The sequence below is a fragment of the Pristis pectinata genome, chromosome 11 (genome assembly GCF_009764475.1).
Source record: "Pristis pectinata isolate sPriPec2 chromosome 11, sPriPec2.1.pri, whole genome shotgun sequence".
Lineage (NCBI taxonomy): Eukaryota > Metazoa > Chordata > Chondrichthyes > Rhinopristiformes > Pristidae > Pristis > Pristis pectinata.
The window spans coordinates 76,785,996-77,074,353 of NC_067415.1; the positions used below are offsets into that span (position 1 = coordinate 76,785,996).

Genomic DNA, 288,358 nt, shown 5'->3' on the forward strand with positions numbered 1-288,358 from the left:
CAGGAGCCTGAAGACCCACACCTCAAGGTTCAACAGCAACAGCTTTTTGCCCACTGCTGTCAGGTTCTTGAACCAACCTGAACACTACTTCGGACCTTTTGCTTTCACTCTCTCAATCTTGCATAGTGTTGTTATTGTTTATCTTGTAGTTTATTTCTTGCATACATATAAGACATATATGATTTATGTTAATTTAAGTTTACTTATGTTTGTCATCATCTTGTAATGTACAGTGCTGCTGCTGCAAAAAGCTAATTTTCATGGCATTTATACTGTCTGTATGTATGCCCATGACAACAATAAACATGTGCTTGAACTAGTTCCTTTCCTTCAAAGCCTGTTTTTGTCCAACAGGTTTATTTCAGTACCAGAAAATAATTGTCTGTGATGTGTCAAAACAGCGCTTAGCCAGAAATTACTTCTGGAAGATGTGCTTATTATGTGAATGGTGATTTACACTGTCTTTTATTGTGATAGGGAGCGTTACCCATTTCTTTCAACACCTGACGTAATAGTGAACAAAAAAATGTCATAAGTGCATGCTATTTCCACTAAGTTTTCAACAGTAGATTTTTCTCATTTCTAGCTTTCAAACTAATGCACTGCAGATAAAGTGACACCTAAAAGACAAAAGGAAAGCAGGTGAATATTTGGATGAGACCTTTGTCAAGATTTTCTTTTGTGACTTGCCCTCGTCCCTCCTGAAACAATTAAAAATTGCACTTCAATTATTTATATCGAGATAACTTCAATTCACATTGCTGCACATTCCTTTGGTCAGATAAAAGGTTAAGCTAAAATTATTTGTGAATGGATCTGGAGTGTACCACTGCAGGGGGTTACTATAGGTGGGTGTTGGTAATGGCTTCAGTTCATTGATTAGTGTTAACGGTTGGAGACTTCTCAGCAATTTCCTGGGGACATGTCAAAAAGCAATAGATGGAATGGAGGGCTGGGAGAAGGGAATGTAACTGGAAAGAGACAATATGACTGGAAAAGGGATAGGATGGCAACAATTGGGAGGGGGTAAGGGAACAGAAGTCAAGAGAGGGAAAGGCCAGTGGTTGCAAGAAGGGAGTGAGAAAGGGCCAATGATCAGAGGGAGAGGGGCCAGCATTCAGAGGTGGGAAAGAGGACAGTGATTGGAAAGGAGAAGTAAGGCAGAGGCAGGGAATGTGTGGTGATCAAAGGAAAGCTAGGCAGACTTGAGGAGAGGGGAAAAGGCAAAGGAGGGACAGCCGACAGCAAGAGGGATGAGGAAGGTCAAGGGAAGAAAGTAGTGTTTGGGAGAGGGAGAGTAGTAATTAGGAGGGTGAAGTCAGGCCCAGATTGGGAGTGGGCTGCAGATGAGAGAGATGGCAGGGAAAGAAGTAGGGACATGATTAGAAGCAGATCCCAGGAGTGGAGGGCAACAAAAGGGGAAAAGGGGGCAGTGAACAGGGGGCAAGAATCGGGCATCAAGGGTTGAGACAGCAATGGCTGCACTGAGCCCTTGGAAAACCAGAAAGATTATCTGAGAACAGAGATGAAAGTGAAAGGCCAATACCCAGGGACACAGAGCAGTTTACAATGTTACCTATTTTTTATATTTATTGTTAGGATCTGGGCATTGCTGGCAAGACCCTGATTTGTTGCCCATTCCTAATTACCCTTGAGACGGTGGTGGTGAGCCACTATCTGGAAGCACTGTAATCCTTTTGATGAAGGTATTCCCATTGTACAGTTGGGTACGGAGTTCCAGGATTTAGACCCAGTGACGATAAAGGACTGGAGATATATTTCCAAGTCAGGATGGCGTACAGCATGGTGGGGAATCTTCAGGCGGTGGTCCTTGTAGGCACCTGCTGCCTTTTTTTTCTTGGTGTTGGAGGTCGTGGGTTTCAGAGTTGCTGGCGGATTAAGCTGTGTTGTAACTGAAATGCATTTTATAGATGGTACACATTTTAAGCACTGTGCACCATTGGTGGAAGAAATGAATGTTTAGGGTAGTTGATGGGGTGCCAATCATTGAGCTGCATTGTCCCAGATGGTGTTGAACTTCCTTGAGAGTTGTGGTGTTGCACTCACTCAAGCAAGTGTAGAGCAGTCCATCTCGCCCCTGACTGGTGCTGCTAATGTGCAGAGAGGAAAGACAATTGATGGTCAGCATTCTAATGAGTTAAAAGCCAAGGGAACAGAAGATAAAATTCATGCATAAGATAAAGCATGAGAGAGCATGAAGTGTGAGGAGAGGGACTGGATGTAGTGTTCGTAGGGTCTTTGGTGGTGTTGTTTACAAGCATGAATAACAGGGGAACAGCCATGAATAGAATACCCTTTATTGAAGGCAGTAAAATCTCAAATAATGTCAGTGTCTGGTATAAAAATGTTTCAAAAATCAAGCCATATGGTACATTTAGTTCTTTAAAGGTACACTTACACTTATATACACTGCATTGGAGAAGGCATGTTATTGGATTTTTCAAATCCAAACAAAACGCTATCTTCCATTAGTTATACAGCATAGACAGAAACTACTTTACATTCAGAAACATCAATATCATATAAATAATAGTGTATGACTGCTCTCAAGGAGGAACCACGGACACATCTTGAATGTACCTCTATAAGTATTGACTTGCTTCTAACACCAGAGCAGATCCAGAGGCCATGTTATCATCATAATGGCCTGATGGCTGTCAGAAGGAATGAAACATCTTAGGAATGGGAGTTCTACCCCATGCCTCCATCCAAAAATTGTCACTGGAACCAGAGCTGGATGAGTCCTTCCTATCGCACTGAAGGGAGGGTCAGCCATTTTGAGTTTAGTTACTGAGGCCCAAGCCAGCAATCTGATCTCCATTTTATTGGCATACTTCCCAATACCATCAAAAGTATCTACATGAATTGCTGCCTCAAGAAGGCAACATCTACCATCAGGCAAGAGGTACAGAAGCCTGAAATCCCACACCACCAGGTTCAAGAGCAGTTACTTCCCTTCAACCAACCTGCACATCCCTGATCACGACCTCAGTATAGCAACTCAATGACCACTTTGACCACTTTGCATGACAATGGACTTCGTCTTTAATTTTTTTGTGTTCTAATTGTGTTCCTTCTTGTATAATTTTGTATAATTTATTTTGTTAATTTATGTTTCCTTGTGAATGTTGCATGTCTGCTGCTATGTGCCTGTGATGCTGCTGCAAGTAAGTTTTTCATTGCAACTATGCATACATGTACTTGCACATATGACAATACACTCAGTTTTGACTTTGACTTTGAATATCAGAAATGGGATCAAAGTAATCATTCTGGAAAAGTCACTTGTGAGATTTCTGAGTAAAGACTTGTGTGATAATAGCAAGACATGGCCAATTGATTAACTGCAGGAATAAGCATATGAATTAAATCAAGAGGCATTGGCCAAAATCTCCTGCAACATGAGACTACATTTTTTTCTGGCATTGGCTTTTAAGGAGAATGTCAACATAAGGGACCAAAAATTTGCAAATGCCACTCATGAATGCTGCAAATGCAAATTCACTGTGCACTCTCTTAATTCAGCAATTCGCTAATGCTCCAAATTTGTACTCAATGTAGATTGTAGAGCACCAGCAATCTTCCAATGGAAACTCATCCACTCTGTAGATATGCCAATAGCAATTCTTTAACGTGCAGTGTATTTGGAAACCTCCACTATGCTTGGACCATTTCTTTGCTGAGTTTACTGTCCTCTGTTCCAACTAATTGAGGTTTCCTCCTTTAACGAAACAGAAAATAAAACGTCACAAAGAAATTTTATCCAATCTACCCTTCTACCTTTGAGGTGTGCCTCAATCAACATAGACTATAGGAGAATCAAAGATTATAGAGATCAAGCAGGAAAGTTGAGTTGAACACTGAATAGATCAGCCATGAAAATAACTAGCAGTAGACTCAAGTGTTCATTGAGCATATTTCTACTCTTATTTCTTATGCCCATGTTGAAAGTACCCTTGCATCATGGTCTGGTATGCCAATTTGAATGCGCAGGAACAAGAAGCTGCAGAGAGTAGTGGACTCAGCCCAATATGTCATGGGCAAATCCGTCCCCCACCATCGGTAGTATCTACAGGAGGCACTGCCTCAAGAAGGCAACATTCATCATCAAAGATCCCCACCATCCGGGCCGTGCCATCTTCTCTCAGCTACCATCAGGCAGGAGATACAGAAGCCTGAAGTCCCACACCACCAGGTTCAAGAACAGCTACTTCCCTTCAACCATTCAGTTCTTGAACCAACCGGCGCCACCATAATCACTGCAGTTTAGCAACACTATGATCACTTGGATCACTTTGCACTAAAATGGACTTTGTTTTGTTCTGTGTTCTTTCTTGTAAAAAAGTCTTGTAAAAATTGTGTATCATTCATGTTTAATTTATGTTTTTCTTGTGAATGCTGCTTATCTGATGCTATGTGCCTGTGATGCTGCTGCAAGTTTTTCATTGCACCTGTGCATACATGTACTTGTGCGTCAGACAATAAACTTGACTTTGACTTTCACCATTTTCTTTGATCATCAATCCTAATAGATGCTTAACTCTGTGCTAATGTTCCAGTGAGATGCCTAGTTAGGCCATTTCCCTGTACTGAAGATGCCATATAAATACAAAGTTGCCGTTGTTGTGACACTTTTTCATGTTAGTACATTAGGTCATTTTCACTTCATTTGTTCACGCAGGTGTGTTAGCACCAAATGAAATGTTCCAAATTTTTTTACCTGACTTGGGGATAAAAAAATATCTTTGGTTTGCCAAGTAAATGTAAAATTTGTATTTCACTTGCTCTGTATGAATCACCGAGCCAATTCAAAGGAAGATCCTGCCTGATAGGATGGGCTGGCTCACAGCTGACAGAAGCCACACCTCATGTTCACCTTCTGTGAAATGCACACGGTCACATTGACCTTTCACAGCTGAACAGCTCACTATTTCCTGTGCACCTCAAAGCTGCAATGTTCCATCGCATGAAGTGAGCCACAATCAGGTTTTGACCCAGAGACTGCTCTCGTGGCCTTAAGACAACAAGGATTTTACTGGTTTCTGAATGACTTTGATCAGTGACATCCGGAAAAGCTTGGAAAATATGCAAATAATCAGAAAATATTCATAAACCTACTTGTCTCACACTGCCACTATGCCAGGATTGAAAGATCTGGAACCTTGATGCAGCTCCCAGCAGCTTTGTTGCAATGGCATAGCAACCACTGAACCCAGATCAATCCTCCAAGAAAGAGCAACAATCAATTAATGCGCCAAATTTTACTGACACAGACCTGGTGCCTGGACGTTCCTCACACAGGGTCTCCACTCCCCCAAACTTAACAGCCAGATTCCAAAACCCAATCTTTCTTGTTCAAATGCTCTCCAATTAAACACGTGAAGAACTATTATAAGTGAAATAATTTTTAAAAGATAAATTAAAAATCAAATAAGAATTCATCTGGATAATTAAAAATGCTAAACAAACTCAAACAATCTAAGAACTGTAACTTAATCTATTGTACCCTCCCCAGCCGGACAATCCCGGTTGAAATTGAATTACTTTTGGATCCCGTGGCAGAGAGTAGTTGGGAAATGGAGAGCAAAGCTTGGCTAATTGATTTGGGACCTTCTTGTCTGTGCAGTCGTCCCAAAACTCAGCAGCACTTAGTATAAGGCTGGTAATTGGTTTATTATTGTCACATGCACTAAGATACAGTGAAAAACTTTGTTTTGCATGTCATCCATATGGATCATTTCAAAACATAAGTACGTCGAGGTAGTACAATGGGAAAATCAATAACAGAATGCAGAATATAGTGTTACAGTTAAAGAGAAAGTGCAGTGCAGGTAGACAATAAGATACAAGGGCCACGACAAGATAAATTGTGAGATTAGGAGTTCATCTTTATTGTGCAAGAGGTCCAATCAAGAATCTTATAACAGCAGGATAGAAGCCGTCCTTGAGCCTGGTGTTGCGTGTTTTCAAGCGCTTGTACCTTCTGCCCAAAGGAAGGACAGAGAGGAGAGAATGACCAAGGGGGGAGGGGACTTTGATTATGTTGACTGCTTTCCTGAGGCAGTGGAAGTGTAGACGGGGTCCATGGAGGGGAGGCTGGTTTTCATAACAGACTGAACTGAGTCCACAACTTTCTACAATTTCTTGCAGTCTTAGACAGAGCAGTTGCCATACCAAGCTGTGATGCTTTCTATGGTGTACCTATAAAAATTGGTGAGGGTTAACAGCAACATGCCGAATTAGCTACCTGAGGAAGTGGAGGTGCTGGTGTGCTAGCTTGGCCAGAGCGTCTATGTGGTTGGGCCAGGAGAAGCTATTGGTGATATTTACACCTAGCGACTTGAAGGTCTCAAGCATCTCCACCTCAGCACCATTGATACATACAGGATCATGTGTTCCACCCCACTTCCTGAAGTCTATGACCAGCTCTTTTGTTTTGCTGACATTGAAGGAATGTCAATGTCAAGACATTGTCTTGATACCATGCCACCATGTTCTCTATCTCCTTCCTGTACTACAACTCATTGTTATTTGAGACCCAGCCCACTATGGTGGTGTCATCTGAGAACTTGTAGATGGAGTGAGAGCAGAATCTGTACACACAGTTGTGAGTGTATAGGGAGTAAAGTAAGGGGCTGAGGACGCAGCCTTGAGGGGCACCATTGTTGAGGATAATTGTGGCAGAGGTGTTGCTGCCTTTCCTTACAGATTGTGGTCTGTTGGTCAGGAATTCAAGGATCCAGTTGCAGAGGGAGGGGTTGAGTCCTAGGTCGAGGAGTTTGGAGGTGAGTTTATCTGGAATTACAGTATTGAAGGCAGAGCTGTAGTCAATAACTAGGAGTCTGACAAAGGTGTCTTTGTTATCCAGATGCTCCAGAGATGAGCGTAGGGCCAGGGACATGGCATCTGCTGTGGACCTGTTTCGGCAGCAGGCGAACTGCAGTGGTTCGAGGTTGTCTGGGAGGCTGGAGTAGATGCGTGCCATGACCAGCTTCTCACAGCACGTCATGATGGTGGATGTAAAAGCCACCGGACAGTAGTCATTAAGGCACATTACCTTATTTTCCTTTGGCACCGGGATGATAGCGGTCTTCTTAAAGCAGGTGGGAACCTCAGATTGGAGTAAGGAGGGGTTAAAAATGTCTGCATATACTCACACCAGTTGATTTGAGCAGGATCTGAGGACACGGCCAGGGACTCCATTGCTTTCCGTGGGTTCACTTTCAGGAAGACAGATCTAACGTCTGCAATGGTGACTGTAGGTACGGGTGCATTGGAGACTGTCAGGGTGGGTGGTGTTATTTCATTGCCCTTCTGTTCAAAATTTGCATAGAATGCATTGAGCTCATCAGGGAGGGATGCATTGTTGTCAGCAATGCTGCCCAGTTTTGTTTTGTAGCCCATTATAGCAGGATTCATGAACTGCCAATATTTCCCAATAAAAACCAGGCCCATGATGTAATCAGAGCCTCATTGGCAAATTTAAAAAAGGAATCAAAAGAACCAAACATGCAGATGCTAGAAATCCAAAGTGAAAAGGAAAATGCTGAAAATACTCAGCAGGTCAGGCAGCATCCGTGGAAAGAGAAACAAAGAAAATAGTTCAGCCCAATGACCTCTCCTCAGAAGTAGGAACAGTTAGAAATAAATGTCTAAGCTTTCCACAACTTAAATTACATTCAGTGTCTAACTTCACCCAGTACTGGTGCAAGGTCATCAACCAGAAGCATCAACTCTATTTCTCTCTCCATAGCCACTGCCTGGCCTTTTGAGAATTTCCAGCTTTTTTCTCTTTTCATTTTAAATCTGCTTTTTTTTTTAGCATTTTTATTACTCTTTAAATCTGCATTTTCTCTTTATATTTTCTACTTAAAGAAGGTCTTTGCCATTGATGTCCTTATTTGCAATCTAAAAGTGTCAATTTATGGTTGGGGTTAGAATAGGGTGGCTAAACCTTGCTCACCCTTTTAATGCCTTCTGCATGTATTCCTTTGAGCTGCACTGAGGGCTTGGAGATGATTGAGTTAAAGTCAAAGAGATTGCTCCAGTTTAATTTGCCAAGCAGAAGACCCACAGGATAGGATGAAATGCCAGTGTTGTGCTGCACCTAATGATACTGTTGATTGAACTCAATTAAGGCCTGGCAAGGTATAACACTACCAGTACCCCTAATCCCATTCTGATAGGCAGGCTAGATTAAAAACTGGTCCCCACCTTTCAAAGCAAATACAAGAGGCAAAAATCCAACATGTTTCTGTTAATAGCAACACTGACCACTTTGATCATTTTGCACTAAAATAGACTTTGTTTTTTTTTATTCTAATTGTCTTCTTTCTTGAAAAAATTTTGTGTAATGTATATTTAATTTATGCTTTTCTTGTGAATGCTGCTTATCTGATGCTATGTGCCTGTGATGCTGCTGCGTAAGTTTTTCATTGCACCTGTGTGTACATGTACTTGACAATAAATACGACTTTGACTTTGACTAACACAATTTGAATCAAGTTGAATATTTTATCCTGTGTATAATATTTAATTACTGTGTACTTCAAAAGCAGTTTTCCTATATTATTTGTTACTTTCCATGGGCTATGTTCCCCTGTAGGTTGGCCTGAAGTTACAAAGGTAAAGAAAATTATAAAATAGCATGAGTAAAACTGGCTCTGATACATTCCTAACTCACCTTTCTGTTTATCTTTGTTCAGCTTTGATCTTTCAGTCACGGTCTTTGTACATTGTTATTGATCTGAGATCATTGCAGATGTATTTCTGCTTTTGAGAATTGCTTACAGCTGTTACCTGCTTGGTTGTTTATTATTTGAGTAATGTCACAAGGGACCAATGATGTTTTTGCATTATGAAATGGTTTTACATTGAAGTAAAATTACCTAGCAGAGTGCTCTATACATGAAAGGAAAACCACAAGAGTGAGTAATTTGAAACAGAATGTGCTTATTGCACTTACCAAACATTGTATATGTTTCTTGTTTGAGCACAGGGCCAATTTTAGACAGTATACCGAGAAGCGATGCTGGTGATGAATGCTCAGGGGTTACTTTACTCCTCCTATAATGGCTGGCAGAAAACCACGGCCGAAGTTTTCAACTTTCAGAGTAAAGAAAGATGTGTACCACTGTGTTGTGTTTCCTGCACATATTTTTATGAGTAAAGTATTTTTTTTAAACTTTTTTTTTGAAACTTTATTACAGGCCCTTCTGGTTCAACGAGTCTGTGTCGCCCATTTAAACCCATGTTAACCTACCCATACCTCTTTGAAATAAAAACCATTCGATCATAGAAGTCCTACTTTTCTCTATGCTATATGTATGAACCATGACTTCATTGGAGTGAAATCATACCACTCTGGAAATTTGACAGGGCACACCTTGATACAAACCTGCTTGCACAAACTGGCTGTTTTCCAAATTGAATACACATAATGAAAGCTGAGCTGGAGAAGTGTGTCTGTTATTATCCTCTGCAAATGAGGCTATGTTCCAGATGTTTTGAGACGAATATTAGATTGTTACCACACACAGAAGATTACTGACAACTGGAGAGAGAGACACAGGCAGCCAGTCCAACATTGTGAATCAGGAAGGAATAGAACAATTCCCAGCCCCAATCCCCAATGTCCATCACCACTACCTGCCACCAAAAGCAAATCTGCTGCTGTAATCAACTGATCTCCTCTATGCCCTCCTCCAAGTCTATGATATTTCCCAGTTTCCCCTTTAAACCATGCCTGCTACAGCATTCCAACCAGCAAGTAGCCAAGCTCTCAAACCAATGGCGTAGAGAATGCAAGAAGAACGCAATAAAATAGGAGCAGATGCAGACAAGCTAGCCCCTCAAGCCTGTCCCACCATTCAATATGATCAAGCTGATCTACCCTAGGCCTTAACTCCTTGGAGGGTTACAGGGCCGACTCTCAACTGGAGGGCAGGAAATAGAATGGAAAAATGATAATGCGCTCCTGCTGTTAAATTCACGAGGATGTCTGCATTCTGAGTAATTCTGGGATACAAGTTGCTCTCCCTCTGTGAAACATAATCTCCTTCTCCTTGACTGTAAACATTGAGTATTTTAACCGCAGCAAGCAGGCACCTGGAATCAGGCAAGCAATTATTCATACTTTCAAATAAAGTTATTTAGATCCAAGCCAATGTGAGGTGATCTCCCAGTGAAAATGTGGAAAGGTAAAAATTAATGTTCACAGTTGTTTTTTTACTGTTAAAGTTTAGAGAAGAATATATGGCATCTTAATGATGAAATGATCCCATGAATTATCAACTCACAAAACAAACAGAGGTTTTAAGGAAGCAGTAAAACTAATATGACACTCTCTTCATTAACTTCATAATTAATGAGCACATTTCTTTAAAATGCAATGTAAGAGTCACAACTTGTCTTTTTTTTTCAACCTGATAAACTGTGGTTGCAATTTTCAGAACACAATGTTAGCACAGCTTTTTAAATGTTGCTGGGTGAATGGTTGACAGCAGTATCATCAGTCAGAAATTCCCCAGAACCACTGCAATGACACCACTAGATATCCTCAAACTTAGATCCCCTCTGTGATAACCTTCAGACACTAGGACTCTGTGTTTAATCTGTGTGATAATCTATTGGTATGAACCCTCTAGTATGAGTGGCTAGCGCTTGGTCATTGACCTCACAAAGATTATTCCATGTCTTATGTTGTTTCTGCTCATTGAAGCATAATTTTAAGATTCTCTAACTACTAGACACCACCTGTTCTTTATACTTTAGTCTATCCCTTCATAATTTTAAACAAACTTCTTCCAACAAGTACAATCATATACTTAAGTCCTTCTTTGACATTTCTGCCTTTGTATGTCTATCTTTGTTGTGAGTTTTCTACAGCCCAAACATCCTTCTCATGGTTTGGACTCTAATCAGCACACAGTACTCCAAATATTGCCTTACCATGTCTGTATGTTGATTCACAGCTACACTTTGACTTTTATTTACAAACTCCTTCCCATAAAACCCAATATTCCATCAGCTATTTAACAATTCTATCCACATGTGGTGCTGCTTTTAAGATGTTATGAATAGGAACCTTTGCTTTTTCCTGCAACGTGGAATTGTTACTTCCTTTATTAGCCAGAATGTGTCATCCACCAATAGTTATTGAGTCCTCTGAATTATTTTCTATGCCTCCTATTGAAGTATAACCTCTCAATTTAAACACTAATCCCCCCCAATCATATTTAGTCTTCCAGCCGAACTATGTTTCTTCACAGTGAAGACTGAATCTTCAAATGTTCACAACAATAAACTCATTAGTTACTACCTAGGCCAGATTTTACTTCAACTGAATCGACTGTAGAATTAGCAAGGGAGTTCTTAGAGAAGGAGACTGCAGAGTTTAAAAGGGATTTATCAAAGGGGGAGCAATGGCAAGTGTTAGAAGTGTATGTTGAAATGCAAATGACGCCAATAAAGAGAAAGAATTAAGAGTGACGTGAGAAAGAAACTTCTTTACACAGCATGTGTTTGGAATCTGGAATGCACTGCCTGCAGATGTGCTGGAGATGGGTTCCCTTGAGGCCTTCTTGAGGGAATTGGATAAATATATGCCGAGGAAAAAATTGCAGAGCGATGGAGCAAGGGCTAAGGGTGGAACTAGTGTGTTGCTCTAACAGAGAGCCAGCGTGAACATGATGGGCCAAATGGCCTTCTTCTCTGCTGTTCCCATTCTCAGAATGAGAATGAAATTAGTGTAAGCAAGATGGTTAGGTTAAAGAGGAAGCACAAACTGCATCATATTTTGGATGCCTTGAGTTTTTTTTACAGGATATGATAAAGAGAAGGACAGGAGATTTCCGAATCAATCATGAAAATTCATGCAAGATTAAGTGGGAGATTAAAAAATAAATGTAGGGATGAGGTTAATCTGAACAGAAGCAAGTGCACTGTGACAGACTCTAATGTGCTTGATCAGATCATTGATCTATGCTCCTTCCTTGAAAGCTTATTCTTTTTTTCTCTATCTTTCTAAGTTAGCAGTTTGCACAAACAAAAGGTACACTCCTATCTCCAATTTTTAAAAAATTATTAAAAAAATATGGATTCTATTTTGCTTCAGTGGTTTCTATGTGGTTTGTCATACTTTTCCCATTGAACACATTCAGGTAGCAAGAGAAACTCTGAGGTGCTCTTCTGCCTTTAAGAGCACTGCTTCCCCAAACAACAGAACAGCTGTGCTTTGCTGGTTTGCCTCCCCAGATGGCAGATCAACTCATTAAAAATAAGAAGCAGTCTACTTTAATAAAATTCCTGACTGCACCCGATATATAACTATCTGTTGCACTCTAGTGAAGTAATCTGGTTGCAATTCAACAGTTTAGCCTCTTGAATTAGGCACACTATTGCAATTATTTTCTTTTTAATGGTTATAATTCTGTTGAATTTATATTTGCTGACAGTTTAAACATAGGTAAATTAGTTAAGAAATTGGCACATTAGACCACAGTATGCTTACACGGTTTCTACTCATAGTTACAGGTATTCGTTTCCATTTTACTCATCAAAACCACAAGTAAACAAAAAGGTGCAAATCACAACTCTGAGCTTGTCTGATCATTTCTGGTAATGATGCTGAGCAGTCATATGGTAAGTACTTGTGAGATGCTTGGTGTTGGAGGTGGTATTCATGTTCAGAAAAAATAAGGCGGTAGCTTTTAAGTGGCTAAGCCGTAAACTCAGGACTAGTTCTGGGTTGAAGAACCTGGTTGAGTGGTGCCGCAATAATATCCTCTCACTCAACGCCAGTAAAACTAAAGAACTGATCATTGACTTCAGGAAGAGGGAGGAGCATGATCATGCATCAGTCTACATTTGGGGATTGGCGGTGGAAAGGGTCAGCAGTTTTAAATTCCTGGGCGTTAACATATCGGATGACCTGTCCTGGGCCCAGCACATAGATGCAATCACAAGGAAGGCGTGCCAGCGTCTTTACTTTCTTCAAAGGCTAACGGGTTTCGGCTTCTCACCGAGCACTCTAACAAACTTCTACAGATGTACTGTTAGAAGTATCCTGACTGGTTACATCATGGTCTGGTATTGCCATTCAAATGTGCAGGAACGTAAGAAGCTGCAGATAGTGGACTCAGCCCAATACATTACAGGCACATCCCTCCCCAACATTGAAAGTATCTACATGAGGCGCTGCCTCAGAAGAGCAGCATCTATCATCAAGGATCCCCACCATCCGGGCTATGCCATCTTCTTGCAGCTACCATTGGGCAGGAGGTATAGAAACCTGAAGTCCCACACCACCGTGTTCAAGAACAGTTACAACTTTTCAACCATTCTGTTCTTGAACCAACCTGCACAACCTTAATCACTATCTCAGTATAGTAACACTATGACCACTTTAATCACTTTGCACTATAAAGAACTTTGCTTATATTTTGTTTCTATTTGTGTTCTTTCTTGTACAATTCTTGAATAATTTATGTATAACTTATGTTTAATTTATGTTTAAGTGCCTCTAATGCTATGTGCTGCAAGTAAATTTTTCATTCTACCTGTGCTCCATGTACTTGTGCATCTGACAATAAACTCAACTTGACTTGACTTGCTGCCCATTCTCAAGCTGAGTTTTCAATAATTCATCAAAACACACATTGCTCTGAGATTTTAGAAATTTGAGTTCTTCACTGTTTTATTTCCCATCCATTTTCTTCCCTCCACATCTAACAACAATGATCAGACTAAATTATGGTCCTGTGGACACCAGATTGTACTGCAGCTTTTCCCAACTAATCAAGCTTAACTTGAGAATCCTAAACTTGAGGATGCTTGTGCTTTCCAACGATGTGGAGCAGAGTTGGAACATTACAACCTGTTTGATTCTCCTTATTTAGGAGTTATTTTCACCCGCTTCACTGGATTGGTGTAATCACAGGATCAGAAAGAATGAGAGATTCACATCCCTCCAAAAATTCCTTTCCATTGATTTCTCTGAGATCATAAGAGTCTACAGCATGGAATATGGCCCTTCCCCCTTTGAGTCCGTGCTGATCATCAACACCCATTTGGCACTATTCCCATTTTTGGTTTCTCCATATTCCCATCAACTCCCCCCAGATTCCCCCACTCATCTACTTGGAGTATTCTGTACATTTATGGTCGCCCTGTTATAGAAAAGACATCATTAAACTGGAAAGAGTGCAGAGAAGATTTACAAGGATGTTGCCAGGACTCGAGGGCCTGACTTATAGGGAGAGGTTGGGCAGGCTAGGACTTTATTCATTAGAGCATAGGAGATTGAGGGGTGACATTATAGAGGTGTATAAAATCATGAAGGGGAGAGATAGCGTGAATGCACTTAGTCTTTTTCCTACAGAAGAGGAGCTAAAAACTAAAGAGTGTAGGTTTAAGTTGAGAGGTGAAAGATTTAAAGGGGACTTGAGGGGCAACATCTTCATGCAGAGGGTGATGCATATATGTAATGAGCTGCCAGAGGAAGTGGTGGAGGCAGGTACAATAACAACTTTTAAAAGTCAGTTGGACAGGTACATGGATAGGAAAGATTCAGAGAGATATAGGCCAAACACTGGCTAATGGGATTAGCTTGGTGGGCACCATGGTTGGCATGGATGAGTAGGGCCAAAGGGTCTGTTGCCTTGCTGTATTACTCTAGATTCTATCATTCTATCTACGTATTAGGGGCAATTTACAGTAGCCAATTAATCTACCAACCTGTAGGTCTTTAGCATGTGGGAAGAAACCAAAGCACCCGAGGGAAATCACACACTGACAGGTACAACATGCAAATTCCACACAGCTAGTGTTATGTTTGTTTTTCATCAAGAGACAAAGTTCGCGTGGGTTTAACATCTGAATATTTTTATTAACTAACAACAGACAGCTTGCCTTCCCTCTCTTTCTACAGCCACTTCCTGTTCCCCATGTGACCCCTTGCATTGCCTACTGGGAACTGTAGTTCTTTATTATAACTACATAATAACACAGCTAGCACCAGAGGTCAGGATTGAACCCAGGTCACTGGAGCTGTGAGGCAACAACTTTGCTAGCTGCACCACTGTATCACCTCAGTGGAGTGGGAAATTAGTAAAGATGTTTTCCCAGCTTAATGTCCCAGCTCACCCATTTGTCAACAGGCAGGTTGGCTTAAAACTGCCCAATTATCTACAAATAGTCCCAACTGAAACACTACCTGCTGATTGGAACAAGCTGGGTTCGTGGCTTAGAAGTTGGTGGGTTGCTGATTAGGCTGAATCCTTCTGGACAAGACCTGCTGCCTTGAACAGTCCCTGCACTTGCTGTCCATTGTTGTGTGGGCCAATGTAGCGGATCAATCCCACTGGCCTCCAACAATGACCAGGGCTCAGGTGACCCAAGGCTGAGGCCCTACCCCCACCCCGAATGTCCCAGCAGCCTTTGACAAGAGCTAAGCAGGGGGAGGGGTGGGGGGGAGGAGAGTGGAGTTTTGTCTTTTGTCAGAAACTGAAGCGGTTCACGTAATGCTAGCTGCACCATTGTTTCACCTCAGTGGAGTGGGAAATAAGTAAAGATGTTTTCCCAGCTTAATATCCCAGCTCACCCATTTGTCAACAGGCAGGTTGGTTTAAAACTGCCCGATTATCTACAAGTACTCCCGCAGGTTCAATTCCGGCTGCTGTCTGTAAGGAGTTTGTGCATTCTCCCTGTGTCTGCGTGGGTTTCCTCCAGGTGCTCCGGTTTCCTCCCACGTTCCAAAGATGTATGGGTTAGGAAGTTGTGGGCATGCTATGCTGGCACCAGGAGCGTGGTGACACTTGTGGGCTGCCCCCAGAACACTCTACACAAAAGATGCATTTCACTGTGTGTTTCAAAGTACATGTGACTAATAAAGATATCTTACCTTATCTTACGTTAAATTTAACAGTGTTTCCAACATACAAAAACATTTAAACATCATTAAAGTTGAAGTAAATAATTTAAAATGTAATAAAAGAGGTTTTTCTAAAATTAAACGTTAATTAAAAATATATAAAGCATTGAAATAATGAAAAACATTAAACTAAAGTAAAATTTAATTTTAAATAATCTTCCCCTTTGCTTCTTGATCTCCAGGCATAGAATTCGCATTGAATTCTGTGCATTGGGGTCTCAGACCCAGCACCAGGTCTTTCTTGGCATCAGATGCAAGTGGTGGCTCCTCATTATAATGCTGGAGAATCCCAACAACATTGGATACTGGAGCAAAGTGATTATTCAAGTCCCTAAATCTGTCAATCAATCTAGGGCACACCACATATACAAAATTCCAATTCTTACCTCAGGTTGAATGGCTAAACTCCAATGGTTCATTGGAACTGCTGGCCAGAGCCAGGAAGAATTGGTCAATGATTTTAATGGAACTGAATTTCAGAAATAATTTTCATAGGTTCTTATACTGAGCGTTTAATGCATACACTAGAGAATTGACTAGGTAGTAGAGGCAGGTGCTCTCACAACATTGAAGAAGTATCTAGACAGGCACTTGAGCGGCCAGGGCATTGAAAGCTACAGAGCAGATGCTGTTAAATGGGATTACATCAGATGGGTACTGAAAACACGCACCACCAGGCTCAAGGATGACTTCTATCCTGCTTTTATATGACTCTTGGACAGACCTCTTGTACGATAAGGATGAACTCTTGTTGTCACAATCTACCTCATTGTGACCCTTGCACAGTATTATCAACCTGCACTGCACTTACTCTGCAACTGTAACTGTAATACTGTATTCTGTTACTGCTTTACCCTTTGTACTACCTCGATGTACCTATGTTTTGAAATGATCTGGACGGATGTTTTTCACTTTATCTTGGTACATGTGACAATAATAAACCAATTACCAATTACCTGATAGTTGGCATGAACATGATGGGCCAAAAGGCCTGTCTCTGTGCTATGTAACTTCATGAACTTAAGATTTCTTTATCATTAGTCACACATACACATTGAAACACACAGTGAAATGCATCTTTTGTGTAGAGTGTTTTGAGGGCAGCCCGCAAAGCGTTGCCACGCTTCCGGTGCCAACATAGCATGCCCACAACTTCCTAACCCGTACGTCTTTGGAATGTGGGAGGAAACCAGAGCACCCGGAGGAAACCCACGCAGTCACGGGGAGAACGTACAAACTCCTTACAGACAGTGGCCGGAATTGAACCCGGGTCGCTGGCGCTGTAATAGTGTAACCTATGAAGACAAATTTCTCTTCCAGAGATTTTACATGTAGTTTGGACCTTGACGCAATTTTAAATTTTAATGTAAGCAATCCCATTCGACACCAGCCAGTAAATTAATCACTTTTCACAGATGCTGCCTGACCTGCTGAGATTTTCCAGCATTGTCAGCTTTTATTTCAGATTTGCAGCGCCTGAAGTTTTTCTGATTTTCAATTACTTGATTGTCTTTGGCTGCCATGTTAAGTCTCTGGCCACAGACACTCTGGTGTCGCTTAATGTGTTTGTCCTTGCATGCCAGCTAATCTTCCATCCACCGGACTCTCTCCAGCCCCAGTCCATCAATATCTGTTGTGGTATTGCTTGAGCCAAGATCAATTTAATGGCTCACAAACTGGATGCTAGAGAGGGATTTTGCAGCCTCAGATTCTGCACCTCATCAGGAGGTGCTTTCACTTTCCATTTTCAAATTTAAAATAGAAATAACAATTGCTGCCTCACAGGTGCAGCTACTGGGTTCAGTCCTGATCTCCGATACCATCTGTGTGGAGTTTGCACATTCTCCCTGTGACTGCATGGGTTTCCCCTGGGTGCTCTGATTTACTCCCACATCCCAAAGATGTGCACAAAATGGCAGTGTAACTGTGGGTATGTTTCAAATGAGCCTAAATTATTTTAAATGAAACATAAAAAAAATAAAAACATGGTTTTCAACAATTTCAGTAAAAATATACCATTAAAAAGTGTTGGAAGCAGTCAATGAAGATTTTAATAATCCCCAACTGGCATTGTTATGATGTTTCTGCTTAGTCATTTCTGCTTACTCATTGTAGTCATGACCATTTCGTGATTTTGAATAGATATGATTCTTAACACAGGAACAAAAAATGGAGCATGGGGAATTTGCTTTATTTCATTGACAAAATGGTCTCAGAAAGAAGAGATGTGCCTTAAAAATATCCTCATTTGCTCTTTAGGCAAATTCTGTTTGACAGGCAGTATTGTTTAAACCTGTTATCTAATTGGCTGAGTCAGCTGATAATCCAAAGTTGTTTGCTGTGTCAAAACCTATTACGCCATGATAAAAATGAATGAGCCAAGTTGTCTTGGCAGTGATCCATCATCATATTTCACCAACTATTTGTTCTATTAAATTAACAGTTTGCAGGCCAAATGATGACTGGCTTATGCAAAAACAAAATGGGCAGTACATTTGTTTCCTCTGATGGTATTGTTCAAAGGAATATTTGGCCTCAGTTATGATGTGATGGCCTGATCTGTGCTTGAGGTGCCAATTCTCAGTGAGTTTCAATATCTGACCTTCAGCTCCCACTGACCTCTATATCCCCATATACCAAACACTCCTTCATTGGGCTACCACTTCACATACCTCCTCATGGCAGCTGCCTTCCCATGCTAATTGGGAATTAAGAGGGCATTTTTTTATCCAACTGGATGGCTGTTGACTATCAGTCTTTATTCCCCATCTCTAATATCCTGATAACTAGAGAAGGCTTAAGTAACCCAATTTTAACAAAACTTCCCTTATCTCTTGCTCCCTGTTCTTCAGCAGCAACATTTCAGTGATTAATCTTCTATTCCTGAAGAATTCAGGACAGTATTGAAGGCTGACAACTCAAATCTATGCTAATTCCCCCAGAATAGCTATCAAGGTGTTGCAATGGTCACTTTGTCCCTTGGTTGGAATGAGAACCAAGAAAATAGGCAGGGACAAGGTTTGTACATGTAGGAGAAGGTACAATTAGAACTGTTTGCTTCTGGTCAATGCAATTTGATTGGGGCTTCTACTTTCAATCACATGCCAGAGGTACAGCCCTGTAGATCTCAGATGAGGTTAGGATTAGGTGTCCAGGTCATCGCCCTGCCATTGGCTGCATGAACTTCAAAGACTCAATCAAATAATGCAGGGAACCAAAAATGGAAAACATAGAAACATAGAACATAGAACAGTCCAGCAGAGGAATAGGCCCTTCAGCCCACAATGTCTGTACCAAACACGATACCAAATTAAACTACATCTCTTCTGCCTGTGCATAATCCATATCTCTCCATATCCTGCATATCCGTGCCTATCTAAAAGCCTCTTAAACTATTGTCTTTGCTTCCACCACCACCCCTGGCAGCAAATTTCAGGCACCTACCTCTTTCTGTGTAAAAATCTCGTGCTGCATATCTCCCTTAAACTTTCCCCCTCTCACCTTAAGTGCATATTCTCCAGTATTTGACGCTTCTACCCTGGGAAAGATATCCTGACTGTCTACTTTATCTATGCCTCTCATAATTTTATAAACTTCAATCAGGTCTCCCCTCAGCCTCTGACAGACCAGAGAAAACAACCCAAGTGTGTCCAACCTCTCCTTATAGCTCATACTCTCTAATCCAGGCAGCATGCTGGTAAACCTCTTCTGTTCCCTTGTTACTGTTAACTTCTTTAGAAGAAGGGAGACAAGCTTCAGCAAATTGAAGAAACATTACTCGACTTCACAATGAATTAAAACAGAAAATACTGAAACTGCTGAACAGATCAGGCATCATCCATGAAGAGAGGAAGAGTTAAGGTTTCAGGTCAAATCTTTCATCAGTACTGAGAAAAGCTTAAAATGAGGAGGAAGAGGGAAGGGGAGGAGGGTGTGGTGGAGAGGAGGGAACAAATTCTGTGGTAGTGTAGAATGCAGGAGAAAGTCCTAACCTGAAATGTCAGCTCTGGTTCTCCCTCCACAGATGCTGCCTGATCTGCCAAGTATTTTTAGCACTTGCTGGTTGTATTTTAGAATGCAGCAGAGATTAGTTGACAGAAGGAATGATAATACAAACCAAAAGACAGGTAAAGAAGCAAGAGCTGGGTCTCAAGAAAGTGTAAATTTGAGAAAATGAACGCAATGCTTTTAAGTGAATATTCAATGCAAGCCCAGGAGGTTGTAAAGTACCTGTTCTATGTAGAGCATCTATTTTTTTGGAAAAACATTTTTAAATAAATCAATCTAACAACTGCTAACTATAATCATAACAGATTCTGATTTTTTCCCTTTTTAACTGTGGATTTAACTGACCATAAATGTATTTATTGATATTGCAATAGATGAAGGCTACATTGCCATTGACTTTGAGTTGAGCTGTAACATGAGAGCATTGGTATGAATGGCTTAAAGCAATCTTTCAGTCAAATCATTAGAATGACTGGAATGTAAGCAGCTTTTATATTGATTTCAATGGGGTATTAGTTTCCCTGGGCTTTACTGGGTGTACCCAGATTTTGACCTTTTAAATCCAGCAAGGTTGCTCCACTTGAGACTTCAATCCACTCTCACTCTGACCTCTTTGTCTTTGACCTCAGGTACTGTTCCAACATAAGCCAGTATCCCATCTTCTGAATGGATATGTCACCGCCCTCAGGATTCAGCACTGAATTCAACAATTTCAGATATGCTGTCTTTCCAGTTTGTATCAAAACCCACCAGTGCTGATGGAAGGCCATCAAACTGCAATGGTAACTTGTTTTATCTCTCTCCACAGATGCTCCCCGAACTGCTGAATATCTCCAACATTCTCTTTTATTTTAGATTTCGAAAGTTGCAGTGGTTTCTCTCTATCATGATTTTTCTTTCTCTCTCTGTCTTCAAACACTGAATTCTAATTACATCTCTTCCAAATACACCAAGTTCTAGTTCAAGTTCATGGTCATAGGCGTACACACCCAGGGTATAAATGCCTTGAAGATTGGCTTGTTGCAGCAGCAGCACAGTACATTCCAAACATGCCACAATCAATAAGTCTTCACCATCCTCTCTGAAGCAGCAGTACCCCTACTTGTGACATTCAGATAAGTCTATTGGTCTCCACCCTGTCACAGACAATTTCTCTCCACTCCTCTTGCTTCTCTGTTACATAAAGCCTGTTTGATCTCTAACCTTTCCTCAATCTGTTGAAAGGTCATCAGCCTGAAACATTAACACTTATTCTCACCCCACGGATGTTGCCTGACCAGCCAAGTATTCCCAACATTTTCTATTTTTATTTAAGGTCTCTTGTGGTTTGATGTTGGCTGCATGAGATCTGCCCTTTGAAGTCTGCAGTAATAACACTCAATTAAGGCTGTTCCACTTTAGAAGCAAGATAATGTTTCCTGTGCAGATTGGGGAAAACACTTCAGTTTTTCAGGAGGGACACTTCATATGCTGATTGAGGACAATACAAACAAACAAATGCAATGAAAGTGGAATAATCATACAGTTAAATTCTGTGAATCAGTGAATTGATTCAAGGTTATTAATAGTACAAAATTTTGGATATTCAACTAAAGATCAGCAGAAGTCAGTTCAGATTGGCCGACACCCTTTTTTAAGATGGCAATCCAAGAACAGATTGCATTTGCTGTCAGTTAGCTCCTGGATCTCCTAGTGATTCTCATCAAACCAGTTCTGGTGCTTTCTAATAGAGAAGTCAAGAATCTCCTCACGGTATGGTGGACTTCAGGGCAGTCGACAGTGATACAGGGACACTCTGTGGGTATCAGTTGAGCTGGTGAGATGCTGTCTGAGAAGACTTATCTTTGCAGGATCCTTGAGATGTTCTACATTGATTTTCTTGCAGCAATTTTTCTGGTGTTTCCATTATATTGGGGCCAGTTGATAGAGATAACAGAATGGATCAGGAGATTGGCATTCCAATACTGTTTCCTGTCAGAGCATGGGTGATGCGATATCTTTGCTATCTCCTGATTGGGCGATGATATAAGCTAATAGGTGTCTGTATGGTGTACCCCCATCCCCCACATTATGTAGGGGTTATGTTGCTAGAAAACCATCCTTATAACGATTTTCAATAATGTGAATGTTTTTTTAACCATTTAATCCCATGTTATAAATGGAGATGCATTCCTCTGGGAAGTGTTACTCTCAACAGCAACACCCGCATGGGTGTGCAGTCTATAGACAAGGGAATTCTAATATATTGTAGGCAGAAGAGAAAGGGTTGTTGTCTTAATTAACTAGAAATGGATGTTACATGGCCAGAAACCAGCTATCCCTCCATGGACTCTGTGTACACTTCTCGCTGCCTTGGTAAAGCAGCCAACATAATCAAAGACCCCACTCACCCCAGACATTCTCTCTTCTCCCCCATCTCATCGGGCAAGAATGTACAAAAGCCTGAAAGCACGTATCACTAGGCTCAGGGGCATCTTCTATCCCACTGTTTTAAGACTATTGAATGGACCCCTAGTACAATAAGATAGACTCTTGACCTCACAATCTACCTCATGGCCTTGCACCTTATTGTCTGCCTGCACTGTACTTTCTCTGTAACTGTAATACTTTATTCTGCATTCTGTTATTGTTTTCTCTTATACTACCTAAATGCAATGTTGTAATGAAATGATCTGTATTGATGGCCTGTAAAACAAAATTTTTCACTGTACCTCCGTACATGTGACAATAATACACCAATTTACCAATCTACCAAAATGCCTTAAGTGGCCTCCTGCTGTGAACCAGTGGATTGCAATCATTGTCTTTGGTAAACTAATACAGTTCTCTGTATACAATGTATTTATTTACTTTCTCACATAAATTCCATAACAGTGAATTCCTATTCCATACCTCAAATTTTTTGGTAGTGATTTGTGAATTCTGCAACGATAAATTTCTGTTACTCAAACTGCCATAATGCAGGGGTTCACTGTGCCTGGATCGGCGATACAACCGTGAGCCTTAGTGCTTGTTTCTCTGGCCAAGCAGAATTTTGTTTATATCAAGACTGATTTCCAAGCATTTTGTGAGGAGGAGTTCAATGCTCCGTCCTTCTCAATCATGCATTTCCAGAGGATTGTGCCTTTTCTGACCCTGGCATTGAAGTCACCCAGGTGGAGCAGTTTGTCTCCTCTGGCGTGTGGGTCAGGATTGGAGTAGAAGACCTCCTGTAGTTTTCAGGACTGGGATAAATGCCCTGATGGCAGTAGTATGCCTCTTCCATAGTAGAATGAGCCAGAAGGTCATGAGGCGTTCCTTTAACCCACAGGGTGAGTTGCTCAAATGAGAGACCAGCTTAATCTTGATGGCAAAATCCATCTCAAAAAGTCAGTGGTCCTCTTTCCATTTGCCTTCTCAGAAGATCGTGTATCCACCACTTCGTTCTTTGCACTGGCCTCAGAAAATATGTGACCCAAAGGTCAGATGGTGGGAGGTCCAGTAACTCACTGACTCTGATCAACTGTGCAAATTCTTCAATGCCATGAAGGCCACCCATGTCCCAAACACCCAACAGCCCACCCCCCTGCAACTCTGATTCTCTGTATGCTCTTCAAACTTGGCTGTGCACAGCATTGGTCTCCAATTTATATCTGCTACATGATGGGAGGCAAGATGCAGTGGTCAAGATCAGCGCATACTTGCAGTCAAGCAAGGCTGCATCATTGTTTGAAAACTTTTCGCCATCTTTCTTGCCACAGTGCTGCACCTTGCTTCAAACATGCTTCCCGCAGGACTGAAGCTAATCTGCACAGCTAATGGGAAATTGTTCGGACCACATTGCTTCCATTACTAGGTGAACAAAGGAGGAAATCCAAAGGTGCTCTGGAAGCTCACTTGAAAAAGCATAACATCCCCATCAACTCAAAGTGGAAAAGAACCATATAAAAGGGCATTGAGAACCTTGAGTCCATTCATTGGTAGGACACAAAACCCCAGCATAAAGGAATGGAAGGAGCACGCCATTTTCCAAACCATCAGCATATTTATCCTGTCCATTTCCACCTGCCCCTTACTGTGGCAGAATTTGCTGGTCCCACACTGGCCTCATCAGCCATCTCTCCAGCCATGGAACTAGAGAAGAAGCAAAACATTTTCCACCTAAAAAAACAGCCTAAGACGACTAAAATGACAGCAATGCTGCTTGTTTGAAATGAGCACATTTATACATCAGCACGGTGCAACATTATCATTCCGTAATCAGGCAATTTGACTTCTAAAAATTTGCTTATTGAAATTAGCAGACAGAATTTTGGAAGTGGATTACAGTATAGAGATGCTACAGTATAGATATGGGCACCATTAGGATAGACAAATATCAGAAAGGGTTTCAATGAGGCAGAAAATGATTTTAAAAACTGGTCACCAAGCAGCCAGAAGGTGCACCAGAGATGTTCAACCAGCTGGTGGGAGGTTGAGAAGCAGAAAGGTTAAGGAAAAGAATTCCAAGGAAATGCCACTTGCAACAATGGAACAAAAAAGCACAAGGAGACCAAGGAACGAAGCTTCCTGAAATTATTGTAGCTCTGGAGGGTTAAAGTATGTTTGTGAGTATTAATAGGTGTACATCAGTTTGTGTGTATGTATGTCAGTACTGTGTGTGCATGCATGTGCATGCCTCACCAATCTTCTACTAATCAAGGGTGAGATAGATAAATTTTTGCACTGCAGCGAATCAAAGCTAACAAGAGTTAAGCGGGAATGTGAATCCAATACTTAGATCAGCATTGAACCTTTTGAATTGCAGAGGAAGCTAAAGAGACTGTGTGGCCTACTCTTAGTTCTATTTCTTCTGTTATCTTTTTAATTGAGGTAATTAATAGTATGTCACAATTATGCTTTTTATTTTATGTTCTTGTGCATTATCAGTAGAATCCACAGTGGAAAAACCTTTAATCCTAAATACGGGCCTTGAGGCTCATATCGCCACCTAATGCAAAGCAGTGTTTGACACCAGCAAATAAATATTCAGGAGCTTATTTCCATCTAATTTTGCCTTAGTTTCTTGTCAGTGCACTGAAATACCATGTCAGAATCAGAAGAGGTTCCTTTGCACTGAATATTTATTCACCTGCAAACAATGAAAATGCGGTCAATTTGTTTTTAAAATTGCTCCAATTTAATAGCTAAATGAGAGGCACTGATAAGTGCAGCTCATTGCTGGACCAGTCTGCATAAATTATACCAGGTTCAGCAGCAGCATATTGCTTCAGTCCTGGCTTTGGCTTTTTCTTCATGTTACACCCCAAAGAAATGTGTTTAACTGTGAAATGTAGGAGGGCCACAATAGATTGGAGAAACAAAGGACTGCAGATGCTGGAATCTAGATGAAAAACACAATGATGCTGGAGGAACTCAGCAGGCCAGGCAGCATCCGTGGAGAAAAGCAAACGGTCACCGTTTCGGGTCAGGACCCTTCTTCAGGACTGAAGATAGGAAAAGGGGAAGCCCAATATATAGGAGGGAAAAGCAGAGCAGTGATAGGTGGACAAAGGAGGGCAGGCAGGGTGGGCACAAGGTGGTGATAGGTAGATGCAGGTAAGAGATAGTGATAGGCAGGTGCGGGGGAGGAGGGGAGAGCAGATCCACCAGGGGATGGGTCAAAGGTAAGGAGGGGAAGGGAAAAAAATAGACCGTTGCATTGTTTTTGGAGCAAAATAGTTTTTTTACTGACAAATGCCCAACAAATGCAACGTTAAAAAGGTTTAAGATTTAACAGAGAAGAAATTTACATATACAAGAAACAAGATTCTTTGTAAATGTAATCAAACAAAATTTGACACAAAACAAAATGAGTGAAGGACAGTCCACCAAACGTCCAAGAAGGTTAAACGTCCTGCAGCAATACTAGTCTCAGGGGTGTGAGCAGGAATTTAAATGTCACACCATTTTGGAAGGACATGTTAAAACGTGCATGATTGACACAAAAAGTAGTGAAAGTACCTGACTGCTCATTCACCACTGTGGTCGCTGACCTATCTGATTTGTATCCCCAAGGTTGAGCTTGCTGGACAGAAGTATCTAGGAAAGGTTCAACAAGACTGTGTGTTGGCATCATCTTACAAAACAGAACCCTGTCATGTGGGTGGACCAGAACATACCTGAGTGCCTGAAAACAAGACTGACAAAGCCTCCTAGCTCTCAGTTTTGCTGTCTAAATTGTCAGGTTGTTTTGGAAGCTTCTGAATATCCCTGACAACTCAGGAAGCATTCAGAAATGTTTAAAAAAGACAAAAATCAAATAAACAATTGCAATATTTGAAAAAAAATTAAAATGAATAAAAAAAAACAAATATTCATTTCAACACTTTTAGAATCAGATTCAGAATCAGGTTTATTATCACTGACCTGTATGTTTGTGAATTTTGTTGTTTTGTGGCAGCAGTACTATAAATTACAAAATAAATAAATCATGCGAAAAAAAGGAATAACAAAGTGGAGTTTATGGTTTCACGGACTGTTCAGAAATCTGATCCTAAATCTTCAGGCTCCTGTACCTCCTCCCCGATGGTAGGAACGAGAAGAGGGAATGTCCCGGATGGTGAGGGTCCTTAGTGGCGGATTTTGCCTTCTTGAGGCACCGCCTCTTGAAGATGTCCTCAATGGTGGGGACGGCTGTGCCCGTGATGGAGCTGGCTGAGTCTACAACCCTCTGCAGCTTCTTGCAATCCTGTGCATTGGAGCCTCCGTACCAGGCGGTGATGCAACCAGTCAGAATGGTCTCCACTGTACATCTATAGAAATTTGCAAGCATCTTTGGTGACGTACCCAATCTCGTCAGACTCCTAATGAAGTAGGGCCACTGGCGTGCCTTCTTCATGATTGCATCAATGTGTTGGGCCCAGGATAGATCCTGCAAGATGTTTCAGATAATTAACATGAAATAAATGCAAATACTTTGTAAATTATGTAACTTACCTTTGCCTCACTTTCCTCCTCACAATTACCAGGGAACATAATCACAAGACTAGGGGACAGCCACTTAAAGCGAAGGTGCATAGAAATTTCTTCTCACTGGGGGTGGTGAATCTCTACCTCAGAATGTTTGGGGGCTAGATCATTGGAAGTATTTAAAATGGAGGTAGATAATCTTACGAAGGTTTGGGGAATTGAGGGTGACAGGGAACTGGCACAGAAGAGGAGTTCAGGCCTGGGGAAGATCAACCATGACCATAATGAATGGCAGGGCAGGCTTGAAGTGGCCTACTCCTTCTCCTATTTCCTTCTGTTCCTGTGTACACAAATGAATGGCTCATGGATCTTGTGCAGGGTCCATCTGGTGTAGGTTTTGCAGACAGATTCCTCAGCGTAAGTGGTGGAGAATCCAGCAAGTTTGGGCTTTGTTTTTGGAGAGTTACTGGGGAATTCCACTAGACCTTGGTTACCATGTTCTTTAAGTATTTGTGCCGGAGTCCCAAACTAGCTGCCCCTTATAAAGGCCAATGCCAACAGTTCTGCAAGAAACTAAAGGCATTGCCCAGCAAATTCCAGCCTATTATACTTATGCAAACATAATTAAAGTGCGTAATTATTATTGTGGCACTGGGAAAGAGGAATCCTCTGCCCCTATTTGTTCACACTGTCCATGCTCCCGATGACCATAAAGCAAACCAACTCTCATGCTCAAAACTTTCATTGACATTGACAAATGAATGGAATTGACAAGATTATGTCACAGCATTTCCCTGCTAAACAGTAGTGAGTAAGTTTAGTCAATGTGCTTTAATCAATTTTGGCAGGAATGTTCATAGTTCACAACTTCAATAAGAAGCACTTAGATATTTGGTCCCCCTTAAAGTTCATGAACACAGAAACTAATGTTAAATACGGGAAACAATCAAAAGATGTCTTAGGATACCAACCATAATAAAATTCACTATGCGTAGTCAGCCAAGATGAGTAATGTAAGTTCCATAACACTTATTCTCTAAGGAAGCCAGACTGGGAGGAGATTACCACCTGGATTAGTGCCATGTCCACTATCCATTGATGGGTTATTGGTGAGATACACGAGGTTTTTTCACGAATTCATCAGACGTGGAGATCGCTGGCATCACCAGTATTTATTGCCCATTCCTAACTGTGCTTGAGAAGGTATTGGTGAGCCATCATCTTGAACCACAGCAGTCTATGCGGTGAATGTACTCCCATAGTTCTGCTAAGTAAAGAACTCCAGTGATTTGACCCAGTGATGCTGATGACCCAAGTCAACATGCTTTGTCATTGAAAGGAGAACTTAGAGTGTGTGGCATTCCCAAGCTCTTGCCCTTTCAGATGGTAGGGGTCATAGATTCGCAAAGTACTGTCAAAAGCGCCTAAGCAACTCGTTGCAGTTCATCTTGAAGGACGTACACATTGCAGACACAGTAAGCTATTGTTGGAGGAAGTGAATGCGTATAGTTGTGGAAAGGATGCCACTTAAATAGTCTGCTTTGTCCTGGATTGTGTCAAGTGTCGAAACTGCATGCATCCAGCCAAGAGGAAGGTTTTCCGTCCTGTGGCTGACTTGTGCTTGGAGACGATGGAAGGTGTTTGGGGAATCAGGAGATGAGTTACTTACCACAGGAAGCCCAACCTCTGCTCTTGTAGCTGGTGCTTATGTAACCGTTGTCGTTAATGTTGAACCTAGGTTACTGATGGAATGGCAGTACAATTCAAAGTCAAGGGTAGATGGTTAGACTCTTTCTTGTTGGAGCACATCTTGGTCTAGAATGAATAAGTAGCCACTAATCAGCCCACAGCTGAATATATCTGGGTATTGAACAGCAAAAAACTGCAGGAAATATGAATCTGTAGCGACTCACCGCACCGGCATCGAACCGGCTTCCGACATCACGACGTCGTCGGAGGCCCCGATCCAAGATGGCGCGGGGTCCTCCTTCTTCCCCAGCATTGGGCTGGGAAAGCCCACGCGTGGGAAGGTCAGGTGACCCGCGCGTGACGTCAGTGCAGGAACTGTAGCGCGGGAAGTTTTGGCTATTAAAGGCGCCCAGCGCCCCGGGTCTGCATTCGACCTCTGATTTTGAAACCAGCGACTCTGTGTCTTCATTTCGTGGTGTGTAGCTAGCCACTACAAAACATAAATTGAATATCACTGGGCTACTCTGCAGGTCAGGCAGCATCTGTGGAGAAAGAAACAGAGTCAATATTTCAGATTGATGACGTTTCACAGGGACAAGGTCATCCACCTGAAATGCTAACTATATCTCTTGTCTAGCCTGCTGAGTATCTCCAGAATTTTCAGTGCTTATATCTCAGCCTTGCTGTTTGGAGGCACAGACTGTTTATCTGAAGAATAGTAAATCGAACTGAACACCATGCTCCTATTGGCAAACATCCAGAATTCAGCCTTTAAAGTTGTGGGAAGGTCATTGATGAAGCAGCTCAATGTGGTTCGCCCTTGGACACCACAAACAACCTTCTCGGGTTTGCACAAGACTGCAGTCGGTGACACATTTCTCCCTTCCCCAAGTGACTTAAAGTTTACAAGACCTCCTGGGTCACAAATTCCACCAAATGCTATCTTGTTGTTGAGTAATTACCCTTAATAAAATTCCAATCTCTTGAACTTGTGTGTTACTAAGGCTGTAATGAAGAGCCTACTGATCCTGCAGAAATCAAACTGGGCACCGATTATTTAGTGAATAAGTGCCACTGTATAACATTTTCAATGACACCTTCCATCACCATTCTGATGTTGGAGGCACAATGATTTGGGCAGTCCTGCCTTTTACATTGGGGACCTGGGGTGGAAAGTGTTGCACAGAGCAGTACCATGTAACGGATTCAATTTACGGACGCCCCAGCCACCTGTCATTTCTGCGGCCAGGAGGAGACGGTGTGTCATGTATATATGGAGTGTGAGAGGTTGCAGCTTCTATTTGAGTATCTGAAGGGGCTGCTCCTCAAGTTTTGGCTGCAATTCAGCCCCACGCTCCTGATCATCAGTTACCCAGTGCAGGGGGAGGAGGTGAGGTGTGGGTCAGGGGATCTTCTGGTCGGTTTGCTCCTGGACCTGGCCAAGGTGGCCACTCACAGGTCCAGGCAGTGGGCAGTCAAGGTGTTCTGCCTAAGCAATTGCCTGCCCCTCTTCCAGGGTTATGCCTGTGCCCGTGTGTCCCTGGAGAAGGAGCACTCAGTATCCACAGGTACAGTGGGGATTTCCGGGACCAGTGGGTGCCACAGGGGCTCGAGTGCGTTCTGGATAGTGATGGCCATGTTATGATTTGAAACTGTAAATACTATGAATCATAAAGTACTCTAATAGTAATGTGATTCTGAAATCACTGAATAAACCACCTTTGGAAAAGGAAAACAAAATGATTTGGGCAGTAATTGGATTTCTGCTGCTTTCTACAGATGCAGTCCCTCCCCAGATTTCAAACACCCATCTTACAGATATTTGAGCAAGCTCCCATAAATATTATTAAATGCAATCAAGAACTAATCTTGTAAACAAAATTGTTTACATGTAACCTCACCAGAGTAATCAGACACTACTATCTCTTAAGAATACAGACTGCCAGTTTCACTGAGGAAGACCCTTAAGAGAGTTGCTTTGGAAATTGACAAACAATCGCTTCTATTGCTACTTGTACAGTGTTTCTCTATTAAACAATATAACATTCACTGATACTTCAAGCCCATTGAAACCAGCCATTGAGCATGGGACATCCCGATTCTGAATCATTGTATCTAGGGAGGGGAGGACAATAAATAAACGTTCGTGGTAACTGGTCCTCATCAGCACCATTCATTACAGTACTGTGGAGGTATGGTTACCGTATTGAGTATGTTTTGTGTATTTTCCGACTTATGGACAAAATCGACTTATGGGTGTCTGTATAAATGGAATCTGTTCATAACCCAGGGGCGGTCAATAGTAACAAACTTCCACTTTGCCCATTGGATGCCAATATTGTGGCTGCAAAGATGAAGACATAGAGTCCACTCCTCAGCCTTGACCCGAGAAGGATCTCTTCCCAGAGCCTTCTTTCTGCGACAGATGACATGTTTGTCTGCAACTCATTGGGGGAAATGATTCAGGATCCTTTGGATGTGTCAGGTCTCTACATTCTAAGATGGATGCACCTCCCATCAGGATCAAGTTCCAAGAAACTATGTGGAAGTAATTCTGTTGCTTGACAGTTACCCATCTTTGCAAACAAATTGCATCAGGAAGAATTGATGTCCAACTGCATGTTACATAAAATCACTCAGATAAAAATCACGCCCTACACCGATGGTGCCCCTGCTCTCTAGACAATCATGAGAAAATAGGAGCAGGAATAGGTCACCAGGCCACTCAAACCTGCCCTGCCATTCAATATGATCACGGTAGTGTAGTGGTTAATGTAACACCATTACAGCGCCAGCAACCCGTGTTCAATTCCCGCCACTGTCTGTAAGGAGTTTGTACGTTCTCCCCGTGTCTGCGTGGGTTACCTCTGGGTGCTCCAGTTTCCTCCCATATTCCAAAAAACGTATGGGTTAGGAAGTTGTGGGCATGGTGTGTTGGTGCTGGAAGCGTGGCGACACTTGTAGGCTGCCCCCAGAACACTCTACGCAAAAGATGCATTTCACTGTGTGTTTTGATGTACATGTGACTAAAGAAATCTTATCTTGTCTTATCTCATGTCAAATATGCCGGAAATGCTTGGCTAGAGGCTTCTCTTTAGACCAGAATTCGGAAGTTTCATGATCAGCATTAATGATGCTAGTTTTCAAATTCCAGATTTAATTAATTGTATACAACTGTCTTACTAGGTTTGAATTCTTTCTCCAAACCATGAGTCCAGGATTACTACTTTACTCGCAGACCTTTAATAAGCCAAACACACAGTTACTACCCAAGAAGGATGTGTTGGTTAGTTGGACTGGCATGGTCGGCACAGACATTGTGGGCCAAAGGCCTATTCCTGCGCTGTACTGTTGTATGTTCTATGTTCTATACCTACCAACAGGGAAACTGGAGCCTGTAGTGAAAGATTGCAGGTGGAGACACAAGTAATTCTGCAGATGCTGGAATCTGGAGCGATACGCAAAAAGTGCTCAGCAGGTCAGGCAGCATCCATGAAGGGAAATAAACAACGACATTTCAGGCCGAGGCCCTTCATCAGGACTGGAAAGGAAAAGGGCAGAAGCCAAAATGTGGGGGGAGGGGGAGCAGCACACACAGGCAGGGGATAGGTGAGTTCAGGTGAGAGGTGAGTCCAGGTGAGAGGGGGAAGGTAGGTGGGTGGTGGGGGAGTGGGAGAAGATGTAATAAGCTGAGAGGTGATAGGTAGAAGAAGCAAAGGGCTGAAGAAGAAGGAATCTGGTAGGAGAGAGCAGTGGACCATGGAATAAAGAATGGGGGAGGGGAGGGGAGGAGAGGAGACGGGCAGGTCATCAAGGCAGGGGAAGGGAGCCACAGGAATAAGGGAAGACAAAGGAGTGGGGGGGGGGGGGAAGAAAAGGAAGGGGTGGGGTTACCAGAAGTTAGAGAAATTGAAGTGGAGAACATCAGACTGCAGGTGCCCTTTGTCTAAGATGAACTAGTTGATTCAAAGATGCTGCCTTCACACTTAGCTAATTTAGCACCAATGTTTCACATACAATGTCTTGGCTATTCTACACACTGTTCTGGGTCTGAGCCTCCAATCAGTGGTTACAATCCAAAAACATCAATCACCAGTCTTTTCTGTTTATGAATACATTGGCCATATAATTTGACTGCATAGTGGATGTTGTTTGGGTGCACTAAGTATTGGCATGCCCCAAATTTGGCATCTGAAGCACATACACTCATTTGTAGCACAGCATGCAACCACTCATTACATTGGGGAGCTGGTACATGCAACACTGCAAAAGCAACTTCCACTTATGTTTCACCTTTTGCATACCAAATATGAACTCAAATGTGTTGCAGTTGGAAGAGATTCCATTCTCTCTTTCTAGCTGACAAGTACCCAGTGTATCACACAGCTCAAAGCTTGATATCCTGCCAACAATTACATTGCCTTCACTCTGCACCAGTCCTCTGCGCTATTTGTGTTCAGACCTCCTTGACGATGTAAAGGGAGGCTATTGAGCTATCCTCTAACTTTAACCTAAGGATAAAAGGGCAACATGCTTGCAATGAATGTCATGCTGTGAGACCCGAGAGGCTCCTTAATTAGTGCCCTCCGCAGCCGTGATTGCAGCAAGCCAAGTTTCCAGAGAAGTTCCCAGACATCGGGTGACGAGGCCTCTGTCACAATGGAAGCTGAGACATAGGTCATCAGATGCTGCATAATGTTTGTATCCACACCCCTTCCACATTCTCCATCAAGGTGTTGAACTCCCCTATCTTCCTTGACGTTGCACACAGGCTTTCTGTCATTCCACCTGGGACGCACATCACTAAATTGTGCACTTGCATCAGATTTCCTCCTTAAGGTGCCCCATCAAAGTCCTCATCCGAGTCTCCTGAAGCAGGACATGGTCATCAAAGCTAGACTTGTGGCAGCTACTTAGACAGAGTGACATGGAGATCCCATCTATTATGTTGAATTATTTGTTAACAAGCAATCGTTTATTGTCCATCCATGAACCAAGCAACTTGCTGAGCTGTTTCAAAAGCTTTAACGACATTGGTAGGCCTGGAGTCACATATGGTTAATCATTCTTTTGCCATCCTTAGTGAGACAGATAGTTTTTATGACAAACCAATATTTTTATTGTCATCATTTAATCTTTATATTCTAAATGTATTTAATTACTTAATTGTTACTTAAAACCCACGGTAGGATTTAAACGTTTGTCCCTTGTCTAGAAGTGTTCACCCTTACAGTCTGCAAAGTTCACCCTTACAGTCTGCCAAGTGTCTAGATCTGTGTTCATGCCCGTGGGCATCTTTTAATTAAGCTGGATTTGAAATATTATTTGGAGTTCTAAATGAAAATTTGCATCAAATAACATGGTATCAAAGTTCAACTCCATATAGTTCAGCATTTAGGCACTATGGGTGTTCAATTCATTTAAATGTAGCAACTGATGTTCACACAGACATATATAGTGTGAGTCATGTTGACCCAATGTTAGCAAGTTCCCAAGTACGTACTACACCAACACCCAACAGAAGTATGTAGGTTAGTTAGACTCTGACCTCGGACAGGATGTAATGCTGATTTTATGTCATTTCTGCAATATTGGAACTCAATGCTTTAACTAACTCCATACCTTAACCCAATAAATTCAACACACAGGAGAACATCCCTCCAGTGCATTGGAAATGAATTATTAACTACCTAAAACATACTTCCTAGTTGATTTCTTCTTACTTTTGCTACAATTCTACATGTGCTTTGCAGAATCTTTAAGACTTTGAAGGAGTGGTATGGCAGGTAGTCTTTGCTTTATGCTTCTGCACAAGCCAGATTTTCCCAAACGTTCTGACTAAAGTACAGAATGATTGGGGAAAGTGACAGAGGGAATTTGGAACAGAGTAACCTGCTGACAGATGGAAGAGAAGGAGGGGTGAAGAGCTCTCGACAGGAGCTTATATTCATTCATGGTCTCCAGGGAGCAATCTCTGCAGAGTGTGCAAGGTTGTCTATGCTTCCACAAGTATCATTTCCAGCTACAACTCCAAGCTTAGAGAATGGCCAGGAGCACTTTATTAATGGCTGTCAAGTTCACCTTGGCCTTAACTTTTTATGTATCAGGATCCTTCTGGCCTGGAGATGGAGAAGTTTGCCATCCCTGTAACATAAGAGGGGTTGTCATGCTCACTCTTCCTTGGGAGCCAGGTACGTTTCATTCTGTCTTGCCACACAGTGCTAGATTCTGAGTGAGCATGTGAATTTACAAAGATTGCAGACTTTCTTCTGGTGTCAGGAACCATTAACGGTATATATTCATCCTGAAGTTTAACTAAAGTGACAGACTGCTTGCCTATTCCTTTCCAATCATGATGGCATCTGACATTTAAAAGGTGCATGCTGGGTTTAATGGTACTAAACCCTTTGACCCACTCCCCCACCCCCCCCCCCCCAGCATCCCCCATTGGTCAATGCCTATTGCTGAGGTAATAATGCAATGAACGGCACAGTTAGCATTAGCTGTATGCTGAATTCAGTCCTTATTTAGAGAATTAACTACATCAGGTAGCCTGTCCATGAGCCCTGTTTTCAGAGCTATCCAATTAAGCTTGCTGTATTTTCATGCATTCTGAGTCACTGACAAGGTCAGCACATTGTCCTATACTTTCTGCCCCTTGGTCAAACATTTCAGAGATCAGTTAAAAGACAGCCACAGGACAGGATGACAGATTTCCTTCCCTGAAGTTTTTATAACAAAGGAGTCGTTTCATGGTCACCATTAATTTTTTTGTATATTCCAAATGTATTTAATTGTAGCTCCGCTTGAATTTTTAACATACTTTCCTGGATCAATCATCAGGTCTCTAAAAAATAGCCCACTAACTTAGCTATGCTATTATACCTCATGGGTACTAGCACAGTAATGTAACCATGTTCTCACCATGCCTGTAACCTACTCTTGATCTTATTTACTTGACAATTCCTCCCAAGCAACTAAGTCTGTTTACAACAGACTGTTATCTCAGCAGGATCATTTCCATCAGTGCAAGATATTCTCCAAGGGCTGACATAGAGTGTTGAAAATAGTCATAGCACTGCACAGGGTTGTCTGCAGCGCTGTCTACCCAGGTGGATCTGCAACATGACCCAGAGTAGCACAAGTTCTGTGCCTAGATGTAACATCTCTCATGATGCTGACATTAAGGGAATCACACTTCATTGCTACCCCAGATTCAAACCCCTTGGCAGATTATCCAGGATTGACATCACCTGCACTGTATCAGTGAGGCAAGAAAACAGAGCACAAAGAAAACAGGAGCAGGAGGAGGCCACCTGGCCCCTCAAGACTGCCCCACTGTTCAGTATGATCATGATTGATCTGCCCCAATTCCCTATAAGATAAGATAAGATATCTTTAGTCACATGTACATCGAAACACATAGTGAAATGCATCTTTTGAGTAGGGTGTTCTGGGGGCAGCCCACAAGTGTCGCCATGCTTCCGGTGCCAACATAGCATGCCCACAACTTCCTAACCCGTACGTCTTTGGAATGTGGAGGAAACCGGAGCACCCGGAGGAAACCCACGCAGACACGGGAAGAACGTACAAACTTCTTACAGACAGCAGCCGGAATTGAACCCAGGTTGTTAGCGCTGCAAAGCATTACGTTAACCGCTACACTACCATGCCTGCCCAGTAGCCAGGTAGGCAATGAGTTGAGACAAAAGGCCTGTATAACACTATGACTCAGTACCAGTTCCCTTTGGCCTTGAATTACCCAATCTTTCAAAAGCCTCCAATGGTCTGTCCTCCACATTCCTCTGGGTTAGACAATTCCAAAGGTTCAACACCCTCTGTGAGAAGGAAGCCAGACTGAGGTAACTCTCTCTCATATTCAGTGCTGCATTTGGCTTATTCTTGTGAATTCAAAAATAGATCTGCCCATAAGCCAACAGTGCAGTCAATCAAAACAGCAGAAGGGGCTGAAATAAGTGGAGGGGAAGCACAAGAAATAACTGAGTACCAACCAGCATTCTCTGAGAGCCCATGGCCTAAAAGCTCAATTATTTTTGTCAGAAGAACTCCCTTAGAAGAACACAAAGCTTTGAGGTTAGGTGGAGCACAGAAAACATCAGAAAAAGGAGGAAAACTGTGGAATATTACTCACACAGGGTAAGTGATAAATAGACTTTGCACTCTGTCCTGACCTGGGAATACATTGCCATTTATTCATCATCACTGAGTGTAAATCCTGGAACACTCAGTCAAATACCTTCACCAGGCAATCGATCCAGAAATGTTGGTTAAAATCTCACCACATTTCGAGGACGCATCCTGCCACCACCTTCTCAGGGGCAATTAGAAATGGGCAATAAATGCTGGCCTTGTCAGTGTTATCCACATCCCACAAATGACTATTGTTTTTGGAAAAATACTGCAGAACCAGCGGAGCCCACGAGACAGTGATGCAGGAAATTTTCTGCAGGGAAGGACAGATTGACAATCTAGATCATTCCTGAGAGCCACTTACAAGAAACATGTTTTATTTTAACAGTACATAATCAGATACTAATAGCTTTAGTCACATTCATGAAGAGAAAAATGCTTATTAATTAACAGCATAGTTTCTGTTCAGAGAGCTACCAAGCAACAAGCTAATAACAGTTTCTTTATTTAAAGTGCAGGGAATTGTGAGTGATATCTTTATGTCCTGAAATTTTCTTGAAATGATTTTACAGCCTTTATTAATCATGGATAATAAGTGGCATTCTTCATTTTTAAGCAAACTGGCATCTTATCATAGATTTTAAAACACGCCCTGCTTTACAAATTAAACTAAAATTGTTGAAACACTTTTTTTCCAATTTGTATTCTAAGTTGCAGATTGTAATTTTACTCCAGCTTGTAACAGTCTCCCTCGGGGCTCAGACTTGCATCTAAGTACATGCAGTCCCCTCCACCTCAGCTAAACATGTTGGCAACAACCTCAACCCATCACCAAGAAAACATTTCCAACACAATACTACCATACCTCTGAGCAAATCACTTACCACAGTTCCCTCACAACATAACTAGAATATTTTCCCATTATTTGTTTATGGCCTGTTTTTGATGAATGTTTCAGCACCAAGTCTTCCTGACCCATGGGTCAGGCCACAACATGAGCAGCTTAAAGATCCCACTTGGAAACTGAGTAACTGGTGGAAAGTAAGACAGTCAATAGTTCTGAATGAAAAATAAAGGCTTTGGATATGACATTTGAAATGGACTGCGTTGTCAGCAACAGAGAAACTACACAAAATTCATTGAAGAGCAAATAGTCTCTCCAGAGCTCAAAGTATCAGCCTCAGCAATGAAAGACAGGCAACCCAATTGAACAAAACCCAACCTGTCAGGGTTTGGGGATGAACCAACTCTCTTCTTGCCAATTAAACCATGAACCAAAGATACTTCTGTTCATACAGGAGATTTGGCCTTTGCAGCCATTATTCTCCGTTAATCTCCACCACAGTTATTCTCAACACAAGTGCCTCAACAAGACTGCATCCTCAGCCCTCTACTCTACACCCTATACACTCACGAGTGCGTGGCCAGATTCTGCTCTAACTCCATCTACAAGTTTGCAGATGATACCACCGTAGTGGGCCGTATCTCAAATAACGATGACTTGGAGAACAGGAAGGAGACAGAGAGCTTAGTGACATGATGTCATGACAACAACCTTTCCCTCAATGTCAGCAAAACAAAGGAACTGGTCATTGACTTCAGGAAGGGGGCGATGCACATGCTTCTGTCTACGTCAACAGTGCTGAGGTCAAGAAGGTTGAGAGCTTTAAGTTCCTAGGAGTGAACATCAACAATAGCCTGTCCTGGTCAACTACATAGATCCTATGGCCAAGACCAATGCCTGTACTTCCTCAGGAGATTAAAGAAATTTGGCACGCCCCTGTCGACCCTCACCAGTTTTTATCGATGCACCATGGAAAGCATCCGATCCAGATGCATCACGGCTTGGTATAGCAACTGCTACCGCCCGTTGACTGCAAGAATTGCAGAGCGCTGTGGACACAGCTCAGCACATCCACAGGAACCAAACCTCCCCTCCATGGACTCTGTCTATACTTCTCACTGCCTGGATAAAGCAGTCAACATAATCAAAACCCCTCCCACCCCAGACATTCTCTCTTCTCTCCTCTCCCATCGGGCAGAAGACACAAAAGCCTGAAAGCATGTACGACCATGCTCAAGGACAGCTTCTACCTCACTGTTATAAGATTATTGAATGGTTCCCCTGTTCGAAAAGATGGACCCTTAACCTCACAATTTACCTCATTATGACCTTGCACCTTATGGTCTACTTGCACTGCACCTTAATCTGTAGCTGTTACATTTTATTCAGCATTCAGTTATTGTTTTTTCTTGTATTACCTCGATGCACTGTGTAATGAATTGATCTGTAGCGAACAGTATGCAAGACATGTTTTTCACTGTACCTCAGTAATGTGACAATAATAAACCAATTCCAATTCCATTTCTGGGGCAGTCTGGAAGAACCAATCAGCAGGTTGGGACAAAGAACTAAAGACCAAAATTATTGCTTCATTGAGGGTCTTAATAGAATCTCAGGTCTCCAGGGTAATCTATGGAATCAGCTATCAGAGGGAAAGGTTATTGAAAAGAACCCTTTGGGAAACTCTGGTGCCTAGAAATTAGATCACATATCGCTCTGCTTTTGCATTTGAATTTCAATATTTTTGTGTGTGAATATCATGCTGAATTTTATTTGAGGCAACTCTATGAAACAGCCATGCTGCGAGAATCAATAAAAACTGATCTAGTGTGACTGAGCACTTCTGGTCATGGGTGCATTAGTGCACCTCAGATGTATAAGTGTGTACAGAAAGAAGTCATCCATCGTACAACTCTCATTTTGAGTGTTGCCAGTAGAAAGCAGATCAGATTTTTCTTCTTTAGAAAAGTCATTGGCCACTCTCAGGGAAGCACATTATCGTAGCGCTCCATAGAGTCGGTCAAGCCTGCAGTGCTACTCAATGAGATTATGGGTGATCTGATCTATTTCTCCAATGAAAAAGGTAGCTGCTTTCACAGAAATATTTCATCTCCCAATTCCTGAATCATTTTGGCCCTTCCAAGAAACCCTGGAGCAGAGGACATTCTTCTTACACTCCATTTCATCCACCAAGTTATTAATATCAGTGGACTTGGGGCACATTCCCTCTCCTGCAGCAGTATGGGCATTTAAGAATGCATTTGCAGCAGTTATGTGGCATAGTGGTTTGAGCCCCAATGCCAATTGGCAAAGGATTAGGCCAGCACTTAGACAATATCAAGGGCTTAATGATTGGGACACATTTGAACATAAAGTCATCATTACACACAATCAAAATGCACTTAGTGCATTTCACGTTGTGATTGAATATTATGTCTGAGAAGCAATGGCATCAATAGACATGAACTAACCATGTAGTGAAGGTATTGGAACAATTCATTTTCCAGGTATGAGTCATTATAACTACTTCCCAGGACCTGTGCCCTCGCTATATGGTGATCTCCAGAAAGTGAACTTTCCACGGTGTCTCTTCACTTCACTATCAAATATACTTGGAACAGTTATTTGCGACAAAAAAGGTATTTTAGACACTAGATGAGAAATAGACATTACTTTGATGGTGTCTCAGTGGTGATGTGACCAGTTAAGTGACGATTTCTGTTCTGTAACCTGACGCTTACAGGTAAAGGGGAATGTTGTTGAACTACCCACTCACTATCTCTGGAAAAGATGAATTGTAGCAGCTACTGATGTTAAATAATGAGAATGGAGGTGATGCTGAGCAAAGTATCAGTAACCCATTCGATACAAACGATCTTCTGGAGGAGTTCAACGGGTCAAGCAACATCTGAGGGGGGAAAGGAAATGTCAACATTTCGGGCTGAAACCCTGCATCAGGACTGATGCTGCTTGACCCGCTAAGTTCCTCCAGCAAATCGTTAAGTTGCTGCAGATTCCAGCTTCTGCAGTCTCTTGTGTCTCCAATTATCCATTGCTAGTGGTGTAACCTGTGCTGCTTTGAAAAAGCTAGATGCACAATAAATAAGGGCCACAGTCATTTTGGTGCCCGCAGAGAGTGCCATGTGTACTTTTAGGGTTATCAAGAGGTTTTTATGAAGGAGATAATGTTACCACTGTTAATGTTACCACTGTAAATAGAGTTGCTAGAGGCCACAGTCTATAATTATTGTCTTGAAGCACTGGCTGGATATGTAAACACAAGGGGTATCATAGCAGCAATCACATGAATTGTGTCCTTTTTATTAATCAATTGATTTTGTCAATCCTTCTTTCCCCTCCACTAAGTCAAGTGGCTGAGAAAGTTCAAAACAACCCCACTACTGTATGAACATTTTAACTAAGTTAAACCATCAAAAAAAGGCTTCTGATATTCGTGAACCAATCTAAACATCACTCTTTATGGGTGAGATTAATAAGTGGCAGTTGTGATGGACAAAATATTGCAGTCTCCTGCTTAAATCACAGTCGTCCTAGAATTTACATGAAGAATGAACCTAGCATAGTGTTAAGTGCAACGGTACAATGTTAGCTCAGAAGTCCTATGGCAACGTAATGACAGCATTCAGCTCCTGGGAATGACGTGAACTCACAGAGCACAGCAACCGCTGTCCTGGCTAATATATTTGCTGTTGGCATTATGTTTCATACAGACAAGATGTGATGTTTGAGAAGGGAAAGTCATTTATTTTCTCAGTAGGTTGCTTCAAGCCCTTTACATCACTAGAATTGATACTCTGCCACCTGAGGCCAGTGCTTGACCATGGACTGACATTTTCCACTCCAAAGACATGTGGGTGTATCTTTGCGTATGTCTGTGATTAAGATTGACTGAATGTTCTTCAGTGCTGAGATGCTGCTAGCAAAATGTCATCCTTTTTGGGTGAACCATTTATGTTTGCAGCTTAATTACCTCATGGTACGTCATTGATAGTTCCTGGGTCATTAATTGGAAATTTTTGAATCACAGCACAACAATGGGTTACTAGGTCCAATGTGTCTGCGATGACTCTTTGAAAGACCTATCCACTTAGCCCTATTTAAACATTCTTTCCCCACAGCTCACTGAATACTTCCCAGTAAACATCAATGTCCTTTTAAAAATGACAATTGAATCTGTTACACCATTTCTCATATTTCTCACAAGACAGAAAGAGGTAATTCAGCCCATCAAGTCTACGCCAGCTCCCAGAGCAAACCCAGCAGTTCCATTGCCCACATTTCCCTATAACCTCTTCTCTCTCACATGCCCATCAACTTCTCACAATTCTCCTGCCTATGTAGGGAGAATTTACTGTGGCCAACCCGCATATCTTTGGGATGTGGGTGGAAACCAGAGCACCCAGGGGATCGCATCCAGCATCAGGGAGAGTGTGCAAACTCCACGTCGATAGCACCAGAGGTCAGGATTGAACCCAAGTCACTGCAACTGTGTAGAAGCAGCAGCAGCACCGATTGCTGTGCCACTGTGCCACCAGTGCATGGCATTCAAGTTCACAACAGCACTTTAAGTAAAATTAATCACCTCTGGCCTTTTACCAAAAGGGGATTGTTAAGTGAGAATTCTAATTCTTAACCATTTTGTTCTGATTGTGCCTGAAAATGAAATAGGGACTTAAAACTGAGAGGTGACATTTTCAGACACCAAGGATAAGTTAAAGAAGATTATCAACAGTATTACTTACTGTTTTGCAAAATAAAAATACAACATTACATTTCATACGGTACACAGGTTCGATTCAGTGTCCAGTAATAGCCACAGAAAATCAATTACTGGCACTGGAAGGAAAATATTAAAACATGTTGTTATTATTATGTATGGTGCAGTTTCCTTTGTCACTGTGGAACTGAGCCAACTGATTCAATGTGCAGCTGAATTCTAACTTCACAGTAGCTTCAGACAGGCCACAATGTATCTTGTGGAAACAACTAAAATATAGGCTGTGATGTATCACGTGGCATTGTTCCATTGATGCCAAACTGCGATCAATTGCTGATTTCCTTTAAGATCTAAAATGTACCATTCTTACTGTGACCGACAGCTATTGTCTGTGAAAGAGACAGTCTACCTATAGCTGCAAAATGATTATTTTTTTCAGTTGCTCACTGGGAGCAAAGATGATCCCCATCCCCCATATACTCAATGATGAAATGCTGTTAGAACAGTCATTTTGTTTATAATGTGTGATTGTCATTCATTTTACACTGGCAGTGAATTTACTTTCTCTGTTTGCTTTAAAATATATTTCAACATAATTAGTCTTCTGCAAAATAATGAGAAGTTTTAACATTGATTTTTAAAAGGCATATGAAGAAAGCTTGTCTCTAATGTTATTAGAAACAGACATCAACTCCCTCTGGGCTTAGTCACATTTAATTCAGGTCCTTGTCTCAGGGTATCGTATTCTCCAGTCTTTCCACTGACTACATTAAACCACATATTAACAATGAAATAAACAAAATAATCAGTGATTTATATGCATGTAGCTTCTTTAAGAAAGCAAATATCCCAGGTGGTTCACAGGAGTTGCCTCAAACAAAATTCAGCAATGGGCCATAAAAAGTCACATTAGAGCAGTTAGCCAAAAATTTGGTCAAAGAGGATGGTTTTAGTAAACATTTTAATTGAACAAAGGTCCTAGAGCAGAAACGGGCTCTTCAGCCCACCACGTGCACACTGACCATTGACCATCAATGCTAATCCCATCTACTTGCATTAGGTCCATAGCCTTCTATGCCTTGACGATTCGAGTGCTGGTCTAGATGCTTCTTAAGCATTGTGAGAATACTTGTCTTAACCACCCCCTCAGGCAGTACATTCCAGGTTCCAACCACACTCTGTGTGAAAAAAAAGATTCTACCTCCTACTTTTCACCTTAAACATATATCCCCTTGTCTTGGATACCCCCTCCATGGGAAAACGATCCTTATTATCTATTCTGTCTATCCCTTCATACTTATGTACACCTCTATCAGGTCACCCCTCAGCCTCCTCCTGTGAAAACAAACCCAGCCTACCCAATCTCTCCTTATAACTGATGAATCTCCTGTTGAATCTCCTCTACATTCTCTCCAATGCAATCACATCCTTCCTATAATGATGCGCCCAGAACTGCGCACAATACTTCAAGTGTGGCCCAACCAACGTTTTATGAAGTTGTAACATGACATCCCAGCTGTTGTATTCCATGCCACAGCCAATGAAGGCAAATATCCCGTATGCTTTTGTTGGATTAGTGTCTAAGTTGCTATTTGAATTGTTATTTTTCTTATAATTCAACTTTCTTTATGCCTGCTTATACATTTGTACCTGTTAATCTGTAAATTTTCAGTAGACGTTCAATAATTTATTGTATAGTTGGTCCTGTACTTTTGTAGTTTCTTTTTCTGTATACCTGAGATGTCATGGCAGTGTAAATCAAGACCATCCTTGTTCCTATCAGAGAAGACTCCCTTTTCTATCCAGCTTGAACTGGTTTTCAGTATAAAGGAAGACCACGAGGACAGGTACTTACTCCTTCTCTTACTTGCTTGCTGTTCTCTGTTGCTACTTACCGTCACTTCTTTGTTATGAGTATTTAATAAAACAGCTGTAACCATAAGATTTGCGTCTCATTCTTGACTTCCGAAGAACCTTCTGGACAACATCTCCAGATCCAACCCTATCTCACCACCCTCTCCACCTTTGCTGCCACTTTCATTTATTTCTGGACTTGTTCATCACTCCGTAGGGCCCTACTGTGTATGTCCGACCCTCATTGGCCTTCCCGAAATGAATCACCTCACATTGTCAAGATTAAATTCTATCTGACATTGCTCTGTCCAACTTTCCAGTTGATCAATATAGGCTTGGGCAACCCTCTTTGCTACTTGTGATACCACCTATGTAGAAGAACCTAGGGAGAGAATTCAGGAATTAGGATCCAAGCAACCAACAGCACAGCCATTAGTGATAACATGATTAAATCTGGGGCAACAAACAATCTGCTGGAGGATCTCAGCGGGTCGAGCCTCTTCTGTAGAAAATCGCACAGGTGCTGCTTGACCCACTGAGTTCCTCCAGCAGATTGTTTGTTGCTCCTGATTCCAGCATCTGCAGTCTCTTGTTTCTCCTCCTCTGATTAAATCTGGGAATGCTGAAGATATCAGAATGATATGAGCACGAATGTCTTGAATGGTTGTAGGCCTGACATTGTTTACAGAGAAGGGGAGGGGTGAGCAGATAGGATCACAATTTTAAAAAGATTTAATTTGGCCAATGTAGGTGAGTCAGCACAGGACTGTTGGATGATCTGGATTTGTTCCCTTCCCTTTAAGATTACATTGAGCCTTTTCTGTAATTTAACCATTACAGTGTTTAGCATAATGCCCAAAAAGCAATAATCAAGATGAAAACAAATGTGCAATGTTCCTTTAAATTGAAGGCAGATGTGCAAACATTACTCATTCTTATTCAGAAAATCTACAAAGGGTTGTTGATTCCCTATCTAAATGGTAATTAATGGTTTAATTGTTGTAGAGTAAGCAGTCATCTACAAAACAGTCTCTAAAAAGAAGAAACTATCAGACACCATTGAAGTATAAATTCTATGAACAATAACAATATATTTTAAAAGTCAACTATCTAAAGGCTAATAGTTGGTCAACAAAAGATATTTCTCTGATTTGTTAACAGTTTATTCTGGCTTTGAACCAGTTTAGTTGGGAAATGGTTCCCAACTTCTCTGATACAAGCAAATCACATTCATGCCATACAAGTTCTGGGCAATGACCACTTCCCACAAAAGGAAGTCTAACTAACTAAACTGATCCTTCAATAGAATTACCGTCACCAACCCCCACCATGAACAATTTGACATGAGGTCACCATTAACCCAAAACTTTAGCTACACCAGATACATAAATCAGAGAAAGGTTACAGAATGGAGGTTAGCCATTCAGCCAATCAGGTCCCTGATAGCTCTTGGCCGGAGCAATCCAGCTGGTACCACTCCCCCATCCAATGCCCTGCACATTCATTCCATTCTTATCCAATTCTCTTTAAGATGCCATGATTGAATCTTCCTCCACTGCTCCTCCAGAAGTGCTTTTCAAATACTAACCAATCACAGTGTGGAAAAGATCCTCCATCAATCATTTTCATTCTATGTCATTGGTTCTTAACCCTTTCACTAATGGAAACAGTTTCTCTCTGGTGACTGTGTCTAGATCCTTTGCGACCTTTAACATCTCTGTCAGGACATCCTTCAATCTTCTCCAGTCCAAGAAGATTCTCAGCTCCTCTAGTTTATTCTTATAACCAAAATTTGCTGGGACATTCCAGCAAAAATCTTCCACACCCTCTCTCAGACAGTCACACCTTTCCTAAATTGTATGCCTAGAACTGGAAACAAGTTCTGGCCTATCCTGTGTTTTATAGATGTTCATAACTTCCTAACTCATATGTTATCTCTTTATTTACAAAGCCCTGAATCGAGTATACATTTTTAACCATTTTCTTTACCTGGCTTGCATTTTCAATAATTTATGCACATGTGCCCACAACTCTCTATGGTCTTAAGCAACAGTGAATCTGCTGGAAGAACTCAATGGGTCAAGCAGCATTTGTGATGTACAGTGGAGAGCATCCTGACAGGTTGTTTCATAGCCTGGTATGGAGCCTCCAATGTGCAGGATCGCAAGAGGCTGCAGAGGGTTGTAGACTCAGCCAGCTCCATACCCACGGACACAACACTTCCCGCCATCAAAGACATCTTCAATGGGTGGTGCCACAAGAAGGCGACATCCATCATTAAGGACCCTCACCATCCAGGAGATGCCCTCTTCTCGTTACTATCGTCAGGGAGGAGGTACAGGAGCCTGAAGAGCCACACTCAATGATTCAGGAACTGCTTCTTCCCCTCCGCCAACAGATTTCTGAACCATCCATGAACCCATGAACACTACCTCGTTATTCCTTCCTTTTTGCACTATTTATTTATCTTTGTAACTTTTAGATTTTATGTCTGCACTGTACTGCTGCCGCAAAACAACAAATTTCACGTCATATGTCAGTGATAATAAATCTGATTCTGATTCTGATTCTGTGGGAGGAAAGGAATTGTCTTCCTACCTCCCACCTTCATCTGGGATGCTTCGCATGCCCTCCACCATTTGGACAACTTCTGATTCCCCAGCACCCACCACCTCATCTTCGCTATGGATGTCCATTCTTTCTACACCTCCATCCCCCATCAGGAAGGTCTTAAAGCCCTCTGCTTCTTTCTACACTCCTCTATATTCTCGTATCCCTTTCAGAACTGTGCCATCTAATTCATATAGTAGCTCCCCCATCAGAATCACGGAGTCCGCACTGAAACAGGGCAAATGGCCCGTCGGGTCTGCACTGACCATCCAGCACCCACTTACCCCCCTAATCCCATTTTATTCTCCCCACATCTCCATCAGCTCCTCACAATTTCCACCACATATCCGCATGGCAGAGGTAATTTACAATGGCCAATTGACCTACTGACTCATAAATCTTTAGGATATGGGGGGAAATCAGAGCATTGAGAGGAGACCCACACCGTCACAATGAGAATGTGGAAACTCCACACAGACAGCACCAGAGGTCAGGATTGAACCTAGGTCATTGGAGCTATGAGGCAGCAGTTCTGCTAACATGCCCCTATATTTCACATTTTTCTGAGTGAAGTTTCAATGCCATTCCATCAGCCTGAGTATATTTTCCGAGTACCTATTATCATCCTTTTCATAGTTCATCATGTTTCCAACCTATGTGTCATCTGCAGGTTTGAAAATTGTGCCCTATACAAATAAGTCCAAATAGAGTCACAGATACAGGCCCTTCGGCCCAACGAGCCCATGCTGACCATGGTGCCCACCCACCTAGTCCCATTTCCTGTGTTCGGCCATATCCCTCTAAGCCCTGCCTCTCCATGTACCTATCGAAGTGCTTCTTAAACGATACTATTGTACCTGCCTCAACCACTTCTTCTGGCAGCTTGTTCCATGTACTCATCACCCTCTGCGTGAAGAATTTGCCCCTCAAGTCCCTTTTAAATCTTTCCCCTCTCACCCTAAATCTATGCTTCCTAGTTTTGGACTCCTTTACCCTGGGGAAAAGACTGCAACCATCGACCATACATATCAAGAAACGTTGTAGTTCTACCATGGACTCCTGATGAATTCCGCTTTACAATTGCCTCTCATCCAGAAAAAAGCTAAACAACTATTATATTTACTCCATGGGTTTCAATCTTGATGACAAACCCATTGTATCAAATATCTTTTGGAAGTCCACATACACCACATTTCCTTCATCAACCCTCTTTTGTACTAGGTCAAGAAACAAACAATTTAATTAAGCACAATTTAACTTTAGCAAATCCTGACTGTCCCTGATCAATCCAAATTGTCCAAATAAATTGTTAATTCTGTCCCTGATTATATTCCTAAAAGTTTTCCCACCACTTAGGTTAAACTGACAGCCTGATATTGCTAAATTTACTCCTGAACCCTTTTTTGAACAAGTGTGTAATGTTACTATTCTCTAGACTTTGGACACAGTTCCTATATCTACAGATATTTGAAAAAATATGCACAATGTCTCTACAATTTCTGTCTTTACTTCTCTGAACAACCTAGGATGCACTGCCACCCAGACTGGGTGATTTATCTATAAGCATACTGCAGAGACAGGGGCAGATCAAGACTCTGGATATTTTCAGTGAATGATGTAGCTTCTGGACTCCACGGAGCCTTTTCAGATAGAAGGCCTTTAACCACTGAGCAGATAACCCCATCTTCTCCCCACTTATATTGTCTGACCTGCAGGGGATTTCCAGTATTTTCTATTTTAAGTGTACATAGATAGCAAAATGAATCATGCAGTACAGGAAAGCACTGTATGTATGTGCTGAACTGGATTAGTTCTTCACAGCTATAAGACTCCCTTATTTTAATCACTACCACTGTCCAATTCAAATGTAATAAATGACAGTCTAGGATCATTTCTTCTTTATCTGAGCTCTGAGAATAAGGTGGGTAATGCCTGAAAGCACTGAACCCCCATTCCCCATGCCAGTCAAAGCTTCTTTTTCATGGTTCCTTAAGCAAAACAAATAGAAGCACTTAACTGAAACATCATAATGAAGGTCATGTGCCACAACTGGGCAGAACAGTCTCCTCTGAGAATTTTCTCCAAGGAGCTTTCCATCATGATATGAAAACAAGATCTCTGAAATAGACAAACTGATGTGTAGGAGAGAATTTCATGACCTTTCTGCAGATTCTTGAAACACTCCACTAAGCAACAAGATGTATTACACACTCTCCTGTCTCCATCTGTCCAAATTAAAACAGTGTTTATATCGTATGCTGCCCATCCTGACAGCAGAAAATACCAGAAGAAAATGTGTTAGGACTGAAACTCGACACAAAGGGTGTCCCATATTTGCAGTAGGTTGGAAGGTGCCAGCAAAGAATCTTTCACCGAATGTCCCCAAACCCCTATCAATTCCACCTACATGAGAACCAGCACAACTGCAGCCAAACATATGACATCCTTAGAGAGCAGGACAGAACAGATGCTGAGATTTCAAATGCAGAGATGCAATCACAGAAGGTGCACCAGCATCTTTACTTTCTTAGAAGGTTAAGGAGGTTCGGCATGTCACGGAAGTTCTATAGGTGTACCGTTGAAAGTATCCTGACTGGTTGCATCATGGTCTGGTATGGTTATTCAAATGTGCAGGAACATAAGAAGCTGCAGAGAGTAGTGGACTCAGCCCAATACATCACAGGCACATCCTTCCCCACCATCAGTCATACCTACAGGAGGCACTGCCTCAAGAAGACAACATCTATCATCCGGGCCATGCCATCTTCTCGCAGCTACCATCGGGCAGGATGTACAGAAGCCTGAAGTCCCACACCACCAGGTTCAAGAACAGCTACTTCCCTTCAACCATTTGGTTCTTGAACCAACCTGCACAACCCTAATCACTACCTCAGTATATCAACACTATGACCACTTCGCACTACAATGGACTTTTTTTTGTTCTAATTGTGTTCTCTCTTGTATAATGTTTATAATTTATGTTTAATTAATGTTTTTCTTGTTAATGTTGTGTCTCTGATGTTATGTGCCTGTGATGCTGCTGCAAGTGAGTTTATCATTGCACTTGTGCATACATGCACTTGTGCATATGACAATAAACTCGACTTTGACAGGAGAATCTTGAACAAGGAGACAAAGTTGCAAGATTAAGGGGGGGAGTCAGTTAAAGCTGAGGTGCTTAGGAACAACTACTCACAGAAGGTGGTGAACCTCTGGAATAGTCTCCCCCAGCTGCTTGTGGAGGCCAGACTTTTGGGGGAGTTAAAGAGGAAGTTGATAATTTTTTGAATGGTGAAGGAATTGAGGGCAATGGGGAACTGGCACAAAAGAGGAGATGAGGCCTGGGGCAGATGGTTAGCGTAACACTATTACAGCGCCAGCGACCCGGGTTCAATTCCCGCCGCTGTCTGTAAGGAGTTTGTACGTTCTCCCTGTGTCTGCATGGGTTTCCTCCGGGTGCTCCGGTTTCCTCCCACATTCTAAAGACGTACGGGTTAGGAGCTGTGAGCATGCTATGTTGGCACCTGAAGAGTAGAGACACTTGCGGGCTGCCCAAGCACATTCTCAGTAACGCAAAAAGACGCATTTCACTGTGTGCTTCAATGTACATGTGACTAATAAATATCAAAAAAAAATATTTAATGCAGGCCAGGCTTCAGCGGCAGAGTAGCCAACTCTTGCTCCAATTTTCCTAAGTTCTTATATTGTTAAAAATGCATAGAGCAACAGACACTCTCAATAAGCCCCTACCTTTAGTCATTAGGCAGGCTCCCTGAGACATGACTGTTTGTGCCAATAACTTCACCCAGGCACAAATGAGCTTTGAGTCTTAAAGTCATACAGCATGGAAACAGGCCCTTCGGTCCAACTCATCTGTGCCGACTGTGTTGCCCAGCGAGCTAGTCCCATCTGCCTGCATTTGGCCCATAGTCCTCTAAACCTCTCCTATCCGTGTAGTTATCTAGATGGCTTTTAAACATTGCTAAGGTGCCTGTCTCAACCACTATTGTTAATAAGTGGGCAATGGATTGTGTGCAACTGACAGATTTACTTCATTGTCACATTAGGCAGAGTCTGGGCAACCTCATCTCCTCAGTAAAAAAGTAACACCCGTGTTTTATGCAAGTGTTGCACAGGCTGGATCCAGAACTGAAAAAGAATGGAAAAAAAGAACTTTTCAGCTCAGAGCTCCCAAAGTGCTTTACAGCCAAATAGGTACTTCTGAGGTGTTGTCATGTAAAAAACACAGCAGCTAATTTTCACAAGCAATATGTTAGTCACCACAGAATTTGTTTTTACTAATATTGGCCAGAAAATTAGGAAAAACTTCCCTGCTCTGTTTCAACAAAGTGCCATAGATTCTATTATGTCCACACAAGAGGGCAGACAGATCCTCAGTTTAACAATTCATTTAAAAGTGAGAATGGAGCACTATCTCGTTATTGCTTTGAGGTTTCAGCCAATATATTGCACTCAAATCGATTGAATGGGACTTGAACAAGGAACTTCCTGACTCAAAGGAAGGAAAGCTACCACTGTGCTCCATCTGACAAGAACTCTTGTTTCAGACTTAACTCCCAGCACTTTTTCTTGTCCCTATATACGGCAGAAACTGAAGATAACAGGAAGCTATTGAACAATGAGGCTTAACCTTGTACATGTGAAGGTTTCAGACTCACAGACATCACCTGCACTCACTTACACTAGAGCTGCCCAAGAGTTAGTTCAGCCTGCAGTAAAGTAATGACAGTCTTGTCGATGTTCATTTCATGATGTTACCCAAATGTGTATGAGATTAACAAATCCTTTGTGCTAGAGGTGCCATGATAAAAGGGAGTTGAGGATATGGCATAATGTTCCAAAATTGCAATTATTTTAGTCTACGTGTGAGAGCTCCCTACTAGGTGCACAAGATCATTGAATATACATTACGTATTGCAGTGTATTATCTTCTGCATCCTGATTTGCAAGTGTTACATATGGTGCGATGCACCATCCCCAATTAACCACTTATAATTTGCAAAATTTAATTAAACAGTTGGCAGATAAACTATACTTGTAGGTTTTCTTGGTCTTGGATATAAATTGAACTATATAGAAGATTTATGTTTGAATTTCCAATCAGTGATAGATTTACCAGAATGTTTAGAGTGAATGAAGAAATGATTTATGATGCTTTTAAGTGGAGAGAAGTACATTATTTCCTACTGATTGACAGTTGTCAGGTCATTTGCTTTTGAGATCTGAATGCTTAATTTTCCATTGTGGGTGTGCTATCATCGGCCTCGATTTTGCTATGTTTTGAAGCCGCAGGCATTTATCCTCATAAGTTGGCAAGTTTGGGACTTCCTTTCGAATGCAAAGGTGCTGAATTTGACAGTTGAGCTGTGCCAGCAACTTCCTGGCTGTAGGTGCCGCTGAAATCCGGATGGATTCCAACAGTAGAGAAAGAGCTTGTTGGAATTGCCCAGCCATTCCACTGGCAAGTGTACTCTCAGATCCTTCACCCTGTTAGATCTGGTGTTGGATCAGGCGGCCCATTCATCTGAACGAAGATTTTATGTCCGCCAAGAAGAAAGATAAGAATATGTTTAAAAATACATTTTTAATTATTTGTTTTTGCAACAATGCTACTAATGATCTTAAATTGTTTTAAATGAATTTCACTTTTCAAAAAAATCAATTTTATAACTGTTTATTTCCTTTTTAATAACTCCTATATGTTTTTGACCCCAAACGATGTTGACAACATTATGAGGGTAGTGCTAAGGGCATGGCTTTACAATCAATCAAAGTTGTGGGCGGGGCTTGTGCTTGCCTGCCCACCTTTCTCGGTTCTGTCACACAAGGCTCCATTGCTATTGAAGCAACAATCTGCTGAAAGAACTCAGCTGGTCAAGCAGCATCCGTAGAAGGAAAGGAATTGTCAACGTTTCGGGTTGAAACCCTGCATCAGGACGACTGGAGGCCTTGCTGCTCAGCTACAGGAAGGTGTAGATCCACAAGATTCTGTTTCTGAATGTGGACAAAATAAAATGCATTACAATCAATCCTCCATTTGCACAGTGGTTACCTTCTTGCAAAACTCCATGCAAATATAAATCATGTATAGTACAAAGATACCGAGATACTGGGAAATAAGGGTTTCATTTCCAGGATCACAAGGTTATCTCCCTAATTATCCAAGACAGATGCTGATGTTGGCTTCACCAATCAATTTAACGTTATGTACCCTATACCTCCTTTCGAGCTTCTTGAACCAACAGAGGCTAGCCATTAAAGTCATCTTATTAGCTACACTACTCCTACCCAAAGTCAACGTAATTTCCTGCTTTAAGTCAATGTACATTTGCTTAGTTTTTTTCTCAAAGCACTGGCCCATGCAATGTAATTCTTTTCTGTATTTGATCCCCTATCCTTCTGTTTGGGGCTTTCTCCATCTTTTAGAACATAGAACATAGAACAGTACAGTGCAGGAACAGGCCCTTCAGCCCACAATGTCTGTGCCAAATATGATGGTGAATTAATCTAAATCTCTTCTGCCTCGACATGATCTATATCCCTCCATTTCCTGCATATTCACGTGTCTGTCTAACAGCCTCTTAAACACCACTATTGTATCTGTTCCCACCATTACCCCTGGCAACCTGTTCCTTTGAAATTCTCTACACAAGAGTGCTATGGAGGCTTGGTTGCTGAGTATATTCAATAATCATGCATTTAGAGATGTGAAGGTGTATGGAGTTAGTGCAGGTAAGGGATCCAGAGGTAAAAGATCAGCCGTGGATCTCACTGAATGGTAGAACAGGCATGAGAGGCTGAATGGCCAACTCTTGCTTCTATTTCTTAAGTTCTCATGTCCTTAGCAGAAAGACGTGAAAATCAAAGTTCAACTGCATCAGTGACAAATGCAGGCAGCAGGCTTACTCAGCAAAAACAGAACTATTTTGTAAATCCATAATATGGAGTATTCTGATTAGTTTGAACTCATTTTACATCCTGTAAATGTGGTGCAAGATGCCAATAGGAACGAGCAGAACATTCCCAGGCATAAAACTGGAAAACTTTAAATAAGTATATAATTTTAATTATACTCTGTTATCTATTATAACAGCAGCCTCTATCAAGTACCAACCCAAAAATAAATGTCAAAAGTTAAATAGGCAGAGCTTCTTAATATGCAAATCCTTTTAAGGCAACATCACAAAAAAAGGCTTACTTTGTTTAGTGGCCAATGCATTGCAGTAATTTTAGGATTTACCATTCAAGTGGTTGAAAGAAAATGATACTATTTAGTGGCATAAACACCACATTTTTGTGGGCTTTGAGAGTTTAATTTTATGGTAGAATACAATAATTTCTTTTGCTTTGGCCTACACCACGTATAAAGTTCTAGCAAATGAATCCCTAACACATCTTCAATGTTCATGAAACCTAATTATATCCAAGATTCTTTGAAATCAGTAAACCAAATCATGCACATACTGATTGTGAAATTTCATACTATGTTCACCCATTTCCTGCTGTATCACTGACAAGAGGACCAACAGAATTCTGAGCAGATCAGTGGACACCTGCTTATGTACAGCATCTGGACATTTTTGAAAGATTTCTCTGAGGTTTCTAGGGAGCAGAAATTTTGCTCAGCCATTACAAAGCTGTTAAAGAAATGATAGCAGGGGTGGAGTAGAGAGATTTCCTGTTCTTCATTCACAGCTAAAACATGGCACTTGTGCAGATGTTTGCAGCTGGAGTTGCAGAAATGCATGAAGGACGTTTCTCTTCCTGGTGGATCTTAAGCTGGAGGAAAGGATCCAGATTTTGGGATTCCCTCTTTCTAAGGCAAAGATATGGTGGAGATCCTCCATCGGAGGATCATGGATCATTGGAACTCTCCACCCCAGAGACAGGGGCAACTGAATGCAAAAGGTTCAGATAAATGGACTTTTGGATGAAGTGGGAGTCAAGCACAGGCAACAAAATGGAATCAGATCAGCCATAACCTTATTGAATGACAGAGCATGATTAAAGGGATACACAGTCTGCTGATTCTATTCTTTCTTATGTTCTTAAATAATAATCAGTGGTGGAAATCTACCCACCATGGGCTGAACCACATCAGAGTTCCTTCAGGCATGTCGCAAGGTGAATGCCAGAAATACCTTCTAAAGATACCTGAGAGTACTGGGTGTATGTAGGCTCCACAGGAGCATCCTCCGAAAAATGCATTAGCTGACGGCCACATGTCCCGTGGCTCTTTTGGGAAAGAAGAGATATCAGTCAGAACCATTATAATTGAAGGCAGAGGAAAATGACAGGGTTATTATTAAGGGAAGTATAAGATTTCTGGAGCAGAGGTTCAACTGTCTCAATGGGTCTGATTGTACTCAGTCATTGTAATAGCTGTATTTTAAACCTAAAACTATGATTTCCCTGTCAGTGTTGGGATAGACATGATCATGACCAAATTATGCAAAGCTCAGGTGTTTGACAGTAGTTTTGGAGTTATCTCTGCAATATGAATCAGAATCAGAATCAGGTTTATTATCACTGACATATATCATGAAATTTGTTGTTTTGCGGCAGCAGTACAGTGCAAGATGTAAAAATTACTATAAGGTACAAAAATAAATAAATAGTGCAAAAGTGGAATAACAAGGTAGTGTTCATGGGGTCATGGACCATTCAGGAATCTGATGGTGGAGGAGAAGAAGCTGTTCCTGAAACATTGAGTGTGGGTCTTCAGGCTCCTGTACCTCCTCCCCAATGGTAGTAATGCAAAGAGGGCATGTCCCAGGTAGTGAGGGTCTTTGATGATGGTTGCCGCCTTCTTGAGGCATCGCCTCTTGAAGATGTCCTTGATGGCAGGGATGGTTGTGCCCATGATGGAGCTGGCTGTGTCTACAAGCCTCTGCAGCCTCTTGCAATCCTGTGCATTGGAGCCTCCATACCAGGTGGTGATGCAACCAGTCAGAATATTCTCCACCGTACACCTGTAGAAACTTGCAAGAGTCTTTGGTGACGATCCAAATCACCTCAAACTCCTAATGAAGTAGAGTCACTGCCTTGCCTTCTTTGTGATTGCATCACTGTGTTGGGCCCAGGATAGATCCTCTGAGATGTTGACGCCCAGGAACTTGAAGCTGCTCACCCTTTCCACCGCTGACCCCTCAATGAGGACTGGTGTGTGTTCTCCCGACTTCCCCTTCCTGAAGTCCACAATCAATTCCTTGGTCTTGCTGACGTTGGGTGCAAGGTTATTGTTGTGACACCACTCAACCAGCCAATCTATCTAGCCTTCTGCTCTATTCTCTCTGCACTCATGACTGTGCGGCCAGGCACAGCTCAAACGCCATCTGAAATTCTGCCAACAACAGTAGTGTCATCGGCAAATTTATAGATGGCGTCTGAGCTGTGCCTGGCCACACAGTCATGAGTGTAGAGAAAGTATAACAGTGGGTTAAGCACGCATCCTTGAGGTGCGTCTGTGTTGATTGTCAGTGAGGAGGAGATGTTACTACCGATCTGAACTGACTGTGATGTCCTGATAAAGAAGTCGAGGATCTAGTTGCAGGGGGAGATACAGAGGCCCAGGTTTTGAAGCTTGTTGATTAATACTGAGGGATGATGGTGTTGAACGCTGAACTGTAATCGATAAACAGTGGCCTGATGTATGCTGTTTTCCAGGTACTCCAAACCTGAGTGAAGAGCCAGTGAGATTGTATCTGCTGTAGACCTGTTGTGGCAGTTTGCAAATTGCAGCAGGTCCAGGTCCTTGCTCAGGCAGGAGTTAATTCTAGTCATGACCAACCTCTCAAAGCACTTCATTACAGTAGATGTGAGTGCTATCGGGTGATAGTCATTGAGGCAGCTCACCCTGCTCTTCTTGGGCACCGATATGATTGATGCCCTTTTGAAGCAGGTGGGAACCTCTGACTGCAGCAGTGAGAGGTTGAAGATGTCCTTGAACACCAGCCAGTTGGCCGGTATGGATTTTCAGTACCCTGCCAGTTACATCATTGGGGCCTGATGCATCACGAGGTTTCATCCTCTTGAAGGATGTTCTGACGTCGGCCTCCAAGACAGAGATCACAGGGTCACCAGATGCTGCAGGGATTTGCACAGTTATAGTGTTATTCTCCCTTTCAAACTGTGCATAAAAGGTGTTGAGATCAAGGAGTGAGTTTTCACTGCCATTTATGCTGTTAGGTTTCGCCTTATGGGAAGTAATGGCATGCAAACCCTGCCACAGCTGTCGTGCATCCGAATATGTCTCTAACTTCACACGGAGTTGCCTTTTCACTTCATGATGGTCTTCCGTAGGCTGTACCCCGCTTCCCTAATATGCCCAATCTGCTTTCTGTGAAACCTTACCATATAGATTCACAGCAGGAACCAGCATCTAATGATGGTGAGGGTTGGTGGGTGTGTCTGTGTTGGGGGGGGGGGGGGGTGAGTGGGGGAGAGGGGTGGAAAGTCAATAGGGGAAGAACATGCAAACTCTACAGAGGCAGCACTGAGATCAGGACTGAACCTGTGTCACTGGAGTTAGAACACAGAACATAGAACATTACAGCACAAGAACAGGCCCTTCGGCCCACAATGTTGTGCCAAACTAATTAAGGTAATGACACCTAATCCCTTCTGCCTGCACATGGTCAATATCCCTCCATTCTCTTCATAATCATGTGCCTATCTAAGAGTTTCTTAAACACCTCTAACGTATCTGCTTTCACCACCACCCCTGGCAGCGCATTCCAGGCACCCACCTCTGTGTGTAAAAAACTTGCCCTGCCCTTTGAACTTTCCCCCTCTCACCTTAAATGCATGCCCTCAAGTTGTGTGGAACCAGTATTGCTTTCCATATCTCTATACCACTCTAAAAGACAATGTGAAGAGATGTATCCATCAGTGCTGATCTTGAAAGGTTACAGAACATTTTTTTACATCAAACGCAAGTGCTTGAGTTGATTCCAATGGAACTGACCCTGGTAGTCACTATGGAGACACAAGAGACTGCAGATGCTGGAATCTGGAGCAACAAATGGTCTGCTAGAAGAGCTCAGCAGGTTGAACAGCATCTGTGGGAGGAAAGGAATTGTCGGCATTTGAGGTCAAAACCCTGCAACAGTCCTGATGCAGGGTCTTGACCCGAAAGGTCGACAATTCCTTTCCTCCCACAGATGCTGTTCAACCTGCTGAGCTCTTCCAGCAGATTGTTTGTGGCTGGGAGTCACTACGTCCAGCCATGTTCCACTATGGTCTTTGGAAGTCTGCTACTGGGAAAACATCTCTCTCTTTCTATTCACTTCACCAACAGATATCTCTTGAAAAGTAGAACAGTGAAAAATCCAAGCAGGAGATGCCCTCCACAGCCGCTTTCCCGAGCTGTGTTTTCACGTTAAGTTTGCGGGCATTGTCATGCCAAAATGTCGAGAAAGAGGGCTGGCTGATTAATTCTCAACACGATTGGGTCAACAGCCTGTCAATTATATGAAAGTAAGGTTCAGTTGTTAAAATCATAGATATGCTTAAAGGAATAGTCAGTGAACATAGGGAGTCATAGAGTCAAACAGCATGGAAAACAGCCCTTCAGCCCAACTGGTCCATGCCGACCAAGCTGCCCACCTAAGCTAGTCTCATTTGACCCATATCCTTCTAAACCTTTCAGATCTATGTACCTGTCCAACTGTCTTTTAAAAGTTATTATTGTACCTGCCATAACCACTTCCTCTGGCAGCTCATTCCACATACATATCACCCTCTGTGTAAAAAAAGTTGCCCCTCCAGTTCCAATTAAATCTTTCCCCTCTCACCTTAAACTTATGCCCTCTAGTTCTTGATTCCCCAAACCTGGGAAAAAGACTGAGTGCATTCATTCTATCTATATGCCTCTTATGATTTTATACACCTCTATAAGAGTCTCAGTCTCCTCCGCTCCAAGGAATAAAGTCTTAGCTTGTCTGACCTCTCCTTATAACTCAGTCCCTCAGGTCCTGGCAACATCCTTGTATATCCTTTCTGCACTCTTTCCAATTTCATAACATCTTTCCTATAGCAGGGTGACCAAAACTGAACGCAGTACTCCAAGTACAGCTTCACCAGCGTCTTGTACAACCACACCGTGACCTCCCAATGTTTATACTCAATGCCCTGACTGATGAAGGCCAGCATGCTAAAAGCCTTCTTCACCACCCTGTCTACCTGAGACTCCACTTTCAGGGAACCATGCACTTGAACTCCAAGGTCCCTCTGTTCTACAACACTCCCCAGGGCCCTGCTGTTCACTGTGAAAGTCCTACCTTGATTTGACTTTCCAAAATGCAACACTTCACACTTATCTGAATTAAACTCCATATGATGAGGAAGAGTGTAGATTATGCTGATCGGTGTTGAAGAGATGTGTGATGAGGCTGGTGTGAAATCCTGGATTCTAAGTAACATGTTACTTGGCCTCACTCAGTGGATTCCCCTTGTCTGCCTAATTGGTGGTAATGCAATGATATTTCTCTTTCTCCCCATCTCCCAACAGAGTCTAATTCTGAAGTTAAAATGAAGCCACAAGCCTTCATTGGGTTATGGTGTGGACTTCTCCTTTCCCTACAGGGACCATTGGGCAGGATCCTGCATTTTCACCTGGATAGCTGAACAGGCAACCAGACTGATGAATGTTTGCAGAGAGCAAACCAGAAAGTAAAAGTCTCTAATCTGTATAACTTTTTGCATGTTTATAGAGAACAAATAAAGATTAGGAAATACACATGGATTATGGTAAAAATTGGAATGTTACAAATGAACTTTGTTGTTATCTTATTTTCAAATCTATGAAATTTTAAAATAATTATTCTGAAGGAATTAAGTTCCGCAGACAATTTTTCATGACAATAGGAAGGCTTCTTCCTCAGTAATTATGGCTAAGTATACAATTAAACCTCTGTTATATCTTATTCAACAAGTGTAATTTTAATATTTTTGACAATGAAAATAGCAGAAAAAAGTTGAAATTGACATTGATTAACTGATTTTTCACAGATGCATTGGCAAAGGCTGCAACCTCTTAGCTTGTGGATGGATAGAACATCGCTAGTGATAACTTCTGAATTTCCACATCTAACTCAGAGTCAGAATCAGTTTTATTATCACTGACTTATATGTCATGAGATTTGTTGTTCTGTGGCAGCAATACAGTGCAAAAATGTAAAAATTACTATAAATTACAAAATAAATAAACAGTGGAAAAAAAAGGAATAACAAAGTAGCTTCATGGGTTCATGGACCGTTCAGAAATCTGATGGCAGAGAGGAAGAAGCTGTTCCTAAATCATTGAGCGTGGGTCTTCAGGCTCCTGTACCTCCTCCCGGATGGTGAGGGTCCTTAGTGATGGATGACGCCTTCCTGAGGCACTGACTCTTGAAGATGTCCTCAATGACAGGAAGGGTTGTGCCATGATGGAGCTGACTGAGTCTACAACCCACTGCAGCTTCTTGTGATCCTGTGCATCGAAGTCTCCATACCAGGCTGTGATGTAACTGCACATCTGTCTACTCCAGAAGTTGCCAAACAGTGACCACTGGTAATTTTGCCACAAAAGATAACGCGCATTTTGAGCTAATAGTCTTCAACTGTAAGCTTGCCTAAAATAAAAATAAAACCATCAAGTTGTGACACCAAGCATGTGAGAGGAAATGTGATGAAACCATATCCAAGACTTACTGACCCCGATTTCCTTAGCTTATTCAGCAGCTAGCATTTTAAAATGGTGTTTTATCTTTTCATTCAATTGATTTAACATACAGTGGATCTTCTCTCTAACGTATTTGTATCCTGCAATTTTTACCCTGTTATATCTGTCTTGCCACTTCAGGACATAGAACATAGAACATAGAACATTACAGCACAATACAGGCCCTTCAGCCCACAATGTTGTGCCGTCATTTATCCTGCTCTAAGATCTATCTAACCCTTCCCTCCCACATAGCCCCCATTTTTCTATCATTTATGTGGCTATCCAAAACTCTCTTAAATGTCCCTAATGTATCTGCCCCCACTACCTCTGCCGGCAGTGCGTTCCACGCACCCACCACTCTCTGTGTAAAAAGTGATGATCCAATCATGTTCAAATTTCATGAGTCACAGTTCCAAAGCAACAAGCATTGTTTATGATGAGACAAAAGATTTTTAATTACTTCAATGCCAGCCGATAGTGGTGAAAATGTTAAACTTCAGAGACTTCAGCCTAGATAAGGTTTAGTAAGTGAATGCTGGATTTACAAGTGAACTTCCCAAGTGGATGAAGGCAGAGCTGACCTTGATAGTAGGAGTTTGTGAAAGTACGAGGAAATGTTTCCTCCCAATAAGAGAGTCAGTGTTAAAGTTATGGAATGCACAAAGAGCTTATGCTCTGCTTCTGAGGAGGACAGGTTAAAGGTAATGGAAAGAAAGATGAAGCAAAACATGAGGAAAATTCCAGGTAAGATATCAGCTCTCATAAGATCTTATGAGCAACTCAAATCAAATGAAGATCTCTGCAAGGGGCTTTGTGTGAGAAGAATGTGTTTTGAAAAAAGGCTAAGGGGATATTTACCACCTTCTGCTGAAAACTTGCTGGCAAAGTAAAAACATAAGGAGGCAAAATCTATGAAGGCAGCCCCAACTATGCTATAAAATAATATCTTTCAATTTTTAGGCAAGTGCATCACACGGTGTTATGAGAAAGGTTCTTTTGGTATCTTAAAGGTAAAAGGTATCTGGACACACAGTCTTTGTGCTTTAAAAGGAGGATTTTATTCACAAAGACTGACGCGGGAACAGAATGCGAAGGAACAAATGCACCCTCGCACACTCACACTAGGGTGATCGCGAAACGTGGGGGCAGTCGCAACAGGGGTGAAGTGCACACACGCTCTCACACACACACACACACACACACACACACACACACACACAATGAACTAGTACAAATGATCAGGGAACAAACAAATACGTTGTCTGGACCCCCTGAATAGGGACAAACAACGGCTCTACACCACTGGGAATCTACTCAGGACACTCCTAGACCCCTGTGGAAGTGCACCCTCTCACCTGTGGTCTCAACCCCAGCAGCAATTGGAAAAGAGGAAGAGAGGCCACGTGTAACATCTTTTATAGGGCTGTAGCGGGGTGGAGCCCACTCAGGTGAAACAAGCCAATGATTCAGGGTCAAGAACAAAGGTGGGTTATGAGCCAATCCTCAGGTGTGCTCTTTAATGGATAGGGTGGAGCCAGACCCTTGATTGACAGTGGTATAGCTTCCAACCTGATAGGCAATGCTATCATCCAACCATGGGGGCCAGTATTGTTGTCACTGTCATCTGACCCCTGGCCTTTCATACTACACACGGCACCTGTATAAATGGAGAGATCACTGGTATAGATTTGAGGCAACAAGGCAGTAGGATGTGGGAAACTATTCTCATTACTTTACTGGTTCTGCAAAATGCAGGATGCAATAAAATGGACACATTAAGCATTACAAATCCCAACCACATATCTCCTGAATAGCAAGGGCTTCCATTTACTTCAAATGCAAAATTAGTATGTCATGAGGTTCAAGTCCTGTTCTGAAGATAAGAATACCTACTCTAAGCAGTAAGAGTTGATGGCTTTCAGATGAGACATTGCTTAGCTTCCATTTGCATTTTTAAGTGAACATTAAAGGTGCCATGGAACAGTCCGAAAAGGAGCAGGGGGATAGTTTCTTGTGTCCAAGGTGGCACTTATCCCTCCTAACATCACCAAAAGATATTATGCTTGTTGGAGGTACCATGGTGTATATAAATTGGCTACTATTTTTCCTAATAATCACAAGTGAATACACTTCAAAAGTACATCATTGTATAAAATGCTTTGAGAGGCATTGTAAATAAAAAAAGCTTTATGTAGATATGCAAGTGTTTCTTTTCCAATGCCTCAAGGAATTGCAAATGTCAATGTCAGATTTGCTAGAATTTCCCATAATGTAATTGTCCTTAAGAATTCTGCAATGGCCTGATATAATTAAAGAAAATTCTGAAGTTACTTGTAAGCTTGCAAAGATCAAAGGATGACTATTAACATCATGGGTCATAACCTGTCAGTGAGTTACAAGAAGCGTAGCTGGGGATGTTGGTACAATGCACATGCTTCCAAAAGAATTTAACTGGTAAAACCACAGTGGTCTTGAACCATTTTACTGTCTCATTTGAACCCATAAGAACACTGAAATAATCAACTGATTATACCCCATACTTACAGCATACTGTCAATTTGCTTAACTTTGCAGTCCAAGAGGTTTTGAACATGGAAAATCTCAAGAAAGTGACCCCCGTTGCTCTTGCGACTAAGGAACATTGGAGCAGAGTATTACCAGCACTAATATTTGGAGCATTCTTCAATAATGGCTGCATGGGAATTCCAATACCTAACGAAGTATTAATTAATTAGATCCAGAAATTCCTCATTTGATTCATGAATAAATGAACATGTTGTAAAGGAACATTATCATTGTCACCAAAATGAATGTCATTGTTTTGTCCAATTCTTTCTCCACACCATTCTCCTCCTGGATGGCTAAATCTACCTCTGTTTTCCTATTCCATTCCTTTATCTAAATGAAGCCTGAAGGCAGGAAGAACAAAGTCGTTCAACAATGAAGGCTAATATTTAATTATTAACCCCAAGTGGTATTAGTCTGCACCCTGTTAAAACAAAGAAATATGTTGAGATTTTACATGTAACTCGTTCATCCAAGGTCAGATACAAAAATGTAAAATACAGAATCATTGAACATTTAAAGTCAATGCAGAATGAGAAGGAGAACTTTTAATGGATATCACATGAAAAGGTATTCATGATAGCCAGATGATATAGTGCATCCTTTTTCCTTGCTTGCTCCTGTCTAGTCATTGAAAATATTTTCTGCATTGCTCTGCACTTCATAGGATGAGAGAAACAGTGCCCAATTTATCCTTAACATGAACCTTGCACACGGTCTGTAGAGGTTTCATTCCATCAATAATCGGCAAGTCTTTTATTCTTCGCTGCATTTTGGCCACGTGACTACAGTTCAGATTTACCGAAATTCTGAGTTTTGTTCTGCCTCCTTCTAATTACTTCCATCCAGTGTTATATGAGAGTGACACTACTCCACTAAGCAAATTACACCGCACCCCAAAATGTCATTAGTCAGTGCTTGACTGGCTTGGCGGCCTTTTGATGGGTAGCATGATTAGAGCTGATACTTCTAAAATAAAGTTGGTCAATTTGTTGTGTGTGCTTTTGCTATGGGAACACAGGTTACAAAGGTCACCACATCTACACTTCTTGTATTTATGCTGTTTCCTTTATTTATTCATTTGCTCTATCTATCTATCTATCTATCTATCTATCTATCTATCTATCTATCTATCTATCTATCTATCTATCTATCTATCTATCTATCTGCAGGGTAATAATGACTAGATAATCTATTTTAGTTATGTTGGTTGAGGGATAAATATTGGCTGGAGCATCTAGGATGTCTCCACATTCACTGAGAGAGAGCAGGCAGACTTCAGTTTAACATTTCATACAAATGGCAGCGAAGGACTCATTTATCATTGCGGAGCCTTAGGTTACACTATTGTACTCAAGTAACTGAGTGGGGCTTGAACCCACAAACTTCTCACTAAGAGACCAGAGTGCTAAACAACAGGCTAAAGTTGCCTTGGTACAACATTAAGTACAGTGAGATCACATGAGAAATCAACAACCAAAACTTAAAACTAATTATCAAGAAGAGGTAAAAGAAACAGCATGAGGTTATCTTGTTGACAGCACAGGAATTGCAAGCAATATGGAAAACTTACCATCTATTATGGATGAACTCCAAAATATCAACCTCTCTTTTCTGAACTGCAGATGGAAGAACAAGATTGCTGATGGTTGATGTGACATGTCAATCACAATAACCAGAAGCTCCTGACATGCTTTTCAATTAAGTTTCTGTTTCAGTGGAAGTTTGGCAAGGATGAACTCTTATCCAGGTTACAAAAAAAATAGTTTCAGGACAATGACAGGTTCTTCACAGAGGCCAATACTTTGCTCTTGACATAAGGCAGCTTGGATATCTCTGCTCAAGCCTTTATCACAGCATCCTGAATATTAATGCAAGTCTGAACAATATCCCAAAATTTAATATGCTAAGTAATATAATGACTTATATTATGATATAGAGACCATTGAGCCCATCAAATCAGAACATTCCCATCAATCCCCCCTCCTTATTTCCCTGTAACCTATTCTCTCACACATTCCCATTAACAGCAGCTCCCCCCCACCCCCCACCAAGACTCCCACCAGCCACTGCACAAGGGGTAACCTAACAACTAGCATATCTTTGGGATTGTAGGAGGAAACCAGAGCACTTGAGGAAACTCACACAGTCATAGGGAATCACGCAAACTCCGCATAATTTGCACCAGAGCTCAGAGTAGAAGCTGGGTCATTGGGGCTGTGAGAGAGCTGCAATATCTGTAGTAGCACTGTGCCTCTCCCACTTGAAAGTGTGTCATAGTTCGTACTAATTTATATTGATTTGCTTTTTTAATATTTTTGCAATTTCAAGTGTTCTTTGAATGAAACCACATCTCTCAACGTTCTGGCCAGGCCTCTAATTCTGTCTCAAAATTCTCCTGTGCATTCACATTTTATGATGGAGATTTTCAGGATTGGTTTGTCTAATGCCAGCAGTGCAATTTCAAAATGCTCATGCAGAAGCTGTGTCTTCGAGAGCCAATGACTTCTTAGACTGTTACTCATCAACATCCTTCATGATGGTGTTCCTTTGAAATCTGTATTGATAATATAAAATACTTGTAAAATGGTTGTCTTACCAACGAGATTGATATGTAGGCCAGTGAACAAGCCAGTTAGACAGAGAGAATGCAACATGCACAAATGACTTGGAAGCAATAAACCAACAGAAAATTAGAAACAGGTTATCAGCATAAAGCAGACAAGTTAATATTTCAGTTTTAAATCTTCAATACCACATCTGAAAGAGGATTAACAGTATAAACATTCCAACAACATCCACAAATGTTGAGAGATCTGCTGCTTGTCTCCTGTATACTGTTGCAGACTTTCAGTATGTCAAGTAGTTAGCAGTCATGTCTTTGATTTGTTTGTGATCAGTATCAAGCACCATCCACAACCAGTTAGCCAGTACATTGCATCACAATATTCACCCTCTTAGCAATTTCACCAGTTCCCATTGTGGGCTGGTGGCTTTATTCTGTATCCGACATTCTTACATCTGCATGCTTGATCGATGAACAATTCACCACTGCCATTCACCACTGGTCTTATAAGCAAAATCACTTAGCACCATCCCTATTAAATATTTCGTGTCAGTTGTGTATGTTACCATGCTGAAATCTCACAACTTTGCTGTCACTCATTCTGGGCTACTGTACTTGTAATTGTAGGAACTGGAGACTGCTGCAGCCAATTAAAATAATGGATGACCTCTGCAGGAGAACAACAACCAACTACAGGGAGTGGTGAGTCATTAAGGAGTATGTGCCACTCAAAAGTAAGAAATGACCGTACTAACCTTTTCATGGGCCAAGCCTTTGTCTGTCCATTCAGTGGATTAATGAGAACTTGAGGTTATAATACATGTTTCTATGTACTCTTAATTTGCTTCATTGCATTTCTCTTAAGATATTTATACATTAGCTGATCGAGATAGATTGTTGTTCCAATTTGTTTTTCCTTAGTTCAAGGCTGCAAACCAGAATATGGTCAAGAAATCTTACACACCATCTTTTCCAACAAGTAGCAATGCCAAAAGCATCAATAGATCAAATGCATCAAAACACAGGAGACCCTGGTCATGTTCTTTGCAGACTTTCATGAGTTTCAGCAAAAAGTATTGCATCATCTATTTTCTAGATGTCAAAAGTAGGCTCAGTGAAGTGTATGAATTAATAATACTGCATTTCAGAAACTGCACTGAAATTCTCCGGTTAGTTTCACATGATTCTTTCTGTTTTGCAGTGTTAGTGGTTAACAGTGAGTAGGACATACCTATGAGTTTCCCTGTAGTTTCTGATTAAATTGCATGCTGGTTTCAGTAATTGGAGGGAGGGGTGAAGGGAAAGAGAAACTGATTTTATGTTTCTCTTCAAAAGATTTGTAAAATTAGGATCCTGTTCAACTTTTGTACAAACAGTATGGTGTTCGTTCAGGATTCCTTTTTCTATAAATTGACATCTACAGATTTAATTCAGTAACCTAATGCTCTGTTTTTACAATGTATTTTTACCTGCTACCAGGTAATGCCAAACTTTTAACAACTCTCTGTTGCACTTACTGTACAGACAGAGTTAATGTTTTCCTGCCGCAAGAAAATGCCGACATAATGCATACAAATTAACACATACAAGGATACCAAAAGGCAGAGAGTGAATTCAAATTTCACCTGTATTGTAGGCCCATTTGCCTCTACTGAGACTTGCCTTGGTGGCATTCTGTTGATTTTTGACTATTCCTGAATAATCAAAACCTCTTTATTCATGACCTGCAAACCTCTGCAGTGTGAATATTGGCAGACTTTGTAAAGAGCCAGTAGACCACTACATTCATTGCCATTGACACTTGAAGATGCGCCTGCTTGCCTCCAGCTGTCCTGTATTTTTTGTAAAAAAAGTCCAGATAAACTTCCTCAGGAGGAGCAACAAACAATCTGCAGGAGGAACCCAAGCAGGTTGAGCAGCATCTGGTGCGGAAAAGGAATCGTCGACCTTTCAGAATGAAGCTCTGCATCAGGACCAATACAGGGTTTTCTATCTGAAATGTCGGTGATTCCTTCCCCCCCCCCCCAGATACTGCTCGACCCATTGAGTTCCTCCAGCAGATTGTTTGTTGCTCCAGATTCCAGCATCTGCAGTCTATGGTGTCTCCATTCTTCAGAACAATATTACAACTTGCTTTGTCGTTGACAAATAAAATTAGAAAATGTGCATGGCAGTGTGTGAAAATGGCACTTGGTTGTTTTGTTTTCAGAAGTGTTTGTAATGCTGATACACGTCCACCTACATATTCGGTCCCACCATAACCCTACCTTCATAACTTGTCAAAAGATAGGTTTAGTTTAATCACCTTTTTCTCATTAACGTAAGTCTGTCTTTTGACAAGTTATTGTTATTGCTGTATCTTGCAGATTAACAATCCTCTCCATAACTTCACAGTTACTACAAACTAAATTGCCACTGCCACTTGCTGGCTACCAGCATCATTGGGAACTTTGACTTGTATAACATTGAGTTACCTGGAACTAGTTAACTAATTTCTGATCTTGTCCTTTGTAACCTTGACCAATGAAGATGTCATTGGCATTTTGAGAATAGCTTGATAAATAACGGCAAGAGCCTTTTTTTCTTGCATTGAAGGATCTTATTGGTTATTAATTAGCAATCTCCAGTGAAAGCTCCTTATGTTCTATGGTTTTGCATTCATCATGTTCCTGAATGGTAAGTAAATTGCGCAGAACACCTGCACTCTGTCCATAACTGCTATCCACAGAGCACCTGTGTTCTGTCCATAAGCACGAACGCAGAACACCTGCGCTCTTTCTGTGACCACGATCTGCATCTCCCCATTGCCAATCACTCCAGTTCCCCCTCCCACACTATCACAGATATGTCAGTCCTCAGCCTCCTCCACTGCCAGGAGAAATCCAAGCACAAACTGGAGAAACAGCACCTCATTTTCCATCTTGGAGCCTTGCAGCCTAACAGCATGAATATTGAATTCTCCCACTTTAGGTAATCCCCACCCCCCTTCCCCACAAACCCCCCACCCAAGCCATGCTTCTTCTTTACTTCAGTTTCCTAGCCTCTTTTTTTTTCTACCCCCTTTTTTTCTCTCCTTACCTTTGACCCATCCCCTGGTGGATCTGCTCTCCCCTCCTCCCCCGCCGCTGCCTATCACTATCTCTTACCTTCATCTACCTATCACCGCCTTGTGCCCACCCCACCTCCCCTCTTTTGTCCACCCATCACTGCTCTGCTTTTCCCTCCTATATATTGGGCTCCCCCTTTTCCTATCTTCAGTCATAAGGAAGGGTCCTGACCCGAAAAATTGACCGCCTGCTTTCCTCCACGGATGCTGCCTGGCCTGCTGGGTTCCTCCAGCATCATTGTGTTTGTCATCTAGATTCCAGCATCTGTAGTCCTTTGTTTCTCTGGTAAGTAAATCTTCCCTAGCATACAATGCTGATCGAGAGAATGTATAATATTCTTCATGTTTCTTTTATTTTCTGTTTATTTCTTTTGTGACCACATATATTTTTTCATGTTTAATAATGAATAAGTTTAACTGCTAGGCTGGCTAGTTTCTGAACGCTCTTTAATTTTTTTTTAGGTTCCCTTACCCAGTGGCCACAGATAATACGATATCGATGCTGGGTCAACTGCATGAAAACAACTTACATATGAAACAAAACATTGTCAGTTTTCCATGTATATTCAAGATGAAAGGCTGCTTTTATAATTTTACACTTTGTTCCAGTTTATTTCCAAATAGACGTCTATTCAGCACAGGTCATTATGACCCTTGCTGTACAATGAGTAAGAGTTCAACTTCTTTATAAGGATAGCCTATAACGAAAATCACTGGACTGCTCACTTTTACAGAACCCTTCAGCTCCGGTGATTTTGTTGCTTCAATCACTATACAATTGATTCTCGCTGAGAAACTGGTTGAAGCATTGTCTTCCACTGAAAGATAAGATATAAGATATAAGGTAGCTTTATTAGTCACACGTACATCAAAACACACAGTGAAATGCATCTTTTTGCGTAGAGTGTTCTGGGGGCAGCCCACAAGTGTCACCACGCTTCCGGTGCCAACATAGCATGCCCACAACTTCCTAACCCGTACTTTTTTTTTGGAATGTGGGAGGAAACCAGAGCACCCAGAAGAAACTTACGCAGACACGGGGAGAACGTACAAACTCCTTATAGACAGCAACGGGAATTGAACCCGGGTTGCTGGTGCTGTAAAGCGTTATGCTAACCACTACACTACCGTGAGAAGACTTTGGCTTTCTTTGTCGTTTTCCTTAGAGGATGTTGAAGAAGGTCCAGACTCTTGAAAATCAGAAGGTTGAACTGTAGACGTTGGTGAGACATTTTTATAGGATTTTCTAATGTCCCTCATCATGATTCTTTTGTTTTGTTTTCTTAAAATAAACACTGTGGAGGGGCAGTGGCAGAAATATTGAAGCTGAATTGGTATATATTTTGTCATACCAACACAATGCAGCAACCTGGAGAGGGACCACCTACCACTTCTTGCAACCAGGGCTGTGTTGCTTTTTCTTTCAGAAATCACCTGTCCATCCAAGAGGAAAACATGCCCAATATTTGGTGCCCAAATATAGCAGAACGCATGATTGGAAGGAGCCGGCGTGGTAGTGTGCCTGCTTGCCCCACTTGTGCATGACTCCCTACATCTTGCCTATATGATTGTGGTATTCTGATGAGAGTAAGTAATATTTTAAAAATCAGCTCAAGCGAGATCGGTGTATCCTGGCCATAGCCTGTAGTTAAAGTAGAATTGAAATATTTTATGGAAGAAGAATATGGAACATGTGAATATTCAAAAACCTGTGTCTTTCATTGCAAATGAGGTACATCCTTGGAGGTTGGGAGCCTTTTAGTACCATTAATTTTCACAAAACATAAAGGATGGATGTATTACAATTTATGAACTGGAAGAAACTTCATCCTGCCCAGTTGAGAAGGATGTCTCCATCCCCACATATCCAGGGAACATAAACATATGTTGTGCATTTGCAGAGGTACACAACACTGAACAGTCATCAATCATTGTCCACAGAGAAGCATTCTTGGATGGTGTGTGCGTGGGCGTGTGGGTGTGCATGCTTGGGGTGGGGCAGGGGCAGGGAGAGGTGGGTGTATACACAGTGCATGCCAGTCTCCAGGTCTGTGATCTGTGTTGGAGGGATCTAACATCTATGAATTTTCCACTATGAATCAAGAGAGTGGGAGAATGACTAGAAATCATGCTACATTTTGTGAGCGCAGCACTTCAAAAGGTGTTAGGAAAAGCCATCCAGTTTTGGGATTAGTTCAATAATTCCATTTGCACAGGGTTTTTTACTACTTGTTTTTGGTTTGTTTCTAAATGAAACATTTCATTTGAGATAGCACGATATCCATTGAGCTCCCTGATCTGGATCTGCCTTTGCCTACTGATTGCTTTGCTGTTGGAATTCTTCTTCACCCACTGTCTTTAAACTGCTCTTTGGCCATTGCTTTTGTCATCTGACCCAAGCTCTTTATTTATGGCTCCCATTAGGAACTATCAAGGTTTATTTTCTCTGAGGTAAACAGATAAAATGTGAACTGGGGCTACGAATTCAGGGTCATCAAGAGGGAAAATGTTGAGGCATCAGAGGTGAGCAGGTAGGTAACTGTACATTGGAAGGCACCTGAAAAGTGGTTGATTGGAATAGATAGGCACTGCAGATGCACCTCCAGATCAGTGCAAAGTTTAATTTTGATGTAAAAGAATTAATCTTTTAACTTAGCTACTCTTGGGATCTGAGGAATTCTGTCGCGACTATATTCAATGCCTTTCTCTAGTCAACTGATAAATCAGTGGAAGGTTTCCTTCTTGGAGAAATAGCCTGAAATACTGAGTGGCTTGAAAAATCACCACTGGAGATGCTTGTTCTAACCATGTAGGGTCAGGCACAGTTACATATAGACCAGTTAATAGGTATTTGCCATGCCTTTGAAGCAGAAAATTGTAGGTTCAAGTTGCACTCCAGAAACTTGAGCGTATAATTTAGCTGCCATTAAGCACAACATTGAACAGATGCTATCTTTTGGATGAAAGTTAAACTAAGCACATTCTGCCCTCTTTGTTGGATATAAAGAGCCCCAAACCACTATCTTGAAGAAAAGCAGGGGAATAATCATTGGTGTCATGGCCAACATTTATCCTTCAATAGATAGTCACTTCACCATGAAGAAACAAGAGAGGCTGCAACTGTTGGAACCTGAAGCAAAAAGCAAACTTGCTGGAGAAACTCAGCAGGTCGAGCAGAATCTATGGAGGGAAAGTGATAGTCGACATTTCAGGCTGAGACCCTGCATAAGGCCTGAGAATATGGGGGGGGGGGGGGCGAGATAGCCGATATAAAGAGGTGAGAGGGTGGGCTGAGGCAGGAGCCTGGCAGGCAATAGGTGGAACCAGGTGAGGAGAGAGTTGAAGGGAAGATGGAGAAAGGAGGGGGAACATGGAGCTAGGAGACAGTGGCTGGTGGGTGATAGGTAGAAACAGATAAGTAGAGACAAAAAAGGGGGCAGACAGAGCCAGATGGAGGGAGGGGAGGATGGAGGTAGAAACGGAGTCTGGAAGGTGATAAATGGAGACACAATAGCCTGCAGATGGTGGAATCTGATAAGGAAAATGATAAGTGAAATCAGATAAGCGAGGGATGATGAGCAGACAGAATCAGTAGGGGAGGGGAATAAAGACGGGTGATTGGGGGGGCAGAAGGCAAAAGGAAGGAGCACAGAGAGTGTGGGTTACTTGAAACCGGAAAATTCAATGTTCATACCATTGGGTTGTAAACTACCCAGCTGGAATACAAGGTGCTGTCCTTCGAGTTTGCATTTGGCCTCACCCTGGCATTGGAGAAGACCAAGGATTAACAGGTTGGTGAGGGAATGGGAAGGGGAGTTGAAATGGCATGCAACCAGCAGGTCAGGACACAGAGTGGGTGTTCCACAAAAAGGTCGCTACATCAACTTTGAGTGCAAATCGGTTGCAGTGTTGCCGACATTAAAGCAATGAATATGCCTCAAATGGAGTTCACTGCTTTCAATAAAATTTTTGGGGGTATATCTTGAGGTTGCGGAGGATGCTATATATATAATTTCCTTCCTTCCTTTCCTTCTCTTCCCTCCTCATGCCTCCTATCTTCCTTTCCCCTCTCATTCTTTTCCTCCCTCCCATCTTCATTCCTTTCACCTTCCTCCTCAGTGTGGGATTTCACAATTGTCCAAATAGCTAGGTGGACAACACAATAATTTTCAAAATGTATAATGCAATTTCTCTACATTTGCTATCTCAACTATTTCTGACTACATATTTTTCTTTCCCGATGACTTATTTTGTGCCTTACCTTGAAATTATATCAATTATCAATGATCATTAACATATGAAAATATTGCATAATTGGGTTTCATGCAGTAAGAAAAGATTATTAGTTATGTTCCAAATCAGTAACTGAAGTAGAACAGTGAAGATTCCATTACTGCTTACTTAGGAACAGGAATAATTAGGTAAAGATGTTACTTCGTTAGGAGTTTTAGGAGATTCGGTATGTCACCAAAGACTCTTACAAATTTCTAAACCAGCATTCTGACTGGTTGCATCACAGCCTGGTGTGGAACTTCCTGGTATGGAGGCTGCAGAGGGTTGTGGACTCAGCCAGTTCCATCATGGGCACGACTCTCCCCACCATCGAGGACATCTCCCTCAACGTCAGTAAAACTAAAGAGCTGATTGTTGACTTCAGGAAGGGGAAAGAGGGCAGACATGCAGCAGACTGCTTGGGGGATTGGCAGTGGAGAGAGACAGAGGCTTTAAATTCCTGGCCGTTAACATATCGAATGACCTATCCTGGGCCATTCACATAGATGCAATCACAAGGAAAGTGTGCCAACGTTTTACTTTCTTAGAAGGTTAAGGAGGTTAGGCTTGTCACCAAACACTCGGACAAACTTCTACAGATGTACTGTTGAAAGTGTCCTGACTGGTTGCACCATGGTCTGGTATGGCAATTCAAATGCATAGGAACCTAAGAAGCTGCAGAGAGTAGTGGACTCTGCCCAATACATCACGGGCACATCGTTCTCCACCATTGGTAGTATCTACAGGAGATGCTGCCTCGAGAAGGCAACATTCATCATCAAAGATCCCCACCATCCAGGCCATGCCATCTTCTCGCAGGAGGTATGGAAGCCTGAAGTCCCACACCACCAGGTTCAACAACAGCTACTTCCCTTCAACCATTTGGTTTTTGAACCAACCGGCACAACCCAATCACTAAAGTTCAGCAACACTATGACCACTTTGCACTAAAATGGACTTTGATGTCTTTTGTTCTTATTGTGTCTCTTCTTGTAAAAATTGTGTTTACTTTATGTTCAATTTATGCTTTTCTTGTGAATGCTGCTTTTATGATGCTATGTTACTGTGATGCTGCCACAAGTAAGTATTTCATTGCACCTGTGCATACATGTACTTATGCATATGACAATAAACCTGACTTTGACTTTGATCTTCAAGAGGCGGTGCCTCAAGAAGGCAGCACCCATCACTAAGGACCTTCAACATCCAGGACATGCCCTCCTCCCGTTACTACCATCGGGGAGGAGATACAGGAGCCTGAAGACCCACATTCAATGATTCAAAAGCAGCTTCTTCCCCTTCGCCATCAGATTTCTGAATGGTCCACGAACACTACCTCATTATTCCTTTTTCTTGCAGTATTTATTTATTTTTGTATCTTTTCACTGTACTGCAAATTTCACATCATATAAATCATTGATAATAAATCTGATTCTGATACATTCAATGGAGACAAGGAATTGGCACCTTGTTATCAATAGCAGGAAGGAATAGATGCATTTCAGAATTTTACGAGCTCAATATATTTGCAGACAATAGGAACAAAAATAAGAATGTGAAAGAGCAAAACACGTCATGGGATGGTGGGAAAGTGAAAGAAGAATTCAAAAGGAAGAGCAAACAATTATTTATAAATCAAAAAACGTAATATGTGCATAAGGCTGATATTAATTGATTCACTTGAAGAAGTACTAAACTAGTCAATGGACATATCAACATTATTTCAACGTACAAATCCTTAATCCTTTTGGTATTTAACAGTTAAATACTGTTTAATTCAATACAATACTTCCTGTGGTTTTAATATCCCATGAATATTAATTGTGCGATATTAGTATAAAGGAAATCCTTCATTAACCAGTTGTTGTCACACTGAGTTAGAAGTAAAAGCGTCCAAGTCCAACTCTATAGAAGTGAACATAAATCTCGGCTGACACTTTCAGGCAGTAGTGAGTGCTGAACTGTCAAAAGCGCCAACTTTCAGATGAGAAGATAAAACGATGACAACCCTTCCCCCATTTCCCCTTTCGAGTGGTTGTAAAAGATACACTCTTTTCAACAGTATGAATCCTCCGTTTTTTTCTGGGCGCTATCTATCCATCAGTCAACATTATATAAGAAAAAAAAATCTATCGTCGTTGTTACTCATGTTACTGATTGTGGGGGCTTGCAGCTAAATGCCACCTTTCCCTTATTACTAGTACTTGCACTTCAAAAAAAAGGTATTTCGGAGCATGCAAAGCGCTTTGGACCTTCCCAAAGGAACTATATGAATGCAAATGACACCGTTTTATAACAGCTATCTCCCCTCTTTTTTTCCAGTCCAGATGAAGGGCATCTACTGTCTGTTTCCCTGCATGGATGCTGCCCGACCCGCTGAGTTCCCCCAGCACTTTTGTGCGTTGCTATATGAATGCAAAGTTTTATTTGATTGCAGCCACACACAACAGGGGCAGTGCAGCACGCCGGACGCGCCTCGCAATGCAGCAGTCCGTGGTGCCACCCAGCGGGCTGGGAGGACCGGCGCCGGTCCTCCCAGCCCCGCCGATCTATCCCGGCATGCGGCGCCCGCACCCGTCAGGGACGGCGATCTCAAGATGGCAGCGTGGTCGTCGGGTCGGAGGCTGAGCAGGGGGCGACACCGCGGCGCAACCGGCAGCTGAACCGGCCCACCTTCCGCCCCCACCCACCTCCCCCGACTCTCCCACACGCCGGAAAGGAGGCCGAGGAGGATGCGGAGAGAGCGGGCGGGGAACTGAGATCGACAGACAGAGAGAGAGAGACAGAGACAGACAGCCGCCCGGGTGCGGAGCCGCGGCCGCCGGCCTCCTGTCACCGTTCATCCCGCCGCCTTCCTTCCCCTCCCCTCCCCTCGGCCGGGGAGTGAAGCTGCTCACCGCCCCCTCCCTGCCACCCCCCCACCCCCAACCCCCCCGGAGGATGATGTGTTCGGCTCCATCTCCTCCTGGACCCGGGGCTGGCGGTGGTCTCTTCTCCTGCACCTCGCACACGGAGCCCGACTACTCTCCCGCCGCTTGCCTCCACACGGACTCTCTGCTCTTACCGCCGCCCGGCTCGGCGGCCGATGCCCGGGCTCTTGCAACCGCTGCTGGAGGCGGCGGTGGCAGAGGAGAAGGAGCAGGAGGGGGGATGGAGGACGGGGCCGGGCGTCAGCTGCTGTCAGGGAAGCTCCTCGGGAAAAAGTACCAACAGCTCTTCGCCGCCGCCCTGGATCTCCAGCACAGCAGGTAAAACAGCCAGGGGGAGGAATGTCACTCTGACTGGGCACATGACACAAACATTGACACAAAGGCTTGCAAGCACGCAATGAATAAAACAAAACAGAATAAAAGCAGGAAGTGTTGAAACGTTAAGTCTTGTTTCTCTTCACAGATGCTGCCTGAGCTGTTGTGCACTTCCAGTATTTTCTATATATTTTATATATTTTCTGTCGACCACCAGCTGCAGATTGTTTTTATTTTTAAATCAATACAAGGCGTGCAAGCACACTTGGACCTTTCAAACGCATGCGATTACAATAACACAGGCTGTACACTGAAATATTAAAGCGATTGCATATTTATAGTTTGTAAATGCAGATACGGCTTGCATTAGATGCGCTGTGCGAGTCGCATTGGATTCGATGTTTAGCGTGTAACGTCCGAGTTAATCGGCGTCAAGTGTTACAGCTTCGTTGGATGCGGTTGTCAAGGTTTATGATCTCGAAGGGAATTACACCACGTACTCAGGGTTGACCTGTTTCTACTTTAAAGTGGCACACTGCTTGCTGGGTCTGGTGTACGTTGTGCTTCGATGTAGGTTCGCCGAACAAAACGTAGGGAATGCTTGCATTGTGTTAGAGGCAAGGACCTGGTTATATTCCACAACGAGATGAGTGACCGTCTGACAGGGGAAGATGGGTCAGATTGGGCCACTATGCGCCTCAGTGCCCCAGGCTGTGTGTGACAGTTTCAGGTCTCTGGACACGACTTGTTCCTGCGGAGAAATAGAAGTGAATTGAAGGGTGGGCAAGTTTCCCCAATAACGTTGCGCGCCCATGTTGGGGGTGGGGTAGGCGATGAAAAGCGTTTGTGCGTAGAGGATTTTTTTTGTTCTTTTCTGTGTTTTTGGTTTCGGGCCGCACAGATGTTGGGGACAGAGTTACTGTTTGGTTCCTCAGCGAACAACAGTAAATCTTTCGGTAGTAGCAGACCGAAAGATTAGTGAAAAGTGGCTGAGACTCCCTTTGCCACTCAGCCCTTCGCTTTCCGTGTTCGTTTTGGGGTAAATGAGACCCAGACACATTAGGTTTTTTTTGCACAACAGCGAATAAACACCGACAAGCAAAAAAAACCCCTCAATTTTCATCACTTTGGAACAGGTCCCAAATCTTATTTGCAATTAACATTTGGAAATTATTTCTTTTCTCGGACCCTATGGCTTCACTTCAATACATAATGGGTCATACAAAGATTTCGTAATGTTGTGAAATGGTGTTCCCTTAATCACGTGCGTCGTTGAAAACGAAACCTATGCTGCAGGAAAATGAAAGGATGAAACTCTAATTTTGACTGAATTAATGGCATATCTTGAAAGGTGTCATTTATACACTGCAGCTTGAATTTATAAAATGGTGTAGCTGTGAAATATTATTTCTATTAGCAACATGAGGCAGTACGTATCGTGCGTGAATTACCTAATCCATTTGAATGCTGTAGGGTGGAGCGTTACTTTTGTGATTCGATGGCAAATCAGCAGTAAACGCAGTTGGACAAGGAAGGGCCAGACTATTGTGAGAGTGTTGTTATACTGAGCAATAAAAATCGGTGAAAGCACATTAGTACCAAAACAATCTTGTGGAATTATACATTATTGAGGATTATATTTTGGGAGGGGACAGAATTGCGGATTTCTGGAGATATGCAGCTGACGCAAAATTACAACCATCTCCTTGCAAGGCGTTAGACTTATTGTGAGAATCCTCAGTTCTGTTAACACCATCTTGAGCTTTCGAACATGTTCATCAAATATTGAGATGGTGCAAATTAGAAACACAGCATGCAGTGAAAGATAAGAACTTGCAAAAATGTGTTATACTTTTAGAATGTGCTGAATAAGGATTGAACGTTATTTAGGATGTTTTTTTTGGAGTTTGAGCTGCTGAGTGTTGAGACTCCCTACACAGTGTTATGGTTTTATTATCACTTTACTGTTCGTTACCTTAATATTCAATACACTTGAACATAAGCAAACCAAAAATCCTCAAAATGGAGTTAATCTGACAAATGGAATATCCAAAGTCACCTTGAGATGTAATTTTTGTTTTCATTAGTGAAACCAACTTCAGTACCCAATTATTGTTAACAAGTTGTGATTGTAATTTAACTTGAAGTATTCTTGTTGCTTTCAAAATAGTTTGAATCCGTTCTGTTTCACAAAATATTTGCATCATGTTTTTAAACTGAAACAGGTTCAAGCTACTGTTGTGAATTGCAGTTTTAGGATGGCAAAATGAAATAACAAATCAGTGACCATGCAAAGCCTGCTGTTTATCTGTACATTGCTGTCATCTTTGTATAGAATCCAGAGGACTAAGTTACCAAAATAAGTCTTGTATTAACATTGTACAATGACACATTATGTGCAGGTAGTATACATTGCAATGCTTTTGAGGTGACACCATTTGTTTTGTGATACTATATAACTGGAGTGCAATGTATACAAATAGAACCATTTGCTTTGTTCTTGCAACATTCATTATAGTTGATGAACTGAGTTTCCAAAAAACAAACTACTGATTTGAATTTATCTAACTTTTAAGTCAGCAAAATATGATTCTGTGCTCTCCATTTAGATATTTAATTTTACAAATGGTCCTATGACTTAACATACATAACAAATCAATAACAGAGTGATAAAGGTGCCTGTGCAGTTGGGTTCATTATGCACATTAACTTTGAGTCCATGAAAGTATCTGATTTTTTTGTCTTCACTTTAAAGCTGCTTTATACCAATGACACAATCTTGAGTCTAGAAAGCTTAAACTCCTAGAGTGCTTTGGATATTTTTATAAAAGATAACTACTGTTAGATCTCAAATATGATTAAACTAGGTCTAATTAGATGCATAAAATGTATGACTCAAAAATATTTGATCCAAATAGGTTAATGATTAGCAATGACACATCCTTTTTCAGTTTATCATGCAATTCGCTGCTCAAGCAGAGATTGTTACAGTCCATGAAATTACCTGTATATATTGATGGCCGTTAACTGCTGTTCCAAAGAAATTTACTTTGATATGTGGTACAAGAATATATAGCATAATCAAATGACTGGTTTTGTAAACATGTAAATCCAGTTCTGCTTGCCCATTATTGCCATTGCTGATCTTAAATTGTAGTCTTGAGTGGCAAGTGATATTAAAGCACATAAGGTATTAATGATTTAATTTGATTTTGACATTTTGAATTTATTGAAAAAGCTTTACCCTGAAAGCCACATCAGTATTCTCATTTTTATAAATGTGATAGAAATATGGCATATTTTGGAAAAATGGTAACCTGCCTTTGTACATTCTTGAGATCCATCTGTTACAATATTTTAAGTCTATTCACATGTCCATAATTTATATACAACCTTAAATTTTGCCTACTTGAGTTCAGCATCATAACCTAAACATTTCATATGCATGTCTTAAAATAGTTCATTTTTTTCAGAAACTGAATTTCAGCAATTAAATGAACTGAAATTGCCAAAACATCAATGCATATGAAAAAAAGTGGAGAATGATTATTTTAAGGTGCAAATTCTTTAAAGTTACAGTAATAAATGAACCATGCTTACAATTATTTTGGGGCAAAATCAAATCCAGGGATTCATACATATTTAAGAATATTACTATATCTTTTGCTTTGCAACCTTTGAACTGTCAGCTCTTGGGTCAGTAATTTTAAGGGACAAATTGAAATGCTGCCTCATTTTTATCTTGTAATTTACATAATCTAAATGAACTTTGGATATTATTAAGACCAACAAAGCAAAGAACAACACCCCATATTCTGCCTGGGCAGTCTACAGCCCCATGATATCATCAATGAATTTTCCAATTTCAGGTAACCCTTGCCTCCTGTGTTCCCCTCTCTTTCTCCCTCTGATCCACCCCTTGTCCTCCCATTTTCCCACATTCTGTCTCTTTCTCTCCCCCCCCCCCCCCCCCCCCCCCCCGGCTCCAGTTCCATCCACCTTCCACCCATGCACTTCACCCATTTGTTCTGCTCCCTCATCTGGTTCCATCTGCTCATCTCCCCAATATCGCCTTCCTTTTTAGATTTGAGCATTTGCAGCCTTTTGTATCGCTGCTCATCACCCTCCATCCTCTGTCTCCACCTTCACACTCCCTCCCCCCACCTGGGTCCATCTGCCCCTCAACCTTTTCCTTTTCTGCTTCCACCTATCACCCACCTGCCTCTGCCTCCCAATTCTGCCCCTCCCCCACCTACCTACATCTGCCTATTATTCCTCATCTCTCCTCAGTTCACCTGTCACCCTGTCTCACCCCTCTCCCCTTTTATACCATCTACCTTCCCTTTCTCCTCTGTGCCCTGATACAGGGTCTCTACCCGAAATGTCAACAATTCCTTTCTCTCCACAGATGCTGTTTGACCTACTGAGTTTCTCCAGCAGTTTTTTTTTGTGCTGGGTATTATGTTTGGTTGTAAAAATCATTTTTTGTATTTTGCTTTACCTTTTAATGTTAGGGAAATTGTGGTGCACTTTTGAGAGAAGGGTAGGTTACATCTTTCTGGTGATTTAATTTTCAAATTTGTGATTGGTTCATTATTTTTCTCCATTTTATATAGACAGCAAATTATAACAAGGAATAGCTGAAATTATACTGGAACTTGTGTTTCCAGTAGGATAGGTACAGGCATTTCATTTTTTTTTGGCTATAAAAATCTATATGGACTAAATTCAGACATTTAGTCCCAAAGTAGATAGGGGAAACAAAATCTGGCCACACGTGGACAATATGGTTGGTGTAGGAAATGGAAATGTTTCATAATGGTGCAATTACAAAGTGTTTAATTGGAAATGGTATGCACTGGATTCTCGAGCATAATTTCACCTTGTGCGAACCATTGGTAGACTTGGCTATATTATAAGACTGCAGCATTTTGAGTTAAAAGTCATGGCACATTAACTTAATAACAAGTCAATTTTTAATGTTTTTAAATTGCAAAGCTCCATAAGGACTGCTTTTGTTAAATTGTTAAATGCATTTGAGGTTTATTTTATGTGGAATAAAATTGGAATGCTCAGATTTTGAACAGTTAGCTTGTTTTGAATTCAGCTGCATATAATGACAATATTTCCAAGACAGTGGACATAATTGTTGATTCACTTTCGGTTAAGTCTGCTGACTGTATTGTGTAAGTGACTGCATTGAAGCAGAAAATTTGTGTATAACTATCCACAATTCATTGCATTTCTGGTGAAAATGCACTGCTTAGGTTGGGAGAATTTTCTACAGTTCAATTTTCCTCCACTCTTTAAACGGCTTTTGAGTCCCACACTGATATTGTTAACTGCGCATTCAACTGTTTGCTGTTAGCCCAGATGTTTATACTGCTCAGTATCCAACTCATTGGCAGATTTAGGGTTGTCAGTTGAGATTCTGTTTGAATTCACATGCTTTTTGTAGGTAGTAGCATGTGTATCTTATTTCGTATTCTGCTTTTAGATTGGCAAAAGATTAGGCGAGAGTTGTCTCTAAAACTTACAATATTTCTCTCTTCTATTTTAGAACTAAGATTCTGCTCAATTGTAAAACACAGCAGCCTCACAGCTCCAGGGACTTCTGTTGCATATGAGTGATTTGCATTGGGAATATGCAAAATTCATATAGACTCATTTTAAGTTGTAATGACTGTTACTTCATGTGGCAATCTATAATGCTAAAACTGAATAGATTCCTTTAGTCTTGTGCCAGATGAATGTTTTGCGTTATTATTATCGACTAGTGTGATTCTCATTTTAAGTACAATATTTTTATGATATAAATCCCAACATTGTGATATCAGTGGGCAATGAAGCTCGTCATTGGGGTGTAACTGAGTTCTTGTTTTTTTATGAAGAATTGAACTAGATTAACTTTTTTTAAAAAAGTTTTATTTACATATTTACAATATGTAGATAATTTCCTGAAGAATATTTACTAAATTCAAATTATAACATGACTATCCTTGTCCAGGATGCACTCCAGCTCCTGCAGTGCCCACTGGTCCTGGAAGGCCTCCAGGGAACCAGTGGACACCACATGACGGGGATGGACATATTCTCGGAAGTGAGGTAGATGGTCTGCTCAGGTAGAACCCTTGTCCTTTATTTTGATCTAGTTTAATGCTTCTGTCTATTTTGAAAGCTGCAGTAATAGAACAAAAGACAGCAGATGCAATCTCACGAGCTCTCCACTCTGCTTTGGAGCACCTGGACAACAGCAAAACATACATCAGGCTACTGTTTATCAATTACCGCTCAGCGCTCAACACCATCATTCCCTCAGTGCTAATAACCAAACTTCAAAACCTAGTCCTCTGAACCTCCCTCTGCAACTGGATCCTCGATTTCCTTGTAGAGAGACCACAAGTGCGGATCGGCAATAACATCTCTTCCTCACTGACTGTCAACACAGGCGTACCTCAAGGATGCATGTTTAGCCCACTGCTCTACTCTCTCTATACACATGATTGTGTGACTAAGCACAGCTCAAACACCACCTATAAATTTGCCAATGACACCACTGTTGTTGGTAGCATCTCAGATGGCGATGGGGAGGCTTATAGGTGATTGATGTCGCAACAACAACCTCGCACTTTACGTCAGCAAGACCAAGGAATTGACTGTGGACTTCAGGAAGGGGAAGTCGGGAGAACACACACCAGTCCTCATTGAGGGGTCAGCGATGGAAAGGGTGAGCAGCTTCAAGTTGCTAGGTATCAACATTTCAAAGGATCGATCCTGGGCCCAACATATTGGTGCAGTCACGAAGAAGGCATGCCAGTGGCTGAACTTCATTAGGAGTTTGAGAAGATTTGGTACATCACCAAAGACTCTTACAGATTTCTGTAGATGTACGGTGGAGAGCATCCTGACTGGTTGCCTCCAATGCACAGGATCGTAAGATGCTGCAGAGCGTTATAGACTCAGCCAGCTCCATCACGGACACAATCCTCCCCACCTTCGAGGACATCTTCCAGAGGCACTGCTTCAAGAAAGTGGCATCTATCATTAAGGACCATCACCATTCAGGACACACCCTCTTCTCATTACTACCATCAGGAGGAGGTACAGGAGCCTGAAGACCCAAACTCAATGATTCAGGAACAGCATCTACCCCTCTGAATCAGAATTCTGAATGGCATTATTGCCTTCATTGGTTGGGACGAGTTTTTTTAAACCCAGAGTGGTAAGTGCCTGGAACGGGCACCTCCTCATTATTCCTGTTTTTTGGCACTATTTATTTATTTTTTAGATTTTATGTCTTTGCACAGTACTGCTGCTGTAAGACAACAAATTTCACGTCATATGTCAGTGGTAATAAATCTGATTCTGATTCATTCTTGGATTCCCCATTTGACATGATACCAGAAAGAAAATTTGCATAAAGGCTTCATTATTTATTAAAAGGCCACATTTCTGTGGGTCTTTTGTGCAAAACAACTGTATTTCTGGTGGTTTCCTGCTTAAGAGACAGAAGTGATGTGACATTTCTTAGAATGTGCCATCAATGTTTGGCACTTCCTTTCAGTCAACCTGAATTATGTACGTTATTTAAGTCGGTTGGAAAAGTACAAGCCAGGTTAAGTTTGGAGCAGTCTTGTCCGGTTTTGAGTTCTGCTTGAAATTTTGGGAATGCCCATAATTTCATTTATGTATAAACTTATTTTAATATACCTGCTGTAAATTGCACTTTATTTGGTCTCTTTGTTGCACCGGACTTAATTGACCACAGTTGCTCCTTATTTTTGGTCTTGGTTAACCAAATACACTCAAGCTGCCAATGGTAAGGTTAAAAATAGGCTTCATATTGAGGAGTTCTTCCTTTCTGGTGATCTCAGTTAGTATTTGGTTTGATGTCAGATTTGAAATATCATTGAATTGTTCAATTCTTAGATTTCTGGAACTGAGAAACAGTGTGCACAGACCTGGATGTTGCACTATACTAGTCATTGTCTAAGACTAGAAGGATTGATAGCCAAATTTGTACATGATGTTAAACTAAGCACGCTATATAATTTTGAGGCTGAAACAAAACCAAAGGACTGGTGATAAGGTGATGGATTGCTGAGCAGTGGCAGATGAAATTTGATGCCTGTTTCTAGGAGGTAACATGGTTTAAGAAATTGTTTGAATAGGGTTTGAATTGTCTGAATACAATACTTGTATGGATTGTATTCACCTAAAAGAGTTTGATACTTGCCCATGAATCAGTTGAAATACTATGTCAAATTTGCACAGGCATTACAGTGGTTATCGAGCTTTCTGGGAGGCTAGTTATTCAAGGGACTCTGGGGGATGGCATCAACATTTCCAAGTGCACGGTTAATCATTAAGAGGTTTAGATAAAGACAGAAGGATTCCAACCTATCATTAATTGAAGTATCTTTAGTTGCTCTTTACTGGTATTGGTGAAAATGGTTGTTATTAGAACAGTAACATGTTTTTGCCAACTATTTGACTTCCAGTTATGAGGCTTAATTCAGGGATAATCTCTGAGCATTGGGACCAATGATGGTGATCACTTTTGAGATCATTTAGCATTAGTCCAATGTAATTGAATCATGTGCTATAATGCGATGTAATTCATTATCCAAAAATATTGTAATCAATCTGACAGATTTGAAATCTGGGGTGGGGGAGGGGGCATGTGTTGAAGCATTGATGCTGTGACTTATTCTCCTTATTGTTGATTATAGTGAGGATGTATTGCACTATATAAAGTTGCATAGAAACCTCAAGACCAAAATGCACATTGAAGTGATGTTTAAAGAGCTTCTGCCATCTTGCTGTGAATTTTAATTGGTCATTGGCCTAATGGAGATGACCCTGGCATGGGGTGTATTGACTATGCAGTAAATGGTTAACAACATGCTGGAAATTGTGCTTTTAAAGTTGATAATGTTCATGGTTTTGACATAAACCTTGTTCTGGGGTTATAATATCTATGCCTGAGATGAACCCTTCCTGACTGGTTATATCTTCCAAAGTATGCCCCATCAAATGGTAACGTGCTTCTAATTACTATAGAACATAGAACTATACAGCATAGGAACAGGCCCTATGGCCTATGATGTCTGTGGCAACCATGATGCTGATTTAAATTAATTCCATCTGTCTGGGCGTGGCTTATGTCCCTTCATCCACTGCTCATTATGTGTCTGTGTAAATGCCTCTTAAATGTTGCTCTCATACCTGCTTCCAGCAGCTCCCCTGGTAATGCATTTTCAGGTACCTACCACACACACACACACACACACACACACACACACACACACACACACACACACACACACACACACACACACACACACACGTCCAACCTTTCCTTGTAGCTAATACCCTCCAATCAAGGCAACATCCTGGTGAAACTCTTGTGCATCCTCTCCAAAGCCTCCACATCCTTACCATAATCAGCAACCAGAACTGCACACAATATTGCAAATGTGGCCTAATCCAAGTTTTACACAGCTGCAACGTGATTTGCTGATTTTTTTTTATATGTATATTCAATGCTTTGACCAATTAAAGGCAAGTATGACATATGCTGCCTTTACCACCCTGTCAACTTGTGTTGCCACTTTCAGAGAGCTATGGGTTTGCATACTTTCCTCTTGAATTTGACATCCAAAATCCATCTTGCACTTGTCCAGATTAAACTCCATTTGCCACTTCTCTGCCAACTGGTCTATATTCTGTTATATCCTTTGACAAGCTTCCTCACTATCCACAACTCTTTTGTGTGGTCTGCAAACTTACTAATTAGCCTATCTACATTTTCTTCCAAATCATTTTTAAAAATTTTTTTTATATTATATAAAATTACAAACAGAGGTCCCAGCACTGATCTCTCTGAAACACCACTGGTTACAGATCTCCAGTCAGATTAACACCTTTTGTCTTGTTGAAGCCAATTTTGAATCCAGTTTAACAAGCCTTCATAGATCTTGTGTGCCTTAATCTTCTGGATTAGTGTGCTATGAGGGAATTAGTTGAATGCTTTACTAAAGTCCATGTAGAGAACGTCCACTGCCCTGCCTTTGTCAGTCATCTTCTTCACCACCTCAAAGAACAGTCAGGTTTGTAAGGCATGACCTTGCCTGCACAAAGCCATACTGACCATCCCTAATGAGTCCATGCCTTTTCAGATGTGGGTAAATCCTGTCCCTAAGAATCTTCGCCAGTAATTTCCTTACCATTGGTTTAAGACTCCCCAGCATATAATTTCCTGGTTTGTCCCTATTATCCTTCTTAAACAAAGGAACAATATTGGCTGTTCTCTGTTACCTTGCCTGTGGTTAGAGGATATAAAGGTCAAAGCCCTCACAATCTCTGCTCTTGCCTCTCTCAATAAACTGGGGTAGATCTCATTAGGTCCTGGAGACTTATTCACTTTTAATACTCTTCAAAAGATGCAGCACCACTATCATCACCTTGATATCGGCATCCTTTAGAATATCGGCATACCCCTCCCTGATCTCACTATCCTCCATGTCCTTCTTGAAGAATACTCACTTTGTATCTCACTCACTTTGTATCTCACCCACTTTCTCTGGTTCCAGGCACATATTCCCTCCTTTGTCCTTGAGTGGTCCTACCGTCTCCCTAGCTTACCCTCTTGTTTTTAATGTAGGTATAAAATGTCTTGGGATTCTATTTAATTCTACTTGCCAATGACATTTTAGCCCTCCTGTTTCCCTGTTTAAGTTCTCTCCTGATTCCTTTGCATTCCTCAAAGGCCCTGTTTGATTTCAGCTTCCTTAAACGCGCATTTGCTTTTTCTTTTTGACTAAATGTACAATATCTCTCCTCAGCCAGGGTTCCCGAACCTTGCTGTCCTTGTCTTTCTTTCTCACAGGAACATGGTGGTCCTGTATTCTGACCAGCTCACCTTTAAGCAAGTCCCACAAGTCAGATGCGGACTTGCCCAATAATAACTGCTCCCAATTTACTTTCCCCAGCTCCTGCCTAATACTATTATAATTAACCTTCCCTCCATTTAGCAGTTTCCCAAGAGATCCAGCTGAAACATCTTCACAGCATCCATCTTGTCCAGCATCACCAGGCTTAATTCTTCTAAACATCAAATGTATGTGTCCTTTTTCTTTGCTCTATCTTCCCTCATGGTACAGCCCCTTGTTCCAGGAATCAATTGGTGAACATGCCAGGAATTGGCATAGTTTATCCTTTCACCAGTGATAGACTTGGTCAGCCAGAAAATCTAATACATGAAGGGGAAAGATCATGAAATAGTTAAGTTAGTTCTGCTATAACTTGTGTTTTTGTAACGCAACTTGGTTATAATGTGATTGATGGATTTGGGAACACTATTTTCATTATGTGGGCTGCATTGGTTATAGTGTGATCATGATCATGAAAACCTGTTTAAATCTGTGCTTTCAAGGTAACCACAACCTGTTCTGGTATAACGTGACTTTCTATAATGCAAGGTTTCTTAGGAACATAACTATTGCATTATAGCAGAACTACCTGTACAACATATGAATGTTTCAAAATGTAGTCTCTGCACTGTCAAAAAGGTAAATCAGTTGACTATGTAACATGGAGACCCAAGAGACTGCAGATGCTGGAATCTGGGCCAACAAACAATCTGCTGGAGGAAGTCAGCAGGTTGAGTAGCATTTGTGGGGCAGGGTGGGTAGGAATTGTCAGCATTTCAGGTCGAAACCCTGCATCAGGTCCCCTGGCTTCCTCGAGCGGGTTGTTTTCTTTTTTGCTGACTATGTAACACAGTTGTGCTGCTCTCCAGCTTTTTGAAACTAATGAGAACAGCTACTGTGAATTGGAAAAGTGGAGCATGCAAATTCTACAGTTAAGATGTAACTAAAACTAAATGAGTTTAGTACCACACAAATTAATCACGATTTCATGATGGCCATGTTCACAGTAGCTGTGTTCTACTGCAGATGTGTATAGATTCGCAAATTGGAAATGTGAAATTATTAGACATAACGTATATTTTTCCAACTGTGCTAATACTGAATACAGCAAAGGTATTATCACTCATCTTAATAAGAACATGTCAGCATCAAAGCAGAATTACAAGGTAATCTCATTCTGTAAAAGTGTGATCTGACTCAAATTTATTTTGATTTTTTGTTCTTGTCTCTTTTTTGAAAGACAAGCCTAAGCTTCTGGAAGTATAGGCAGCAAGGATAATTGGGAGGGGGGTGCACAGGGGTGGGGGGGGCGTGGGAGGTGGGATCAGGTGGAAGGATTGGATTGTGTCATATCAAAATGTTAAAATTAATCACTTTCTGTTTCAGAAATAAAAAAGCTTTGAGCAAGAAAAAACTTAAAAGGAAGCAGAAGACCAAATCAAAAGTGAAAGCACGATCGAAGGCAAGTGCATCTATTTGTGAATTCGATTGGAAAAAGAACAAGTTGAAATTGTGGCAGCCAGAATGTTCATGATTAGTAATAATGGGTGTGAAATACCCTTTAGCTGACCTGGCCCTGTGCATTGGTATGCCTCAACCCTTGTGGCTCTCCTAATATCCATCTCTTTGACCAAGCTTTTGTTATCCCATGTAATACTTTAAGTTTTCATTTCTTCCCTCCCTGTTTCTCACCAATTGTTTGGGACTGTTATCTTTGTTAGAATTGCAAGTTGTTCTGTCTACTTGATTGCTATTCTTCCAGATGATTTTTTTTCTCATTCAATATGGTTGTTCTTCCCAGTACAGTCCCCAGTGAGTAACAGAAGGAAGTAAAGGATGATTTTGTTATTTAGATGAGTGAAGAGCACACTTAGCATTGTAACTGAACAGCGTCACTGAAGAAAACTCTAGGATGATGATGCAGATAATCTTGGAATAGAAGATTCCCTTCTTGAGGCAAGGGAACAACTGTAATTGGTTTTAATTTCTTTCCCATTAGATTCTGGATTGGGTCTTTTACACAGGCATGTGGTGGAACTATTAAGTGGATCTGAGGCTCCCTAACCTTGACCTCAATCAGGTTTCTATTCACTTTATGAATAAAAGGTCAGCTTTACGTGGTTTTGCCTAGAATGCTCAAGTAGTGGAGTTACTAATATCACAACACTATCTATACAAACCAACAGTGAGACAACATTTCTGGAAAAGTGCTCAGTGCTAGAGAAGTGAGGAGGGTTCTATTCCCTGCATACAGTCAGTGAGGTTTGAAGATTTTTTTTGTCGGCGAGTGTTGGATTAACGTGTAATATTGTTCCAAAATCTTGAATTTGATTTTGGAGGTGAAGACATTGAGGAATAGTCTGTGTGGAAGTCGTTTGCTCAGGGAGTGTTGTCTGAAGAATTCTTTTACATTCCTTAAATGTTTTGATTTTTCTCACTAATCTTCTGCTGTGTTACTTTTTCTCTCATTACCTTGATTTTGGATAGTATGTTGGGCTTCTTATCTAATTAGCCATTATTTGTGAGTTTTAACAATGGCTGTTGACAGGTAGTTCAGCCATGACAGTTTTTTTTAAAAAAAAGGTCCCCCTTCATTACGTTGCTAGAGAAATCGCATTTCCAATAAGAAGTGTTGAAGTTGATCAGGAGTATTTTAGTTACTATTTGTATACCCAATACGTTTAAGGATGTGTTTTGCAGGATGCTGGGTGGTAAATCTAGAGAACATTTGAGTGGCCAAACATGATCTTCTCAAAAAATCCACATTGCATGTTTTTATTTTTGTAATGTGACATAGGAGGATGTGGAAGCTTTCCATCATGCTAGTAAGGTGAGTAACTTTTTGGCATAGTTTTTGGAGCAAAGTATAATTTTATGACCCTCGACCATTCCAAATCATGGAATCTGACAGGAAATCTTTTGTAGAACTACATTTCTTAAATGGCCCTTGGCAGTATGTATGAATGAAATGCACAAATGTTAAACCAACTACCTTGCGATACTTGAAGAAAATGATTTGCCTGTTAGCCTTAATTAGGCATAGTCCTCTTTCCACTGTAAAGTGCGGTAGTTGTGAATGATTACTTTCTAGTTGCAATCCACTATTAGAGCAATTATTACCATTTTGATACATGATTCCCATGCGCAAAATAATAAAGTAACTTTTACTACCATGCATTGTGTGCAATGTGATTTAACTTGGTCATCAATCACAAGATCCCTTTGGTCCACCATGTTCTTTTGGGTCTCCACAGCCAAATTTTTCTGATATTTTCTTTTGTTCTCATTTCTTTCTCCTCTTTTCACTCCCTTTCTTTCCCTCTCCCTTTAACACCCTGCAAAACCTCCCCCATCCTTTTTGCTTTTTTCCCTCACTCTATTCAAAATCTTGTAGTACATGACTGTATGATTGGATTTATTTGGAGGAGTTACAAAACTGCAGAATTATTCCCCATCTGTCAAGTTAATTGAGCATATGTGCATGCTAATAGTATAATATTTAGCTTGCACAAATCAAAGTTAGCAATGATCTTTTGGTACTTGCTGTTTGGACTGGGTTTTGCTGGATTGGCTAGTAGTCATTGAGCTACCAGCAAATTTCAGTTTAAGTGCTACTAAACTTTGGGACCCCAAATGTTGAACTTGCAAATTTAATGTGCTATTCTCTGCTGAGTTTGCTGGTTTGGCTTTAATTCTGGACACCCTATGGAATGTAGTGTTGGAAATGGACCTTGTTTGAGATTACCTACCATTCACACTATGGATCTGCTTTCTGATGCTCTGCTGGGTTAGATCTGACAGAATTAGAAAGCCCATTCATTGGAATGGGAATTGTGTTGTTGTGAATTCTATAGACAGAAATTAATTGCATTTTTTTCAATGATTTGTTAATTCTATTTTTGGACCATTTCTACTTTTAATGGTCATTAATATTTGGAAACACTGAACATTTTGACAAATGGCAAAGCTGGGGCATCGCCAGCTGTCGAAGGTTTTCCAGAGGATTTTGTGTTTTTGTGACCCTTATTCTGACGCTGTTTAGGCTCTCACTGAACAGCTCTGGGATAGTCTGGGACAGTGAGATTGATTTTCCAGATCCAAAGAAAGTGAATGGGAAATGAGTGGCAAGCTAAACTTAAGAAAATTCTGGTCTTTGTTTATTACATTTTTCATTTTTAATCATGTTGATCCAAAACAATTCAATTAGTTTTTTGGGATTCATTTTAATAACATTATTCATTTAACTGAAATCTTGTGCACATCCTCAGTTTTTTGTCCAAAGAATTCCATGGTCTTGCTTCATGCCTGCTTGTTTGTACTTGTGTTTTTAAATTATGCAAACATTATCTGAATAACTTATTTATCTGCATTACTTTTCTCTCTCCAAATTTTAATGATCTTATTCCCTTTACTCTTGGCAGTGATTAAGATTTCATGTCTGTGAACCTTATCAGAAATATCCTGATTTTAATTTTTCCCCACTTTTCTCTTTTTCATCTTTACCAATGGACAGTTTACAAAAAAAGGCAATTGTTTATTTCTTGTTTCAAACTTTTGTGCACAGTTTGTTCTGGTTTCTCTCAATGTTACGTCTTTCTGAAACTGACCACCGTTCTGCCATGAATACATTTTATAATGCTTTTTTGTGAATAATATAAAATAAATGACTCAACTTTGCACAATTAGATGAGTCGATGTCCATGTTGCCAGAGTCTCGTGTTATCTGCTTTCTGATGCTGTGCCAGTTTCAGTCCATCTGGTTAAAGCAAAATTTATACTATGGCACAGCAGTTTTGAAGACATCCGTAAATAAATTGATGATTCTCTCAAAATCTCAGCTAGATTTTATTTAACATTGTTTCTTATAAATTCATACTGATTAAGGATTTGAGCCACAGTATAATTCAAAATGATTGCCTTTTTTCTTCAGACAGAGAATTTGGAAAATGCTTCACCAATTCCAGATATCAAAATCCACAGCAACCCGTCAGCCTTCAATGTTTACTGTAATGTGCGCCAATGTGTTCTGGAATGGCAACGGAAAGAAGCATCCCTGACTTTGGCCTCAAAGAATTCAGTCCAGAGTGGAGATTCGGACAGTGATGAGGAAGAGGAATCAAGGGAGCCACCAATTAAACTACCTAAAGTAAATTCTGTTTATTGAAATGTACTTATTGATGAACTGAAGTTGTTTGCTTTCAAATGCAATGCTTTATACTGTTCACTCAGTTTTTAAATCCATAAAGTATTTGATAATGAACAGTATTTCTGTGAGGATATTCATTTTTGTCTTCCTTGGCCATCCCATTCTGTGGCACAGATACACTTGAAGTTGCAAACTGCTCCCATAAAAAGGACTTGGATATGTTCAATTGTATATTTCAAAAATCACTAATATCTTTGTAGGAACTTTGTCCTATCTTTCATAGACAAAACTGGAAGTGACCCAGTTGGCTACCAAGCACTTTTTAGGTCTTGTCTTCACAAGTATTGTATCTGCCGAGATGACACCTTTTGCCCTTTATTGCAAAATTAAGTGCTGCCGATAAATATTCCAGTCAGCTCCATACAAGGTGCAGGATAGAGTTGTTTTGGTGTCAGTATCTCCAAATAGTCAATTAGTGTTTTCCCATGCCATTTTGTCTGGGCTGGTAGCAGAACAGATGATATGCAAGCAATTTATTCTGCATGTGCATTATCTTGAAAGAAGTTAAATCCCTGCACAAAACCACCAGTGTTCTAGATGTTAAATTCCCCCACTCCTTTCCGATAAGAGCATTTACATATCATGTGAAGTGAAGGAGGAGACAGGGTGAATCTTTGATTTTTAAACCATTTTTAACTTTAATAAGTAGTAAGTTTTTCCTCAATGCAGTGCATCTGTGCGAGCTTGAATCATGTATTCACCTTTATGATTAGGCTTCACTTAAGTTTATATTTGCTAGTATTTTCTTATTTTAATTTTCCAAGATGTTGGTCATGCAGGTAAAAACTCATTTTTAAATTTCATCACTGTCACCAAATGGTGACAAATCAAAACTGAATGGGGAAAGTAATAATGATAACTTCAGTCTTTTGTATGGTGGTTTATTATCTGACTTGAAATGAAAAATGATTGTTGTAATCCACTAGTGTTTATAACAGTTAAAATTGTGTTGCGTGAACTGTGCTATTTGCCTTCCTTAAGAAATAAGAATAGCTGTTATTTATTCATGTCTGTTTACAAGTACATATTCTTTTAACAGATCATAGGAATTGGACTTTGTGGTGTATTTGAGCTTATAAAAGAGACAAGGTTCTCTCATCCTGCACTGTGTCTGAGAAGTTTACATGCTCTACTTGACATGCTTCAGGGGCAACAGCCAGAAGGCCTCCAGTCAGAGCCACCTGATGTTTTGGGTAAGGTTAATAAGCTGAAATTCTGGATTAATGAGATTTGTAAATTAACAATGTTTAATGAACTAAATATTAATTGGATTGTCAGATAAAAATGAGTTGTACTGCAATGAGTATTCTTTCATATAAGATGTTGAAAGTACATTAAGAGCAGAAATTGATTATATTTTAGCATTCCTACTCGTATTGATGTCATTTTGTTGTCCCCAACGAGTAAGATGAAACCAAACTGCCTAATTGCCACCCATAAATCTGCATGTGTTCAGCAGTATGATGGAAATTGTTGTTAGTGCTATTAAACAGCACTTTTTCACTCATAACCTCACACAGACAGAATATGGCTTTCTTTGCTGGACCTTCTAGGTCCAGGTTTCCTTACCATCTCAGTTCAAAAACAGCGCAATTCCATGTGTGAAGTGACAGTCACCACCATTGCCATCAAGGCAGCATTTGACTGGAGCATTAAGGAGCTCTGATGATAAAGTTAATGGGAACCCAGGCAAAATGCTCCAATGGTTGTAATTGGTGGAGAGATTCTTGGAGTGGTTTCCTGGGCCCCTACTTCCCACTTCAGCCACCTCATCCATCATAGGGCAGAAGTGAGATGTTCGCTGATGATTAGATAATGGTCGGTGTCATTCCATCTTTTCGGAGAATGAAGCAGTCCGTGCCTTTGTGCAGCAGGACTTCTGGCTAATAAATAGCAGGTATAACTTTTGCACCAGAAAAGCGCAAGCAATGTGATATCCAATATGCAGGAATATAATCGGCTAGCTTTGACATTCAACAACATTGCATTAGTGAGTCCCCCTCTGTCAACACCGGGATTCCCCATTGACCACAAACTTATTGAACCATTTAATAATGTGGTTAAAAGAGCAGGCCATGAAATGAGTGTCTTGAAGCAAGCAATTTGCCTTCTGATTCTCTATCTATAAGGCAAAAGTCAGGAGTGAGAAAATATTCTGCATGTGCCCAGATGCATTCAGTTTCAACAATACTTGAAGATTGGCACTTCCAGGACAAACCAATGGTACCACATCCGCTAAGCTAAATACCCCTCCCATCACCACCATTGTTGCACGGTGGCTGCAGTGCATATAAAATGAACTGGGGACTCACCTAGGCTACTTTGACACCACCTCCAAAACCCACTATCGCTATCACTAAAGAAGAGGGTGTCAAGCACATGGGAACATCACCACCTGCAGGTTCCCAGCCTAAATTGGCCATTCCTCCTTCATTTCTTGGCCTGAGTTCTGGGGCTTCCTATACACAGCATTGTGGAAATAATTTCACCAGAAGAGTTGCAACAGATCAAGAAAAAAATTTGCCATCTTTTCAGAAACAGTTGGGATTCAACGCAAAATATTGGCCTTGCCAATGGCACACTCATTCCATTAAGGAATAAAAAATTAATTCAGACAGTGGAATGTAAAGATGTTTGTACCCCCTGTTGTTCTTGCCCTATGCTTTACAGATAAAGCTATGGTTGTCATTCTTTTGGATGGAATCCTCTTTTTGTATTTCTGATTTGCTCCACCAAGTAGATCTCATGAGGATCCCTAAAGATATCAGATTTGACGTGATGTAAGTGTTAGGCTTCACAAGCTAAGTAATTCAGCAGAGTTAAGATGATTCATGCTGTAGGTAATTTTATATACTTTTCTTTTGAATTATTCAATGCTTGTCATGTAGAGATAATAAAAAAAAAGGAAATTACCACAATTCTGAAGTGTTTCTGAAATCTAAGTTCGTCATCTGAAGATGCATCAATGCAAATGCAAACTGGTTGGAAAAAATATTACTTCAAAATCTTTAAGGTAAAATCTTAAAAACAAAAGCGATGCTTATGGCTCCTGCTGTACAAGCCACAAGAGCTTGGACTTGAGAAATACATGCATTAAATTATAAATGATCAATTTCACAAAATAACATCCTGATTTCCATGCAGGTGAAATATAATTTGTCTTTCAAAAATAACAAGAGTATCAATTTCAGTATTTCTTCATGGTAGTGTTGTATACTTATTAAATGCAATTTAGCATTCAGCAGCATGAAGCCTGTATTACTCTGCATGTATGAATGTCAGCATCAGCAGCATCATTGTAGGGATCTACTAATTTGATGTGGGAACTTGGTGGAAAAACATTAACTTCTGGGCTCTGCTTTGCAACTCTGGTTTAAGAGTTACTTACTTGGAAGTCTAAGGCAAGCTGTTAGTCCTATATCCATCTGGTCATAAACTCAGGACTTTCAAAGAGATGACTGAAGAGATGTCTTCAGATTAGTATTGGTATAATGTTGTGTATGGGTAACAGTGAAAGATTTGTTCCTATGTATTTGATTCTATAATAACGCAATGCATTGAACCATCTGTATCCAAGTAATAATCAGTCTTTCATCTGATTATTTTTTTTTTGTCCACAGAATCTCTCTTCCATTTATTGTTAGAAACAACGATACGAAGCACTGGAATGGCGGATAATATCAGCCAGTCCCTTACTGCTTTTTCTTGTGCCTGCCTCTTCAGTTTAGTAGTTGCTTGGGGAGATACAGGCAAGATCCTACAGGCTGTGTCAGCAATTCTTACTAGTAATGGCAGCCATGCTTGCCAACCTATTCAGGTAATGATTTTGTTGATAAAGATGTTTTTCATTCTACTAAATGTACTTTGGCTGTCCTCCTCCATTCTAGAAAATGAACAGTACTCTTGTCCTCAAGGTTATGAATGCTGCATCAATTGGAAATTTCATGACTCAGATCAATTAATTTTTGTTGTGTAAGGATATTGGGGAAATGAAGCAAAGGTGGGTTTAAGATCATTAGACATTCATTTTGACAAATGTGTATAGTGCAGGAGTGATATGCAACATTTTGCTTTGCACAACTTAGATAAAAGCTGAAGAGAAGACACGTAGCACAGAGTTGAATAAATTAGGACATTATGATTAGGATAAAACTTGTTTGGGTTTCAAGAAAAGTTTCACCATGATAAATTAGGGTGTTTGAGATTCTGGTTTTGAATAGGTGACTTTTAGTAGCATATTCATAATCTTATGAATTCATAAGACACAGCTATAGAATGATGTATTTGGAGTTGAGAGGGGAATTTAGAAGGTCAGAGGATAACTAATTGAAGTCGTGTGATTATTTTTTGAGAGAGGGGAATGTAATTTGAGGTTGGAAATGAGTGATGGATCCCCCACATGAGCTTTGTCTTGTGTGCGAGGGTTGCTGAAAGTCTGTCCTATAGGAAATCATTGTTTCAGCCTTGGGCTTTGAGGGAAGTTGAGAACTAGACAAGTATCCAAGAATCATTCAAAATCAGCCATACCAAATCACTTTCCATGCTAGTTCCTTGTATTGAATTCCTGACCTTGCACAAAACAAATTATATTAATTTTTCCAACTATAAATGTGCATTTGAAGTTCAGACAGCAAAGAGGTACATTTATTACTTTCAGACTACATTATATATCTGAGCATGTTTTACACTATGAATCATTTGCTATACTGAATGCTGTGGTTGGGATTTTAATTGTTCCATTTATACTTTTAATGAAGATTGTATTAAGCAAAAAATGTTTTATTAATGCCACCATTAACATAGCTAACATTTAAAAAAAAGAGGGAGACAGGAAATGGGGGACCATAGACCAGTTAGCCTGACATCAGTAGCATAGAAATTGTTGGAGTTTATTATAAAGTATATGACACAAATACATTTTAAAAAAAAATGGGATTAGACAAAGTCATCATGGATATATGAAATGAAATTTTGTTTGACAAACCTGGAGATGTTAAAGGACTAACTTGTAGAAAAGATAAAACCAATGGATATGCTATATTTGGATTTTTAGAAAGCCTTTTGTTAAAGTCCCACAAAGGTTGGTGTACAAAATTTAAAGCACGTGGAGTTGGGGTAATATACAGGTATGGATTGAAAATTAGTTGGCAGACAGAAACCAGGAATAACTGGGACCTTTCTAAAGGTGGCAGGTGGTGACCAGTGAGGTACTACAGGGATCAGTGCTTGGACTGCAGGGATTCCCAATGCACATCCATGATTTGGATGAGAAAATTGGATTTAATATTTCCAATACAAAACTGGATCAGATGGTGGGTTGTGAGGAGGATGCAAAAATGTTTCAAGACATTTTAGACAGGTTAAGCGAGTGGGTAAGTACATGGCAGATGTAGTTTAATGTGGATAAATGTGCAGTTATCCACTTTAGTAGGCAAAACAAAAGTGGATTATTGGTTAGAAAGGAAAGTTTGGGGGAAATATTGATGGACAAGGAGATCTGGGTGTCCCTGTACACCAAGCACTGAAAGCAAACGTGCAGCTGTAGCAAGCAGTTTAAAAAGGCAAATTGAACATTAGCCTTCATTGCAAGTGGTTTTGAGCACAGGAGCAAGGATGCCTTGCTATATTCACATGGCTTGATGAGCCCACATCTGGAATATTGTGTGTAGCTTTGATCTCAACAAAAAAGGATGCACTTCGTGGAAGTTCACCTGACTGATCCTTGAGATGACAGGACTTGTCATATATTTAAAAAAAAATATTGGGTGACTAGTCCTGTATCGTCTATAAAAGTGATGTCATTGAAATGCAAAATTCTGACAGGGCGAGATGAACTGGATGCGGGGACTATGTTTCCCCCAGCTGGGAGTCCAGAGATGAGGACTCTTAATCTCAGGATAATGTGTAAAACGTAGGACAGAGATGAGGAGAAATTCCATTACTCAGAACGTGGTGATAGAGGTTAAGTCGCTGAATATATTTAAGAAAAATGTGGATGTATTTCTAGCTATAAAAAGTCATTGAGCTGTGAGAAGAGAGAAAAGAATTAGTCATGATCCTTTTGAATGCTTAGAGGAGTCTTGAAAGGCTGAATGGCCTACTGCTATTTTTCTATGTTTTGATGTCAGATATTAATTTTGTCAGTGTTTGGCTGCAGTAACATTCCTGTTGCATTTTGTTACTCTCATTTTGATTACAGATAGGGCAAAATACTAGAAGTAAGTGTTGCTACCTTTACAAAGCAAAATTCAGTTTCTTGAAAGAAATATAATGCATAAATTAGGTTAGTGGGTTTTCTAATTTCCTTTGCTCCAGGTGTCCTGGGAGATCAAATTTAATGATGTGGTTCGTTCCTGCAGTAATTTTTTGATGTGAAACTCGCTTTTTAAAAACTGTTTACATATGCATGAAGGTACAAGCCCTATAGGGAGAAATTGTCAGGCTTTTTAAGTGGACGTCATATTTCCCTATCATTTTTATTCATACTGGAACTGTGTAATGCAAATGTGAAGTAAGCTGTTCTTGTACATTTCCACATAGTGCCATAGCTAATTAAGATTTTGCATCGTGAATAACATACCTGAGTGGTTTAGAGTTGCTTATTCATTTGATAGCTCTAAATTGTAAGTACTTATATGTGAATATTCATCTTAATATGTCATTATTACTTTTAGGTGCCAACCATTCTAAATGCTCTTCAAAGGAGTGTGCAAGCAGTTTTAGTTGGAAAAATTCAAATTCAGGACTGGTTCAGTAATGGAATAAAGAAGGTAGCTTTAATGCATAAATGGATTTTAAAGGAAGTATTTACAGATGAAGATGATCAGTGCCTACTGCAAAGTGATGGCTCATTTCTGTATCTGTTGGCTAAAGATGGACTGTACAAAATTGGTTCTGGTTACAGTGGAACAGTCAGGGTAAGAAAAGATTTTACAATTGCATTATTACAAATCAAAATTTTCATAGTTGTGTATATAAGGTGAAAATTATGCTTAATTTTAGAAGACTGAAACATGCATTGTTGTATTTAGTTCATTATTTATCTACCTATGTCAGCTTGCTTTATCCTTTTGCTGCTTGAAAGACATAAGGATGCCACAATATTGCATATTTGCCTTGCTTCACAGTAATTGTCTTAGCAGGTTTTTAATTTGGCAAATCAGTTCACTGGTTATGCAGAGTCAGACATAGGGCGAGAATCACAATAGGAATTGTTAGAGGCTAGATAAGTTAAGAATGATGGTTTTGTTTCTGAACTGATTTTAGTAAACCAGTTGAGTTTGGATTGACAAACGCCAGCTAGTTTCTATGTTCAATTGTTCTGGTGTCAGTCCACAATATCCTGGAATTTTCAAAATCAGATTTGATCTTTTGTTTCAAACAGTCCAAAGCTCTAACCATTACATGACTGCAGCTTTTCATCATGCTTTCACGACACTATGGAGCACACAAGTTGGAGATCAATTTCTGCGAATGGCCAGATTTGAGGGTTTTCTGCAGTTCCTCCAGATCCTTGGGCTCTTACAAGGTCATATATAGTGGCTGATGGTACTCCCTGCATTTTTCTTGAAGCACTCGTGGTGACGATCATGTCCACTGTGCCTCAAGACGGACGAAATCGATACTGTGATTGGGGCGTATCTTCAGCCACTGGAAGGAGGAATCTAGAGATGACATTCTCTGTAGGACTGGTGTCAAGTATGAATGTGTCAATGCAATAAGAAATATATTAGGTGTTGGGCATTGTTACATCTCACTAATATACTTCCTGTTGGAATGAAACCAATCTTTGCAAATGCTAAGAAGCTGCTCAAGATATGGTAGCTACTCTCCGAAAGCAAAGTCACCCAAACCTTAGTAGTCAAGCTGTAGTATGCAGGTGGTGTTTGAGTTTGGGCATACCTGGCCGAGCTCCAAATTTTCATTGACTCATATTCAGAAGTGTACGAGAGTATGTGTGACATATGCAACATCCACAAAACCAAGGTCCTCTACCTAACTTGACACTACCCTCTAATATTACAGTTTCATGGTGAAACCTTGGCAAATGTTCCACATTTTCCATATCTCTGGGCTACCTCTTGCTGGTCAAATTTCATCATCGATGTCTGCCACTGCCAATGAGTCAGCACATCGTTGGATTGATGGAGGGTATTCAAAAATAAAGATCTCAGACCTGGCATGCTAGGCCACAGGTTAGCTCTGAGATCCAGATTACCTACAGAAGGCACCAGAAAAATGCCACCAATGTAGTTTCTGCAAAATCTTCCAAATTCACTGGAAGGATATGCATAAGTGTCAGTATCCCTTGCCGAGGCCAACATCCTCAGCATCAAGGCCCTAGTTACTCTCAGTTGGCTATGTTGGGCAGACCAAGTTTTTGGCAAATTCCCGCAATAGACACTTTGTTCCATGCTCTGTCATTGTGAAGAGTTTACCAGGGGAATAGTACAAAACATTCAACAAATCTCCTTGAAGAAGCAGAACATCCCCACAGGCTCTTGGGAATCCCTGGGCCAAAGTGAAGGAGGGGAATTGGGATGTTAATGAGAACCTCAAAGCCGTGCATCGTGAGCACACACAACCCCCTCGTAAGGAATAACCACCTCAGAGACTATCCATCCGTTAGGCACCTCCTTCCGTATCTATGGAAGAGACTGTGGTTCCCACATTAGCCTTGTTAGCCACCTCAGAACCCACAAAATTGCAGTGGAAGCAAGCTTGCTTTGATCCCAGGGATTGTAACTTTATAATGCATTGTTAGTTTTGCAGATTCATTTTTGAGCAATTTGCGTGGACTTTATAAGACCATAATAAGTAGAAATGGGTCATTCAGCCCCTTGAACTTGCTCCACCATTCAGTAAGATCATGGCTGATCTGACATTCCTCAAGTTCACTTTCCTGCCCTTTCCCATAATCCTTAATTTCCTTACTGATTAGAAATCTACCTTTGATCTTAAATATATCACAGGATTTTGCTCCCATGACTTCTAGTGCCAAAGACAGTCAACCATCTTCCTTGTCTCAGTCTTAAATGGGCACCTCCTTATTCTGGAATGTGCTCTCTAATTCTGGATATTCCCATGGGGGAAAAACTGTCCTCTGGGGATTTGCTCTGCAAGAACTTCATATGTTTCAAGTGATCTCAATGAAACATATGAAGTTCTTACAGAGCGTTCTTCTAAGCTCCAATGAGCAGGGTCCCGATCTGTTTAACTTTCCTTCCAGGATAACCCTTCCATACCTGGGATCATCACAGTGAACCTTCTCTGAACTACCTCCTCTGAAATATCTTTCCTTCAATAGGGGGTTTTAAATTGTTCACCGTACTCTAGTTTTATTGGTGTCTTGTACAGTTACATTAAGACTTTTGCTTTTATACTCCAACTCCCTTGAAATAAGGGCCAAAGTTCCATTAGCTTTCCCTATCACCTGTTGAACTTGAATGCTACCTTTGTATTTCCTGTATAATGACCCCAAATCCCTATGTTATGTAGCTTTCTGCATTTTCTTTCCATTTAAATAATACTATTTTATTCTTTGTTTCAAAATGAACAACTTAATATTTTACCACATTATACTCCATTAATCAAATTTTTGCCCACTCACCAGCACCATTAATGTCTCCCTATAAACTGTGTCCTCACAAATTGCCTTCCCACTTATTTTTGTGCTGTCTGCAATTTGGGCTACTTTATATTCACTTCCTTCCTCAAAGTCATTAAGATATATTAAACAGTTGTAGATGCAGCACCTCACATCCATGGTATCTCACCGGTCAAAGGTCACCAACCTGAAAATGACCCTTTCATCTCTATTTGCTGCTTTCTGCCTGTTAGTCTATTCTCTATCCATCCAGCATGTTACCTCTGACAACATGGATCTTCACCTCTTACGAAGCACTTTGTCAAACACCTGGGAGTCCAAGTGCATCATCGAGGCCCCTCTATCAAGTGGTTGAGACTTCCTGAAAAGCTCTAATAGATTTGTCAAGTACTGTATCCCCTTCATGAAGCCAATCTGACTCTGCTTGATTAGTTTACATTTTTCCAGATGTCCTAATATTACTTCCTTAATGATTGATTATAATTTTTTTCAACAATTTCTGTTGGTTGAACAGGGCAGATGGGAGAAATCGCCTTCAGCTTTTCATAAGTGTGTTCGGGGGGGGGGGTGGCTGGAATGAGAAAATGAGACCTTTATTTATGGAGGGGAATTTTATTGATTTTGGTATTGTAAATAATCAATTGTATTTGTTTGAAAAATCACAATGAAATAGTTTATATTTATAGCCCCGCCAGTGGTTTGTGACTAGAACTGCTAAATTCAATGTTCATGTGGATTGACAAGTAATTTGAATGACCTCTTCAAGTGATATTATTAACACAAAATTATGTACAAGATGTATGCATGGAAAAAGTCAGTTAAAATTATTAACATTTAAAGCTATTTCAACAGTGCGGGCTTTGATGAAACCAGATCTACAGTACTGTGTGCAGTTTTGATCTCTTTATCTAAAAGAATATACTTGCCAGAGGGAATGTGACACGTTCACCAGACTCATTCTGGGGATGGTGTAGCTGCTGTCGGAATAGAAATTGAATTGATCAGGCCTGAATTCATTAGAGTTTAGAAAAAAATGAGAGGGGGATCTAATTGAAACCAACAAAATTCTGACAGTGCTCTTCAGGGAGGCTATTTCCCTTGGCTAGCGGTCTACAACTATGGGTTATGGTGTTGGGCTGTAGGTAATTTAGGACTGAGATGGGTTTCTTGAGAGGATGGTAAACCTATTAAAATTCGTTCCAGAGAGAGCTGAAGAGACCAAGTCATTGAATGTAATTTCTAGATACATGAGGCACCGAGGAATAGGTGGAGTGGGAGTATGGTACTGAGATAGAGGATCATCGTATTGAATGGTGGAATAGACTGAGACCAAATAGCTGAAAGTTCCTAGTTTTCGATGTTTCTGTGTTATAGGTTCGGTCAAATTCTCAGCATTCTTAAATTTAAATAAAGTAGCTATAGCAATTAAGTTTGATGGCAAAATCTCAAACTTGCTTACTCAGTTTTTGTTATAACCATTGTAGATCTGTTTTGTGTATTCCATTATTGTACAATACATCATGAAGTCTACAAATGGCTGCCTCATCAAATATTCTTGTTGCCTGTCAAATGCTTTGGGCTAATTTTGTTAGTTCATGGGCTTGTGTTGTTGTCACCCTTGTACATGTTAGTGTTTGCCTCCCAATTCTTGTTCCAGTGAGCTCCCGCCATGATAAACAAGCTAATCCAATGCTCTGCTGTATGTATGTGAACTTGTTCATTCATTGCCCTGAAATTTACTGACCTATTTTGACATCTTGTTCACCAATGTCTTTAATATTAGTATTCTCATTCTTATGATCAAATTGATCCCTGGGTGTCTCCTTCCCTGTCTTTGTAACATCCCCAGACACAAAACCTTACAAGAATGCTGCATTTCTCCAATACTGATCTTGTGTGCATCAGCCACAAATTCCCGGTCTGGTATGGCATTACTTGAAACAAAGTTTGGGAGTCTTCAGCTACATTTATTCTTTAACTAGCAAAAGATTTCAAGTCTGTTAGTTCATTGTCATGTTTAGGATTTTTAAAAAATGACACAAGCTAGGGGTATTGTTCAATAACTTAGAAATACTTTGTCTTCTGATGCATTCAGCTTTTCGACACACTTCAATAACCTTTTCTCTATTCTCCAATTTAATTTGTTCTGATCTTTCATGATAGCACCCAACCTACCACAAAATACCTTGCATGTCCTCTACAGTAGGAGCACCTTTTGTGTCCAGGTATAATTTACAGGCCCTCCCTGGTTTCAGATACCCTTCCAATATTGCACTGTGCCCTGGAGTGCTTCCAGGTGAAGCAGTGCTTCACCTGTGAATCTAACGGTGTCATTTATTGCATCCAGTGCTCCCAGTGTGGCCTTCTCTACATTGGTGAAACCCAACATAGATTGAGTACCGCTTCGTTGAGCACATTTGCTCCATGCGCTGCAACAGCCGGGATCTCCCAATGGCTAGCTACTTCAATTTCGCTTCCCATTCCCATACCTATCTACCCACAGCCTCCTCTATTGCCATGTTGAGGCCAGATGCAGGTTGGAGGAGCAATGCATCATATTCCGACTTGGTAGTCTCCAACCTGAGGGCATCAACATCGATTTCTGATAACTACTCCCCTCTGTTTCCCCTTTCTTCCCCCCCTTTTGTTTTCCCTCATTCCTGTCACCTCCTCACCCCTTCTCTTTCCCCTCCCCTGTCCTCACGACCTGCCCATCTCCTCCTACTGGTTCCCCACCTTCCCTTTATTCCATGGTCTACTGTCTTCTCCTTTTGGATTCCTTCAGCCATTTGCCTCTTCCACCTATCACCTCCCAGATTCTCACATCATTCTCTTTCATCCCCCTTCCCCTACCCACCTACCTTCCCCCCTCACCTAGAGTCACCTATCACCTGCCAGCTTGTGCTCCTCCCCCTCCCCCTATCTTTTTATTCTGCCTTTTGCCCTCTTTCTTTCTGGTCCTGATGAAGGGTCTCGACCCGAAACGTCGACTGTTTATTTCCCTCCGTAGATGCTGCCTGACCCGCTGAGTTCCTCCAGCATTTTGTGCGTGTTGCTTCAGATTCCAGCATCTGTAGAATCTCTTGTGTCTCCACTATGTTGGCCAGTTGTTTAGGCAGCCCAGAATAATTACAATTGGACACTGGCAAACACAAATTATTCTGTTCAGTTCCTGTCACATTAACTCCCAGATTTAGACATCTCGCTCCCTAGCTGTGTAAAATAATTGTCACTGGTTTGTGATTAGAACTGCAAATTAATATTCAGCTTTGGTGTATAGCTTTGAACCCCAGGGTTAGTGTCTGTCTTTAAATCCAGTCCATCACCTTGACTCCATTTAGTTTGGTTGTAGCTAACACCCAAGTAGATAATTTTGCATGAAAATAACAAAACTACAGGTGCTAGGAATCTGAAATAAAAACAGAAAATATGAAAAGAGAAATGGCTCTGATGAAGTCTCTGAACTGAAGCGTTAACTTTGTTTCTCTTTCCACAGATGCTGCCTGACCTGAGTTTGTGAAGCATTTTCTGTTCATCTCAGATACTTTTGTATGATTAACTTGTTAAGTGTGCCCTGTGATTTTTTTCCCCAAGCAACTTTTCCCAAAACTCCTCCTACGTTTTCTGTCTTTATCCTGGCCCTATTGTTTCAATCTTGGATTAGCTAGATTAGTTCTTTCCTCCTCGGGATATTGATTTCAGAATCCTTCTCTTCTGCAAATTTATTTGTGACACCATATCACTCCACTTCTGCAACATCCTTGTCTGGCATTCTATATCTCCACTTCAGATCTGGACAGGTGTCATTTTATTCCTTTGATATGGGGTAGTGGTGTGGAGTGAACTTGCTTAAAGAGAAGTCTTGATTCTTATAGCTAAGTAATTCAGAAAACTCATTGTCCTGTATGAATCCTCTGACATCCAAGCTGGGGTGGAGCCGGTCTGAAAAATGATGACACAGCTTGTGCACCAGTTATGATCTGTTTTTGCTTCTACTGGTTCTTGTGCTTGGGAAGAGTGAATGGACCTCAACCTGGAGGGTTTCTAAACTGAAAACATTTATATTGCAAGATTGGTGTTGGTTGAAGTCTTGCTATTGTTGATGGGGAAAAGGATTGTTGAGCCACTTGGGATTAGCTGAATGAGTTTTACTTGAGTAGTACTTGTATACAGGCACTGTATCTTCACACAATGATGCATGGATCTTTCTGTATGTGGACAGTTGAATACTGAATGTCCCAATCATGAATTTTGGCTGTTTGAATGACAATGCTTAAAAGACTTTTCAATGGAACCACTCAGATCTTTGTGCAGTTTTAGTTATAGATTTTTCCCAGTGCAATTCTGAGATGCTTTTTGCTATTCATGAATATTTGGCTCAGACATTTAGAATTCTTTGAAAATGCAGCAAATTGATGTAACTGTTCAAAGGATTGTTCGATCAATATTTTGCGTGCTTAATTGGTGTTTTAAAAAATTGTGTGGGATAATGCAAAGCTGATATGCCATATGCATCTCTCAATGTCTAGGTATGTCTTGTAACACAGGTGAGATTAGTAGTAATGGTAGATCATTGCAAGAAATGTAATTGAAATAGTTAAGAATTTGAACATTTACTCTGATTTGGGAAGTCTATTTTGCTTGATGTTACCCTATTACTTATCCAGTCATACTTCCAAGGATCAGGCCCCCGCTATATCACAATTATTGTTGTTGCACTCTAAACATTCAAAATGCTGCTTAGTGCTGAAGTCAGTGACCTCTCATAAATTTATCAGCCTCTTTGTGAAAAATACTTGTGTTCTTCAAGGTTCCAGTACTATCTGTGATGAGGCTGAATTGTGCATTGTGATTTGATTTCATAGATGGCTCAGCTCAAATTTCCTTCAAATATTACTTGGCTTTCAGTAAATAAAAAATCTTAGCAAATCAATATACAGAATGAGAATCTCTTGTGGTGGGTCCAGGACACTAAATTAGAAAAATAAATATGGCTGTTTCAGCCCTCCATTTTATAAGAAAGTCTAAATATTCAAGTGCAGTGCCTTTCCCCATGGAAGCCATGCAGCTTCTGTGGGGAAAGGCACTGAAACTTCTTTGCAAAATGTAAAGGATATAGTAAGGTAAGACAGAAGGATAGAAGATCAGATTTTTTTGGCATTGCTACACTACTGGTTGCAACACGAGTCATGCTAAAATTCTGATGTAGAGTGTATCATGCTTTGATTTGGTTGTCTTACTTCATCTTGAAATTGGTGCAAGTGGAGTTTTGTACCATCTGAAACTATTATTAGCCAGTGCAAAAAATTGCTTGCTTCTGTTTGCTTTATGCAGTGGCCCACATAAAGATAGACTTTGAGCATATGTTTAGTTTGAAAATACATTAGGACTTTTTTATTTGAAGGGGATGGGAAAGGAACTGAGTAGGAATTCAGAGTGAAAACCCATGTGGTCTTTATAATGAAGAGTTTTTTGTATTGAACCAATTTAACAAGGGGCAAAGTTTTAGAAAGTTACTCTTTCATGATTCTAGCAAAGTAATTTCTAACCTGAAGTGTGAGACCCCTCAGATGAGGGTTAGTGGGGCAAAGATTGCAGTGGGTCCACAAAGCTTTAATAACATTGTCAACTTTCTAACCAAATTACCTCAGGAAAAATAAACTCTACTTGGTTGTCTAGCTTCCCTGCCTGTGGGGCTGTTTGAAGACCTTGGGATTCCCAGATGTAGACCTAATTTAATAGCAATAGTTGTGACATCATCAGGCACTTCTGGGAGGGTGTGCATTGAATTTGAAAAGTATTTTCATTCAAAAAGATTGTGGATTGTTGCTACTGCACATTTTTAAAGGTGCGTATAATTAAATTCTTTACAGCAAAAGCTACAACAAAATTATTACATAACACTAGATGCCCATAAATGCATTCCTTCACTGTTTAAAACATGAGATGAAATATTATAAAATTACTTTAAGGAGTTTAAGCATTTAGAAAACATTTGGTGTTTAAAAGTATTAATGTTCATATCATGCCTGGATGCTTCAGCAATTGGGATCCTGGTTATGAAATACCTCAATCTGTATTAGTTCTGTCACTGACACTGTGACTTCATCAAAAACAAGGGAATGATTCACAACTTGTGATCAGCAGTGAGCTCCCTGCACTTTTAGCTATGGGCTGTAATCACACAAGCGTTGTGTGGATCTGCTGATGCCTAGTTGCTGAAGTGCCAACTCTTACCTCAACAGTGAATCACTGTGCCATCCAGAGTAACATGAGTGTGGAAGTCAAAAGAGATTGGCAGAATGCATTTGACACGTGCACTTTGATTGCCAACTATTGATAGTTGGCCTGATCCCGGTCTTCTGGGATATAAAATCTGTCACAAAATTTGGATATTTCTAACATTCAGCAGGCCAGGTGTTCTATTAAAAATCAAAAAATATTAACATTGAAAGAATTTAATCAGATAAACTCAAAACAAAAACTAAAGATACCAATATTAATCCCTTACAGCCAACAACTCCTAGGTCATTGTTCTTCAAGTGAATTCCCTTAGTAAATAATAGAGACTTCTTGTACCTTTTGTGCTCAGAGTACATTTGGAAATTATCAATTAATTATTGTCTGCGAGTTTGTGATATTTTTGAAAAATACAAAACTATCTCCAGTGATTTCTTCATTTCTCGCCCAGGCTTGCCTAATGGAGAGATGGGGGGGTAGTGGGCAATTGAAGTTGGGTGTGGGCTTGTAACAAGCTTGTTTTAACCTCAAAATCCCAGGGATTGGTTTACATAGGATATAAAGAAAGATCAAAATTTAGCTATTTTCCGCAAGAGCACTTCATCAGAGCCAAAAGATATTAAGTATGATCACATCATTATCTGAAGTTCAATTAGATTCTTTCAGAATGCCTATCCACATCTGGTTTTAATGCATTTGGGTGGAGGGTTAAATGGGGTTTGGGGCTGTAGGCATCCAGGCAACCAAACTGCTTGTAGACAGGTTAATTATGAGACTATTGAGTCTGCATGCCTCAAAGTTGACCCACATTTAAAATGAAATAAATTGGAGTTGAATTGTAAGAACATGATGAAAGTGAATTTCCACAGCTGCTGGATCCATTGTACCTGCTACACCTGCCCATAGAAATTGAGCACCCATCTGATCATCCCTTCATCTGTGCCACCGCCCCCATCCCTGTCTACCTGTCCTTTATTGTCATCTCTCCCCTCTCCATTCCATGGTTGCAAATTGTTGCTGAAGGCTGACTGTTCAACAGTGTGATTAGTTATCTGGCTGGTTAATAACCATAAAACTAACAAAAATTGGTAATTAGGGCCTGCCATTAAATTCACAGGATTAAAGGCAAACCTACTCTTCCATCTTCCCTGACCTTGAAATTGCTCATTTGTTTCTTCCCTAACCCTGGGATGAGATTGAGATCAGGGAAGGAGCAGAGATAAAGGGGAGTTGACAGAGTTTTTGCAAGATAAAGATGGCAGGAATATGGTTCTTTTGAGCTTTGCCATGGGTAATAGGTCAGTTAACTTTTAAAACACTTTCTTTGGTAATTATGTTAACAAAAACAGATGTACTACTTACATTGTTATGAGACATTGCTACTTCACTGTGTACATTACTTTAACTCTATTTAAATATAAAAAGGTACTACTTTTCATTGTTTAAAAGGGCCATGTGTACAACTCAACTTCCCGGATAAGGAATAGGAAGGACAGAAGATCATGGCTGGGGTTTGCACAGGTATGCCAAATTTGAAAAATCTCATTGCACTAACGTGCTTGGGTTTCATTTGTGAATTTGTTAGTCACTCAAGAAAATCCCCAGGAGATTTCGATCCTGCACTGTTATGCATTAGCCAACCAAGTTATTGAGTATTTTTTTTAATCAAAGGAAACTTGTGTAGAAAATCGGTGGCTTTGTTTATATTGTCATCTATGTAGTGAGGGTGGAATACATAGGTGAATTTTTGGAAAGAATTAAAACCATTTTGTTCTCTTCAAAAAAAACCATACTGGAAGAATATTTGCATGTTTATTTGCAGAGTAGGATAAATTTATTCCTGAAATTTGGAATATTGTGTTCAATTTTACATGTGCGTTTACAAGTTCATCGTATGTACTATGGCATTGTTTCTAGTTTACTAAGTAGTTAGAATTTAGACGATAGAAGGCATAAGGAACACGCATTCTTTTGCGCTGAATGGTTTAATGTAATCAGTGTTGATGACGAAAAAAAAATCAGAGCCTTCGTAGGTTTTCTCATTTATGTTGTGTTTAATCTAGGGTTGCAATGGCTTGAGAGATGTTTACATAAAAATATTAATTCAGTTTTTGCTTTTTTTTTGAAATAAGCTATTTTTGACAAAAAATAATTGAGCAAGCCAAGCTGTGATTATTCTTCTCCATTTTTATAGGGTTCTTTACTATACAGGGATTTAAATAACCATAATTTGACAGCAATGTCCATCAACCCAGAAACATTGGAACAAGAAAGCACAGTTAATCTTCCAGGTATGTCACTGAAAGCCACTTAATTATAAAATAGCTTGTATTTATGAGTGGCGGGGAAAAGAAAATTAGACTAATAGTCACAATTCTACTGGCATTGTAATTTTATAAGAAAAGGTTTTTCAATGATGGATACATGTTATAAAAAAAGATTACAGGGTTTTGTATTTTGCAGTAAATTTCTACTTGGAAATTAATCAATTGAGGTGCAGCGCAAAGTGTGAAAGATGGCAGCAAGCCTGAACGATCCATTGACCTACCTAGTCTTATTATTCTTGCTTCATCTCCTGACCACAAAAGATCAGTTTAATTCTGAGCATAATTCAAAACGTAACTGAATTATTTTTCTAACCAGGCGACCAAAGAGGAAACATCATAGATCTTTGTTAGCTGTTCACACTTCAAGTAATTAAACAACACAGAAAGCCATTTTGGCCTGTTGTTCCTGTCAGCTGTGTGAAAATTATCCACTTTGTCCTACTATTCTTTTCCAAAAGCCTGTTTTAGTTTATTTCCAACTATAGTTGTATAATGGAGACAGAAAAGACTGCAGATGCTGTAAACTGGAGCAAAAAACTGCTGGAGGAACTCAGTTGGTCAGGCAGCACCTGTGGAATCAGAGGGCTAGCTGATGTTTTGGGTCAAGTCCCTGTATCAGGAGTAAAGAAAATTAGACTAATAGTTGCAATTCTACCAGCATTGTAATTTTATGAAAAAACGTCTTTCAGTGATGGTTCCATGTTATTAAAGAGGTTCTGATGCAGGATCTCAATCTGATACATCGACTATCCCTTTGCCTCCACAGAAGCTGCCTGACCTGCTGAGTTCCTCCAGCAGTTTTTTGTACTCTTTTGAAATTTACTACTGAATCTGTTTCCTCTACCTTTCTGAGCAGTGCTTAAATCATCAGAACATTAAAAAAAAATCAATTCTGTTCCCCTCTCCTTGGTTCTTTTTGTCAGTAAGCATAAATCAGAGTCCACCAATTTAAGAATTTTCCTGCCAGAAGAAAAGTTTTACACTAAACACTCGCTATATCTGCTGTATCAAGATACCAGCTATATGGCACTTCCTTTTAAATACAGAATTCTCTAAATCTGTTCCTTACTGGTGGTGAAGTAAGTACAAGTGATCAGTGTATGGAATTTACATCTGTGGACTAAAGGTTAGACTGTTTAAACAAATGATTATTTCAAAGTTAAATTGTTTAAAATCATTGCAGCAAGGAGATTGTGTATGCATGATAACTTAAATTCCAAAATTCTTTGTGCTGAGGATTATTAGAAACAGATTATAAATTAATTTTTTTCAGGTTGTCAAGCTGGAGGACAGAACATACTATTCACCGATGGAGAATACATCAATCAGATTACTGCATCAAAAGATGCAAGTATATTTTGTGCAACGATGTTTCAATTTTGCTTAAAAGATTGTTTTGTAATTGCCATCCAGTTATACTTAGATAAAGCATCTACCAAAGATAATCTGCAATGGTTTGCCCCTCTTGTAGGACGGTTTTGTAGTTCGGATATACACAACAAGCACCGAGCCTGTACTTCAACAGGAGCTGCAGCTCAAGTTAGCCAGGAAGTGTCTACATGCCTGCGGCCTCTCTTTATTTGATTTGGAGAAAGACTTGCACATCATTAGTAAGGATTCACGATTTATGATTTGGTTTTGGTGTCATGAATGCATTTAAAGTGTTTAGAGGCTGATTCTATTTTTTGCATCTTTATCTTGCCTCTATTTGACTTCTCAGAATTTGGGAAAATTTCCAAAAAAGAAACAATGAGTAGACTGACTTCTTGGCATTGTGATGGCTAATGTTAACATTTGGCTTTTGCCTCCAGCTCTTTCCAGTTTTTTCTGCAGCCAGCAACACTAACACATAAGGCAATGACTAACAGCATTTGTTGTTTTAAGACTACAGACATAGTTTTAAAACTCAAAGAAACGATGGGTTTCAGTGATGTGGGGTGCTAAATTTAAGAAAATGTGAATTCAACACCCTCAGTCATCCATGTCCAGTCTTGATGAAGACAGTTCACACCCTATTACTGCATTTTAAACACCTTTTCTAATGAGGTAATTGGATTTCTTCAACTTTGGAAAGCTCAAGTGAAAGAAAGCAAGATAGCCTGGAAGCGTGTGGGCCAGGCTCAGTTGCTTGCGTTTGGAGCCTATCGAACTGCCACATAAACCGGTCACCGAGGTCTCCCCAACTCTTTTCCCTACCCAACTATCATTGCCTCTGATATTTTCTCCTACCATCTCGATTACTTCCATTGCGATCACCAATTTTCATTTCACTACATAGAGCACAGCCTCGCTAAAGCTACTTGTTCTGAGTTCTTCTGCTCTGGTTTCTGGGTTAACAGGCAGCCCACCTGGACAAAAGATTTGCTAACATATCCTGGAATTAGTAAATATTGGCTCCTTAACTGGCCTCTCAGGTTTCTTAAGAAGTCATAAATAGCTCTCCTATCCTTGGTCTAAATATAAACCACAATTAATATCCAGCCACCATTTCTCAGGTGAAATTACTGTGATTTGCTTGCTGAAAGATAATTTGCAGGAGTATCCAGTATACATTAACAAACCATTTGGGACTGTGATAGAGGTACTGCTGTTTGTACAGGGGTTAGGGATTGGAAATTCTGGGTGGCATGAAGGGGACAGTTAAAATCAGAAGGCTTGGGATATTTGCTTGAGTGCTGGCTGCATTACTGCAACCACTTGCACACATCTCACATGGGTGAGTGCAAAGTTGGGTACATAATTGCTATCTTCTGCAGATAGCTTGTTGCCAGTAATTCCATTTCTGAACTATAATTTAACAGGCAGGCCTTGAGGTTCACTGAACCTAATTCATCAGCACGGAGAAACTCCTTTGATGCACAGTCTGCTCCTACCTTCAAGCACCCACTATACTATTCCTACACTAATCCCACTTTGTCCTCCCCACATTCCCATCAATTCCCCTGCATTCTACAATTTACCTACACACTTAGAGTAATTTACGATGGCTAATTAATCTACCAAAATGCAAATCTTTAGGATGATTGAGGAAATGGAAGCTCCAGAGAAAACCCAGGGATAGTGTGAAAACTTCACACAACACTGGAGCTCAGGATTAAACCTTGGTTGCTGGAGCTGTGAGGCAGCAGCTTCACAGCTTTGGGACTGTGTGTCCCAAGGTTTTGTAGGGGAATTGCCACATATGAAATCTCTCATAAGGGGCATTAAATGGCTATAGAGCAAAATACTGAAGTGAACTAGATTGGGAAGCAAGAACTAGCTCGAATTCCTTCAACTCTGGTTTTTTAGCCCCCTGCTTGCTCTGTCCCTCATTGACAGCTGCCCATCTCTTTGCCACCTATCCTTTAAGGCTCTCCTTTACTTGCTCCTCCAGATGATTTCCTTTTCCTTGCCTAATTCTCTAATTAGGCTTCTGTGAAGCATCTTGGGATATCTTTCTATGTTAAAAGTGTTGTATAAGCACAAGCTGCTGTTGTTGAATCAATAGCAACTAGGGTGCTGTGGGTGATCCCAGCGGTCCTGAGATGGTAATAGAAGACATGGATTTGAAATTTGCTGGAAGAATCTACTTGAACTTTGGATAATGATGCAATCATATTTAATATCCTTTGGCCTTGACTGTAAATGTTCTTGTGGAAAATAGCTAATTGGGCAAGGAGTTAATGACAGTGGGTGAAGATGGGCAGAGAAAATTAATGGTGCAACACAAGATTAAGTTTAGAATTTAAATATCTGTTATTAAATTGCCAAGAGGGTTGTAACATTCTATTGTTAAGAGTCCCATGTCATGCTGTTTTTGTGAAAATGCATTCTTGTATCAACATTTCCTCACAGTACCAGAAATGAAGTTGTAATTTGCAACTACACGATGACACAGTTTGTGTTTTAATCTTGGTATATTTTCAATTATTGATTTACTTGCTGTAACAAATTTTATTTGCTGAAACTCCTTAATGAGATGGCGAGGATAATGTTCCCTTAGGAGAAGCTGGTTCATGCTACAGGGGACTGAGTAATGTTGGTTTGCCATTCACAAACCTACTTGTCAGTACCTTCTCATCTTTATCAAGTACCTTGTGCTTCACCAATCTTGGATAGTTAAATGTGATAACTTGGCTAGTGTTGAACACAGAATTTTGGGCAAAAATATAAATAAACATGACAGCAAGACCAGAATAGCATAGTACTTGTGCTCTAGACTAATAACCAGAGGCTTGGATGAGTTGCTGGTGATTTAGAGTTCAAATCCAACTTTTCAGCTGTGAAATGCAAATTCTGTTAATTCAGTAATATACTAGCGTTAGTAATAATCATGCAAAAATCCATCTGATTGCTGTCCTTCAAGGAAGAAAATCAGCCAACCTTGCCTGATCTGGTTTGCATGTGACTCTAGACTATAACCATATAGTTGAAGTTCAACTGCTATTGGAAATAGCCTAACAATCACTTAGTTCTAGGACCTCTAAGGAAAGGCAGCAAATGCTAGCCTTACTTCTGACTCTACATTTCTTAAAAAAGAAGAATAAATATTACTAGGATTTTGGCTGTTGCTCTTTTCTGCTCCTAGTTGTTTTTACACTTGCAATTTAAGCTTTCAACCATGTTTTTTTCCCAAGCTACCTTTTTTTTAAACCTGTGTTTTGCAAGGTCTCTTCACCCTCATTCTTTTCCTCCCTGTTGTCTGTTTCTTCATGTCCATTTTTGCAACAGAAGGATGATTCATGTCCTACAAGCCACACACCTGTTGCCTACTTTTACAGGCCACCTCCCATCACATGATCTCAGCTGGCTAGTGGTACAACTGGTTTTGAAGTGACTCATAAGCACTTCTCTTGGATAAATTATTAATGCAAAGATACAAATGAAAATAGCTCTGCTTTGTATACCTTTTTATTTGGGAAATATAGTACCAACCAGTTTTTTAATGGCTATGTTATTGAATGGTTTGTGGCCTTTTTGAACATCCTTTGCTATCTGAAAATGGGAATTCAATTCATTTTTCTAAACGCGCTTCATAGATTTAATGTACTGCTAAAACCTTGACATCGTGTTGCCAACCTGAGGAGTTTACAGCAATTTTGCATATTATGCATGTCTGACATCTTTACACGAATTTATTGTTATCAGATACAGGATTTGATGAGGAGTCGGCTTTCGTTGGAGCAGGTCGAGAATTTGCACTAATGAAAACTGCTAATGGAAAGGTATGTATCAAGGTTTAATGGTTTGGAGCTCTTTCGCCTGCTTTTTGGGTATGGTGTTTATCAGTTCATTTTAAAGTTCTGCTAAAATGGGTGCAGGGCCATGTTAATACACTAATCCTTCGTACAAATGTAATTTCTTGGCTTTTGTTCATTGATCATGTACTTGTCAATGTAGGATGGAAGCCTGCACCATCCAGATATTTCACTATTGACACCTAATGTAGAATAGTTGGGTTGCTGGTTGGTTTTGTTTTTCTTCCCCCTTCACCTGCTATGAAAGTTTGGTATAGAAAGATGCAGCCATTGGAAAGAGTAGCTGTGTGCAGACGTTTGATTTGTGCAGAAGGTCCAAGAGTGCGATTTTTCACATTTTTGTATTTTAATGAAGTAATCAAAGAAATTGTATTTGGTTAATTGTGATCCACTTTATGGGTTGACTCATTTTGGTCAGGTAAATGACTACAGAAGCTGAAAGAATCCACTGTCTTGCATGTTAGTTGGAATTTTTCAAGGATTTGTACCCTTACTCAGTCATTTTTCAGGTTTAAGTTTTACACCTTTTATTAACTGTACAAGTCATTGAAACGCCTTGCTTGTCTCGATCCTGCATGTAAACCAGTGAAGGGGATGTCATTTCCTATGTGGAACCATTTAGAACGTATGCTGTAGAAAAGCTCATCTTGCAACAACTATGTGAATTGACTTCTGATTAACTTTGCCCTTTAATCTTTTAAATAATATTTTCCGTTCATGAAATTCCACTTTTGTTTGAAAGCAACAAAAGTTGTTTTCAATACCAAAGTTCTCATTATAAGCAAAAATGAAAAATAAAAAAAATTGAAAGATTGAGAATTGGAAAACAAAATGTAAGTTTGGAGGAGGAGGGGTTAAGAATTAAAATCTGACACTGAAGTGAATGCATGATTGTGGTGATAGTATTTCCATTTGGTTCAAATCAGATTGATAAAGTTTCATTGACAAAAAAAATAGGCTGCAATAATCGGAAGGATTTTCTAATACTCATAACTTTTATTAATTTAAAATTCTAATTTATGCTGTGGCTTTTGCAGGATGGTTAAAAGTGAGGTTAACATGGCTCACTTTACTGAAGAGTCCATGAGTCCAATTCATTTAGATTTTTTAAAAGAAATTTTCAAATTAATTTTTCTTTTGTTATTTTTTCTCACGCTCATGTCTCTTCCTCTCCTGGCCTCGCCTCCCCCAAGCCCCCCCTGTGGTCCTGATACAACTCCAGTTTTATATTTATTCTTCCTCCTGTACTTTAGTTGGCCCTGAACTGGTGCATTCTGGTTTTGTCCTTGAGTTTGTAAGGATACTTCAATCTAATCCTTTAAGTAGACAAACCAACGCCTACCTCATTTGCAGATATCCCAGATCCTCTAAGGAAGGTGCTGAGCTCTCTTGACTATAGTTGAAATGCAAATGTCCACAGAATCAATGGATGAGGGTTATTTGTTCACTGCCAATCATCACTGCTGGATGAGTGACTTGATGCTTAATTTGTGAAGTTCTGACTTGGCCAAGAGTCTAATTGTCAAGTATTGGTATTAGAATAATGTAATTTCAAATTCATTCTTTCCAGGCTATTGTTCACAAGTTTTAATATTTAAACAATTTTCTTATGATGCAATCTTGTATAGCAGGTAGTAATTTTTCAAGGATTGCTATAAAACTAATCATTGGAGTCCAGTAAAACTTTTTTTTAACCAAAGGCCAGGTTATAACTTAAATATGACCAATTTCAATGTTGGAGCATGAATAATTTATGACAAAAGAGCATCATGAATCCTATTTATACTTTTAGTTATGGTTTTTAACTGTTTTACAATAGGTAGCTATTTATAAGATTTATGGATAAGTACCGTGAATGTCACAATTCAGTTTGGAGTATTTTTGGATTGTCTAGTTATTTTATTGAAGAAAGTACAATTTTCCTTTTTTTAAAATCCTAGATGCATTATACTGGCAAATATCAGAGCCTTGGGATCAAACAAGGAGGTCCTACTGCAGGAAAATGGGTCGAATTACCCATCACAAAATCGCCAAAGATTGTACAGTTCTCTGTGGGTCACGATGGGTCTCACGCCTTAATGGTGGCTGAAGATGGAAGTGTTTTTTTCACTGGGTTGGCCAGTAAAGGAGAGGATGGTGAATCAGGTATAGACAATGCACATGGGTATATTAAGAACATTTCTCTTTCAATTTTCTGATGTATAATACCCATGCATTTCTAAAGCTGAACAATCATTTCAGCTCTTAGTTCTTCTGACAGCAGGAAGAACATTTTAGTGGCAGTCGGACATGAATGGCAAAGTGGAAAATAATGCTTTTGGGAATGAACTTGTTGGGAGCCTAATGTGTTGTTTCAGAGTTAGCATTAGTGAAGAAAAAAATGCAAAATATCCTCGGTAAATGGGTATTTGCAATTTTAAGTGAGTACGGGTGTAACAGTCTTACTGGTGTAACAATCTTACTGGTCTAACATCAGTTAAGAGAAATGTTTTTTTTATCTGAGCTTTAAAGTTAAAGCTTAAGCTTTTGTATCCAATAATTTAGTTTTTAGCTGAATTACTGTCCTCTGGAGGACAAAATGTATGTTCAGTATTCTCATGTGGCAGACAAAAGAATTAGAGATGACAAGGAAATTAGAGTCATAGTCATACAGCACAGGAACAGGCCCTTCAGCCCAACTCGTCCATGCCGACTGTGTTGCTCAGTGAGCTAGTCTCATCTGCCCGCATTTGGCCCATAGACCTCTAAACCTCTCCTATCCATGTACTTAACTAGATGGCCTCTAAGTGTTGCTGTTGTGCCCACCTCAACCAATATTTCTGGCAGCGCATTCCAAATATGCATCACCCTTTGCATCAAGAAGCTGTCCATGATGTCCCTTTTTAAATCTCTCGCCTCTGATCTTAAATCTAGGCTCTCTTTTTAGCAATCCTTCCCTGGAAAAAGACTGTGCTTTCACCCTGTCTGTGCCCCTCGTGATCTTGTATACCTCAATCTCCCACGCTCTAGGGAATAAAGTCCTTGTCTACGCAACCTCCCCTTGTAACTTGGGCCACCAAGTCCAGGCAAGATCCTGGTAAATCTTTTCTGCACACTTTCTAACCTCTTTCCAATAGTGGGGTGACCAAAAGCATACACAATACTCCAAGTGCGGCCTCACCAACGTCTTCATCGTAACTACAATACAACTTCCCAACTCGTATACTCAATGCTCTGGCTGATGAAGGACAGTGTGCCAAATTCATTTTTATAATAGTTTAATATTTGTAAAGCATCACATGATGTGATGGTGGATATGGATCCAGTTGTCATTTTTAAAAAGAATTGGAATGTTTGAAGGGGAAAAAAATAAGGATACGGGGCAAGAGCATAGAATGGTATCTAACTGGATCGTCCCTGCTTTGAGTGGAGGCAGACTTGATGGGGTGAATGGCTTCTTGTGTCCTGGAGTTATAGTCACACAGCAAGGAACCAGGCCCTTTGGCCCACTGGGTTTACACCGACCATTAAGCACCCATTTACACTAATCCTATGTTATTTTCCCTACATTCTCATCAGCTCCCCCCAGATTCTCCCACTCATCTGCACACACAGGGCAATTTTACAGTAGCTGATTAACCTACCAACCTGCACATCCTTGAGATGTGGGACAGAACAGAGGTACTCGGAGGAAACCCATGTGGTCACACAGAACATGCAAGGTCCACACAAAGAGCATCGGATGTCAGGATTGAACTTGAATCACTGGAGTTGTGAGGATGTAGCTCCATTAGCTGCACCACTGTGCTGCTTCCTGTCCTATATCTTATTTTCAAGGGTATCTAAAGTGTGAAGGAATGAGGAAATAGGAACAAATTATAGACAACACTTCAAATTGTTTAAAATTTCCTCCTATTTGAAAGTACTTGCCTTCCATTGGTATCAGTGACAAGCTGGAACTAACTATAACATGGAACAGCCCACTCTTTCAGTGTTGTTTGAGCTTAAGGGCCAGATTACAAGTTGATGGACAGCCACGTGTCCAAGAGCTGCACATTCATCTAACAACAGAGTTGCTTAGCAGGTGGTGCAACTATTCACTTTTTAAATCTCAAATCTTCCACTGGGAAAGACAATGAAGAATCTGAATGCGTGATGTAATTCAAATCCTTGAGCTCGCTTTCTCTGGAATTGTCTTCCTCTTCAGTAACCTGTAACAGCTATTGATTCAGATTTTCATTTGTTTTATTGTAGCTAAAAGCAGACGCCAACCAAAACCTTACAAGCCAAAGAAAATGATTAAAATGGAAAGCAAAACAGCAGTCTATACAGCATGCAACAATGGAAGTAGTGCTATCACAACAAAAGAGGGAGAACTGTACATGTTTGGAAAAGATGCTGTTTACTGTGACAGCTCGGGTTAGTAATTTAAATACCATTAAGATTTGTACTTTGTCCTTCAACCTTTAATAATCATCGGGTTAAGTATGTTCTTTTTCTTAATGCAAATCTATAAATAGGTCTTGTGACTGAGTTAAAGGGACATTTTGTGAGCCAAGTAGCTTTGGGTAAAGCACATGCCTGTGTGTTGACGAAGAATGGAGAAGTCTGGACATTTGGTGTGAACAACAAGGGACAATGTGGCAGGGAAACTGGTGCACTCTGTCAAGGAGGGAAAGGTAAGGAACGTCATTCAAGAGTACCTCACTGTTATATTTGTTGTCAGTTGTGCTCTTTAATAGATGGTTAATTTAAACAAAAATGTAATTGGTTTCCTCTTTTTGCATGCTTTGACACTTGACAGGAATAAGGCAAAGCTTATTATCTTGCAATTGATGTTATCAGTCAATTTAGCAGAAAATAGAAATACAAAGATCTGAAAAGAGAGAATGTTCATGCTTTGGATGGTAAGCTTGTTAAGTCTTCCATTGGCTCTAAAGTAAGAGGGAATTTTGAGTTTTGTCAATCTGACAATCACTCTGGAACTCATTTGTAGTCCATCAATAGATCAGACTCTGGGATGACTGCACTGAAGCAATTCATTTTGTTTTCATGGATTTTGATGCTTCCAATTGGCTTGAATGCATGTACTAAAGTTGGAGAAAACTGCACTGGACCATCCTCAATCAGGTTTGACACCATGCTGTTCCCACAGATATACTGGAGGTCTCACTGCTGCAGCTGTGTAGCTGAGCTAGCATAAGTAGTTACTTGGCCTCGTACAGTGGCTCTCTGACCACTTTGATGGCTTTTTGACAGTTTGCTGATGTTAGAGGCCTTTGAATTGCTTTTAAATGTCTCTGGTTATTGGAGACATTTAGAAATAGTTCAAGGAGATTTAAATTTAAAAATACTTAAAACAAAAAAATTAGTTAAAAAAAAGCCAAGAAATTAAAAGCATTAAAATGTAAAATAAAATTACTTATCAGTACTTGATTAAAGCGTGTGATTCATATGAATTGCGTGATGCTACTAATGCAAACTGGTGTAAAGCTAAGGGGCCAAATGCAAACTCCATTCAGCCCATCAGTTCACTATGTTTCTGTGCAACCCTGAGATATTGCTAAGTCCAGCAGACAGATCAGGAGATCCTGTGGCATGGAAGGTGTGCCAAGAATTTCAAATGTGGAACGCCAGCATCTGACCTCCAGCTTGTTCCTGACTTCTGTGTTGAGATGAACGAATGCAGAAGTTAGAAGTAAGCTGGCCCATACACAGCAAATAATCAGCTGTTTTCAATGGAACAGCCACTTTAAAAACCTGGCACTAATACAGGTATGATTCTCGAGCAGTATGATTTTTTTTCTTTGCAATCAAGTTGCTGACAACTTGAAGTTTGTCTGGTGAATGAAACTATGTGGATGTTTTGTGGGAGTAACTTTGTATTTAAGAGGAAGTAGTCAATTGTGCAGAAAAATCCATCCAAAAATTGAAGTTATTTCCACCTATTGTTAGGTATAGTATATTTGTTGCTAAGTTCTGAAAATTGAAAATACCACACTGAGATAAAGCTTCAAAAATGGTTACTGCAGGAGACAGGAACCATTTGTACAGTTAACACCAGCATGAGCTTTACCATGAGGCACAGTACAGAATGAATGGGGGTAAAATGCCTCTCCATTCTGAGTGAGAAGACTTCATTTATCTATAAGAACTCCTGAAGAATGACCTTTCTGACCAATGAGTTATTGTTTCACTGTTAACGTTTTAATTGCAAATTGTTATTTTAAACACAAACTTGATCCCTGTTCCATATTGTGTAAAATTAAGTAAATAAGGGAATTGATGTAAGGTTGTGGAATGACTTGAAGCACAGCCATTAGGAAATTATTTCTGCAGGTTGGAGGATCTAAGACTAGGGTGCAAAGTCTTAAGAATTAGAGCCAAATCTTTCAGGCGTGTAGTTAGGAAAACCTTTAGCTTCATAGTTTGGAACCGTCTTCATACTGATGATGTCAGACCAGTTGTTAATTTTCTGCATGAGATTAATAGATTTTTGTTAATAACTGTTGGGATATATAGAGAAAAGGCAGTGATGTGGAATTGATGGATCCTGTTTATTAATGTAATATATGTTGTCTTATTCTTGGCTACTTTTAATTAGAATATGTAGATATTAATGAATAATAAGATTAATGTAAGTAGGAATACTTTGACTTCAATGACCCTTCTGTTTGCTTTCAAGTAGGTTTTAATGTGGAAAATATGGCAACAGCAATGGATGAGGATTTGGAAGAGGAGCTGGATGAAAAGGATGAGAAATCCATAATGTGCCCCCCTGGAATGCACAAATGGAAGTTAGACCAATGCATGGTCTGCACTGTGTGTGGAGACTGTACAGGTTATGGAGCCAGTTGTGTCAGCAGTGGACGGCCAGACAGAGTTCCTGGAGGGTGGGTTTGCTGACTGGTGTTGTTCAATATTGAACATGTATATCTTAAATGGCAAAGGTTGAGTAACCAAGCAAGATTCGAAAAACAAAAAAATACTAAAACTTAATGTGGATAGAAAATAGTGGAAATACCAGGTCAGGAAGCATTTTTAGAGAGGGACATGTCTAATGTTACATATCAATAATTTTTCATCAAAACTCTACCTGTAGTCCAATAAAATTACCCTCTGATTAAGATAAAATTTGTTTTCTGCCACAACCATTTTTACAAAAATCTAAAATCATATTTAATCAACCTCCTTTTAAAATGGTTCTCTTGTGGCATCATTTATCTGGTGGAGATTTTTATTTTTTTATATACGATATGCTTGTGGATTAGTCTTGGTGCTTTTCATAAAATAAAAATGGAGTGATCCCCAAGGAGCCCATCGACGTTGTCAGTATTGGAGGTTTTGGGATCCTTCTATCTCTGCATTTGGCATTGTAATTGTAAATCTTACTTTGTCAAATGTCACGTCACACTTGATTTATGGCCACGTATTTTGCAGGAAATAGTAAAGAAAGAGAATAAAAGTAAATTGCCTAGAATTTTTTTCAGTGTTTTAAAATAAAAATGTATCTGCCTTTGCAATTTGTTCCTTGTTAATCCCCCTTCACTTGTATTCCAAAATGAGCTTTAGTGCTTTGCTTCATTGTTAATGAAAATGTCTTGTACTACAATTAATAATATAGCTTTCAACCCACCTAGTTATCAAGTTCTATAGCCACATGTTTCTATAGCGTGTACATGTATAACTGCATTAGAAAATTCTCAGTTTGGATCAATGCACCAGTTTCCCGAGGTCGTCATAATTTTTTTCTCAAGGCACCTTCTGTATGAAAATATTCCTGCACTTTTATGTGTGTGTGGGGTGGGGGGGGGGGGGGATACATTTAGATCAATGCTGTGTAGCTTTTGTCTGTACCTTTAAGATGAATGCAACCTATATTGTTGTGGCGCTCCATTAGAAAGACTTCTTATCTGAAGGCAAAGACATCCACTTGATATTCCTCGTGTGATTAGGAATTTCAGTTTAGATGGGCACTTAAATTGCCTTTCTCAAAGGACTCAACAATTGGAGGCTTCCCTAAAGGGTAACTGACAAAATTCAAACCACCCTAGACATCAGTTCCTTCATTCACCATCAGTTAATTGAGTTGATTGCTTCTGAAGTGCAGGTTCACATTTGATTGCTTTTTAAGAGCATGTGATATTTTGATTGGTTATGCAGTGCCAAACATCTGTGTGCAAAATAATAGTTTGCTGCTTGTGCAATTGGGTATGAGGTTTTCAGTCCTTTAGGTTGCCTGATGTGCTTAAATAGACCAGAATAGTGGAGCTTGGGAGTCTGTATTCAAACTAAAGTCTCAATTTGCTCAGACTTCCACAAAAGTATTGTAATTGCATCATAATTGATCTTTCCTTTCACTGCAAAATGAATTAGGAGTCCAAAATGGGTAACTAGCAGTACATTGGTTTACATGCATCTGTCCTGAGGCACCAGGAATTTAATATGAATGGAGTTAGCTTGTCTAGACATAAGTCTTTTGTGCTATTTGCTGTGTAGTTATCTTATTAGATACTTCAGCAGGGAGGACTGAACTCTAGCACATTTTATAGAGTTTCTCTCAGTATTCAAAGCAATGTTTTTGATCACCAAAAATGGTGGATTTTTCAAATTATAGAAGAATTATCCTTGGATCATTTTGGAGGTAGCATATTATAATATTTAGAACACTGAAAATAGTAACACTAATTTACACTTTCTGATTTGTTTGGAGTTTATCCAGCAGCTGTAAATTTTTAAAGATTCCATCCTTTTGGAGTGCAGTTAAACTAATGATCTTGTCAGGCCAGTAAATTTTACCATATACCAGTTCATAGAAACAAAATTTTTCAATCCTGAGATACCTTTGCTTCAATCCCTTTTTAAATGAAGGCTGATTAGAGATCCAACTGTGTAGCACCAGTAATCGTGCAACAATTTCTCAGATTATTGATTTTAGATTTAGAAGAGTGGTACTGCAGGAAACTATGTTCTTGTCATTTCTCTGGCCATCATAATGTACTATTTTTACTATTAGCTCACAGGGTATGCCACTGACAGTTAACATCTGAAGGTTTTTGGGGTCATTTTTCCAGACTGGGTTACTGTAGTGAAAGTGCGAGGGATAATGGCAGCCACAATATTTCTAAATAACTAATTAGGAAATAGTCTTTAACAAACATCCATTATCCCAAAAGGTTGGAGTGAATTAACAATTCATTGAGATGTCAGATTTAAGTGGCTTATGCAATTTCTTTTCCAGTGCCTGGCCTGTTTCTAGCTTCTACCTCATCACAGGGTTGAATGTGATCAATTGTGGATATCCATGAGCCAAAGTTTCATATAATTTTGGTCAACATTGTGCTCAAATTCAGTGTGCCATGACCACTGCTTCCAGCAGGTTTCAGATCAAATCTAAGCAGTAGGACATGATATGAAGATTTTGTGTATAAGATTAACTATGAAGCCATTGGCATTTACTGTTACTTAATGAAATGGATAATAATTTGCAATGTTCCCAGATAAGTAGCTATGAACCCAAATCGGGTACTGCTATCTGAGTTGTACTGTTTCTCCAGAAGCCTTGCCAAACCAGAACTGGGCAGAGAACCACAATATTCAAACGTGATGAGTGTGCAATTGTAGTAATTGCCCACTCATAATTATTAATCATGTCAATAAAAGGGCACATCCTTTTCAAGTTTAGATGAATTTTTACCAATGTGAAATGTTTACAAAATAATTATTTAAAATAATCATCTCTGTAGGGAAATTCGTACAGTTTGATTTTGGCTAAAGTGTGACCTAAAGATGTTTTCCCCAAATAGATTTTCTGAAGTATAGAATTTCTCAACTAAGTGACTAATCGGCAAGCAATTGTGGCTTATGATGGCTCTTAATCTAAATCTCAGCATTATATTTTAGTTTTTGGATTGCTTTGCCTGAATTTTTTTTCCTTTGCTATTCAAAATAGCAAGGGTTTCAGAACAGGATAAGGTGCAAGACTTGAGACGTTGTGGGCAGTCACCTGATTTAAAAAAAAAAGGCAGCATTCCTAAATGTATTTTTCCTTCTAAGCTGCCCTCATTGGAGGTGAACTTCAGTCAATAGTTGAAGACTCCAATTTCAGTTTGTGTTCTTTTGAAGATGTACAGCTGACCCCGGCAGGCATTCTCAATGTATATGCAATGGCCCAGTTTATTATTTGCATGTCTGCATTTTTTATTACTTTGACTAATGCCGTCAGATTCTAATTGTACGAAGTCCAATCAATTGCATCAACGGTTACAGCACTTTGATCTAACATTACCGGCTGGCTCTGGTTTCACTGCTGTATGATACTCTCCAGGCTTCTGCCTGCCGCATTATCCTTCTGCTGATTCATCCTCAGTTCATTAGAAATCTTGTATTTTGCAATTTGTAAGGTCAATGTTATATCTGTGGTGTTAAAATTGTGAGATTAGAAATGTTATAAATGTTAACTGCTTTAGTGCATTAGAGTAAACATTTGGTATATGTAAAGGGATTTTTTTAATTGCATGGTTTTATTGTGCTTTCCAGGCTTTGTGGTTGTGGGTCTGGCGAGTCCGGTTGCGCTCTGTGTGGTTGTTGCAAGGCCTGTGCCCGAGAACTGGATGGTCAAGAGGCAAGGCAGCGGGGAATTCTTGATGCTGTTAAAGAAATGATCCCTTTAGATCTTCTTTTAGGTGAGTGTTTTTAACTGAGATTCTGCTTGGCCTGCTATCAGTGCAAGTTCCAATAAGGTGTAGTAGCGAATTCCAGGAGTGTGATTTAAATTTCAACCAAGGAGAAAGTAGTTTTTAAATTGCAGTGCAAGCCAATTCCATTTATCAGCCTAATGTGAGTTTTATATGTACCAATTTAGATCTTTATAGTACACCTGAAGTATCTCCAATTTGATATAGCTTTTGGCAATGTGTCATAAAGGATATAATGTTAAGTGATGCAGCAAGATGTATTTAATAAAGACATAAAATGGAGATCCTTTTGCACACTGGATGTGTAGTGATTGCTTGTTCTCTAACAAGAGCTTGCTTTACTCTCCCTTTTCTTTCTTGTATTTTTGTCGTTCATTTTGTGAATGCATGCATTAACTAGTGTAAAAGTCACTGCTTTGGGCATTTTGTGGGAAGACATTCTATGCACTTTAGGAATTCGGTCATTAGTAATTATGATTTTGACAACTTTGTGAATGATTGTTGCAGGAAAAGTCAGTTCTGAATATTTAAAAAATTGCTGCTTTTGTAAAGTATTACATGGTTAATACAGTATTTAGCTCTTGACTGCTCTTGCCAGGAAAACAGAAGAAAATGCTTTAAGTTCTGCATTTGGGTTCTAAAGACAGAACACCAAGTAAAATCCTTAGTGCTGCATGTAAAGTTAAGGATATTGTTATTCTAACTTTCATTTTAGCTGTTGAAATATTCTCCCATGGGTTTTGAGAGAATCTTTTGTGCCATTACTAAAAGCTTAAGTGAAGCTGACAGTTGAAAGGATATTTAAATAGAATTTCTAGTGCCTGCGTTGTTTTGATTTTTGTTGATTTTGATTTCTTCAGCAGGACCTGTCCCGCCTGGAGTTAATATAGAAGAACATATTCAACTGCGACAAGAAGAAAAGAGACAGCGGTTGAGTAGAAGGCACAGGCTAGAAGAAGTGAGAGGTATGTTTTCTACAAAGGCTTGCACAGTAGTTGGCCTCTTTCTAAAGTGGTGTTTTCAGAGATGACTAAAGATAATCTTTGCACATTGTAATTAGTCTGGAGGCTGAACATGTTAATTGCCCTTAATTATGCACAATATTAAAAGCTAAATTTGAAATGTCATCCTGAATGGATTTTAAGCTAACGACTGTATCCTAAACTTTATAATTATTTCTTGTTTGATTAAACTACTTAATTAATTATCCTCTCTTCCACCCGTATAATTTACCAACAAATGTTCTATTGGTTTAAAATGTAGGACATGTTGGTAGCCTTAAAAAAATTGACTTAAAGATAGCTGAATCATAACTAATGCCAAATTGAATTCATGAAACACTTTCAGTGCAGTAAGGTTATAAGTGGTTATAAGGCAAAATTTGACACCACGTTATGAGGGAGTAGCCTAGAAAAAGTGGTCAGTGGGAAAGCAATGCACGCTTGCCACCAAATGTGAAGAGAACGTCACAAAGATTTAGGAGTTTCTGAAAGGAAAAGTTCTCTTCTTTCTGTTTCTATAAGGCATCAGCTTAGAGATTTCTGAAGCTCAACAACTGTGATGTCATCAAGGTTTCTTCAACAACATCTCCTAACCCCATGACCTCCCCCACCCTGAGGGACAAGAATGGCATGGCAATGATATCACGTTCCCTTCAAATCCCTCTGCTATTCTGACATTTCTTTATTGTCACTGGGTTAAAATCTCAGATCTCTCTACACAATTATGCTGTGAGAACACCTCCACAAAAAGGCTTGCAGCACAATGGGGCATTGGCTTGCCACCACCTTCCTAAGGGCAGCTAGGAATCTGCAATTAATGATGTCCTTGCCAGCAAGAGAGGCATCCCATAACTTCTAATTGTTCAGCTAATCGCAGAAAGGAATTTTCACAGATGGCAAACCAGAGACACAAAAAACCACACAGCTTTTAATTAAATTTTTAATGTATATAGAAGTTAAATAAAGATTAAAACATCCACATTGGTAAGAATAGAAGCTGAAATAAGTCTTAATTAAAATGTCTTATTTTGAAATACGTGTGAACTGCAGCACATACAAAATTCTCCCTGAGGACAAAATGTTTGTCAAGCAATGGTTATGGTTTGGCATATCATTTTAAAAACTCAGACTGCATGCAACAAATTAATATTTTTAGTGAGGCCATTTCATGACCATTCTAGTGATTATTTGCATTTCATTAGGGAAGGCTCCAAGCAACGCAAGCACAGGAGGGTTGAATCACTGATGATAACTTTGACACTTTGTTCTAAATAGTGTATGAGGAAATCCCAGAATTGCTGTCAGCTCTGCAGTGCAAGAGTGGCAAACACAGTCAATTTCACTGTCATTAGCCCAGAAAGAGAGAAGAGAAGGTGTGCAAATATCTTTGCAATTGAAGTACTCTAGGGTTTTAGAGATGCAGAGAGTTAAGGTAGTGGAGAGAATTAGAGACAGGGATGACAACCTTAAAATAGAAAGTACTTTCATTTGAACAATTGAACTCCTGCAAACTCTTGACAAATGCTAGTTACAGGTTCATCTGTTAGAAGGAAATCCTTCATTTGAGATGTATGTTCTCATTTGCATAGATTAATTAAAATACAAAGCTGTTTGCCTACTTATTGCTTATTGTCACATGCACAGGTGCAATGAAAAACTTAATTGCAGCAACATTACAGGCACATAGCATTATATAAGCAACATTCACAAGAAAAATATAAATTTTACACAATTTTTACAAGAAAGAACACAATTAGAACAAAAAAAAAGTCCATTTTAGTGCAAAGTGGTCATAGTGTTGCTAAACTCTAGTGACTAGAGTTTTGCCAGTTGGTTTAGGAACCAAATGGTTGAAGGGAAGTAGCTGTTGTTGAACCTGGTGGTGTGGGACTTCGACCTTCTATATGAATTCTCCTTGAGGTCAAAACGTTTGTCAAGCATTGGTGCCTGATACTGCCTAATGGTAGCTGCAAAAAGTTGGCGTGTTTTTGATTAAAGTATGGCATCAATTGATGCCTTGACTTAGAGCAGAGGTAACTCATCTTGAGGTACTTCAATGTTCCACATATCAAATGAACAAAGAATTCATTTAAACTTGAAGATAAAATTGATAAGAAAAGTTTGATAAAATTTTTTACAGTTCTTTATCACATCTTTCAGTCTCAGTGCTTCATAAATGCAGTTATTTTTATTCAGGTAAATCAGCAGCAGCTGAAAGATCATAAGCCTCACAAAAGATTGAGTTAGGTCACCAATTAATTTGTTTTTGATCTTGACACACAGATGAATATTTTATTAGATGTAATTTCCTGCTCCTGTTATAGTAGTGGTAAGGGATCTTTAAAGCCTGCCTGCATTACTGGAATAGGCAGAAGAGGCTCTATTCTAACATCTCATTTATCGAATAGCATCTCTAAGCCAGAGGCACAAATCCCATGTTGAGTAGAATAGTAACCATTGTAACTGAATTATGTTCCTTTTTTCCATTATCATATCAATTTCAGTTTTCCATGGTCTGTACACTTTTTAAAGTAGAATAATTTATTATCCATGGACTTTTTTTTTCTTTTTAAGACTATGAATGTACTTGAAGTTGAAATTGCAAGATTAAGGAAGTTGATCTTTAATGTAGTGGAATATTGTATTTTTTTATTCTATCATTAAACTTTGAAAGTAAAATTTCCAATTATCACCTTAGGTACACAGTTTTTTTACATTAAAATCAATATTTATGAAGTTGTGCCCTAAAGATTGTAACATTTATTTGTAACAAAATATGGAAGCTCGTTTTACTCAAAGCAAAATTAAATTCTCGGTACAATGACTTTTATTACACAGACATATTAAGTTTTTTAAACATATGACAAATTTCAAGTTATCGCTTTACAAAACCAATCTGAACTTGGTGTACAAAATTTGTAATTATGAATTAATTGAGATTTGGTTATGCTGTCAGTAATTAAACAGCACAGCAGAATTTGTTTGAAATTTATGTTAGTAATTTATCCTTTTACCAAATTACTGTTCATTGGCAGTTTAATTTTCTATTTCATAATACTACCTTCACTATATCTTTTTATTCATGTCTCGCATACTGTGGTTGCCATTTCCCTTTTATATTATAGACAAACGATATATTTTTGTTTTTAATTTGAAGTTATTTCATTTGTGAGATTTCCTATGCATGTGCAAGTTATTTCTCCTCAGGCCCCATTGTATTTCCTGGTCCCATTTATTTGAATCATCGAGAACAGGCCATAGCCAGACTAAGACCCCTTCCAGCAAAGCTAAAGCATAAACGGGACAAGCATAAAGGTACTTGGTCACCCTTCCTTACTGGCTGGAGGACTACCATCAATCTTGCCAGTCATATTCTACTGTCAGCTGAATCTTTGTCTAATGTGGACAACTGTACAGAATTGATTCTGCTTTTTATGTCTTAATGTTGAGCAACCCGAAGATAAAGTAAAGCTTTTTGGCTTAAGATTGGTTAGGGTGGAAAGGGGATATTGTTTATTTTGTACAAGAAGGAATGCTGCTTGCTTTTGTTCAGATTTTGTACTTCGCTACTGCTTTGTTCTTAAATTGTGCAATTCCATTTTGAAGAATGGAGATTGTTTGGAAGAAAAGGAGAATGTTATGTGCTAAGATGTTACTCAACTTGCAGGTTGCTGTACATTGTATAATTTAATCCATTGTTTGTGCTTTCAATTTTCTCTCTTGAAAGAAACTTCTCAGCTGATTTGTCTTGAAACTGCTGTTAACCCTTTCCAGTCAAAATGTCTTGATTGAAAGCAGTTAGTTTGTTATTTTTACCACATCTATTTACTGTATGTGTACTTTAGGGCAACCCATGCTGACTTGAAGATTCACGGTCCTACTAATGAGCAGAATCTATCCAGTTTATCTTTACGGGTTCTTTTTGGAGGCATTAAACTTAATTTTGGTTCATACATGAAACAAGCCATTTAATCTGGCTCATGGTAGAATTAGAGGAACAATGTAGACACTAGGAGCCACTTCATGATGAGAATACTCCTGTAAATTTAATGTGAAATTTAAAAATTTCCAACATTTGACAGCTACCGACTTGGGCAGAGGGAAAATCAGATTACTCATTTGTAGAAAGGTGATTGGGATGTGTCATTAATTTTTGACTGAAAAGGGTTAAATGTGTGAAATTTCTTCTTGAACCTGAACTCTGCTTACAAAGTATATTTGTACCTGAATAGTGTTAATTCATTTCATTTACTTAAAATGTACAGATATGGTTAAACTTTTAGTACTCAATCATTTGGCCAAATTGGCGCAATTTGGCATTGTTCTGGGTCAAGCAATACACTTCTCTAGTCTGAATACTCACTGGAATTTTGATGCACACTGTATTAGTGTTGTCACCAGGCTTCTTTAATATATTGGCAATGAAATGAAGTTAAACTTAAACTTTAATTACACTTGAGCCTCTATATTATGTAATGCTTTTCAATCATTTCGAGTTGTTTACTTCACAAGTGACACCATTGATACTTTGATGTGTATTTCTTCAGGTAAACTGTAAATTTAGAAATGTAATTGTACTGCTGTATAATGTTTGCAGCTAACATTGTAGGAATATTTTTGCATAGATAATACTATGAAATCCTAGTGGCAACGCTTTTTTTTCAGATCTTGCTAATTTTAATGTTCATTTCCAAACTATTAAGCATTTGTGTGAACATGATTCAAGGAATTGGTGGTAATCATAAAGCCAAGACATACTTACTGTATGCTGATTATATTATTTGCAGCAGGGAATGCTTAAAATTATACATCTATGGAATTGAATCCTTATGACTGATGTTGTACCTCCACTAAACTTGCTTCTTTAGTGAAACTGCTCTTGGTTATACAATTGGAAGAGCAAAGTAAAATACTTTTTTGTTAATATTAATTTTTGGTCCCTGTCTGCTGTAACATATTTGGCTTCCATGAAGATGGTACTGGAATCTTGTGGGAGGAAAACCATGAACACACATTTGGTAACACTGTTATATAATCCACCATTCCTCTGTTTTGCTTTGAGCTTTGCCAGTGATTCTTTCTTTATCTCTCTGTCAGAAGTGGAACAGACACTTCACTCCCACGTCAGAATGTATTTACAATTGTTCAGATTTTTTTAAGGTCAAAATTATGTTAAACTTGTCCATATTCAAACATACTTCAGTAAAAATTGCTTTGTTCATGACCAAGTCTTTCATTTCATTTACAGCTTATATCTGGAGTTCTGTTTTTAATCAATGTAGATTTCTATTATGTTAATGTAGCTTAACCAATTGACCAACACCAATTGATTTTGCTTTGGTTGTGCCTTTTAAGGTGCAAAGTTTAATCCTGCCAAGTGTACTTAGTGTAGAATTCAATGTAATCAAATTTTGGAAACACTTGTGCACTGTAAATCAACTGGGAATACATTTCTAACCCTTAAAGTTTTAAAGATATACCAAATCACATTTGTCACTCGCTTGTTTTACCACTATGGCATATTTGTTTGAACTGGAACCCATTTAATCTGAAGCTCTGCTCAAGGGTGCACTTTGGCCTTTTACTATAGTGAAAGGCCATCATGGCCAGAGAATGTTGAAGCTGGATTTTCTTGCCATTTGAGATTTTTTTTTTTAACTCTTGTCAGCAATCTCAGTAATGTGGTCAGTTATGTATATCTCCTAACTGTAAGTACCATTTTATCAGAATTGGGAAGGTCTTGTTTTCAGATGAAGAACACACTCCACCCCCCGCCCCCCCCCCCCCCCCCCCCCCCACTAATATACTAGGATAGATTTGTCATGAGCACCACCACTATCTGACTTTGGAGAAGTTCTTCCAGCTGAAGTATTTTACCATTTAATGGTATGCATGGACAAACTTCATTTCAGGTAGCACTTTCTCATGCTTTGTGAAATAATAATGTTATTTTATCTTCTTTAACTGAAAACATTCATGATGAATATTTAGCAAAACATCTCATTGATGGGATGCAAAATCTACAACAGAAAATTAGGTGGCAGGGTGTGTCCACTTGTGTTATTTTATAGCTGGGGAATGTTAGAAAGTCATATACTTACATTCTCAGATGGTTTGCCACAGCTTCCTCTTGACCTACTACTGGTTAGCCATCATTTATTGAGTAAATGAAGCTTTTCCTTGAAAACAAGAAGTAATGTGTTTAAAATGGACAGTTTAATTGACTAAACACCAGTAGTACTTCTGTGTCGTCTTGAGACTGAACAGTAAACTGGACATTCATGGGACTTGATCTGCAAACCCCCAGTAGATGGAAAATTGTACAAGTTAATCGGTCATTGCAGATCAAGGGATCTGCTTTGCACATTTGGACGTTGCATGGCATTGTAACCCCTCTTATGGAACAGTGTAGCACCCAGCTTGTTGAGGTTGACTTTATGAGCAGTATGATTTATGACTGTTGTAAGACCTGTTTCACTTTGAATCCAAAATCAGTGCATCAAAAATATCAGATAATCCAGCAGAGAATTTAGGGGAAACTTTATCCCAAGTGTGGTTAGACTGTGGAACTTCCTACCATGTGGAGTTGCTGAGATGAATGGCATAGAAGCAGTTAAGAGGAATTTGGATGAAAAGAATAGACACACATATATGCAAGTTGAGATGAAGTCAGGCATATGTGCAGAAACATTGGCATTGCTCAGTTGGACTAAATAGCCTTTGTTGCATTTTATGCTGTTCTAATGGCTTTGTCAACCTGAACTTGGGTGAATGGAATAAAGGGAATGGGCATTTTATGAGCCAAGCAAAAATACCTGGAATGGGTATAGTTTTTTAAGTAGCTAGTTTTCTAGATCTTTGACCACGAGTTTCTGTGTCAGTTAGATACCCGGCTGACAAACAGCAAATGTGATTGGAAAGGTCAAGCAACCTATGTTGAAGGATAAGTATTGTGGTACCTTTTATCCCAATGCACATGGATTGAGATGGCAACAGCACCCATGTAGGAATCTTGTTAGCTTTTCAGTTGTCACACAAAGGGAACATTATTCAAAGAGATTTTCATATCTGTTTTTCCCTTCACTAACATAGGACTTTTTTTTGCTCCAACTTGGGGATCATGGTATTTGACAACTGTCAAGTGATTTGCTGATTTTTAATGTAATCAGATTTTACATGACTGCATTTTTAGTTTGCTACAATTACCCTCTCAAAAAAAGCAGTAAAACTAAAGATGGTTGCGACTAAATTGAGTACATCCATAAATGCAAGCTAATGGGAAAGTACAAAGGAGACTATTTTAATATTTGCAAAAAGTATGCTTTGGCTTTGTGATTAAACGAAGTTGCCTTGGGTTATAATTGAGAATGTTGTGCAAATATCAGACTCAGTTGTTACATTTAGTTTTTGTGTTTCGATGTTATGGATCAATGTGAAGTTGGGCATTTATTTTCAGATGCTAATGGAGAAAGGGGGGACAAGGACACCAGCAAGATTACAACATACCCCCCGGGTGCTGTATGTCTTGACTATGAGCTGCAGGCCATCCAGATTAGCTGTGGATTCCACCACTCAGGTATGCATGCTGTGTTGTGATTAGATAAATAGAATGGAAAAAAGAACTAATTCCTATGTGGTGTCATGCTCAGGAAATCTGAACGTGCTTCACGTTTATTTGGTAGAGGAATGTGTAAGATTAGAGTCTATTTTGTTCCTGATGTTCAAAAACTTCACTGCATGATTTAATTAAATTTCATGTTTCAAATTAATTCAGTTAAATTTCTTACTAGATGTTTGAGTAACTTGCAATACAATTGCAAATTGTTTCTGCGGGATACCATTTGTGACATTCACTACCTAATTATGGATGAGTTATATTTGATCATCTGAGCAGCTTGAATTTCATCCTACAGTTCCTTATTACATCAAGGGTTTTGAACATCTCTATACATCCTCTTGGAACTCCTGTAAGCTCTTTGTAACCAGGTATCTGATGTAGGCCTACTTCATTTTCTGTACCCTTCCAAAAGTCAACTTTTTTTTTATTCATTGGTTATTTCCAAATTGGAAGTTGTAGAAACATTAATCCACAAAGACTTGTGTGCAGGAATCTTTTTTAAAGCCAAGTTAAGGAGTAATGTTCTTGGATAATGCACATTTAATGAAGAATTGCAGTCCTCCGAGGAAACTCGTGTTGGTAACAGCCCCCTCAATTTATTAATACTGAGCCCAAAGGTAGAAAAGCCCACAGTATTTACAGGAACAGTTTGTTCAGTAAAATTGGCCTAATTTAAAAGAGCTGACTCATACTTAAAACAAAATCTATATTTACAAGTTAAGTAAAAAAGCTTTGCATATTTGCCTGACCATTATATGAACCCAGAAGGGAACCAGGAGCTGGTGATGTTCGAGTAAAGTGGAAGGTCTCGTTAAGATGACATTGGGAGGCCATTACTTTCCCCATTCCACCAATCTAACTTTACCCTCTTGAAATCTGTTATTATCTTCCTTAGTTGAACAATTTGGAAATTGTTCCCTGTGTATTCATGCCAAAGTCTTTAATATTCATTAATAAATACAGGACCCCAGTGCTGAATCCTGGGCTTTACCACTGAATGCTCCCCTCCAGTCTGACAAACAGCCATTCAGTACTGCTCTTCCTGTCATTTAGCTAATTTTCTATCCATGCTGCAGGTGTCCCTTTGACTTCAGTCTTGATGACAGACATCATATGCAGTACTTGCATTCCCTTTTGGATGTCCCAATGCACCCTATCAATTTTCCCAATCACCTTTCTGCTACCTCATTCAAAACAAACTCTACCAAATTAATTAAACATAATTTGTCTTCAGGAAAACCCAGCATGGATTTATTAATAAATCCACACTTGTCTAAGTGATTCATTTCTGTCCTTGCTTGTTTCCAGAAGTTTCCTCACCATGGAGGTAAAACTAGTTGTCTTGCAGTTGTGCTTATCTTGGTATCATTTTATTGAATGAAGATGAAACATCTGTCCAGTCTTCTAGCATCATTTATGTAACTGCACACATTTAGAAAATTATGGCCAGTACCTCTGCAGTTTTCACCTTTCTTCCCTCAACAAATTAAAAAAAACAATCTATCTGGGCTGGGCAATTTATCCACTTGGTCTATCTCACCTTTTCTGGTACCTACATTATTTTTTATCCCATCAATATCTCAGATACACTTTCCTTTGAGACTCCAGAAGCATCATTCTTGCTAAAGACTGATGTAGGGCACTCAGTTACTACTTTGGCCATACCCTCTGCCTTCATGTTAGCCTTGCCTCGCCCTTTACGAGTTGGTTACTGCTTATATGTCTGTGGAATATTCTTGGACATAGTTTTTGTTTCCTGTCTTTTTTTTCCTTTGTGTCTCTTGCTTCCCCTATGTATTTTCTTTAATCAGTCTGACTTTGCCTTGTGTTAGCAATCTGACATCTGTCATACACCCTTGTTTACTGTTTTATTTTGCTATCTCTTTGGTCATTCAGTGAGCTTTGGCTTTAATTGTCCTACCATTCTGCCTTATGAAAATGTACCTGGATTTGAGCAGAATCATTTCCTCTTTAAAGGCTGTTCATTGTTGAGTTCTTTCTGCTCTCATCTTGTTGATGTTGGCCCTTCTCTAATTGTTTTTACCTTTTCCAAATCTGTTCTAAATGTGGTGCTTTGATACTTGTTCACAAAATGTTCCTCCACTAATACTTGGACATCCTTGCTTCCTTCTGTGTTGGGCTGGAAATGTTCTGGTCAAGAAGGTTCTTTTGAAAATGCTTCAAAAATTCCTGCCTCTCTTTGCCCCTTATGATTACTCTGCCAACTTGAATTGAAGTCCCCCATTACCACTACTCTGTAGCTCTGTCCTCTCTTTCACGATCACATGTTTACCTCCAAAATGCTGTAGCAAATTGAGAACTTAGCATGGTGAGCTGAGATCATTTATTTCAAAGGGTTTAACCAGTTGTGGAGTATAATGAAACTACCTGCTGGGTAAACTCAGTAGATTGGGGGAGTTGAGCTTTTTATTTTAAATTCTGAAACTTGATTAGAAAATTATGGTTTCCAGTAGTTCCAACTATTCTGCATGAAATCACATGAATATTTTGACTTGTAGCAGTCAGTATAATTGTGTCTTTTGGAGCAAAGTAAATTTTTATATGTTACTGGTTTTAATGTTTTATAAATGACCTGCAGTGATTCTAATGGAGAATGGTGACGTGTATACATTTGGATATGGACAACATGGTCAGCTTGGACATGGAGATGTAAATTCAAGGTACTATATGAAATGAAAGCTTTATGATTATAATATTTTTGTTGTTTTATTGCCTTGCTAAATATTATTTTTGTTTCAGAGGGGCACCGACATTGGTACAGGGCTTACCTGCTCCTTGCACCCAAGTAACTGCAGGCAGTAACCACACAGCTCTGCTATTAGCAGATGGACAAGTCTTCACATTTGGAAGCTTCTCTGTAAGAAAACTATCGTAATATAGCATGCAAATCCTGAATAATGAAAAAATATTTCAATAGATATGTATTTAAAGTTTTAATTGTATTATATTGCATGCATCGAGCAAAGTGCATGCTGTACATGGATATATTTTTGCTTTATAATTAACATTGGAATAAATCTTAGCTTTTGTTTTCTCTTGTACTTTTCAAATGTGATCTGCCTTTACAACTGCAGCTTGTGCACAGTTTAATAAATTATTCCTTTCTGGAATAATACTAAACATTGTTTTTGAGGTGAAGAGTTAAGTACCTTGTCATCAAAATAGTTCGTGCTGCTGAAACTTGTGCGACGTTTACATCTTAGTGAACAAAAAAATGGCCTAAAAATAACAAAATATATTAATTGAGTTTCAAATGTGTAATGTGTTTTTAAAAAAAATATACCATACTGTTACCAATCTCATGCACTCTGTTATCCTGAAGTTTTTCTTCAAAATCTCTCGCTCTTCCTCTCACGCATATGGAAAGATGACCACCTACACCCTCCATAAGCTTTTCCCAGCCACCTTAGACAACTGCTAACTGCCCTGGTAGGCCCATTGTTTCTGCCTGCTCCTGCCCCACTGAACTCATGTCCTTGTATCTTGATTCCATCTTGCCCCCCCCCCCCCCCCCTTGGTTCAGTCCCTTCCTACCTACATATGTGACACTTCACATGCCCTCCATCACTTTCAACAACTTTCAGTTCCCCGGCCCTGACCACCTTATCTTCACCATAGACATCCAGTCCCTGTACACTTCCATCCCCTGTCAGGAAGGCCTCAAGGGTCTCCTCTTCTTTCTTGACTACAGCCCCAACCAGTTCCCCTCCGTCTAGCAGAACTGGTCCTCACCCTCAACAACTTCTTTTTCGGCTCCTCTCACTTTCTTCAGGTGTAGCCATGGGTACTGCCATGGGCCCCAGTTATCCCTGCCTTTTCAATGAGTACATGGAACAGTCCATGTTCCGAGCCTACACTGGTAATGCTCCCCAACTCTTTCTCTGCAACATTGACGACTGCATTGGTGCTGTTTCCTGCACCCGTGCTGAGCCTGTCAATTTCATTGACTTCGCCTCCAACTTCCACTCCACCCTCAAATTCACATGGTCCATCTCCGACACCTCTCTCCCCTTTCTGGATCTCTGTCTCCATCTCCAGAGACAGACTATCCACTGGCATAATTTACAAACCCACTGACTCCCACAGTTGCCTTGACTACACCTCTTCCCATCCTGTCACTTGTAAGGATGGTATTCCTTTCAGTTCCACAGCCTCTGCCGCATCGGTTTTTCATGATGAGGCTTTCCATTCTCGGACTTCCAAGATGATGTCCTTTTTTTTGCCCTTTCAGTAAACAGGGTTTCTCCTCCACTACTGATCAATGCAGCCCTCACCCGAATCTCCTCCATTTCCCGTATGTCTGTCCTCACCCCATTCCCCCCACCCCCCCCCACCAAAAATGACATAGCAGGGACAGGATCATCCCTTCTCTTTTCCCTCCCCCACCCTCAAAACCTGCTCGCCTCTTTTCCTTTATTCCATGGCCTACTGTCCTCTCCTATCAGATTCCTCCAGCCCTTTGCCTCTTCCACCTATCACCTCCCAGCTTCTCTCATCATTCCCTTTCATCCCCCCCCCCCCCCCCCATCTACCTACCTACCTTCTCCTCCCCCCCCCCCCCCCCCCTTTTTTTTTTCCAGGAATCACCTATTACCTGCCAGCTTGTGCTCTTCCCACTACCCTTTTATTCTGGCTTCTGCCCTCTTTCCAGTCCTGATGAAGGGTCTCGGCCTGAAACGTCAACTGTTCATTTTCCTCCCTAGATACTGCCTGACCTGTTTTGTTCCTCCAGCATTTTGCATTTGTTGCTCCAGATTTCCAGCATCTGCAGTCTCTTGTCTCCTGCTAAATCTGTTTTCCTTGCTTTTCTCCAGGAATCATAGCTGTGTAAAGCAGAGTAGACAGCTATTTGGCCTAATCATAAAAAAAACTTATTTTGTGTCCTTCGTTAGCTTTTGTGGTATTGAGTGAGGAATACATATTAGCAAAGCCCTCATCTTCAAACCATGCTATCTGGGCCACATTGTCAACTGGTAAGGGTTGACAGCTGTGTTTTTAAAAACCAAAATTGCTGTCTTTCTCATGAGGGAGTCCTGCATGGGTTAAGTGCAAGTTGTCTTTTGTACTTTTTATTTAAGCCAGGAACCGATATGCTTTTCTAATTTTGAGCCTATCTGGCTGTCTTCAAAGGGTTATTGGGGGAAGGGGGGGGGAGAATCTGTTTTTCTTTTTACTACTTCTATAAAATTTCAAGTTCTTATTCTTCCTACCAATGTATATCATCTCATTTTTATTGAACGTCATCTGTTCATTCCGCAGTCTATATCTGCCCTTGAAGTCCAGTGTTGGCTTTGTAATGACACACAAGTTTTATACCTTTTGGAAACTTCAGAATTGTTCACTATCCTCCAAGCACAACCAGTGGAGGTATACCAAATACACCAGTGGTCCTAGTTCTAAACCTGGGAAACAAGACAGTTTACCTTCCTCCAGTCCAAAAAGCATACATTCTCTACAACTCTATTTTCAAACACATAGCTATTTTGTGGCTACCTTACACTTACCCCTCCATTACCCTGTTCTTCAAATTTGCCAACAAACCCAATAATATCTCCAGACTTTTTTTGTATGATTTTCTGACTAAATCCAATATTCCTTGCTGATCTACATTGGCTAATGATTTCCCAGTCTTCTCAATTTAAAGTTGTCATCCAGATAATTAATTTCTTTGACTCGAATCTTCCTCACTCTTCACTCTGAATCTCCTCTCCGTGCATCTGATTCCACCCTCTAATTCATCACTCTCCCTTCTTTCATTAAAGATTCTTTGCCTTAAACCACATCTTTAACTACTTCATTTTTGTCAGTGTACTTAAACGTTGGTTAAAGAGCTAGGCTTTACATTGTCCTTCCTTATCTCTCCTGTGGCTTGTCTACTTTTAAAGAAAATATTTTCTGTGAAGTGCCTGGGAATCCACTATAGGCTAAAAGGTAAATATTGTTAATTATGTGTGTATCAGTGGAAATGAAAGTAAGATGCTTTAATAAATACCTCTTCCCTTTTTAGAAAGGACAACTTGGTAGACCAATTTTGGATATGCCTTTCTGGAACACAAGACCATCTCCTATGCCAAATATCGGCTCAAAATATGGTCGAAAGGCAACCTGGATAGGTGCAAGTGGAGACCAAACCTTCCTGCGCATCGATGAAGCACTTATCAACTCACATGTTCTATCAACTTCAGAAATCTTTGCCAGCAGAAGCATAATAGGCAAGTCCAATTGCATGTTCTATGAATTTAAGTAGTGAATTTTTAAAACTCATAGGATCATTGCCAATTTATGCTGTAGTTTCAAAATGTAAACTTTATCAAACTACAATCTGAATAGTAAACCACAAAGCACAGTAGAGCCATTTTAAGTAAAGTCAGATCTGCTTTACTTATGGTACATTGGTAAGTTCATTACTCTGTGCACTTATCCATGTAGATCAGGAACTAAGTGCTACATCAAATTTCTGAAGAGAAAGTAAATGCATGGCCTAACTTGATTTTCAGATTCATTAGTACAAGTGAAGGAGCATCATCTGCGCATGCATCAAGAAATGCGAGCTGCAAAAAATTGTTAATTTATGTGGGGAAAAGTAAATAGATATTTATTCTGTATCCCAGGTTTTTTGGTAGATGATTTTTGAATTCCGTAAGGATGAATTTCCATTACCCAAACTGCCATAACAGAGGTCTCCTGTAATATAAAAATTTTTGAAGATCTAATAGTATGACCTAATATGTGAACGAGTGTATTTGTTCGTACAGGTTTGGTCCCTGCATCCGTAACTGAGCCCCCACCCTTTAAGTGCCTGCTAATCAATAAGCTGGATGGAAGCTGTAGGACATTTAATGATTCAGAGCAGGAAGACTTGCGAGGATTTGGAGTTTGCTTGGATCCTGTGTATGATGTAATTTGGAGGTAATATTGCAATATTTCCCTGCAAAGGAACTTCTGAGGACAAATATGTAAAGTCACTTTCCTTCTGATGAATTTGTTTTATTGTATGCAGTCTGCTTAGTAAACTTACATTTGGAAAATAGTTTAGTGTACAGTTTGATAATGTAGAATATTTCATGGACTCATACTCATTGAAATGCTGCTCTGTTCATTGAGCCTTGTATATAAAAAAAATACAAAAGCACATTTATTTAATTACTGCTTTTCAACCTGTGTTCATCAAAAACTACTTCAGAGCCAATGAAGTACTTTTGCAGAAAAGTCATTCTTGAAAGCAACAAAACTTAGCTAACTTAGATGCAGCAAGCTTCCACAAATAAGTGATCAAAAGTTGCTTGAGAGTTAAGTATTGCCCAGGGTAGCGGAGAGAACCACGCTGATCTTGGGGAAAATAGTGATGTGGGATGATTGTCTACTTGTGAGATCAGGCAGGCGTTCATTTGAAGTTCCATCTGAAAGATAGGATTTCCAGTGGCAGTGTAGAGTTTTGTGCATGTAGCCTTCTAACACCAATACATCAGCCACAGCTGGCAGTTTAAGGGTTGTTTTGAGCACAGACTGCAAACTGTTGGGGGGGGGAGGGAAAGTGAATATTTTGAATTTGTTCACTGTTAGTTCTATTATATTTTGAATATAGTACTTGGGTGGCACAGTTGAGCAGCTAGTAGAACCACTGCCTTGCAGTGCCATAGACCCAGGTTCAACCCTGCCCTCATGCTGTCTGCATGGAGTTTGCATGTGCTTCCTATGACTGAATGGGTTTCTTCTGGGTACTCTGATTTCCTTCTATATCTCAAAGACGTACTGATTGGTAGGTTGATTGACCACTGTACATTGCCCCTAGTGTGTAGGTGAGTGGCAGAATCTGGAAGGAGCTGATGAAAAAGAGAAATGAGATCAATGCAGGATCAGTGTGAATGGTCTCCGATGATTGGTATGGACGGTGGGCTGAAGGGCCTATTTCTGCGCTGTATCTCCCTGTCCCCAAATGAAGATTACAATGACTTGTGTTTAAGCTAAATCAAAAGCTTGCATGTTTATTGTGCTAACTGAAATTAGGTAATTTATTCAAGAGCATGTTAGAAAATCATACTTGTAGTTTGTGGCAAAGAGTCAAACGTTGTCCATAAAATGGGTTTATTTGCATGCCACTGCATACCTTTTGGGATGAATAGAGTAAGTCAACAGTTATATTTGTTCAAGCTTCAGAGTGCGTCTGTAATAAAGGCCCACTTAATCCCTTTGTGCAAGGCTTTACAGTGAAATTCATCTTCCCAGTAATAGTGAAAGTTAGATCTTGGCAATTGGCATGCACAATTGAATTGATTTGTTTAAATCTTTTTAATAAAATTATTCAATGCATTTTGATGTTTTAAATCTACGTGGCATTCTTCATCCCAAGAGGAGTGGTTTAAAAAAAACATGGTTTGCAATTGAATCGGCATCCAACGTTTTAAATATATCCAAGTCTATATTGTTACACGACCGGAATGCCCCTGCTCTGTTAGAGTTTGTGCTAATTGGAGGTTTTTGCACACTGAAGAATTTCCTACATCAAAGATGAATTTCCCATTTCTCTGCATTTCCATGGTAAAAATAGCTAAATGTTATCTGAACTTACAAATGGAGAAAATACAATTATTTAACAATGTGCTTATTCTATTTATAATGATATTATGAATAAGCTTTGTTTTGAACTTAACGTTTTCTAGAATAATCACAAGATTGGGCAATGAATTGCTATCCTCTCTTTAAACAGTCTTTCATTCTGATTTCCACAGCTTAACTCTACTTTTTGCTTTCCTTCTTCCTCCTTCCCCACCACCACCCCCCCCCCCAACCCCCAAAGCTAGGTTTTATTAATTTTGATTATTGGTCATTGCCACCCAGTTTGAAGCACTTATTTACTGATTTTTTTTAGGCCAGATGAGGACATTTGCCTGAATCTTCAAAACCATGTTGTTCACCTAAGTTTTATGTGGCCCTGAAATTAAAAAAAAAAATCCTTTAAAGATTTTCAAGTATGTGGAAAGAACTCTCCATGGATGGATATTTTTCCATTGCATTTCAAATTCCCAACTGACACATTTGTGGTATTTTTTTGACGATGTCTGAATACACTTCCTTTGAAATTACACTTTTAGTTGGGTTGGTTAGATCTTTCTCTCAAGGGAGATTATAGACGTTGGGTTACTTGAAATTTCCTAAAACATTCTTGGTAATGTTTTGTTAGGCAAGGGCACCAGGGGATATGGAACAACTGTGGGCAAATTGAACTGAGGTATACAGTATTTTCACTAATTCATCATTCTTCAAGGGGAAAAAAACAGCTTTACAGGCACCTGAAGGTAAAACCTAAGGCTGAAAGAGCAGTTGGTGGATGGAGAGCCCGCTGGAGGCTCAGCAACCTGCTGACAGCCATGACGTGTATGGGTTCTTCAGCACTGTCAAGGATATCTATAGCCTAAACAGCTTAGGCCCCATCCCACTGAGAGTCGAGAATAGAAGAGAACTTGTTAGCAGCAGAGTCAGTCAATGACTGCTGGAAGGAAAACTTTGAAGACCTCCACCTTTTATTGTGAGCACCCTCAAATCCATCCCACAGCATTCTTTTTCATTTAGCGCAGCCACCACTCCTGACTGACAAGAAGTCAAAGGTTATTTCCAAACTAAAACAGTAACAAGGCCTTGAGAGCAGTTGATATTTCCACTGAAGTTCTAAAACCTGACACTGAAGAGCATCCATCATGTTATCCACATTGTCATTGCTCACATCTAGGAAAAAGAAAATATTATCGGGGAATGTCGGAGATGTGATTGTGAACAACTTCTTGATGGCCAATCGCTGTGCACGGCCTTTGACTGTGTCAATTGGTATATCCAAAACCAAGATCATCTGAACTTCAGTAGTTGAGCTCCAGCATGCATATAATACTTGATTTTGTGTACATTTAGAGGTTGAGCTCCAAGCAAATGTTGATTCGTTCACTGAAGCACATGAGAAGATGGGCCTTGCACTCAACATCTGCTGGGCAAAAGTCCTCTGCCAATCTGGTTTCCTATAGGTCACTGTCCTCAAGCAATAAAGATACACAGCAAGACCCTGGAAAATATGGACCACTTCCTATAGCAGTGCAACATCCCTACTGATACTTGGGAATCCCTTCTGGGTGTGAAGAACTTTGGCTCCATACATCAGTGACATGCAGAAGCTCTCTGTAAATGTCAAAGGGGGTAGCCCACATCCCAAAATACTCATCTGCCCAACCTGTCAGACATCTCCTACCCTATCTGTGGAAGGGACTGCCTAAGAAGAGTATAGATTTGAGAGCTGAATGGCCTATTGTTTCTAAGTGTGATGTTATTCCTAGCGTACTATTTTTTCAAAAAAAAAGAATAGTGCATATGAATTTGGGTCATACTTCCTCTTTTATATGTCAGTACTTGTTAAAAATCCAGCAGAAGTAAAATTAAGTCTCTTCCTTTTCTCTCAAGGTTCATACCAGGTAGAAAAGAAGTTTGGTGTTACAATGCAGTTACAGCAGATGCTAGGCTTCCTCCAGGATCAGATATGCACAGCAGGTGTAGTATACTGAGTCCTGAGCTTGCACTACCAACAGGATCGAAAGCAAATACCACCAGATCTCATGGGGCTTTGCACATTCTAGGTATGAATAATATTATGTGCACTAACTCAGAACTCTGCGTCAACACATGATATTTATTGCAATGTTGTTTGTAAGTTTAGTTTAATGATGTTTATGGGTACTGTTATGTACAGTATTGGGGTATCAATGCAACAATGAGATAAAAATTAGTCAACACTATGGGATTTCAGCTGCTATTTTCAAAACTTTTAGTTGATTCGTATAATAATTTGGTTAAACATAACAATTTTAGGAGAGTACAGTTTAAAATGTTATCCTGTGTTGACTTCATGGAAATGTTTTTTTTACTTCTGGCTTATTTTCTCCCTTTCTTTTCTGACAACAGTGATTCACACTGAGAAAAGCTTGCAGAGAGCAATTGTACTCGTGTCTTGACCAAATGGCAATCCTTTCAGTATTCCTCTCGTCTTTGTTTAACCTTCTCCCCATCCACATTATCATTTACAAAGGATTTGCATCCAAAAATAGGATGATGTCTAATTCTACCTTGCATGCCCAAAGTCTTTTATTCTGAGCTTCAAAAAGACTGCTTGGCTGATCCCTCAGTGTCATTTGATCTGAGCTTCCCACCCTATATTAGGTTTATTGGCAAGGGTAGTGTCTTATTAATTACTGCGTCAGATCACTGCTATCTGAATTTGGTATTGGTTTATTATTGTCACTTGTACCGAGGTACAGTGAAAAGCTTGTCTTACAAACCAATTGTACAGGTCAATTCATTACACAGTGCAGTTACATTGAGTTAGTACAGAGTGCATTGATGTAGTACAGGTAAAAAAAACAATAACAGTATAAAGTGTCACAGCTGATTCCTCAAGATTACCTGGGCTTCAAGCATAATTTTTTCACCTTAATGACTGATTTCTAGTAACAGATTCTAATTTATTCAGAACTTCATAGTCTATGCCCTCCTCCTTTTGTATTCAGGAATATCCATTGTTTTCTATTACTCAAGTGTTAACCAGTAAAATCAATAGGAGGATCTTGAAATTTTCATGTTCAAATCTTTTATTGCCTGGTTCCTTAAGCAATTACTACGTGTCTTCAAAACAACTACTAGTACTACCAGCATTTATTACCCATCCCTAATTGCCTTTGAATTAGGAAGGCAGGCTCTGTTGAATTTGGAGTCATACATAGGCCATACTACGTAAGGATAGCAGATTCCTTTCCCTGAAGAGCATAGGTGAACCAGTATGTGAGCATTCAGCTTTAGTGAAGTACCACAACTTATGATTGTTGAAGTTGAGAGTGATTTGAATGTATGTGCTTTCATTGTATACTGTTTGGGTAGAGGAAGTGAAAATATTGATAAATCCGGTCTAATTTAAATTGAGCTCCTTGGTCTAATAAAACAAGGAGTGCGTGTTTTTGGATTTCAATTTTGCTGAATAATTCTTTTCAAATATGAAAACAGGCTGTTTGGACACGTTGGCTGCCATGCAGGACCTGAAAATGGGAGTTACTAATACCGAAGAGGAGATACAAGCTGTGACTAAAGTTTATTCCAAGGAAGATTATAGTGTGGTTAATAGATTTGAAAGTAGGTTGATATGTATAATAAATTTATTTAATTAAATTGTTTTCACAGCTGAGAGAATTTGTGTTCAGCACATTTGTATCTACAGGTCATGGAGGTGGCTGGGGGTATTCTGCTCATTCTGTGGAAGCCATTCGTTTTACTGCAGACACGGATATACTGCTTGGAGGTCTTGGCTTGTTTGGTGGCAGAGGTGAATACACAGCAAAAATCAAGGTGAGTTAGATAAGATATTTATTTGTCACATGTACATCGAAACACACAGTGAAATGCATCTTTTTGCGTTACTGGGAATGTGTTGAGGGCACCCTGCAAGTGTCGCCACTCTTCCGGCGCCAACATAGCATGCCCACAGCTCCTAACCTGTACGTCTTTGGAATGTGGGAGGAAACTGGAGCACCCGGAGGAAACCCACACAGACACACGGGGAGAACGTACAAACTCCTTACAGCAGCGGGAATTGAACCCGGGTCGCTGGCGCTGTAATAGCGTTACGCTAACCGCTACACTACTGTGCCGCCAGTCAACAGTGCAAGTAATAGTTGGTATCTCTTACAACCAAATTAAATGCAGTTGAAGTGTGTTCTATATGTCAAGAGCAAGTAGCTTGCATTCCCATTAAAAGGATTACTATACAAATTGGGGACAGAAGAGATAATGCTAAGATACTAGTTTATACAGTAGCAAAAAGCAAGCTTTCTGTTGTCCCAGGACAATTCGGATATTATTGGGTTAGCTAAAGAAGTGCAAGAAAATTAGACCTAATCATGTCATTTTGTGGATTAATGCAAGAGAGGAACTGATGGAATGGTACTTGTGTAGAACTTTTTGAGCATAATATAATAATTTAAACAGGATATACAAAATATGCTCTGATATTTTTGGAAAAAGACCTTTTTTTTAAATTAAACTAGCTGTTTGAGCTGGGTCCTGATGGAGGAGATCACGAGACGGATGGTGACCTGCTGGCAGAAACTGATGTCCTGGCTTATGACTGTGCTGCAAGGTACATGCTTGATTTATCTTTAAAGTGATCTTTTCATCAAACTTGACTAGTGGCTTCTTTCTCCTGAGCACTATGAAAGAACATTACTGGGCTAATACTTGTTTATGTATTGATGTCTAAACAAAACTGATAGCATTGGGTCACGGGTACCAAGCCATGGAGTCTTGCATACTTTCACGCTTATTACAATTGTTTTTAATAATTGAACTAACATCCCAATCACAAAGAAATGGCATAACAGTGACACATTGACCCAACTAGTTTCATTTTATCTTTCATGTGAGGGTTTGTCCTATAGCCACGTATTTACTCTGTTCCCTTATCTCAATATTTTCCCTCCATTCAGTAATTGACCTAAGCTCCTGTTACATATTGATGTCCCTAACTTGATCATGAATTTCTCTAGCTAAGAAGTGCTATCCTACTCCGTATGCTAAATCTCTTGCGCTCTCTTTGCAAATTATTTGCTCCACCCAGTTGCATTATAACAAAGTTCTTTCAGATCACATCTCTTCCAACTTCCAAGTTCTACAGAATTCTGTTTCCTATTGAGTCTGTGAATTTAGATACCACTACTTCCGTTCTATATCCATATCATCACTCTGCACAATTAAGAGGATAGTGAACAATATTTCTTGGATTTGACTGTACTATTATTTTTACTACCTTTACTTTAAATTGATATCATCCAAAGGATTTTGTATTGCTTTCTCAAATTTCAGTTGATTGAGAATGTTGCCATGTGGTGCTTGAGATCTGAGCTCTAGTTTTTATGAAATTTCCCAATGACTTGGTCCGTTGTTTGTGAAAATTTTATCCACCTTATGCTCCCCAAATTACTTGTTTTTCCTCTGACTTCAAGTTACCATACATCCCTTTAGAAGACATTAGTGGAGAATAATTTCTTAGCCCCAGCATCACACAGATTCACAGAAGGGAAATAGATTCTTTGGTCCAATGAGTCTGTGCTGATCATTAATTGCTCTAATCCATTTTATTCTACCCACATTCCCATGAACTCCCTTCAGATTCTACCATTCACCTATATGCTAGGGGAATTTATAGTGGCCAACTAACCTACTAGCCACATGTTTCTGCAATGTGGGAAGAGTCCCACACAGTCAGAGGGGGAAGATGCAAACTCCACACAGACAGCTCAAGAAGTCAGAATTGAACCTGAGTCGCTGGAGCTGTGAGGCAGCAGCTCTCCTAACTGCACCACTGTCGCCCTTCTCAAACTTCCTTTTAGAAGCATGTCACTGTTATGTTTCTCTCCAAAGACACCAGAAATTGCCTTTAAGAAACCTTCCTGGATTGTTTTCGATTTTTATCACCATTTCTAATTCCTTTGTTATTTAACTGTCCACTTAAACACTGTAGTTTGATAGTTGCCTTTTAATTGAATTAAAATGAATATTTAAAAAGTTAAGAGAGAAGTAAAGGACATGTTGAAAAAATTGAGATTTGGGCTAACTTAAGGAAAGAGAACTATTTTTTAAGCGTATTGCCTCCATGAAGGATAGTCTAGAATGAGATTGCAGTGTTTTGCCTTTTGAGAAGACTTTGTAATATCAATGTCTGTATATGGATTATTTTGTAAAAGAAATTTGTTTAATCATTTAATGTTGGAATGAGATCTGAATGTGTTGCAACATCATTAGCTGAAAATAGAAGGATTGTTTTCATTATCCTGATGACCAGTCCAGTAAAGACTCTCAAAATTGAATGGAATCAAAGCTGATCTGTTGATATGGCAACTTCTGATAGCTTATGATTTAAGAATGAGCAAAAAAAACTGGAAACCTACCAGACACTTCCTCCCCTTCTGTTTAAAAACTGATATTTCGCACTGAGTATAACTATGACCAACATTTGGTGCTTTTCTCAATGAATTGTTCAGGTGCTTAGTGATGGCAATGCTATTGTTTTAATTGTGCATGAACAAAATAATTTAAGTCAATAATTTATTTTGTATCATTTTCCCTTTTAGTTATTTAGTTGTTTTGTCTTCCCAAATTATAATATTTCACAATGAAAAATCTCTAATGTGTTAAAAATCTTGTATCTATTTCCTTGGAAATGAATATAACTGCTAATGAAAACAAGTTGTACTATAATTGGAGCTTTTTGCTAGTAGTGGCATTTTAAAAAATTCAATTTTGCATTTTGGTTATTTTGTCAATACTGGAGACAAGTTCCTGTGTTACAGTCAGCCTTCTACTTCACTTTCATATTGCTGTATTCCAAAGGTTGGATTGGCTAGGACTTTGGCTAGGAGCATAGGAGGCAGGTGGGTAGAGGCAGGTACCATTATGCATTTAAAAGGTATTTGGACGGTTACATGGATAGGAAAGGTTTTGAGGGATATGGGCCAAATGAAGGCAAATGGGACAAACTCAGTTAGGCAACTTAGTTGGCACAAATGAGTTGGGCTGAAGGGCCTGTTTCTGTGCTGTATAGCTCTGACTCTGCTATTTAACTATGAATATGTATTGAAAGTACAGTGCAATCTTGATTATAGCAAAAGTGTTGGGGGGACAACTTAAAACACGTTATAAGTGAAACTAATATTTACATAATTTTAGAGTCCCTTTCCTAATATAGTACTGAACACAAACAGATTTCCCTGATGTTCACCCCTGTTCTCTACATCCAATTTCTATTGCTGTATGCCACACCAAGGATTTGTAGAAAGAACCCCATTGTTGGAATGCCAATCCTTTTCCAGAATCCATTGGTCCCTCCTAAATACTGCCATTTTCAGAAGCACTTGCGCAAACATAGGGCTGTTAGATTCTGCTGGGAAAATTACTGGCTCCCTGTGACCCTGGAATAAAAATGTGGACCATCATGTACATGGTAATGCCTGCAGTGTATCCAAATCCACAATCTAACAAGGCAAGTTTGCATTTTGTTGCAAAAGTAGGAAAGAATATATGACTTGAAAATGGGAACTGTATCGTATCTGTTTGTCACAGTCCACTGATCCCTTCCATCTAAATTTAGCATCAAAGCTACATCTATCAGCACTTCCTGTTTACTTTGTCTTAGATTAAAGAATTAACGCCATATTAATTTCACACATCTTTCTATTTTGCAGGGAGAAATATGCAATGATGTTTGATGAGCCTGTACTTTTACAGGCAGGCTGGTGTTATGTGGCTTGGGCTCGAGTTTCAGGGCCCAGTAGTGATTGTGGCTCCCATGGACAGGCCTCTATCACCACTGATGATGGGTAGGAATTTTTTTTTTACCCATTTCTATCTGCTGAGATTTTATTTTCCAGATGAAACGTGTCAATGCAGTTTGTTTATTCTGCATATTGAATCTTACAGGTCACTGCTAGTTTTCGTGTAAGACTCTTACACCGATTCTTATGCCTCAAAGCTATATGCTTTGTACAACCCAATGGCAGTGTAAATATTTTTGCCTATTACTACACTGTTCAGTACTGTTTGTGCTATGAGCTAATTTTCCAATAACAGTAGAATAGAAACTAACTGAAATTTTTTTTAAAAGTGCTGGAGATATCCAGAAGCTGAGGTACCACATGTGGGGGGGAAGAGAGAGAAGAAACAAAGTTTTAACCTGAAATGTTAACTCTGTTTCTGTGCCCACAGGTGCTACCTGACCTCTTGAGTATTTCTAGCATTTTTTTTATTTTATTTCAGATTTCCAGCATCTGCAATATTTTTGGTCTGAGTTCAATTCAGCTAAAATGCATTTTCATGGAAGAGACTTGCACCCTATTTGGTTTGGGTTAAATTTGGGCCACTTTGGTGAATGAGTAAGCTTTGAGAAGGTTTCAGTAAATTGAGAAAGTAGCAGCGAGTAGTTGAAAACAGTGCTTTAAGAATATAAATGTTATTGTTTCAGGGTGGTTTTCCAGTTCAAAAGCTCAAAGAAGTCCAATAATGGGACAGATGTGAATGCAGGTCAAATACCACAGTTACTGTACAGGTTAGTCTTTTCAAATTGCAATTATCCTATTGATCGAGACATTGCACTTATATTTTTATTACATTTATAGTATGGCTGATTCATTTGCTCAAATTAAGTTGTACTGAATTTGATTTTCTGGGTTGCAGGTTACCATCGAATGATGGTAATTCTGGAAAAGGAAAGCAACAGCCTAGTGAACCAGTGCATATTTTGAGAAGATCTTTTGCCAGGACTGTCTCAGTGGTGAGTGAACAAAATGGAGTATAAAATATTTTCTCTAGAACTATATTAGAATCAAGATGCACACCTGTATGGGATTCCTTAGTCTTCTAGCAAAGTGTTTCAAATTCAGATTTCATTGTTGAATTGGTACTAATAGTTCCTTGTACAAAGCCAGTCAAAAATCTGTTCCTGAACTGTTTTGCTGAAATTGTTGAAATAAACGTTGCTTATAAATTGAGGTGTATAATGTTGGAAGGGTATACATGATGGTTTTCTTCCTAAGTACCCAGGAACTTGGTGTCCATTCAAGTACCAACTAGTAATTGAGGCCACTATCCAGATAGTATTAAAACTGTGATATAGTTGCTCTGTAGAATTTGGCAATCTACATTCTGGCTTTTTGCTTCCCTCATTGTGTTCTGTAAAATGCTGTGACGTATATCCTTTCCAGCAACAATTTTCTCATCATTGTTTAACTAGTCTCATAAACTTTTTGCATAATTCATCTATGTGAGAACATGGGGGTGGGGTGGAGAGCTGGGAACTTAATGCTGTATTTATGTATTAACATACTGGAAATGCACAAAGTTCAAACATCTTGGTGGGTGGGGGGAGTGCTGGGGCAAGAATAGGGTAGATTAATGTTATGTATTTAGGCCCACTGTTTAAAAGGAAGCCAAAGATGATAAATAATTCTGAATGGAGAAAAAAATGAAAATCTTGAGCAAGTTAAATCCAAAATTTCTTGAAATTTGAGCTGTATTTAGATTTAGTAACTCAAGATGTTCAATTTATTTGGACTCCCAATTTGAATAACTGAGGGTGCCTGTGAGCACATGCTTTCCTTGTTTGGGTCACAGACTGTTCCCCATCACACTTTCGTCTTGGCCCACTGTTCTATCTGCAATGTTTATTCTTACTGTACTCCTACTCTTTCCACTGCACACCCTGTCCTCCTTCCACTCTTAAATGTTCCCATTACTACAGAACATGGCCACCTTGTCCAACTCTTACCATCCTCCACAATTAAACCTGAACAGTTTTAATGTTTGCAGATGCTTTTATAAGAGTAATTTCAAATAGAGAAACAAGACTATCACTTTAAGTAATGTTTATTGTGATATTTTGAAGGCAAAATGACAATGAATGCTATTCAATCTGTCCTTCAAAAGCAATATCTTGTTACAAGAATTTTGTTTCATTGTTGGAGTATGGAGAAGTCTTTGTTTCAATTTCTAGTTTATAATTTGCTCGATGAATTGAGTATTCTGCTGAAAACAGTGATGCCTGATGTACCATTCATGCTAAAAACAAAATTGAATGATGTCCTTCATGAGTGCACGAGTTAAAAAAATACGGATGTCGCATTTTTATAGAATCTGTCATTTCTAAATTTAGGAGTGTTTTGAATCATTGCTGAGCATTCTTCAGTGGAGCTGGACAACCCTAGTGTTGGGAGTGGAGGAGCTTCAGGGATTGAAAGGTTTTCAATACACTGCCACTTTACTGGACTTGGAACGCCTAAAATTTGTTGGTACTTGTTGCCTGCGACTGCTGCGTGTCTACATCTGCGAAATATACCCTATATCAGGTATAGTAGGAAGCCCAGAAAATAATGAAGATAATTGGTGATTTTCCTATCAAATATCAATTCTTAGGTAATTTTCCAGGATGTGATTTTGTTTTTATTTTATGCAATGCTCAGAACAGTAATCACACAGGTCTTTGGTTTGATTAACATTTAATTTAAAGTATTTATTTCATTCTGTCACTCAAGAATTGTGTTTGTATGTAGCAAATGTGCTTAAACCAAAAAAAAGGCCTAATAATAAATTGATGTTACACAACCTATTAGAAATGTGAAAGAACATAACTCTAGGGCATAAGTGATACAATCCCTCTTTATTTGGTTCTAGGTTATGATGGCTAAGCTGGAAAGTTTGTGGGCTCTAAGTATGTAATAAGATGTTGGTGGATGTAACTGCTCTTTAGTGTGCTAGCTGTCTTGTAGATTGCACATACCGTTTAAGATTAAACATCTTGGGTTGAATTTCTGCTGCACTTCACAGTATTTTTCATTTTGAAGTAGATGATTGAAAGGTCCCATTATTTAAATATCAAGTTCCCCTTGGTTTGCAACATTTCTTCAGGATTACATGTATATTTTCTATCTGGAATACAGGATGCAGAAAATTACAGCACAGGAACAGGCCCTTTGGCCCACCATGTTTGCATTGATGATGGTGTCAAATTAAACTAATCCTGGCTGCCTGCAGTAGAAATCCTACTTTCATCTTCTCCCTGTTTTATATGATGACACCTTTGTTTCCTTCTCTTAGTCTATAAGTAGTTAAGTGGTTCAAAGTGGTGGAAAGCACCACATTCTCAAAGAAAGTTCGTGATGGGCTGACCAAGAATGCTGAAAATAAATTTAAAAACAAAAATTAAATCACATTTGTAATTTTTTTCATTTGTTCTGGGAACACTACTTCAATAGTTAACTGGTGAAATGCTGCTAGATGAAAGGAGGTAGTACTGCCAGTCTTATAACACTGTACTTCTGGTGCTTTGTTTAATTTACAACAAATATTAAGCATTGGCTAGATCAAACTTCTTACAGAGCAGTGCAAAAAAATGTCTCCACTGTGAGTGCAAACTATTCACAGTAAAAGTTTGTATATTGAAAAATACGTTTGGTGTTCTCCAGTTCACTGACATATACCACGATAATTATAATTCATTGCAGGTGCATTCAAATGTGTTGATTTTATGTTCTATTGCAGTTGGTGCTAAAGCCGTGGTGGAGGAAACCAGCAAACTGGCAGAATGTGTGGGAAAGACTCGGTCTCTTCTGAGAAAGATTTTATCAGAAGGAGTTGACCATTGTATGTTGAAGCTTGACAATGATCCTCATGGCTACCATTCACAACCCAAGACATTATTGGAAGCAGTTCTTCAAGAATGCCACAACACATTTACAGCTTGCTTTCATTCTTTTTATCCTACCCCTGGATTGCAGTGGGCATGTCTTTGTGACCTGCTTAATTGCTTAGATCAGGTAAGTTGGAGAGAGGACCCGATAACTTGATTTTTTTTAATGTAGTTTTTGTTCCGTTTCTGAATATGATAAAATATCAGGTTTAGTTTTGTAGTTTTTGTTATGCCTGAAGCAAAATTTAACATTTCTTGTGACGAAGACTATTGAGCTTTTTGTGGTTTTATTATTTCAGTGTACACATTTGTTAAATTAAAATCAAAACTCCAATTTCTTGAGTTCAAGTAATAGCATAATTCACTGAAGTTGTATTCAGCGACCTAACCTGTTGTAGGGATTCTTATATTCTGTGTTTTTGATGCCATGTTTAGTGAAACTCTTGATCCGATTTTAAAAATTGCTCTGCCATTACTTATACCGAGTATTGAATCTTTGATGTGTGCAAATGGTCAGTTAGGAGTGATCAATAAATGCTGGCCTTCACTGGTTTTGCCCACAGGTCAGAACCCTGAATGGGCTTTTCAGCCTAACCGGTCCATGCCAACCAGGGTACCTATCTACTGTAGTCCCATTGCCCACATTAGACCTGTATACCTACTCATTTTCTATCCAATTACATGTCTAAATGACTTTTATGGGTAATAATTGTATTTGACTCTACCACTTCCTCTGACAGCTCCTTCCCTATAACCACCACCCTGTGTGGAAAATCTCACCCTTCGGATCTCCTTTAAATTTCTCTTTCTCACCTTAAACCTGATAAATGAATTTTAAAAAATGCTGCATAAATGGCAACTGTGCCTTCAGCTGCCTCTAGGCTTAGTTATGGAATTTCCTTCCTGGACCCTTCATCCTTCCCTGCCCTCAACATTAAGACTTTCCTTAAAACTGACCTCTTATTAAGATTTTTGCCATCCCTTTGGGCTCATTGTCAATTCTTGTGTAATTTACAATTCTGTTAAATTCCTTAGCTTTTCCCTGTGTCAGCAAAATGCAAAAGTTTGAGAGACTTGCGCTCTCCCTAGTTGGAGTTTTGCTTTAATATATCTTCACTAATATGTATGAAATATTAAGGTTGTTATGTTGTAGATTAATTTGTTATGTTTGAGGTTCAATGTTAACTTTTGATATTTGGTACCTGAAGGAGAAAATTCCTGGGCTCATTTCCAAAAGTTAAACCAGTGCTTATTTCAGGCAAGTCGCTGGTAACATTTCACTATTAATCTAATGGCAAACAGTGGATGGTTTTACTTTAATTTGAACAAAAAAAGCCTCTGTAATCTTGATAAAGTATGTAATTTTTTTCTTAATAGGACATACAGGAAGCAAACTTCAAGACATCAAGTAGCCGTTTGCTTGCAGCAGTCATGTCTGCACTCTGCCACTCTTCAGTCAAACTGACCACAATCCTTCCCATTGCTTATGATGGCGAGGTGCTGCTTCGATCCTTGGTGAAACAATCGAGCACAGAGAATGAATCTGCCATGGTTCACAGATTTGGTCTACTAGTATCTCATATGGAGAAACTCAGCCAGGTAAGAGCAGCAATATTTTTTGTTTTTGAAGGTTTGCAACAAGTTAAGTTTAACAAGACTTTTTAGTGCAGAATTGAGTCTTTTATACACCAATAAAAGAGTCAGCAGTGTCTATACATTAATACAAGAGATATTTCAAAAGTAACTGATGTTTATTTTTTAAAAAATCAAAATATAAAATGCTGGAAATATTCAGCAGGTCAGACTGCATCTCTGGGATGAGAAACACAGTTAACATTTTGGGTGAAGGCACTTCTGACGGGGTCTGTTAAGTATTTCCAGCGTTTTCTGTTCTTATAACTGTTTTGTCTATTTGAATGACCAAAGCAAAATTATAAAACTTGGTTTGCAGCCTTATGGTCATGCAAAATGCAACAGGACATGTAAACCACAGTCAGAGTTTCAAATGGAAATCAAGTTCACAGAAGTCCCTTAAAATTTTCAGAAAATATGTCCAATTTGTTTATTTTTTTTAAATGGGTCTGTGGTTTTTGCTTAAAATACTGAGGGGGATACTTTCTGTTAAAAGTAACATCAATAAATAGCAAAAGTTCGACTGAACTGGAACACAATTCTTGAATTAAAATAATATTTTCTCCTAGATTGAAGAAAATATTACAAGTATGACCAGTTTTCGAGAAGTGCTGGAAAAAATGTTGGTCATTGTAGTGCTTCCAGTTCGCAAGAGTCTAAGAAGAGAAGTAGAACTCTTCTCTCCTCTCCTGGTGTCCAATACTTGTGGTCTTCTTGCCAGTATAGTGAGTGAACTCACCGCATCAGCACTAGGATCTGAGGTATGAATCCAGGTCTGAGGTGGACTATCATTCTTATTCTTTGTTGGATTTAAGGTGAAATATTGTACTAAAGAATTTGTATTTGTATATGGCCTGCCAATGATGTAATAAATGAAAGGCATGATGGTTTACGAATTGTTTAGATTACATTTGTATGTACGTTGGTATACAGACAGATGTCAGAAACTGCATTCATTCAATGTAACATGTACTTTGCTACAGTTGTACAGAGAAAGAATTAATTTAAAGTTATGGATTATGTTATAGAGGCAGTGTTCATGAATTATTAGACCTGATGACATTTTGAGTTTGTAAGTCAGAGACTGCAATGAACAGAGAAAGTGAGAAAAAACTTTTGGCACTCTGGTTCAAGTTTTGCTCCTTAATTGAGGACTTCAATTTAATTTTCAATCCAAAAGTTAATGGAGGGTAAAAATAGTGCTTTGCTCACCATGGTGTTATTGTTTGACACATGGTTTTATCTTATAGTTCTCATAACATTAAGAATGAAAACTAAGTACTAAATATTATTTGTAAAGCATTTTTTAAAAACATTTATTATTCCACATTCTGCTCTGTAATTTCACCTAAGACTATAGAAACCAATATTTAGTTAGAAACCAACTTCTTTGAACATTTTGCTTTGTTTCAGATTGATGGATTGAGTTCCCTCCACTCTGTCAAAGCCACACCAAACCGATTTATTAAAACTAGCCAAGGACGAAGTTGGAATACTGGTAATGGGTCACCAGATGCAATCTGTTTCTCTGTAGACAAACCTGGTGTAGTTGTGGTTGGGTACCATGTATATGGAGGAGGCGGCATTCATGAATATGAGCTAGAAGTGTTGGTTGATGATGTAAGTCTATTAATTTTGTTTTTGACTTGAAATAGGAAATCATTGTGTTCTTGAGTAAATGTCATGGGTGGAATTCAATGACCCCTTTATTATGCTATTTTTGGCAGAGTGAGCACACTGGTGATTCAGCACATTCTCACAGATGGACGTCCTTAGAACTAGTAAAAGGTACCTACAGCACTGATGACTCATCTAGTGACACGGCAGAGATTAGATTGGATAAAGCTGTCCCTCTAAAGGTATGTAGCCATATGTTTGAGCAGGTATGACTTACCTGAAGCATTTAGAGAACATACTGCGTCTGGAAGTTTTGTAGCAAATTGCTTCTCCTTGGGAATGCAGTTTTAAACTGCTAAATGAGAATTTATTGTGTTTCTGGCACTGCATAAATGGGTTTGTTAGGGAATTTCTGGGATTAATTAGGATTCTGAGTAATACCTGGAAACGTTTTGTATTTCTAGGAAAATGTGAAATATGCAGTACGTCTAAGGAACTATGGAAGTCGGACTGCAAATGGAGATGGAGGGATGACCACCGTTCAGTGCCCAGACGGTGTAACATTCACTTTTAGTACATGCAGCCTCAGTAGTAATGGAACTAATCAGACTCGAGGTCAGATCCCCCAGATACTTTATTACAGGTAAGAGCAAAATGGAATGGGCAAGTCATTGCATCATCCAAAAGAGGATGTTGTTGTCTATTATTTTTAACTGTTATTATCGGTAGATTTCTGTGTTATTTTTTGAGGGTCCTTTTTCAGACTTAAATTGAGGTGGCTATTCAGTAACTTGGTTAAAAATATGGGAAGGTGCAGAGGAGGGGGGCCACAGATGCCCATTTATAGATTTGAAGGTTAATATTTTATAGCCTGCACTCTTTAATAAAATAAGTCCAAAAAAAAAGTGGAGCAGTACTAAGGTAAACTGCAGTACAGATGCTGGAGAGGATAGTAAAAGGATGCGAGAGGTCTTTAAGAAAAGGAGACATCTGTACATGCAGAATATACAAAATTAAAAGGTCATTGCATGCAAGACTTTCCTTATCAGCCAATAATAAAATGATAATTATTCCACACCAGATTACTGCCCGTGTTGAACTCCAAAGAGTGCCTTTGACCTAATGTCAATCTGATCTCCTCTCCCAGCATCATTAGCACCCTCTTAGGAGATAATGGAAGCTACATCTGTAACCTGAAGTTGCGAATTGAAATGAAGATCAAAGTAATTGCAGATGCTGGAACATTTCCTCTTACTGCCTGACCCATTGAGTATTCCTAGCATTGTCTGTTTTTACTACTGTTTTCAGTCTTCCAGTCAGAGGACTATGTAGAATCCATTAGGAAAACTTGAGGATTTTCTGTACTGGGGTCTTAAGACAGGCCAGAGTGGGAGACGATTGGAGGTGATGTAAAGCTAGAATTGTGAACTCCTCTACTCAAGCTGAAATGGTAGGTGGCAGTGAATGCAGTCATCCTGAATTGAGTGGAGTGTGAGAGCTGGAATGAGGAATGCTGCAAAGGAAAAGATGTGGTGAGGCCATGATGGACTTCGCAAGTGAGAATTTTTAATGGATTGGATCAAGAATGAGTCATTTGGGAAGTGCTAAAAAAAGAGGGTGACAAAATGGTGGAAAGCACTGATTAGGTTACAAATGATAGTCTTAATACTGGTTTTGGTCTTGTTGTTCAGTTGATGAAAATTGTGGTTGATCTACTGGGAGCCAATTGAAGACGTACACATCTTACCAGAAAACCATGCATGCCCATTTACAGAATGAGTGATTAGTAGCAAGGAGTGAAAAATCTTGCAGTTTTTTCTTTGTCTCCCAAAACTGGGAGCATTGTCACCAATTCTACCATTATCCTATGTTTCAGATCAGTTAGTCCTGCGATGGTTTTTTTAATAGCTCCCTATACAAACTTCCATATGTGTTGTCTGTCATAATGTTGACTGGAAGCATTGTTCCCAGATTTCCTTTTTCCCCTTCTACTTGTACACTGTCAATCTTATTTGGTCCGGGAAGGGGAAAAAGAAACTACAGTTTTAAAATCCAGACTTATTTTTGTCTTTATCGTAGTAAATGCTCTTTTCTACAGTGTGGTGACTTGTTGGATTTTTGGTTTGAACAGAAGAGCTTACCTAACAATGTTTTGATTACGGTGCACAATAGATAAGATGTAATTAGGTACTTCATTACCATTAATATGTGCTCTTTTAACTTGCAGGAGTGAGTTTGATGGAGATCTGCAATCACAACTGCTTAGCAAAGCCAATGAGGAAGATAAAAACTGCAGCAGAGCCCTTTCTGTCGTGTCTGCAGTTGTTCGTGCAGCTAAGGATTTATTGCATAGAGCTCTGGCTGTTGATGGTAAAAATTAAGTTTTTTTTCTTAAATTGGTAACTTTTTTAAGCAAATTAAAATTGAACTGTTATATATAAATCATACTCCCCTAAAAGCAAACCAGTTGCAACCTAGTTACCATGTTTGTGCTGCTGAAGGAACCAATAAGTTGGGAAGAGAAACTCAAATTGAACAGATTAAAAAGAATTGGATATACTGGCATTAAAGGTGTTGCACTGTTTAATATTTATTGACCTGTAGGTCATTGCAACTTTCTTGAGAAGCAGTGTCAAAAGGTGGGGAATAAATTACATACCTGCTCTTCTGCAGATCAGCATAAATAAAACAAAATTCAAATATATTTGGTGTAGAAGCTCATTGAAGCTTCCATTTATCTCTTAAATTTCAGTTTGCTTTTGATTATTCTGTTAAGGGTTATACAGGCTCAATTTATCTTGTGAACTGATTTCAATTCAATGGGAAAGCATCTATGGTACAAAGGCTAAAACATCATTGCTTTTCTATTAGATGCAACAAATTGATTCTGACTGCAGAGAAGCAAGAACATGCAGCAATCTGTAACAATTATCTTCCTGTGTAATATATTTTTACCTCAGTACTCTGTGATGTTTTGCTCACAAACTAGAAAAATGAATAAAGCAATTTGTACTTTTGTTCAGCTGAAGATATTCCAGAACTACTCAGCTCATCCAGTCTATTATCAATGCTGCTTCCCCTTATCTTGGCTTACATTGCACCAGTTGCTGCTAATGTACCAAAAGTAAGTATTTTCTTTCTTTCAATGTGATTATTCCATAGAACTATTTCTTTCACTTTCATAAACTATTTTGTTTTTCTTGAATAGGCTGCAGTTGAAGTGTTTGGTCTTGTACATGAGCTTTTGCCTCCAGTTGCAACATTAAATCAGAAATATGCTCCACCTGCCTTCAATCCAAATCAGTCAACAGACAGTGCAACAGGCAATCAGCCTGAGCAAGGCCTCTCAGCTTGTACTACTTCTAATCATTATGCTGTGGTGGAGAGTGACCATCCTTATAAACCTGCAAGTGTCAGTCAATTAAAGGTATGTACTAACTAAATCAGTATTGCAAATGTGCATTTAAAATATGATAATTAAAACCTCCTGAAGTTTCGCACATTTCCAGATACAAGTCACATTTGGGATAATAACCAGTTAATGCTGCTTATAGTGAAAATCTCTCCTTTGAAAAAAAATGCTCAGTTTCTTAAAGTATAAGGACAGAGCTGAATGAGTGTAGAATACTGCATTTTAGATGGTGTTGACAGTTTCTGCTTGCTTCAGTGTGCAGAGCCAAGGATCACCATGTCAGGGTAGATGGTCATATATTTGATGCTAAGACATTCCTTCACTCAGTATTGTGAATCTTTTAAAATTCTTTCTGCAGAGGGTTGTAAATGCTCTGCATGGTACTTACAGCTAAGATAGATTTATAGCTTCTAGGGGAAGTAAGGATTATAGAAATAACGAGGGAAAGTACAGCTGAGATAAGGAATTGACCAAGATCTAATGGTAAACAGGATGAAGAGACAAAATGACCTACTATCCCTTTTTTTAAATACTGGAAAAAATAATCCATGTATTGAAGAAAATGTAAGATGTAGGTATATAAACTAGGGATTCACTAAGCTTGGGAAAAGAAGTAGGAGAAAATAACTCCAAGAATCTTACCTGAGATGCATAGTGTTCAAATAATACCTTGGAGAAATGGGTGGTGTTACATGTACCTCCAAATTTTCCACTCATTGCCTTTCTCATTATTATTCTGACCAGTAAAAGCTGTGCTGAAAATAGTTAATGTTACATTGTGACTTTATAATGACAAAATGAATGAGGATGTGTAAAGCTGTTTAAATCATTTTTAAGTTCTATTGAAACTCTGATCCAAGCAAGGAAGCTGCTGCTTTGGTGATTAAAACAGTGCCTTTGTTCTTGTTAGGTGACTTTTCCAGATTGTGTGAAGTGGATGACTGTTGAGTTTGACCCATTGTGTGGTACTGCACAGCCTGAAGATGTCCTCCGTTTGCTGATTCCAAATAAAGTTTACCAAAGTTCAGGATTTGGGCCTAAAAATACAAGCCATGACATTCTTAATTCATGGATAGAATTAAAGAAATTTTCTGGTTCCACTGGATGGCCAACCACAGTCCTTGTTTTACCAGGTATAAGGAAGAAAACAAGTGTTGCATGTGCTTTGTAAAAAAAAAATAATGAAACCTAATTAAAATATATCAGTTCTATATTAGACCTGCTGTGGAGGGTGGTAATTCTGTATGTGGTGGGCAATTTCTCCACTTGCAGGTTGAAGCTTTGGGAGCCTTCTTATGAAAAAGAAAATAATACCCTGTGGAATTCAGTTTTTGCAAATTAACTGATTCTCAGGCCTGCTTCACAAGGTGAGACTGCTTTTGGGTGGCCTGGAGTGTTGCTTTAATAATGCTCAAGTGATATCTGTTATCAACAATAGACATTTCAGTGCTCGGGTCCAGAGAGAAGCCAATAGTTTCATAAGGTTTTATTGCCCCGGACTTGCTCTGCGTCACTTAGAGTAATATTGAGATGAAGAATGCTGCACTTGCCTTACCTAGGAGTATTAGGAGAAGTGGAAGGAGAATGCCTTCCCAAAGAAATGGGAAAAAAATTTTGGAAGTTTGCAGCATAAAATGACTGAGTATGAGGGAAATAAAAGAAGTAGAAAGCAAATGGAGCACGCACTTCATATGGAGTGCATCACGTCAAATACCGTGACGCACTGGTATTTGGGAAAGTGCAGTGTAATTAGAATCAGCCTTTCAGTTTTGGTATTTTGAGTCTGCAATAATGATCACCATTACACTAAGGTACTCATCCTCTTTATGGATCCTATCAATTAAGTGTAAACATTCCAAGAAGTGTGTACAGAGATAGTATGTTTACTTTTGCTTGAAGAATTTAGGCAAACCTTCCTTGGGCAACTTTGTGAAAATGGGAAATACTTTGGAGAAATCGAATAGTGAAAAGGAATAAAGCAGAAGCTTAAAGTGATGGAAAATGTCCGTTTGCATGCCATGTGATACTGTTGGAATTTTGGGATTGTGCTTTGAGATTCAAATTTAAATGTGATCTTTTCAGGAAATGATGCCATCTTCTCTTTGGAGACTGCATCAGACTATGTGAAAGATGAGAAGGCATGTTTTTATGGTTTCAAGTGTGTTGTTGTGGGTTACGAATTCAATCCTGGACCTGATGAGGTAATTTTATTTTTGTGGTGTGTCCAATTAAGTACTGTGAGAAAAAGACACAAATGTTTGGCTTTGTGGAAGTAAAACAGTTTCTCTTGCTATTTTGAAATTAATATAAAATGAGATAGAAGTGGGAATTTTGTTTTTAAAAAGTGAATTTATCTAATTGCTAAACTTTTTTTTAAACTGAGCATTTTTCCATGTATGTCATAGTCTAGTAAACCAGTGAGAAATTTTGCAGGGGTTGTTTTATTAGTTCTGAGAACAGTGAAACTTGGAGAAGTTCAAAAAAATAAACAGCTTGAGAAACACAAATAATTTGGATTCTGAAGTTATGTCCTCTTGCAAATGACGCACTTAGATTTGAAGCATTCCATGTCAGTTTACATTCCTTTTGGTTTTCATTCAAATACCGGATACATTGGACTCTACCGTGCAGTGACATTAACTTCTTTATCTTAGCTCTGTGCCCTGGGGGTGATGTCATTAAGTCTGAGGGGTATCTGGAGCTTTGAGAGTCAGAAATGTTAGAATTTGGGTGAAACCCTCTGGAGTTGGGCCATGTTTAGGGATCAGTCACCAGGCCTGAGTGCCCACAACACCCTCCCTCCCCACTGTAGTTCCTCCCAAAAATGTAAGGTTAATCAGGAATGGGACTAAGGGAAGAGACTAAATTGGGAAGTTTGGAGTGGAGATAAAATGGCAGAGGTGGTTATGTGTTACGGTCTGACCATTGACAATCCTATTCACCAGCCTTTTACTCTTGTGATTTCCACTATTAGTAAACAACTGAGGAAAGCTGATCATTGCTGAAGTGGAGCACTCTTAAATGAAACTGAGCCATGGTGTGTGGGAGTTGGATTCATAGAATTGTTGGATGCTGAGCTCATCTCTGCTGGATTTCAAAAGAATCCCAATGTTCTTGTGTGTACAGTGATAATTCAGGAGGTGGGGGGGGGGGGTGAGAGGGGGAGACGTTTGTCAAAAAAGAGCAGTCAATGCTAGTCCCTGAAGAGTCTGTAATTTCTAAGTTTCACTTTCTTTTACTTGATAACTGTTCCTTGTTTCAGTTTAAATACAGGGTAGAAATTGAGGCTAATAAATGGTCCATTCAGTGAACAACTTTGACTGATGCTATATTCAGCTCCTGTTGCCAGTGTGTTGTATTAAGTGGCTCGTTTTATGTTAATCACCTTGGAGTTTGTGCATTTTGTTGTCATATTTCCTTTGAACATTTGGATAGCATTGAAATAACATGTGACTCAAGTTATCTGCAGCAAAGCAATTAGCTGTCTTTTAAGATTCTGTAATTCACAGCACAATAGCTTGTTAGATCAGCAGGAAATTTTCATCAAATTTAAGATTTGAGTCATTCAATATGAAATATTCACACGCTCTGCTTATCAGGTGCTCTGCTTCTTAAAGAAAAATTGTCATCTTCAGAAAGGAGTGGGGAGTTCTCCTTGCATCCAAAAGCAAAACACTGCAGATGCTGGAGATCTGAAATAGAAAAATCTGGAAACATTCAGAATCAGGTTTATTATCACTGATGTATGTCATGAAATTTGTTGTTTTGTGGCAGCAGTGCAGTGCAAGACATAAAAATTACTATGTTAGAAAAATAAATACAGTGCAAAAGAGGAATAACGAGGTAGTGTTCGTGGCAGAGGGGAAGAAGCTGTCCCTGAAACGTTGAGTGTGGGTCTTCAGTCTCCTGTACCTCCTCCCTGATAGTAGTGTGAAGAAGGCATGTCCTGGGTAGTGAGGGTCCTTAAAGATGGATGCAGCTGCCTTGAGGCACTGCCTCTTGAAGATGTCCTCAACGGCAGGTAGTTTCTTTGGAGAGCAAAACAGTTTCATTTCAGTTTGGTGACCTTTCACCTCCCCCATGCCATAAAACCTAGCAGTTGTCCAGCATAACAATTAAAATAGATTTTGGTATGATCTAGATTTGTAGTCTTCTCTCTTGCACCTGGTTAGAGTGAAATCATTATTAATTTAACAAATAGATCATCCGGAGAACAGGACCGTTTCCTACTTTCCTATAACCCAAACTTAAAGACCAAATGCAAGCTGCTATACAGAGCTCCTGTGATTAAAATATTGTGGGTTGGAGGTTCCAATTCTAATTTATCACTTTAACTCAACTATCCCAAACCATCTAAAGATTACATTAGCACTTGGGAAAAGTAAGCCATCAGTTTTGCTTATTGTTATAAGCCTCAGCCACAAGCTCTTGCTCGTTTCTTTAATTTTATATTTGCCTGAACCAAAATGGTACAGAAGTATAATTGTTTTGCAGGGAATCTTACAACTAGAAAAGGAACTGGCATACCTTGGAAGTATGTGTGCAGCATCTCTAATGAAAAAAGATCTCGCACTTCCTGTTGGTATGGATGTTTACTTTTGACCGTCACAAATTTATCTTAATGAGGAATTTGCACAAAATTCTTAGTTTATTGGTGGATTCATGATATATTGCTCGCTATAATATTGACTATAATTTGTATTGTTAGTGAAAAATACTATGTAAAAGCAAAATTGCACTGCTTTTAAACCAACTGTGTTTTGGACAGGTAATGAAGTGGAGGAAGATCTTGAAATTCTTGAAGAATCAGCTTTGCAGGTAAGCCTTCAATTGCTATATTTAAATTGTTGATAGCTTTAATCATTTTTTTTTTGCTGTCTCACATTTCCTTTCCACTAGGTCTGCAAAAATCATGCTGGCTTATTAGGAAAGGGCCTGGCCTTGTCTCATTCGCCAACTATCTTGGAGGCACTCGATGGTAATCTTCCCCTCCATCTGCAGAGCAATGAACATTCTTTTTTGGAGGACTTCATTGCCTGCATATCTGGCTCCAGTGGCGGACGACTTGCAAGGTAATGTGTTATGTACATCATAAAAATATTTAAAACTGAGATCTTAAACTTGGTGCCTTTGTTAAAACTTTTGTCATTTCTTTTGCTGCTCTCCATGTTGTCAGGTGGCTTCAACCGGATTCCTATGCAGATCCACAGAAAACTTCTCTGATATTGAATAAAGATTACATCAAGTGCGGCTGGCCTGCCACCATCACAGTTCAGACTAAGGACCAATATGGAGATGTAGTTCATGTTCCAAACCTCAAGGTATAAAGCACTTAAGAAATGTGTGACCAAAAAATAAACTGAACATCATCATATTTTGTAAACTCAAGCTGCATGTGATTTTAAAAATGCCTGTTTTTGGAAGAGCTGGAGCATGTAACTTGGATGATACGTATGAACGGAAAATATTTTGTTGGAAATATTACTAAAAAAAAGGAAAATTTCAGTTGATGCTTTGCGTCACTAGTGGGGAAAATCCTGCTAATACTTTTTCAATGAAAGGATACAGTTTCTTTCATGAATTGCTTAGAAGGCAGTACCAGGCCTGTGCCTGGTTAAAATATCGGAGGTTGTCATTGATTTCTTAAACTTGTTTTTTTTTAGAATTAATTAGTCAAAGCACTCCTCAGTTATTACTCTTGGTAATTGCAATGAATTTTCACTTCTATGCAGCTATAAATATCTTCCTGAACAACACTTGTACATTGCTAAATCTAAACACAGCTAAACAAGAAGTTTGTCCACATTACTTTCTCATGTGCAGTTATAACTTGGAACTCTCAGTGAAATGTATTGTAATGCTAACAGTTCATTCTTGTATTCAAGTTGTACACTGATTAAGTTCTTTAGTTAGAGAACATAAATCAGCACAGCACAGGAACTGGCCCTTCAGCCCATGATGCAATCTAAACTAATCCCTGTCTGCACGTGGTCTCCATTCCCTGCCTGTTTGTGTGCCTCTTAAATGTCGACGTATCGGCTTCCACCACCTTGGCTGGCAGTATGTTGCACGCACCTACCACTTTTTTTTAAAAAAGAAACTACTTGCCTTGTAAATCTCCTAAATCTCCTTTAAACTTTTCCCCTCTCACCTTAAAGCTGTACCTTCTGGTGATTGACATCTCCACCCTGGAAAAATACTCTACCTACCCCATCTATGCCTCTCATAATTTTATATACTTCTATCAGCCTCCTGTGTTCAGAAGAAAGCAATCCGAGTTTGTCCAATCTCTCCCTGTAGCTGTTCCTCCAGTCCAGGGAACATCCTGGTGAACCTCTTCTGCACCATCTCCAAATCCTCCCCATCCCTCCTGTACTGCAGTGACTAGAACTGCATGCAGTACTTCAGTTATCCTGACCCTCTTTGTTTAACATTACACAATTTAGTAATTCTGAGTTGAATTTAGAATTATGTTTGTTGCTTTTAGAAATCATCTCATTTATATTAATTTTAAGAGCTTTATAAGGCCTTCAGTTTGTCTTCTCTGTCCAAAACATTTGAGGCAGAATTAAGTGAATCTACACCACGTGACTCATCTTAAAATCACATTGAAATGAGAAAGGGAGGGCAGATGGAGAGTTTGAGGTACGAGTCTGGTTTCTGACCGACTCAACTGCTCATATTTTTCATTCTACGGATTGCAGTGAGCTGAATTAAAGAATTGGGTTTATTAAAAAGCACTTTCAGGGCTTTTGTTTTCTCTAGGTTGCTAAACAATTGCTAATTTTCCTTTCTGGTTTGAAGGGGGTAAATGAATTGTGTTTTGTAGTGTAACATGAAACCATTAAGTCCTTGTATGTATTAGAGCCACTAAAATACAATTAACTTGCCCTAAGACTGAGGTTTCTACATGGCTGCTTCAACACGTTTTCTTGAAGAAACATAGTATTCGAGATTGGGGAGGAGTGCAGGTGGAGGAAGAGAAGGGAAGCCCTGTTTTTCTTCTACATTTAATTTTGTCTCTTGAATTTTCTCTTAGAGGAAGGTGTACTCTAAGCAGAGCACAATATAGTCATGTTTATTAGAATGCATTATATGAAACTCTGGTGAAAAGAGCATCATTGTACAAGCTTGCTTAATCACATAGACACTTAGCTTGTACAACAAAGAACTAATTTCTGTATTAATCTTGCACTGATATCTAGCAAACAACAATAGTGATACTTATTAAAATGTTTATTTTTGTTTAACAGGTTGAGGTGAAAGCTGTTCCTCTCTCTCAAAAGAAATCTGTACAGCAGGAGAATACTAAAAAATTGCACCGTATTCCCGGTAGCCCACCTGTGATTGCTTCAAGTACTGATATGACATTTGGTGGATTGCCATCTCCCAAACTAGAAGCATCCTATGAACCAATGATAGTAAAAGAAGCTCGGTATACAGCAATCACTATGATGAAGGTAATTATGTGTTTTTTGCTTTCACTACAGACATTTTGCTCACCAATATATATCCCAATCTAGAATTTTGCTCCTGAACTTCTATACCTGACTCTAGATGTAGCCTGGGCTGATTTATTCCTTCAGCTCTAATTCTCTAGTCATAGATTTAAACTGGAAAGCAAACCTTGGAGATGTTGCATGTTTCTGCTAGCCTTATTTAACTTACAGGTTGATCTAACTTGATAAACAGGCAGGACTGCTCCAGTGGAGTTAATTTTCAACATGTTATTTTTGCTTTGTGTTTCATTTCTTTTGTATATTGTGTTTTTGCAGGCATATGAAAATTATTCATTTGAAGAGCTTCGGTTTGCATCGCCCACGCCTAAAAGGTAAAAGAAGATGATAAATCTCAATGTATCATGTTGAAGCACCAGAACAAAGGTTGCCTTTGACTTATACTTTGGTTTCACCTTTTTAGGCCAAGTGAAAATATGTTAATTCGGGCTAATAATGATGGCACATACAGTGCAAACTGGACACCTGGAGCTGTAGGTCTTTACACTATCCATGTCACAATAGATGGAATTGAAACTGGTAAGCTTATTGAATTGCACTGTATATTACAAAATCCCAAAATAGATCTATAGTTCAAGATTTTGGTCTTATTTTATATAATTAAACTTGAATTATTATATTACTCTGATGATCCACTAGAGTTCTTTGCATTGCTTGCTGCTGTTGAGCCCTTTGGAAATTTGACAGCACTACTGTCCAGTAAAATATTGAGCTATATTTTTGGGGGGAAATGCTTACAGTTTGACTTAAAAGCTGACACAATGTTTGACTCTCTTTGTCTTTGTGCTTATATTTCAACTAGTTTTAATAGTAAATGTTTTCCTTCTAAAATTAATTTTAATTTGGAATATTTATAAATGCCAAATGTGATGCCTTAGGGTTAGGGTAACCCTAACCCTAACCTGGCTGGGGATGTGGCTTAGCCAACTATCAGTCTTTGCTGTAGCGGGATTTGTTTTGGTCTCTTCCCATAATGGGATTTACAAGCAGAAGACCTGATTGAGGCTTCACTGCTGTAGTTGGAGCCAGTGCTTTGAAGCAAATTGTCTTCAGGACACCTGCACAAGGTAAATAGGTCACTGAGCACAGGAAGATATCTACTGTTTGAAACACAGAAACTACAAACCAAGGCACTATTTTTGTCAACAATAGTGAATGATTGCTATTTGCTGAGTAACATAAAGAACAGGTTTTTCACTGTTAAGAATTATTTCCACAATTCAGTAAGATATTTGGATTGATCATTTTGAGATTCTACAGTGCTACCTTTTATGTTATTATTAAATCTCTTTTAATTTCATAATTTCAAACTCAATATTTACCTCCATGAAAAAAGGTTGGATTTTAAGGATTACTTGTTTTAAAATTTCCTTTCTTGACCTGCTGTGCTTTTAGGTGAACTTTGTTTTTCTGCATTGACAGATGCTGGTCTAGAAGTAGAAGTAAAAGACCCACCAAAGGGTATGATACCGCCAGGCTCTCAAATGGTCAAACCAAAAGTTGAACAGCAACCAAGCAAGGTATAGACCAGATAACTTGGCATAACTGTGATTTACTGTGGTAGAGTGGCTGGTACTTTAATATTCTTGTTGTGAAGGTATTGGAAGCATCATATTGGTATTTGTAAGTGTTCATAAAATTAATGTATTTGCATTGCAAAATGCTTTCAGACCATGATTCCTGTGTTAGAACTGTTTGTACTCATTTCCTTCTGTTAACCATTGTACTGTCTTGCAGATTAATTATGACATTTGTAGTTCATTTCCTGCATGTTGGAAATAGCCATTTTTTTGACAATGACTCGAAGTTTAAACGTTTACAGGTTGACTCCAGGTATACCAGTTCAGCTTCTGAATCCCTACTATAAAACAAAATTGTGTTTGGAGCAATTTTCTACTGTAGCTAAGAAGCGGCCAAATTCATGTAACTTTCACTTAATGCAAACAAATCTTTCTGTCAGTGTCAGCTTTTGAATCTACAGCTGTTTTAGTTTACCTGTTTAATCTGTTGCTTTAACCTGAACAGCTTTTTATCTTATTTCTTTGTCTTACTGTTCCATTGCTTCTCTCAGGTCCGCAAATTTGTGACAAAGGACAGTGCAGGGCTTCGTATACGTAGCCATCCTTCTCTTCAGAGTGAGCAGATAGGCATAGTGAAGGTCAATGGAACCATCACTTTCAATGATGAGGTAAAAAAAAACATTACTTAAGAGGAGGATTGATAGATTAGGCATTTAAAAATGTTGGGAAAGTATTTAAAAAAAAATTCATTAGCAATAGTGGAATAAAGTGAGCAATTTATCATCAGCTTGAGTAATTTTTGCAGCAACCGTTAGATTGTATATGCAGTTTCATTTTTGATTTGCTTTGACACACATGCAAGTAACTTTGAGGCTACAGTCTGGAAATGCTGTAAGTGGGCATCTTTGAGAATGTGTTCTCGGCTTTACATATATTGCTTGATACATGTTAAATTAACAAATCCTGAATCATTGTATCTCCATGAATAGCAAGGAACATTACCAATAATCTTTTGTATTCATGCAGTCAAAAAAATTTGTTACAGCTAATTGAGCTCTGATAAGTTGGTACAGTTGTGAAACAAAGTGCAAATTGTTTAACTTCTAGGTTCTACTTGCCAACAGACAAACTTTGCATTATGTACAAAGACAAACTCTTTGTATTCCCATTCTAGCCCTTCAGATATCATGAATGTGAATTGTCTTTCGCGTTACTTTGAGCTTTTCCTACACTTTGTAAATAAAATCTGTTAGGGCAATCAAAGACTCTTTTTAAGCACTCTCTTAAACTGACCAAGTAATTGGTTCTCTGGTCCGGGGAAACAGAAATGCCCCTTTTTTGAGATGAGGCTGACATTGCAACAACTAAATTTGGACAGATTTTAACGAACATTTTGAGATGGGATATAATAGAAGCAGGGACAGAATCATTACTGTAGAAAGCTAATACTTATTAAATTAGATATTAAATATATCAAAACTGTGTGTCATTCTTATGTTTGTAATGAGAGCAGTGTACACAGGATGGCCGTAACCAGAGTACATAATGAGTAGGGTGCTTAGTAAATTATTTCCCTGGATTTCTTTGCCCTGACCTTACTGACTTCTATGCACCATGTTATATTTTTCTACTATCTGTTTAGGCCAGTGTTAAGCAGAACCAGCTTACAACTTCCCATAGTAATTCATGTTCAGTAAAACATGAGGCCCCTGATCTTGTGCTGGTCAGTCTGCCATCCATTTTATCAGTTCACTCAAGGCTAAAATCTAATCTCTGATGCCCACCTTATCTCTAGTCTGGAGCCTCATAGTCCTTTCTAGCTCTGGGGCAGTTACAGGAGGGCACGGCTCGTTTTTGTTGCTTGTTTCCCATAGATCCACAATGATGATGGGGTTTGGCTGAGACTGAATGATGAGACTGTAAAGAAGTATGTTCCCAACATGAATGGTTACACTGAAGCCTGGTGCCTCTCTTTTAACCAACACCTGGGCAAGAGCCTTCTGGTCCCTGTTGATGTAAGTAAAGGTGCCAATGGTGAAATGCCTGTTTTGGCAGTTTAACCCCTTTGCTGTCTGTGAGCACTGTTATGCACTATTTGCTAAAATGCATTAATTAAACACATAATTGCTTCCACCTTTTAATATTAACTTCTACAATTGATGTGGCAATGTTAATTGTCAAGGGATGAAATCACTCATTTGGAAGGCTGTGCTTTAATAAAGTGCAAAGTTCAGTGTGATGGGAAGAGACAGAATGTTCTTAATCAAGGATTTGCTTTCAACTGAATATATTATTAAATTAATGTAGGGAAACTAATGCTGCACCAAACTAATAAAATACTTAACCTGAACCACTCAGCACAACTACTGACATTTTTGAGTAGATGAGAGAAGAGAATTATTTTATTTCATTATTGAAAAATTCTTTTGAGTTCAGTCATTTCGCAGTGATTGAGGGAAATACGTTGAATGAGTCTCTGCACATGAAAAATTAAACTATATTTTGTCAGTAACTGTAATTCTGCCTATCTGTGGACTAAATAGAATTTATTTTAAGAAACATTTGACTAAGTAGCCAAACAAATCACCACTTAATTGCAACAGTAACTCGTGTGTCATCAATACCTATTTATTGTAGAATCCCAATTCATAGTCATGTAAGATACTGACAAACCACAGTCAAAGATTTTTTTTTGTTTGACATGAACAGAGCATGATGCAGGGATTCTGTGCTTGATGGGTTGTGTGGATGGCGTACCAATTGCAGATATCTAATGTGAACTCATTTAGGGATTCACAAGTATATAACCACAAGGACTATTCTTAATTTGTTTCGGGCACTTATTTCTATTAATTTTTTTCAGCCTCGGAATTGTAGTGCAGAATTAAGTGTTATTTTGGAGAAAAACAGGAAGTTCAATATTTAGAAAAAAACTCAGATTATCTAGTGGTTTCATTTCTATTTAAAATGAAGGGACTACTTCCTTTCTTCAATTCAAGTAGCATTAGTTGGCCATGTGCTGTAGCTCTGCTTCAGACATCACCACCTTTGTGTAGTAGGGGACAAGGAAAGAATAAAGATAAATGCAATTTTAAAGCAGCTCCACTTCAGTGTAGAATTTATATATTGAATGATGGTTCTTGGGTCCATGTTCTGAGAAATAAAAGTGTACGATAGAAAACTTTCAATTCAGAAAGAGTTATAATCGAAGTAATAAAGACAAGTTTAAAGTATTTGCAGATTAACAGCAGTTTTGCATCTAACATGGGTAGTTTTTTAATCATCTTTGGCTTGGGCTTTTAACTTGTGCTGATATTGAAGGTAATGAAAAATTTGCAAAAGAGTGAAGAATCAAATGCTTTTTAGCCCCGTTCTCTTGTGGCGTAATTAATTGAAGTAAAATTGGACTGCAGTCACCAACCATTTACAACAACCTCTATTTTGATATTAATTACATTATGGTGACAAAATCTAAAATATATCTGCTTCAAATTGACTAAAACAGTTTTGATTTTCCACTTTTGTTTCTGTGTGTAAAATATACTTTTGCAATTTATTTTGTTTCCAAATGAAATGGAACTAATTTACATTCTAACTTCCATGAAATTAAACTATAATGCATGCAAGCAAAGCTAGCTTTAGATGAACACGTATTAGCACTAAGGAATATGTAAATTTACAAATTGTTCACTAATGGCAGCATATGGGTTAATGGAATGGAGCAACACAATGATGTTAGCAAGTGAAAGCTAAACACGTGCACTGTTAATTATGATCTTGAGCAAGCCTCTTCATTCTGGTTTATTACCAGCAGCCCAAATGCAGATATCTAATGTGCATGCCATAGGATTTATTGCTGATACTTATGTTTCTGTGTTGCAAGATTAGAGGTGGATTATGTTGCATACAGTGCAAAATTTACAAGTTGAGTTTAACAAAAAGTCAAAAGAGAGGTACTAGTTTAGTACATTCAGTGTTGTATAATGGAATATTGCTTTATTGCTTCAGATGAAAGTTTCTTTAATTTCCAGCTATTTATTTTAAACAATCATGCACATCAAAAACCAGCTTTTTACTGAATAACATTTATTTTGGGGCACTTTATTTTCACATTTTGCTTTTATCCATAATTATATTCAAATAGGTGTTGATTTGAATGAGTGCAACACTTCAGTGACAGTGAAATTACTACCTTTCAATGGACATTATAAACAGTTGTTTCTTTTAAATAATACTCAGATCTTTGCTTCCTTATGTCATACATTGTGCACCAGTTGTGACATTTATGTTGAAAATCATACAGATCTACACTAAGTTTACATTTAAGTATTTATGTACATTGAATTTTATGCCGTTTTCTTAGTTTCCATTCTCTTTGGTTCATTTGACATGGATGATTTCTTGATATAATTGAGGTTGTTGTGCTGAAATTATTGGATTGCAAAGTACTCCAATTTATAATGAAAACAAAATAGTTTTGTTTTCAGAAAGTCTAAGATCTTCTCACACACTGCTCCCTATGCAAGAGGAAAGGAAAAAAAATCTGAATTATTTTTAACCTCTCAAGAACTCTGATGCATTATTTACTTCCTTCCTATGCCGTTGCTATTGAAACTGACTCATCTCACTAGCTTCTCATCATTTAACTTCTCTGTTTACCCAGCAGCACAAAAACGCTGTCCCTCGGTTATTCATTCCTAACACAATCACAGTCTTTTAAAACTGAAGTTCAGGATCCAAATCTAATTGTCAGCTGATCTTTCTGGGCTGTACCTACATTGTTGCCATTTAACCCTACTGGTGTTTTAAGTAAAACCATTCATATTTGTGTACTGTAAAATGAACTACTGCAATCAATCTAAAACCACTATATGACTTGGGACTAAAATTTCAAACTTAATTGATCTCCCATATCATTCATTGCGGAAGTAAAAGCACAATTATATCTCTCTCTGTAAATGTTTTCCTCTTCATTATAATTTCTTTTTTCCTGTCTAGGACTCTTGCATACTTTGTTCTTCCTCCTGCCTTCTGGTCTCTGATTCACTTTGTAAAATGCCTCTGTTTTGTCTTCATTATTCTATGTATACTCTTCTCTTGGGTTATCCCTAATGAAGTACTCCACTTCTAATTAATATTTTCTTTTTAAAGCCAAAAAGCTTAATCACTCTATTAGAGACAAATTTTGTTTCAAAGGACATTGTCTTGATACATATGGGAAAGGTGAAGTTGGGATACTGGGAACTGTTAATATGCAACTAAGTCAGAGTCATAGTACAGAAATAGGCCCTTTGGCCCAACTGGTCCATGCCAACAAAGATTCCCATCTAAGCTACTCCCATTTGCCCGCGTTTGGCCCCTAAGTGGGATAGAAGAATGGACCATAAGCCTTCCTCATGAAATAGTGGACTAAAGAGGGTGAGGTTCAAATTACAAATGGTACCAAATGATCTGGGGTTTGTGACCTATCAGCGGTGTGCTGTTGGAACATTAAATGGAATTGAGTGCTGAGACAATATGTGAGAAAGATAAAGACCATGGGTGGCCCAGATTGAAATATGAAGTGTAAAATTGGTTAGGTGTGATGGGGTGGTGATGTTGACATTCCTAGTGGTCAAATGCTGTAGCCAGTGCAGTGCTGCCCCATTTGAGCACTACAGTTGATCAAGGAAATGTCCAGTGGGAAGCTATGCTTTGCATAGGATGTCATGGAGCAGGTTAGGGCACATTTTCTTTAAAGAAGTGGAAAAAGAAAATTATAATTTATTTTATGTTATGGCATTAAATATCAGGTCTTTGGAATGGACTGCTTTGGAAAACTGATGGGCACAGACCATTTTTGAAAGTGAATCATTTTGGTTTTATAAGAAATAAAAGGCTCCTCTAACCTTTCCAGTATTCATTAAGATTATGGCTGATCCAATACTTCAAGATCACTTAACTACCTGAACCCTGTATCCCTTTATTTCACTTTGTCTCTAAAAAATCTATTGCTCCTTGTGTTGAGTATACCAAACAGCAGAACCTCCACAGCACTTTGGCATGGTGATTTCCAAAGATTTGCAGTTCTTGCTAAGTGGGGAGTGAAGAGATCTCATTTCAGCCATAAGTTACCATTTCCTTAACCTGAGGCAGTGCACTAGAATTCTGGACATCTCAGCCTGAGGAAACAAAGCATCTATTCAGTTAATTCCCCTCAAAGTTTTTGTGTTTTAACATCACCTCTCATTCTTCTGCACTCCAATGTGTACAGGTGGTTTAATCAGACTGTCCTCATTGGTCAGTCCCCTTAAACCAGAAATCAGTCTATTGAATCTAAGATGAACTGTCTCCAAGGCAGTTTTATACTTTTGGCAAAGGGACCAAAACTGCACACCATTCTCCAAGGTACTGTACAACTGCAATATGACTTTGACTTTTTTTTGTACTCCAACTCCTTGCATCAAAATCAATAAAGAATACTTTGAGACTTTTTTTTTTACAGATTTTTGAGTGTTGCATCAGAAACATGTCCATTGCAAAAGACGTTGGAGACTTGAACTAGCAAACATTGCGTATGCAATAAAATGGGAGCTAAATGAAATTCCTATTTAACAATATTAAATATTTTCAATCTCTTTGTTTGCCATGTTTTATCCCATTCCTTCCTTTTGTGGCTTTTTTTTTTGTTTAATTTTATTTGGGTGTGGGAGGGGAGAAGAGAAATAGATTATTTATCTCACATTTATTATACTATTGCTTTGCTGCAGATCATTTCCTTCATCCTTAAATCAAAGGTAAATGTCTGGTTGGTTGGATTTTTGTAACTTTGCAGTTTGGTCTTAAGCATGTAACTGGGGCATTTTGACAAATTCAATTTGAATTAAAAGAACACACGCACAAATATAGCAGCTGTCTTCAGTAACAAATTCATCACAATTTCTTGGCATCTCAATTAGGACCCTCTTGATGTTTGTCTTGCTTTGTTGCTTGGGTTGTCTTTAATGTTAGTAATGGAATCGGGTGCATGGATGTCATATTGTGGACTTCTATATGGTATCAGGTAAGTTGAAAATGGGCATGGTTGGCTCCTTGGAATATGCTTTTGTTTTTAATAAAAGAATCAAAAGTGTTGAGCTTTTAGGAATCATGCTTAAAAATTAGTTTGTTTATTGAACTTGGCTCTGTTTCCAGGTTAAATTATTAGCTCTGGTTCCACTGGGCACAAATAAGCACAACATAAGTCTCAGCAGATTTTTTTTCATTGTGTCCAAGATTGCTATCTTCCAGATATCGGTTGCTTATTGAACTCGTAAAATGGTGCAATTAACTTTCTAGGAAGAAATTTTTCAAGCAATTTGTTTCTGTAGGTAGTAGAGAATACTTACAATCAAAGAAGATAGCAAGGTGGGAGTGATTTCTGGATTAAGGTGTCAATTAATTTCCCTGAAAAGTATGCATTTTTGATCAAAAGTGTTTGTCAGTGGGATCAGTGATTTAAAAATCATGAAAAGATGTGAGGGAAAGTTCTGGGATATCAGATGAATTGCTCGCAAAATTAAGGAAAACATCCTATTGTCATTTATATCCAGTCTGCTGGGGACCAAAGTCAAGTTTATTGTCATATGCACAAGTACATGTCTGCACAGGCACAATGAAAAACTTGCTTGCAACAGCATCACAGGCACATAGCATTATATAAGCAGCATTCACAGGAAAAACAAATTATACACAATTTTTAGAAGAAAAAACACAATTCTTGTAAGACGTTCAAATAGTTGCAGAGATCTTTTTGTTTCCTCCCTACCGCAAATTTGCTTTTTATTTCTAAGCTTGTGTACATATAAATGTTGTCTTTTTTCAGTTTTCCCCTTTGTGAGCTTTTCTCTTGTGTTCATCATCCTGGCCATTAACAAGTTTGTTTGCCCTATTGAAATAACAGCAACATCTTGTTAGGGTATCTTTTTTATATAATCAGTTTGACTCATTCGCAACCTCTCTCTAGCTGGAGTGACATTATTTCTCATACCCTATTAAAATATTTTCTTGCCTTTCCCTTCTAGTGAAGTGTTTCGTGCAAAGTACCAACATGGCTTTTTACAGATGCTTATGGAATTGATGAATACTTCCAGTCTTCATTTTTGTCTTTTTGTTATATTGGCTACGGTTAACAAAATGTTATTTTTCTTTCACCAGGTTATAATTGTACCAATTTCAGCAAGATACAAAATGCATTTATTTTAAATACCCAGACTAGTTCATCCTTGTACTAAATTCATGATAGCAATGATTTCCTCTGTCACAACTGTGCTTCAGGATGCCTTTCCCAGAAAGAAAAGAATCTGTCTGAGACAAGAGTTTTATTGATCTTGCAGAATTGTCTATAAAAGCCTTTATGGTTTTGATTATGAAAGTGATTAACAGTAACCATTGTTGAGCACTCCTTTTGGAAAACATTGCAAATTTGAACGTCATGACCAGCATATCCCTTGAGCCTTCCTTTTGACCGGAAGAATTGTGCGAACTTCATTCTAGGACACCTTGATGATGTACCACGTGGTTGCATTCCGACTTTAGGTGTTCACGTTTACATGTTGATAGCAAAGACAGAAGTACCCTATGAAACAAATTGCATTGTACTTTATTGTGTGTGAATACCATTTTTTGCTGCTTCAATCGTAGAACCTGAAGTTTCTGTTCTGCATTATAAATTTGCTTTAATAAGCTATGTGCAAATACATTAAGTACACAAATTTACCTTTTTTATTTGTAGGAGCCTAAATCCATCACTGATGATTACTTCAGAGAAGTAAATTCACGTCGGTCCCATGAAGTAGTGTTGAAAGAGCAGGAAAAGATGTTCCTGCAAGGCGGACCAGGAGTATATAAGGTAGTGAAGACTGGGCCTTCAGGGCACAACATCAGGAGCTGCCCTAACCTTAGAGGTATCCCCATTGGAATGTTAGTTCTTGGGAACAGAGTCAAGGCATTAGGCGAGGTATGGATTCATGAAAGTGTGTTATTGCAGGTACCAATCAACACAATAGAGCAAATGCTGCAAAATTGATGTCTTCTCAAGCTTTTGCATAGTATTATAAGAGGACATCTGGTATTGGTATAATTTCTTCATTAAAATAGGTATTGTTGCATTTGGGTGCTTAACAAATGGTGGAAGGTTTTATACCATGCTTACCAAAGTTGCTAATTTGCTGATGCTCTGAGCTATAATTTTTTTTCCAATGATTCAACATGTTCTGTTGCTTTGATTTTCTTTCATTTCTTCTAAACTTCAGAAACTAATGTTCATTATTAATTATTTCCAACATTAATCACTCTTTAAATGGCAGTTTAAGATATTTGAAGTATATAAATTGATGTAAACATCTCTATGTTCTCTTTTGGTTTTTCTACAATTTTAAAGCTATATATAGTAATTTAAATAATTGAGTTATAAACCAGATTTTACTGAAATTAAGAGAATCTGCTATTTGTGTACAATTCAGTGTGAAATTGATTCTAAAATTTAGTAGCTGCAGTAAGTGTTAAATGGAACTGTGAAAACTATAACTCATTTCTAATGTAGTTACTCTGACCCCTTCATTGGTCTTGCAGATCCTTCTTATTTTATACCTTTAGTATTTTAAAGACCAATTAAGAATAATGCTGTTTACTGAGAAATAATTACAACAGACAGCACTTTAAAATCTATTGGGCTGGAATTTGCTGAATAAAATAACAGCATGTGAATGAGGCATGCTGTAATTAATGGGCAAATTGTCCGGCAATTTGGGACAAGGGTAGCATCTCCCATGAATTGTGAATTGCTGCATGTTGCTGGGTAACTGAACCTGCTCCAATGTTAACTTCACTAAAACATCTTGCACTTAACCTCCTTGTATTTTTCATGGTTGCTCTATTTGCATATTAACTATCCATAAATTCAGACAAATAGTTAAATCTAATAATTGTATGTGTGATTAGTACCTTTTCAACATAATTATTAATGACTGCCAATTAATCCATCTGGCCCAGAAGCTGAACAACTAAAATTGTAGAATCTTGATTCTTTAAAGTATTTCTTAAAACAGTAAATTGTACTTTTTTTTTCTCTCTTTCCATCCCTCAAATCACTTGTTTTCCTCTCTTAATGTAACTAATCTGATATGTCACCTTTGTCCTTTTATTTTGCATTTCTTTCATCTAATTGATTTTGCTGTACAGTTGATTTTATTCTTCATCAAGTCCCAGATGCTCTTTTGCCCCTCTTGCACTGTTGTCAGCTCACACTTCCAACAGCTTGAAGATCAAAAATATTTTGGAGTTTAAGGTTGCAGGAAAAATTCTCAACTAACCAGGCATGTGGTGAGATCCACCTCTCCAGCAAATTCTGGCCCATTGTGTTTAAAATCAGAGTCCTCTTTTTAAGAGTCAAAATGACGAAGCTGCTATGTCCAAATTCAGTATTTTTATTTACATTGCTTTTTGCAGTGTTTTTCAGGTAAAAAGGGCTCTTTCCAATCAATTATGAGCTGTAACAGCTCAGGTTTTTAAAGTTAAGCTGTAAAACATTTAAACAATCTCAGTTCTACAAGGATCACAATTCCATTGCTAAGCATGAAACAGAATAAGTGTCATTTGTGTAATAGGTGACAAACCATGAGGGCTCGTGGATCCAACTTGATAAGAACAGCATGGTGGAGTTCTGTGAAAGTGGTGATGGCGAGGCCTGGTCTTTGGCCAGAGACCGAGGTGGTAACCAGTACTTAAGACATGAAGAGGGTAGGTAGCTTATTCAGTTACTCTCATTGTGTGGAAAACTTCTGTCTGCAATAATATTTTCAAAATCTGTTGAAAGAGAAAACTGGGTTCTCATTTATACTTCTACATGTAAAGATGTAAACTGAACTTTGAGGTGCCATTTAAAATAATTTGAGCTCTCAAATGACTTATTCCTTTGTTTGCACTTTATACCAAAGAGCCATTTTGCCTGTGTATTGCAACTTTTTAAAAACAAGATCTTCTGATTATAAAAGTCTCTGCATCTCATTTTCAGAACTACCAATTTTAATCCATAAATTTAACATTCAATATTGCCTTAAATCAACTTGCTCTTTCTGAGCCACGTTATGGCTGGTATTTTCCCATGGATGACGGTTTTGAAAGATTTTAGACAACTTTAAACAACGTAGGTCAATTAAAGATCTAAAAAAATGCTTAAACTGAAGTTTTATGAAATATTGATCTGCTGATTGAAGTGAAACTAGCCAAGTGCTCCTATATCTGATATTGATCACGTCCTTGAGAATGTAATGTACGAGTCTCCAGAGAAAGGGAGGAAAAACGTACCCAGCTAGCCCTCATCCTGATGGCAACATTTGTGACGCTTGAGTACACAAACACCAAGTGTCACTACATGCTGAGGATCTACCTGTTCTTGGTTTTGTGAGGGATGGGCCTGGGCTCGTTGCAGCAGAACATTCCATTTAGTTGGACCATGCCGCATGCCTGTCCCTCATAGAAAAGTTTCTACTGAGAAACATCTTGAAAGGCAAGTTAATCAGGCATTGGTATGTACTGAATATCATAGAGGCCATGCAAGGGAAGGAGACTGTGCACCCATTCTTATGGTTTCTCAACAAACTGCTAGTGATTTGGTAGAATACCTCATCAACAGAACTTTCATACGATCACCAAGACCTTGCTTGGCTGGTGGTAAAATGGACAAAACCTGTCAGATTCTTCATACACAGCTTGAGTCTCAATCCCACTGTGTGCTGCTCTGGAAGTGACCACAGTGTGGATGATGTGGTCATCCTCCTGGTGCACTGCACTTGCCAAGAATATCTGGAAAGGGATGCAGTGGTCTTTGTCAAGGTTCATTCCGAGCAACTGTAACACAGGACTCTGTGTTCTCTGGACTGTTCCCAAGGATGCAGACCGAGATGAGTATCAATTGCAGCTGGAAGATCATCCACTCATTAAAAGTCAAGGTTTAGTTTGCCAAAAACTTGTGATCTTCCATTGCAAGGAGATGCCTACAGCACAATACTGCCAACTAGCACATTCCTAGATGTAGGAAAATGAGATAAGAGATGTACTGAAGCTTGTTGCAGCCACAAAGGCTCTAGTGGGGAAAGGCTGTGTCTGCCCACTACTAGACACTGAGGGACTGACCCTATAAAGCGATCTCCCAAGTGAAGATGAAACATCAGTGATGCTATTGTTAAGGAATGTATTGAGAAACAATCTAGATAAAAATCACCTATGATGCTGGAGGAACTCAGCAGGCCAGGCAGCATCCATGGAGAAGAGCAGACGGTAAACATTTCGGGTCAGGACCCTTCTTCAGGACTGAAGATAGGAAAAGGGGAAGCCCAATATATGGTATAGGAGGGAAAAGCAGAGCAGTGATAGGTGGACAAAAGAGGGGAGGTGGGGTGGGCACAGGGTGGTGATAGGTAGATGCAGGTGGGTGAGAGTGGTAGGCCGGTGCAGGGGAGGAGGAAAGAGCAGATCCACTGGGAGATGGGTGAAAAGTAAGGAGAGAGGAAAAAAAGGGAGGGGTAGATAGACCAGGAAAGGGAAGAAAAGAAGAAGCATGCTTGGGAGGGTTGTGGGAATTACTCAAAGTGGGAGAATTCAATGTTCATGCCGTTAGGCTACAAGGTTCCAAGATGGAAAATGGGGTACTGTTCCTCCAGTTTGCGCTTGGAATTGTGCTTGTCAGCGGAGGAGGCCGAGGACTGAAATCTGTGATAGTGTGGGAGGGGGAGTTGAAGTGACTGGCAATGGGGAGATGCAGATCACGGTTACAGACAGCTAGAGAAACAAAGGACTGCAGATGTTGGAATCAAGATGAAAAACTCTTATGATGCTTGAGGAAGAGATTGAACGAATGTTTTGAATTGCTTGGTACTGTGAATGAAGGTAATGAGATGTCCCAGTTGAATTATTATACATTTTGTTTGTAAAATATCTTGGAAAAATAATTAAATGGCTTACCAACTGGGTTGTATTCTCCTCCGTGGGAGTGTTATGCATCCAGCTGGCATACATTGCAATCCTTGAGGAAAGGCATCATCACCTTCATCCACAAATAGAAAGAGGCTAAGGAAGAGATGAAAAATTGGCAACCTGTTTCATTGTTAGATGTGGATGACAGGCATCTTTCCAACGCGATGCCCAGTCAAGCTCTAAAGCAGGCAGTTCACCAGGACCAGATCTACGCTGTACTAGACAGGAAGGTCTCTGACAGCCTTGTGGTACACAAGGATATGATTGCCTTCATGTAGGGCAGGGGGTGGCTTTTGCCTTGTTTTGGACCAGGAGAAGCCTCTCGACAGAATATCATAAGCATGCATGGTCAGTGTGCAATCCAAAATGGGCTTTGAGGAAGGAATCCATAATAAGATACAACTGTTCTATGCATAAGCTCATAGCAGGTGGGAAATAGAAAGCAGCCTGAACAAGTCTGGAGTTGTGCTGGGCTGCCCTCTCTCCCGTTTTGTTTCTGTTTTGTGTGGAGCCTTTTGCCAAATTCATCAGGAAGAATATGGGTATAAGAGGGGTGCTCGGGCACTCAGGTCAAAGTCTCCCTATACATGGGTGGTGGTGCTATCGGCTGCTTGAACCTACTGTCAATTTGCAGATTGATAAGTAGCTGTGATCGGTTGGAACTGGCCTCAGATGCCAGTGGAAGTGCAACAAAGTAAGGAAGTATTCTTTGGCAAGTGGTCTGACTGATCCTCTGTTCCCTTCAGCTTTGTGTCTAATTACCTGAAAGTGCTAAGAATGTGGTTCAGAGGAGCCAGGTCCTGCACCAAGAATTGGGTAGAGCACATAACCAGGATGAAATAGAGAGATGCCCCCTTTCACTTGCAGGAAAGAACCTGATTGTCATTGAGAGTTGCTTGGTGATGCTGTATGTGTGCAGATGTGGCCCATACTGTGCTCCTGAAATGGATCGTGTGGCTACAGAATGTTCCATTAATTTGGCCGATGCCATACCACTTGTCCTTGTGAGAAGGAGATAGTAAGGAAAAGGGGATAGTAGATCCCGTCAGATGATTCCCCCAAAAGATTTCTGAAATCATTTGGCGGAATGTTTCTTCATTAAACTTCTAAATAAGCCCCAAGACCCTGCTTGACTGTTGGCTCTCCGTCAGATCCTACATGCACAACCAGAGCATCATGCTGCTCTTGAGCCAGCTGTGATGCAAGTGAGACAGCCATCCATATGCCAGGAAAGTCTGGAAAGGGATGCGGTGATCTCTGTCAAGTTTCATCCTGAGCAGTTGCACAATACAGGACTCCATGCTCTCTGCGTTATTCCCAGGAAAACATAAATGAATGTTGACTGCTGCTGGAAGGTCATCATCTTGGTGAAAGATGCTGTTTGGTCTGCCTGGAACTTTGCTGATGTTCCAATATGAGTTGTCGTCAGTGGCCAACTACACATTCCAAGGCCCAAGACTACATGTTGAGGGATGCACTGAAACTTGGAGCGACTACTATATAGACTTTAGTTTGGAGTCCTCTTGCCTCTATACACTGAAATGCTAATGAAATGTTTGGGAATGAAAAGGGGGATGCCATGTTGGCATAAGGTAAATTTTGTAAGGTGCAATGATATGTTTGGCCCCATACTGTGTAATTGTAAATTCTATGAATAAAGTATATTTTTTGAGAAGAAAAGAAAGATTGGTAATTATTCAGTTGTCATCCACAGGATTGAACTTCATTGTTTAGGAAGCTTCTACCTCTTTAATTATGTTTTAACTTATTGTGTATTAGTTGCACTCCCAGTATTACTTTCAGAACCAACAACTGTCAACAAGAACTAATAACTGTCTCCAAGAGGCAATTTTATAATTTTGATTACACTTCTGGAAGTGTATTTAAACTGATGCAATTTTAAAGATCCAGAAATTAGGTTAATTTTGAAATGAAACTGGGAGGAATCTGGCCCTACTCAGTCATGTGGCAAGGAAATAGATTGAACCAAGGGGACTGGAGGGACAATAAAATTGCTGTCCCAACAGAAGTCCTTCCAGGAAATAATGGTCCCTGCCACTTTCTTAACCTTGAAAAGAGATGTCGTAGAAACACAATCAGATCTTTATGAATTAATTCAAATACTGAACATCAGGCTTGTATTTCTTTGTATGTGAAGAGTGTAGAATCCATCATGCTTTGGGTGGAATAAGTTTGAAGAACAATAAACTGCTGCAAGCACTGAACTTTAACAATGTTATAGTGGAGAAGGAAGCAGCAATGTTAGATTGCAGACAGTCTTGGAAAATAATTTTGTGAATCGTGTAGAGGGCAACTATTAACATAGCAATATATGTTATTTACCATGAAATATTTCCTTTACATATAGATAAACGCCTTACCAATTTTATGTTCTAATTTTGGGAAATCTAATCAATTCAATGCATGCTGTCTTTGTCTTCAAGCATGTCTTATTGATTAATATTTCCAAGAATGCATACCAAAGATACAAAATTATCCATTGGTTTCAAATTCAGAACTATTTTCAATGCAAACTTACCCAGCAAACAATTAAAGCTGTTGAGAAGGCCCTTCTCAAAATGAGCTTGTCAAAAAGGTCCAAGATGTTAAAACAGAATTTTTGTTTTTAATAAAATAAAGCAGATTTATTCTTTCTGCTGTGTTGTGCCCCCCTCCCCTTTCACCCCTTCTCTTCCTCCACTGGCATCCAGCTTAGAGGCATTCTAGATTGTCCTAATGCAGGCTGGAAGGAACACGTTGTTAATTCGTTGTTTAACCTCAAACTTTTGCAAAAGGGTCACATTGTTTTGCAAAATTAAATATGGAAAAAAATCGCATTGCACCTAATTAATTTTGATCCCAAATAAAAGTGCATTTTTACATTTACAATGAGTGCTTTTGTTTGCAAAAAAAAGCTCTTAATAGTTGTCTTTGACAGAACAAGCACTATTGGATCAAGCACCTCAGACGCCTCCGCCCAGTCCTTTCACGGCTCCTGCTTTCAACAGGAGTGCTGGTGGCAACAACACTCAAGGATTTGACTACAGCCTTGCAAATACCAAAGGTGTGTGAAATCACTTATGTAGTTTCTTGCAGTTAATGAATTTCTGTTCCATACAGTTTAAAGTACATTCAGTTTATTTTTCTGCATGCTCCAAGTTTCTCTCTGCTAAGTATTAGATACAGAGAAATTATGTTTAGAATATAATCTCTGGTACTAACTGATTATAAAATTTGTCATTTACGTACCAAATGTATACCAAAGAATCTGGAGTAGTTTGTATTTACATGCTTGGTACTATAAATTATTCTCTGCAATATCAAAAGGAGGATGATTATATGGGAAAAAAAATAGGAACAATGCATTTAGCATATGATGAAGTATGGATATAAAATTTGATAAAGCATCTTTTTAAAGATAACTCTATCTTTCTACTGTGCCACCTGCTGTCTATCAATTCAGGTATTTATTTTTCATATTATTTCTTCAGAGAAAAATTCTGTGACCCAATTGGCTGTAGTTTGAACCTGTTATCTAAGTTTGTAGAAGTGTGTGATATTTTGCATTTTTTTCCTTAAAGCTCTCAGTAGCTCACCATGCTGATGATATTTCTGCTGCTTTTCTTTTATTCAACAATTTAATTGTCAAATTTTGAGGCACCATTTTTTGTTTAGAAAAATTACAGCCAACAAAAAGTCAAATAATTCTTTTGAGAATTGCATTGGAATACAAGTTCAATGATGTTTAGATAGGTCAGATGACTGGGAAAATTAGAAACCAAACAATTGCAGATCCACCTGAGAAGGACTCAGTTTAACATCTCATCCAATAGAAGCCAGCACTTTGAACAGCAGAGGCTCCTGTGGGATTGCACAGGAATTTTTAGACTGGAATTAGGTGCTTGAATCGCTCAAGTGGACTTAACGTGCATCCGATTTACTTGGAACCATGAGCGCTTACCTTAGCTTTGGTTGATGCTGGGTATTCCTTCAGAGTGTCATTCAAAACTTATCACAGCAGTTTTCAAAGTAAATATTGAGGGCAATGGAGTATTGCCCTATGTTTTGAGTTGTATAACCATTGTTACCTTAATGGTTATACCATTTGCTTCTGCTTTGTATTATAGCAATTAAAATACTAGAATATGATGCAGAATTAAAGTTATATGCTAAGTTTGTCACAATTTTTCATTTTTAAAGATGAAGTAACTACAGACCTTGACTTAGGATCCTACACAGAATCTGGTAAGTGCCAATATTATGGTGTTTATATAACTGCATTTGATTAAAGTTAGGAAGGTACATTATTAACAACTGTAAAGTAACATATACCATTCCCAAGGAAAACCTGTTTGCTAAATCAATATAATCTGAGTGTGTAAATTTGTAAAATTGCTCGAGTGCAACACCATTTTAAATTTCAGCTTGGTATTTGAGTAACTTCACCAATGTTGTTGACAAGATTGTCCTAGCAGTAACATATTTTGAGTCAGTCAAAATTTTTTGTACTGTCCAGTGTTTCACATGGATATGTGGCACATGTTCTACATAACACTAAGCTTTGTCCTAAATGTTTTTTTTCAATCGTTTTATTGCAAAGGTTCTAGAATGTAAAGGTTTCATCTTTGTTTCCAAAATATATACTAAAAGAATTTTTAGGACAACATGATTCAACTGTTCTCGATTGATAACCTATCATGTGTAAAATATCAGTTAAATTATTCATTAATGCATTTTATTAACGTCCTGCTTAATATTATTCTAGTTATGTTCCATCAAATAGATTGCTTTCCTCTCCTTGTTCTTGACTCCCTCAGCACTAACCTTGGTCAAACAAGATACTAACTGACTTCCAAACCACATTCTCGTCTAAAACTAGCCATAAAGTGATCAACAAGGGAATCCTTGAATTGACTGGTCAATAATACATGTTATACTTTTCCATTTTTCCTCCTTGTAGTGAAACAGTGGCTGCTGTTTCAGACTTCCAACATTGTGCTATATTTAAGGTTCAAGAGCTGGTAAGGCCGTAATGGAACCAAAAGAAATAAAATCGCCATTTTTGCAGCTCTTTTCATCCAGCAATCTTTACTTACTTCGCCTATTCTGGATCATATATGCTAAAATCTTTTTTGTATAATGGGTTCCAATGAACTATTATTGAGCATGTTCAAATCCCTCTCTCCTTGGGGAGTGAAGGGGGACGGGTCTCTTTCACTCACTCTTTCCTTACGTAAGCAGGGATGGAGTAAAGATTGATCCGACACATCCTCCCTGTGAACTTCTCATTGCCACCATCTAAAGTTCAGCAAGATTCTCCTATGATTTTTCAGACAATATCCCAAATCTCAGTAATGGTAGCAAAGTGGTTAAATTACTGGTCAGATATCCAGAGGCCTGACCTCTTTATCCAAAGACTTCAGTACAAATCCAAACACACTAGTTAGAAAATTTAAATGCAGGTAATGAAATAAAGAAATAAAAAGCTAGTATCAAAAATCATGACAGTAAAAGTACCAGATTGTTGCAAAAGCCATCTGGTTCACTAATGTCCTTCAGGGAAAAATCTGTTATTCAGTATGGTTTATATTTGACCGCAAAGAAAATAACCAGAAGCAAGGCAAAGTACTTGTCTACCTCTTTGTATTCCAGAGTACAAGTTCCATAATATTGTGACCAATTGTACCACTTGAGGCTTTGTAGGCAGAGTATTTATCTTGCATAATGTCAATGACTTAATTAAAAGAAATGGGTTATGGTCAAGGCTGGAATGCACAGCCTTGACTTGGATAAGAGTATCAGAGCTGAGCCAAGAGACAGACGGAGAGATGCACATAGCACACTATACAGCAAGGAATGTTTTGAATGATTAAAACATTGGAGAGTTACTTTTAAAGATTGAATGAAATATTCCATGCATCAGCATAAAAATATCAAAAAAAACAGGTCACATGGAGAATCGAGCAAGGACTTCAAGTCGCTATTTTGTCTAATGATTACTACTTCTCTGATTTTAGTGAGATGTCAGAGAGAATAGGAGCTGAAACTTGAGCAGTGCTGATCAATATATTAAAAATGGCTAGCAGGAAGAGTTGAGAAAGATTATGTCCTATTTTTCATAGAACTTAAGCTTGAGTGATAAGATGTACAAGTTCTGTTTGGAAGTTTTAATAAAGAATCCATTTGCCTTGCTGCTGTTATATTCAGCCTGTAGTATTAAAATGAGGTAGAATCGATGCTAGACTTGGTCTTGAAACTTTCATTTTGAATAAAGCTTGGAGAATATTACTACACATGAGCATATGTTCTCATAGGTCTTCCTGATTATTTGGAGTTATTTTGTTTGCATCATAAATTGCTGCAATTTTATTTTTGTTTGTCAGGTTATCCCACTAATCAAAGAATTGTTACCTAAATGTTTTAAAGGTATTTGAACAAACAAGAGTTTATCATGCATGCATTTATATAAATTGCTGTAGAGCTTTGGCATCAAGAAAAAATGGGCTATGTACCCCATGTTTGTGTTCATATTACTTTAATAGCTTTATAACATCACTAGAAGGTGTGATTTAAGGGAATTGAGGAACAAAACCTAGTCTTATGTAATTTTACCTGCTGCAGGTGACCAACTGAGCGTCATACTGAATACCATTCAGTCACAGCCTTTCCTCCCAGCTTCTAGCGTCTTTGGTCAAGCTGCAAAGCCTTCCTCTTCCCTTGTTCACAGCCCATTTGTGTTTGGACAGCCCCTTTCTTTGCCGCAGTCTCAACCACAGCTTCTGAGTAAGTCTGTCCGTCTCACCTGCCTAACGTATTCCTTCCTATGGCTTTACTGTTGTATTTTTGTGCACCCTCTTCCTTCACTAGTGTACCAAATTAATTTTGAGTTTCCATGCATACCTTTTGCATAATTTGCAACATTCTGTTGCATAGTAGTAACTTGTGCAGACTGGAATGCTCTTTATCATCTACAAAGTTTTAAGTTTAAGTTTAAAAAAAAATGATTTGGTCCATTGGATTAGAATGGAAAATGTCAAAATGTGGTCAATTGTAAAAATTAGAAACAAGACTGTTTTAGTTCTTTTGAAAGCATACAGCTGACTAAGTTTGTGCTTTTTAAAAAAAAAACTGCAAATAGCTTTGCTTGTTTTTGCTGCTCTGGCATTTCTATCATTGAATCTTTTGCTGCTTATCTGCCGCTGTCTTCCTCTGTAGACACTTCACGCAGCCTTGCTTCACGTGAGCGCTCATGCACAGGGCCTGGGTCAGGTGTCTGCTCTATATCTCTGAAGTCAAAGGGTGGGTATATAGTGTTTTTAATATCTGATTATATGAGTATTGAAATCCTGCAGAGGACAACAGTGCTGCTTTTGCTCTTGTTTATACATTGATGTTGATTTTTATTTGCCCATTGGAATTCAGAATTATCTAGTAATGTATTGGTCCTTGCTAATACTCAGGAACCCTTTTTTTTTCCTCTAGCTTCAGTTGCAGAAACAGTATTTTCACAAAGTTATAGCGATTCTTACGGATGGAGTTTGAGATTTAATTGTTTTGGTGTTTGTAAACAAAGCTAATGTATTTTTGTAAAGTCTTAGGTAAGCCAAAGGTGGTTTATTGAATGAGTTGTGATTATTGAAGGATTAAATATAGTTTTCTTTCTGAAAATTGATTTTATTCAATTAAGGTTGAGTAGCTCTGTCCATTTTGCATGCAACCTGGGATATAACTGCATTATGTTAACCTAACCACAGCTATTTGTTTCTTTTAAGTGAAGTTTTATAAAATGACCTTGTGAAATTTAACCTGAGCTTCACTAACTCTTTGTTTTCAAGGATCGACAAGGAAAGACTGGAGTGCTTGATGACATTTACACTTAGGCTTTAAAAATATTTACTTTCTTGGTGTTAATTAAAATATTTAAACTGTTCTGTCTAAAATTCTGAGGAAAAAATTTGAAAAGTAATGTTGAAAAATCAATAATATTGAAGTTGATTTCTTTTACCTGCTATTGTCATAAGAAACATATTTGATATTTATCTCCCATTACAGGTCCTTCCCAGCTTACGATCACCTGACTTGTATGCAGCTCATATCTATGAGTGTGTGTTTGGGAGATTGGCAGCATGGATTTGCTGGCTGCCTCGGCTGCAGACATCTTCTGCCGGTTCGCAGCTGCATTTCTGACTTGTGAACTGTTTGGGTTATGAACAGTTCACAGGATTGGAATCCTGCCATGACCTGGGGAGGATCTGTATAAGGTCATGAAAGGCATTTTGTGTTTTAATACCCATCAGAACCCTGTAGTGGTATTCCTTTATGAGGGTGGTCTGACATCTAAAGGATTTTTAAGAAATACTTTCAGATAACCATCTCACGGAGGAAATTTGGGGACTGAATGACTGTGCTTGACTAGGACAGCAGGTTTCAAACCTGCACTTTAAAAAATGTTCACGCTAAGATAAGGTATTTAAACTCTTCTGTTTTAAACCACAAGCTGTTATTGGAAAGGAAAACTATCTGCACATTAAATTTGCTTGTTAAGAGTGCCATTACAGGAATTTCTATCCTATTTACCAGACAATAAGGTGTATAATGAAATAGGCCGGTTTTATTCCAGAGATAAAATAGTGAATATTTTTCCAAAATAATTTTCAGGTGATAAAGGAAACGTTGTAGTATCTGGAAGACCTTCAACTCCTTCTGGAAACATTGATTTGCCCTTCAAACACAAAACTGAAAATCGATTGCAAAAAATTGAAGGTCGGATCAGCAAGGCTGCTGTAGAACAGACAAAGGCAAAAAATGCAGAAAATTTGACTGCTAGTGAATCTCTAATGCTTAAATCTGATGCTGCTAAATTGAGGTCAGACTCTCATAGTAGATCTCTTTCACCAAATCACAATACATTACAATTGCTGAAAACGGATGAGAAGACCACCATTGGACCAAGGGCAGAATCACCAACACCAGGTTCACGGTCAGCATTGCCAAAGCAAAAGTTGTCTGGGAAAGGCAGCCCATCGAGTGCTAATTCTCCAAGGCCATATTCTCCACATGAGAAAAACTTAACTCATAAAGTCAATACAGCTTCAAAGATTAGATTGGATCCACCACGGGAGAGATCAAAATCTGATTCCTATACTTTGGACCCTGATACAGTTCGCAAGAAAAGAGTTCCTCTGACTGAGAACCTGCGAGGGCGATCAACCTCACCAAAACCAAAATTGCTCCCCAAGGAAGCTAAACCTGCCACCAATGTGGAAAACAGAGTGCCATCCCCTCAAGTTGTGCAAGAAAATCTCCACAGTGAGATAGTTGCTATTTGTACATCTAGTACTCTGACAACAACCAGCAATTCAGATATGGTATCTGAAAAAATAGCTGAAATACAATACCCTGAAGACTCGTCCCCAAAGGTCCATTTCAGCATTGGCAAAGCTCCACCCAAAGAAGAACAAGAAACTCGATCGTCCCCTAAGATGAGTCGTAAGAGTACTGGCAGACATACGAGGCCCAAGAAGGAAAAAATGGCAACCATTTTCAAAGAAGAAAGTAATTCTTCATCTGTTGAGCCGCCAAAGCGAGCAATGTCCCCTTCTGTTGCAGAATGTGCACGTGCTGTGTTTGCAGCTTTCCTGTGGCATGAAGGGATTGTCCATGATGCAATGGCATGCTCATCTTTCTTAAAGTTCAATCCTGACCTAAATAAGGAACATGCACCAATGCGAAGCAGCCTTTACAACCAACCAGGTATCGAGGAAAGGGAGACAAAACTAAAGAATAGGCACTCATTGGAAATATCGTCTGCTCTAAATATGTTTAATATTTCTCCTCATGGTCCAGACATATCTAAAATGGGCAGCATTAATAAAAATAAAGTGCTCTCAATGCTCAAAGAACCCCCATTGCCTGAGAAAAATGAAGATGGAAAGGTAGATTCAACAACCTATGAACCTTCAAACCATTATTCTATGAAAAGTAAGTCCCCATTGCCACTTACTTTGCAGCACCTTGTTGCCTTCTGGGAGGATATTTCAATGGCAACCATAAAAGCAGCCACTCAGAATATGATCTTTCCCAGCCCTGGTTCAAGTGCTGTATTAAAGAAAAAAGAAAACGAGAAAGATAACAAAAAGAGTAAGAAAGAAAAGAAGAAGAAAGACAAAGCAGAAGCAAGACCACGAGGAAATCTCTTTGGAGAAATGGCACAGCTTGCAATGGGAGGCCCAGAGAAAGATACCATATGTGAACTGTGTGGTGAATCTCATCAATATCCAGTAACGTATCACATGAGACAAGTTCATCCAGGTAACTGAATTATTTGTCAGTCCAGTCTAAAATGTCTGTAATTATTTATAAAGATTTTTTTTATTATCCTGATAACTTAATTGGGTCATTAAGTTTGATTTTTTTTCTCTCTGATTCTATTTGGAAAGCAGAGGCAAATCCATGCATTTTGCATAAAGTAACAGATCTTTTTTTTAATCTTTTAAATTAGTTCTTGGCAGTAAATTTCAAAAGTGGTTCAATCATAATGTGAAGTGTTTGACCTTCAGTGCTATTGAACAGGATGTTTGAACTGCTTGCTAACTGTAAATTCCGTGGGTGGTCTTGGTATTCATTCAATTGGTTTTATTTCTAGCCTCCACCATTTCTTCTGCCTCTGATGTTACTGATTATTGAGAACATATGGTTCCACAGATGTTGGCATCCCTGAGGGTAACTCATGCAATCAGTGGTCGTTGAGACTTAAGTATTTGCACTTACCCAACATATGTAAGGATTGGGCTGCTTGTGCCAGGATGAGTATTTCTGCATTGGGCCACACATCCCCCATTCTAACCCCTTTTAAAGTGCAGATACACACTCATATAAAAGATAAGACTGGCACTATGATTTAAATTTAACAGTGAACAAAAGAGCTGTGAGATAAGAGCAACTGAGCTACTGCCACCAGTCTCCATAATTCCTTCCCTTGATGTAAGCAAGCGTTTTTGGTCCAGAAACAATATCCATTACATCTCAAGAGAGGACTCAGCCTTCATCAATCCTCCCAATTATGGCCTGGAGTTCCCTTCTCGTGTCTTGGCCACAATCTTTTCCCGTTGTTCCTTCCACCTGCTCATCATACTACAAACTTGTCCAGCAATCAGCCTAGAGGTGGCAGAACAATGAACGAATAAAACCTCAGTATTGTGATAGGTTTTTCCACCCTTGCTAGGGTCCCATTAATGTTGGGGCCTGGGTGGTTTACGCAAGAGAGGGGAGCATCAAACCTAATCTTGGCTTCACTTCACACCAAGCATGGAGATTTACTGCATGGTAAGAGGCCATTCAGCCACTGTGACAATGTTAGCCACGGGCTATTTACACAAATCCTATCCCCAAGTTCATTCCGTAGATTTGTCATTTTGACACTTCAGGGGCTCATCCAGGTAGATTAAGTATGATCGGGATTTCTGCCTCCACAATTTCAATTAGCAAGCCCACTGCTTCTCAGATTAAAAACTACCACCTTCAACTCTCCCTTAATCAATCAATTACCTTAAATCTATGTCTCCTAGTTATTGACCTTTGTGCTAAGAAAATGGGTCCTTGCTCTTCCTATTTGGGGAATCTTAAACAACTGGATTACGTCTTCACTCACTCTTCTTTGTCTAAAACACATGATGCAGCCTGGCCATTCTTTCTGAAGAACTAAAATTTTTAGTTCATGCCCTTGGGCTTTGTTGATGCACTTTTGGGTGTTGCTGAATAGCAGTCCAGATCATGAATCATTGGCAGCTCTTTCCATCCATCTCATTTGTCAATTAAATGACTCCATTGCATTCCACTGAAATTGAGGAAATGGATCTGGACCTGGGTTTGCTTCTATGTCTGGAGTCTACTTTATTAGAGCTTTTTTGATGTGGCTATTTGAATTGCCTTTAATTTGGTATTCTTCGATTAACAAAATTTATCATCTTCCCATTTCATCTATAAAGACTTTTTATCTTGCTAAAGGTTGTGGTCGCTATGCTGGAGGACAGGGGTATAATAGCATTGGTCACTTCTGTGGAGGATGGGCAGGGAACTGTGGCGATGGAGGTGTCGGAGGAAGCACCTGGTATCTGGTATGTGACCGTTGCAGGGAGAAATATCTCCGGGAAAAACAAGCTGCAGCTCGTGAAAAGGTGTGTACTCTGTGATAAAATTGGCCTCTGTATTCTGAGTCGCCGACAGTGGTAAAATAGTCCATCGTGCAACTGTACAGCTTGGATCCTATGTAAATTTAGAGTTTGCTTTAAATTTATAAAAATATTTCTCTTGTTTTATTGAAGTGTGCTGTCAGTTTTAATGAGCGCTAACCCTGTGATTCTTAAGCTCTTACTGGTCCAGTACAGTTATAAATGTACAGTAATTTATTGTGCTAACAAAAATTGGTGCATAGTCCATGCTTACTATTAACTACATATTTAAAATATGTAGTTTAAAATCTTTAAAATCAAGTGTCTTGAGATCGATTCATTTAATGGTGCAAATATTTGAATGTGTTTTGTAGAAAAATGAATTCTCTTCAAAATTGTATTCTCTATGTATTTCTCTCTACAGTCATTATCAATATTGTGAGCAGAACACTTGTCATCCAGGTCAACCACACAGAAAAGAGATTCCAGAGCAAAGGCCCTTTTGTCTTTCCATTAACAACATGCATTACACCCGATTCCAAAAGAGCACTCCCCACACCCTGCACCACTTTGCACAACAGAATGAACAATTTGCATTTGACCCTTTAATCATTCTGGGTTTTTTTTGAGACCATATGGCAATTTGATGATGTGTGGTACTGAAACTTTGGTTTGAGGGAGTATGTTTCCATCTAGGATTTTTGCAACCTCTGAAAGATCATCTTTCCATCAGTTCCACATCTAGCTCCCGGGGGTGTAAAGACTTGTTGTATTTATAAACTAACCCCTCTTGAATAAATCAAAAAGTAAAATATATCAGGTGATACAAATGTGAAATGAAAACAATTTGCTGGAAAAAGTTAGCAGTCCATTAGCTCTGGTCCCCAGCTTTCCAGCATACTGTTTAATAGATCCAAATAAAGTAGTCTTCATCATGGCCATGCAAAGGTTAACTTAAAAGTTGAAATGAATGTAATTATTCACAGCTTGACATTATTCTATTTCGCTTGCATGCCAGATTATAAGTGTTGCATCAAATTCTTTTTAGTAGAGTTTGAATGAGAAATACTTGGCACACTTGTGTGCTGTGTGATTGTCAACGTTTTGGAAAGGGAGTTGCTAAAAGTTTAAAGAATGATTTCTCTTAATGATGAATAATTCAAATTTGAGCCATAGTTGTATTTTTGTTTGTTATCTCTCCTTTGTTTTGGACCGTGATCAGCCATTTGGTGGGGGAGAAATGGTCAGGAGAAGAGTTTTTGAATGGTCCAGTTAGGAGGAAGCTTAAGTTTAGTAAAACTGAGGCACCCCGCAGCCTCTGTCCTGTTGGTACCACAAGATTCTGCTGCCTATCTGTTGATCATTGATTTCACCACTCAAATATATCCCCATTCCTGACCAATTACTGATGAGCACTAAGATCCCCCCACACACCCCAGAGGCACTGAAGCTGCCAGACAAGCATTGCTTTGGCTGAATGTGGCTTTCAGGCCTTGTGCTGTGTACCACTGCTATATTGTCACTCAAGTTTTGATATTCATCAAGACTAAGTAAATGTCTTGGATTTCTGTATTACTATTTTTTAAAGTGCAGTAGTGATGCTACTTGTTTTTTTTACAGGTGCTTTGACTTTTCACTTGGTTTGAGAATTCAGGGAAAATAGTGATCTAATCAGTGTGGTGCTTTTCCTTTTCAGGTTAAGCAAGCCAGAAAAAAACCTGTGCAGGTGAAGACTCCACGGGCCTTGCCCTCCATGGAAGCTCATCAAGTGATTAAAGCAAACTCTATGTTCTTGTTGTCACTGAGTAGTGCAGCAGAACCAAATATCCTCTGTTACCATACCCCGAGGCCTTTCCATCCACATCTTCCAAGTTTGAAAGAGGGCATTTCTGATGAACTGCCCAACAAATATCCATGCCTATACCTACAGACACTTGCCAGGTACAGTACAAGATATTTGCTCAAAACTGATAACATTGCAAGATGACATCCTGTTGTACAAACACACTTCAATGAAACAATATGCATTTGTGAAACAAAGTAACTTCACTTGTGTACCAACTCAGATTAGTTGGTTTCACTTTTATTTGTCATGTTCAGGAACTTGTACGTCCACACGTAACATACAAGCTAAAATACTGGAAATGTAAAATAAAGACACAAGATTTGGGAAAAACTCAACTGAGCAGGCAACAACTGTGGAGTATAAAACGTATATTTTAGGTCAATGATCTTTTATCAGTTCCTAAAGCAAGGAATAACACTGATTATTACAATGAACTTAAATCAATTTTCTCACTTCATCTTTTCAATGGATTACTTTTGTGTCTGTTCTTCTGCAACTTGTGTTCTTACCAGCCAATATAATCTACATCTCATTCATTTCAACCAATTGGCACATTGCTTTTTGGCTGTTGCATGTTAACATGTTTTTCTACCACAATGTTCTCAAACCAATTCATGACGGGCATGAAATTTGAGCAGTTTACTTTCTTTCCCCTTTTCTAGGTTAAAGAATTGGTTTACACTGCATTGACAATTGACAAACTATTTAAGGACATACTTAAATTGTTCCAACAGTAACTTTCAGTGGTATGTTTAATGGCCAATTAATATGCATATCAAGTATGATAAAATGATGAAAACGATGTTGAGAATCAGGTCATGCAGTGCAAACAGCAGAGCATCATAAATCAGGCAGCAAGTTCTAGAGGTTTGCAACTCATGACTTGCCTCCTTTTCCCTGAACCTGCTGACTGATTTGCAATTTTGTTAACAACTTGCCAAAATGGGAAATCCAGCATTCTGCAAAAAATTTCTTTCATGAAGGTACAATATAACACATGTATGCCATTTTCCTTTGTTAACATCCTTTGATACCTAACAGTGTTAGATAACCAGGAACAAAGGTAGTGGAAACAGTATGTCTGATGAGGCAAAAGGTTGATGTATATCCTCTCTCAATAGTATCATAAGTGTCCCTACCACATCCAAATTGCAGTCTTCTTACTTAAACCGAGCATATTCTGTTTTGGTTAAAATATAACACTGTCTTAAAACTAAACACAACCCATGCACCTATTAGCTAAACTGGTTGTAATTTGGGTTAAAGCTGCAAATTTCTATAAGTATTGGCAAGATAGCAGAGAGTAGAACAAGGATGGGTGGAATTAAAAAGCAGATTCTTGATATGAAGTAAACATTACTTGCCCAGGTAACTAGCTATTATTAGCAGTGTATGACTGTTAACAGAATTGCATAGAAACTTATTCTTAGAAACTTTACTATCATAAAATCAGGAAAAGTCATTGTTAGAGATATGAAAAATGGATTCTATTGTTTCTCAGGACTGAATTGGATCTGTTTTGACCCACAGAAATGTATGAAGAAAGTCACTAGACATTAAATGATAGAAACCATGTTTAATTTTCTTGCTTACCCAGCTCAACAGCCTGGAGAGATGGTGATTTAATTGCCTTACTTGGCTGAGAGATTCTTAGTGTTAACAAAAGTCCAATCCCTTGCCTTTCTGATGAAGAACAACACTAAGCACTCCATTTGCTCACTGCAACAGTACCTTAAAATTTGAAAAGGCATTTCTGATTCATTCACTCGATTCGGATAGAGTTTCATTCACAAAATAAGGGTGATTCTTAAAATTAACTTAATTTTCCTTTGGGTTAGCATGCATAGATTTTTGAGTAGGTATTAAATTATAAAACACCTTTTATTTGCTGCTGCAATTCAGCTTTGATTCACAATTGTAAAACTTTGCCAAATAGACAACATTCAGAAAACTTTGCTGGCTACCATGACGATCACCTTTTCCAAGATGAAATGAGATACCTCCGTTCCACCTCTGTACCAGCACCATACATTTCTGTCACACCAGATGCTTGCCCTCATGTCTTTGACGAGCCTGAAACTAATCTGAAATCAATGCCTCCCAGGTACGTCCGAAACAAAATTGATTATTCATTACATTTGACTGAGTGTCATGAACCTCAATGCCTTTTATTCAGATTTTTTTTTAATGGTGCATTGTATCTACCTTTTATAGTCTTGAAACAAGTCCTATAATGGAAAATGATTCAACAAAACGCAGCGTCTTCCAAAGATCCTACTCAGTTGTTGCATCAGAGTACGACAAGCAGCACTCGACGTCACCTGCCCGGGTGAAAGCTATTCCCAGGCGCAGGGTTAACAGTGGTGATGCAGGTCAGGCAATGCTGAAGCTACAGTGAAATGTATAAATTATTATTTTGGCTCGAAGATGCATAAAATATGTCCAATAAAACAATGGCTATTAGCATCTTGGTGATGAGCTAACATGCACAACCTAAAGAGTATATATTGCCTCATTCATTGTTGTCAAACTAGAGGAAAGACAAAGACCGTTTACTGTTATTTATACACTTGCAAGGCCTAGGGAGTGACTGCCCATCATCTAACTTAAGAATGAATCAATCACAATCAGATTTATTATCACTGACATATGACATGAAATTTGTTGTTTTGTGGCAGCGCTGCAGTGCCAGACATAAAAATCCATAAATTACAAAAACAAATAGTGTGGGGGGGAAAAGAAGGAATAATAAGGTAGTGTTCATGGATCATTCAGAAATCTGATAGCGGAAGAGAAGGAGCTGTTCCTGAATCATTGAGTTTGGGTCTTTAGGCTCCTCGTACCACCTCCCTGGTGGTAGTAACGAGGAAAAGGGCATGTCCCAGATGGTGAGGGTCCTTAGAGATGGATGCCACCTTCTTGAGGCACTGTTTCTTGAAGATGTCCTTGATGGTGGGGAGGGAGCTTGCTGAGTCTACAACCCTCCGCAGCCTCTTGCAATCCTGTGCATTGGAGCCTTCATACCAGGCTGTGATGCAATCAGTCAGAATGCTCTCAACCTTGCACCTATAGAAATTTGTATATTTGGTGATGTATCAAATCTCCTCAAGCTCCTAACAAAGTGTAGTGGCGTGCCTTCTTCATGATTGCATCAATGTGTTGGGCCCAGTATAGATCAAACAATCATTGTAAACTAAACTTGCCACAAGAAAATTAAGGCTTGCCCAATTCAGTTTAGGTATACTTTTAAACTGTGACGGGTGTTCATTAACCCTTCTATCCCACAAGAGTAAATGTTAAAAGTTTCATTCATTCATATTGTTACTTACATCCTCCCCCTCCCCCATGTTTTTTTCATTTCTTAAACTTCCTCTGAACCTACTAACATTTAATTAATCCTTCTAAAATGCAACTTATTTTCAGTCTTTCAGCCTGATTTGTTAAATTGCTTTCCCTGTTCATTCCAATCCCAGTTACCCTATAGAGGGTCCAGCAGCTTGGAGATTAAAGGGAAAAGGGCAAATTTAACCAAGGGCAGGCAGTGTTTCTTGACTAGAAACTACAAAATTCTGGGCTATCGTAACTGCCACATTAGTGGGATTAGGAAGTGACAACGTTAGTGATACGATAGATAGACTCAGTGTTAATCTTTTGTCAGACATATATTCACTATTATTCAGTAGTTTGTTTGAGACTCCCAAAGTGTCAAAGAACCAACATTTAATGATGTACAATTTGCCTCGTATATGCAAATATCAATTGTAGCTTTTGTCAAAAATTATAGCACCCATTCACACATGCTAAAGATTTTATGCCAAAAATCATTGTCAAATTAAATTAGGCTGGTGGATTTCCTTGGTGTTGAAAGCAAAATGTCATCTAAAAGCTAATAGCAGAACTAAACTTACCAAAACAAAATGTTGCAAAAGTAGTGAGGCAGAAAAGGGCTATAGGATGAAATGTGGGGAAAGTGATTCAAAAATACATTTTGACTAGAACCCTACAAAATAGAGTAACATAGTATGGTATTTATTACTTAATCATTGTGTTGGTAGTTTCAGAGTAGATTTGGGTGGTAGTTGAACAGACGCATCAAACATTGATCATTGATTTGCAGTGCATGAGGAGATAGTTGGAGTGTAGGATTCAATTGGATCTTTCATTCAAACATAGGCACAACAGGCTGATGAAATTAAAGCACCTTCACAATTTCCTGTCGACATGTCTTGTTTTATTGATGTAACCAGTTCCATTAGCAATTTTCCCCTTTATTGAAAGCATCAAAGACTTGAAGCCCATGTGTTTCCTCTTTCCAACCACATTTACTGTAGAATTTAAATTGAGACTCAACACCTTATCTTGCCTTCCTATTTCTTCTTTCCAGTCCTGAGGCTTCCAACTTCGTATCATTTAGTTGCTGTTTATTTACTCTTTCTTATTTTACTCAGTTTAAACCCGCATTAGTCTTTTCCTCAAAGTAAGGAAAGACTGGATGATTCTGAATGTGCTACTTTTGTGCCTCATTTTTGAACGTGTCTTTAAAATGTTATCCTTCAGTATATTATGCAAACTGAAAGAATTTGGAATGAGTTTGGAAGCATTCATAGAAGAAATTTTTGTGGGCTGTTCATGGGTTGGAACATTTAGTTCTGATAAATTTTCCTAAACATCTGCTTGAGCTTGTAGATTTGTGAAGATCTGTCTTATCTCAGTTTCCTTTTTGTACAGTGATCACACATTCAACTCCAGTTGACATTGATACTTGGAGGTTTTGGTGAGTCTTCAAGACTAACTGGATTTGTTTATGTGATCCAATAAAACCACAATTTTTTGGTACAAAACAAAATGGTACAAATGCTGGATATCTGAAATAAAAAAAATAGTAAAGGTAAGAACTACTTGGGTCAGGAGCAATCTGGGGAGAAAACTTAACATTCAGATCCATGTCCTATTTTAGAACTGGAAAAAATAGATAAAACAATAGATGCAATAAAAAAAACAAAAGGAGAGGTCTGCAGACCTCTCAACTGCTAAAAAGGATAATGGTATGAAGCAAAAAGGGGTGGTAATTGGGCAAATAAAAGATGGTTGAAGAAAATGTTGGAGCTGGAAATAAGTGACTGAAATTCTTGGACTGTCTGAAAGAGTGGCTTATTGAAAGCTGTGAGAAATTAGATGCAGGATATGTGTTTGGGGTTTGAGGACAGAACCCATAGAGGGAACCTCTTCAGAGGAGATGAGGTCATTGACAGTCTTGGAAGCAAAATGGGTGAATTAGTGGTTCTTTGGGAGGTTCAGGGCAGTGTTGGATGGTTAGAACTCAGCTTTTTCAATTAGTTTGGTTCACCACACAACAGTAATGTCATTCTTGTCAATACATTTAATCAGAGTTTGAACAGATCATAGCAAACTGTTGCAAGTTTAAAAAGATGTAGGTTAAAGTAAGCAGAGTTGAAAAATGTCATCGTGTTTTATTTATGTTTAAATGTTTTAGTTACTAAATTTTCTTCTCGAGTAGAAGTGGGGTCATCTCTCCTTCGACATCCATCTCCTGAGCTTTCTCGTCTGATCTCGGCTCATAGTTCCCTGCCCAAGGGAGAAAGAAATTTCCAGTGGCCTGTTCTAGCATTTGTCATCCAGCACCATGATTTAGAAGGGTTGGAAATGGCAATGAGACATGCCCTAAGGAAATCTGCTTGCAGAGTGTATGCTCTGGAGGTCAGTATAATGATCAGTATTGTCTGTATAATGATCAGTATTCCTTTTCATTATGTCATGCACTTCCTGAATTCAACAACTTGTAGTTAATGTTCTTATCAGATCAGAATTCAAAGCGATCGACCCTTATGCTTAAGATATAATATTATTTTATCTAATCAGAACTTTGAAGTTTTGCCAAAAGGCCAAAGCCTTAATTTTGTGATTCTTTTTCAATGTTAACAGGCTTTCAATTGGTTGTTGTGCAGTGTCATTCAGACAACTGCTCTCCATGATATTCTCTGGCACTTTGTGGCATCTCTCACTCCAGCTCCCTTGGAATTAGAAGATGAAGAAGTTGATGATAACAAAGTGAACAAGGAGAATGGAGAACAGGTTAGTTAAATATTGCAATGCCTGAATGTATTTGACTGAGCCAGATGGAAATTAGAGATGCAACTCCATAGTTTACTGTCCTGATGCAGGATTTTGACCCAAACCATTGACAGTTCTTTCCCCCACCCACCCCCCAACAGATACTGCTTGACCCACTGAGTTCCTCCAGCAGATTGTTTGTTGTTCTGTATTTCACTATTGTAATTGAGGCATAAATAATGTAGCTTGTTATAATTATACCCTGAAACTGACAGAACTTGAGGATTGTTGCACATTACTATTTTTGATGTGGAAATCCAGAAGTTGATGTCAGTGATTCAGCCTCTTACAGAGGGTAAAACATCTGCAGCATCTTCTGTTTTAATCGAAGGATATTGGCGAATAAGTGCTTTTGACTATTTACAATCTAGTCTTGCTGCAAAACATCCTGAAAACATTATGCTTGGATACAAAAGGTTTGGATTTTTACAGATTTAGTAGACAAGCTCTTTGGCTGTAAAACAAAAAGCACTCTTACGTGGATGGCAATTCCTTCAGTTGAATATTTCAAAGTATAAATCATTTAATTTTTTAAGATGTGTGATATTTCATCTTTTGTCTTAATCTCATATGTATTCCAATTATTATTTTTGCCCTCCGTATTGACTGGTTTAAAAAAAATTGTTCTTTGTCTTTAGCTGAATGAGAGAATTCTTCAACATAATTGGCTGTTCAACCATTTTAACAACATCACTATTTCCACGTGCTCAGGATCACTGAACTGATGCTTGTCATCAACTGACATTGGAAAGAATGCACTTGACTGAGAATGTTTGTTTGTTTTGGGCTGCTTTCTTCAAGGTCAATAGAGAGCATTGTTGCTTTGCTGCAAACCACAAAAACTCAGGTCAATAGCTTGGCTTTCAGATGCTTTTTCATCTGGGATGAAATGGACTTTGAGATATGAGCACAGATTTGCAGTGCATTAGGATTCTGCCTCGTGATTAAAATTCCTTCATTTTCGATCTTCGCTGGACCCCTTCGTGTGTCTGCCCACAAATGAACAAGTGACAACTGTAGTCATTTTTACAGTCTAGGTGCTGACAGATTGGGCACCAAATAAAGGGTGTACAAAGCAGGGATCCTTCATTAACAGAGCACTTCAAATGGTTCTCATAGAGGCTATAAATGTGTGGTTTTTGAGAGTTCTTTTGTAAAATGAGCTTGCAATATTTTTGACTTGTTTCTGCCACCATTTCACCCAATAACATGACCTTCATTCATAATTTCATTATAAATGGTTCAATAACTTAAGCAGTCATAGAGTTGTACAGCTTAAAAACGGTAGAAACCTAGAAACCAAGAAGCTTAGAACTGCCATTTATTGTATATGTCCTGCCCTTATTTGACTTCCCTAAATGCGCCACCTGCACTGGTTGGGGTTAAATTCCATCTGCCAATGCTCTGTTTTGCCTATCAACACTAATTCTGTCTGCTAGCACTTGGTCTCTATTGCTCTATGCCTTGCCTATTCAAGCTCCTGTCTAAATGACCCGACCATCACCTCTGATCCCCTTTAAAACTCCTCTCTCACCCTTAAACCTAGGCCCACTTGTTCCTGACATTTCGACCATGGGAAAAAGATTCCAGGTACCCAATCCAAGTCTCTCATTTTATATACCTCTTATCAGGTTACCCCTCAGCCTCTTGCTCCAGGAAAAATGAGCTCCGTGTAACTAATCTCTCGTTATAACTGAGGTCCTCCGATCCAGACAACGACCTGGTGAATCTCCTCCGCACCCTCGCCACACAATCGCATCCTTCCTATGATGTGACGACCAGAACTGCACACAGTACTCCGTGTGTGACTTGACTTAACTGTTTTGTAAAGTTGAAACATGATGTCCCAGCTCTTGTATTCTATGCCCTAACTCATTAAGGTAAGCATGCCATATGCTGCCTTCAGAATCCTATCTACTGGTGTCGCACTTTTGGGGAACTATGGACTTGAATCCTCAGCTCTCACTGTTCGTTGACAATCCTCAGAGCTCTACCATTTATTGTGTATGTCCTGCCCTTATTTGACTTCCCTAGCACTATGCACTGGTCGGGATTAAATTCCATCTGCCAATGCTCCATCCAAATTTCAATCTGATCTTATCTTGTTGTACTACTGTTGCTGAATATCTTTTCCCTAGAAGGTAAACCAAATATGAGGAATGACATTGCTAGATTTTAGAGAATTTTCTATGGTCAAGTCACTAATTGCCTTTATTCTTGTTACAAATTAGGAGAAAGATACTGGAGTGTGTGAGCATCCATTGTCTGATATTGTGATCGCTGGGGAAGCAGCTCACCCTTTACCTCAGACTTTCCATCGCCTCCTGCAAACTATTTCAGACTTGATGATGTCACTCCCCAGTGGCAGTTCACTGCAACAGATGGCTCTACGGTAGGCTTTTGCTCATCTGTTGATACGAAGAAATTTCATTCCTATGAAATTTCAGGGATTGCATACAGGAAGGGTAATAACTTGGCTTGAAGTTCACTCAGCAGGTCAAGAATTTTAGATCTGATTACAAAATATTTTAATTTCTCATGAGTTCTGTCAGTAGCAAATTGTAAATAATTTTAACTTGGTTTGCAAACTGATACCAAAGTAGATCTTCAGACATAATTAGTTTGTGGGATACCACAAGATTCATGTACTTCTGGTTAAGTCCTGTAATTGCCTTACCTGCAAGGATTTGGGGGTTAACTCCCCCTAATAGAACCTCATGCTGCAGCTGTTAAGTGTATTTCACTATGCAATACCAAGTCATGAATAACACGTATTTGGTTGAATTCATGGTCTTTGAGTTACGAGGCATCACTTTAAACAGCAGTTGATGTGTTGTAATTGGCATCAGCAATCATAGACATTGGCAGTGAAAATCCGGCAAATTCGCTTTCCTGTTTACTGCCCAGTGAACATTACTGGGAAATGGACGAGGACAGCATTTGGTTTGATTCTGATGTGTGGTCTTCACTTGTATTTAGAGATTAGTCGCTTGGGTGAAGTTTCAATGTGTCACTATCACCCTGCTTTAAGGATGATGTGGGTGAGTTATTTATTTTAAAAGAACTTAGCATTTGAGGACATACTTTAAAGTATCTTGGGGAGAATTTAAGTTGCTATTTTAGGCTTGCAGTCATTGGTATTGGATTTGGCTGGAGTTAACTAAGTAAACAAATTTAATGGGTGAGATTATGCTCGATCAACACTTGTCACCCCAATCTAGCCCTGCATTTGCACTTACTTTCTCTGAACCTTGGGCTCCTAACAACCTTGAAGCCTGTAGATTACATTAAATGTACAGCACATACCCCGCATTGAGGGGTTGTGTCCCAGGAAAACCATCTTTATCACGATTTTCCATAAAAGAAACCCTTAACAAAAATTGACACGTTCTGTTGTTTCTTTTGCATTTTGTGTTTATTTAGGTTTTTTTCCTCAAATAAATTCCATAAGAGTGATTGATTTTTTTTCCATATCTCAAACTTTTAGGTAGAGATTTGTGAATTCTGAAAGGGCAAATTTCCATAACTCAAACTGCCATAATGCTGGGGTACAATACTCATCAAACTCCTTACCTCCACAAAATATTACTTTGTTAGTCGGGCATGAATTCCTTGCACCCATGCCAATTATTGTTTAATCTGTGCCTTTCAGAATGCTGCTTTATACCATTATTTAATAAATCTGGGCAATCTGATGATCAGCTTTTTAATCCTAGTGTTTTTTGCCACAGGACTTCTGCAGAGGTTACTTTTTAAAAATATAAAGTTTCAAAATTTAATAACTTCCCCATGTGAACATTTTTTGTTTTGGCTGATAGGCTAAAAATATGTAGGTCTTATAAAAGAATTCACCATATGCAAACAAAAATATTCATATTTAAATATGTTGTTACCAAAGTACATATGTATGTCTTGTTCTAATGTTGGAAAACTGAAAGAAAAACGGGGAACACAGAGGTCATTTATCATCTGCAGTGTTAACATTTTGCTATTCAAGGCAGTTTGTACAGGGAGAAAAGATGTGCAGATGAATTTTCAATGTGTCTTCTCCATGGATTTGGATTAGCATATTATAAATTTGGAGCATTTTCTGTTTTTTTTATGAACTAGAATAAGATAGCTCTTTAAACATGTATGTCTGTGCATGAATGCAATACAACTTTTAACCCACAAAAATGACTTAATTCTGTGTAATTCAATTTCCATTGGGCATGGGCAATGAATCTGCTCCCAGGCTGTAGATTGCTTATTTAATCACTTCAGAGTGAGTGTGTGGCTCTGACTTTTTCACAGTTTTACATTTGAGGACTGCTGGATACAGCATTCATTACTGCATTTGCTTGTGAGTTAGGAAGTGTAGGAATGCTAAGATTTGCATTGTTCAGTGCCTCAGAATGCATGAAATAGATAAATAAAATTGCACAACTCTGTTACATATTGCTCACAAAATGGACAGCCACTGAGTTTAAGTAATATTGCAGCTGAAGATTGCTGCTTGTTGGGTAATTAGTGCAGACCAGGTATAATAGTCAAATCCTTGGCTGTCCAGAAAAATAAGTACTCCTGTTTTAATTTCTCTGTGCTCAGTATGTAATTGTCTTCTTCAAATCACAAGCATTCCTCTGCTAATATTTGTTCATTTTGTATATAGATGCTGGAGTCTGAAATTCAAGCAGTCTGATCATCAATTCCTTCATCAGAGCAATGTTTTTCACCACATCAATAATATTCTTTCTAAATCTGATGATGGTGATAGTGAAGAAAGCTTTAATATCAGTGTTCAATCTGGTTATGAAGCATTAAATCAGGTAAAATGAACATTTGTGGTTTCTGTTAAACTGAATTTAGCTGTTAATAGATGTACCACAAGGTTTTGGCTAGTGGTCAGATTCGTGTGGTTTTATTAACTTTAATTTGGTTGACCCAGTAAAATATTTCCCCACGATTTTCTGGTCCAAGGTATTGCTGAGTATCTAATGTCTGGCTCCAGATAACAAATACTCAAGCCTGTTCAAGTACTTAGCAGCCTATTCAAGTTCCAGAATAATAATGGGCCTAGAATTTTCCTCACCCAGTGTACATGCCAAACTGTATTGTAAGCAAAATGTTACCTTGCCCTCCTGAAACTGCCAGTTATTATTATATGTAGTTTGTCTATCCTACCTCTTCTATCTTGTTTCAGAAATAAATAGATGATTTTTATCTGTAAGACCCAACAATGATTGTTGCTATTGTGAAAATAGTGTCCACTTACAACCTTTTCTAAAGAGAGAAAAATCAGATTGTTTTATCTTTCATAGCAGGAGCTCTGTACAGTAACATGCTTGAAGGACCTCACAGGGATTGTAGATATTAAGACGTCCAGTAGACCAGCCATGATTGGTAGTCTGACAGATGGATCAACAGAAACCTTCTGGGAATCGGGTGATGAAGACAAGAACAAAACAAAGAGCATAACCATAAATTGTGTGAAAGGAATTTGTGCCCGTTATGTATCTGTGCATGTGGATAATTCTCGAGACTTGGGGGTAAGGATAAGGAATATTTAAGTCTTTTCTAATTCCAGCATACTTCCAATATCTTTTACAGCCATCCAAAAAAAAGTTCCATAGTCAAGCTCTCACACTCTGTTTGTGGTTTGTGTAGTATTCTAAGTATTTTATGAACAATAGGGCCCTAATGTTCTTTACACTGTACTTTTAATCTCTTCAAGCTGACAGAAGTCCATAAAACTTCAAACTATTCAAAATGGTAATTCTGCAAATTCATTAGTGCTTTGGATGAACATCGCTCTTATGGTGCGATTATACAACATAGTTGTAAGCCATTTGGCTCGTGTGCTTGTGTTGGCTCTCTGGAACACATATCAATTGATTTTAATCCTACTCAAATAACTTCTCCACTTATTGCCCTTTGTAAGGATAGATCCAGTTCCTTTTTGAATCTATTTGTTTTGACAGTTATTTAATCTATTATTAAAGCCAAAATATCGTTATGTTATTATTTGTTCAAAAATTTTAATGAAAAATTGTGGATTGAGGGATGAGCTGCTTATAATTAATTTAGAAGACACAAGCATTGTTTTTCAGATGTTTACAATTGAAATATGCATTTTCCTCTCAATACAGAACAAGGTATCTTCCATGACTTTTTATTCTGGAAAAGCAACTGAAGATCTAAGCAGAATTAAACAAGTAAGACTTTGGAAGAAATTGTTCTTCTTGGAAGCAAAGCTTATTTCATTACAGTATGTTTTATTCTCTCCCCTTCCCCCCTTGTATGAAACCTGTCATTGCAAACTATTTCTTTACTAGAAATCTTAAACTTTGGATGTCTCATAACCATTGCTCAGTACCTTGGTTAATGCAACCTTTGTCAAAGCACAAAGAGACCGGCCTGTTGAGAAAAAGGGATTGTTGGTTATACAAGTATTCGTAGATCACTTTGATTTGTATGAGAGACAGTAACAGAGATGGTACCTTGGAAGGGAGGGATTTCCTCATGAGACAGTTATGCATGGACAACGAAGACAAACATGGAGTGGATTTTTTAATATTTATTTCAGACTTAACTCTTTATGCTCAGTTGACAGAAACCCATTTGTGCTTGTTTTTACAATACTGAATTGCTTTGTTTAAAGAGTGGTTTTACATTTAAACAAGATTTGCTTTGAAGAGTAAACATGGGTCTTCTCTTTTATCTGTTTTAAGGCTGATATGGATTCCAGACATATGGGATGGGTAACCAGTGAGCTTCCAGGAGGAGACAATCATATAATTAAAATAGAACTCAAAGGCCCTGAGAACACCCTGAGAGTTCGCCAAGTCAAAGTCTTGGGATGGAAGGATAGTGAAAGCATCAAAATTGGTGGACAAATCTCAGCAAGTGTTGCTCAGCAGAAGAACTGTGAGGCAGAGACTCTTAGAGTTTTCCGACTTATAACATCACAGGTGTGTTGTATAATTTTTTTGTGTTCTTGTAATTCAGAATCTTTAATTTGCCACTGTTAAGTATCTCTGGTGTCATAATGTGCAAAATGTAACTTTTGTGTCAATCCAAAAAAAAAGCTGTTATTTCCAAGAACAATGTGGATTTATAAAGATTTTAACTTGCAGGAAAGTTCAAATACTTGGCGATCAGTGTTTAATTAAAAGTGCATTTTTATCACAAATGTGATTGCATTCAACCATCCCAGCGTTCTACCCACAGGTCTCTATATCTTATTGCCCACCACTACTATCATTCATAATGTCCTCTGCATCTTGATTCACGCCAATTCCTGTTCATTCAGCATCCCTGCACTTGCTGGTCTACATTTTTGCCCACCAGTGCCTCGGTTTTAAAATTCTTAACCTTGTATTTAAATTCCTCCATGGCTGCTTTTACCTCAATCACCTACTGGCCCCTGTCAAACCACTGCCCCTCTCTTTATACTAGCTATCTTCCGTCTCCATACTCAGTCCTGACGCAGGGTTTCAACCCAAAAACATTGACAATTCCTTTCCTTCCACAGATGCTTCCTGATGCACTGAGTTCCTCCAGCAGATTGTTTGTTGCTGCAGATTCCAGCATCTGCGGTCTCTTGTGTCTTCATCAATTCCCATACCCTCTGTGATCATTTTAAGTTCTTAGCACCAATTCCCCAAACAAATCATTTGACTTGCAGCATTTATGCAATCAAAATAATTATTTTTAAAAAAACACACTTAAATTTCCGCTAATTCTTACCTGTTTCCTTGGAGCTAATTAATCTTGTTTCACAACTGTAATTATCCATTTCATGGTCATCCTGGTAAAAGTAGGCAATGTGCTGTATAGTTTTAAAGTTCATTCTATAATTGGAATGAAATAGTCTAAGATGTCAAAGTTTCTTCTCTTGATAGAACTGTTTTTTTGTGTGTAAACAGGTATTTGGCAAACTAATATGTGGCGATGCAGAACCTACACCTGAGTTAGAAGACAAAACTATTTTGTCATCACCAGAGGGAGAAGAAAAGGTATGGCAATGAAATTATGCATGGTGTATATTTAATGTAAATGGCTCCTCTTCCCACTGAGTCATGGTTAATTTCATTGCACACCAATTCTGTTGGTTCTGAGGTGGCTGATGAGACCAAAATGGGACCCAGAGGCTCCGCCACAGGAGGCAGGAGTGTTTGATGGCAGGCATACGTACATTAGGAGCTGTTGCTCCCCTTCTGCCATTTACAGTGGGCTTGTGTGCTTCTGAGAAATTAACTCAAGGTTTTCAATGATGTATCAAATACTCCACTGAGCTGCCCGTTTTGAGTTGTCATGGGCCAAGGGCCTTCAAAAGTCAGTGGGGAGTGTGTTACATCATTTCAGGGAGGCTTTGAGAACATTGAGTTTCCTCCTTCCCTCTGGTAATTTCTTGCCATGATAAAGGTTGTAATGGAGTCTGTTTCGAGAGTCAAGTGTCGGGCACATGAGCAACGTGGTCTGGCCATCATAGTTGACTGAGTGTAATTAAGGCCTCAAATGTTGTGGATATTGACCTGAGAGGATACTGATGTTGATTCACTTATCCTGCCAATGTATTTGGAGGATTCTGTGGGCAGAGTACTGCTGTTAGTCCATGTTTCAGGAGGAGAGGAATTGCTGCTCCCATCCCCCTTAATAGACTGTGAACTTTGTGCTGTGTTTAAGATCTTGATCTCCAGAAACTCTTTTTTCCTCATGACCAATGATTATGCGGGTGTTCTAAAGACAGAGGTGGGTTTCATCATTGGTGTCTACCTTTGTTGAGAAGTCCTCATTTTCTAGAATCTCATTGTGGACCTTTATTGTTGGGGTCAGTTTGGTGAAGGACCTGTTGTTTTGCAAATGTTAAATGTGTGGCCATTCTCTTGTAAACTTCAGTGATGAAGTTAACAATAAGTTAAAGCTCGACCTCCACATGCATACATATGCAAGTGTGAATACTGTAACTCAATGACAAGGTGGTTTTGGAGTGGAGGTGACATGGATTGAATAGGTTCCCACATACCCTGTGAATTGGCTTCACTTGAGCAGAGTGCTTGTTGGTGAGATACAACATTGACGAGAGAGATTGAGGTGAGTGTTGGGATTATGATGCAGCCTGGTTAACCAGTCTACACGGAGGTTGGGTCCATTGTGAACTATTTGGTTAAGGTATCAACTTGCATGCCATCATGTAATAGATGCAAGATGATAAATTTCTACAAGCAGCCAATTTTGATAAAGATATTCCATTATTCCCCTCGGTGGACAAGAGTCAAAAGTTTCTGAGGTCAAAATAGGCTATGTATTGTGGTTGCTGCTCCATATGATTCTCCAAGTTGTTGCGTCGTGAAGATCATGTCCGTTGTGCTGCTGGGTGGCCGGAATCCACTGATTTAAAATAACAGTTCTTTGGCCACTGGGCAAAAGCAGTTGAGGAGGACCCTGGCAATGATGTCTTGTGACAGCAAGGAGGCCCCTCTGTGGTTACTGTAATTATGTCTCCTTTTTTGAAGTTTGTGATAATTACGGTGTCTGAGGTTGTCTATTGGCGACTGAAGAACTCTACCATGTTTTAGAACTTCAGCAGGATTACCATTTACTGTTGAGCTCTTGTTTTTCAATTGGCAAATGGTCTTTTTGGCAGTCTGGATGGTGGCCAAATAGTTTGCTGTGGGTGCAGTCAAGGACACGGTTATGGATGAGGATGTTGTTTTTAAAATGATTATTTCATCTCATTTTCTTGGAGGTATCTGATGCTGATTTAAAGGAACACATGGTCGGAATCATATTCAGCAGAAGCAAGCTAACTAATCTACAAAAACAGGTTTGAAATGAATAATATTTCTCATAAATGGCATTTTATGAATTTGGATTGCTATTTGCAAACTACCTCGTTGTTGTTCCTTCTAATAGGTTAGATGCTCTTCAGTGATTTTTCTCGAATTGAACCTTCAGGGACTCTTGTAATTCATTGAATATTTGCAGTTCTTGAAGGGTTGAGTCTTTGGAAGCATTGAAAAGTTATTGGTTCCCTCTTAGTAATGGAAAGTTTTACAAAGATGCCATAACTAGTGATTCAGATATTCCTCAAAGGAAAGCTACTTGGGCCAAAAATTATTCATTTGTAGCTATGCAATATGCATGGTTCAAATCTAAATGTAAATAGGAATCAGCTGAGGCAACAATAATGCAGCAAGACTGCTAGTGTTGGCTAGCAATTGTATAGCTGTACTTTGCTGCTTCATCTCTAAAATATTGGACATAATTGTTTAAGTTTTGAATATTCTCTTTTACAATCTGGATCCTAATTTTAATATTTTTTAAAGCCTGAAGTTAACTTGTTTTTGTTAGTTTAATAGTAGAAGCAGCATTATGAACTTGTGACTGGAGTGGATCATATTATAATGCTCAAATCATCCCAGTAATAAATTGGAAGCAGGCTCACTGTCTTGAAGTATTTCAAATTTGCCATGTTCACAACCTAATGTAAAGAATACTTAGAGGATATTATAGCTGCTCACTGATGATCAGTACTCCCTACTAATCAGAACAGGGGTAACTGCATGGGCTGCCTGCTCAAACTCTCAAGACCCTGCACTAGGACTGTCACAGACCCTTCTGGTTTTCCAGCAAAAATAATTTGAATTTCTGTATTCTCACAATCCTTACAACATGAAAGGAGACAATTTGGCCTTGCCAGCTCTTGGAGCCATCCCATCAACAGCAACTCCCCCCACTATTCTTCTGTAACCTATTCTTTCCTCACATGCCATCAACTCTTCCATTCTCCTGCAACTCACCTACACCAAGGATAGTTACAGAAGACCATTAACCTGCCAGCCAGTACATCGTTCAGATGTGGGAGGAAGCTGGAGCACCCAGGGAAAACCAATGTCACAAGGAGAGCTTGCAAACACCAAACAAAGAAGACCAGAGGTCATGGAGCTGTGCAGCAGGAGCACTACCTGTTGCACCACGGAGCCCCCCCCCCCCCCCTTTAATGTTACTTTAATTAAAAAGTACCACTTGGGCCCCTAATCAAAATTAAGCAGACTTGCTGTGTTCAAATCTCCACTGCAATCTGTACCCATTGAGACAATATCCCTACTTTTTTCTTTAACCTATTCTAATTCATGGTTAAGCAATGTCTTGATTCTAAAATGATCATACTTTTAATTCATTCCATAACCTTGCCTTCCCAACCTTTGTATTCTCCTGTCTTGCTGCACTTCAAGATATCTGCTCCAGTTCTGCATTCGCAATCATCCCCTAATTTCATTCCTTTGGACTTCCATGTTTTCAACCTTGTCCCAAAATCTCTCCAGCTCCCTCCCTCTGTTTCTTTCTCCAAGATGTTTCTGAAGGTCTACCTTCTGAATGAGCTTTTGTTTATTTTGTTGGCTTGGTGTCTGATTTTGCTTGGTAAGTTGTCTGTAGGTTGTGCTGTGGGATATTTTGTTTATTAAAGAGGCCATGAAAGCTTGATGATGATATCTTAACTGGATTCCATCCTTGAAACCAGCTGATTACCTTTCTTAACAGGTATGTGCACACATAGTCCAGGCCATACGAATGGAAGCTACGCGTGTGCGAGAAGAATGGGAACATGCCATATCCAGCAAAGAAAATGCTAATTCTCAGCCAAACGATGAGGATGCTTCTTCAGATGCATACTGTTTTGAGCTTCTGTCTATGGTGCTTGCTCTAAGTGGATCCAATGTAGGAAGACAATATTTAGCCCAGCAGCTCACCTTATTGCAAGACCTTTTCTCCTTGCTACATACAGCTTCACCCAGGGTTCAAAGACAGGTCAGTATGGATTTTATTGTTATTTAATTATTAGTTATCAGTTTTAAATTGTAATGCCTGGTTTTGTGCAGATGGTTTGTGAATAGCTGTCATGTCCTTTTTACATATTTTATGAAACAGTCCATTTAAAAAGTCTAAAATCCCAACTCTTTTGTTTGCAGGTGACATCTTTGCTCCGCCGCGTTCTTCCAGAAGTGACACCCGTGCGTCTTGCTAGTATAATAGGTGTGAAATCTCTTCCTCCGGCAGACATCAGTGACATCATTCACTCTACAGAAAAAGGAGATTGGAATAAATTAGGAATTTTGGACATGTTCTTGGGATGCATTTCTAAAGCCCTCACTGTGCAGCTGAAAGCCAAAGGGAGTAGCTTTCCTGGCATGGTTGCTGGGAAAGGGGTGACTTCCATTACGTTACCATCAGTCTTCAACTCTGGGTAAGAGTGACTCTGTTCCAGTTAAATCCTGTTAATATTGTAGTTGACTTAACAATAGCATGATTGTATTTTATGCTTCTAGGTGTTGCATTAGCTATATAGGGATAATTAGTTCTTATGGGGATTTTATTCCACTGCCATATTGATAAAATTGCCAAAGAAGAAAATAAGATTTTGTCAGAAGTTGGCTGTTTTGTTCCTATTTTTTTGTACATTGTGTTGTGGCATAATTAACCGTGATAAACTAGAAATTGAATCAAATATGCATCTTAAGATGTGAAAGAATACAATCCATATCTCTTTGTTCACTTAAGAGATGTGAACAGCTTTGATGCTATTAGCATAATTGGCTTTATAAGCTTTCTTCAGAATGTGGTGGTGGTCTAGTACTTCGAACCACTGCGTTGAAGTTTTTGTGATGAAATAATTCCCAGAGTGCTGTTAGATGGGATCTTCCTGGATTTTGGCCCAGAAATAGTCAACAGGCCAAGACACAATTTCAAGTAGGGTTTGGTTGTTACTGGGGGAGAATGTTGAAATGTTGGCGGTGCCATGTGTCCTCTGATATGTTTCGTGAAAGGGCTCACTGGTTTCAGAGGTGCTCTCAATGTGAATCTAAATGTGATGTTTGTGCTGGAATTATCTTGTGTAGGATCAATTTTGGAAGGAAGGCTATAAACCTCAAAAACATGCTTCTTAGTAGTGCCAGTGCACATTTGACACTCATGGGAGCAAGTTCTTAGGTTGGCATGGTGCACAGATTAGACATATTGTTAATGGGATCATCTGCTCCCGCTCCTCCATAATTCAGTATATATACCAAATAGAACTCAAGAAAATAGATGCCTCAGGCCTGCCTAACATTCAATGTGCTCGTGGCTGATCTGCCTCCAAGCCTCATCTCCTCTTCTGTGCCAGTTCTACATAGCTCTCAATTCCCCGAGCTTTCAAAACTTTATCTACCTCCAGTGATCTAGCCTCCACAACCCTCTGTGATAGAGAATTCCAGAGACCCCAAGTTCTGTGAAAAGAAATCCCTACAGACCTCAGTTTTAAATGACTGCCCCCTTACTTTGTAACAATGTACAAGACTCTCCCACTGTTGGAAACCTCTCAACATCTACCTTGTCATGTGCCTTTAGGATCTTGTATGTTTTGATATAGTTACCCTTTATTTTTCTAAACTCATACAGGTCTTAATTTAGCTGTTTGTGAAAGGGCAACCTGCTCATCCCAGGAATTAGCTGACTTAATCTCTTCTGGATTGTCTCCCTGTGCTAGCACATCCTTAAATAAGAGGACCAAAACTGTACACAGTACTCCAGGTGCAGCTCTGTATAATTGTAACAATATTTCTCCATGTTTAAGCTCCAGCCTCCTAGCATGCTACCTTAATTACTGGCTGCACCTACATGCTAACTTATTTCATGCACAAGAACCACTAGATCCCACAGTATTCCAGTCCATTTGCAGACTCTGCATTTAGATAAGCTGCCTTTTGATTCCTTCTATCGGTGCATGATCCTCGCTTTTTCCTATATTAAACTCCGTTTACCAGATCTTTGCCTGCCCTCTCAACCTACCTATATCCTGATGCAGAGTCCAAGTTATCCCTCACAGTATGCCATCCTACCTATTTTTGTATCATCAGCAAACTTGGATATCTTGCACTCTACCCTCTCCTTTAAGTCATTGATTGTAGGTATAAATTGGTCATTGGTTTATTATTGTCACATGTAGCAAGAGACGGTGAAAAATTTTTGTTTGCATGCCATCAACAGATCATTGCCTACATAAATACGTTGAGGTCATACAAAAGTGGAAAAAAATTTAGAATGCAGAATATATTGTTACAATTCCAGAGAGAGTGCAGTGCAGGTTGACAAAGTGCAAGGGCCATGACGAGGTAGATTGAAGATCAAGTGTTTATCTTTAGCGTATAAAAGATCAGTTCAAGAGTCTGATAACGGTGGGATAGAAGCTGTCCTTGAGCCTGGTGTTACGTGTTCTGAAGCTTTTGTATCTTATGCCCGATGGGAGGAGGGAGAAGAGAGAATGACTAGGGTAGGAAGGGTCCTTGATTATGTTGGCTGCTTTCCCGAGGCAGTGGGAAGTGTAGACAGAGTCAATGGAGGGGAGGCTGGTTTTTGTGATAGGCTGGGCTGTATTCACAACTCTCTGCAACTTTTTGCAGTCTTGGGCAGAGCAGTTGCTATACTAAGGTGTGATGCATCCAGATAGGATGCTTTCATTGGTGCATTTTTTAAAAATTGGTGAGGGTCATCGGGGACATGCCAAATTTTCTTAGCCTTTTGAGGAAGTAAAGGTGCTGGTGTGCTTTTTTAATCATAGCATCCACGTGGTTGGGCCAGGACAAATTGTTGGTGATGTTTATACTGAGAAACTTGTAGCTCTCAACCATTTCCACCTCAGCCCTGTTGATAAAGACAGGAGCTTGTACTCAGCCCTGCTTCCTGAAGTCAATGACCAGCTCTTTTGTTGACAGTGAAGGAGAGGGTTAACACCATGTCATAACACCATGCCACCAGGCTCACTGTCTCCTTCCTGTACTCCGTGTCGTTTAAATAATGAAGAGCCAAGGACTGATCCTTGGGACACTTAACCAATTACACCATTCCACTCTGAAAATGACCCTTTTATTCTGACTATCTGTCTTCAATGTGATAACTAATCTTCAATCCATATTAACACACTTACCCTTCTAATACCCAGAAATCCATTAATCTCAGTTTTAAACAAAATGAATGACTGATCTTTCCAGGCTAAAGAATTCCAAAGATTTACCATTCCTTGAATGAAGAACATTTCTACTGAAGCAACTGATCGCGGTCTTGATGAAGGGTTTCGACCTGAAACGTCAACTGTTTATTTCCCTCCATAGATGCTGCCTGACCTGCTGAGTTCCTCCAGCGTTTTGTTTGTGTTGCTCTAGATTCCAGCATCTGCAGAATCTGTGTCTACTGACGTTTATATTGTGTCCCCGACCCTTAGTTCTAGACTGTTCAGCCAGGTGAAACATCCTCCTTGTTTACATTTTAAAAAAAAAGCCCTGTTGAGCCCTCTAGGATTTTACATTTCAATGTCACCCTTTATTCTTCTAAACTTTCAAGGCCAAGCCTGCTTACTCTTTCCTCATTATGACAGTACTGCCATACCAGGAACCAGTATTACTGACTTTTTGTTTTTCTGCACTCCCTCTAAGTATATCCTTTTAGATAAGGAGATGAAAATTGCATAGAGTACTCCATGTTTTCTCACTAAAACCCTATATAATATTGTAAGGCACATTTACTCGTAGTTGAATCTTCTGGTAATAAAGGCATTTGCCTTCCCAACTACCTGCTGCTCCTGCAGGTTACCTTTTCAATGATTTGCCTACAAGGACACCCAGGTTACTTTAGTCCACTTTTCACTCAAATCATGGTTGGTATTGTCAGTTTCATCATTGGAAAGAGATGAAATAATTTGTTTATATATTTACTTTAAAACCTAGCTAGAATTGCTTCCAAATAATATGAAGTGTTTTTTCTGATGGTCTTTCCACAGTTCCATTCGGCGAGGTGAAAGTCACTGGTGGATGAAAGGCTCCACGCCTCCACAAATTTCTGAAATAATAATTAAACTAATAAAGGATATGGCAGCAGTAAGTTGAAATTATCTGACTATTTTGCTTCAGTAAAACAGGCTTCAATGAAAAATTGAATCTGTAATTGAACAATTTTGTCCACATATTAAAATGACAAACCGATGTGCCTTAGATATAGAAATATCAAATTGAATCTAACTTCATGTTTGCTCTCTGGGCATTTACACATGCTAATTGTGTATGAGTTTCTTTTTGTTTACAAATTAAGAATTTTATTCTCTCAAAATCTAGAATAAATAAAGCTTTAGCTTTCAGTGATTTGCATATTGGTCTCGCACCAAGCAAATAGATGATTTAGTCCTGATTTTCTATTTTTGTTTTATAATAGTTTGTTGATCTCATTAAAAAACGCATACAAAATATTTCTCAGAGTTTGGATTGCAAATGTAAAGGGGCGCAGCACCAGGTTTTGCAAAGTGCAATTATGAGGAATCAAGTAAGGACAGTAATTCCTAGTTTGACTTTGTAAATCTCTTCAAGACAATTCAGTGAATTAGAAGAGACTGGAGCAAAGTATTAACATTTCAGATCAGTGTCCCTTCATCAGAATTGGAGAAGTGAGAATGCGGACGTTTAAGTTGCTTTTGACTTGTGCATCTGCTGGAAAAGCACATACTAACTGAAAATCAAAAATCTGTAAATGTTGGAAATTTGAAATTAAAACGAAGTGCTGGAACAAGCTCTTCTAATGTAGTGAATTGCATTCAATGCCAGAAATTCAATGAGATCCCACTGCCCCTCCCTGTGTTTTGAAGAGACCCATCATTTTGCAATTCCCTGATTCACTGCGTTCCATCCCCTTCAACCACTCGTGGCACTTCCCCGTGCAACTGCAGGAGATGCAACAGCTACCCTTTTTCGCCATGGAGGGACTCAAAGTGAAACAATTAATTTGCACTTCCAATCTTTTGCATTGTGTTGGTGATCTTTATAATGGTGAAACCAAACTCAGATTGGGTGACTACTTTGCAGGACACCACCATTCATACCTCAAGGATGACCTTGAGCTTCCATTCTCCAGTCATTTTAATTCTCAATCCCACTCCCACTTTGGCCTTCTATGCTGTTCCAATGAAGTCCAATATAAGTTTGAGGAACAGCACCTCATCTTCCATCTAGGTATATTGCAGCCTGCCATACTCTATTGAATTCAAGAAGTTGTGATCACCAGCCTTCCCTGTTTGTGTCAGGCCTAGCCAGTTCTGATGTATGTTCATCCACCTGTAACACTTAATTTTTCTCTTTCCACTCATAATGCCCAATCTGTTAGATATTACCAGCATTTTTTTTTTGTTTTCTCCCCTTTAAATGCCTTCCATTTGTTAATGAGATAGCACTGGCAGCATCCTGTTATCTGGATAACTTTTTGGTGTCCACTCAGTCACAGACGGTCCCTTTGTTCTCTCCATCTCTCTCTCCCCCACCCCCCTGCAACTTAAATACCCCTGTATTCTCACTTTTCCTGTTCTGATGAAGGGACTCTGACCTGAAATTTTATATAAGGTGACCTTCTTTATTTAAGCAAACAGAAAAGTTTGCCACTGCAGGACACTATTTGAATTGCAATGTAAAGACGTTTTCAGACAGAGGCAATACTTCATTGAAATTTGATTCCATCTCTTCTATTGCGGTTGATAAATGTGGGGGCTACTGGAGTTTTGTAACCAATCATGTGAGATTTTGCTACAGAACTTTGGCTGATATTTCAGGGTAGAACCAGTGCATTTTTGGGAATAAATGGTCAAGGCATCAAGAGGTATAGTGGAGAATGTGATTACATAAAATGCACACAGACAGACACATCATCCTGGATCAACATTTATCAGGTTTATTTAATTTCAGTAAAGATCATCTTGGTCAAGTTTTCATGAATATCTGAGAGATTGCAAGTCCTTCTGAAAGTAGTTCTGTTAGGAGGGAAAGAAAACTAATTCACATATTAAAACAAAGACTTCCAATTTGAAGAATTTTGATAGCTCGTAAGAAATGGACCAATAGATATGTTTGAATAAAATAATTTAATTTTTTCAGGGGCAGCTGTCAGAAGCCTGGTCCCGTGTAACAAAGAATGCTATTGCTGAAACAATAATTGCCCTAACAAAGATGGAAGAAGAATACAGGGTGCCTGTTCAGTGCACTACAACAACCAGGGTAATACTTATTTGTTGTGAAAATAAAGTATATAAGAAACAGGAAAAAAAGCATTTAGCAAAAGTAAATGTACCTGGTAATTGCATTCAAGCTGTCATTTTGCTTCAACAGTTATGGCTGGCTCTTGCTTCACTGTGTGTGCTGGATCAAGACCATGTTGATAGGCTTTCCTCTGGCAGATGGATGGGGAAGGATGGCCAACAAAAACAAATGGTAAGGAAAAGGGTTTTTAATACATTTGGAACACTATTGATTCTTTCTTGCACGAATGAGCTGGATTCAATCTCAATGCAAGGAGTAGTATTTGACATTGACCCAAACAGGAAGGCCCATTAATAGATATGAGGAAGAATCTGAAATTATAGAGTAGTTTGCACAAAATAAGTATTATGGTGTGAGGGGAGGTGGAGATTAACGGCAGGTTGCAGGGTACTGAATATAGTAGAATAAGCAAATGTATGCCTAATTTCATAATTCTTTGCACAATAGAAGGAAGTCATGCAACCCATTGAGTCTATGCTGGCTCTGAGAGCAATCTCATCCATCCCATCTGGTGTTGAAATTAAAACCAATATTTAGGAGTCTTGGTAGAGTTCAAATATGTCTGGGAATTCTGAAGAGCGGCCAGCAAAGCTAACTGAATATTGAACATAGCCAAGCTAAATAAATGTTGGCCAGAGAAGATGTGATTCACCTTGCTATCTCCGTCTTGATGATTGGAAACTTGTTATTTTGTTATTGGTTCTTGCTTTGTTAATAACTGCCTCTCAATCATGGAGTTATTTTTAACTATATACACTACACCACTGATGCAAGAAATCATATGTACAAAAGTTAGGATCAGTGAGGAAGTTGGCTGTCCACTTGTGGGAAAACGTGTAGACAAAATGTGAATATTGGGTTATGCAAATAAACAGCACGGTAAAAGGAATGTGAAGTTGCTAGAAAATCTAATTGTTTGGATGAATAAACAATTTGCTTTACTAATTGCATGACTCTTCAGCCATTTATTGCTTCAGAATAGTGTAAGGGTGATTATTTCCAGTGTAGAATAATATAGTTATATCTCCACAAAGTTGGCAAAAAATCTGATATCTTAATTTTCTATTTGTCTTGCTTTCTTCCCCCTTCCAAAGAAACTTTCCCCTCTCAGCCATATCTTTATTGCTTTCCAAGCTGATCTTGAAGTAATTTCTTTCTGCTGTGACGCCTTTGTATGTAGAGCCAGATTTTTTGCATCAACTCCCTAGTAGATGGAAATTCATACTTGACTGCTTGGAATTAACAAATACTTCATTGATATTCACTAGCTTAGGGCAACTGAGTAGTTGAAAGTATTCTGTATCTTCCTTATGAGGGTTTATAATGGCTTAGTTATATACTCATTGTCTTATCTCTTTACATCAAGATCTGGGTGATCTGGTCCCTCTAGTTAAAATCTAGATAAAAATTAACAGCATTTTGTAAAAATTGAGAGTTCAAATAAACATTTTTATCTGAACTCCAGTTTAAAGCAGATCACATATTGCAATTAAGAATGAAATGTATTGTTTGGCCAAATGTCATTGTTGGTATAACATAAATAATTTAGAGCCTGTAATTTCTTATCGCAAAGATTAAGCAATTTATCTTGCCAAAGGATATTCACAGATGTACAACAGAATATAACATTCATCATTTGCGATTTCTTTGAACTAACTGCAGAAACTGCAGAAAACTGCAGAATCAAAGGTATTATCTTTTGCATTATTTATTTTAATTGACTAAAATGACAATCAAGTTATCTTATTCGTAGCCAATGTGTGACAACCATGATGATGGTGAGACTCCAGCAATTATCCACTGCAACGTGTGTGGGAATCTTTGCACAGACTGTGATCGGTTTCTCCATCTTCACAGAAGGACAAGATCTCATCAAAGACAGGCAAGAATTAAATTTGAAGCATTCACGTAGGATATTAAAAGACTATCAAGGATTTTGAAATATTTTTCATATACTATTAACTAATATTAGAGTAGTTTTGCAGCAATATTTTGCACTTTTGTCAAAGGCTTAATGACTTGAGTTTTGGGTCCCCAAATGACTTCAAAAAATTTGTTTGTAAAAGACTAATTAATCTTGGGCCAAAAATGGTGCACACTAGAGAAGGGGAAACTTGGAAAAAAGAGGGGAAAATTTTTTTTTAACCAATCTTCATGTTTAAGAAGTTGTCACTCTTCAAATGGTGTTTCTGCAAGTAAGCAACATTTAATTATTTGACACCTGTCAGGGCATGATCAAAATTGATGATTTTACCAATATTTGTAACAAGTTAAGTAAGCAAATTTTGATTTATATTTAAAAGCCAACAATCTATTTTCTTAACTGGACATGTTAAAATACTCACACGTGACCATATAACCAATTTTCATTATTCTGAAAGGTGCTGCTAAAAGCATTATTATTTTCTAAAGCAAAATTTTACAAAATGACTAAATTGCTTGATTATTCCCATTTGAATTAATCTAGTTTTCAAATTATAGGTGTTTAAAGAGGAGGAGGAAGCAATTAAAGTGGATCTTCACGAAGGCTGCGGAAGAACCAAGCTGTTCTGGCTTATGGCACTTGCAGACTCAAAAACCATGAAAGCAATGGTAGAGTTCAGAGAACATACAGGTCAGAACTGAAGACCCAACTTTTACACAATATTTCCATTAGAATTATAGCTCTTCCTTGTATTTTGTTTTAAACCAATGTCTTAAATGTATGTTGATAATCAGAAGTATAAATGCTTACAAATGTCTGTGTTAGTGTGCTCAGAGGTACAGACAGCAGCTGACTGTGCTTCATACATTAGTTGTACCAGCGTAACACGGCATGACAATCAATCTGTCAATAAGAGTGGCACATATCCTTTCTTACGACAAACAAATTGCTGGAGGAACTCAGTGGGTCAAGCAGCATCTGTGTACAGTGGAAGGTGGGGAAGGAATTGTCAACGTTTGAGGGTTGAGACTGCATCAGGACCAAATTCCTTCTCCCACCACACGCGCGCGCGCACATGGTTTGACCTGCTGAGCTCCTCCAGCAGTTTGCTTTTCCATTTCAGATTCCAGCATCTGCCATCCCTTAGGTCTGCATTCTTACAAAAGCTGACCTTCATAGCTTTTCTCTCTGTCTGCGGTCCTCTTGATGCATATCTGAATTGCACATGGTCAACCTTAAGCTTTACAAAATTATTTGCATCACAAAGTAATTCTAATTGTGAGCATGTTCTTTTAAAGAAAGTACTGGTTTCATGTCTGGTGTTCCTGTGTAACCTAATCTTCATGCATCAAGGGCTGAAAGGTTGATTCCCCAAACCTAAGCAGACACGTTTGATCCAATAGTTCCAAAGATCTGTCTTATCTTTGTATGTGTGTGTAGATTGTAAAAAGGAAGAATATTTGAATTTTCCCATATTTATTAGTGGTAATTCATAACCATTCTTTAGCAAGGAATAGAGTTGGTGGTGCTTAATGACCTAGTTGCTCCAAGCCCTTTCTCTTGTCTTGCACGTAAAGGATACTATGCTTACCATCTACCAACTTCAAACCAAATATGGAAATCACAATTCTTAGAGGCTTCCTGTATCTCCAGACCATAACATTAAATGGTTATATTCCTAGAGTAATGTAATAATGATCAAGAATGCTACTGCAGTACATAATGTCCAAATGAAGAAGGACATGGGATATAACGGAATTGTTAGATCAGCACCTCAGACTTTTAATATGTTCAGGAAAATCAATAGAACATTTTTCTGGAATGAAGTTTGTTGCAGCAATTGAGTAAGAATACATTAAGCACGGATGCTCAAGGTTTCCTTGGATTACTAAGCAAATACAGACTGTCCACCTTGCCAGGAGAAAGCTATCAGGAATTGTTTGCTGTCCTTCATAATTACAAACAACAGCATCACTTGCAATCCCTGGCTTAATTCCCAGAAATTTTTGCAGGCAATGTTCTTTCCAAAAAAACAAATATCAAGTCAAAACCTTCAAAAATTAAATGCAAAGCTGGATATTGAGCACGTGAGCCAATTCTACAAAACAGAAGGACACCAAGAGAAATCTCCTGCATCATCTGCCTCACTTCACAGCAGTTTTGAGAGAGAAAAAATCCATTGTTTTCACTCTTGTTAAGACTGAGTTCGTCTTTTTTCATTTGACATTTGTAGCTGGATCACTCGGTTCCTCCTTCAGTTTCATCAAATCATTTTATGTTTATATTTCTGGGATTCACCAGCAGTATTGCATTACTTATCATTTTATTTCTTATTGCACATACAGTGTAATCTCCAGGCACAGTTCCTGCCGATCCACTTATTTTTATGACCTATTGGACTGAACTGTTAGAGAAGTTAAGAATTTAGGTATTGTTTTTGTCTCCTCTACTGAAAGAGCACTGTATTTCTACACATTAAAATGGGAAGGGATCTGTGGAGTTATTCAAACTGTGCGCACTAACAGAGGTTTCAACACATTTATGGATTTATTTATGGAGATAAAACAGCATCTGAAGAGCTAGGAAGATTACATCTTAGTAATTTTGCAGGGAGAATGTTACTTTTCCTGATAACCAAAACTGTAAATCATGGGGAAAGAAGGCTCTGTATTGGCCAATCACATATTAACTATTCCTTTATGTAGGGTTGACTGGTAAGCTGACTACTCAATGAATTTGATATATGTAGGTTTTCATCTGGGAAAGAAATCAATTATGGAAATGGTGCTTTTGTGATTGTGGCCATCAATTGAAGCTGCTGCTTGTGATCTCCTCAGTTAATGATGCATGCATGTGTGGACAGTACTGTTAATGTTGTGCATAAATATATGGCGTGCTTTAGTTGACAAATTATTAAGCTGCAACTGAATTTGAAATGATTCTTTCTTCCTTTACAGGCAAACCTGCATCAAGCAGTTCAGAAACGTGTCGATTCTGTGGATCAAGAAATGGAACAGAACTGTCTGCAGTGGGCAGCGTGTGTTCTGATGCAGACTGCCAAGTGAGTTAAATAGAGTCCCATGAGAATATTATCAAGAATGGATGGTTTAAGTAGTTCTGTTCAAATACTTTACAGCACAATATATTGATCTTGTGTCTCATGGGTTTTCTGAAATGTTTGGTTTCACTGTGCGATATCTTTTTCTTCACCAAAACAAGGAATATGCTAAAACCGCCTGTGGCAAAACTCATTCCTGCGGCCATCTCTGTGGGGGAGTCAAAGACGAAGAGCGCTGTTTGCCTTGCTTACATGGCTGTGACAAAAATGCAGTATCTCTCAAGCAAGATGCTGATGATATGTGCATGATATGTTTTACAGAGGCACTTTCAGCCGCTCCTGCAGTTCAGGTAAGTCGTATCATTCATGGAGATAAACTTACAATTAACATAGTTATGCAAGATTTCAGTTAGTTTAGAAGTTGTTCACACTTTGTTCAACAATGATATAAAAAATAAAATCAATGTGTTGAGTGTTTCACAGATTGGGAGCAGTTTGCGATTATTATTGGCAGTGTTATATATTTAATAAGAAAATAGTGGAATGCTTTTACTATAATCTTGCACTCATCCAAAACCCTGCTGCCCCCATCCAAAGTCATACCAAGTGATCGCTGACCTACATTGTCTCCTAGTCTGGCAGCAGCTTAAAATTTCCTTGTGTTCAAAGCCCTCATTACTTCCTGCTATGGACCTAAGATTTTTGAATCTCTATTTCTGGTCCCTTGTATAAATTCAGTTTTCACCTGACCACTATTGACAAGAATGCCCACAACCGCTTAGATCTTCAACAATGGAATTCCCTTCCTGAATCCCTTCCAGTTGAACCTTTAAACTTACTTTAACCCCAGCTTTAATCATTTGCTCTAATAGTTCTTGCATAGCTAGATTGTCAAATTTTCTTGATCCTGCATAGTGCATTTTTACTATGTTGATGGCACTATGCGAGTACAAAAAGATTTTGTTCAGGCATGTTGACAGATTTTAATTGAACTAAGTTGGAACCTGCTCCTCCAATCCTACCAATTGTTTCTATAGATAGAAAGTGGCTGGGTCACTCTTCCACTTGTCACTGTGTCTGATCCTAAAACACCATCCAACCCTTCTCACTGTCTATTAAGAATGCAGTTATTTCTACTGGTAACATTTGAAGAACTCTCGTGTTTTGTGTCCAGGTAGAAAATTATCTGTTGTCTATTTTGAATGTCTACGGTCTGTTTGTCCCTCCTTGACTGACTGATTTATTTTTTGCTCTCAAGTTGGAGTGTAGTCACGTTTTCCATCTGCATTGCTGTAGACGGGTTCTTGAAAATCAGTGGCTTGGTCCAAGAATAACCTTCGGATTTATGGCATGTCCAATATGTAAGGTGAGCATCTTGCTGCTTTGGTTTCCATGACATGTGGATTAAAACTTGTAGCACTGATTTGATCATGTGATGAACCTCGTGATTTTATATTTTCAGAACAAAATAAATCATCTAGTATTGAAAGATGTGCTTGATCCTATCAAAGACCTGTATGAAGACGTAAAGAGGAAGGCTCTAATGAGGCTAGAATATGAAGGGTTGCACAAAAGTGATGCCATCACCACTCCCGGAGTTCGCTTTTACAATGATCCTGCTGGATTTGCAATGAATAGATACGCTTACTACGTCTGCTATAAATGTAAAAAAGTAGGTGCACATTTGAAGAAGTTGTACTTTGATGCTGAGTAATTTTTCTCTTTTTATTTGTAATAATTGTATTTGATTTCCTTTTTCAGAAAATAATTCTGCTCCAAGTTATTTTAGAGATTCAAAAGCTAATTGGTTATTTACTGACTGCTTGGTTACCTTCCCAGGTATATGTTGGCGAGGAGGAGCAATAGCAGCTCTGATGGCTGGGATTTAGCTCGTCGTGAGGGTGTTGGTTGAGAGGCAAAGGATTCCAGGGACCTAAACAAGCCATCTAGGCTGTGCACCAGCCACAATGTGTGGAGGTGGAGGTGCCATTCCCCACAGCAGCCAACAGGCTACCTTACTAGAGTAGTGACCCTTCAGGTCTAACTCTGCCTCCAGCTTGTGTTTGCCTGCCCTTTGGGCTCTTGGACCCTATTGCAGGCTACCCAAGGAGGAGATGTCCCAAAGGAAGGAAGAAGCAGTTAGGCGAACTGTCCCTCAAGCCCTAAAAAAAAACAAATGAAACCAATTATTTCTGTAATTTTTATTTCCCAATTTCACATTGTGGCCCTGCCAGTATTTAAGGGAGAGGATGAATCCAATCAAGAAAATAACCAGAACTTCCAGTGCTGTTTAAAGACTACATTGTGAAGTAGATTGGATTTCTTGAAATGTCTCCCAGGTTATTTTCACTTGAGGGTTACATTAAAGTATTAAAACGCATTAAGATTTTTAGAGTAGGTGACATGCATTCTGTGCTTTAAGGTCCAAGTAATTCACTTGTAGAGTGATCACTTTTAAACAGTTTTCTCACTTAAGCAACCATAGTTCAGGCATTGAGTCTTCTATTTTTGCTTGCCATAAAGAAACTAACTACAAACTTTTGACCTATCCTTTTGCATAGGCTTATTTTGGGGGTGAAGCACGATGTGATGCTGAAGCAGGCCAGGGTGATGACTATGACCCAAGGGAATTGATCTGCGGTGCTTGTTCAGATGTCTCCAGAGCTCAGGTATTCTTTGTTTATCCATTTCCTGCAAATTATTTAAATGTGTTATGAGCATTCAAGTAGGAGTGGACCACTTGGTGTGTCAAGCCTGCTCTGCCAATTCAGTACGATATGGAAACACGAGAGACTGCAGATGCTGGAATCTGGAGCAATACAAAGTGCTGGGGGAGCTCAGTGAGTCAAGCAGCATCTATGGAGGGAAATGGACAGTCGCCTGCTGAGACCCTTCATCTAGTCCAGATGAAGGTTTCGGACTGAAATGTCGACTGTCCATTTCCCTCCATAGACACTGCCTGACCCGCTGAGATCCCCCAGCACTTTGTGTGGTGCTCAATATGATCGTGGCTGATTTTGCTGTAACCTCGGCTCTGTATTCCCATCTGGAATCTGTCTACATCTACCTTTTTAAAGTATTCAAATTCTTTATTTGCACTGCCCTTTTGAAGAAGACTTCCAAAGATCTTCAGGAAAAAAAAGTTGCCTCATCTTTTTCTTAAATGATCAACCTTTTGTTTTTGAGTCAGTAACCCTCACTCTAGATTCTCTCAAGAGGAAATACCTCTGCATCCACCTAGTCAAGACTCCTCACAATCTCATGCTTCAATCAACTCCCCTCACTTTTCTAAACTCCAGCAGATAGCAAGCTAGCCCAGCACATCTTTTCTCATAAGATAACCCACCCATTCCAGGTGTTAGTCTAGTAGACCATTTCTCACTGCTTCTAATGCATTAAGTTCCACTGTCAAAGAAGGAGAACCATATTATACATAGTAAAGCAGATGTGATCTCAATAATGCCCTATGAAAGCGAGGTATAACCTCCTACTTGTGAAATTCAAGCATCATCTTTCTTTCTGAGATTAGAGCATTGATGACGTTTGAAAGTTAATTCATAGAAATTGAAGTTTAATCCATCGAAAAAGGATAGACTTCCTCTCATTTATGTGAGTAATTGGAATTATTTGATAACAATGCTGTCTGTTAATAGTATCTTGTGACCAATGATAATCATCAACAGATGTGTCCCAAACATGGTACGGACTTCCTGGAGTACAAGTGTCGGTATTGCTGCTCTGTGGCAGTGTTTTTTTGCTTTGGAACAACACATTTCTGTAATGCTTGCCATGATGACTTCCAAAGAATGACAAGTATCCCGAAGGAAGAGCTTCCCCATTGTCCTGCAGGTAACGTGTTTTTCTCATCTATACACAACTTGTGCTCATGAACAGAGTTTTATTTCCTTTTAATTTTTGCTTTCATAAAGTTGAGATTCTGGATTAAGTTTCAAAAATTGTCCACGCTGTACTATTTTGATGTACAAATGTATATGAGGAAAGGCTGTATTTGTGAGCAGGTACAATAAGCAGTGCACATGATCCCAGCAGATTTAGATCACATCAGCAGTGGAACTGCTTTTGGAACTGGCCTGAAGGAAGAGAAAAAGGCAATTTTTTTTTCACATTCCCAAATGCTAAACAATGACTTGATGGAAATGCATATTTGCAGACAGAGTCAAACTTGGCAACAATGTCCACCAGTATTCTGTAACCATATTGATTTGAGAACAATAATCATTTGAGTAGCAGGGACCTGTTGGTGTCTGTCAAACCATCACCTAGTATTAATCAATGGAAGTCCAAATAGTCAACTTCACAGGAAGACAGAATTCATAAATTTGTTTTTGTGTGGTGCGCACAAGAGTTATCAGCTTTCTGTGTGGTTAACAATAGGAAGTAGGCAGCGAGTAACTCTCATAAATATATTTGTGCACAGAGATGTCCTATATATGTTAGCCTTTATGTAACACCTTTTTAACTACCTGAGAAAGTGATTGATTTTTTCACTGAGAAACATGGGTGAAGAGCTTGTGTTAAGTGAATAAGATGGGATAAAAGATCAAATTAATTAAGTACTGACTGTGTTGAACCTAAGATTTGGTTTTAAAAGCTGCAGTGAAAGAGGAGTTCCACAGCACTGAACCTAGCATTTTAAATTCATGGTGCAATGTTTTGATTTCAGTTCAGGATATAAGACATTGGCAGCTACAGAGGTTCACGCAAGAAAATGCCAAGGAACAGTGACTGTTGTAGTATCAGCAGGGGGAAAATTGAAAATCAAATTGTAATGGAAATGGAAGTGAACCTCAAGCTTTTTAAAAATTGATCTTGCAGAGATAGTGGGGTGTCAAAAGGTAGCCCGAGCTCAGTGATTCAATCGCCACTGATGCAGTTTAAGAGCAATTAGTTTATATATCTACACAAGGTTAATACATTGCCAGGATTTAAACAATGGTTATCAGCATTGAAGTAGATATTAGTCCATAATACCTATTCCTGTTCTGAGCAGAGCTTGCCTCTTCCCATGGGTCTAAAAAAACTACCAACATGCATCAGTCCCTTGTGAGGGTCCCAGATTGCTTTGTGGTTGTGAGCAAAAGCGATGAATTTACCGTAAACAAATATTTCAAAGTTTAACCTTGAAATGGTTGAATAACAGAAAAATATTTTTTCCATCTGAACTATCAATTTGCTTTGGCATTTGTCCTTTCACCAGTGAGGACAACGTTATTGAACTGATACTCCCATTGCTGCCTTCCTACCTGTAAAAATGTTTCCATTCTGCTGTTTCTCAGCCTTTCCCGTAGTCTGCTAATCAAATGTGTCCGGGTTTTAACTTGGCCTTTACACTGGCTTCTCTTCCCAGTGTTTCTTATTATAGTTACAATATTTTACCTTCTTGCATAATTTAGTACCGTGTGTGGGAAATCTCTGAACCTCCCAAAGGAAGTTAGTGAATTAAGCCACTGCCTTTCAATCCACTTCTCATTTTCCTCCCACTTTTCCCCTCCCGGTAATTCATTCTGGACTACATTTTGACAAGCAGCTAGAAGTCTGTGATGATTTACACAAATGATTATTGTTCTCATAACAGCATCATTAGAGAACATTAGTGCCTATTATTTCCAAGTTTGTCTCTGCATACTTTCATACATTGATTACAAAAGTGGAATTGCCTTTTCAGTTAGTCATAGGGTAACACAGCATGGAAACAGGCCCTTCGGCCCAATTCGTCCATTTTGACCAAGATGCCTATCTAAGCTAGTCCCATTTGCCTGTGTTTGGCCCCTATCCCTCTAAACCTTTCCGTCCAATTTTTTAATTTCACATCTTGCCCAAGAGCTGTAGAGAAATGTTGAAGCTGTAGATTCAATTACCATCTTTTAGTTTGGCAATAATAACTACATTTTATCTACTCTTCAGGTCCAAAAGGAAAACAGCTTGAGGGAGCCGAGTGTCCTCTTCATGTCGTTCACCCATCCACTGGTGAGGAGTTTGCTCTGGGTTGTGGCGTTTGCAGAAATGCTCATACTTTCTAAACACACAATGGAGAGGTTCCTTCAGATTCCCGAGCCTTTTAATATCTTCAGTTTCTGAAGTCAGCAAATGGAGTTGGTTCAGGGTCATTGGAATGAGAGAACAATGTGGTGCACAAAAATTTTAAAAAATTGTGTACATACTTATTGCTGTAAGTGACTCGAGTTTTCCAAAAGGCTTTAACTTGTGAAGTGTTTGCATGCTGCAGTTGTAATCCTCGGCTGTAAAGCATCACACACCTACATGGTACCTTGACGGGAGGTGCTTTTCCTAAAAGCAGTTGGGATTTAAAGCAAGGACAGCTTCCAAATTACACGTTTGAAGAATTGCTACAAGTACACCGAGTACTACTTTTGGCTAACCCTGTACAGTATTCTTGGAAATTGCAACACGTCACAGGTTGAGAGTATATTCTGGTTCATTTGATAGACTGTTGAGGATGTGTTAGGGCTTGTTGTGTATGAATATCATAATGTATATATGGTATCAGTGTTAGGTGTATTACAAAGTTGCTATGTTACACTGCAATTTTCATTTAAACTTCTAGGGTTATGTTTGAGCCTGAAATTTTAATGAAGTGCAATACTGGGTGTGCCTCCTATCTTGCAGCTGTAAACATATGGAATGTATATGTCAATAAAACCGCTGTACATTTTTATACAGTGAAAATCCGTTGTGTGAATGGGAAATCATTCAGTCGCTGTGTGTGTGTATATGTACGTGTACATAGAATACTGACTGAGTTTTAGTTGGAAATGGGAATTGAATCATTAATTCAGAAGAGTGCATTGTGCTAATGTATTCACTTTTGTGAAGCAGGTGCAGATAAATTTTAAAAATTGCCTTCATGTTTCAGGGGCTTTATAACTTTTCACTTCAAAAGCATATCAGAACATCGGTTTTGCACAGTTGTCTCAAAGCAACATCCTCCCCTGCTAAGGGAAGAAATAATAGGCTTAGTTCATTTGTCACACAAGTTTCAAGGTTTTTTTTAAATTGCATTGGTTGGACTTGCCATGTATGCTGTAAACTTACCGTATATAAGTAAGACTTTTGCTTCAACTAAACATCTTTATTAAAGTACTAAATAGTGCATTTGAATGTCCCATTTGTTATCTTTGTGCGTATCTGAATATATAAGAATGAACGCTGCTTCAAGCAAGTTTTTCTCTTGCATGGTAAGACATCCTAAGTTCTTTGTGCCATTTTAAAATTGTCACTGGTTATACAATTCAACATCTTCTGGATTGCAAATCTACTTTTAAGATGCACATTCCAAGCACAAGAGCTTTCAAATGAAAAACCACAATTGCATAATTTCAGCTTTCCAAAATGAATCCTCACATTGCACCTTTCCCACTGCTGCATATTGGTTAACAGATACAATATTTACTTATTGTAAAATCCAAGACCTGTGATGGAGACCAATAGTGTGAGCAGAATGCATTCTATCCATTTGTTTCCTCATTACCAGATACTGGTTTTTTGTTGCTTTCTATTCTCTATGCTACCAGGATTTTGTGAAATTAAATAAGAAATTGTCCTTGCATTTTTTTTAAACAATGTTTTATTGTGATTAGATGCGAGTCAAACCAAACACAAGCTAACAGGTCTGGATACAAAGCATAAAATGTTTGTATCTGAGAAATTAGAGTAACTTAAAAAAAAATTGCTCTTGAACTTGAGAGTTAAAATTTAAACTATGGACTGAAATAACCAAACTAAACAAATGATCAAAATATAATAAGGTTCTCAGATTTATGTTGAATGAATTGTATTATATTTGTGCCTGAAGGCTAGAAAGGATCGCAAATTCTGTTCCATGTTTGTATAAATCTCTTCATTCGTGGAGTAATTTATTGTCATACAGTTTCCCAATATTGTGCACAGTTCATTGAAAAGGTACTTTTCAAAATATGTAATGTCAAAGGTTGACTTCATGATTAGCTTGAAGGAGCTCCAGTAGTTGCATATTCCTGTGCCTCAGTGCAAAACGGTGAATGTTAAAACAAGCTTGAAAGTTCATACATTAAGATTTATCTGAAAAAGCTCGCAGCAGTCACAGATGAAAAATGGCTAGCATTGAGGGTAACAAATTGAGCTTTCTCTTCAGCTCCATACATATTCCATCCCAAGTGGCCAAAATAAAGATAAATTCTAAGTTGTGCTGACATTGTTTTCTTTTGGTTGACATTGAGATGAATTAATTTCATTCTAAACATTGTACCTTCCATTTTTGACTGGGATGCATCTCCAAAGAATATTTTAAAAATGCCTAATGGTATTTATTGTCACAAGGCCCTACTTATTCTCAGCGGGCTCTGTTGGGCAGGCCACATAATTTACATGCCCAACATTAGCCTCCTTCAATTGACACTGACAGGAAGAGATAACCAGATGGACAGAGGAAAATATGCATGGTTATGCTCAAACCCTCCTTGGTGGGAGGGGGGGATGCAACACCCCTACAGTGTCCAAGGAACCTCTGGTCCATCACCATTCAACATTGAGGAGCAACATTCGGGGTGGTGTTGAGGGCCTTGAGTCCACGCATCGAGAGTGCACAGAAGTACTGCTTTAAACAGCTGAAGGAGTGCATCACCTCAAACGTATTTTAACCCCCTGATGGAAATTCTGAGTATGTATGACTTCAGAATAGTGAAATGCCTCGTCTTTAACCCTTCGATGCATTTGACCCAAGGTGTCCTAGATTGTAGAAATGAGAGACTGCAGATGCTGGAATGTGGAGCAACAAATAATCTGCTGGAGGAACTCAAGTTGAGTAGTAGTATCCTAGGAGAGAGGAATTGTCAATGGTTTCAACCCAAAACATCGACAATTCCATCCCCCCCCACCCCATTAAGATGCTGTTCGACCCACTGAGTTTTTCCAGATTTGTTTGTTGTGTTGTCGATTTGTTTTTCCATCTGATACCTCGACTAGGAATTGTCACCAGAATGTGCTTTTTTTGGAATATATTTTAAATTGTCAAAACCAAATTTGGGAATTTAAGGTGTAAATTATGCTGTTTCTGCAATCCTTTGTCCTGATTTTGAATAAGTACAGTGATGATGCTTATCCCAGACGGTTAGGGATGATTGGCTAATTTCACTGTCAATCAAGCCTGCTGGTGGCATTGCTGAAAGGTATTGAGATTGATTTTATTTTCAGTTCTTGTCTAGATATTCTCTGCATTTTTCTGGTGAGACTAGTACCTTTTATAAAAACAGGGTAGAAGTCCACAAAATTGCCATGCAGGCTAATCAGTGTGTAAGTTTCTACTTGCTGTGCTATTTGCAGACCTCAAAGGAGTCCCTTAATTTTTTATTTTATTCTTCCATCATGTCCACCTTTTAAAAGCACCGAACTATTGTAAATTTTCAATTAATTAATAAACTGACCATACACATGAAACAAAAAGGCTTTGTGAAAGATTGTCTAAAATCCTGGTTCATGGATAGCTGACAATATTCAAATGCTTTTGTTTTGCTCAAATTTCTACCCAATTTTGAGTGCAATTTCTGTTGGGATTGTCAGTTCACCCAAAGAGGTTTCTTTGTACTACAGGTTAAACCAACCTATACCAGATTTGCAAGTATTTTTTGTACCAGTCTATTGCATTCTTATGGAGTTCTTTCCAAAGGGTTATCTTTGAAGATGTACAGACAGTCCCCAGGTTACGATGGGGTTCCGTTCCCGAGATCTGTTCGTAACCCAAACTGTTCGTAAATCAGGAATACTCAAAATCAGTGTGTGGGAGAGGATCACAGAAACAGCCACGATGGGAGACTGGAGCAGGCATGGGAAGAGTGGCCGCCAGGCGGCCCCACTGGCTCGGTGAGTGAGTCTGCTCAGTGCTCCCAGCTCTGCTCATCTTGGCCCCACTGGCTCGGTGAGTGAGTCTGCTCAGTGCTCCCAGCTCTGCTCGTCTCGAACCCAGTCCCCAGGCGCAGGGACGGGGGGGGAGAGAGAAGGCATGCGGAAATGCCCTATTCCCACCCAGCAGAAGATGCCTGCTGCTCTGCAGCCAATCCATCCTGCCAGTCTCCCAAACGCTCATTCGTACGTACAGGGTGTTCATAAGTTAGGCATTCATAACCCAGGGAAAACCTGCAACTTGAAGCCGTGTTTATCATCTAGTTCAGTGTTGAGCATAGGAACATTATTTGCAATTCTGTTAACCTTAGATTCTGCTTCTATGCTAAGTTATTTGGTACTCCTTTTACAAAGAAAATATTTCCATCTTGTATTCCAGTGTTGCTGAAGAAGCAAAAAAAAATGGAACTGAATCCAGGATGGGGTCCCTTTTAATGTGAATGGATAGATTTATATTCAGATAATTGCCATCTAAGATTTCTTCCTGAAGTACCAAGTGGAGCTTCCAGCAACAACACTTTTTCCTTATAGTTTGCAACCTTTAGTCTGTGTATAAGTTAGAGTCATGGGGAAAACACTGTAAATAACTTACCAAGTAATCATACAAGGCAAGCTGTACAGGTGGTCTCCATTCAGAAGCTATTTTGATTAATCTAAAATATATTTTAAGTAAAGGTACACATAGTATACATTCCAGCGGTTTACCACAGAACCTGTGAAACCAAAGGATGGCAGCAGCTATGCACCTTAATACTAGGGATGATTCCACAATCAATCTGTTGTAGGACCATCTTTAAAAGTTGAGAACGCACCATATGCTGCTTCCATTCATTAACTTTCCTCCCCACCAGCACAGTTGTAGAGTCATCCTCTGGATTGTAATGGTAAATACATTTAAAGAAAGCATAAATATTTAATTCAGTCCCGATGCAGGGTCTCGACCCAAGACATTAACAATTCCTTCCCGCCCACAGGTGCTGCTCAACCTGCTGAGTTCCTCCAGCAGCTTGTTTTGCTCCAGATTCCAACATTTGCAGTCTCTTCTGTCTCCATTTTAAATTTGAAATGACTCTTGGAACATTGTCTTGAAATGTACAGAAAGCCTTATAATTCAGTATTGTCAGGTGTCGTTCTAAGTTGCAACACAGACCATGAAATTGCAAGCCATGAGGGGCTAAAATTTGTTGCAGAAAGCTCCAGTGGACTTGAAGGAATGAATATCCAAATTACAGGTACTTTACCACAGAAGCACTTGCTTATAAGAGACTGAATCTATCAAGGATAAGGGATCAGATTCTCGAATCAATAGCAGCTTGATTGTTTGGATTCCGGTGCCCCAATAAAGCAGTTGGGTGAAAATGCAGATCGTTTTGTAACTTGAGTACCAGGAGCCCATTACTCCTTACTCTTCTTGACCTTCTGTCTGAAGTAGTGGGTTCCTGTCAAGCAGATCAAACTATGCTGTGAAATCTACCGCTGATCAGAACACAAAATTGGTTCCAGAAAGTTTAAGGCTCTTTGGAAAATCTAAGTTTAGAGGTAACTCAAAGTGAGGTTTAAAACTGGAAATGTGAATAGAAGCCTAGAATTTCCTGCACGTATCCAGAAATTGATATAATTGCAGTGCATTATATGTTCGAGTTGTACACCATGGAAACAGGCCCTTTGGCCTAACTTGCCCATGCTGACCAGCTATTCCCATTTGCCTACGTTTCCTGAACCTTTCCATGTCCCTGTCCAAGTGTTGTTAAAAACACTGTAATTGTATCTGCCTCCATCAACACCACTCATTCCATATACCCTCCTCGCACTCTGTGTGGAAAAACTTGCCTTTCTGGCCCCCTTTTAAACCTTTCCCTTCTCACCTTAAACCTATGGCCCGGCAACATCCTTGTGAATCTTTGCTGCACCCTCTTTAGCTTAATTACGCATCAATATGTGCGGTGCAAATGATGAAGGAAATTCGGCTATGATTTCACTTTGATTCTTGAGCTATGCACAAATTTTGTCAAGGCTTTGAAACATTCACTCAAATATTTCATTGTTCATTTTCATCAGGGACATGTTCAAGATAAATTTCCTGTGTTTGTGATGGTTCAAGACGGGTGAAATTAAAGACTTAATTTCAAGCACATTAGTGCCTTTTGAATGAGTGATCAAAGCCCCAGTCCCGGATTTCAAGTTCAAAGAGGGATCAGCCATGACCTTATTGGATGGCAAAGCAGTCTGAAGGAACTGTGACCTCCTATTCTTATGTTCTTAAACTTTGCTGGCAATTGCCAGCTGATTCCTTGGCTTTCCCCTTTTGATCTTCAATTCTGCTATCTAACTATCCATCAACCCCTTCCATCTCCTCCTCCTCCTCCTCCTCCTCTATCTGCCTCGAGCATGCAAGAATTCAGCCCAAATTGTACCTTCCTCCCTGCTTTAATTGCATTGTCTTTGTTCCAGTAGTTTTTGTTGTAATTGCCAACATTAACCCATCTATTGTCACTAAGGAAATATCATTCCATTAACAAATTGACAATCATGTCACCCAACAGTGCTTTGATGGCAATACCTCTGATTCGTCATCATTTTAATTGATGTGTTTCATTTTAACATGATCCAACCATTGTTGTTACTGTGTGTGAATTTCAGAGTTTCATGGGTAGTCAAAACCATAGATACAGAAAAGGAAAATGATTCCAGCAAATATACCTTGGCCTCTCCTGTCTCTTGCAGCTTGTATATATTACAGAGACCTCTTGGTTCCTCGTGACATGCTGAGATATTACATCTTGACCAACATCTGGATACATGGGCCACTAACAGTCATTAGCATAACCCAGCTACTACATCATAATGTAGGTACTGTTAGGCTCTTCTTACAGATAAGGCAATAGATATGTCAGTAATTCAGGAACCATCAGTTTTATTGTTCCTTGGGCTGTAATCATTGCATTTTACAACTGAAGCAAGGAACTCTCTCCAAGTGCATCTTCCATTTGAATTCATTAATCTAAGGTATAGTACTCCAGTGAATGAAACATAGCTTCATTATATTTAATAAGTCCCTAAATAATAACTTGATTAAAAGGTTTATGGATATAAAACTGAAAAGACCTTGCAATTAGCTATTAAAATAAAGCAGCAGGCTGGGAAAGCTATAAAATTACCTTTGATGCTGCAATGTATTGGGAAAATTAAGCCATATTACAAAGAGCTGCAAAGCATTTAGCCACATTTGCAACCCACTAAACAACAGTGTTAGTGGGCAGGAGAAAGTACTCATCCTACATTCTATATTAAAAAAAATTAATGCATTAAATAAGACAAGTTCAATATGCTCTATCAGCACTTTGATTTTGAAATCCAGGATTGGGATTGTGTTTGCTAATGTTAGTGTTAACTGGTTAATTGACAGTGGACTTAACAGTGGCACCATTGAAAACATTGCAACAGTACTTTGTATTCACAAGTAAATTAAGTTGCTCTATCCTCCACTGTGGTCAGAATTTTAGCTCAAGAATGGCAGAAAATTTTCCATGAAAGCATGCTGTACGCTTGCTCCACTTCCCTGAAAGTTGCATCACAGGGAGACAAGGCGGTGAAGAAGGCTTTTGGCATGCCAGCCTTCATCAGTCAGGACAATGAGTACAGACATTGGGATGTTATGTTGCAGTTGTACAAGACAATTGGTTAGGCTGCATTTGGAATACTGTGTGCAGTTTTGGTCACCCTGCTATCAGAATGATGCCATTAATTGGAAAGAGTGCAGAAAAGGTTTACGAGGATGTTGTCAGGACTCGAGAGACTGAGTTATATACAGACATTGAGCAGGCTAGGTGTTTATTCACTGGAGCATAAGAAAATGATGAGTGATCTTACTCAGGTGTATAAAATCATGAGGGGCACAGATAGCATGAATGCACACAGTCCTTTTCCCAGGGTTGGAGAATCAAGAACTAGAGGGCATAGGTTTAAGTTGAGAGGAGAGACATTTAGTAGGAACCTGAGAGGCAACTTTTTTACCTAGAGGGTGATCTGTTTATGGAATGAGCTACAAGAGGAAGTGGTTGAGGCAGGTATATTAACAACATTTAAGACACTTGGACAGGTACATGGATAGGAAAGGTTTAGAGGGATATGGGCCAAACACAGGCAAATGGGACTAGCTTAAATGGGCATCTTGGTTTTCATGCTGTATGATTCTATGACTGTTAAAGTGGAAAGATAAGTGTTGCTTAAAGTACATTTCAAGGTGACTGGTTCCACATCTGAACCATTACAGACGGAAAGGACCTGGTCTTGCAAGTTATACCAGGGGTGCAAGTCAGAAAGTTTACTGGATTTGGTAATGGTTTTGCCAAGGTGACCTTAATACTCAAGATTCTTTGCAAATTCATTTGCATAAACCAGCTGTAAAACTTCCCTCAAAAACTGGTGCAATCGTGAGGTATAGTGAAACATCAACAAAAATGCTCCATGAGATCTCAAGATGTCACTTGTTTAAGCTATTGAAGTAATTGCTGCAGCTGTCACAATAAGTCAATTGATGGTGTCAACAGATTGGTAGTTGTAGCTCTTGTGTTCCAGGGTGGATCAATGACTTTGATTTAACTCGTTTTAAACAAATTGAAGGCAATTGTAACGTATATAGGAGAAACAGATCTGAATTAGGCTCTAGTAGACTGTTGGTCATTGTTTCACTGCAAATTGCAATGTGATCCCGGAAGTGTATACACTTAAGATTCTGTCCTCAATGTGTGAATGGTGCCTACTCATTACAATGGGCAGAAACTGATTCAACTGACCAGGGGCAGGAGAGTGGCCAGTTTGGAGGTGGTCACTGTTTTGTGTGAATTGACTTCAGAAATAAACATAAAAAGGATTGATTATGGACATAACTTCCATTTTTAAATTTAATTCCTTTACATGACTTGCATTAGAACTAGGCAAAAGATAGGAAAACTCCAGTCCCAGGCATCTTATGAAGAAGGATCCAACTTGAGTGATCAATCGTCTTCTCTCCAATAACATGCTTAAATGGAAGTGTTTGTGTTTTTTGATCAACTTCTGCTTTTGGAAGGCCATTTGAGGTCCAGACATGCCTAGCCTGCGTCTGAAGCCCTGCTTAACCAAGGTCAAGAGAGCAGCTGGACAAGATCTTAAACCTTGCAGCATAGCTCAATTTTAAAGATCCATTCTCTCAAACTGATATCAAAAGGGTTCTCTGCAAAACAAATTTCAACACCTCAGCAAGTAGGCAGTGAGATATTTTTATCTTGACTGTTGAAGGGGAATGTGCCGGAGGATATGGCGATGCAGACTTTTTTTGCTTGTAACTGGTGGGGAAACGATGAGTAGCAAAGTTCGAAGGCTATTGCAAGACACTTATGTGCCAATAGGACACAGTCAAACAGTATGCAAAACCGTGATGTGGATGAGTTGCAAGGAGCAGGTAGAATCCAATTATCCAAAAAGTAATGACTGGCAGATTCCAGGTGATCTGCAGTAATGAGTTTCACTAGTTCCACAGTATGGGAACAAAGGTAGGGCTTTAGCCCTACAAGTCTGTTCTTCCATTCAATTAGACCCTGTCGGATCTGAATCTTAACTCCATCTATTTATTTTCCTAACCCTTAATCCCTTTTTTAACAGTACAGACTCTTTGCCACCAAAGCATATCTTCCTTTTGCAAAGATGTAGTTGCATTTTTTTCCCCTCTGGTAGATGAAAGCTCCAATTTATCTCAGTATTTGTGTACACAGTTGGGAGACTGAACTAACAGAGCTATACTGAATGAGAAATCAGACAAAGAATGAATGCTAGCACCTCAGCTGTAATCCAGAAAGGTATAAATGCCTGTTTTACAGGGATTTACACAGATACAAATGTGTTATTGAAATTCCTTAAACAGCAAGTGAAGAAACCCATGAGGAGGAAAGCAATGCTGAATCTAGCTTATCTAAAGACACAAGAATTAGTAAAGCTAGTTCAATTAAGGAATTTGTGACTAAAAAGGGAGTGAAATAGTCTTGAGGAGGGAATAAAACAACAAGCCATTAGTTCCGTAAGGTAAGGCATAGTAATTTAGGATACAAACTGTGAGCATTAGTCTCTAAAAATTTGCATTTTCTGGAAGAAATGAAGGCGATTGCGAATCCCTTCCCAGCAGCTGGAGACCAACATTGTATGCTGTATTCAGGATGTGGTGCCAGCTGTTGCATTGAAACATCTTGTACACTCCATACAAAGGCCAACATTCCATTAGCCTTTCTAACAAGATGTTTACCTGCAATGCCAATTTTATTTACTGCAGCACTGTAGCTCACCTAGGTCCATGCCAGCTCTCAGGACAGCAATTCCATCTTGCTCTGTCTCATTCCCCTCTTAATATCCCCATAACCTATTCTCTCTCTCATGTCCATCAACTCCCCTTTGATTCTTTTGCTACTTAATGTGCATCATGGGGTAATTTACAACAGCCAACCTACCAGAGGATTAGTGTAAAAATGGGCCCCAGGCTTTATAGGCTGAAGGGCCAGTTTGTTTGTTCTCTCTCTCTCATTCTCCCTCTCTCTCTCATTCTCCTGAATGTGGGAGGAAACCTATCAAAAACCCATGATTCACAGGGAGAACTTCAGGCAGACCGAGCCCAACGTTCCTGGTTGCCACAGATCCACCCAAACCACAACATTTTATTGTTTCGCTCCATTTAAATAACAGCTTTTCTCATTCTTCCTCCAGAAGTGCAAAACCTCACATTTCTCACATTATCCTCCCCTGCCAACTTTTTAACCTATTCACTTAACCAAGCTACATAACTTTGTGTTCTCCTTGCAAGTTGCTAACCCACCAATCCTTGTATCATCAGCAAATTTGGTACCGCCAGGCTCAAAGACAGCTTCTATCCCGCTGTTATAACACTCTTGAATGGACCTCTTATATGATAAAGATGAACTCTTGGTCTCTCAATGTATCCCTTCTTGGCCCTTGCACTTTATTTGTCAACCTGCACTGTACTTTCTCTGTAACAGTAACACTATATTCTGCATTCTTATGTTCTACCTCAATGTACTTATGTATGGAATGATCTGTCCAGTTGGCATGCAAACAAAAGCTTTTCACTGTATCTCAGTACGTGTGACGATAATAAACCAATTAATTAATCACAGTACACTCAGTCCAGGCCATGTGTGGAGAGAGAAAACCGTTACTTCAGAAACAGCCAGGGATTGAAAACCAACAAACTGCAGACTTGGGAAATCTGAAATGAAACCAGAAAGTGCTGGGAACCCTCAGCAGACCAGGCATCTTCTGTGGAGAAAGAAATGGCATCAGTCTCCTATAATGACAAGCCCTTCCCCCATGATCTAAGGTCATTAACCTGAAATCCCCAACTCTTCCCACTTCACCACAGACTCTGCCTGAGCCTCATTTGGTGTTCTATACTCTTACCACCCTTACCTGCCCCTCCACCCATCCAATCCACCTCTGGTCCTCCCATCCCCTTTCCCATACCCCCCTCGAGGCCCCCATCACCCATTCTAATCTCCCTCCTGGTTTTATCTACCCACTGACCACACATTTCACCCACAAGATACTCCCATCTGGTTCCATCTGCCTTTCACCTCTCCCCTAATAGTTCACATCACCTTCCTTACTCATCAGATCCCAGCTCTGGTAGCCTGTGTGTCCTCGCGTATCACCCTACAGCATCCAAATCCACCTTCACCCTCTCCTGGCTCCATCTACCTTTTGTTTCGTCTGCTTCCACCTATCACCTACCTGCCCCCATCTCCCAACTCCACCCCTCCCCTATCTGCCTCCATCTGTCCATCATCCTTCACTCCTCCTCGGTCCACCAATCACTTACTGGCCCTTATCTCACCTTCCCCCTCTTGTTCTTTATACCAGCTATCTTCCCTCTCCACTCTGGTAAGATGTCTTTATTAGTCGCATGTACATTGAAACACACAGTGAAATGCATCTTTTGCGTAGAGTGTTCTGGGGGCAGCCTGCAAGTGTTGCCACGCTTCCGGTGCCAACATAGCATAACCACGACTTCCTAACCCATACGTCTTTTTTGGAATGTGGGAGGAAACCCACACAGACACGGGGAGAACATACAAACTCCTTACAGACGGTGGCTGGAATTGAACCCGGGTCGCTGGCTCTCTAATAGTGTTAAGCTAACCGCTACACCACTGTGATGCAGTGTTTCAACCTGAAACGTCAACGATTCCTTTCCCCACCACAGATGCTGCTCGACCCGCTGAGTGTTTGTTGCTCCAGATTCCAGCACCTGCAATTTCTTGTGTTTCAGTTCTGATACAAATCTTCCCACTCCCACTCTAAGCTCTTGGTCTTTGGCCTCTGCAAAACCCAACACATGCTTGAGGTCTTTGGCCTCTGCAAAACCCAACACATGCTTGAGAAATAACTTCTCATCTTCTTCCCCGGCACACTTAAGCCCTTGTTCTTTCAGATAAGCAGCTTTTTCAGTTTGTGTGGGAATTGGTCAGTTGAGCGGTCCCTGCACGGTGCACTAGGGATGGTTGGTGGGTCAGAAAATGCCTGCGGCAAGGTGCTTTGGAAAGAGTCACACGTTTAGAAATATATTAAATCACAAATTTCAGTTTAAATAGGTCAGGTTGGAGTCATTAAATCTGTTGCCCTCGGAAACAAATAGGTAAACTCATAGAACTTTTCAAGATGAAAGGTTTTGAGAGAATTGGAGAAAAATCTCTTCACTGTGGTGGATGAGAATAATCAAATCAGAGGTTTAAAATGTGGCTCGTCGTCAAGAGAGGAAATGAGAGTTTGCTGAGAAATGTTGGGATCTGAAATACTTGGTCGGTTAACAATGATGAAGGTTTTTGGCACACCGACTTTCATCAGTCGGGGCACTGAGAATAGAAGTTGGGATGTTATGTTGCAGTTGCATAAGATGTTGGTGAGGCTGCATTTAGAATATTGTGTTTAGTTTTAGTCACCCTAATAGGAAAGATGCCATTAAGCTGGAAAGAGTGCAGAGGAGACTTACAAGGATGTTGCCAGGACTTGAGGGACAGAGTTATGGAAAGAGGTTTAGCAAGTTAGGACTTCTTTCACTGGAGCATAGGGGAATGAGGGGTGATCTTATAGAGGTGTATAAAATCATGAAGGGCATAGATAGGGTGAATGCACTCAGTCTTTTCCCCAGGGTCGGGGGATCAAGAACTAGAGGGCAGAGGTTTAGGGCGAGAAGGGAGAGATTTAAGAGGAACCTGAGGGGCAACTTCTTCCACCCAGAGGGTGGTCAGTATATGGAACGAGCTGCCAGAGGAAGTGGTTGAAGCAGGTACATTAACAACAATTAAAAGGCACTGGGACAGGTACATGGATAGGAAAGGTTAATGAGATATGGGCCAAACATGGGCAAATAGGACTAGCTTAGATGGGAATCTTGGCTTGTACCAGCTTTGCTGAAGGGCATTTCCGTGCTGTACTACTCTGTGATGGGGAGGGGCAGTCTCATCGACCTGCAGTGTTGGCTCTGATTCTCTCTCCACAGATGCTGCCTGGCCTGCTGTGCGTTTGCAGCATTTTCTGGTTTTCTTTCAAATTTTCCACCCTCTGCAGTTTGTTTGCCTGTCAGTCTCAGGTCTGCTACGTAACACGTCTCCTCCTCCCTCCACAGCTGCTGCCTGACCTGCAGGGATTTGCCAGCATTCTCATCAGTTCACGTTTCCAGCAAACTGATTGTCTCCTTCTCCACTATTCACACCTCCATCAACAAGCGTTCTTCACCCCCTCAATCAAACAACCCACATCCATTTTCTCTTCATCTCCACCTATTATAGCCATCCCCTTTGTTCTCCCTACCTCTCCCCCTTCTCTGCAACTTTAAACATGGCTATTTTCTAAATTATCCCAGCTCTCTCCACAGATGCTGCCTGACCTGCTGAGTATTTACAGAATCCTTTATTTTTGTATTAGCAACTTTCTAATAACCAGCTAATTGTCTTTTTCCCCCCTCCTTAGCATTACAGAAGGAATAACTATTGGCCGGGACACCAGGAATAACTTCCCTGTATTCCCACCACCTCCCAAAATGGAGCAATTGGAGTTTTTTTTTAACATTTACACTCGAGAGCACATTCTCATCTGAGAGTCATCGCTCCTAGCAGTGCAGCATTCTCTCAGCACCTGCGTGCCTACTGAGGTCAGGTCCGGAACGAGAACTGCACTCACACCTTTCTGACTCAAGAGGCACACAACCACAACCGCCATCATTCAGGCACTGAGCACAGTGGTCATGCAAAGGGAGACAGCAGGGGAATGATGTCTCAGAGGAGACTCTCACCCGTCTGCCTTTTGTCAATGAGATGCATTGACGAAGGTCACCAATCAGCAATGTTAACTGGTTCTCCATCCTCGAACACTGCAGAGTTTTTACAGATGTTTGTTTCTATTTCCAATTTCTAGCATCTGCAGTTTTTTTGCTTTTTGATGTGCACTGACAATTGTGAATCAATGGTGCAACATCAGGGAGAAAGAACGGACCAAATTTAGCCAATATTTGTATGCAGAGCTGATTTTATTCAAATAAGCTTTTAGGTAACAAAACAACTGTCATCCCAATTCAACAGTTCATCAGATAAAGATTCTGTCTGTTGCTGAACATTACAAAGCACAACAGAAGCTGCATGTTTGGTGAAGTGCACTGGAGGCACTGCAAGATGCAGAGAGATGCCGCAGGCCATGAACTTGCATGCACAGTTTCAATAGTCGAGATCCCCACATATTTTGCTGGATCTTGAGACTCAAAGGAAGGCTTGATGCTTCCCAGATAATCTCTGGCCCTCTCTAGCAATGACAAAAAGGTACAAGACACTCAACACACTTTCTTCACCTAATGAGATTGAGTGCCCATGGTCCATTAGGTCTGGGGCAATGTCAAGCAGTAAGGAGAAATGTCAGCTGTTATGGTGATCTTTATTGCAAACCACAGATAACGGTTTCATTTTCCAGTTAGACCTCTTTATTTTATTGCTGGGAATCTCACTTGAATACAATTTTTTTTCTCTCTCTCTCTTCCCCTTTACAGTTATTAAGTAGAACTCAACACAAAATGACTTCATGAAACAAACTTTATTTCTTTAAATATTTATATGATAATACTGGTCAAGCAAGTGATATTTGGTGAATTAAATGCTGTTTTAGCACTTGCTGTCATAGAACAACTGAACAAACAGAAGGATGTGTGTGCAACATAACACATCATTATGGGGTTGGCAGTGTGTCAAGTTTTCATACTGCTCATTCTCATTTGGTTAGAAAGGCTGGTGAGGAGGTAAACTGGATAATTCAGTTCATTGGAGCTCTTGCCACCACTTATGCAGAACATGGAATAATGTTTATTCAGGATGTCCCAGTGAGACTATTTACTAAAAAGGTTCTGACTTAAAGAAAATATTTATTCTGTTTCTTGAACAGCACAGAGGAATTTGTGATATTAGCAGAAATGAATCCAGTTTAACGACATTAGCATCTGAATGATGTAGAGGATCTGTTGCCTGATTAGTCCTTGACAATTCTGAGAGCTTTAACCACTGAAGCTCAAACAAGGGATAACGTAGATGTAAATTGGTAGTGTTCAACATAGGGTAAGGGAAGAAAAGCAAATGTGGTCACAGAATGATCAAATTACTGGAATAATTATTCACATGCCTGGATTATTGATCAAGAGATAAATTTGAATTCCACAGGATTAGTCAAGTAATTAAGTCAATTTGGAATGAAAGCAGGAGCCTGTAATAATGATACATTGAAACAAATGAACAGCTGAAAAGTCGGGTTACTGATGTCTTCCAGGGAAGGAAACCTACCACCCTTTGTCTAGTTTATACATGTCTAAGATTCACCAATTTAGTTGATTCTAAACTGCCCTCTGAAATGCCCTAACAAACAGCTAACAATAAGGATGGACATTAAACATGACACTTTATTTAAAATGTTTATCCAAGATATCACACCAGTATCAAGTCACACTGACAATGAAGTTCAGAACATAATGTGTTTTTGACAATATTCTATCCATTCCCATCACATCATTTCCCCCAAGGAATTTTTCCCCTACCTCTTCCAAGCCCCAGCTCCATAGCTCATGGCATACTTGACCACTCCAGTCTCACTAAATCTATGAACGGTTCATAACCAATTCCTTGATGATCAGTCAACAAACTTAGCTGCCTTTTCTGGGCATTTGTGAGTCAACATTGGGGAAGTTTTGAAATAATTAAAAGTGCCCGTTATGTTATAACCAATTAATACTCTTCATCTCTGAAGTTTAGCTTACTGCTGTCTGAATGTTTACTGATATTAAGTAAAATGAATAAAAACATTACTTGACCATTGCACACAGTTTTGTAAAACAAGCCAAGAATCACAGATGAGTAAAAAAAAGCAAGAAGAAATTACTCATATGTTAAAGTACTTGATTCATTTTGGTTTAGAAGGCAAAGGAATTTCTTCATATGTTATTTTAATATAGGGTTCTTTCATTGGCAAATACCAATATTCATAATTGAAATAAAGGTAAAAAGTCTTCTGTACTATAACCTTATCAACTATTTCCAAAAGGCTGGATACAAATTCTTTTGCTGAATGTGGAGGTTTAAACGGAAGATAAAAGGAAATAATTTTTTCTGCTAATGTCTTGTTGCCATCTGGCCCAAATATAGAGCTGTCATTACCTAGATAGGTAGGTTCACCACTGTACAGAAATATTCTGGTATAATTGGTCTGTATTGGGCTCTTGAAGATAGCACCTAACTTTGATAGCACCTTATAAGTTCTCAACACAAATGCCGAACAGTCATAAGATTCAAACCATACTTTGGTGCCTGGATTAGGATCAGCTTGAACAGTCCACGTCTCATAGTATATACCAGTTCGGTTGTCTTCCTTCACCCACTTGGTCAGCTTGTTAAATATTTCACCTGGGTATAATTGAATAAAAGTTACATAATATATTAAAGCAAACTTCTGAAAATTGGAAATGAATACTCAGTTAAAGAAATCTGTATCGTAGGTTTGGGAAGATATTAGATTACAAGGTCAGAGAGACAAGTGAATCCCGATACAAGTCCTATATAGTCTGTAAAATCTTTGACCCAAATCAAGCTGGCTGTTGCTGGTGTTCTGAAGCATGGACTTACACAGGTCAGGCCATGCAGAATTGCACAGCCCCCACTATAAATCCCAAATGAGCTGACTGACTGATAAGATAGGATTTCTTTATTAGTCACATGTACATCGAAACACAGTGAAATGCACCTTTTGCGTAGAGTGTTCTGGGGGCAGCCCGCAAGTGTCGCCACGCTTCCAGCGCCAGCATAGCATGCCCACAACTTCCTAACCCGTACATCTTTTGGAATGTGGGACAAAACCGGAGCACCCGGAGGAAACCCACGCAGACGTGGGGAGAACGTACAAACTCCTTACAGACAGCGGCGGGAATTGAACCTGGGTCGCTGGCGCTGTAATAGCGTTACGCTAACCGCTACACTACTATGATGCTTGTGCACCTTCCGCTGCTCCATCATGGCATCCCACACAGGGTCTACACTGGAGCTCTGAAACAATGGGATTCCCCAACATCGCACCAGGGAGTCCACCCATGTGACATCACAACAGCCAGACCTGGCATGGGCTCATAACAAAATGCTGGAAACACTCAGCAGGTCAGGCAGCATCTATGGGAAGAGAAACAGAGTCAATATTTCAGGTTGGAAACCCTTGGTCAAAACTTGGCTTGGGATCACTTAAATAATTTACATGGCCCGGAGAAAAAAAATTCTTTTCACTTGTTTTAATACGTTATTCACATCTTAACATTTGTGTTTTTTAAATTATCTTTATTCACATCAGCCTAAGAATATCTCTGAGTAGTCATTGGAGATGTCCTCCAGTTCTGAGATCCTTGCCTCCCAAGAAAGACTCTCAGGGTGTTTCGGGGGTGGGGGGCACAGCCTCAGCAACACACAGCCTGACACTACGTTGCCACTGAAGCATCATAACTTTCATGGGTGGATTGCTGGCTGGGTGGGGTGGAGAGGCAGCTTGCTCAGTCCTCCACGCCCTTCAGAGGCGAGTGTAGATGGACAGGAATGTGGGTGGCAAACTGAACGAGGCGAGGTGAGTTGAAAAAATGGGCCACGCTGCTTCATGGAATTTTTAAGAAGTTCAGAATCTTGTTGCAATACTAAACAATACACAAAGTAAAACAATAGACTCCTCCAATATCAAAATAATAAGCGAAGCCTTCTTTCATACTAGTTATTCTTAGACTCATCAGACTCAGTCACAGTAAAAGACCCATTTACGCTGGCCCTACACTAATCCCATTTTATTCTCCCCACAGTCCCATCACTGGCCCCCAGCTTCTACCACCCACCTACACACTAGGGGTAATTTATACTGTCCAATTAACCCACCAACCCGCATGCCTTTGGGAGATGGGAGCCAACCAGAGCACCTGGAGGAAATCCATGTGGTTAGGAGAAGGTATAAACTCCACACAGACAGGATTGGAGGTCAGGATTGAACCTGGGTCATTGGAGCTGTGATGCAGCAGCACCATTAGTGGTACCTCTGTGCTATATGTATGGTTACGATACAGGAAAATGTATTTACTGCACTGAAAGTTACTTAACTAAATGCAATCAGTGTTAATCTATTGCATTGCAGTGTGGTTATTTCATGCTCTATATCCCACACCAAATTTAATTTGTTTTTCATTAATTCTGCAATTTCCAGGAAAGAACCAATTCAATAGCCCACATTAGAACATATGTTCATTTTCTTTTTAAATCATTTCTTTAAAACAAAAGGCTCAACAAACTAAACAAGACAGAAATACAAGACAGACTTCAGATGCTGGAATCTGGAGCAACACACACAAAGTGCTGGAGGAACTCAGCAGGTCAGGCAGCATCTATGGAGGGAAACGGACAGTCTACATTTAGGGTCAAAACCCTTCATCAGAACGGTTCTGATTAAGTGTCTCAACCCGAAACGTTGACTGTTTATTTCCCTCCATAGATGCTGCCTGACCTGCTGAGTTCCTCCAGCATTTTGTGTGCGTTAAAAAGACTTTTTTTCCTAAGATACATTTCTCGGCAGATAAAGGCCAATTTCCCATCTTCCCTGGACATTACATCCATGGAATGTTAACCCCTGAGAAACAAAGGTCTGCAGATGCCGGAATCTAGATGAAAAACATGAAGATGCTAATGGAACTCAGCAGGCCAGGCAGCATCCGTGGAGAAAAGCAGACGGTTGTTTCGGGGAAGGGTCCTGGCCTGCTGAATTCCTCCAGCATCAAAAAGTGTTAACCCCTTTTCATTTATGGGCGTCTACTTTTCATGTCCCAAGATATTAACGTGGATTGAAAAGACAGCAGTATCAGCAATCTCAAGGCCACAATTTGTGCAGGGTAGGGGTGGGGGAGGAGGGGTGAGTGGGGGTAGTGGTGCTGCCATTGAACGTGTGCAGGCACCAAGGGGTGGGAAGTAAGTTTAGGGGCATGTGACTTTGTTAGATTTTCAGGATAAATTGGTTTATTATTGTCACATGTACCGAGATACAGTGGAAAAAACTTTCTTTTGCATGCCATCCATACAGATCATTTCATCACATCAGTACATTGAGGTGGTACAAGGGAAAAGCAAGAATAGAAAGCAGAATAACATGTTACAGTTACAGAGAAAGTACAGTGCCGGCAGACAATAAGGTGCAAGGGCCATGACGAGGTAGACTGTGAGGTCAAGAGTCTTTAAGGGAATCAAGTGATATGTGGAAAAGTGGGCCCAAGGAACAAGATCAGACAGTTTTACCAAATAGTGCAAAAGGCTTTAGGAGCTAAATGGCCTCCCCTTGCTCCCAGTTCTTGTGTTCCTATGTTCTGTAGGTTTAAGGCAGTGAGTAGTTTTAGGTGTGTACACACATGTATGTTTACTTTCTAGTCAGGGCAGTGAACATGAAGCCTAGCTCCATCCTTCCAAGTTATCCCGAGGCAAGGTTAACCCACAGGCGCGACCACAGGAATGGCGAGTGGGAAAGAGGGGCTGCGGCAGAAAATTTACAAGGGGTTGGGAGCAAACTATTTAAGCCTCAAATCACTGTTTTGAGCCCAGGCTGTAACAGGGCAGTTTAAATGGCTTCTGTTTCTTCCCTCCGACTTTTGTACCTGAGTGAAACTTTTTTTACCTGGGGTGGGAGGACAAATAACACTTTTCCTCAGCTGTTGAAAGAAGCTTTAATAAATATGCAGATAGGACACAAACAAATTGAGAATTTTCTACACTGAACATGCAGAAATAACAGTAACAAATCAATTAAAATGGACCATATAAGAGCTTAAAGTGTACTGAAATAATCGTAATGTACAGGTTAACTTGTAGGAGAGAAATGAAGAGTCCAAGAGGTAATTGACGTTGGGAGGGAGAGGGGGTGGAGAGAGCGAGAGAGAAACACTGGAGATTCACTGAAGCAGACTGAAATAGAAAGGTTTTAAATTATTGGTTTATAATTGCGTGAACAGAGCAAGGTTATTTTCTACAGAGAGTGGAGTCTGGTGAGGAATTCACCATTTCAAAGTAGCAGTGGGGAGGCATGACACAAGGGTTCCCCCACACATCACAACACCTCCTGCAAGGTAGAAGAATCAATAACCATTTGATGATACAAAACTAAGGCAGGAGCCAAGCAGCAGGAGAGTTCTGTTTGTACCAGTATGTAGATGATGGGCGGAGTGACTATGCATGCCATCTTTAATTTGAAAATTAGAGGGTTATATTCTTGCAAGAGCACAAGAAAACAGGAGCAGGAGTAGGCCACCTGAGTCTTCAAGCATGCCCCACCATTCAATAAGTTTATCCCTGGCCTTCTCTGTGCCAGATCCCCACAGCCCTCAATCCCCCACTCTTTCAATAATGTATCCACCTCCACTGTAAATACTTATGATCTAGCCTCCATAACTCTCTGTGACAGAGAATTCCAGAGATTCACCACCCACTACAAGAAGAATTTTCTACATACCTAGGTTCCAGATAATCTTGAAACTATGCCCCTCATTCAAGATTCTCCCAATAGTGAAAACATCTCAACATCTATTCTGTCATGCGCCCTTAGGATCTTAAAATGTCTCAATAAGATCACCCCTCATTCTTCTAAACCCCATGAAATACAGGCCTACCCTGTTTAGCTTTCCGTTTTAGCACAGATCCACATAACAGGGCTTTTTTCACCCCCAAAAAAGCCCCATTATTAAATAACTTCACCAAGTGCCTATAGGGCAAATACAGATTTGTTCATATATTACTATCCTCCTTTAAAAGCAACAACAATTTTTAATGAGGCTGGATTAAATGGAACAAATATGGCTGATTACTATTCCTGTCCCCTTATTTTTTGCTTTCCAATATAAATCTACTCCAAGCAGTTCAGCACACAACTACTTTCGGAGATAAAACTCAGATTCCAAAATAAATCCATTCGATTCCACAGTGGATCTTGTTTACACTGTACCAGCACCAATTTAGTTAGATAAGTTGCATCAATCACAATAAATAACTTGGATAAGAGTTGAGATTTTGCACTGGATTGTTGCAGCCAGAATCCAGACTCAGCTGTCTATTCACCTGCCCTCTGGTCACACTTTATGCCCTGGCTAATCCAAGCATGTAGTAGATAGAGTAACCAACCTGAGTTTATCCATCCTTGGTAACACAGATAAGGGCAGTAAAAATGCAACAACTGATTTCAACATCATGTCTACTTTAAGATGCCATTCAAGGTCTGCACTATTTGGACACCTACTTACATCAGATAACTGTTTATTCATAAACTGGCCCATTGGAAGCAGATTAATAACCACTAGACTTCCAACTTAACATTTGATGAGCTCAACTGCAAATCTTTACTGATAAACTTCAGATGGGACTATGGGTTCCTAGCCCCCATGGAAAATCAAAATGTTCTTGTTGTGGATGGCTCTTATAACACAGCCACTTGTATGCAACGCTGGTTTTACTAATTAAAGACCAATTTGTGATAAAACTGCATTTCACCACTATCTTTGTGTACTATCACAAGATTTGCAAGATTCAAAGAATAAGTAAGGAAAGATTCTGGATTTCTCTCCAAGCAATTTAGCTTAAATTCTCTCCAAAACACATTTGAAATCATGAGCAGAGCTTGTAGGGAAGTATGAAGTTTAGCACAAATGTCAATAAAATGACATTTCATCAGAACTTTCTCAAACCACAGATACTGCATGAACAATTTCTGCTTTAAGGATGTCTAGCTTACATAGTGTTTTGCTTTTCATATCAAGTTATACTCTGTGTGATATTATGTCAAAAACCCTGTTTGGAACATACTTCTGTTTCAATTGGCAACTTTGCCCCCATTACGTTTAAGTGAAGACCTTCAGTCCAAGTGAATTCATCAGCTGCACTCCTTCAGTGACCCAGGTTTCATTCTGACCTCGGGTGCACCCACCCATTTGTGTGTGTTTGCGTTTGTGTGTGCTCTCACTGTGACTGTTGTTTTCTCCCAAGTGCTCTGGTTTCCTTTTACATCCCGAAGCCGTGCTGGTAGGTTAATTAGGCACTGTAAGTTGCCCCTGGTGTAAGTGGGAGACAGAAGAATTGGGTGGGGGCGTTGATGGGTATGTTAACTTATGTTTGTACTTGTCTTGTAATGTACTGTGCTGTTGCTGCAAAGAGCTAACGTTCATGGCACTTATACCCTGTGTATATATGCCTATGACAAGGAAATAAGTGGGGGAATGGGACTGACAGGTTTGCTCTGAAAGCTGGCACAGACTCAATGGGCTGAATGACCTCCTATGTTTTAAGAAAATGTGAGAAATAACCATTAGGCTCTGTGGTCTATACTATAATTCTAAATAATTTTACTGGACCTTTTTAAGCAATTTTCAAGAAGCACAAAACTTTTTGATTCATAGACAACATATTCTAATATTTCTTCCTTTCCCATTCATTGTCCTAGACAACCAACTGATCCTTGTACACTTACCTGTTACTTCAGAAACTTTCACCAAGGACCCGTTTTCTTTCCAATGCAGATCATCTATTCCCTCAAAGAAACAGGCAGCTCCTTGATTGCACCAGAAAGGAGCAGCTATGCCTGGTCGAAGATGTGGGAAAGTGCAGTTCCCAAGTTGAAAGAGCTCATACCACTCCATTGTGTAGTTTTTACCCGTCAGAGTGCTCCTGAAGCCAATTGCATCATGCATGATATGCTGTGAAGAGGGTAAAAGCACATTAGGTGCAAGAAATGATCATTGCTTTGACGTAGACCTCGAATATGATCAGCCTATACTCCACCTATTTTGCAAGATTTTCTTCAGCCACTTGAGTAACCTGCAGAAAATCTGCATTTTATTATTGGAACTTTAATCTAAACATAATTAAAAAGGCAATGAGTGAGTCCAAGTTTCTCATTCTAGCTCCTAGTAGTAAGTTAAAAACTCATCAGGCACATTGTGATCCAACTATTCAAATTGGCCGCATTGCCTCACATGGATAATTTTGGTCACTCATTTTAACAAAGACTGTAGATAAGTTGCTCAAAAAAAAATCTATCCATGACAGGAATGAACAAAGCGATTCTAGTCAATCACGACAACTGAATCAATGGTGGTGAAGAGCTCACTGGAAGATGAGCAGCACCACTTGCCGAATAACAATGTTCCATCCACCTGACCATAATATGGACACGGACCAAAGCTCATTCACCATTGGGAGCTTTGGCAGAAGCAGCTTGCCTTTTGCATCGTGATCACAGATTCATAGAGTTAGCACAAAAAACAGGCCCTTTGACCCAATTTGTCCATACCAACCAAGATGCCCAGCTATGCTAATCCCATTTGCCCATATTTGGCCGATATCTTTCTAAACCTTTCCTACCCATGTACCTGTCCAAGTGCCCTTTGAACATTGTAATTGTATCCACCTCTACTACAACGTCGAGCAGCTCATTCCATATACCCACCACCATCTGTGTGAAAAACGTGTCCCTCAGATCCCCATTAAAATTTTTCCCCTCTCACCTTAAGCTTATGCCCTCCAGTTTTAGACTTCCCAACCCAGGGAAAAAGTCCATCTTCCCTAACTATGCCCCACATAATTTTATAAGGTCATCCCTCAGCCTCCTTTACTTCAGGGAAAACAGTCCTGGCATATCCAATGTCTCCTTATAATTCAAGCCCTCCAGTCCAGGTAACATTCCTGTGAATCTTTTTTGCACCCTCTCTGGGTTAATAACATCTTTCCCACAGTGTGGTTATCAGAACTGCACACAATACTCCAAGTGTGGCCTAACCAACGGTTTGTACAACTATGACATGACGTCCCAACTCCTATACTCAATGCCTCCACTGATGAAGGCGAACATACCATATGCCTTCTTCACCATTCAGTCTACCTGTGTCGCCAATTTTAGGGAACTATGTACTTGTACCCCAAGGTCTCTCTGTTAAATAACACTCGCCAGGGTCCTGCCATTCACATTGCATCTCTTGGCCTGGTTTAACTTACCAAAATGCATCACTTCGCACCTGTTCGAATAAAATGCACCACTTTGCACCTGTTTGAATTAAATGCCATCAGCCATTCCCTTGCCTGTTTTCCCAGTTGATCTAGATCTTGTTATAACCTGAGACACCCTTCACCACGCCACCAATTTTGGTGTCATCTGCAAAATTACTAATCTCGTCACCTACATTCTCTTCCAAATCATTAATAAACATGATGAACAATAAAGGACCCAGAACCGATCCCTGCGACACACCACTAGTTTCAGATCTCTAATCTGAAAAGCAACCCTTCATTACCACCCTCTGCCTCCTACCACCAAGCCAATTTTCTATCTCATGTATTCTAACCTTCCGGACCAGCCTACCATGCAGGACCTTGTCAAAGATCTTGCTAAAGTCCACGTGGACAACATCCACTGTCCTGCCTTTGTCAGTTTTCTTGGTCACCTCTTCAAAAAAACTCAACTGTGACAAAACACGCTACCCCTGACTGAACCAAAGATATTTTAGGCTACTAGGAAACAGAGGATGGGAGGAGTTTTAATTTGTCTTAGCATCATGGTTGCAAGAAAAAGGAAACAGTAGGAAAGTCTTGCTACAATAGTACAGGGAACTGGTGAGATCACAACTGCATAAAAAGAAAACTGAGAGATTTCTTATTTTAAACGAGAGCTGATAATTGTAAACACTCACAAAATGTCCGAGAAGATCTCCGTATTTGAACTCCCAGACAGGAGTCTGAAGCCGGTAAACTTCAATGACATCCTGGTCTTTCATTGGAGGAATCTCTCCATCAGGAGACCCTGTAGGGCAGAAGGGATATTTGGGCTGGCAGAAAGGATCAGGTGTGGGCCGATGATCGAATCGTCTGAAAAGAATATGATGCCATCAAACACCAAGACAAAAATCAGATAGAAGAGAAACCACTTCACAAATTTATACAACACTTCAATTTCAAGATCCACCATCTGGCAATGTAACACAAGGTATGGACTATCCTCACCCAAGTGATAGAGTCTGACAAGAATCAGCCAAGTTATGAACCCTCATAACCAAAGACCCCTCCCACCCCAGACATTCTCTCTTCTCCCTCCTCCCATTGGACAGAAGATGCAAAAGCTCGAAAACACACACCACCAAGCTCAAGGACAGCTTCTATTTTGCTGTTATAGGACTCTTGAATGGATCCCTTGTACATTAAAGATGAACTCTTGACCTCACATATATACCTCATCATGGCCCTTGCACCTTATTGTCTGCCTGCATTGCACTTTCTCTGTAACACTATATTCTGCATTCGGTTACTGTTTTCCTTTTGTACTACCTCAATGTACTTACGTTTTGAAATGATCTGTCTGGATGGCATGCAAAACTAAGTTTTTCACTGTATCTCGGTACATGTGACAATAATAAACCAATTACCAATACCAAGCGTTTCCAGTGAGAGTTTAATGTTCTGAAAGGAATAGCAAACAAAAGAATAGGGGCATTTAAAAGAAAATTGATAATTCTCATCGCCCCCCACCATACCTACCCAACAGCCAAATCTCTTTTGTTAATTATTAAGAGAAGTGAATTGTGGTTGGGGCAAGATATACCTTAAAATTGGACTAGATAGTATTGTGCTTTAGTAAGCTGTGCGAGTCATTTTCAACTGATTAACTTCTACTTATCTTACCACAATTATGTGGGATGTTACAGACGCAAGAAACTGTAGATGCTGGAATCTAGAGCAGCAAGCAACCTGCTGAAGGAACTCAGCGGGTCGAGCAGCATCTGTTGGGGGGGGGGGGGGGGGGGGGGTGGGGGGGGAGGAATTGCCGACAGTTTGGGGTCAAAACCCTGCATCCGACATTTTGAATTTTGACCCACTAAGGTCCTCAAGTAGATTGTTTGTAACGCAGAATATTACGATTATTTTGGATATTACTGGTTACATTGGACCTTTGTGAGATCACATCTGAAATATTCTGCACAGGACTGGTCTTCCAACCGAAGGAAAGATTAATTTGCATTAGAGGGAGTGTAATGAAGATTCAACAGGTTCATGCCTAGAATATTGCAGATGGTCCTTTGAGGGGAGATTGGAGAGAGATCCTGGATTCTCTAGGCTTTAGGAGAGAGAGAGATCATCTCATTGAAACATACAAAATTCCTATATAGAGCCTGGTAGTGTAGATGTAGGGATAATGTTTGCCCTGGCTGAGGTGTGTAAAATCAGGGGTTACAGTCTCAAAATAATAAGTTTGTTACCCAGGACTGAGGTGAGAAGAAATATCTTCATCCAGAGGGCAATCAATCACTACCAAAGAGAGTTGTAGAGGCTCCATTGCTTGGTAGTTTCAGGACACGGATCAATACATTTTTTGGATATAAAAGAAGTCAAGGGGTATGGAGTTAGTGCTGGGAAGTAGAACATCAGCCATTATCCTATTGAATGAGGAGCTGTATTGTCTATTTCTGCTTCCACTTCATATGTTCTCATGAAAAATAAAATATAAATGGAATAAAACATAAAAATCAGAGACTTTCCATAAGTTGCATAAAGTCATCCAGGTGTCTGATGCACCAGGCAGGTAACAGCCTGGGTGTGTGCACTGGGGTCCAACGGTACCACTTTGAGGATTAATCAGACAATTTACGCAGAAGCAGCACATCATGGAATTCAATAGGCTTGCTTCAACTTTACTTAAAGGGAGTTTACATGGGCAGGTCCCAACTCATGGGGTCCATCACTGTTAAACTTGCCTCAGACAGATTCCCCTTAATGTTATGTTTCCAAAAGCAAGCAACAGAATCTGAGCAACTGTGCCTGAGCTTGAGAGTTTCACCTTGCAAGAGTTTAAATGAGGCACATTTGCAAATTGCTACCTGCTGATTGGCTTAATAACAGCAGCAAATAAAGGGAAGGCAAGTATAAGCAGAGCAGCCATTTTGGCAGTGACCACAGTGTCAGAGTGGGGGAGCTGATGCTTTGGTTCAAGAGGCTTTGGGGAGAAGAGGTAAAGGCAAGGCTCTGGTAAGTTCTTTTCGTTCTTTGATTTGGTGTTCCCTTTTGTGCAGAGTAGTGAAAATAGCTCCAGGGTCCGTGGTGTGTTCAGCTTGTGAGATGTGGGAGTTCTGGGAGAAATCCAGTCTCCCTGATGACTACATCTGCATGAAGTGCATCCAGCTGCAGCTCCTTACAGACTGTGTTTGGGAACTGGAGCTGCAGCTGGATGACCTTCAGATCCTACGGGATACTGAGGAGTACATAGACAAGAGCTAGAGAGGCAGTCACTCTGAAGCTGCAGGAGGCAGGTAGCTGGGTGACTGTCAACAGAAGAATGAAGAATAGGCAGGTAGTGCTGAGTACCCCTGTGGCCGTTCACCTCAATAAAAGGTATACTGCTTTGGATACTGTTGGGGGGGGGGGGATGACCTACCAGGGGAAAGCTGCAGTGACCAGGTCTCTGGCACTGAGCCTGGTTGCGTGGTGCAGAAGGGAAGGGGGGGGGGGGGGGAAGAAGAGGAGAGTGGTAGTGATAGGGGATTCCATAGTGGGGTGGGGGGGGGAGGGGCAGACAAGAGATTCTGTGGATGAGAAAGAGACTCCCAGATGGTATGTCCCCTCCCTGGTGCCAGGGTCAGGGATGCCTCGGATTGGGTCCACAGCATTCTGAAGGGGGAGGGTGAACAGCCAGAGGCTGTGGTACATATTGGTACCAATGACATAGGTAGAAAAAGAGATGAGGTCCTGAAGAGGGAATATAGGGAGTTAGGTAGGAAGCTGAAAAGCAGGACCTCAAGGGTAGTAATCTCTGGATTGCTGCCTGTGCCACATGCCAGTGAGGGTAAGAATAGGATGACCTTGCAGGTGAATGTGTGGCTGAGAAATTGGCGCAGGGGGCAGGATTTCAGATTTGTTGATCATTGGGATCTCTTCCGGGGAAGGTACGAGCTGTACAAAAGGGATGGGTTACACCTGAACTGGAGGGGGACCAATCTTCTTGTGTGCAGGTTTGCTAGAACTGTTGGGGAGGGTTTAAACTAGTTTGACAGGGGGGATGGGAACCAGAGTGATAGGTCAGAGGTTGGTTCATTTAGTGTACAAGCAGATGCAGAGTGTAGAAAGACTGGAAGGATAGGCAGTTGAAAGGACAAAATTGCAGTCAGTTGGATGGGCTGAAGTGTGTCTACTTCAATGTGAGAAGTATCAGGAATGAGGGTGATGAACTTAGAGCATGGGTAAGTACGTGGAATTATGATGATGTGGCCATTAGAGAGTTGGCTGTCGCAAGGGCAGGAATGGCCGCTGGATATTCCGGGCTTTAGATGTTTCAAAAGGGACAGGGATGGAGGTAAAAGAGGGGGAGGAGCGGCTTTACTGATCAGGGACAGTATCACAGCTGCAGAAAAGGAGGACATCCTGGAGGAATCATCCACAGAGTCAGTGTGGGTGAAGTCAGAAACAGGAAGGGAGCGATCACTGTATTGGGAATATTCTATAGACACACGCCCCCCACCACCCCCAATAGCAGCAGAGATGCTGAGGAGCAGATCAGGAGGAGGGTTTTGGAGTGGTGCAAAAATAACAGGGTTGTTGTCATGGGTGATTTCAACTTCCCTAATATTGATTGGCACCTCCTTAGTGTAAAGGGGATAGATGGGACGGAGTTTGTTCGGTGCGTACAGGAAGGATTCCTAACACAGTATGTGGACAGGCCAACTGGAGGAGAGGCTATTGCTGGACCTGGTACTAGGCAATGAGCCTGATCAGGTTTCAGATCTCTCGGTGGGAGAGCATTTTGGAGATAGTGACCATAACTCCTTGACCTTTACCATAGCTTTGAACAGGGATAGGAGCAGACAATCTGGGAAAGTCTTTAACTGGGGGAGGGGGAACAGATGTTCTTGGGGAAGTGCACAGCGGAAATGTGGAGGTTGTTTAAGGAATACTTGCATGGGGCTCTGTATAGGTTTGTCCCACTGAGGTAGGGTAAGGATGGTAGAGTGAAGGAACTGTGGTTGACATGAGATGTAGAATATCTTGTCAAGAGGAAGGAGGAAGCTTACCTGAGGTTTAGAAAGCATAGATCAGACAGGGCTCTGAAGAGTTACAAGGTAGCCAGGAGGGCGCTTAAGAATGGAATTAGGAGAGCTAGAAGGCGGCATGAGAGGTCCTTGGTGAGTAGGATCAGGTCCTTGGTGAGTAGGATCAAGGAAAACCCCAAGGCATTCCACACGTATGTGAAGAATGAGGATGACTAGAGTGAGGGTAGGGCTGATCAGGGGTAAAAGAGGAAACATGTGCCTGGAGTCGGAAGAGGTAGGGGAGGTCCTTAATGAATACTTTGCTTCAGTATTCACCAGAGAGAGAGACCTTGACGTTTGTGAGGATGGCGTACGACAGACTGATATGCCAGGGCATCTAGACGTGAGGAAAGATGATGTGCTGGAACTATTGAAAAACATTAGGATAGATAAGTCAGCGACGGAAGAGATTGCTGTGCCTTTGGTGACGATCTTTGTGTCCTCACTGGCCACAGGAGTAGTACCAGATGACTGGAAGGTGGCAAATCTTCCTTTACTTAAGAAAGGGAGTAGGGATAATCCTGGGAATTACAGACCAGTGAGTCTTTCTTCAGTGGTAGGCAAATTACTGGAGAAGATTCTTAGAGACAGGATTTATGAGCATTTAGAGAAGCATAGGCTATTTAGGGACAGTCAGTATGGCTTTGTGAGGGGCAGGTCGTGCCTCACGAGCCTGATTAAATTCTTTGAGGATGTGACAAAGCACATTGATGAAGGTAGAGCAGTGGATGTGGTGTACGTGGATTTTAGTAAGGTGTTTGATAAGGTTCCTCGTGGAAGGCTTATTCAGAGAGTCAGGAAGCATGGGTCCAGGGAAACTTGGCTGTATGGATTCAGAATTGGCTCACTTGTAGAAGACAATGGGTGGTTGTAGATGGAGCGTACTCTGCCTGGAGGTCAGCGACCAGTGGTGTTCTGTGGGGATCTGTTCTGGGACCCCTGCTCCTTGTAATTTTTATAAATGACTTGGATGAGGATGTGGAAGGGTGGGTGGGTTAGTAAGTTTGCTGACGATACAAAGGTTGGTGGTGTTGTGGATAGTGTAGAAGGTTGCTGTAGATTACAACAGGACATTGATAGAATGCAAAGCTGGGCTGAGAAGTGGCAAATGGAGGTCAACCCGGATAAGTGTGAAGTGATACATGTCAGGAAATCTAATCTGAAGGCAGAATAAAAGGTTAATGGCAGGACTCTTAGCAGTGTGGAGGAACAGAAGGATCTTTGGGTCCATGTCCATAAATCCCCCAAGGTTGCCACACAGGTCGATAGGGTTGTTAAGAAGGCGTATGGTGTGTTGGCCTTCATTAGTCGGGGTATTAAGTTCAAGAGCCGTGAGGTGATGTTGCAGCTCTATAGAACTCTGGTCAGACCACACTTGGAGTCATGTTCAGTTCTGGTTGCTTCATTATAGAAAGGATGTGGAATCTTTAGAGAGGGTGCAGAGGAGATTTACCAGGATTTTGCCTGGATTGGAGAGCATATCTTATGAGGATAGGTTGAGCGAGCTACGGCTTTTCTCTGGAGGATGAGCGGTGACTTGATAGAGGTGGACAGGATGATAAGAGGCATAGATCAAGTGGACAGTCAGACTTTTTCCCCCAGTGTGACAATGGCTAACACAAGGGGACATAATTTTAAAGTGATTGGAGGAAGGTATAAGGGGGATGTCAGGGGTAAGTTTTTTTTTTACACAGAGTGGTGGGTGCGTGGAATGCACTGCTGGCAGAGGTTGTGGGGGCAGATATATTATGGACATTTAAGAGACTCTTAGACACATGATAGAAAAATAGGGATCTATGTGGGAGGGAAGGGTTACATAGATATTAGAGCAGGATAAAATGTTGGCACTACATTGTGGGCCAAAGGGCCTGTACTGTGCTGTAGTGTTCTATATAATCTCAGGATAAGGGGTCAGGCACTTAGGGCTGAGATAAGGAGAAATACCTCTGTGCAAAAGACTATAAATTCTCCACCTCAGAACCATGAATGCTCAGTCATCGAACAGACAATTCATAGGTGTTTTGATACCAAGAAAATTCGGTGGAAAATAGGATGCAAGACCCTGTCAGCCAAGATCTTAGTGAATAGCAGAGGACTTCAAGTCCTGCTATTGGTTCTATTTAATATCTTAATATTTCAGGAAAGGGCCTAGGTTTGGCTTGACTTTGCCTGAATGAGTTATCAACTTCATATAGAAGCATTAACAGAAAATGCTGGATACACTCAGTAGGTCAGGCAGCATCTGTGCAAAGAGAAACAGTTAACGTTTCAGGTCCAGAACCCTTCATCTGATGAAGGGCCCAGGAAATGAAACATCAACTGCTTCTTTTTGCATATGCTTCCTTACCTGCTGAGTTTTTCCAACATTTTCTGTTTTTATTTCAGGTTTCCAGTAGGCACTTTTAAATTTTATATTCACAACAGAAGTAAAATGAGAAATTATACCTCGGGTATCAGGCACCCAGTAATGGAGACACACGAGACTATAGATGATGGAATCTGCAGCAACAATCAATCTGCTGGAGGAACTAGCAAATTGTTTGAGGCATCCAATAATTCCCTGGATTTGACTCCAGCTCAATTAAAGGCCCAATGTGAATGAATAGTTGTTTTCATGTTGCTGGAGCTAAAAGGATAAAAGGTTTTCAGGGTCAAATAAATGCAGAAGTTCCATCTTTGGTTGTGTCCATTAACTGCATGTAATAGCTGTTGATAGTGAAGGTTATAATAGATTATAGGGAGATCTTGATCAGTTAGGGAAGTGGCTGAGGAGCGGCAAATGGATTTCAATACAGCTAAGTGTGAGGTGATGCATTTTGGAAAGTCAAACCAGTGTAGGACTTGTACTATAATAATAGAGCACTAGGGTGTGTAAAGGAACAGAGGGACCTAGGAGTACAAGTGCATAGTTCATTGAAAACAGCATCACAGGTAGACAGTGTGGTGAAAAGGGCATTTAGCACGCTGGCCTTCACTGGTCAGGGCACTGAGTATAGGAGTTGGGACATCATGTTGCAGTTGTACAAGTCGTTGTTGAGCCCACACTTTGAGCACTGGGTACAGTTTTGGTCACTCTGTTATCAGAAAGATGTGGTTAAACTGGAAAGAGTGCAGAAAAGATTTACAAGGCTGTTGCTGGGACTGGAGGGCCTGAGTTATAGGGAGAGGCTCAGTCTTTATTCCTTGGAGTGTAGGAGAATGAGGGGTGATCTCATAGCAGTTTATAAAATCATGAAGGGCATAGATAAGGTGGATGGTAGCTGTCTTTTTCCCAGGGTAGGAGTCCAAAATGAGGGGGTAGAGATTTAGGGTGGGAGGGGAAAGATTTAAAAGGGACTTGAGGGGTAACATTATCACGTAGAGGGTGATGTGTATATGGAATGAGCTGCCAGAAGTGGTTGAGGAAGGTACAATAGTATTGTTTAAGAAGCACTTGGATAAGTACATGGAGGGGTGGGGCTTGGAGGGATATGGGCCAAACGTTGGAAATTGGGGTTAGATGGGTGGGCACAGTGATCAGCATGGACTCATTGGGGCAAAGGGCCTGTATCCCAGCTGTATTGCTCTATGGCTCTAATATATAAATGTGACATTACTTATGGATGCATTTGATCACACGTATATCATTGTGCATAGTCTAACAACCTGGAATAAACCAGGAACCTTTAAGAGTTATCCACATTTTCCCTTTAAATTGCTGCACTAAAAAGTCGCATGTGTACATCTTACAATGTACAATCGAGTTGATGGAACTCTGCTTCTACATATTCGCCAGTGGGACTGAATTTCAAGACACGTACTTGTCCAAATTGTGTTGAATGCATAAAAAAGATATTAACCCCCCTCCTAAGGGGGAATTTCACATCCTAAACCACAGTATAACATTGGGCCCACACCGAAGAAAGAAACAACGACTTTGTTACTAACGTTTCAGTTCCGTGCTCTTGGCCAATTCTCAGCTTTCCGTCAACAATACTAAAAATATTTTCTGCTCTTTGCTGGGAGATTTCCGATCGGCTAATAGGGCACTGGGAGTATAAACTTTAAAAAGGAAAAGTTAGAGGTTTATTTTTCAATGCACTGCTACAAGTTTGAGGAAACGCTTCCGCATGTGCAGAGCCAATGACCAGACGCACTCCATGTAAAGCAGCTCACCTGTAAGGGACCGGCCACGTCTGTTGCCTGCCCGCCTGGGAGACTGGCTGCAGAGCCAACCAGAAGCAGAAGCCCCAGAACCCGCTACCCATCCTTCAGCCGCCGAGTTCAGCACTAGTTCCTGCTTTCAAAGCCGGAGTCACATGAATCGCTTCCTGAGCCATGGCCACTCCCATCTCAGCAGCTGCATGTAAACTGACAGCGTCTCTAAACCAGTCTCGAAGCACCAACGGGCAATGAATCTGCAACTAGATTTTTTTTATTAAAAAGAGGAATCTGCAAACAGAAATACAGAACAAAAATCGTGCAATTCTAAATTCCTGCAGAGTACCAACGATGTTATTTAATTGCATCATTGTGCATTTCCCCCGGTTAGGACACCAGGCTGTCTCATAGGCGAGGGGTCTCTTATTCACGAACAGTTAAATGCAATTGAATAGTGTATGAATGTGCAGATAGAATAAAAGGGACTCGATGGAGCTTTTTAAAATATAACAAAAATCAATAGGGAAAATGTACGTGGGTCTGTCAGATAAATCATGAGATTATGGGATGTCGAGAGAGGGTGAATAGGATGGGCTCATTATCCTTAACGTAGAGAATAATTAAAAGCAGAGAATTTAAGGTTTGGGGTGATTAGAGGGCTTTGTTGCACTCTCAGGTTGGTAGAGATGTGGGAGACATCTAGTAACACATGCTATTACTATGACGCATACTATAATTATAGACAAGATGAAAGGACATTTACATTTGAACCAGTTTTTGTTTCAAACGCCAGAGAGGCTTCAAACACCTGAGAACTTTTGAAAATGTCAAGGCTAACATCGCAAGTTCTCTCTATGGAGTGATGACAATATCATTTATTATTTTGTCTTAAGGATGGAAACTGCCACCCCAAATATTTAAGATAGAGGGATATGTGGGAGGAAGAGGTTAAATAGTCTTAGGTGAGGTTTGAAGGTCGGCACAACATGGCGGGCCGAAGGGCCTGTATTGTGCTGTATTGTTCTATGGTTCTATATTATACACCTCTTTTGTTTCCATTACAATTGACTGTATTTTAAATGTATTCTTCTCTCACTGCAAGAGAGGGAGAAACACACCAGCAATGTAAAAATGTCTTGGCTGAGTTTTTGAAGGTTGGCTGCTGGGAAGTGGGTTAGACTGGATAGTGTGCTGAATGATGGTTTCTGTCCGCATCTGATATACTACATGGAAATAGTGCTGATTATCAAGCACCCATCTACACTAATCACATTTAATCTCCCCAAACTCTGGGAGCAGTTTACAGTGGTCACTTAACCTACCAACCCGTACGTCTCTGGAGGAAATGTACACAGTCACAGGGAGAATGTGCAAACTCCACACAGACAGCACCCATTGAACCCGGATCTCTGGAGCTGTGAGGCAGCAGCTCTTGTTAGCTGCATCACTGTGCCAGGCTCATCTGTCCCAATTTTTCAATGTTTGCCATCAACAATGGGCTGGAAATTTGACTTTACATGTGCATTGTATTCTGCTACAACATTCTGGTGTGACATAGTGGTGCAATGTTTTGTGCCACTTCCTCGCATCTCCAGCAGCCTGGGTTCGATCCTAACCTCTGGTGCTGTCTGTGTGGAGTTTACACATTCTCCCTGTGTCCACATGAGTTTTCCCTGGGTGCTCTGGTTTCCTCCCCCAACCTAAAATCATGCTGATTGATGGGTTAACTGGCTCCTGTAGATTGCCCCTAGTGCAAGGGTTGGTTGGAGAATTGATGGACATGTGAGAGAGAATAAAAATAAGAGGAAATGGGGTTAATAGGACTGCTCTGAGAGCAAGCATTGACCCAATGGACAGAATGGCTTCCTTTGACATAATAAAAATTCAGCCCCACTGAAGTCAATGAAAATTACTTTGGAAGCAGTGGTGCAATGTACAGACACAGCTGTGTTGTGTATTGGGCACACAATCAAGGACAAATATCTGCAGTGACATTCCTGCTTGTCGGAGAATCCCTCGCCAGAAGCCTTGGTTATAAGACTATTGCTAATCAATTCAACAAGAAATTCAGGAGGAATGTGGATTGGCAAGGATGTGTATCTCTCTCCCACTAGGAGTGCATGAGAGGAATAAATTGGTAAATTGGTTTATTATATACTGAGGTACAGTGAAAAGCTTTGTTTTGCAAGCCATCCATACAGATCATTTCTTCACATCAGTATATTGAGGTAGTACAAGGGAAAACAATAACAGAATGCAGAATATATTGTTACACTTGCAGAGAGTGCAATGTGGACAGAAAATAAGGTCCAAGGCCATGATGAGGTAGATGGTGAGGTCAAGAGTCCATCTTATCGTACAAGAGGTCTGTTCAATAGTCTTATAACAGCAGGATAGAAGCTGTCCTGGAGCCTGGTGATATGTGCTTTCAGGCTTTTGTATCTTGTGCCTGATGGGAGAGGGGAGAAGAGAGAATGTCCGGGGGGGGGGGGGGGATGGTAGGGTATTTGATTATGCTGGCTGCTTTACTGAGGCAGTGAGAAGTGTAGACAGTCCATGGAGGAGAGGCTGTTCTTCGTGATGTGCTGAGCTGTGTCCACAACTCTCTGAAGTTTCTTGCCGATGTGGGCAGAGCAGTTGCCATACCAAGCCGTGATGCATCTGGATAGGATACTTTCTATGGCACATCTATAAAAATTAGTAAGGGTCAACAGGGACACACCAAATTCCTTTAGCCTCCTGATGAAGGAGAGGCAGTGGTGTGCTTTCTTGGCCATAGAGTCTACATGGTTGAAACGGGACAGGCTATTGGTGATGTTTACTCCTAGGAACTTGAAGCTCTTGACCTCAGCATCATTGATGTAAGCAGGAGTGTATAGCATAGTTGTATTAGAGGGGAAGTTAAGTATGTCAGGGTGAATGAAAAGGATGTGTTGATTGGTTTAACTGAAGTTAGACTTTAAGAGACTTTGTGTGCAGCACACACACACCAGTTGTACAAATTGTATAGTGTCTTCCCTATGAAATTCTTTGATTCTCTAAGTTGGTGGGGCATTTATCCAATGAACCTTCAAACATCCACACTAACTTTTGGTGACTCACAACATAAGCTGGAGGAAATAAACCTTAGGGGTACAACTGTGAAATAGCAAGAAACATGGGGTCACAGTCTCAAATTGAAGGGTCAGAGCAGAAATGAGAAGAAATGTCTTCATTCCAGACAGTGGTGAGTCTTTGGAATTCACTCCATGGTAGGGAGTAGAGGTTCAGTCATATTCAAGGCAGAGATTGATAGCTTTCTAGATATTAAGGTGATCAAAGTATGTGGGGTTGGTGCAGAAAAGTGGTGCTGAGGTAAATGATCAGCCATGATCTTACTGAGTGACTTGATGGGCCAAATGGCCGCCTTCTTCCATCCCTTTTATACTGGCCATCTCCCCTCTTTGCAGTCCTGATGAAGGGTCTCGACCCAAAACGTCAACTGTCCGCTTCCCTCCACAGATGCTGCCTGACCCACTGAGTTCCTCCAGCATTTTGTGTTGATCTTATGTTCTTACATTGTTATGAAATACTGCAACTTACTGGAAATATTAAATATAAACAAGAGTGCTGGAAATACAATTGGGGTATGTGAGCCACAATAGGGTTTCTATAAATCAGCCTTTTTATAGGTATAATGAGCAGGAAATGATCAGTCCTGTTGACCTGGGGTTGTAAGTTTTTCAAAGTGTAACACACGCAACTCCTCTCAGGAACAAGTGTTTGGAAAACAGCAATAGTTGCCTCAGTTCTTTTTGTGAATACAAGATGGGCAATTGTAAAATGTAGCTTTTCAACAATCACTTTTGAAAGTTAGGATGGGAATCCTGGGAGTATGTCAGAATTCGAAGGTGATGGGTCCAATGCAAGTCTGTAAATGTACAGTGGAGACAAGAGACTGCAGATGCTGGAACCTGAAGCAAAAAATGAGCTGCTGGAGGAACTCAGCAGGTCAGGCGGCATCTGTGGAGGGAAATGGACAGTTGATGTTTCTGGTTGAGACCCTTCATCAGGACTGAAAGTGTAGAGGGGAGATGGCCAGTAAAAAGAGAAAGTGAATGGAGCCAAACAAGAAGTTGTTCAGGGTAAGAACAAGTTCCCCTGGGTGAAGGAGAGTGTTAGTAGAGTGGAACTGGTTGGATCCATCTTCTAGAAAGAAGAGGGGAGCCCCAAGGCTGCCTTGGTGGGGAATGGAAGTGTTGTATAGGGACAGGACTTCCATGGTAAAGGTGATGTGGTGAAGGCCAGAGAATTCCCACACCCACCTGTCTGTCCTTGGCCTCCTCCACTGCCAGGGTGAGGCCAAATGCAAACTAGAACAGCACCTCCTATACCGCCTGGGTAGTCTACAACCCAACAGCATGAACATTGAGTTCTCCAATTTTAGGTAGCCGCCTCTCCCTTTGTCCGCTTCTCCCTTCTTATGATTTACCCAGGTCCTCTCACAAGCCCCCTTCTTTCCAAAATACACTCCCAGCCCCCTATCACCCAGTTTCTTTCCACCCCCTCTAACTACTACATCTGTCCATCACCCACGTACTCCTCCCACTGGGTCCCCTATCCCCTGCTCCTATGCTCCCAACTGCCCACCATCCCTCCCTTATCTGGTTCCACTCATCAAGCTTCCTTATCAGATTCCAAAATCTGCAGCCCTTTGTTTTCTCCACCTATTACGTCCCGGCCTCTGTCGCTATCTCTGCCCTTCCTGACCCCTGCCCCTGACCACATCTGCCAATCAACCCCTCCCCACCTGGAGCTACCTATCACTTGCCAGCTCCTGCCTCACCCCTTCCCCCTCAATGGCCATCTCCCCTCTACAATTTCGGTCCTGATAAAGGGTCTCAACCTGAAATGTTGACTGTCTGTTTCACTCCACAGATGCTGCCTGACCTGCTGAATTCCTCCAGCAGCTTGTTTTTTTGCTATATATGTACAGTATTGTTATTAGGAATGTTATCCTCTGACAAATTACTTCCTCCTGGGGGTTCATCTGTAAAAAGTTTGGAATATCTAGTCACCTTTTACTATCTAGATATAAATTTTAGCAACAGAGCCAGCTGTAACTATGACTAGATATGTTTTAAATTGCTGATTTATGTAGTTTTTCCTTGCTGCATTTTAACTGAGTTGATGCATATTGCTGCTTGAATGCTCCTTCAGGGTCATCGCTGGTCGTGTATCAATACTACTTGTTCAGAAGAACAATTATTAATGTTCCATAGGAAACATTATTTTAGATTAACAATTCTGAACAATATCCTATTAAACTGATAGGAACAAAAATGTCATAATTAGATGAGAGAACAATATAATATTAGTGATGAAATTATCATGGAATGGACTTAATGAAAAAAATGCAGATGCTTGAAATCTGAAATAAAAATAGAAACTGCTGCCACACACTTGGTGTGAGGGATCAGTTGAAACTATAGACAAATATCTAGGAACAAGCTTTCAAGAAGTAATTTGTATCAATTGAGTTAAAATGCAGGAAGAAAATACTACATAAATCAGAGATTTAAAAGAAAACTAGTCATAATTACAGCTCTGCTGCTAGAATTTATATCTGGATAGGAAAATGTGACAAAATGTTCCAGACTGCTTTATGGAAGGACACCCAGGAGGAGGTAAAGCAGAGAGAATTGATAGTGATTACATCATTTACTGTTACAGCCACATAACCTTCCTGTTTCTCATTTTTCTTGTATTTTACAATATAAAACACCTGATACCAATCTTGAACCAGTTTAACTTCAAACTGCCTCCACCTAGTGGTGGATCCAATAACCACCAAATTTTGCCTTCCACTGTTGTGGTCTGAACATTGATTTTTCTCAAGGTAGGACATTTCGGCAAAGGTTAAAGTGCAAAAACAAACCTAAAAGTTTTTTGTTTTCCATGTTACGTGTTTTCACTGTCATTTGCATTGATGTACACCGACAATAAAAAAAACACCAAAGCATACAAAAAAGCCATTAAGGATTTTAATTTTAGTTGCAAGTTTACAACAGCGCAATAAGAATGTTTTATAAAGATTCAATCCAATATTTCCACTGTTTATCATGGAAAAAAGCCAAAAATATGGAGTTAATGAATTGATCAATGTCCATTTTAAACATGAACACATTCTCTATGTGCTTGTTCATCTACAATAATTCCCAACATTCTGACGTTCATTTTTAAAACTCATCCGTAGCCTCATCCTCCCTCACTATCTCTATAACCTTCTTCCCCACAACTCTCTGCATTCCTCCAATCAGGGCATCTGTTTTAAGTGCTCTCCCACTGGCTGTCTCTGAGCTCAAGGATTTCCTTTCTGAACCTCACTTCTCTCTAAGATTCCTTAACACCTACTTTAACTAAGATCTTTAAGAATCAATTAGTCTTTGAGATGAGCAAAATGAAAATGTTATTAGAGCTCACTCTTAGAATAAAAGCCTTGGCAACCTCTGGAGTATACACAGGCACAGCTAAATATGAGCAAGTTGCTGTAGCCTCTGCCAAGATTGTCAATGGAGAAATGGTGAGTTGACATGAACTTCATACTTTTTGCATGCTTTTCTCACTAAAAAAAAAGAACATTTTAGGCTTTGAATGAAGAGGAATGGATATTTTTACATAATTACTGCAGAACAACAAAACACTTGCTTTACTTGAGGAATAAAAGCCAAGAATACTGTAAATATTCTGCAGGTCAGGCAAGATCTGTGGACAGAAACACTTTGGAACAAGGGCATTTTTAGGTGTGTGGAGTCCAATACCCTCAAACCTAATTATTTCAAATTATATGAATGTTAAAATAATAGAACAGGCAGGCATGGTAGTGTAGCAGTTAGTGTAACGCTATTACAGAGCCAGTGACGTGGGTTCAATTCCCGCCACTGTCTGTAAGGATTTTGTACATTCTCCCTGTGTCAGCATGGGTTTCCTCCGGCTGCTCCCGTTTCCTTCCACATTCCAAAGACGTACGGGTTAGGAAGCTGTGGGCATGCTATGTTGGCGCTGGAAGCATGGCGACACTTGCGGACTGCCCCCAGAGGACTCCACGCAAAAGATGTATTTCACTGTGTGTTTCAATGTACATGTGTCTAATAAAGATATCTTATATTTTAAAATTTGTTACAAGATTGTTTATGATATTTCAGCTTCTACAATTCTCAATCTTCACTTCATTCTCATGAAATGCTTAAAAGGTTAGAAAAAAATGGACCTTTATAACTTCTTGTTTAAAAGCTGAGAGATATCATTCAATCTGATTGGAAGTCCAGCCAGTTCGATGATATCACTGCTTCCAGATCCTCAGAAGACACCTGAGAGGGGAGTCCCACACTACAGACCCCCTAGAAGATCTGTAGACAGGTTTTGTTTAGAGATCAGCGTGCACACTGCTCCTTCAACACTGATCTCCAGTATGACTGTTTTGTTTGAGAACATATCTGTGAATTGTCTTGGGCACATTTTTACAGCAACAGACAGGCTATATAAATACTGTTTCTATCATGGCAATGCCAGACACAGTCTATCAGTAACTCTGGAGAAACTAGAAGTGAGATGTATTTTGAGTCAAACCTATCATTGAACTCCTATTTTTGAATGAATCTCATTTAAGTAGAAGCAGAGAAATGGGAAACCATGAAGAGTTACAGTGTGTGACATTTATAAAATGTTAAAAAGAAAAATCCAAAGGCCAATTGGCAGAAGTGAAATTAATCAAGAATGCAAAGAAGCATATTTAAAGGACTTAAATATGACAAAGAATTGGTGAATAATTAACAATCGTGTTCTAGGAGAATTTTGTGACTTTTTATCTAGTTTCGTTTCAGGCCTCATTGCTAAATGTGAATAAGTTTAATCTTTGGTCAAAGTAAAGACATCACACTCCAAACAAATGATCCTCATTGACTGTAATAATGGTAATATACCATTGGAGCACAGAGAACTCTTATCTCTCTCTCCCCTTATGGGTTGTGACCTTTTCCCTTGTGGACTCTGCCTGATTCACTGCCATGTGATAGTTTGCATTGTGCTCCACCACAGATCCCCTTTGTTTCCTGCACTCTACGTGAACTTTATTACCTCAAGAGGAAGTGTCCTGCCACATGGTGTGCTTCTTAATTAGCATACTAGTGTACTGCAATTGGCATCAGTATTTACCAGTTGTCTAAACACCCAACACCGCTCCATTTCTGGGCACTATTCGCATTCAGTAATCTCCTCACTCCCAGGTCTATTCTTAATCCAACATCAGTCATTTTTCATCCTGGACATCACCACTGTGTTCATTCCAAATTAATCTCATTTTTAGTTTGTCTCATTTTAATGCTTTTTATTGGTTAATAATAATCCTTAGGATCCTTTAAAACTAGCATTGTTGGATCCAGTTATTCTTGAATCCACAGGTTCTTTCAGGAGTCTAAGAATTAGTTGAAAACAACTTGGTGCTTCACAAAGTTTTACTGGAAAAGTTTAAAACAAAGAAACAGTCACTGAGCTTTACTACTAGGAGGTGAGCCAAGACAAAGGAACTAAAATGAGCTAGGGCCGGGAGAGCAAGAGAGATTAACAATAAACAACACCTTTTATACCTGAGATAAGAGGTACTCCTTAGATAACAATAGTCCAATCAGAAAACCTATTAGATACCTGTGGCAAAATCAACCAATGAGAAAACACATATGATGGATGAACCAATGAGCTAAGAAGCGGTTATACCTTGTACGGCCACTTGAGGTGTATTAAACACGATACATGTTAAAAAATGACTTAAAACAGTTGAATCCAACGGCATTCTATTTATATTCTAACCATCAGGATCTTTGCATATTGTCTCTTTGTTCCTTTGCCAGTTCCCTGCACAGAGAACCATCAGCCGTAACGTCCTCCTTGATGTAAAATTATACAGAATTTACAGCACAGGCTAACTGATCTACACCTACGTTTGTGGTCCACAAGAGTGTGTTCTGACCTTGCATGTTACTTCTTACAAAGAAGATGGAGGCTGTGTTTCATCCTCAAGGAAGTTTATGTATTTTCTTCAGATTTGATTTAAAAACACAGCCCTCGTTGAGATCAACCAAAATGGTATCTACCAAACATCAACAGGGATGCAAGATAAGCCCTCAGGAAACCATATGCCCTGTTGGCTTGGAGGTGAAGAAATATGAACAATACAAACTCAATCATTTCTGTATTACTACATGAGTTATATACAGTACATTACTACACTGTTTCAGCCCACTGTTTCAGTATATCCTTCCATTCCTTTGTATAGTTTAGCTGCACCTTGGATTCTGAAAATATTTAACAATAATGAAACTACTAAAAATACTATATGTAGGTTCATATATATTATATTGAATTGATAGTATATATATTATGTTGAATTGATAGTGTGTGTGTATATGTGTGTATATATATATAATGTGTGTATATGTGTATGTGTGTGAATACTAGAGCAGGAAATTTGTTGGATGTGAGGTGAGGTATTGCAGCAAGGAAGACTTAGGAGAAAGTTGAGGTGATGACGAGGCCGTGCTTGACAACTTTAGGTTAATGGCCAACTTGCCTAGGAAAACATCTTCTCCCAACTTGTTCCATTAAAACTCTTAACTTTCTTTGCACTAAGGTGAATAATCCAAGTTTCTATAACTTCTCCATATAATGGAACACTCTCATCCCTGGTAAATTTTCTTTTTTTCTTCTCAAGACTTTCACAGCCATTCTAAAGGTTGGGACTCGGAGTTGTGTACAACATTAGGTACCGTATTTCACAGAAATATTTCCCATGTACATTAGCAGTACATAACAGCCAAACCACTGTTTTATTCATTAATGGTCAATACATTACTGCCTTGCACCCTATTCTGTCAACCTCATGTCTTTTATCATGAATACATCACATAAGCTCTTGCACACTATTTTGGTGGAGGCAGCAAAATGCAATAGTCTTTCCTCACAGGTCCTCTGCTGCAACATGTCCTGCAGTACATTCTTTGGAACCTTGCAATGAGCCAGCTGTCAACACTCCATCATAGATAGGTCTTTCTGCTGGAAGATTAGCGGTCTTCAGGTGGACCACAATGCCTCTCTTACTGGGTTGATGGCCTTCCACTCTTGTAAAGAAAGCCTTTTTTTTTGTTAATATAAAAATAACATAATTCATAATGATAATCAGTACACATCTTTCTTTGCGTTCATTATACCATCAATTAGATACACTCAGAATCAGATTTATTATCACTGACTCATATCATGTGAAATATGTTGTTTTGCAGCAGCAGTACAGCACAAATACATAAAAGTCATGAAAATTACTATAAGACATAAAAATAAATCCGTCAATACCGCTTATCTTTCCTCCTTAAACAATGCACTTGTTTGAGAAGCTGTTACACAAGACCCAGCCCTCAGTCTGTGGTCCTTCCCCACTGAGCCTTTGCAGTGGCTGCACTGATCCTCAGTGTGTCTCTCAGCACGTACTCCTTCACCTTGGAATGTGCCAGTCAGCAGCCTGCTTGCTTACACAGGAAGACCAACAAGTTCCGTCCAGATCAAAGTGCATCTTTTGTTGACCTTGTGATCTTCCAGCAGCAGTTAATGTTAGTCTCAGTGTGTGTAGCTGGAAACAGTCCGTAGATCACAGAGTCCTATGTTACACTGTTGCTCAGGGTGAACCTCGGGAAGGACCACTGCACCCTTTTCCAGACCTTCTTGGCAAGAGCACAATCCATAGGGAGATGCACAATTGTTCCACTTGCCCAGCAGCTATCTTTGGGGCAGTGAGTGGCTGGAGTTAAACTCCGGCTGTGCAGTAAGGATCTGACGGCAAGAGCCTCTCTCACTAGCAGCCAGGTGAGATCTTGGTACTTGTTTGTGAGTCCTGGTGAGGAGGCATTCTGCCAAGTGACATAGGCAGTGTGTTTGGGAAACTGTCCCACAGCATCCACCATGCATTTCTCCCACAGGGCCTGCAGGACTTTTCTTGCTGACCACTACCTGATGGACTTGTGGACAAAGGTGTATTACAATGAGGTCCACTACTCTCTCCAGGTACTGTTGAAAGTATCCTAACTGGTTGTGTCACGGTCTGGTACAGTAATTCGAATGTGCAGGAATGTAAGAAGCAGCAGAGAATAGTGGACTCAGCCCAATACATCACGGGCACATCCCTCCCCACCATCAGGAGTATCTACAGGAGGCGCTGCCTCAAGAAGGCCACATCCATCATCAAAGGTCCCCACCATCTGGGCTATGCCATCTTCACGCAACTACCATCGGGCAGGAGGTACAGAAGCCTGAAGTCCCACACCACCAGGTTCAAGAACAGCTACTTCCCTTCAACCATTCGGTTCTTGAACCAACCGGCACAACCCTAATCACTACAGTATAGCAACACCATGACCACTTTGATCACTTTGCACTAAAATGGACTTCATTTTTATTTCTTGTTCTAATTGTGTTCTATATTGTAAAAGTTGTACGTAATATATTTTTAATTTATGTTTTTCTTGTGAATGCTGCTTGTATGATGCTATGTGCCTGTGATGCTGCTGCAAGTAAGTTTTTCATTGCACCTGTGCACACATATACTTGTGTATATGACAATAGCCTCGTCTTTGACTTTGATTTAACACCTCTCCTTTTCAACTCAGCCCATCACCTTCAAGGAAGTGAATCATCATGCCTAAGTGCCTCTGTTCTTTCACCTCCCTTTTGTGTCTCTTCACATTGCCCCTCACAGGGCAAATCTTAGTTGTGCCATTGCAGATTAGTCTCAGTTACTATCAAGGTCTTCTCCAAATGCAGAGAAGGTAAGATGGAAGGATAGGTACACATTACTTACCTCTGCAAGATCACCCACTCTCTCTGACAGGGATATCAAAGAAAAAAGCAAATTGGAGAACCCCTGTTAAGATAAAATACCCAAACAAAAAGTATTCAGAATAGCTGAAAAATATTTAAATGGGTGCCTGCTTCTGACCAAGAAGCTGTTTACAATTTTAAATATTTTGGTTTATGGTTGTTAAGCAACCAAAATATTTAAATCCGAGCTAATATGGAAAGCAGGCAATGTCTACCTGGTTCTGTATGCCTCTTCCAATGACAAAATGCAAAAACTAATAATTATCAAAAACACATTTAATGTTTTTGCTTTTCCTATTAAACAGTTATGTCAAGTTACAGCACTTCTCCAAAACATTGTAATGCTAAAGAATTACTCACTATAAGTACTTGAAAGTCTATCCATTCCAATTGAAATTAATGAATTTACTGATAGGAAATTCATCTTAACCTATTATCTTGTCACTTAATCCTACAGAAATTGTGATAGCAGCTGCTAAATCATAAACGTAATATCTTTAGATGTTGGTCCAAAAGAATCTTTGTCTGTAAAATAAATTCTTATTAAGAAATTAGGCTAAAAGCTATAAATTCTTTAATGTAAGTCCAATGAGAATATCAAAAAACAGGATAGACTGCAATGCTTTCATTATTATTATTTTAAATAAAAATGAACCCATTTACGTATGTTTCAAAAATAGAGCCTTTACTGTAAAACTTTAATTAAGGACAATCTGTTGTAAAGGACAAACTGTTGAAAACAGAAGTGTGATAAATTCACCTAGGGGACTTTGATTTTCACTTTGATTCCTTGCAATTCTTTTTGAGCATTAATATTGCTGTCAGACAATCCAGAAATTACTGATGACATTTCATTTCTTAATTGACTCATTTTGCACGCTTACATTGTGTTTCCCAACTGTGTTTTTGAATCTCAGTTGATTTATATTTGGCTTTCATTTTCTGTCCTGAAATAGAACTTCAATTATACCAGAAAACGGCTTCCTCATTATTATGATCCTATAAATATATCTAATATATATCAGGCTTTAATCAGCTATTCATATAAGATAATGAATACAGAGAACTGGATCAAACCTTGACCAGGCCAATGGAAAAATGTCTAAGCTGGCACAAAATCTTCCTTTCAGGATAAATGTTAGAGGATCAAAAAACATCTTCTTGTTAGTTATACGGAATTAACATTTATCAGTTTTGAAATGGGTACAAAAAATGTGGAAAATTTCAACTGAGAATGTACCATTAGTGTGTTTTAGTAATTTTAATATAAATCTCATTCCAGAGATTTGAGTGCTAAAATATAGACTGACACTCCAAGGCAGAGCTAAGTTTTGCATTGGTGGAGATGCTATCTTTCTAATAAAATATGAAACCATTGTCCATTCTAATCTCTCAGGTTGATATAAGGGATTCTATAATGCTATTGTGAAGAAGAACATGGACCTAATGCCAGTGTCCTGGAGATGTTTTTCTCTTAGTTATGAGTTCAAGAAGACGGCATCCATCACTAAGGACCCTTACTATCCAGGACACACCCTCTTCTCATTACTACCATCGGGGAGGAGGTACAGGAGACTGAAGACCCACACTCAACGATTCAGAAATAACCTCTTCCCCACTGCCATCAGATTTCTGAACGATCCATGAACCTTATTATTCCTTTTTTCCACACTATTTATTTATTTTTGTAATTTATAGTAATCTTATGTCTTTGCACTGTACTGCTATCACAAAACAACAAATTTCAGGTCATCTAAATCTGATTCTGATTATCTGATACTGATTTCATTACTGTTTATGGGAGCTTACTCTGCACAAATTTGCTGCCACAGTTGCTACAACAGTGACTAGAGGTGCTTCATTGACTGTGAGGGGCTTTGGGATATCCTGAAATGAATACGAAGGGTATTTTGTAAATACACACCTTTCTTTTCTCATTTATTCATTAATTTATTAATATAAAATAAAATTTCACCTGACACTAGTAATAGAAACAGTCTGGAGAAGTGACAAAAGGGACCTGTTCTGAGTTATTGAACAATGCTACTTGAGCATCCTTGGTTGGCTGAGATGGAGATATGACTTTCAATAAGTGGCTTGCTGCTGTCTGTATACAAATATCGTATCTTAAGAATGTGCAAGAACTATAAACTGATTTCATGATACAGTTACTGAAGCAAAATGAGTTAAAACATAGAACAGTACAGCGCGGGTTCGGCTCACTGTATCTACACCAACCATGATGCCAATCTAAACTAATCCCATCGATCTGCACAAAATCCATAATCCTCTATTCCCTGCCTTTTCATGTGTCTGTTCAAATGCTTCTTAAATGTAGCTATATTGTATTTGGTTCTGCCACCTTCCCCAACAGTGCGTTCCAGGCACCTACCGTTCTCTGTGTAAAAAACTTGCTTTGTAAATCTCCTTTAAACTTTTCCCTCTCATCTTAAGTGCATGCCCTCTAATATTTGACATTTCCACCCTGGGAAAAAGACCCTATCTATTCTATCTATGTCTCTCAAAATTTTGTTTACTCTGTCAGGTTACCCCTCAGCATCTGACACTCCAGTGAAAACAATCCAAGTTTGTCCAACCTCTCCTTATAGCGAATACGCTCCAATCCAGGCAACACCCTGGTGAACCTCTTCTGCACCCTCACCAAAGCCTTCACGTCATTCCTGTGATGTGGCGATCAGAACTGTACACAGTACTCCAAATGTTCCCTCACCAAAGTTTTATACAGCTGCAGTTAAATCAGTAGATATTAAATTATACTTAATGCTTACAATATTATGGAAGGACATTGGGGGTACCTATCCCTTTTAGAGCTTGCTGGTTAAATTTAAGATGGGAGAAATTTCACTGGTGTGCAGAGAGATGCATTGCTGTTCAGAGAGATACATTGGTGTGCAGAGAAATGCATTGCTATTCAGAAAGATGCATTGGTGTCCCTCCCCTACCTGGTTCCATCTGCCTGTCATCCTTTGACCTACCTTGCTTCACCAATCACCTCCTGGCCCCTCTCTTCTCTTTTTCTGGCCATCTTCCCTCTCCACTCTCAGTCTGATGCAGGGTTTCGACCTGAAATGTTGACGATTCCTTTCCCCCCACAGATGCTGCTCGACTCACTGAGTTCCTCCAACAGATTGTTTGTTGCTCCAGGTTCCAGCGTCTGCAGTCTCTTGCATCCACACTGGTGCCTGTCCCTAGTTAATCACTGACAGCTCACTGACAACAGAACTTTTAGTGCTTTGCTCTGCCTCTTATCACCAGGAGCAGGTGATATATCAGTTCTCTCACTTATCACTTGCCTCTGGACAGAGCACAGTGATTCACCCAAAACTTGCTGGTCTTTCAGCAAAGACAACTCTCCATGGCCTCATGTTGTTGTCTCACAAGTCCCAAGCTGCAAGAGCAGGTCACAGAACCGTAGAGTCATACAGCATGGAAACAGGCCCTTCGGCCCAACTAGTCTATGCCGATCAAGATGCCCATCGAAGCTAGTCCCATGTGCCTGCATTTGGCCCACAACCTTTCCTATCCATGTATCTGTCCAAATATCTTTTAAGTGTTGTTAATGTACCTGCCTCAACCACTTCCTCTGGCAGCTCATTCCATATACCAACCACCCTCTGGGTGAAAAAGTTGCCCCTCAGGTCCGTTTTAAATCTTTCCCCTCACACCTTAAACCTATGCCCTCTAGTTCTTGATTCCCTTTTCTCAGGAAAAAGACTGTTCGTTTACCCTATCTATGCCCCTCATGATTTTATACACCTCTGTAAGGTCACCCTTCAGTTTTCTATGCTCCAAGGAATAAAGTCCTAGCCCGCCCAACCTCTCCCTATAAATCAGGCTCTTGAGTCCTGGCAATGTTCTTGTAAATCTTCTTTGCGCTCTTTCCAGCTTAATGATTTCTTTCCTATAACAGGGTGGCCAAAACCATACGCAATACTCCAGGTGCAGCCTCACCAACTTCTTGTACAACTACAACATGACATCCCAACAACTATACTCAATGCCATGACTGATGAAGGCTGGCATGCCAAAAGCCTTTTTCACAACCTTGACTACCCTTGATGCCACTTTCAGTGAACTATACCCTTGTACTCCTAGGTCCCTCTGTTCTGTAACACTCCCCAGGGCCCTACTGTTCACTGTGAAAGTCCTGTGCTGATTTGACTTCCCAAAAATGCAATACCTTGCACTTATCTGAATTGGATTGCTTTTGCCATTTACCCAGCTGATCAAGACCCCCCTGTAATTTTTGATAACCTTCTTCACTATCCACGATCCCACCTATTTTGGTGTCATCTGCAAACTTACTAACCATGCCTTGTACATTCTCTTCCAAATCACTCATATCAATGATGAACAACAATGGGCCCAGCACCGATCCCTGAGGCGCACCACTAGTCACGGGCCTCCAGTCCGAGAAACAACCTTCCACCATCACCCTCTGCTTCCTACCGCCAAGCCAATTAGCTAACTCTCCCAGGATCCCATGCAATCGATCTTTCCACAACAACCTTCCATGCGGGACCTTGTCAAAGGTCTTGCTAAAGTTCATATAGAAAACATCCACCACCCTGCTCTCATGAGGTTCTGCAGCAGGCACTCAATAAGGGTGCTATCAATAAACAGGGCCTACTCTCCACCAGCACACGGTATGCAAAGCAGCAGGGCTGATGTGGTGCATTACCTAAGCAAAATCAGATTGTTCAATGTATGATCTCTGTTTTAATGGTATTGGTATTGGTATATTATTGTCACTTGTACCGAGGTACAATGAAAAACTTGTCTTGCGTACTGATTGTACAGATCAATTCATTACAGAGTGCACTGAGGTAGTACAGGTAAAAACAATAACAGTACAGAGTAAAGTGTCACAGCTACAGAGAAAGTACAGTGCAATAAGGTGTAAGGTCACAACAAGGTAGATCATGAGGTCAGAGTCCGTCTTATCGTATAAGGGAACCGTTCAATAGTCTTATCACAGTGGGGTAGAAGCTGCCCTTAAGTCTGGTGGTAAGTGCCTTCAGGCTCCTGTATCTTCTACCTGATGGAAGAGGAGAGAAGAGAGAATGACCCAGGTGGGTGGGGTCTTTGATTATGCTGGCTGCTTTACCAAGACAGTGAGAGGTAAAGACAGAGTCCAAGGAGGGGACGGTGGTGTCCGTGATGCATTGGGCTGTGTCCACAACTCTCTGCAGTTTCTTGCGGTCCTGGGTAGAGCAGTTTCCGTACCAAGCCGTGATACATCCAGATAGGATGCTTTATATTGTGCATTGATAAAAGTTGGTGAGAGTCAAAGGGGACAAACCGAATTTCTTTAGCCTCCTGAGGAAGTAGAGGCACTGGTGAGCTTTCTTGGCCATGGCAATACGTGATTTAACCAGGACAGGCTGTTGAACTGTGTATGAAAATATTTTTATATATTTTCTGCAAAATAAAACGTTTTCGTTATAAAGGCAGTAACAGAAAAGAGGCGAGAGCATCACACGCTGACATCCAAAGTCACACAGGCTCCCATACAGTTATTCATACATCCAGCAGAGGGCGGACGATCTCCATTATTTGAGCCTTCTGAAGAGGCGGTGGAAACGGGAGAGGCTTGAAGTTTGTGCCCACTGTTTGACATTTAGTTGTACAGAAGTTTAGCAATCTATGAAATGATTGGGATTAAAACAAAATAACACTTTTCGCCCATTTTGGGTTTGGCAATAAAAAATGAGGTCGTAACCACAGAAAAGTTGTCAAAGTTGAGCTGTTGGCGCTGATGGGGAGGGAATGCACTGTGCGCCGGGTGAATTTGTGGAACAATCGCACACAGTTCAGCGTTCTCACCTGGACTGAAGTTGTCACGGCCATCGTGAATTCCCCCTCTCACTTGAGAACAATGCATTCCCCCGCAGACCAGAACACATCAGGGTTTCAAAAGACTTTTGCTTTTAATATAAAACCTTGCAAAGAAAAATAAAGTGAATGTTTAATTTTGGCATTTTCTTGCATAAAATAAATCTGCAGTCGCGGCCTTCGGTCTCTCGTCGGCTCCAGATCATCTCGGTCGGGTTCTCATTTTGAAAACATAAAATGTCGCTGGAAAGGTTCAGCGTCTGTGGGCAAAGATTTCTAGAGCCAAGGTTTCTAGCTGAAACAGAGTTTGGGTTTCTATTGAAGACCTCTTGGTTAGAAACTTGTTATGTATTCCAGCCGCGGGTCAGTGCATGTTCTGGGGATTGTGGAGATATTGATACATAAATGACGAAGCAAAAGCAAAAGGGGAACAACAATGTTGCCTGCAATCGCAAATGTCATAAGAAACGAGCTGAGTTTTGCAATACCGAAGAAAGAGCAGCAAAAAAAAAGTTCCTGCAGTCGTCCTGGGATATTCTGGGGAGAACGAAAATGTCAGTTTTAGCTCTCAACTTGTTGATTTGTTGAAAGTCAACGTCATCCGCGTATATTTAAACCTCTTCCTCCCACATCTGATATTTACATACGGCAGCCTGCATTTTCGCCAGAGTCTGGTGTATTTTCCTTTCTGTGTGTGTGTGTGTGTGTGTTTGTGTGTGTTGTGAGTGTGTGTGGGAGGGTGTTCGCTACTCGGAGGAGCGGCGAGATGGCTCTGCCGGATAGTCCCTGCGAACTCCCGAACGGGGAGTCTGCTTTCCCGGCCGTGGTGGAGCTGAACGTCGGGGGGCAGGTGTATGTGACTCGCCACCGGACCCTGGTGGCCGTGCCCGACTCCCTGCTCTGGAACATGTTCAGCCGCAGCAACCCCAAGGAGTTGCCCAAGGACAGCAAGGGTCGCTTCTTCCTGGACCGGGACGGCTTCCTATTTCGCTACATCCTGGACTACTTGAGGGATCTCAGGCTGGTTCTGCCCGATTACTTTCCGGAGAGGTGCAGGCTGCAGAGGGAAGCGGAGTTCTTCCAGCTTCGGGAGCTGGTGGGTCAGCTGGCGGCCAAGGACGGCAAGTTGGCGTCCCTCCCCGAGCGCTGGAGGGGCGAGCAAGAAGAAGCGGGCAGAGAGGGGGAGAAGCCCAGCCCGGTCACGCCGTCTCTCCCACTGACCTTCAGCGGCTCCCCGCAAGCGGACAGCAGCCAGACCAGGAGATCGGGCTACATCACCGTGGGTTACCGGGGCTCCTACACCATCGGGCGGGACTGCCAAGCCGACGCCAAATTCAGGAGGGTGGCCAGGATTACCGTGTGCGGTAAGACCTCTCTGGCCAAGGAAGTGTTCGGGGAGACCTTGAACGAGAGCCGGGACCCCGACCGCCCTCCCGAGAGGTACACGTCCCGCTACTATCTCAAGTTCAACTTTCTGGAGCAGGCGTTTGACTTGTTAGCCGACGCCGGTTTCCACATGCTGGCGTGTAGTTCTACTGGGACTTGCGCCTACGCCAGTGACCAGGGAGAGGATAAGATCTGGACCAGTTACACCGAGTATGTCTTCTGCAGAGAGTGAGCGAGCCGGACTGCCTGTCCGCCCCACTGACACCAACCTCTCCCAATGCCATGTTGCCTGCCTATTCTGTTCCAATGATCCGGACTACCCCTACAGAATGGGGCTGTAGTTAACCCTTCGTATGTGTGTGTGTGTGTGTGAGAGAGAGAGAAAGAGAGTACTAAGGTAGAACAGTTTAGTTAGGCGCGGGAAGCCCTTGAGATCATAGGCACGTCCAAACGCAGCGTCAACGAGCACAAGCGAAATAAAGCATTGCTATTGGAAACTATGGTTCAAATATGTTGCTTTATTGATCCCGATAAGAAGTTGTCGGCCTCACAGACAGACGGCACTTAGTAATTTTTATTTCCCCGCAAGTAGTCAGGGTGCAGCACTTGACTCTCAGCTGCCTCTTGCATCTCACTTTCATCAACTTCCCCGCCCCGCCTCTGGCTAACCTTCCACTTGTTCCGGAGAAGCAGCGGTGTTGCTGGTGTTCGGGAGAGAGGGGCATCAGATTTCAGAGTCTTGTCATGTAGACCTCTGCTTAAATCCCTAAATCTGGTGTCCATTATGTCACATCTGACCACGTTTAAAACAAAACAGACCGAGGAAAGCATTAGACCGTTTATTACGCGTGACCAGTGGTATGAGATTTGACTGTTTGCAGTGTGCACTATCGTTTCTGAGTCCGAAAGAGCGTTTAACCTTGCTTTTTAACCTGCCACTTTGAAAACTGTATAGCCATAGCTTAAACTTGCACATTTAGGACAAGAACTCTGAAAATGGTATGATTTTTTTTCACGATTTGATGTTGTGGTAGCGGCAGTTCGTGTCATTGCAGTTACTTCTAAATATATGGTATAGAACTTAAAGTCATTTTGAGTAATACCGCAAATGGTTTCCATATATCTAACAGGAAACTTCTCTTCCTCATTTTTTATTTGCTGTAAATGAAACATGTTAAACAAGGATTTAGTATTTCTCATTAAGAATGAGACGATCTCGTCAGGCGTTGAGATCTATTGTAGAATCACCCCATTAGTTTCTTGGTTTGAATATTCAGAATGATTACCTTGAAATTTGGGACCAATATTGCACTAGAATGGTGTTTGGGACCTGCTTCTTTTCGATTGTATAAAGCAGGAAATACCTTCCAGAGTGCAATCATAGAAATGGCAATTGTATACGAAAAGAGAAAGATAAGACATAGAAGGGGAAAATCAAATGGCTGACAAGGGGATATAAAAGTTAAATAAAACTAGTGGAATAAGGAGAAGAAAATGAACAGATCATGGGGAAACTATGGAAAACAAAGACAGAACTTAGCAAGGGATTTCTGAACTTATATGTAATTACAGTTCCTGGACCCTGACACTTGATAATCAGGATAGATCACTTGAATTATATTTAGGTTATAGATCACTGTCATGTTCTTTCTTTCCTGAACAGTTTTTCTTTGGCAACTTTCTTTCTTTCCTCCTCCACTGAAGGCATTAACCACCGACTGGGACTTGGCTGTCAGTGTTAGCAGTCAAAGCAGTTAGCAGTGTTAGCAAGTTGTTGTTGTGCCAGGTATGGCTAATCAGAAGCCATTGAGCATTAATCTTGAGAATCAGCTGTACAATGGATAGTCTGGAAAGCTGCAGTCATTATGAATTTCATTGGATAATTTCTTCAGGAAAATTCCGGTGCACCCAGTTGACATAAAATTTCCAAATTGCAACTTTGAGCTTGCAAGACACAATGTTTGTGAGATTTAAACCAAATTTTGTGGTAAATCTTATTCATATTCACTTACTTTTCACAGTTACTACTTCCCACTCTTTAGCCCACAATATAGGGGAATATAATTAACTCTGATTTTTTTTTATTTCAACAATCAACATGTATTTCACTCGTGATTAGGAAGCTTGAAAGTAGGGTACAGCATAAAAAGAATGGCTTCTGTTAATGTTTGTACTGATATTGAAGCAAGGACTTCCAG

At 39.8% G+C, this 288,358-nt stretch overlaps 3 protein-coding genes across 23 annotated transcripts in view; 2 read left to right on the top strand and 1 right to left on the bottom strand.

The window, feature by feature from the left end:
- Nucleotides 1–75,630: 75,630 nt before the first annotated feature.
- mycbp2 (MYC binding protein 2) lies at nt 75,631–233,998 on the top strand. 19 transcript variants are annotated; one of them, XM_052026820.1, is made up of 86 exons: nt 75,631–76,259; nt 88,577–88,656; nt 92,125–92,336; nt 93,436–93,589; nt 96,017–96,213; nt 99,071–99,313; nt 109,693–109,764; nt 110,438–110,534; nt 111,844–111,917; nt 112,042–112,180; nt 115,698–115,774; nt 117,748–117,952; nt 120,041–120,205; nt 120,307–120,465; nt 122,472–122,679; nt 126,326–126,471; nt 127,344–127,448; nt 130,692–130,799; nt 134,941–135,060; nt 137,702–137,783; nt 137,863–137,980; nt 141,131–141,335; nt 141,879–142,032; nt 145,567–145,739; nt 147,157–147,282; nt 147,368–147,495; nt 148,194–148,285; nt 151,386–151,520; nt 152,162–152,245; nt 152,374–152,470; nt 153,848–154,040; nt 155,233–155,507; nt 156,758–156,979; nt 157,582–157,773; nt 158,426–158,632; nt 158,740–158,871; nt 159,094–159,272; nt 160,857–160,999; nt 161,653–161,753; nt 161,838–162,056; nt 162,952–163,174; nt 164,124–164,242; nt 166,536–166,623; nt 166,810–166,859; nt 166,941–167,113; nt 167,218–167,362; nt 169,295–169,501; nt 169,817–169,872; nt 169,962–170,077; nt 170,981–171,078; nt 171,630–171,746; nt 172,953–173,093; nt 179,831–180,055; nt 181,704–181,836; nt 187,010–187,135; nt 188,272–188,316; nt 190,693–190,854; nt 191,287–191,370; nt 192,730–194,382; nt 196,078–196,247; nt 197,938–198,182; nt 200,024–200,191; nt 200,302–200,459; nt 203,582–203,805; nt 204,031–204,180; nt 206,451–206,611; nt 208,871–209,027; nt 209,520–209,747; nt 210,348–210,413; nt 210,930–211,169; nt 212,127–212,216; nt 213,950–214,027; nt 215,746–216,012; nt 216,174–216,448; nt 220,016–220,112; nt 222,147–222,266; nt 222,378–222,479; nt 224,062–224,190; nt 224,790–224,922; nt 227,190–227,293; nt 227,452–227,640; nt 228,549–228,656; nt 228,753–228,962; nt 229,852–229,959; nt 230,974–231,139; nt 233,216–233,998. In XM_052026820.1, exons 1-86 carry the CDS (start codon nt 75,952–75,954, stop codon nt 233,329–233,331), a joined length of 14,346 nt encoding a protein of 4,781 aa, XP_051882780.1. In that variant the 5' UTR covers nt 75,631–75,951; the 3' UTR covers nt 233,332–233,998. The 19 variants fall into 19 exon arrangements, with proteins under 19 accessions (XP_051882780.1, XP_051882783.1, XP_051882786.1 ...); XM_052026823.1 differs by having other exon boundaries at nt 209,523–209,747; XM_052026826.1 differs by having other exon boundaries at nt 203,606–203,805.
- Nucleotides 233,999–247,773: 13,775 nt separating this feature from the next.
- cln5 (CLN5 intracellular trafficking protein) lies at nt 247,774–267,188 on the bottom strand. Of its 3 annotated transcripts, XM_052026144.1 has the most exons (6): nt 267,033–267,169; nt 266,805–266,918; nt 259,143–259,260; nt 258,498–258,672; nt 256,283–256,508; nt 247,774–250,176 (listed from the first exon to the last, which is right to left on the bottom strand). In XM_052026144.1, the coding sequence occupies exons 3-6, from the start codon at nt 259,202–259,204 to the stop codon at nt 249,677–249,679; spliced, it is 963 nt and encodes a 320-aa protein (XP_051882104.1). In that variant the 5' UTR covers nt 259,205–259,260; nt 266,805–266,918; nt 267,033–267,169; the 3' UTR covers nt 247,774–249,676. The 3 variants fall into 3 exon arrangements, with proteins under 3 accessions (XP_051882104.1, XP_051882105.1, XP_051882103.1); XM_052026145.1 differs by lacking the exon at nt 266,805–266,918 and having other exon boundaries at nt 267,033–267,117; XM_052026143.1 differs by lacking the exons at nt 259,143–259,260; nt 266,805–266,918 and having other exon boundaries at nt 267,033–267,188.
- Nucleotides 267,189–285,284: 18,096 nt separating this feature from the next.
- Nucleotides 285,285–288,358, top strand: part of LOC127576104 (BTB/POZ domain-containing protein KCTD12-like) — a 5,505-nt gene continuing 2,431 nt past the window's right edge. Inside the window, exon 1 of the mRNA XM_052026489.1 lies at nt 285,285–288,358. This exon is cut by the window's right edge and continues 2,431 nt beyond it. Within this exon, the coding sequence (XP_051882449.1) occupies nt 285,541–286,392 (852 nt within the window). The 5' untranslated portion in view covers nt 285,285–285,540 and the 3' untranslated portion in view covers nt 286,393–288,358.

Bases quoted from the DNA above. Each gene is read 5' to 3' on its own strand.
- mycbp2 (XM_052026820.1), top strand. From the start codon at position 75,952: ATGATGTGTTCGGCTCCATCTCCTCCTGGACCCGGGGCTGGCGGTGGT. The intron at 145,740-147,156 runs GTATGAATAATA...ATATGAAAACAG, and splicing joins TGGGGCTTTGCACATTCTAG to GCTGTTTGGACACGTTGGCT. The intron at 159,273-160,856 runs GTAAGAGCAAAA...TTTAACTTGCAG, and splicing joins CCCCAGATACTTTATTACAG to GAGTGAGTTTGATGGAGATC.
- cln5 (XM_052026143.1), bottom strand. From the start codon at position 267,124: ATGGGTAGCGGGTTCTGGGGCTTCTGCTTCTGGTTGGCTCTGCAGCCA. The intron at 258,673-267,032 runs GTGAGCTGCTTT...TATTCTTTTCAG, and splicing joins ACGTGGCCGGTCCCTTACAG to ACGATTCGATCATCGGCCCA. The intron at 256,509-258,497 runs GTGAGTGTTTAC...CCCTCTTCACAG, and splicing joins GAGATCTTCTCGGACATTTT to CATATCATGCATGATGCAAT.